This window comes from Cupressus sempervirens, chromosome 11 (genome assembly GCF_028749045.1).
Source record: "Cupressus sempervirens isolate cs-2001-9-10 chromosome 11, ASM2874904v1, whole genome shotgun sequence".
Taxonomy (NCBI): domain Eukaryota; kingdom Viridiplantae; phylum Streptophyta; class Pinopsida; order Cupressales; family Cupressaceae; genus Cupressus; species Cupressus sempervirens.
The window spans coordinates 812895669-813184026 of NC_143128.1; the positions used below are offsets into that span (position 1 = coordinate 812895669).

At 36.3% G+C, this 288358-nt stretch overlaps 1 protein-coding gene across 1 annotated transcript; it reads left to right on the plus strand.

Annotated features, from left to right (window-relative positions):
* The first annotated feature begins 5186 nt into the window (after window positions 1-5186).
* LOC149532045 (BTB/POZ domain-containing protein) lies at window positions 5187-156904 on the plus strand. Its single transcript, XM_089811644.1, has 12 exons — window positions 5187-5901; window positions 78902-79085; window positions 79298-79366; window positions 79472-79570; window positions 124918-124997; window positions 125112-126069; window positions 126194-126891; window positions 155241-155325; window positions 155716-155767; window positions 155877-155926; window positions 156199-156246; window positions 156365-156904. The coding sequence occupies exons 1-12, from the start codon at window positions 5702-5704 to the stop codon at window positions 156539-156541; spliced, it is 2700 nt and encodes an 899-aa protein (XP_089667770.1). The 5' UTR covers window positions 5187-5701; the 3' UTR covers window positions 156542-156904.
* The last annotated feature ends 131454 nt before the right edge of the window (window positions 156905-288358 follow it).

The following is a 288358-nucleotide window of genomic DNA, read 5'->3' on the forward strand; positions in this document are numbered from 1 at the left end:
GTCCTTTCTTTTGTTATTCCATGTGTAATTTCCATTATTGAGTGGGATATCGATCAAGTTATGCAAATCACACCATTTAAAAAAATCTTTAAACGCTTAAGAGATATATCGTATCCCCCCTACTTTTTCATTTAAGTTTAGAATAGTATTGAAATCTCCACCTAATAATATATTATTATTCATATGACCATTAATAAACAGAGTAATTTCATCCTAGATCAATTTTTTGTCAAGATTATTTGTTGGACCATAAATGTTTACTAAGATAAACTTGAGATTGGATTTTAGGATTTTGGTTGAGCAACTTATCCAGTTGTTATTTACATTTAGGGTGTCTAAGATTACTGTCCTGGGATTCCATATGAAGCCTAAACCCCCAGATGCACCTATGGATTCTTGCAAAGTGATATTCCAATTTCCTAACTTCTTACCTAGTTTAATACCTTCTGTCTTATTAAGTTTCGTTTCTTGTAATAGGATAACTTTTGATTCAAATAGTTTTAGGTTTTGTTTTAATAGTCTTTTTTTGCTAGGGGCATTTAAGCCCCTAGCATTCCACGTAGTAATCCTCATGTTTCTTTGCGAAGGAACTTCCCCTTCCCATTATTAAATAATCGATTAATCTTTTGTTGTTCTCTGTCCTGACCATCCACTTCTCTAAGTTCTTTAAGATATTTTCTCCCTCTTTTAGCTTTCACTTTTCCATGTACTTATGGGAGTTTAGACCTTCCTAATTCATCTAAATCCCTAGTTGCTCCATGCTCTTTTGCCCATTCAGAGAGACATCTGATTTACTTTCTACTTTCCCTTCCATATCTTCACTTTTCAATTCTTGCAGAATTTGTTTTATTATGCTTGACTGATTTTTTGAGATGTTATCCTCTAAACATGAGCATTCCTTGTTGTCCATCCCCGCATAAACCTCACTTTTCTCTATATGTGATATATTTTCAGTTATCTCTAGAACATTCTTGTTTTTATCATCATTTTCAATATTCATCAAATCTCTTTTCAAGTCTTCATGTGTGTAGTTGTCTCCTCCTAATTTAAGTACTCTCTAAATCAGGTTTTCTTTCTGAGCATCAATACTACTGTCTATGTTCTCAAAACTAAAAACTTGGATTAATTCCTTGGTTAATGAGTCTAGATTGTCTTCTTCTAGCTTAGTAAGGCTCATACTCTCCAATTCTTCTTCCCATGTTAGATTCCTATGTAAAAATTCATGAAACTCTTGTGTCAATGGTTTTTCTGCTTTGTTCAGTTCACTGCTTTTATCCTTTTGATTGCTAACCAATGGAAAGGGGGAACTGATTTTTGGTGATTGTGTCTGCCAAAATTTGGATAGCTTGATGGTCCTCCCTTTGTTGGGAGTACCAATTGTTTCCCCATTCTCTTTTGATTGATGTTGTGGTGATCTGACATCCTCTTCTGCATTATTGACCTCCCCTTCTCCTACTACTTCCCTTTCAAATAAAAGGAAAATTTCTATATCTTCTATATTGGTATCTCCACTACCTAATAGCTTCTCGGTATGCTACTTTTCTGTAATGTCTAGAGACTTAACATATGCAATTATGATGCTTGATTTTCTAAACTCAATGTTTTCACTGTTACTATTGGCTAAACCCTATAGCTATATATCAATAACGTTGGATTTATCCTTTTCCACATCTTTGGATTTTTGCTTTCCATTAGAGAGTTGAAGGTTTGAAATACACTGATTTCTATGCCATTACCTACCTCCAAAATCTCAATCTCTCCTTTACTACTATAAGGTGCTACCTGTTTCTCTTTTGCGGTCCTCTAATTATATGTTGACTTCTCTGCTTGTTTGGTTTCTGGGTTTTTCCTTTGATCCTTCTTTGCATCTAAAGTTGGAATATATCTATTTTCTAATGACAGATATGCCTTCCTGCTCTCATCTGCCCCCTCTACATGGATTAATTTTGGTTGGATCATAGTATCCTCATGAGAATGTATAGGAGACTCATTGGAAATGTTCATATGAAGTTTTTTGAGTTTTCTAATTCTCATAATAGGAAACGTATTACTAAGGTTCGAAGTAAGATGCAATGTTTTGAATATGATTTTCCTATTATCATCTAATCTTGTTATTTTTGAAATTTTGCCTTCCTAATTATGAAAGTTTAGACTATAGATAGTTCTATTAGTAATCACTTTCCTTTGCATAGAATCCAGATTGTTAATCTTACTTTTGATAATAATTTCACATTATTACATAAACAAAAGGAAGCATCCATACCTATTAGTTCGCCCATGGATGACCCTAATTTCCTAATTATCTCTATTTGTAATAGTTTCAGAGGAAGGGATTGTATGGTAAACCATGTTGGCATCATGATATCTAGCATCCCTTCCTTACAATCCGATATCCACTCTAAAAATTTAACAACATAAGCTTTGAAAAAGCAGTCATAAGCAAAAAGAAAGTCCTTTTTAACAAATTCATCATTGCAATGCAAATAAAGTAATTTATCTGAGTAATGGGAAATACTTACCTAATCCTTGCAAAATTCCTATAACCAGTTGGTGAGGTTGAGCAACTCACACTTGGGATCGTTCCAAAATGCAAAAATGCCAACCTTTTGGCATTCTTCCCATCTATCTTCACTTTCCTAATTGTTGATGATGATAGTTTTATCAGCAGGGATTGGAGGAATAGAGCTTGCGGAAGACCTAGAGGGCTAAGGTAGACCTTGAGAAATGACGCTCGAGGACCTCCAATGAGGGGGAACATATGACCTAGGAGAAGCACTTGGAGATGGGGGGTTGGAAAACCCTAAACTACTATGATGGGTTTGAGAATGACAGGGAAGCTCTAAAGACACATTTGTTAGAAACCCTATCTGTTGATAAAACAACTCATTATTATTAGATCAAGCATATTTAGTAAGATTAAACACCCTAATTTGGTTGTCTAGGCTTGATGTAGAAACAATAATGGGCTAAGATCTAGGAATTCCCGACGACACTAAGGACTGGAGTGAATACCCATATTTAGATTGGTTATACTGAGTCAATTTTTTTTCCTCCTAGTGGGAATAGCCTTGAGTGATCTTTATCTGGGTTCAACAGATGGACCTCAAATTGTCCTTGGCCTCCTACCTGTTTTGATTACTAATGTGCTTTAATGAAGTTAACCTTCCTCTTACCTTCTCTCTTTTCTCTTGCTGCGAGGCATTGGGTCCAAGATTAAGAGATTGCTGACATTGGTGTTCCCAATCTTTAATCCCTTCTAAAATGGAAAATTTATTCGCAGTGTTGACAACATAATTAAATCCAACAGAATCCTTTTGGAGAGGGAGACCCTGCACTTTATTCAAATATTCCAGTTTTTCTTTAGGAATACTATCTTTCTGTAGCTAAAGTCTAGAATCTTTCGTGGGAGGTTTGCTTCTGTGACCAATCGAATTGCTTGCCTTTTTCACATTTTTTGAGAAGTTTACCATTTTGCACGATATGTAATTAAGAAATATGACTAGTTATTTAGATATACATATGAGTTTTCCCTTAACTCTATATTTGAACTTGAAATTGGCAAGAAAAATAAATTTTGATAATTAATATTGATTAAACATTATTTTTGCATGGAAGATAAAAATATTACTTTTTTGAAAATACAATGAACATGTCACAAATGTGGAAAAGATAAAGTTCTAATTAATGCATGATAGAGTTAGAAAATATTTGTATTTTTGTTGGAGAAATTTGAATTTTCTCCCTACCAAACATAGAATGGTTCAATAGAGTGAATGAAAAATGTGATTTATAAAATAATAAAAAATTAGAGAAAAAAATAAACATTTGAAATTTCTTTTAATCTTTTAAATCCTGAGTTGATTGGTCAATTTGATTGAAAAATTGAATTGCATGAAAGCAATAGTATCCTGCCTTTGCAAAAACTAATAAATAAAAAACACACATATAATCTTTAAAAATAAATAACATAGATAGGTGAGGTACCTTAAACCCCATTAAAATTACACCCTAAAATTAATCCAGCAAAACTATGTGGAGAATATAAATAAAAAATAATATAAAATTTAGATTATACAATGATAATACTACAACTGGCTCCATTCATTAATATAAAACAAATTTTCTTTTTCTTTTGTAAAAAGTACCAAAAATAGATACTCTATCTGAAACGGTCAACTAATCCCAGTTTAATTAGATTTGTTTAACACTAAGTAAAAATCATTTACTTTATTGTACTTGCCGTAGGCTAGTACTATTGCATTCACTTTGCAAGATTACTAAATTAGTTTAATATCAATCCACCAATCACAAATAATGATTTTTTAATTATTAAAATATTTCTAAAGTTTTGCTATTAATTTATAAATTTTATATTTTATAAATTTTTTATGATTAGTTGAATAGATTTTGTGTTATAGGAGCCCCTTTTTCGGAGGTTCTCCATATTGCAATATTTTTGGCTAAAATTTATGGCAGAGAACATGGTTAATATAAATTGTGAAATTATTTTGCACAAAATCAAATAGTACATTGAATTAATATGATTATTAGTTTTCTCCACATTTAATCTCTATTCAATATTTTTTACTAAATACTAACACTACACTTTACTTTTTTTAACACACATTCTAAATTATGAAACACCTTTTACTCTAATTATATTGTATTGCCAATGGGCCTTTGGTCTACTGGTGAAGTTGAATGACTCACAAAGAGCCCACCAGGGATCGAGTCTTACTGAGTGCAAGACTTCGACATCATAAGGGATGAGGCTGGGATCGTGCCCTGGGTGATTTTGACAGCGTGGATTCCCCTTAGTCCTTGGCTCTAAGCCGAAGAGGTTTCAGGCACAAACAGGCTTCGTGCCTCGCTGGGCTGCCTCGTAGGTCTAAAACCTCCATAAAAAAAAATCAAAAAAATTATATTGTACTATTATAAATTCTAAATAGAAATCCTAATTATATTTAAAACAAAATAAAAAATTATATTGTACTATTATAAATTCTAAATAGAAACCTAATTATATTTAAAACAAAACCTCATTTTGTGTGTGACTCATTTATTTATATTATTATATTAATTAATGTAGTATTATAAAACAAAACCAAAATTATATTATAATTTATTTATTATAAATAATTTTTTTTACTATAATTATAAATAAGAGTGTGACACTTATTGTTATCGTTTCTCATAAATCCTTTCAACGACTATTTTCGTAGGCCCTAACCTTATTGGCGAAAACTTACACCAAAAGATTTCCATGGCATTATCAGAACTATTTTAACTTTTCACAGACACGAGGGGATTGCAATTTGATCCAGATTTGAAAGCATTTAAGATGCTCTTCAACGTAATCCCGAATTTCAACAAAAATCATTCATTTGAGTTCAGAATTTGAGGTCTGACAATACTTTATCTGCAAGTTTTAAAATTCAACCGTTTTCACTGGACTCTGCATATAATTGATGTCAAGTTTCGTTTAAATTTGCTACTTCTTTGTGATTTTTCCTGTAACCCAACCTTGCCGTCAACATTGCGAAAAGAAATTATATATTTTTAAATACAGTGGGAATTGGGCACTTGTTTTGATCTACTACCGAGTATGAAGGAGGAGGTACAAGACACGATGGATTTGCAGGGTCTTCAGTCGGGGTTATGTTGCTGTTGATCACTAGGGTTTTGCTTCTTTAAAGTAGGAATGACAGGCGGAATTATATATTCCCCGGAGAGTGGGAGTGTGGAAGAGTTGAGGGAAATTGATGGCAATCTTGGAAGTCTGTGTCAGCACATTCAAGTGGAAGGCTGGAATTTTGGGGCATTTTCTGATATAATTATCGAATGCATGGGGCAAACTCTTAATCTGCACAGACTTATTCTCTCCAGAAGTTCCTATTTCAGGTTGGCGCCTTCTAACTGTTATGCTGGTAAATCTTATTTGTTATGCGATATGTTTTGATTGTTCTGCATTTTACTATTATTGATTTGCTGTTTAGGATGCATATCAGTAACAAGTCATCTGATGTAAAACCCTTGGCACAGTATAAATACTGCACATGCTCTCTAACAGTCATCCGCCATCTTCTCTACAACGGGACTGTACAGTCAAGATTGGATTACCATTAGACCTAGACAATGGGAATACAAACAAGCTTGACAAACTATAAGACAATCGAGCCTGAATCACAACGAGGCTTAGATAATGTGGATATCCAGTCAGGCTTGCAAAAGATTAGGACGAGGAAGCTACTTCGCCTGCTGTGCCTTGGGACAACGTTTATGCTCTAATATTATTCTGTAGGAACCATTTAATTATCGAACTCAGGGCCTTACAATGACTCTGCGGTTATGCTTCTTCCCCAGGCATCATCATGCCTATTACTCTACCTTGCTGTAGAACATGGCCTACTGGGACATCATATAGTCTTTGTTTTGCGTGGGAAACCTTAGTCTAATATATAAGTCTCACTTTAACTGCAGCGTGCTGCTAGCTTTGATTACATTCTTAATATTGGTAAACATGGGTTTCACCCACGTATATCTCAATATTCCTACTCTGAAACCTCACAACATGTACACTACAGACATGGGCCGCCTTATTTCCAAAGGGAAGTATAAGACCTGGGTAATGGTTTTATGAGTGCCTCCACTACACCATGACGGTCATGACCTCTTGAATGTTTTTGGTGGGTGTTCAAAGAGTATGGTGATTTTCTCATTCTGGATAAAACTCTTGGTACTTTGCGGGCTCTCTATTTGTATTAAGCTCGTTCTTTCTCTTGTTAATGTTTTGCCCAGACAATATTAGATAAATAGCAATAAGAGAGAATAAAAAATACACGAAAGACACAAGAACTTATCCTGGAAAACCCTTCCACTGGAACAGAAAAATCTAGCCACATCACAAAAATATCACTTTTATTAATAATAAAATGTTCAAGTACAATGTTTTTCGCTTGATATGATATATATAAAGAATGAAGAGACTCTTCATTACACAACTGAAGGTCCCTTCAATTTCTAAATATTAAACTCTTCATATTTCCATATGCATGGCTCTTCACTTGGCACATGTTCTTACATATAATATTATCTTCAAATATTATCACAAATGCCTTCTTCAGCTGAAGATGACCATAACGGTCATATTTCTAATTCATTAAATTAGAGAAAAAGATCTCTCTCGCAGCTACAATCTTCAACACTCCTCCTTAGCGAGAGGGATATCTTTAGTATGGTAGACAGATATATCTGCAACCAAAGATGTCAACATCACTTAGATTATCATAAACACATGTTATCTCAACATAACATATTTCATCATAATTACTTCATAAACACTTAAGATTAAAGTCATGGAGTCACACATGACTTCCACCATGCCTACTGGTGATCCACCTTACATGCTCTCAGATAGTGGAAGGAGGGCTTTCACCTCAAACTTCTTTTCGAGAAGAATGCATTTCCACCATGCCTACTCGTAGAGGGTGGTCCTCCATACCTACTTGTAGAGGGTGGAACAAGGGATTTCACCTCGGACTTGTCCCAGAGAATAATGCATTATAGAAACATATAAAAGAATTGTTGAGATTCTCTTTTAACAAAGACTCCTTCTCAGCAAGGACAACTTTGACCACCACAATAAGATAGCTAATTTCCATTTAACCAAAAAGAGCAGTTACACTGCCATATGGGCTTTCGAAGACAACTCCCTTAGTCCTGTAGCCTCCCTTTGAAGTTGAAAAACCTCCCTTTGGATATCATTTCTTGTATATGATCTTCCTCTTTTAATAAAGATTCAGTCCCATGATCACAAGAATCTCTCATCAGCTCATTGCATCTTGATGCGCCCTGCAATCAAGAGAGATTAGAAATGACTCATAAAACTAATATATAATGAAGAGAAGTATAGCATATACTATTCTAAAATAAGATAAAAATTGACAATGCACTACAACTAATTTTGAGCCTGCTAGATGGTAAACCAAAAAAAATCTGTAGCAAGAGCTTACGATGCAAAGACAAAATACTGAAATTCTTGAATAACAATAAACCCTCGAACATAAATGATAAAAAATTAATCTGCAAAATATGATCAATACCCAAAAGAATTATTTCACTCCTTCATGGTAAATATGTCTAAAAAATACTAAAGATAACTGTTATAACTTATCAACACTTCTCTGCTTGACGTGAGATACACATACCTTGAATACTGCCCGACCGCAATAATGGAAAGCCAAGAAGGACTTACGGAGATCAAAGGAATTATATTGGTTACGGAAGAATGTGAACTGATGAGACATGACCATTTATATGAACAAATGATAATAATATAACAACGAATCTTGAAGCACAACACGTTTGAAAATATTCTTGAAGCACAATACACATTCGCATATATTCTTGAAGCACAACACGTAAGTGTCCAATCATCATAACGCAACACCAGTGGCAAGACTGGGTCAGCACGATGATGGAAAGATAACATGGCTCCAGAATGATAAAGCATATGACAAAAAACTAATAGATGCTAAGAGTAATAAAAACGCTGAATGAATTGAAAGAGATGACGGAGGATGTTCTGAATAGAGAACACAAGCAAAAAATATAGAGTAATGCCATTATGAACTGGAATGGAAGAACCCAGAGAGCTGAAGATGAACGAACAACACTTGACTAGAAATGAAATGAAAGAAGATCTCTAACGCTGTTACAAAATTCAACACTTTTATTGTCTTTATCTAGCTCTAATACCATGTTAATGTTTTTCCCAGAAAATATTAAATAAATAGCAATAAGAGAATAAAAAATACACAAAAGACACAAGAAGTTATCCTGGGAAAATCCTTCCACTTAAAGGGAAACCCCAGCTACACCACGAAAATATCACTTTTATTGATAATAAATTGTTTTAGTACAATGCTTTTTCGCTTAATATGATATAAATAAAGAATAGCGAGACTCTTCATGCCACAACTGAAGGTCTCTTCAATTTCCAAATGCTCAACTCATCATATTTGCATACGCATGCCTCTTCGCATAACACATATTTTTACATTTAATATTTTTATAAAATATTATCACAAGTGCCTTCTTCAGCTGAAGATGACCATAATGGTCATAACCATCATATTTCTAATTCATAAATGCCTTCTTCAGCTGAAGATGACCATAATGGTCATAACCATCATATTTCTAATTCATAAAAGTAGAGATAAAGATCTCTATCACAGTTACAATCTTCGACATCTTTTTCCTTCAAAATTTTCTTGTTGCCCACAACCTTTGGATATGGAGTCTACAATCAAGCTTAGATTAGCATCATTGTCGGAAAAGCTAGTTTGACGGCTGATGCTTGCATTAATGACATATAGAGTGTGCATAGTAATACTCAGGGCAATCTTTTTGCCTTGCCACTATACCATGGCCTGTGTTGGTGAATCTTGGTTTAGTTTATGGGTTTCTTATAATACGCATGTAATAATTCTGGATCATATTCATTCAGATTTGGAAACATGATTAACTTAAATATATCTCATAATCGTTACACCACAAATACACCATATGCTATTAGGGTTATGGGCCACCTTATGTTAGGAGAAGGATTTGAGTTAGGTCACAATCATGTTAGTGCCCATCATTGATTCATTTCCGCTACATCAAAACCCTTTAGATAGCTGTACATAGTCTATTAGAGTTAAATCTCTCTAATTTTTTTTATCTCTTTTCTGTAGATTTACTTCTATTTCTAGTGGTCACTTTTCTTCTATGTTTCCATATTCTCTCTCTGTTCAATATGGAAAATTTCCCTTTCTCTCTTCAGAATGTTTCTTTTTCTCTCTTTGATCTTTGTTTAATAACACATTCATTATTTTACCATAATGGTGTTAGAGTTATTATTTCGAAAAATAATAAAATCATTATTGAAATTTTTTGAAATAGGTTTTGAAAATCTTTAATTTCTTCATGAAATTTTAGACTTAAGATTTTCAACATTCTTTGTCTGGGTGTGTTCAAAAACTTGTTTGTAGGGATTTCTTTTCTAAAATCCGTCTAGGGTTTATATATATATTTTTTCTCTATGCAGCTTTTCTTCTACAGCTCATGCGCCATTTGCCTTTCCTCTGCCTGCGTGACGAGCTTCCTCTAGAAAACGATTGACTTCTTGGCATTTTTGACCTGCATTTGATGTTTTTTGTGAGCTAGTAAATATAGTGTCCTTTTTTTGGGGCATTTTTGACCTGTTTTTTCTACACATCTTTTGCAAAGGGCGACGTCTAGGGTTTTTACAACCCTCTGTCATTGATTCCCGGCTAGAACAGTTTCATTTTCCACCACTTTTTTACAGTCAAATCTGCCATTTTTTGGGGTTTTAAAAAATGACCAAGGTTTCTTGCGAAACTCATATTTTTTGTCATTTTGAAAAACGTATCTTAAATTCTTGATGGGTTTTTGCAAATCTCAACTGGGTCGGACTTCGTTTTTCTGGGTGCATCGTTTTTCGTGCCTCAATTTTCGAGCTAGTGGTTTTAGAATCTAATTTTAGATTTCTTTTGGGTTTTTTGATCTCTCTTCTAAGCTTCCTTTTCATTTTTTTGGGCCTTCTGTCAATCTGCCTCGAAGTTTGCGCCTTTTCAAATTTTTATTTTTTTTGCATTAAAAACGTGTCATGGCATCTCTCACCAATCTTCTCTTAGAAGGCAGTTAGTGATTCAACAAAAATAACTACTACACCTAGAAGTAGAGAATGATGACGATCTTCAAGTACCGTCGCCTTGAGGTGCTTGTTGTGGGTACGAACACTCGTCCTGCCATAGTCTATGCGACCACAAACCATTATTGCAGAACATACAGAGCGGATTCCCCTGCAAATTTTTGTTTTGAAGTTAGATTGACCATTGAGGGAGGATGGTAGAGTTAAATCTTTCTAATTTTTGCTTCTCTCTCTTCTATAGATTTACCATAACATGGTATCAGAGCAGGTTGATGAGATTTCATAAAATTAAGTGATTTTTTAAAGAACAATTCAAGCCTCTTTTGATTAGAAGTATTTTTCAGAAATTTGTTTTTTGATTTTTAGAAATAAAAATCGTTAAGAGGTATTCTATGAAACTTTTGTCATTCATCTTTGAGGATTTTTGCTAGAAATCACAAGCCTGGTTAAAGGTTTTGATTTTGCATTTCTTGGTTGTAGCAAAAATTTCTAATTTTTGAGGGTTGCATGTACTTGCATGTAATTATATGTGCTTGCTTGTGCTGGTTTACCATGCAAAGTCTCATGTTTTGCTGCCCTTAAAAGATTTCTAATGGGTTTTCATAATTTTTCTCCTTAAAAATTTTCTTATGGGTTTCTATAATTTTTCCCTTTAAAAATTTCTAATTTTGTAATTTATAAAGTTGTGTAGGAATTCTTTTGTAAGTTTATAATTTTTTCCTCAAAAACTATCTTGTGGGTTTTACCGTTTTTCCTAAAAAATCGAAAGCTTTGTATTGTTTGGTTTTGATTGATTTTTCATCTTAAAAATCATGTTGGGTACTGATCGATTTTTCACCTCGAAAACTGTGTTTGGTTTTTTTGATTTTTCTCCTAAAACAAATCGTGCCTTTTTGTAGTCTATTTGGGGCATCGTACTCATCTGCAAAGTTTGGAGGGTTTGGCTATTTTCTCACAAAATCGTTCTAACTGTTCTTAGTGTTTGTCTCTGCCTCCAAGGAAGAGTGGCTCCGTTACCCAACATTAGGTTGGATATTTTATGATTATTTATGATCAAATGTTTTGCTGATTCTGGGAGGGTTAGTGGTAGACATATCTCAATGGCAGAGTTAGTGGCAGGCTCTTGTCTCGTTTTGCAAAGTATTCAAGAAGGGGCATCCTTCTTGTATGGACGAGTTTTGGTTTCTTGGTCATTAACATTACAACAACAAAACGTTTTGTAAAATTTGTACCAAAAGACATCAGTTAGACAATGACCATTAATGGAGGGTATTAGAATATTGATGTTTCTTTAATGGTCATCTTAGTTAGTCTTTAGTTAATTTAGTAGTTTCTATTTCTATCTTTTGTTCACGATTGTTTCTTTTTTAAACATCGTCTTTGTAAATCTCTTGCGTTTAATACAACTACAACAACATTGATTTACCATAAGATGGTCTGTGCACTGTTTCTAAACTTTATTGTTTGATGTTGCTGGAGTTATTTCTACGATCTGTATATTGCCCCTTTTGTTTTCTAAACAGCCTAATTAGTATGTATATCTCATTTATTTTATCTTTTAATTTTTTGTTCTATTCTATTTATAAATTTCCATGTCCAGCAAATTCACTTACAACATTTATCAAAAATAGAGAAGTGAGCTTTTTGAAAGTCTTAGGTTATGTTTCTTAGCAAAACAACCCTTTTGCCAAGTTGTGGATTGGATATTTAGGCAAAATAATGTATTTACTACATTGAAATGCCTTGGATGATAAAATGACTAGTTGACTTGACCATTGTTGGACAAATGGATGCAAAAATATTGCTATTGCCGATAATCAAATGTCATTTGCTGTGCCTCAGGTTAGGCTTAATAAATAAAATATTGCAGTACTAATGATGAAACTCAAAAATAAGGAATGAAATAAATGTATGATAAAAAAAAATTGAAGGCCATTGTAGTCGGAATAAAGTAGCTATTATGTTTAGTACTTGTTAAAGCTAGTCGGGCTGGGTAGTTAGGAGGTGAGGAGATGTGTCGGTTGGTTTCCAACCAATTGACCCTTCTATAAATATCTAGAATATTGTCAATGTACTCATGTTGATTTTTGGTATTAATAAAGAAATCATTTCCTTGCCTACTGGTATTGTGGTATGAATGGTATGTTTTGTGCTTTAATTCATATGTATCTCAATTGGACTATCTTGTATGGTTAACATATTATACCTCTGTGAATTTGAGTGATATTTCCATTCTACATTTTTGGCATCATTGCCTAAGTCCAAACCTGGAGGTCAGCAGGATGGAGTAATGGGAAGGCCCTTTGTATTGCTTATTCAAGTAACAAATAGTGACAGGGAAGAGGAAATAAATAGGGAAGATCAGTTGACACGTGATTTGGTAATGGCTTGGGATGTTGCAGTTGATTAGTACGTACAAAGGGAAGCCCATGAGAGAACGGTCCCTGAAGGTATGGTAGATGACGAACTTTCGGTGCCACCAGCAGTGTGTGATCTCCTGGGAGAGATCTCTCGCCTGTTAGCACAAAATTTGTTACGAGTGGAAGAGGAAAGAGCTGAGACACAATGGGAACGAAGGAGACAACAAGTACTACAACAATTTGTGGAAAAGAGGATGAGGGAGCACGAAGAATGTGAAGATTCCAAAAAGGGAAACAAACAATAAGACGATTCATGCCCCTGATTCCAAACATATATCCCAGGCGGGTACAGGGAGAAGAAATTGAGGAAGAAGTCGCTTTGAGGTTACTACGTCTCCAACAACAGGAGGAGAGATGTTGTAACTGGAAAGGAGGACAAGGGGATTCCACAAGAATCCAAGAAGGATCGATTGAGCATACAATTGAAGGTATAGCAAATTTGGTCATCTCAGAGACACCAGCAAGGAAGTTGGGATTCAAAAATCTAGAGAAATCGATAGGGAGAGACTTCCGACAGGCGCAAAGTCAAGAAGAAGGGGATGCTTCTAGTAGTTCCTCCTCGAGAACGAACTTCCAGTCGGGAAGTATTCCATCGGGAGGTGTTCCATCAGGAGGTCTTCCATCGAGAGGTGTTCACATAATGGCAATAGACAAACAAAAATTACCAAGACTCATAGGGGATGGCTCAAAGGACCTCGCACGCCATTGTAAAACATGTATAACCATATTGCAAGCGAATGGACAAAATGACGCAACAAAATGGTTAAAAGCCTTTCTAGCCACATTAAGGGGTATTCCATTGATTGGTATACGAATTTGGAGGTAGCAAAGAAAAACACATGGAATAATATCCGCATAGCCTTCAAGGAAGAATTCAGATTCCTGAGAAATGACGATGAAATAGTAACGAAGATTTATAACACAAGACAAGAGAAGAGTGAATCTTTCAAAGCCTACAATAGAAGAATGAAAGAGTTGATAGGGAAACTAGATAACAAGCCAACAGATAGACTAAAGAAATGATGGTTCATCGAAGGATTAACACCGTCTCTCAGGAAAAAGATGAAGATAGTCCCACCATCGACCTTTGGAGATGCATGTACTCATGTTGTGGACATAGAAAGTGAGAGTAAAACATCCAAGGCAAGAAGGAATGGAAGCTCAAGTGAAAGCTTGGAGGAGAGCGAAGAAGAATCTAAAATCATTCAAGCCCTGAGAAAAGACCTGAGGTGTTGGATGAAGGAAGTGGCAGGGAGTAAAGAAGAAAAGAAAGAAGGGAGAGAACTTCGGTGTACAGAGTGTAAAAAAGAAGGCCATACTAAAGGATCATGCTTGAAGAAAGCATTTTGTGAGATTTGTTAGTTACTGGGGCATGTAAGTAAAGATTGCCCCTATAATTTGAAAACAAGGAGCGCTGAAGTATTCTTGACCCAAGGGGGGCAATCTACACCTCCCTCCACTCTGCTGAAGAATACAAATACAGAAGCCTCACCAAGAGGATACAAAAATAATAGGAGAGGAAGTAACAATAATAGCAACAACAATATAGCAATAACAACACACCACGAGGGCCACTCTAGTATGATTCCAAGGGGAGGTCGATGATTCAATGTAGGAGATGTAATGAATGGGGACATTTTGCACAAGATTGTCAAAGCGAAAGAGGACCAAATGGAGGGATGCTCTGCAAATGGTGTAGGCCAGGCAACCATGAGGATGCAAATTGCCTGAGACAAAAGGGGGTAAATATGCTAGACATTGAAGATCCAGAAGGAGAGATCCTTGCAGTCACCAAGATGCAAGCCAAAAAATTAACCTATTTGGATGCTACTACGGAGATCGAAAGATTTCAGGAAACAAAGAAACACATTCAAGATAGCATGAGACAGGAAGGAAGGACAAAGCCAAAAAAGCCTACTTCAAATAAGGGTGTAACGAATATTGTGCAACAAGTACTGGAAACTACTATCCCAGTGAAAATAGGTAGTTTATTAGAAACATTACCCCAACTGTAGTTTGCACTAACACAGGGGCAAACTCGAAAGGGATAATGTCAAAGAAAGAGAGGGAGGGAGAAATACGGACAAAAGACAATACCCTATTCACCATAGGGATGGAGAGAACACCGGCGGTAGTAGAGATGGAGATACTAGGATACAAACTCTCAAATACTATTATGGATGGAGGTTCCAGTGTAAATGTCTTATCAGAAGAAACATTGAAGGAAATAGGGAAATCTACACTCTGGCCACCGACATTTCAACTGGTGGGAGCGGTCCAACATGGAATCAAGAGTATAGGAACGCTCATGGGACAAAAAGTCATAGTTGGTATGCAACAATATTTTCTTGATTTTGTGGTTATCACCCTAGAGAAGAAAGGATACGATGCTCTGTTAGGAAGGGGATGGTTGGTTGCAGCAAAAGCTACCCATAACTGGAAGCGAAACACTCTATCTATTGAGTCAGAAGGAAGAAAGTACATCATAGACCTCAAGAACCAGTTAGTATGTTAGGACTTGGCGTCAGACTTAGAAGGAGAATACTATGGAGGGATGGAGCCAGATGAGGAAGGAGTACTTAGATTAGGGGAATGCTCAGAAGACGACACAAGTTCCCTTAATGGATTATTTCACTGGCGGATGGGAGATTGTGAAGTTTTCCATGTGGAATGTAATATGTTGGAATTGCGAGAATCTTAGTCAGAGGAACAATACCCGGAAGGTTACACAGAGTATAAGGAAGGGATGGCAACTCTCAACAGGACACCTGCACACATTTTTGAAAAAAGGATGGAATATGAAGAAGCCAAGCTCCAGGCGTTAAACCTCGGAGAAGGAGATCAACCTAAGGAAATATGGATAGGAGATGATTGGGACCCAGTGTTGAAAGCGGCAAACCTTAGAATCTTCTTGGAGTATAAGGACGTCTTTGCTTGGACATACAAAGACTTGAAGGGAGTACCCCCGGAACTGTGTCCATCGGTTTCCATTGGTACCCGGAGCAAGACCAGTGCGGAAAAGGCCTTATAGAATGAATAAAAACTATGCAGAAAGGGTCGAGGAAGAAATCACAAAAATGTTAGAAGTAGGGATTATATTCAAAGTACAAACAAGTGAATGATTATCTCCAATAGTCATATCACTAAAGAAGGATGGCGCTCAAATTCAGATATGTGTAGATTTCAGATGTTTGAATGCGGTGACAATAAAAGACCCATTTCCCATTTTGTTTACTGATAGCATTTTGGAAGTAGCTGGCCATGAGATGTATTACTTCATGGACGGATTTTCAGGATACAATCAGATTAGCATTTCGGAAGAAGATAAGCTAAAAACTACATTTGTGGTTGAACCTATAATAGGATGCCCTTCGGACTATGCAATGCACCAGCCACGTTCCAGAGGATCATACTACATATCTTCGATGGAATGTCTGTGGGGAATTTCAAAGCATTCTTAGATGACTGGTTGGTTTACAGTGGGCAGGAGCAACACCTCAAAATTCTTGGAGAATGCATGGAGAAATGTTGAAGAGCAAGATTAATCCTCAATCCAAAAAAATGCATGTTCATGATTTCACATGGGAGACTTCTTGGGCATATTGTGTGCAAAGAAGGATTGAAGACAGATCCCGATAAGATCAAGGTGATTTTGGAAATGGAAGCGCCGTCTAATGTAACAGGTATCAAGTCATTTCTGGGTCATGTAGGATACTATAGAAGATTTATAAAAGGATTCACCGAAGTATCAATGCCACTGGAGAGATTAACCAGGAAAGGTGAGCGGTTTGGGTGGAAGGAAGATCAGGAAGATGCCTTCCAAGAACTGAAGAAAAGATTAGTCGGGGCCCCTATCCTCATACATCCTGACTGGGATGAAGAATTCCGTGTCCATGTGGACGCCTCCAATTATGCAATAGGTGCCAGTTTGGCACAAATAGGAAAAGAAGGGCTGGATCATCTTGTATATTTTGCAAGCAGGCTTCTATCTAAAGCAGAGCGTAACTACAGTACCACAGAGCGGGAAGCATTAGGTATAGTATATACAGTACAAAAATTCATAAATTACTTACTAGCTACAGCCTTCACATTTTTTATTGACCACCAAGCACTAATGTACTTAGTAAACAAACCGGTGATTCAAGGGAGAGTAAGTAGATGGCTAATTCTACTACAAGAACTTACATTTAAAATTATAGTGAGGCTGGGAAAATCTCATGTGGTTGCTGATCAGTTGTCAAGGATCAAGTCAGGGGAAGCTTCGGGTAGTGGGGCGTGTGAGAATTTTCCAGATGCACACTTGTTTTGGATTGCAGTTATACCTCAATGGTACAAAAAAATTGGACACTACTTATCAACAACAACTTTTCCAAAGGAAATGCCTACAACGGAAAGGAGAAAAATTGCGTTAAAAAGTAGCACATTTCAGCTAATTGAAGGATTATTGTACAAAATGGGACTGAACGGAATACTAAGGATATGTGTAATGGAGGAAGAAATTCCAGGGGTTCTAAGTGAAGCCCATGAAGGACTGCTGGGAGGTCACATGGGACCAGATACTACGGTGAGGAAAGTACTTTTAGGAGGACTATGCTGGCCGACATTGTTCGTAGATGCGAGGGAATGGGTATTGAGTTGTGACACTTGTCAGAGAGTAGGAAGACCACTCAAAAGAGACTTCATGCCATTATTTCTGTCCAAACCACAAGAATTATTTGAGCGGTGGGGACTAGATTTTGTAGGACCTTAACGGTAAGCAAAAGTCATCGGTGTAAGTGTGGTGGCAACAGAGTACTTAATGAAATGGGCTGAAGTACGGACTCTTCCAGACAACACAGCTCTCAAAATGACCAGATTTTTGTATGAACAAATAGTCACGAGATTCAAGATTCTACTCCATCTAACAAGTGACCGAGGAGTACATTTCGTCAATCATACCATTAGGAGGATGACAAGTGAGTATACATTTTTTCATTCTTTCTCTAGTCCTTATTATCCAAGAGCAAATGGCCAAGTAGAGGCCGTGAACAAAGTAATAGTGGCAATCCTATATAAAATTTGTGGAGTAGAAGGGTAGGATTGGAAAGAATGAATCCGGTAGTGGTTTGGGCATACAGGACTACATATAAGACCATTGCTGGACATACTCCCTTTTCCCTTATGTACAGACAAGAGGCCGTGGTACCAATGGAACATGTAGTACCAAGCTTACGAGTGGCAGTCGAAAATAGATTGGGGGATGAGGAGAGCCTCAAGGAAAGATTATGTACTTTACTCAAACTGGATGAAAATAAGACATTTGCTCAATGGAGTATAGAGGTGGCCCAGCAAAGGCGAAAATTTTGGCATGACAAACATTTAAATAAAATGGATTTTAAACAAGGACAATTGGTACTAAGATATAATGGGAAAAATGAAATAAAGCCAGGAAAATTTAAAATCCGATGGCTAGGACTACTTAAAATATCAGAAGTAAAGGAGAATGGAGCCATAAAGTTATCTACACTGGATAACAAACCTATCAGAGACCTAGTAAATGGGTCTAAGTTAAAAGCGTATGAGAAAAAGAATAAATTGGCAAGTAGCTATTTTATAAATATAGAAGAGGAAAAAGAATGAAAAGCAAAAAGAGTAAGTGACCAAGGAGAAAAAACTAAACCAGGTCCTTATAAAGAGACGGAGTCACAAAACATTACCGAAATTGATAGAGAAGGAATTGACAGATAGGAAGATGCAAAGGTAGTTGTACAAATATCCGTACAACAAGTGTGGAAGGAGTAGTCGAGGAGATAGCCGTACGAGAGGGAAGGGTGGCTGTATAGGGGCACTTCCAGACCATTACCATACAAAAGAATGATGTATGACAGAACAGTGTACAACAGGACAACGTACGAACCACATTCGTACGGGAGCGAGGAATTACCTTCGTATGAGTATCCATACATGAAACTGTACGATAAGGGTGCATAGAAAGCAAGCTTGTATGGCAGAGGCACACATCCATATGGTAGTAGTCTTTAGGTGGGGATTTCGTATGGAAACACACATCCGTACGACAAGTCTTTAGGAGGTGACTTTGTACGGCAAAATCAACGAGTACTCATGAATGGTATGTTCTGTGTTTTAATTCATATGTATCTTAATTGGACTATCCTGTATGATTAGCATATTATATCTTTGTGAATTTGAGTGATATTTCCATTCTATAGCCACTTAAGGGTTAGGACAGACTCTAAATAGGCAAGAAATAAAAAAATTAAAAGTGGTGATCCTAAATGAGAAAGGTTTGACTGAGCTATAGAGTGCTCAGCTTTGGGCAAGGGGTTGGAGATAATAAAACTATGTATAATTAGACCTACTTAGCCCACCTCTTTTGGAGGGTTGCAACCTTCAGTGAAGTGGGGTTGTTCGAGACGTATAAAGAAGAGGGGTTTGTTAATCATTCAGGTATCCATTGATTGCATCATTCTGATTTGTAAGACCAGACATAAGCGAATAAAAGTGGAGACAAAGATAAAAGCAGTGACAACTAGGCAGCAGTAATATAGTAATGAGCAGAAATAAGGGCAGCGAACTAAGCAGTATTCATATGCACACCAGAACCAAAAACCAACCATCAGGAGCAGTAGTATGTAGAGCAGAACAAACAGCAATCAAGGGGGAAAAGGGAGTATATGCTCAGAAAGAACATCAAATAGGACAGCACATCCACATCAATAAACAGAAGAGGAAAACACATATACAATAGAGATAGTTAAACAAGCAGCACGAGAAATATAAAAACAGATATTCAGAAACTAGCAGTGAAACATACAGCAAGAATAAAAACGGTTATCAATGACCAAACCTCTCACCTCAGCTGTAGTATCTAATGTAGATTGTCTCCAATCTGCCCATGCAACACTAAGTACTGTTGAACACAAAGCTCCTTTGACTTGACAAACTTGGTCATGAAGATTAAAATAAGACGCAAACTGTGTATCAACAAGCTTGAAAAGTTCCACCTTGCCAATTTTTTAAGAAATTGCTTTTGTGTGGTGATGCTTACATACAAACATTTGAATTTTTTTGTTATTTACTATGAAGTTTGAAATCATTGGAAATATCTTTGAGTGCATTCTTCAATGAATGCACACAATATGGTATCCAAAAATAACAACTTGGACTTCACCTAGATCCAATGAGTGCTAAGTGTTCCATTTGTTCTCATGAGAGATGGATTCATGTTGAATCACTACTTATGAAACATGGGTCAATGAGTTTGACTCAAAATCACACAGTTAAATCCTGATAGCAACATCACAATTTGACTTGCTGTGGAAATTATGCCCTACTTATCAACTTGGACTTCATTTTTTTTCTTTCCTTAAACAGTTGATTGCCTTCAAAAAATAATGCCCTTGTTGCATGTCATCATGTTATTAACAAGTGCACTATTTCTAGCATCTATCAACCCAGCAATTGCATGACTGCATTCATTTAATACATTACACACTTTTCATGGGTGCGATTTGTTGCTTTAATCAAATTCTTTCTTTATTAATTAGAGTAGTGCCAAGCTTTTCAAATCCAGGTGGCTTATACCAGCTGGTCCATTATTGATTGCTTGGACCAAAGTTTTACAACTCAAACTTGTGTGGGCCTGACAGCCTAAACCAGGACTCGGACTCAACAAAAGAGTGAGGTGGGATTCAGCTAGGACTCCCAAAGAAGAAAATTGTAATTTTACAAAAAAAAGAAATTAATGCATTTAAATAACATAAGTCATAATGCAAACATTACATGTCACATGATCTTCAAACTCTTAATGTGTGAAATTTAATCATTCATAGTCATAGTTTCAGACTTTCAAATGTATAACAACACCATAAGTTTATAAATGTTTACAAAATTACATCTAGTGATTTGTCTAAACAGCTAACTAAAATGCACATCTTCCTCTTTCCTTTCTAATACAACTCAATTTTTGGGGCCTTCAACAAGTAGGCTCTGCGATATATAAGTGACAATGAGTTTTTTCTTCTTTAAAATCAAAACTCTCCTCATCCTCCATTTCATCCAATTCTGCTGCTTCTCTCCCCAATTTTGCAAGACCTTCAGCAAGGAGGACGTCATCATCATCATCATCATTTTGTTCATTGATAGTCCATTCATCATATGGATTGATATCATCCAAGATGATGGACTTGTGAAATGCCCTCCGCATTTTGTAGGTCAAAGGCAAAGGTTTAACTGGCCAAAGACGAGATCATTGAGGCACTGCTGTGTCAACCTATGTCTCTTCTTTGTGTGAATGTTCTGAAAAATCCGTGATCAAGTTCACACCTAGAAGCACTACATGGCTGGGACAAAACACAAATGGCTATCTCTTTTAGATTAGACATGCAGGCACCATAGTTCTTAGACCATAAATCTACAAAAAATCATTAAGGAATATAAGAATTGCATAATTTTGTTTGTTTGGTAAATTGTTTATTTTATTAATGTTATAATATGATTTTACGTAGTATCAACAGTCTATGAAATTAAGGCATCCCAGTCTGCCATAAAACCTGCAACAAAATCTTGCGAATTCTGAAAATTGCTGTATTCCCTGCTTCCTCATCCTAGCAAAATCTAATAGCAGATCCGGAACATGTAATATCCCTTGCTAATATGCCCTTAACTTGTTGGTTTACGGCTCAAGGAATATTGTCAAACACTTGTCATGAATCCTCTAATTTGCTGTCTTTTGTTTTAGATTGAATTTTTTTTCCTTGAAATGGTTTCAAATGATGCTCAAATGCTTGCAAATTAAGGGTACAATGTCTAAGAAAAGAACTAGATGAAAATGCAACTTCTTTTGGTTTTTTCAAATGCATATATAAGAAATTCTACATGTAAAATGTGCACCTACAGCCAATTGTTATTTTCACAAACACTTAGCATGCAAGCTAAATACTTATCATTATGAGCATTACAACAACATGAGGCATGCAACTTATAACTCCATCAAATGAATGCAATCCCAAGTACATGACAATGTAGATATGCCAAGACTCTTGGCTTACAAGGATGACTACAACAATACCAAACTAATTGTGATTTTTTTTCACTTACAACAGCAAATTATATGCCTAAGATGACAATGCTAATTACTAATAGTTGCAAGACGAACCTGAATAGTGATGCCCAATGATGGAGATGAAGAATTACGATTGAAACCAAGCAAAAATACTGTAGTACAAGCACTGTAGCGTGGGTACTGTAGCACGGTATTGTAGCGTGACACTATTCACGGCACTGTTTACAGCTCTGTTCATGTCATCAACAATTTCAAATCTGCCATCAGCAATTTCAAATCTGTTTAAGCACTAAATCCCTTCCAATTTGCAGCCCTTCGGAGGATATTTCACCACCTCAGTTATGCTGTCCAGTGGGAGTTTTCGTTCCCAAAGACCAAATAGACAATATGCAGAAACCCTTTGTCTCCACAAGAACTCATCAAATGCAATTGAGAATAATCAGATGCTGAGAATAGAACCCCTCATGTTCATTTATACTTTCCTTGTGCAAGCACCCTTACTTTTCCCCAATGTGGGATAAAAGAAATTCTTATATTTGCACCTTAATATTAAAGTGACTTTATTATTATAAGTTATTTTATAACTTTATAATAATATAAGAATATTTAAATAATAAATCAGACTTTAATATCCATGCCAAGGTGACCTTCTATCCAATCCTACTAGCCTACGAGGGTCTCTGATAGGCTAATCACGAGCTAGAGTGATGTCTCTAGCTAGAAGGGGACATCACAGAACAAATTTCAAATTTAAAAAATTTGGTGATACCCTCCATATCTAACTATTGCCTGATTCATTTACAAAATTCAAAGTTCAAACACTACAGAAAATAGGGCACTCATAAACAAAAATTACAGTTTTGAAACAAATTTTTATCATGACAGCAATATGGAGCAATTACTCCCGGAGAATGTTCATGTTCACATCAACATGGGCAACACTTTGTGATCCATCACGTTCTCACGTGCTTCTAGCATCGTTTCTTATTTGGCATCATACCCCATTTCCACCACTTCCTCTAGCATCCAATTGACTGTGCGTCACCTAGTTGTATTCCTGCCACCTTGTCCACCACCTGTTTTATGTTGCCATTCTCAGCCTCATCCTTGTCTTAAAGCACACTACTTCTTCAACAATCTTGATCAATATTCTAGCCTCCATTACCACCCCCTTGCTCGCCTTCATTTCTAGCGACCAACCCCCTCCAACAACTGAACAACTTGAATTTGACCACATTGTGTCAAATTCATTTTTGTTTTGCCCTAATTGAATGACTTTTTCCTAGTTAATTTTATAATCATGTATCACCATCCACATCTGCTGAGCATCAAACATCCTCATGTCTTTGCTCACACCAACCCATCAGAGATGAAAGGAATGTAAGTGTGGAGGGTACCCATGTACATGCAATGTCCCCACTTTAGCAATTGACCAAGTGTGTGTGCATTACCCTAGTTCTACATGGTCCGGAGGGCTAATGAAGGGTTTAAAGGGATCTTAGAGTGGTTTGGCCTAGTCATCTCCAGTTTGGGCCAAAATGGAGTTGATTTACTCAGTCTCAGACATACTTACTATTTTTAGTAAGTCAGCAGGACACAGGGGAGGCTAGTTTTGGTAATTGAATTTGATACTCCTTGGCGATAACTTTCCAATGAGCTATCACTCGTGCTATTCGGAGTCCGAAAGTTAATATATTTTTATACCTGAAGTATTATTAAAGTAACAATTAATTTAGTTGTAAAATACTAAAGTGTTACTTTAATATTAAATTTAATGAGAATGTGTGCAAATCAAAAGGGGCACCTAAGGAGGCATAAGTGATTAGTTTAATATGTTTTATATCGCACATTTTTTATCCCACATTGCTCATGTGAGTGGACTGGACCCTTGGAGAAAGAATAAAAGAGAGCGTTAGTGACTTCATTCGACAGGTTGAATATGAGAAGAAATCAATGCATGAGTTGCACATCCATTTTTGGCATTAGAGGATGTCTATCCTCTCTTGTGACATTTTAGACGTTATTCCCTTGAGGTTTGGCCTTTGGAATTCATTGTTTTCAGCTTTATATTAGACAGATTGGGTGCATTTCCAGCTATAGCTAAGTTACTGTAGCTGTCGAGTTACTGTAGCAGCCGGATACTATAGCAGCACGTCACTGTAGCAGCCGTGTCACTATAGCAGTTGCGTCACTATAGCAGCCAAATTACTGTAGTAGTTACGTATTGTTGCAGCAGGTCAATGCAAGATCCACGCCCTCAACTATTTGATGTAAACAATGTTTGTTCCAATTAATTGTTGGATTATTCAGTGAGTCAGCTTTGCACTTGTTTATTAATTTTGGAAATCAATATAAATATAGTGTGCTAGTTATTTCTACGATATATGTTATGCTTTTTCAATTTCTATATTTATGTTACATGCCAAACACTACACAATACATACAACCTTTTTAGAGTCATAAGGGTTGTAGCACATAACGGAAAATTAGAGACTGCAAGCTAAGTGTTTGATAGAATTACCATATAGCTGTGAATACTTGTAAGTAGATTTTGGGGGTATCCATTACATCGGTATCAAAGCTTTAAATCTTGCCATCCTGTGGAAGGCTTACAGGGAATTTGGAACAGCCGGATAAAGGGAAAAGTGTTTGATGAAATGTCAAAACACTAAAGTCAGAAATAAAAGAGGTTTAGAATGTATGTTTGAGCATGTGACAAAGGCCATTAACTTCTACCATACCAGAGCAAGACAAAAAAGGTTGAGACTCATAGAGCGAGCAGTCTAGTTCATCCGTGCAGGGGGACATAGAATCCAGTCATACAGACACAGAGGAGATATTCTTTGAACAAGACAGCAGTATTGGTGACCAAGATGGCATGAATACAGGACTAGGCGAAGGCAAGAATGTTGGTTCAGATCAGGAGGAGGTAAGGTTCAAATGGTTACTAGGTACGTTAGAGGAGGGGCAGCGTATGCAACAGGAGCAGAATAGGCGAATGGATACAATGTTGTAGCTTATTGCTATACAGATGGGCGTCAATATCAATCTAGGTGATGCAAACAATGGAAATGAGGGCAGTGATAATAATGGAGGCCAAGGCAACAACAATGGTCTTGAGAATAACATTATTGGTAATAATAATGGACATGGCAACAATGGGAATGAGGCCGATAACTTTAGACATGTTGCATGCTCAGCTTGGTAAGTGAGCTCGAGACCTCTTCTACCCACCTTCCCACCCAGAGATCCGGTTCAACTAGTAAACGAACCGCAGATTACTGAGTTACAAGATCAGTTCAGGAGGGATTGGGAGGCTAGTGGACCGAAGTTTCAGGCGAATATTTCCCTCAAAGATTATATGGACTCGAGGATGAGACACATGCCTAGAGTAGGAGGGAGAAATCAAAACTTTGAGCCGAGAAAGAAAGTTGGAAAACTTTTTTTACCTTATTACGATGTCTCAGGGAAGATGACTGCACGAGCTTGGGTGCAGAAGGTAGATACATAATTCCAGCTGAATCTAATGCCTGAGGAGAAGGTTATCAAGTATGCGACTATTCATTTGGATGACCTAGTGCATGAGTGGTGGCACCATGGCATGGTAACCTTGGGGCATAATTAGATCATATCTTACGAGGAGTTCACTGAGAGACTCATAGAGAGATTTGATACCAAAGATCCTGAGTTACAATTTAAAGAGTTGGCACAACTCAAGCAGTGGGGTTCAGTTGAGACATACATCAGTGAATTTCAGAGGTTAACTGTGTTGGTTATAGATATTTCAAAGAGGAGATTAATAGTGCTATTTATGGATGGACTCTTAGATCCCTTGAGGGGTTTGTTAAAGGGGCATGACTTGACTACATTACAGGTGGTCACTAAGAAGGCTTGTGACTAAGCACCTTTTTCTTTTAAGAGCAAATTTCAGCCTAGGGATTCACATACGAAGAAGGATAAGGATAAGGACAAAAAACCTTTTTACCAGGATGCACAACCAAAAGGGTATAGTAGGAAGTTGGATAGTGACACCTTGAATGAGTTGAGGAGGAAGAAGTTGTGTTTCATTGTAGAGAGCCTTGGGACTTATCTCATAAGTGCCCTCTCAAGGCTAAGGCAAATCCAATGGAGTATTTTTCAGCGAAGGAGTCATAGTCAGAGGGGGAAGATCAGCACTCTGATTTGGATGAAATTAGCACTCCAGAGGAGAACATCATTCCTAAATATGATAGATTGTTGGCACGATTGACAGGGGCTCAAAAGGCGATCAAATTTAGGGTCAGGGGTACCATCCAGGGTTAGAAAGTGATATCTCTCATTGACACTGGGGCTACAAATAACTTCATAGATGCATGGTTAGTAGCCACAAGAGGTTTATAAATTGAGGAGCATGCTGGGTTTAGAGTCATGGTAGCTAATGGTGACAAATTATTATGCACTCGGAAGATACCTAATCTTCACATGAGGTTTGGAGATGGCTATGAGTTGGAGGATGATTTCTATGTAGTAGACATGGGAGACTATGATGTCATCCTTAGCATGACATGGATGGCCTCGCTAGTTGAGTTCACACTCAACCTAGCAAAACTATAGATGAGATTCTAGCATGAGGGAAGAATTGTTGTACTTAGAGGACTTTCGGATGGGAGTTGCAGAGTATTCTCCCTAGGGAGAATGCAAAGATTTTTTCGGCATAATGACATAGAGTGGGCAGTACAGTGTTTCATTATGCCAACCCCACAGGAGCCATAGGTAAACAGTCATCCACTGGATACCTAGGAGATACTTGACAGGCATGCCAAAGTATTTGGCGATATTCCACATGGGGTTCATCTTGATAGGGGAACAGAGCATGTTATTGAGCTCGAGGAGGGAGCCAAACCGGTCATGATTACCCCCTATCGTCATTCTAAGAAACACGAGGATGAGATAAAGAAGGCAATTAAGGAGCTATTGGAGATGGGGCACATTAGGTCTAGCAAAAGCCCTTTTGCTTTAGCAATAGTTCTAGTGAAGAAGGAGGATGAGACCATGCGCATGTGCATCGATTACAGGGAACTAAATAAGAAAACAATTAAAAACAGTTATCCCATTCCTAGGATTGATGAGTTGATTGATGAGTTTCATGGTGCACGCTTCTTCACCAAAATTGATTTACGATTTGAATACCACCAGATCAGGATTTGAGCAGAGGACATTGAGAAGACAACATTCCGATGTCACTATGGCCACTTCAAGTTTATGGTTATGCCATTTGGGCTAACCAATGCACCTGTCACATTTCAAAGTTGTATGAACCAAGTGTTCAGGGGGCAATTGAGGAGATCTGTCTTGGTCTTCTTTGATGACATCTTGGTCTTCAGTAAGACCTAGGAGGAGCACTTGCAACATTTGGAGGTGTTATCTATTCTGGATAGAGTCATTGTATGCCAAGGAATCAAAATGCTAGTTTAGCATGATAGGGCTCCTTTACCTTGGGCATATCATTAGTGCGGATGGTGTTTGAGTTGATCTTGAAAAGATTAGAGCTATTATGGATTGGCCTACTCCCACAAACCTCACACAAATTAAAGGGTTCTTTGGTCTGTGGTTTTTATAGGAGGTTTGTTAGGGTTTTCTCACAGATTGCCGCACCTTTGACAAATCTTACCAAGAAAGGAGCCTTCACATGGACAGAAGCAACGCAAATATGTTTTGACCACTTCAAATAGGTGATGTCATCTTGTCCTGTTCTAGCTCTACCTGATTTCATGAAGCCATTTGAGCTTCAATATGATGCTTCAGGAGACGGGATAGGAGCAGTATTGATATAGGAGAGACACCCCATTGCATTTGAGAGTAGGAAGCTTGAAAGAGTTGAGAGGAGTTATTCTATCTACGACAGGGAAATGTTGGCCATAATACATGCATTGGCCAAATGCCGATCATATTTGGTAGCTGGGCATTTTGTGATTAAAACTAATCACAATAGTATTAAATAATTCATGAGCTAGCGTGATTTTAATGATCGACAATAGAAATGGGTTACTAAATTGCAGGCTTATGACTTCGATATAGAGTTTGTCAAAGGTAAGAAAAATGTGGTAGTTGATGCATTATCTTAGAGACCTCACTTATGTGCTTTGGCAGAGGTTTTAGGAGATTGGATAGATTGAATTGCAGTGGAGTATGCAGGAGATGATTGGGCTTTTGGGATAGTTACAAGCACCATTCAGGATGACAAGTATGGGGTGTTGGATGGGTTGATCAGATTTCAGGACAAGGTTTATTTGATCCCTACATCATAGTTTAGAGAGGAGATTCTAAGGGCATTTCATGATGCACTTACAACTGGGCATCTAGGGGTCTTCAAGACCTATAGGCAGATCCGCGAGTAGTTCTCATGGAGAGGGCTCAAGGATGATGTTCGGAAGTATGTTAGGGAGTGTGCAGTTTGTCAGCAAAATAACAAAGAGCACACATTTCTTGCAAGTTTACTACTGCCCTTGCCCATTCTGGAGAAGAAATGAGAAAGTATTTCTATGGACTTCATCATTGGTTTACCATGAGTGTAGGGAAGAGATTGTATTTATGTCGTGGCAGATAGATTAACAAAGCTCACTCACTTATTTGCTATTCCTTCTACTTATATAGCAGCATAGGTTGCAGATTTATTCTTCAGAGAGGTATTTAGGTTGCATGGGATACCAAGATTTATTGTTAGTGACAGGGATAATAAGTTCATGAGCACCTTTTGGCAGGAGTTGTTTAGGCTGTGTGGTATAGATCTTATACCTAGTACGATTACCACCCTTAGATAGATGGGTAGACAAAAATAGTAAATAAATGGGTGGAAGGCTATTTGCGGAACTATGTGACTGCGCAACAAAGAGTGTGGGTCAAGTGGTTATACATGGGGGAGTATTGTTACAATACCACATCACATGACCATCAGGATGACTCCATTTATGGCATTGTATGGGTATGAAGCACCCAGCTTCATGGATTTAGTTTTGGGGAACAACTGAGTGCCCAAAGCCAAAGACCTATTGCAGGATAGTTAGGATATCTTGAGAGCACTCAAGGAGAACATACAACAAGCTTAAAATCAGCAGAAGTTGTATGCTGATCAGCATAGGGTAGAGCGCAGTTTCGAGGTAGGGGATATGGTGTATTTGAGGCTACAACCATATGGGTAGTCATCATTCAAGAGGAGTGGAGTAGAGAAGGTAAAGCCTAGATTTTATGGTCCCTATAGGGTGATTCGCAGAGTGGGAGAAGTTGCCTATGAGCTTGAGCTTCCAGAGGTCAGTCAGATGCACAATGTATTTAATGTGTCGAGGCTTAAGAAAGCCATTGGTCAGAGTGTAGTTCCTTCTACAGATTTACCCCTTTGGATGAGGAGTGGAAGCTCGTGTTAGTACTTGAGGCTATTCTGGACACCCGAGAGAGGAAACTCAGAACCAGGATAGTGAGGGAGCATTTGGTCAGATGGAAAGACCTGCCGGAGGAGGATGCTACATGGGATGGACAAGCAAGTTCAAGGGGGCGAACTGTAACGTCCCCACTTTAGTAGTCGACCAAGTGTGTGCGCGTTAGCCTAGTTCTACATGGTCTTGAGAGCTAACGAAGGGTTTAAAGGGAGCTTAGAGTGTTTTGGCCTAGTCATCTCTAATTTGGGCCAAAACGAAGTTGATTTACTCAGTCTCAGGCATACTTACTGTTTTTAGTAAGTGAACAGGATATAGGGGAGGCTAGTTTTGTTGATTGAATTTGATACTTTGCGGCAAGAGCTTTCTGACGAGCTGTCACTCGTGCTATTCAAAGTGATAGCTAATATATTTTTATGCCTAAAGTATTATTAAAGTAATCAATAATTTAGTTGTGAAATATTAAAGTGTTAGTTTAATATTTTATGGGAATGTGTGCAAATCAAAAGGGGCGCCCAAGGGAGACATAAGTGGTGATTTTAATATGTTTTATATCGCACATCTGTTATCTCACATTGCTTATGTGAGTGGAATGAACCCTTGGAGAAAGAATAAAAGGGAACGTTAGTGGCTTCATTCGGCAAGTTAAATATGAGAAGAAATCAATGCATGAGTTGCAGATCTGTTTTTGGCATTAGAGGACATCTATCCTCTCTTGTGACATTCTAAACGTCATTCCCTTGGGGTTTGGCCTTTGGAATTCATTACTATCAGCTTTATATCAGATAGATTGGGTGCATTTTCAGCTACAATCGAGTTACTATAGTTGTTGAGTTACTATAGCAGCTGGATACTGTAGCAAGTTACTGTAGCAGTTACATATTGTTACAGCAGGTCAATGCAAGATCCACGCCCTCAACTATTTGATGTAAAAAATGTTTGTTCCAATTAATTGCTGGAGTATTCAGTGAGTCAGCTTTGCACTTGTTTATTAATTTTGGAAATAAATATAAATATAGTGTGCTGGTTATTTCTGCGATATATGTAATGCTTTTTCAATTCCTATAGTTATGTCACATGCCAAACACAACACAATACATACAACCTTTTTAGAGCTGTAAGAGTTGTAGCACATAACGGGAAATTAGAGACTGCAAGCTAAGTGTTTGATAAAATTACCATATAGCTGTGAATACTTGTAAGCAGATTTTGGGGGTAGCCATTACAATACATGTACACAATCTCCAGTATTGAAACCTCTTCTTGGTTCTACATATTGGAGGGCATCAAGACCTTGCCCCTACTCTTCTCTCAGACACTTGGTAACCACTGTTCTCACTTTGTCAATACCACCAAACTCTAACCCCCATGCACAGAACATGGACAATATTTTCATATTGGTCTGAAATTTGTAATTGGTGACCAAAAACTCAATTCCCAACAATCCCTACATCATGATGAGAAAGAAAGGATTATCTTGGTGAATACATTGTTCAATTGTTAGGTGGAAATTCTACCCCAAAAGATCATCTATTGTTTGGTTGTGTTGAGATTGAAATTTACTTTCATTTGTTGAGAGCACTTCCCAAACACTACCACAAACACAACTGAGAGAGCACTTTCCGAACACCTATACAAAATCAGCTAAGAAAATGACATTCCTTCCAACTTTTCTTTAAACAACTAGGGGCAGAGTGTACTCTGGCTCTTGTCAAAACCCCCATCTTTCCTTCATTAATTGCATGTCCTCTCATAGTGTTCGCCATTGTCCTTTAGTGGTATATACACCACCTCGACAACCACTAATCACATCATCTTCACATCACTCACCTCATCTCTTCTTTGTTGAGAAGGATAAACCCTTGAGAGCCCACCAATATGCTAGAATTAAGTAAAATATAATAACAATCAAGTTCTAATTTTATCTTATAGTATTGAATAAACATTTTACTTGGATGTTGTTTTCCTCTTTTATCAATTGCTTGAGATGAAAACAAGAGTTTCCCTTTGCACCCTTGTTGACCTTGAATATAAAATCAAATGATAAATCAATTTTAGAACTTAGTTAATAGATACATAAAATGGATGTTTCTAGATAACTAAACATTGCCAAATTCATAAATAAGATGCATCAAATCTCCCCTTCAACTCATCAAGAATCTTGTCTCTCAACTCATGATAAGGCAATGTCTTATCAATGCATGTGATTTGTCGTGTCCCATTTTGATTAAAATTGGATTTTGGCAAACATTAATCCATTTATTCTCTCATGTGTTTAATGGCCAAGTTTAAGGAAAATAATTAATTTAATATTTAGAATTGTTAATGTTAGTGTAGTTTCAATTTGATAAAACTCATTGAATATATATATATATATATATATATATATATATACATATATATTTATCATATGCTTAATCATGATAATAAGCAAATGTTAGTGATAACTAATAATAATTAAAGAGACATGTCTGTACGGAGACATGCCTCTTAATATAATATACATATGCATTGAGAAGGTAACTTGAAACACACAAAAAATACATAAGTGCTATTACAAGTTGCAACAAAGACAAAATGATCTTACTTTAACATGGTATCAGAGCAGTTCGATGTTGCATGGACCCTAAACTGAATGTTTCTCTTGAAGATTAATTATTTCCAAAGTATTTGGAGGCTATATTTTATTCAAGACAAGGTAGAAGTGTCGGTAGATATATCTTTTATATATTGGGGAGGAATGGAGATTGGACAAAAGGGGTCATCTGACTTGGCATAAATTTAATTTAGTAATTTCTAAGGAATTATGTAGAAGTCTATAGGTTCGAAAGGACTCACCAAGAACATAAGAATGGAGTACAGACGTATGAACAAGAATCACTAATATGAAGGCATAGGACAATTATATTACGATTCATCAACACGTTAGGTGAATGTTTCATCTGTAGACACGTCAAAGCAACCTTAATCAGATAGAAGGGAATATGGGAGCCATTGAACGAATATGGAAATATTGGAAGGAAATATTATGTGTCGCATCATGCAGAAACTAAAGGAATATAAAAATTACGATTTGATCATGTCTGAGTAGCATGTTTGCATTGCCATTTCATATATTTTTTATCGGCTTGGATAGATATATAATGGTAACCATCAAGAAAACAAATACGAGTATGTTGGACAAAATGTGATAGAACTAATATCATTAGCATATGATAGAAGCAGACAAACATAGCTAGGAAAAATAACAGAGGTGGTCAGTGCTTACAAAGGGAGCAGCGTGTATGATTAAACCAATAGTCCTGTTAGAGCATTCAAATTATACTGTTAGCAATTTTGATCAAGACAATCCAATCAAGTGATCATTCAATGAGTAAGGACATAGAAATCTACTACCGAGTCAAGTGGAGGATATAAATAGGTAGAAAAGATAGCCATCTTCCAACACTTATATTTATATACCGCACAGGATGTAATCAACAAGGAAGGAGCAGAGAAATGGGGTTTTTGATCAGGAGTTTACCAAAGTCTTACGAGCATTTTATCGAGACCATCAACATTACGTCTTCTAGTGTTGATCTGAAGTTCATAGATCTCTACACACTTTTGCTTCAACAAGATCGGTGGAAACAATAGTTCGGTAGCAGTTCCAACTTTACCTCCACAGAGCAAGCCTTTGCTGCTAAATCCTTTTAGAAGGATAAAGGCAAATCTCAACAATCTTCTGAGCAGAAGTTCTCTTCTCCAGCTTCAGAAGGCTCCCGAAAGAAGAATATTTAATGCAAGTACTACCACAAGTTTGGTCATATGAAGGTTGAATGTCGGAAATGCTTAGCTGCCCAATCCAAGCAATCAGGTTCAACCCAAAGTGAATAGTATAGAGCACATTGAGCAAACATAATCTTCCTTTTACGCCTTCATAGCTAAAAGAACTGCAGATCATGTGAAGTCGCCTGCCTGGTATATTGATTTAGGTGCCTCTTGTCATTTCACCTAGTGCAAAGACCGGTTCACTGACTACCAACCTTACTCAGGTTTTGTTATTTTTGGTTGTGGAGAAGAGTACACTGTCATAAGTAAAGGCAACATTCAGATTCAGTCTGTTGGGAGGAGTCTCATTTTCATTGATGTGTACTATGTTCTAGGGATTAAACTAAATCTACTCTCAGTCAGTTAGTTATTGCGACATTCTCCACACTTGGATGTTACCTCAGTTCACATTAGTGTACCATCATTGATAGGGTGACTTAGTCAATTGTTGTAGTGGGTCTTGAGGATCATGGTCTTTTTCAACTTACTAATTTTGGTGATTCTCGGGACTTAGCTATTGCTGCTCAGCGGTTTTCTATTAGCACATTTTGGCATCAGTGGTATGGGCACTTAAATGTGCATTATCTCTCTCAGCTTGCTCGGGAAGAGCTTGTCCTCGATTTGCCAGAGATTGGACTCAACAGCTTGGAGTTTGTGATGCGTGGCAGGCTAGGAAGCAACATCGCACACCTTTCCCCAGTGGCGATTCATGGCGGGCTTCTTAGGTACTTCAACTTGTTCATGTCGATATTTGCGGCCCTATGGCCACTCCTTTTGTTCTTGGGTCCACGTATTTTTTGTTGTTTGTTGATGATCTCAGTAGAAAAATGTGGGTGTATTTTCTTAAAAATAAATCAGATGCATTTCTTGTATTTCAGAAGTTCAAACCTTTAGTTGAGAAAGAGTATGGGAAATCTATTATTACTCTTAGGTCAAACAATGGGGGGGAATTTTGTTCTAATGAATTCTCTAGCTTCTTGGATGCATGGCATTAAACGACAGTTAACCACATCCCACACACCACAACAGAACAATGTAGTTGAACATTGGAACAGAACAATCACAGAGATGGGTCGATCTGTGCTCGAACACATACATGTTTCGAAGAAGTTCTGGGCAGAAGCAGTCATCACTGTAGTTTATCTTTTGAACCAGTCACCCACATTGGCAGTCAAAGGTAAGACTCTAGAAGAGGCCTAGTCAGGTCACAAGCCCAAAATGAGTCACTTGAAGTTTTCTGACTCCCTTGCTTTTGTTTGGATCCCTGATGCGTCACGCATCAAGTTGGATGCCAAGAGTTGGAAACTTATGCTTGCTGGATACATTAGGCTTCACAAAGCCTACCACTTGATTGACACTGAGACATCTCGTCTCCTGTACAGTCGTGATGTAGTCTTTGATGAGCAACGAGGACCATTCATGCCTATTTCTCCTGTTCCTGATCCAACAGACTAGCCTATGAAGGCTCATGATTTGGAAGTTAGGCTTCCATTAGGTCCACATGATGGGAGGGCTCCAGTAGGTCCTACAGCTCCAGCTATACTGTTGATCCCTATACAAACACCTCCAGCTTCCCCAACAGGATCACCTCGATTTGTAGATGCTTCACTTGAGTTTGATCCAAATTCTTATGATGAGGAACTTGATCACCAAGCATCTCCTGATACTAATGTTGGTCATTCTCCTCTTCAGCCTAAGTGGTGGGCTAAGACACTTGCTGATCTTCGTGATGATGAGTTCATTGATGGGAAAACTGCTTGGAAAAAGAGCAAACTTATAAAGTCCGTTAACTTTACTCTCATGGCCAACATTCACAGTGTGTTTGAACCTCAAAACATATTCCGAGGCTAAAGGAATTCCAGGGTGGGAACAAGCCATGACATCTGAACACCAGAGTTTGTTGAAGAATAATACCTGGTTTTTTTTGATCTTCCACCAGGGAAGGAACCCATTGGCTGCAAACGGGTTTGCAAAATCAAATACAAATCTGATGGTACTTTGGATAAGTACAAAGCTCTATTAGTTGCGAAGGGCTTTTCTTAGCGTCAGGGCATTGATGATGAGGAGACCTTTTCTTCTAACACAAAGATGAGCACAATCAAATTAGTACTACCCATGGCAGCACAGTTTTCCTGGAAGGTCCATCAGATGTATATCAAGAGTGCTTTCCTAAATGATGATCTCCACAAAGAGGTCTACATGACGCAGCCTCCTGGTTTCAAGGTTGTTGGTAAAGACCATCGTGTTCTCAGATCGGTGAAAGCTCTCTATGGCTTGAAGGAAGCCCCTAGGGTATGGTACATAAAAATTGATAAGTACCTCAGTGATCAAGGCCTCCAGAGTTCTTCAAACCCAAATTTTTACATCAAGACTATTGACAGTGATATCATCCTTCTGGTTATTTATGTGGATGATTTGATCATCATTGGCAGTTTGACATCTTTGATTTAGGGAATCGAACAAATTTTTTTCCAGTCTTTTGATATGACTAACCTTGGGCTCATGCATTATTGCCTAGGTGTTGAGGTTTGGCAACAGTCTTCTGGTATATTCATCTCTCAATCCAAATATGCCAGGGCTCTGTTAGACAAATTCCATATGTAGTATTGCAAGCCTGCATCTACGCCCATGGAGAACAGTCTCAAGTTATCAGCCAAGTCTGATTCTCTTCTTGTTGTAGATACTACATACAAGCAACTAGTAGGCAACCTCATCTACCTCTTTGTTACTAGGCTTGATATTAGCTTCGTAGTCAGCTACATCTCACGCTTTATGACAGCTCCCAAGGCTGATCATTGGATGGCAGCAAAGCGTGTCCTTTGTTATGTTAAGGGCACTTCAGATGTGGACTTCTTTACTCTCTAAGTTTTAATTCTACACTCAATGGGTTCACAAATTCAGATTGGGCACGCTATATTGACGATAAAAAGTCAACTTCTGGATATGTGTTCAATTTGGGATTAGGTGCCGTCACATGGACTAGTAAGAAGCAACATGCAATTTCTTTCTCCTCTTCAGAGGCCGAATACACAGGGACAATCAAGGCAGGTTGTGAAGATGTTTGGCTTCGTCAGATGCTTGGGGATATGCAAATGTCACCAGCATGACTGACCACTTTGTTTGTTGATAATGAAGGCCTTATCAAGTTAGCACGAAATCTAGTTTTCCATGAATGAATCAAGCATGTAGATGTTCACTGTCACTACATATGACAGCTGGTTGAAGACATGGCAATAGACTTGCAGTATGTTCCTACCACAAATCAGATTGCAAACATTCTTACCTAGCCTCTTGGTCCTAATAATTTTGTCAAATTCAGAGGACAACTTGGTGTTGTGGATAGATTAACCACTAAGGGAGGGTATTACGATAATAAATAAGCTTTTATTATTAGTTAATAGTTATCTGTTTACAATTTAGTATGTTTCTAATATTAGTTAGCGGTAGTTATCTGTTAGCTTTCTTTAGCTTTCTTTTAGCTAGAATAAAATATTTTTATTCTTTATGATCGTTTCCTAAGGAATCATTGTTTTATTCTTTTGTATATATAGACCTCCCAGCTTTTGGTAAGCCGAGAGGCTTTCTATAGTGGTAGCAATCTTCAATGTAAAAAATTTTCATTTAAAAAATAAATAAATAAAAAAAATTGACATTTATTTATTTGTCACAGAAATAAAATAGAATCTTAACAGTTAAAGAGACTAAATATAATTAAATGCTTGAAAGTTGCATGCAATGGATAGTTTAACTCAATTTGAAGTGGTGGTTTTTTTTTATTTACAATGAGTTCCCCCTCAATGTAGGGTGGATTTTTTCCACTTTCCAAAATCTGGTTTACAATCTTCTAATGATTATGCTACTTGTTAGAGCATAAAATAAAAATAAATTCAAAATATTTATTACCATTGCTATTTTATTGCTATAATTTTCCTTAATTTTTATATTTCATGTTTGGATGTGATGTAAGTAAATCATTCTCTAAATTTGATTTGTTGGGATTTTTCAATCAAAGAGTTCTAAATTTTTTTTTTGGATAGGTTTAAGATTTCTATGTATTAACGGATATTATATATATAAAAAATAAACTTATACTAGTTCTGTTGAAATTGGATACCTCTCAGCTTATTTTTCAAAAAAATTGAATTAAATTTTTAGGTATGGTAGTTAGTAACAAGCAAATATTTTACCAATTACATCTTAATAAACTCTACTAGGACCCTCAACACTTTGAAATTTTGAATGGACAAAGCACTAATAGTTGTTGCTTGATTATCTAATTGCTATATGATTGGTCAACATCTTCCCAATGAAGACATGTATTTGGTTGATATTTCATGTGCAAATGCATTCAATCATGGGTTTGATTCACAATGATAGTCAAATAGTTAGTTGTATAGAAGTAAAAATAGTCTGTCACTAAGCAAAGTCGATTATTATCAAACAAATTAGTTGTTGAGAATAAACCATTAGCAAGCTCAGACAGTTGGTATGATATTATTGCCACTCGTTAATGTTGTAGCTTAACAAATAACTACCTTAATGTTGGCTCTATCTTACAAAGCTTTATCTCATGGTATAATAATATTGCCTCTTGTGATAACTTATGCCAAAGGTGACACTGGTTTATTAATGATTATTATATCACTTAAGACTATATGTTGATGTGGAGGGATAATTCAAGTTCATTATAGAACCATGGGTCGTCACATACAACAAGGGATTCTTCTCATTTGTTGCATATAGAATAGATGCATATCTTTGCTGCTATTGGTAAGTTTATGGGTGTTTGGACTATCATTCAACGAAAGGACCAAACTGAAACTTGGAAGAAGACTAATAGTCAAAAAGAAGAAAGAAGTAGATTACATAAAGACAAATGTTAATGACTCTTTGCAAAGAAGAAAAGAAGAACATGAAGAAGTTTGCCATATATGATATGACGCAAGATTGTTAGATGATAAATAAATTTGATGAAGATGGACCTTTATTGGAGCAACTTGTATCAAGAATGTTGATGTGCAAATAAATATTTATCATCCTTGAGTATTGCATTTATATACTCATTGTAGTCTCTCTCTTATTTATATTTCTATACGTACTATAAAGAGCTATTTACCTTGATCTTTTCCTTTGTCTATGAGGATGTTCTTGCAGGAAAAGAAGAATGGTACATTAGGCATTCTATCAAAAACGAGTATCCTTCCATAACAAGAGGGAGTTTGACATAACCATCATAGGTAAACTTGGAAGTGAAGAGGTTGATGCATGAACTTGGAGCTTAAGAAGGAAGCCACATTAGCATGAATGTCTGATTTAATCAAACGTGGGGGTAAAATCACAATTTAGTACATTCGCTGATGTTACTATGAACAAGGTGTGCTTTCGTAATAGAGGGAGTAGATAAAGGATGTGCTTCTGTTGACCATGTTGAGATGGATTCTCCAGTGATCATGAAACTATAGCAGTTAGAGAACTATGATTCATGGGATGAAGTTCAATGTAAGGGCCTTATGTGAAGATCTAGACTATAACATTTCTAGATAGATGGATACTTGTTGAACCAAGGAATATGACACGCCTTGTTGCTAGGAAGTCAGAAGGATGATATTAGATTTAGAGGGAGTATGATACTTCATCAGAAATAACCTTGTATTGAGAGGTCATAAAAGTTGATATTAGATTCAGAGGGAGTTTGACTTCATGTGAACTTTTGATGTCATGTGTATATGGGCTTGCCCCCTGTATACATCATGAGGAAGTGACGACTTCGAAATGATTATCACTTGTATTTGTAGAAGTTATTGAAAGGCGACGATCTTACAATAACTTAAATCATGAGATACATTTTGTGCAAATGTTGAAATAGATCATGAAAGGCTTTATCTTGTAAATCAACAGCTAAGTGTTAGATGTCATTAAATTGACGGTCTATTAGTTGTTTGTATAGATATACAGTGTCACACAGGGACACAAGGGAAAAAAAAAAACTAGGCCTTCTCAGAGAAGGGGACGTCCCCGGGACGGGGGGACAGCGTCTTGGCATTTCGGGCGGTGCCACTTAGAGCGCCACCGCTGCCGGAGACGACAAGACGTCTCCGATTATGAGGGTGCGGGGGGGTGCCAAGGAGTCTCCTTCATTGCGGGGGGACGTCAGGACGTCTCCTGCGGCAAGCAAAAGAGGGACATTAAAACTTAAAAAGTATAAGGCATTTTTATAATATTTTAATGTTTCTATTTTTATGCTATTGGCTTGTGGGGCCCATTCCTTCCTCCTTTGTTGAAAAGCCTTCTATTATTCATTTTTATTCACATTTGCATTTCTCATTGTTTGCAACAATAAGAAGAAGAAGAGTGAAGAGCTGAGATAAGAGTTTGTGCAAGAGTGAAGAAAGTGTTTGCAAGTGAAAAAGGACAGCCTAGGAGCAAGAAGAAGAAGAGGGTTTATCATCTTGTTGAAGGAGTTTTTCCAAGGAAAAGGTATGGTTTTTAATTCGTTTTTCTGAATTTCAAATGCATGTTTATAAATTATTGCTCAATGTTTTTAGTTCTAAATGTGTGTTGTTTCATTTTGTTATAGTTATGATTATCACTCATTCATTGAATCATTTATAAATATTAAATAATAGATTAAGATTCTTGATGTTTCATTTTGCAAATTCTTGTTATTTGGTTTTAAATTTTATAAATTTAAAGAAGGGCATAGGTTGAAAGTTTGTAAATTCAAATTGTTAACTTTATTAATTTTTTTATTCATTTTGTGAAATGTAGTGTCAAAATGAGCTCCCACATTGATACTCATAGTGATGATGAGATGGAACTTCATTCAGATAGGGGCAGTGAATCAGAATATGAACCTGAGCTTGAGGTTGGGGCTGAGGATGATGATGACACCATTGAGAGGGATGAGCATGAGAGTGACATTGGGGCTGGGCCAAATCAGCAAGGGGCCCAAACTAGTTCCACTTCCATGGGTACTGATTTTGTACTATCTGGTACTCCATCTATTGATTGCCCCTCTCAATCTTTGGCGGAGTCAGCGAGGGGTAAGTTTGATCCAAAATCTCCTTTAAAACAATTTGCCACTAGAATAACAAGCAGATCAGGAATAGGTGGCACAAGAAAGTGGAGATGCAATATTTGTGGTGATGTATGGTATGGTAGTATCACTTGAGTGAATGCACACTTCCTCTTTTGGACAAGTAAAGGTGTCTTACCATGTAAGTTTTTGACTGAATCCAAAAACTTGAAGTTTAGAATTGAATTCAACAAGCTTTGGGGAGTTCCAGAGGACTTGGCCTTCCAGTGCCTATTACCTTGGCTGGTAGGCAACAGATTCAAACTATATAGGAGGTGCATGAGCAACAAATATAGGGGCAACAACACCTACACATGTCGTCTTCTAGATTGCAACATAGAGCTTCATCTACTGCATTGCTAGGGGCAGCCTCCGCACCTTCCTCTACTTATAGCTCGATAGGTGTAGCAGCAACCTAGAGGAGCAAGGGGAAACACAAGGCACAGTCTAATGACAACAACCCTATAGCAGAATTGTTTGCAGCCCAGACGAGAGAGAAGTTAGATGCATGCATTGGGAGAATGTTATTTGCCAATGGCGTTCCACTTCATATTGCTAGGTCTTCTTATTTTCAGAAGGCATTTCACAAAGTAGTGAAGGCAGGATTACCATCATATGTGCCACCAGGTGAGCACAACTTGAGGACTAAAATCTTGGATGATGAGTATGCCAAGATTAGTGAGTCCATGGAGACCTTAAGGGCTGTTTGGGAGGAATCGGGGTGCAACATTATCATGGATGGGTGGATGGACATTAGACACCGTCCACTCATCAATGTCATAGTCACATGTACAGAGGGCCCATTCTTTCTTAGGGCAGTTGGTTGTTCAGGGCATTGAAAAGATGCTGATTTTCAGTTTCATATTCTTCGGGAAGCCATTGAGGAGATTGGGCCACAAAATGTGGTCCAAGTAGTGATAGATGTAACTCATGTGCGCAGAGCTGCTGGGAGGCTTATTGAGGCCAAATATCGGCATATTTGGTGGACTCGTTGTTGTGTGCATGCTATGAATAATGCTCTAAAAGACATGGGGAAGATTAGTTGGATAAAGGTAGAGATGTGCAGATGTATATCTGCAACCACCACACCTCACATGCACTATTTAGGAGCTTCGCCAAGAAGGAGTTCCTGAAGCCAGTTGAGACACAATATGCATCCTATTTCATTCTCTTGGAGAGAATGCTTGAGTTGTAGGAGCCACTGCAACTAATGGTTATGACGAATGAATGGAATAGGTGGGATGGTTCCAGGTCAGAGTAGGGGATGAGGGTGAAGGATATAGTTAAGAGTGATGTATTTTGGAGCGATGCAAAATACATTCTCTATTATTAGGCCAGTCTTCTAGATGATCAGGTATGGAGATGGGGATGCGCCTACACTTGGAGAGGTGTATGAGTGCATTGATTCTATGTTTGGGTAGATGAGGGCAGTTGTGCTAGAGGACCCCACATTAGCCTTCTACAATGATCACATTCGGGCTATTATTTAGCATAGATGGGACAAACTTAACACACCCTTACACATGGCTGCATATGCATTGAATCTAAGGTGGTACATGACTAGGCTTGGTAGAGTTGCACCACTTCACGATGATGAGGTGATTTATATTATATAACACTTTAAGACTTTGTCTTAAGACTTAGATTCTTATCATTTTATAAATTAAAATCATTTACATTACTAGCATCTTGATTCTTCTATCTGCTAATAATTTGTACTTTTTAAATTTTTCAAGTGAAGGAAGGGTTCTTCGAGTGCATAGATAGGATGTATGACCTTGAGACAGCAACTAAGGTTCGCATTGAGTGGACCAAATTTTCTACTCTTAGGGGTTATAATCAAGCGACAAAGGCGGATATCAAGACTATGGCACAAGAGGATCCCATTTTGTGGTGGTAAGCTTATGGAGGAAAATCTACAACCACCACACTAGCTATTGGTTTTCTGTCCTAGGTACTTAGTTCCTCAACTTTTAACTTTTCATTGTTCATTATTCAACTTCTAATTCTCGAGTCTTACATTGGCCAATTATTTTTCATCTCAGGTTTCTAGTTCTTCAGCTTCTGAGAGGAATTGGTCTACATATAGCTTCATCCACTCTCTTAAGAGGAATAGACTTACTTCTCAGAGATTAGAGAAGCTAGTGGCTGTACATAGTGTGTTGTGTATCGATGACCGCAAGACAAGTGTGTACAAGGAAAGCCCAACATCACGATGGGATGTAAAGCCTGAGGAGCCATCGCAGATTGATGAGGAGGACGATGCTTTAGTTTTAGCCACAGGGCTAGTTGGTGTTCCCTTTTTGGCTCTTGATCTTGGACAGACTGATTGTTCCAGTGGCGATGAGTTTCAACTTCCAGCCTCCAGGGGATGATCATTGATCATTGATTTGGCATTTTGATTTGGACTCTTGGAGACTTATAATTTTTGTTTGCATTATATACTTATTTTGATATCATGATTCATGGAACATGATACTTATTGTAAGCATCTTTATGTCATGGCTCATATGATCATTGATTACTATTAGATAGTAGAATCTAGATACTCATACTATTGATCTGAAGATTGATATATAGACTAATATTTATTATTTGCTAATGTTCAATCTTCAATGTTCTTTGTTTGTTTGTCATTTGATCATAAATCATGATGTTCTAGTTGAAAACTTCAATGCAATGTTCAATGTTTAAGTTTTTTACATCTTTGTATCTTATATTGTATAATTGCAGTACATCTTTTCATAACTAGCATTTTAAGTACCATATGTATATATACACCCTTGCTCCCTTCGCCACCCCCCCATCCCCCGCCGCCGTCCCTCCACCATCCCCAAATCAAGGCCCCTCTGTCCCCCCTGTCTCGGAAACTTGTCCCCCCGTCCTGCTGTCCCCCCGTCTCCCAGGGTGGTGTAACTATGTAGATATATGATAGGTATTTCGTGAATATCTTGCCTTGATCTTTTGATAGGCCATTACTGTATTGAGTAGTTGGTGAATATCATTTAATTGATTTTTTGATAGGCCATTACTTAGAGTAATTGGTGGATATCATATGTTAATATTCTGATAGGCCATTACTCAGAGTAATTGGTGGATATCATATGTTAATATTCTGATGGCCAATACTCATGATATCACATAATGGAAGTCTTGATCAAAGATTTCCTTGACGTGTCATTCCTAATATTGCCAATGGTGTAATATTTAACCATGGGTTTATCCTTCTTCACTAAGAGGGAGTGTTAATGTTACTGTAGTTTCAGTCTGATAGAACTCACTGAAGATATATATAATTTATTATCATATGCTTAATCATGATAATAAGCAAATGTTAATGATAAATTATACGAATTAAAGAGACATGTCTCTACGGAGACATGTCTCTTAATATCATATACACATGCATTGAGAAAGTAACTTGAAACACACAAAAAATACATAAGTGCTATTACAAGTTACAACAAAGACAAAATAATCTTACTTTAACAAGAATGTCCAACTATATCATAGACTAAAAGGACATTCAAATATTAAATTAAATCAACCTATCATTAAGAGAAATATATGGAGATCAATGCAAAAAGCATACACAATTCCCAGTTATATAGAAGATTCATGATCTGTACTCAAGGTTGTAGAATACTTATCTCTTTGCAGTTTAAACTTCCTTCGAAAAAATCTTTAGGTTCAATCTAAATTTGAATTGAAAAGACACTCACAATAGTATCAAACTTGGCAGCACACAAACCATAAGCTGAATGTTACATTTTGATGCAGCAAATACAGATTATTACTGTAATATATAGACTTATATGATGATTTAATTGACTACAAAATGTTCAGTTTTTAACCATACTTTCCTATTGGTATTTCCCTTGCACCTCTTATACCTGGAAGTACTAGTATATACTATTTCAATATATAAGAATAAATAGTCATAAATAAATATGCTAGCAAGCCACTGATGATTCCCATACTCCTCAAATTCAATAAAAAAATATAATTATTTTATAGAAACAATTTCTTGCAGGAAAAAATGTCCAAATGAACGAATCATTATATCTTTCCAAGTTACACTAAATAAAATATTCTCCACATCTAATGGAGATAAAAAGTAAGGAGAAAAGAGAATAATGGCTATGAATTAATTCATACCTAAATTTAAACCTGTCTGCTCCATTAGCATAGCTTTTACAAACTATTTTTTTCACAAACTCTTGCCACTTCCGCCACAATTTCGTCGAGCCTGCTATGCCAAACACAATTTCCTTTACCAAAAGAGGCCACTCTTGTGAGATATTGCGCAAGGGCAATCTCTAGAGTGGAATTGTGATAATGAATAGATTGTCCATCTTGCCAGGGAGAGAGAGCATGCCAATATGAATTTTTAGAGGGGAAAAGGTGAGTGTGAGCCATGCGAGAGAGGTGACGCTACTCCTATCATGACCAAGGCCACTGTTTATCCCTGTATTCAATCAAAGCCTTCTCCAGGACTATACTTGTTACCTGGTTCCTTCTATGGCCAACTTTTAAATTTTGGTGTTAAATCTTCAATCAAATTGTATGGCTCATGTTCTAATAAATAATAAATGGTTAAAGTTATTTTTTGGAATAATTTTAATTATTCAATTGCTCTCCTCGTCTTCACTTTTGAAATGAGCCTATTTGCGCCCAAAACAGACTTAAATTGCCCATGTTGTACCTTGTTGGTCAAAATGTCAAATTTTCCTAACTCAATTTTTTTTAAATGCATAAAATGCTCGAAATATTAAGAGCTCTAACTTGAAAAGTTTGAAATGCTCAAAAACCGAGCATTCCCAGCCAAATGAAGTTCAAGATGCTCCAAAATTGAGCAATCAATGTTAGAGAATTCTAGCTTCGGTTGGGTTATTCTGACTGATGAAATCAAATGCATAACTGGCTGATCCTATTGGCCTTGAGCATTTGCTCTCTATCGTTTTCTGTATACTGAATGGATTATTTGCTGCAATTATGGTTATCATAATGCATGATTGATAATTAGTAAATCAATAATCGTTTGTGTGTGTATATCTATATATACATGATTGGGTTTAACATAATAATTATTAGTCATGCTATGTATCGATGTTAATATCACAACAAACATATCGTTTTATTAATGATTGTTGAAGAGTTGTTAACATGGACCAGTTTTTGTTATGATAACATGTCTCACATAGAGAAATGTCTCTAAGGGAGACCTGTCTCTTCATATTACTATATATGTTTGACCGAAACCGATATCTTGTAATGTACAGAAATTGATAAGTGTAGAGCAAGACAAGTATTCAGCCCTTCGATTATTCCTATCTCAGTGACATCAAGTCACAGAAGATCAATATTGTTTTATAGCAGATTGATATTAACAAACTTATTATTGTGAATTGAAAACAACAATCATTGAAGGCCGTCGAACTGTGTAAGATTCGATCATTGGTGAGATACATAAATCTGCAAAACAGCAAACGGAATTAAAATACTCTAAACATATAAATCTGATCAAAACTTTAGAATCAAAACCAAAAAGTTATTAAAGCTTGGAAATTAAGCATGCATAACTATTACGTTATTAATGCTCATCAATCAAGCACACAAAACTTTATGAGTTATTTGTGCTTAAAAATTGAGCACTCACAACTTGTAGTTGCAAAATGCTTGTGAAAGTCAAATTAAAAACTTTTATGCTGGAAAAAGTCAAATGCATAATCGATTCCAGTTGTTGGTGCCCAAAAATTGAGCAGGCATAACTGTCATGCCCCTATATTTATAAGATTTTATAATAAATAAATTAATAATAAGATATATAATAATAAAATATATTATAATTTATTATTATATACTTTAAACATAATAAGAAATTAATAACAGTGATATATATATATCACATGATTATAATGCAATTAATATAATTATAAAAATATACAGATCGTACATATTATAAATATAAATCAAACAATTATAATAAATATATTGTTTAAAGAATCAAAGGTTGCAATAGTCACAACCTCACATTAAGTGGAATATATAAGAAACATAGGAAAAGAAAAGGGATAGACAAGAAATAAAAAGAAAAAAAACAATTGAATGTTTGATGCATATATACGATCCCAATCAAACTATGAGAGAAATAAATATACAATTAGTGCAGAATCATATATCAATTCAGTGGTAGCAATACTTGTTAAAAACTCAACAACGATTGGGAGAAGGCAACACACAAGAATGCAGAATACACAGTCGACAATTTTTTAAATAAGGATTCCATTCATCAAGAATAGTCTATTATTAATACAGGCTTTCAAATGCTTCATTGTTAACTATACACGCTCAGCCAAATATACATTGCTGCTGCAGATCAATATTGGGGATAGAACATGCACTAAATTGATAAATGACCATGCATATCTACACAGTCAGTAGGGAAAAAGAAATAGAGAGGAAGGTCGATGAATTGGAGAATAGAGAGGGAGATAAAGAAGAACAATAGCAGATTTGTAGGTCCAATCAACAGAGGAGTCCACTTACATTCAGCAATCAAGGCTCACGTCAACACCCATCATTCAGTCATACACACCATTGAAGAGTCTCTCAATTGGACAGCTGGAGAAATCATCTTTGTGGGAAGACATAAGACACTAGAACTCAAAGAGACATTGAACAGCCAGGAGATGTGAGAACAAATCAGGATGATCAAGTATAACAGTACTAGCCTCACACCAGCAGGAGAAATAACAGAAACATACCACATCAGACATCTATGGCAATCAATATAAGGAAGGAAAACGGAAATCATTAGAGACTTATGGAAGACCAATCACACTACATTAGGGGAATATACACAATCAACAGGTTTCAGGAATACATAGCATAGAGGGGAGATTATCACGAAAAACATATGCAAACTCAAGTACGCAGAAGGCCAATCGCGTCAATAAGAATGGAGTAATACAAATTTCAGATATTATATTGGAAAATCAGATGAAGTCTATTCATCGATACTCAGCAGGCAGAAGTCAGAAAATGATAATAACCAGTAGACTATGTTACCAACAGACTTATATTATCCATCTGGCTATGGAGTAATAGTTCCAAAAATAAATTTATTGGAAGTAATATTTATTAGCAAAAATAAGATATTGGCTCAACCAAGCCATAAACACACCAGAAAAATAATTCTCCCAAGCATATAAATGCCTATACCCCAAACAGTACTATCAACAATCTATGAAAAGACATTGGGCACAATCATATTGTAATTGCAATAGGTATTAAGAAAAGACAAAGACAGAATCAAGGATTGAGGAATTTAGGAAGCGACATGCATACTCCCCAGTCCCTCATCATAGAATAGTAGTCAGAAGTAGTAGAAGCAATTCTTCACAAATGGGATTTGATTATCTTTGATAAACAATATATTGAAGTTGGTGAAGGGCAGCATCTGAGACATAACAATGACTTTATAGGAGTTATAACTACGTCAGAGAATAGTAAGACGATAGGGAGATTGTTGTACATGAGACTACTAAATAAGAGAGGACTAAAGAAATACCTATCATGTAGTTACAAGAGAAAGGACAACATCATTCAGCTAAAGTCTGAACAGTTTTAATTTGAGAAAAGAAGATGCATATTAGGATGACGATATATAAATACTTATTCAAGAGCAATATTAAAAGCATGCAAGTATAACGAACATGTTGACTTTAGTCAAGGAAGATATGTGATAAAATAAGTATGAGGTATATACTATATTATAAGGAGAGGGCATTCATGATGAATGTTGAGATTCCTAAAGGGAATCCAGAGACCTAAGAGATTTTGTAGAGGGCATCTTTGAATGTCGGTCATAGAGGGCATTCATAGTGAATGTTGACCATAGATAAGATAAGATAAGATAATGATATTAATGTCCAACAAAAGACCAATAGAGGGTCTATGAGACTGAATAATTACAACATTAAGGCTGACAGCAACATGAGCACATAGGTGTCCGAGAGAAAATACAACAACAAGATAAAGCAAACAAAGAACCAGAGGGGAGGCCAAGAAAGAGACTAGGAGTCCTTTCTAGGCGAAAAGAAATCAATCACTAAATGATATGTATGTCGGTCAGTAAAGGCCCTGCCCTGTATGTGGCCACTCGTAGAGAAGTGTCGCTGATGCAAATAGCTGGTTCGGGACTTGACGCATCTGGAGTGCCTAGTAGATCTAGTAGCTAGAAGGCCTTTTCACTCACGCAAAGGAGATAATGGTGTGAAAAAGGCAGTAATGAGCTGAGTAGACGAGTGCCGATGTAGAAGCAATGATTGGATTGTGCTATCACGGAGCATAGTGGTCTCTTGAAGATAAAGTGCGAGACAGTGCTGATCATAGTAGTTGGAAAAATCATAAAGAGAGAAGCAATCCCGAAACAAGCAGAAAAATCTCCCTCTAATCTCATAATAAACGAGGCAATGAAAAATGAAGTGTGTCTCAGTCTCCACCTCACCCAAAGTGCAAAGCCTGCAGATCCGTTCTCCACTGTCAATATGATGGTCAGTCTGGACCCAAAGACGGTGAGATCCAAATCTCAAAGATCCCAAAGAGATACACAGGGCATGAGACCATCTCAGGGAAAGGTAGCTAGGATGAACAATAATACCATCATACATCTCCAAAAAGTGCTTCGTGTAAAAGGACATCCGTGGGCGTAACCCATCAAGAGGGTTAACCCAATTGGTGGCAATGTACTGTCTGTAGATGTCAAGCCTGACATGCTCATTCAACTCTTGCCGAGATGGGAGGAGATGAATCAAGGCATCTAGTGAGAAGTGAAAGGGGGGGAGGTGGTCAATATCAATCCCAATCGAACTGAGCAGAGAAGGGGCCTGTGCATACCAACAATGTGCACAAGAACTAGACTCAGCGCTCGTAGTAGATACAAACGAACAAAAAGCTAAATAAGAGTACCGATCACTATCACTAGCATGATCTGCAAAGCCACGAAGGTGATGGAGGAAGCAAACCAAATAAAAAATGGCTGCAAGATAGAACGGATGAGTGCCGAACTTCGCAAGAATGAAACAATGAGGAATAAACCTCTGACATCTAATGATGTGCCTAAAAAATAAAGTCTGAACCCGCTCGATTGAGGCCTAATTAGAACCAAGGAGAGATGGGCCCCAAACCACAGACCCATAGAGAACAGTAGGCCTCACAAGAGAGTCTAAAAGAGATAACTTGGACAGGGTATCTTGGAAATGGTGCTTGAAACACTGTTTTTCAAGCAAAGCAAGAGAACCCATACCCTTATTAACTCTATGCTGGATAGCTGGCCTCATATTGAATCGTGGTCCTGAAAACTTAACCCCCAGATAAGTATAGGATTTAGTGATCTTGATCTCCTGAACTTGAAAGAAGTGGAGGTGTGAAGTCTTTAAACAATTGAAAATCATGACCCGAGTCTTACTCAAGTTAACCACAAGCTGTCATTGATCACAGGAGGAAGCCAAGCCATCAAGAAGCCTTTGTAAACTCTCTGGAGAGGAAGCAAGGAGAACCACATCATTGACAAAAAGAAGGATGGAGATCAGAACATGATGAAGAAAACAACCATCTCCAAGAAGTGAGGACCTCTGTAGAAAGTCCTCAAGCTCATCAATATATAATCCAAACAATGTAGGAGAGAGAGGACAACCCTGCTTAACCCCAATGGTGCTATGGATTGGATCCAAGAGACCCTTGAGAGTCCTAAATCTGGAAACTACAGTCTCATAATAGCGGTATGTAACATCATAGAAATGCCAATCTCCCTAAGCCTCTCAAACAAAGCCACCTTGGGAATAGAATCAAAAGCTTTGCGAAAATCGACAAAGCAACAATATACCTTCTCTAGTCTTGTCTAGCTCACCCGATAACATAGTATAAATCATGATAGCTTGTGCCCGATCATGATGGTTCTGTAGTTCTCCAGATTAGAGACTAGACCGGTCTTATGAATAGGATAAATCAGATGCCTGGACCAAGAAGTTGGAAAACAAGTGTGAATCACTCTATTAAAGAGAATAGAGAGATAGGGACCTAGAACTAAGGCATTGAACTTAAAAAGCTCAGCTTGAAAGCCTTCCTCATCAACAGCTCTACTACACTTCATAGATTTGATGGCCTCAAAAATGTGGGAAGGGGTGAAAAAGCGGTTGTAAAGAGGTGGAATGGGATGGATGGAAGGCTACCTTGGAATGTCATAAAGAGCCATGGTGTGTAAGGTAAGGGAGTGAAAGTTGAGGGTGGAGGGAGGAGGAGAATCGCGGGGGAAGAGAGTGCACCAGAAAAGCTGGGGATTACGTATCAGTGTGGAGCAAAGAGATTTGCACTTGAAAGTGACAAAGGAATGCTTCTTACCATGAAGAGAGCGAAGATAAGAAGAGCGAATGTGGGTAAAGTCGGTGGAGCGAGCTACAAAAGTAGAATGCATATAACGATGGAAAGATTTGTAGTTTGTATCGAACCATTGGTTCATAGGACAAGTATTATGGCGTTTGCTATTAAGGGTCAAAGGAGGGCGATGAGGAATGGAAAGAATGGTAGACCTTTGAATAGTCGTCGCAAGTAGGTTAAACATGGAAGTGGCCTTGCACGAGTTAGAGAAGCACGAAGGGTTGAGGAGACTCGAAAGGTGAGTGAAAAAGAGCTCACAATCACCTTCGATAAAATGAAAGCGAATGGGTGAGCAGGCAGTGACAGAGGAAAGATGAGAGGCCAAGAGAGTGGGCGAGAGACGAGGGGAGAGGCGAAGGTGAATACTGAGAGCATGGTCCGCATGAGGAAGGTGCAAAATGGTGACATTATGAATGTAAGAGATGAAAGAGGGACAGGCGAGGACATAATCAACAACACTAGCACCACCACCATGAGGCCAACAAGTGAAGAACTTTGAACTAGGGAAGCAAGAAAGGCCGTTCAAGATTACCAGACTAGAAGACTTGCAAAAACCGTAACAGATGTCTACCATACATAGATAACAGCCCAAGAGCATCCTCAGAGTGTCGTTGAAGTCCAAGGGAAGTCAGATCAATCTCAGTGGAGTAGATGGGGTCCGAGCTATGATTAAAAAGCAGAGTCTAGAGCTCCTTGGTTCTCACATTAAAATCCCCGAGAATGATAATGTCACCAAGAGCAGCAAACTGAGAAATAGTGTCTTGAAGATCGACATACGGGTCTTTGTCCTCGGTATCATGAATAGCCTAGTGGGAGGAAGCTGGCGGGAAATAGCAAGTAGCCAAAAAGAGATCTCTTTGACAGTGACACTTATGGTCAATGCAAACCACATAAATTTGGAAAACGTATCTGAGTGCACAATAGAAGTGCCACTGAAAATATCCTCCTTGATCGAACAAGCCATGCCACCCAAACCACGTACACCACCAAAAGCACGAACCTCCTCTCGACATATAGATAACCACTAATAGCCAATAACACCCAGAAGAGGATGTATAGGACTCACAAGTCTCTGTAATGACAAGAATATTTGCGGATTCCACAACATCACATAAGGGGCCAAGCAATGACCAAAGAGACCCATTGCCATTCTAGCAGTTAACAAGAAGGGAGCAAGTGGCGGTCTCCCTCTTGTCCGACTGCTAGTGGGACTGTCATTTGGCCTTGGGGGCCTACCTCTCTTCCCACCCATTGGGAGGGGAATCTCTAATAACTGCTTTCAGATTCCTGATAACTGCCCATTTACCGGCCTTCCTCGCATCTGCGACTATCCCATGAGCATGTTTCAGCTCTACAACCTGAGCCTTCATGAGATCTTCATCTAAGAAATTCTTGGAAGGTAGAGAAAAAGCTTCCTCTTAGCTCAGAGAGCTCAGAGCCTATCTACAAGTGAAAAAAATTTGATAAATAGGATGTCACTATGTCCAACCCAACATCTATCCAACTTGATATTAGTAAGACCAAGATGATCGCAGAGGAAAGTGCGTCCAGCTGCGAGAGGATCAAGAGTGGGAGGGAGTCCACGAACTCGCAGGTTGAGCTCATGAACCCGTCTCACCCTCTCATCTTCGATCTTACCTTGCATCATTTTATCAATACTAGCAAGAGGTGCAGTGTTCATGTTACTACAAAGGGAGGCTCATGAATTGACTTTCTGTTCTATTGCTGAGACAAGAGAAGAGTGCTTAGCTGCAATAATGGATTATTGTTCCTTGATGGCATCAAATTCCTCTAGTGGTGTGATAATGGAACAGATACTAGTTTGTAGGCTGCTTGTTTCAGTGGTGAAAGTATTTGATAAACTTTGTAACAACGTCGAATTGGAGGTTGTGGCACTCTTTAAGTTCAGAAATGGTGTCCGTTAAGGAAACAACCTGCTCCCTCAGTTGCATATTGTCCATTTCCAGTTTGGAGATTCTATCACACAACCTTTGATATGTGAGGAGTTGTTGGCCTTGAGTAGAGCAGGAATCGCCGTTGTCTGACATAGCCGGAAGAGCAGAAGACCAGTCAATCAAGAATGGAAGCCTTCAAAACCCTGCAAACCGTGCAGATCACAGTCCAGGAAAGAGAACACGACAGCAGATGTATTCACCACAACGAATGTGATAAAGACCTTAGCCGTCAAAAGCCACAAAAACCCACACACCAAACCACCCTGGATATAGATGTCAAAACCCCCAAATCTATCCCAGCAAGTAGACGTGGCAACACAAAACAAAGAAACCCACACAACAAGGGCACATAGCCGACAAAGAGGTGGAGGAAACAAAGAAACGAGCACCAACCAACAACAGAATAACAACATCCACCAACCAATAACAGTCACAAAATAAAATAACACCCACCAAACAAGACGAAGTCATGAAAAACCTTCCGCAACACACACCAGAAACCCGCGGAATCAACGTCCATGGTTGATCGCGGAGGTCGTGGTCGCGGATGTTGCAGCGGTCGCGGAGGTCATGATTGCAGAGGTCGTCATGGTTCCAATCATGGTTGTTAGCCACATAGGGCATTCTTAATGAATGTCGGCTACAAAGGGCATCCTTGAATGTCGGCCATAGAGGGCATTCTTAAATGTTGGCCAAAGAGGGTATTCTTGAATGTCGGCCATGGAGGGTGTTCTTAGTGAACACTGACATGCTTGGTAGAGGGCGTTTGTAGCGAATGTGGTCATTATTGGCAGAGGGTGTTCTTAGTGAGCACCATCATTGTGGGCAGAGGGCATTCTTAGTGAAGTGTCACCATGTTTGGCAGAGGGCGTTCTCAGTGAGCATCGCCACTCTTGGCAGAGGACGTTGTTAGTGAGCGGCACCATTTGTGGTAGAGGGTATTCTTATAGAATGCCGCCACTATTGGCAAAGAGCCTTTTTTTGATTTTTATAGTTGAGAGACATTCAAAAGTGACAAGAAACATTATGATGTTAGTTTTATACCACTACATAACATATAGCAATTGAATACTTGATATAGAATACCAAACACTCAACCCTCTCTTGAAAAGTAAATACTCATGAAGAACATGAGAAAACTCCAAGGTTCCTTACACCTGTGGATACTAACTCAGTTATATTATTGTGATTTGTTAGTTAATCATGTAGGCAGGCTTACATTGTTCTTTCAAGGATGTTGAACTTTTGCTGTGATGATGATGAAATCTAGCTTTACAATGTATATTAGCGCCAAATAATGTTGATGGCGATGGTGAAGGGTTTGCACGTCACCAATGCTGAAATTTTCTTTATTCTTGAATGAACTCCAACTACTAAACTGCTTGCTGCTTTACTTCTACTCTTATGAATGGAAAGATTAGTAGATAGACGGGGATCAAAATTGATGAAAGCTTTCCAGCGACGCTTTCGCCATAGATGCAATGATACAAGGGAAAAAGGACTAGATTACCAGGCAAGGCTTCCTAACAAGCTACTAGGATGCTAGTAGCCTAGTTTATGGATCCCTATCAAACCTCCACTAATATCACCATGCATGTATCCATCTATTCTTAATTTCTTACTCTTGCTTAACAACTTTCTTGAAATAAAATCTACTTTAACAACTTCAATGGAATTTAACTTTAACTATTGGAAGTAGAAGCTATGCAATAACACCAAATGTTCTTAATCACCATGCAAGACACAACAATGATAAGAGAAGCAATTTTGGTATTATCTAAGCAACAATTTTCTTCAACCCTTTGCAAATGAGAGCAAATGGCCTTATATAGGGGCCAAAAATACAACAAACAATAGAGATTAAGAGGCAAAATCAACGATCTAGATCAAATCTTAGAAACCCTAACTAGGGTTGCCACCCCATTGGCCAATGAGAAGATGCCACCTCATCAATGGACCAATGAAAAAAGAAAAGAAAAGCGACAACCAATGAGAAGGCACCTAAATGGTCGCCAAGGAGAATCAAACACCTATCCTACCTAAGAAGAAAAGATAATTTGCCACGTGGGCTTACATCAAATGATCCTCTAATATAATTCTACCCTTTTCTTTCATCTTCTTAGCCAAGACAATGAACTTGGCTAGCCTGTCGTTGACTTCCTTCATGGGAGGGCAAGGCATGTGCTTCATCTTGAGCTTAGCTGAATTCGTCATGTTGCTTGCTGCTTTCAATGTCTTCTCATATTCTTTCGCATATCCAAAAAAGGCACTGACGGAGGCAAGGGTGCCCAAATGCTTCCTCCTGATGGCATCCTTCCCCAACTCATCCAATCTTGATCCAAACTCTATCTCATTGACGTTCTCCTCTTTGATATCTTCAAAATCAAGTGCAACCTCAACATCACTCATCATGGTTGAAATGGAAGTGTCAACGCCTGGGCTGTGCTGTGCAATCTCATTCCGTATCTCTTCAAGTATCCTCAATCTGATGGTCAAGGCAACATACCAAAACTTCGTCATACTCATTTCTCCTTCATCCACCAACTTGGTTCTCCCCAAATATCTCTCCGGTAGCCCAATAACTGCCTGTAGCCTGGGAATGGCTAAGTCCTTGATTGGAAGGAAATCCTTCCACTCCCCTTCAAATGTTCTGAATTTGTCTCTAATAGCCACTAATGACCTGAATGTCGAGATAAAGGAAAGCAAGAAATTTTGCCCATCTTGAATTATATCACTGATCCAATTTTTGATTTCATGCAGCTGAGCTGATACCTCTTCTATGTTGCTTCTGCTATCTTGTGGAAGGGCCGCTTGATGCAACTGTTGGATAGGTTGGCAATCTCTTCAATACTTGTTTTCAGCCTCCAACTTTACAATCCTCTCGTTTTCCTTCAACTTTTCTCTAATTGAAACCATGCCTTTCTGGATCTCCTCACACTCCATGTCATCCGTGATTCTTCCCAAGTTATGCTCTACTCTCATACTCTTGGGCTACAATCTCGTCCACTGTCTTGCTAACATTTGGTATAGCAATCTGAACTTTTCGGTGACCCTCATCATCACTCCTGATTACCCTTGCCATCGTTTTTGCAATTTGTTTCTGTTTCTCACTATCTTCCTTTTCCACTAACCCTTGAATATCTTCAACTGTTTGGACAGTCACCACCTCGTCTCTTGGCAGAAGCATTTGGCTTAACCATAGTGGTGCAGTGCATCTCCCCAAATCTGGATTCGGTTCGACTAGCAAAGCATCACCGATAGCTTTAGGCGCCTGGCTTACTTCCTCAATATTAATTGGCCTATCCTCTTCTTCACTAGTGATTGTCATATCATCTCCATGTTGGTTCTCTGAGAGAGGTGAGTATTCAGTACTATTATTGTAACCACTTGATTCTGAATTAGAGCTCACCTCTACCGAGACCCTTTGTCCACTTGTATTAACCTTTTGGCTCCTAGCCTCAATTATGCTCTCCCTTGAGGGTGCTGCATTTTGTCTCTTTGCTGGAGGCTCCTGATGTTCTTTACTTTTCTCAACCTCCAAATGTTTCTTCTTGCTCTTAATTGCTCTTTGTTTTTGGCTACTGCCCCCACCTTTCTATCCAACTGACTCCGCTAGACCTACTTTCTCCGGCTTCATCTTCTCATAAGTAAGGCATACCTTCCGACTTTTAATTGCCTTAACTTCTCATTGTACCATGACTCAGTGTGTAGATCATCCGTCCTTGTAACTACCTCTAAGGAAGGATCCTGATGATCATCCCAATCCACTAGACCCAATTCTATTCCATCCACTGTACCATAATCTTCCCTTAGCACATTTTCATCATCTTTCAGTTGATCGGAAATAGCAAGGCCTCTCCATCTGATTGCCCTCGTCATGCTCACTGACAACCTTGAGAAAGCTAGCTTCCTCACATGAAAGTCATCCTGTGTATTGGCCCAAAAATCTTCTATAGTAGGAATATGTTTGAATGTGTTCTTGTGAGATGCCTTGATAAGACCATTAGGATTGAATCCCTGTCTTGCTCTATACCATCCTAGATGATACTGTTCTAACTCCTTTTCCGCAGCTGCAAAGGCGACAGGATTGGGGCAAGTATCATTGCCTATTCCAAATGAGAAGGTAATCCCCATCTCACCTTTAAGTTTCATCATCTTGTCATAATGCTCAAGTTGCCTGGCCAACTCCATCAAAACTATTCTGTCGGGTGGGTATCTTGGAAGTCTCTTGGGACAAATTGTACTTCTTGCTACTTTGATATATGTGAATTGTAGAAATTGGATGAACCAACTCCCCATACTTCTTAACTTTTGCTTTCGCTTCTAATGAGAGCCTCCTAATAGGTGTCCCTTGTAATATTCTTACCGTCTTCATGGCAAAGGCATCATAAAACATCTTATAGTCTTTGATGTTGTGCAAATGAAATTGTGGATAACACTCATGCACCAAACATTGCCCTGGCCCATTGTTAATCACTCCTAAGGCCTTAAGTCCAGGATTTTCATATAGTCTCGTAATTCGATAGAAAAGGTAGGACCCTGATGGAGACACAACCCAAGAATAGAATGGACACAACAGAAAAGGGAAATTATATTAATTGAGAAAATAAGCTAGTACAAATAGTAGAGAGAAAATAAACTTCAGAACATGCCCTAAGGGCTTACAATAGCATAAATCTGGAGAATATTTCTCCTTTTAGCACCTCCTCTCAAACTCCACTCCGAACTGCCTTTTACAATGCCAGAAATCTCCTTAAATAGACCCCGGAGGGTTAAGGACTAGGAGTACATTCTAGAAAGTGCTAGTAGGCATCCACCGACGAAATAGAAGGTTCCGGAAGCTGCGTTAGAAGTCGGTGCAAATCCAGAAGAATCCAGAAACGGTAACCGAACTTTCGGGAGGCATAACTTTTGAACCGTAGCTCCGATTGACGAACCGTTTACATTTTCGGAAAGCTCATGAAGCGCTCTATAGCCCTATGGACGAGCTTTGCTCGTGCCCCATTTTTCGACCCTTTTCGAGGTCATTTAATGCCCCAAACCTGACTTTGAAGCATTCTTAGGAGGTCTCCAAAACCCGAAAAACTGCAATAACTTTCAAACCGTGGGGCCTATTGACCTGATTCTTTTTCTGGAATGCTCTAAATCATGATTACATTCATCTGGCCAATTCACACCTTCTAGTTTACCGAAATGATGGCCCAAATACATGCTCCTATTTTTTCGGGATTTTCAAACGCATTGATAGTTGAACTATGAGAGTTGGAACCTTTATTTGAGCCAAATGGGTATCCAAAAATGTAAAAACATGAAATAGAAACTAAGTCTAAGTACATTTTTTTGGGTGACACAGGATTGCCCTTATACCTCTGGATGCTCCTGCATCAGACCCCATGTAGAATTGCTTTTGAATTTGTATCGTCCTTAGTTGCAACTCTAAATTTTCACTTATAATTCTAGCCCAATCAAATTTTCTCTTTCCATTTTCAATTTCATCAATAAAATAGTACATCTAGTTTTCGAATTGCATACCTTGAGCCATGCCCATGATTCGGCTGAGAAGCACAATAAGGTCGCCATACTTTGATTTGAAATCAGACCCGGTGAGCTTTGACGACTTGGTGACTCCTCGCTTGCCCTCGTGTAAACAATTTTGCTTTAGATGAATGAAGTAGGCATCCTAATAATCCTGAAAGAGCTTGGTTGTTTGATCCATCATTAGCACTGTCATGCCTTATGCTAGGGAATATTGAATACTTCTTTGACCACTTGTCCACTGATGTTAGCCAACACTCTTCCCTTCATCAAAAATGATGGACTTGGTCACAATATCAGTCCAGGATGCACACTCTATTACCAATTTCAGACAAGACAAGGTAGGAGGGAAAACCGCCGCGGGTATAATTCTGCTCTTGTAGATCTTATTCGCCATGGGGGATTGTCCATCCCTTAATCTATCCTTCAATTGTACCATGTTCACCGTGCCGACATTGGTGTCACTTATTCGTCTCACTTCCGAGAAGAAGGTGGTCTTAGGCATCATGTCTTCCTTGTCTTTTTTGGTATTCGTTCCATTTGGGTTCTTGCTTGTACTAACATCCACCATCCTAAACACTTATTTCTGCCTCTTCATTCTGAATGATATGGACCACTTATAAATCTACAAACTTTTTTTAATCGATGGAATCTAGCTTATTTCTGCCTCTCCAAATCCTATTACCTCCAAAATTGTCCAATCTTGCCTTAAATCAGATCTTCACCCAAAAATATGCCTTAGGGCAGAAATCACCCAGCCTCTAGGAAGAAATTTGCTGTCCAAAAATGGAAATCCTCAAGCCAAAATGTTGCCAAAGGAGAAATTTGCCCAGCTAGAAGAAATCACTCAACACCAAGCAAGAGGAGTGGAACTGGAATGAGGAAATAAGAGTGGGGAAGCCCCTTGTATCCTCTTGTTGACCTCTAGAGTGGGCCGACTTGCCTAGAGGGCAACAAAAACTTAAGTTAAACACCCCAAAATGGCCCAGTTTTGAATAAAACACGAAAATAACTAAAGCCCCAGAGCGAAATTGACCCTTTTAATTGCCAGTTTGACCTATAATTGCAAAATAGAAATAAAGTAAGCCTAGGAGATGTCAAAATTTTTATTTAACAACATTTTGGCAATTAAAATATCATTAAAATCAAATCTCGCAAGCCAAAAATCAATTTTCAATTCCAAATTACCAATTGCCTTTAATATTTCTAAAATCCTGTAGGCAAAATTGCAATCAAATTAATGAGATTTTGCAATATAATCCAATTTCAATTTTGCAATACAATTTTAATTTTTTAACAAAATAAATCCTTTTCTTGGCAATCAAAATTTAAACTCTAAATTCAATTTTACTATCAAAATCTCTTTTCACCAAAAAATATCAAGATTTTCCAAAACGACTAAATCTAAAATTCATTTTGAAAATGTTCAAGCTTGTTCAACTAAATCAAATTTTCAAAATCCATCCAAGTCCAAAATTTGCAATTTTATCCTGCCATATATTGTTTTAGCCATTGAAAAAAAATGTTGTTGTTGAAACCTGTTAGGCCTAAGGATGAAATTACATGTTTCGGAAAATCAAGTTTCGCACCAAGTGAAAACAAACCAAATCCCCCCTGGCCCAAAGGCGTCCGAGGTGTAAAATTGCCAATTTAAAAAAAACCCTGGACAATTCCAAATTTTGCCTAGGCAATCGAAAAACTCCCAACACTTGTGAAAATTGCCAAGGCTTGCTCAAAAAAGGGGGTCCCCAAAATTTTTGGGGCGATGGTGTGGAAACCTCACAACAAAACAATTGTCAAGAAGAAAGTGCTACAACAAATTGAGATAATATCACTCAATTGGATATTGATATTGAGTCACATATCAGTACATGCTTACACTGAAGATTTTGCATTGCTTGAGAACAAGCAATTTGGGGAAGGGTCGACTGTCATGTCCCTATATTTATAAGATCTTATAATAAATAAATTAATAATAAGATATATAATAATAAAAAATTATAATATATTATAAATATAATAAAAAATTAATAATAAATAAATAAATAAATATATATATATATATATATCACATGATTATAATACAATTAATATAATTATAAAAATATATAGATCATATATATTATAAATATAAACCAAACAATTATAATAAATATATTGTAAAAGAAGCAAAGGTTGCAACCTAATTTGAATAGGCTCAACCTCACATTAAGTGGAATATATAAGGAAGAAACATAGGAAAATAAAAGGGATAGATGAGACATAAAAAGAAAAAAAGCAGTTAAATGTTTGATGCATATAAACAATCCCTATCAAACTACGAAAGAAAGAAATATACGATTAGTGCAGAACCATATATCAATTCAATAGTAGCAATACTCATTAAAAACTCAACAACAATTGGGAGAAGGCAACACACATGAACGCAGAATACACAGTTGACAGTTTATTAATAAGGATTCAATTCATGAAGAATAGTCTATTATTAATACAGGCTTTCAAATGCTTCATTGTTTACCATACACACTTGCTCAGCAAAATATACATTGCTGCTGCAGACGAATATTGGGGATAGAACATGCAGTAAATCGTATATATGACCATGCATATCTACAGTCAGTAGGGAAAAAGAAATAGAGAGGAAGGTCGATGAATTGGAGAATAGAGAGGGAGGTAAAGAAGAACTCCAAGTATTCACATTGTTAAACAACAAACTTGTCTTCTTCTATGCAGTAATGTACAGGCTCAGGAGAAACATAACACAGTGATTGAACACTCAATAACTAAACTAAAGAATATCATCCAGGAAATAGAGAGGATATGAGACAATAGATTATAAGATACTGTAAGAAACAACATCATACTTGAGAAGTTTTCCAGTGACATGCATTTAATACATTACACCCATGTTCATCTTTGAAGATAAGATAAGATAATGATATTAATGTCCAACAAAAGACCAAAAGAGATCTATGGGACTGAAAAGATTACAACAGTGAAGCAAACCCCAGTAGGAGCATACAAAGATGTCCGAACAAAACAAAAACAGCTAAAGAAATAACAATAAAGAACAGAGACCAAGAAAGCGCTAGGAGTCTTTCTTGGGCGAAAAGAAATCTGTCACAGAATGAAACAAATGCTGATGTGAAGAGGCATTGCCCTATCTCTGTCCACTCCCAGACAAACGTCGCTGATGCAAGTAGTCGGAATGGGATTTGACACATCTGGAAGGCCCAATAGCCCGAAGAGAGCTAGAAGACCTTTTCACACCACGCAAAGGAGATAATGGTGTACAGTAATGAGCTGAGTAGATGAGTGCTTGTGGGGAAGCAGTGTCTAGATCGTGCTATCACGGAGCATGGCGTCCTCACGAATATAAAGAGCAAGACATCTCTGATCATAGTAGCTGAAAAAGTCATGGAGAGAAAAGCATTCCTTGAATAAACAAAAGAATCTCCCTCTAATCTCATAGTAGATGGGACAACGAAAAAGGAAGTGAGCTTCATTCTCCACCTCCCCTAAAGTACAGAGCATACAAATCCGCTCCCCACAATCATTATGATGATCTGTTTGAGCTCGAAGACGGTGGGAGCCAACTTTGAAAGAACCTATAGAGATTTGCAAAGCATGAGACCACCATCGTGAGAGATAGCTAGGACGGGCAATGATCCCATCAGAAATCACCAAAAAGTGCTCCGCATAAAAAGACATACGCGGACGTAGCCTACCAGGAGGGTTAACCCAGGTAGTAGTAATGTAAAGTCTATAGATATGAAGAGGGACATGTTCATTTAACTCCTGACGAGAAGGGAGAAGATGAGCAAGGGCATCCAAAGAGAACTGAAAAGGAGGGAGATGAGCCATGTCAATCCTGATCGAACTCAACAGAGAAGAAACTTGCGCATACCAACAACGCGCGCGAGAACCGGTCTCAGCTTCCGCAATGAAGACAAAAGAGCAGTAAGCTAAGTAGGAGTAACGGGAACCCAGTATGAATCACTCCATTAAAAAGAATAGAGAGATAGGGGCCCAGAACTGAGGCACCAAACTTGAAAAGCTCAGCCTGGAAACCCTCCTCATCAGCAGCACGACTACACTTCATGGATTTGATAGCCTCATAAATGTGGGAAGGGGTGAAAAGGCGGGTGAAAGGAGGTGAAGGGGGGTGAATGGAAGGTTGCCCAAAAATGTCGTAAAGAGCCATGGTGTGTGAGGTGAGGGCGGAGGGCGGAGGGGTATGGAGGAAAAGAGTGCGGCAAAAGAGTTGGGGATTGTGAATTAGCGTGGAGCAAAGAGATTTGCACTTAGAAGCAACAAAGTTATGCTTCTTATTTCGAAGCAAACGGAGATAAGATGAGCGGATACTAGCAAAGTCGATGGAGTGAACCTCAAAAGCAGATCTCAAAAGACGATGAAAAGATTTGCAATCCAAATCAAACCATTGGTTCATGGGGCAATTATTGCGCCACTTGCTACGAAGGAGCAAAGGGGGACGATGAGGAATGGAGAGGTTGGCAGACTTAAGGATAGAAGATGCGAGCAAGTCAAATATGGAGGCGGCCTTGCACGAGTCCGAAAAGCATGAAGGGCTGAGGAGTCTCGAGAGATGAGCGGAATAGAGCTCACAATCACCATCGAGAAAATGGAAGCGAATGGGTGAACGAGCAGTGATATAAGAAGAATGATGAGGCGACAAGAGAGGGGAGAGGCTAATATGAGTACAGAGGAGAGCATGATCAGCCCGAGGAAGGCGCAAAATGGTGAAATTGCGGATGCTCGGAATGAAGGAAGGACAGGTCAGAGCGTAATCAACGACACTAGCGCCACCACCATGAGGCCAACAAGCAAAAATCTCAGGATCCGAAAAGCAAGAGAGGCCGTTCAAGATCACCAAGCTAGAGGACTCACAAAGCCGCAACAAATGTCTGCCATACTCGGATAACAACCAATGCACATCCTCGGAACACCTCTGAAACCCTAAATAGGCAGGATCAATCTCAGTGGAACATATGGAGTCTCAACTGCGATCATAAGGAGTCTGGAGCATTTTGGTTCTCGCATTGAAGTCCTCAGGAATAATGTCCCCTAGAATAGCGAACTGAGAAATGGTCTCACATAGATCAATATAAGGGTCCTTGTCATCAGTAGCATGAATAACATAGTGAGAGGAGGCCGGCGGAAAGTAGCAAGCAGCCAAATAAGGATCTCTCTGGTGGTGACACTTACGGTCAATACGGACCCACATAAATCTGGCAAATGTGTCTGAGTGTACAATAGAAGTGTTACTGAAAATATTATCCTTAATCAAACAAGCAACACCGCCCGAGCCCCGTACACCACCAGAAATATGAACCTCATCACGACAAATGGATAACCACTGAAAATCGGTAACACCTAGAAGAGGACGTGCGAGACTCTTGTGAGTCTCAGTAATGACAAGAATATCAGCGGTACCGACATCACAAAGAAGACCAGGTAATGACCATAAAGAACCATTACCATTCTAGCAATTAACAAGAAGGGAGCAAGTGGGGGTCTCCCTCTTGTCCAACTGCTAGTGGGACCGTCATTTGGCCTTGGGGGCCTGTCTCTCTTCCCAACCACTGGGAGCAGAATCTCTAATAACTGCTTTTAGGTTTTTGATAACTGCCCACTTACCATCCCGCCTCGCATCAGCAACAACTTTGCGAGCTTGTTTGAGCTCTAAAACTTGAGCCTTCGTGAGATCTTCATCTAAGAAGATTTTAGAAGGAAGAGAGACTTTCTCTTAGCACGAAGAGCTCGGAGTCTATCAACAAGTGAAAGGAATCTAATAAAAAGAACATCACTATGACCAAACCAGCACCTATCCACCGTGATGTCATTAAGACCAAGTTGGTCACAAAGAAAAGAGTGTCCAACAGCAAGAGGATCATGAGAAGAGGGAAGTCCATGAACGTGTAGGTTAAGCTCACGAACCTGTCTCAACCTCTCATTCTCGAACTTGCCTTGTACCATTTTATTGATATTAGCCAAAGGTTGAGAGTCTGTATTACTACAAAGAGATGCCCATGACTTGACCTTAAATTCTGTTTCCGATACAAGAGAGGATTGTTTAGCTGCAATAATAGCTTGTTGTTCTTTGATGGAATCCAGTCCTTCCAGTTGTGAAATAATGGAGCTGATACTAGTTTGCAGACTAGCTGTTTCAGTAGTAAAGGTATCAGAAAAACATTGAAATCGAGTTGCATTGGAGGACGTGGCATTTTTCAGTTCAGAAATGTTATTGGAAAGAGAGGCAACCTGTTCCTTCAACTGCAGGTTATCTGATTCAAGTGTGGAGATCCTATCACATAGCCGCCTCTGATAGGTGTTGAGTTGCTGTCCATGGGTTTTTTTCTATATCACTACTGTCCTCCATAATGAAGCCACAAATCAAACACAGTCAAGAAAGACCTGCAGACCGATCAGAAAGAAGAGGTAATGCAGAAGAAAAACCCTGGCTTGCAGAACAGCAACGACTTGTTGAGACGCCCACGATTTGCAGAGAAAAACCCTAGCCCAATAGGAAGCAGAAGCACCCAACAAAAACCATGCCGACTGAGAGCAAAAACACCTGGCAAAACCCTATGACACGAAGACCATGAAACACAGATGGAAGGGTGTCAGCAAAAACCACGGTATCAGTGCGGAAATCGTAGCAAACGGGCCATCACGCGGCAGACGGGGAGGTCAAGCAGCTAACGGAGGTCACGGCAGGACAAATAGGCAGAGGTCACGCGGCAAACGGAGGTCGCAAATACAAACCCGCGACGGAGGAAGAGAACACAACACTGTTGAAAATGATGACGACGGAAACCCTTTCGACGCATAGCAATGGAGGTTGCGCAGGTAGGTCATGCAAGGAGCCATGGAGCCTCGTGAGAGCAAAAATGGTGGTCGTGAGAGGTCGCGCGGGAGAACATTGACATCAATACCAGAAATTATATAGTGCGTGGGGATTTATACTGATAGCATACATTAAAGAACGTTAATAGTAATAAATGCTGAAACATTAAGGTCCACAGATAAATACTTTAAAATAGAAGCACTTCCTTATATTATATTGTAAGCTCTATTCTACATCCCGTAAACATATTAGTCCCCAAACTAAGATGTATTTAAAGTCCAATAGACATTATTATCACTATAATTGCTCAATTAGAATAATCTCACATAATGTTAACAACAAAATTCACATCTTCAAGGATTTATTGGGAAGAATTGTCTTGTAAATAAAGTTTTTCAGAACAACATCATGATATTACAAGATAATCAAATAGGGGACATAACAATAACTTGCATATGGTTTTAAATGTTCCAAAACCAAGCTTTTTAAACCTTACTCAACTGCATTCAAGATGTGGTTACAAGAACTCATTGATTGGTATTAAATTACAGTTTTTCAGAATGATGGTTATGATGAAATATTGCATTCAAGAAGCGGTTACAAGAACTCATTGATTGGTATCAAATTACAGCTTTTCAGAATGATGGTTATGATGAAATATTTTAGAAAATGGAAAAGCTCATGTGGGAATGGATTATCAAAAAGACTAAAGAATAGCAATACTTTGTAAATGAATTACCAAACTTTTTGTCCCTTTCATAAATGTAAAAGAAAGCTCAAAATCACTACTGTTACTGTAGACTAACATTCCTATCGGTATGGAATATATGACACAAATTCGTAGAAGGGAAGCTCGAATTGGTTAATTAAATGCTTAGTGTGAGATGCAACTATGATGGGTCTAATCCATATTCCCTATCACAAGCAATGAAATGGTTATTACATTGTTGAGAGCAGCTCGCATGCAAATTGGAAATGCTATTCCTTTGAGTGAGAATTTTTGTTGACCATGCAGATGATTTCAGCTTAGCTGCTCATGATGCAAAGTGCATATGATTCAAAGAAGACGGTGATAGAGGATAGGTAAAGGCATGATTTATTCCAGCTGACGGGCTATAGGCACAAGACCAAGATGAGTTTTAAATTTGAATAGAGGTTGTTATTCCTCAGCACTTTTTGTGTACCCATGCAATTCTAATAGAGTTGAATGCGCTAGGATAAATACATTAATTGAGTTATATAGGAGGTGTTTAAAACAGTTCGAGGGAGCCTAGTAATTTGACAAAATGTATCATAGAAGGGAAATACCCCAAATTGAAGAAATAAGTGTGCAGGGTTAGCAGGGAAAGGCCATTTGCGTACGTCACAGTTTTTGAGGACAACATGGAATATAGGTAAAGACTTATGAGGAACTACACATACATTTGCTACTCACACCACATGAGTTTGTCATCATAATGAGCCATGCAACCTCTGCATAGGAAGTGTGCATGTTGTCAATGGCAAGTGCAGATTGTATAAGCAATCATTGAATGGTAACTAGGAAAAAGAATCAATAGCAGCTATAAGTATTGTATGCTCCCAATTGGTGAACTATGTGGTCTGGAAATTTGAATTCATCAAACCGAAATCCATTTGAGAAAGCTTGCCAACTATTTGACTAAATTCTCATGATAGAGTCCCACGGGGAACACGTCATGAAGACTTTCGAGGCTGCAGATTAACTTGGTGATACATTTCAAGTAGATGCAATGTGATTGCTCTGGCGAAAATCTGTAAAGGAGGAGCACACGAGTTGACCAGGCTAACAACCACGCCATTGTTTTAGAACTCAAATAGACGTGTGCAAAATGCTCGATGTTTGTGAACCATTTGACATAATGTTATCTCATAAAATGTTGTGGTGTGGTTAAAATTCATCATGGACAAAAATTCTCTGTTCACAATGAATTAGAATAAAACAAAAAGAGAGCCATGGGCGATTAGCTAATATAATAGTGCCCTCTATATGGTTGACAGAATTCCTTAGAATGACCGCAATTAAACAGTTCAAAGACGAGCTCCCTCTGATTATTTTAATACTTTCAGCTTGTAAAAGGGTCAATCAATTTGGCAAGGAAACTATCTGTCCTTTACTTGTTAATAAAGATGGCTATATTCGATGAAGAGCTATAAATGACTTGACTTCAAATTCTGTGAGCTTTGTTGTATCCTCCATTTTAAAGAAGAGTTGATGCATGAAAGCTGCCATTTCAACAATCAATTGGCAAATTGTAACTTTGTCATTTACAAATTGATTCCAGCGAAGTAACATGACAATGCACAACCAGTCTCAATCAGATAATAGTTGAAGAGAGAGCAATGGATCAATGTGTGGGTAGAAATTTCAAAAATCTTAAGGCCTGTGTATTGTTCCTGGATAGTGGATTGTTGCCTATCAGGGAACAATACGCCAGTATTAGTAGGGAATATGCAGAGGAGCATTTTAGTGATAATAAAGACGGATGTCTTAATAGCCTGGCTAAAAATTGGCTTTTAGTGCCCAAAAAGTGTAATGTCCCCTTTCTAGCATTCATACCATGATGTTGTCGTTAGCCTATTTCCCCACTGTCCCGTAGGCTAACCAGGACACTAAAGGGACTTAGAGGCCATTTGGCCTAGACAGTTTCAGTTGCAGGTCTCTCTGAGGGGTTTGGAGGCAACTTTGGGCATACTTACTATTTATAGTAAGTCATCTTGGATATGGTCGGACATCCAGTGGCAGCGGTATGTCGATGGTAATTGTTTAAAATCGACAAGAAGACTTGTTTATCATTGATAAGATTTGTTATGCATTGATAAAACTATTTTATAAAGTTAAGTTCAAATATTTAACTTTATTAATGCATAGACTATAGTTTGTGGGAAATATTTAAATTAAAAGAGTCCCCTTTATTTTATAACACATTGGAGACATAAGTTACATAAAGGGAGTTATGTTTTATCCCACATTGAGAAAACGAAGGATTGAGCTCTTGTGAGAACACTATAAAAGAAAGGGAAGAGCTTCTTTTTAGTATGCTTGGAAATATCAAAGAAATTGGGGAATTTTTTGGAAGTTATGTCTCAATAGTTTGAAGGACAAAATCCCTTCAAGCTGGAAATCTTGACAACATTGAAAGATATCGTCTTGAGATTCAACATTGTAGCAATTCGAAAAAGCAGATACGAAAAAGCAGTCCGAAAAAGCGGAACCGAAAAAGCAAACTGGAAAAGCGGGTACAAAAAAGCAGTCTGAAAAAGCAGAATCGAAAAAGCAGTTCGAAAAAGGCAAAGCAAAAAGGGGCAGCATTGAAGGAAATTATTACAGCCATCTACAACCAGGTTCCTTTGTTAATATTGCTTTTTAGGGTGTTATAAGTTGCAGCTGTAAGTGTGCATTATACCAGCATTATCATTTTGAAATCCATGTAAATGCCAAAAGTCTTGGCCATATTTCATGAGCATTGTATTAGAAATTTCATTGCAAATTAATAAGATAATAGTTGCTGGTGTCATTTAAGCAATACAATATCATTACTTATCAGCTAGTTAGTTTGCATACCAACTGTTTGTAAAAATGCCAGTTGGCTGTAGGTGTTCATTTCTTATGCTTAGATCATATATATGCACTGAATATTGTCAAAATTAGTAGCACACTCATGTTAGGCCATTGTGTAGTCCATTTGGAGTCTTCTAGCATAAGAATCTCATTGATGCAAATTGAAAAAAAAGTAATTTAAAGCCAGCTGAAATACTATATCAGTCATACGTCCCTTGCATGTGAATTGTTTGATGAAATTCCTTGAGCTTTCATCAGCATTTTTTGAGAGCAGATTTGAGAAGGGCCATTACAGTGGTATCAAAGCTTGCTTGCAAAGTGTTTGACGAAATGTCAAACAACTGAAGTATAAAGATTTTTGGTGTTTGAAGAAGTTATAACTTGTTGGGGTTATTACAAAAAGGGAAAATTACAGCAGCTGAAGGTGATTCATTGGTTCTTACTGAAAGAAAATGTCACAAATATGGTCATCTGTTGAAGTAGAATGATGGGGAATAAATACTTACATGAATCTGAAAACTGGATGTTCCTCTTCATCAATATCATCTACGAGGGTAAACAATTCATTGATTGGGTGGAGATCATAAGTGACTACTTGCACAACCAATTAATGGGGCTCTGTTGTTGATAAATTCTATATTGTAGCTGATGGGCAGATTGTATCTGAAAGGACATGTGACGGTTGAGTCAACCCTTCGGGAAAGTATATGTACATTGTCCGTAGGGACTATTAGGACATCATCATAATCATATTGTATACATTGGAGTGCATATTGCATATATGAATAAAGTATCTGTTCTGTGTTATATCTTACTGTACTACATGCGATAAGTATTGGTTTATAGGCTCTGGATGATAGGCTCAAAACGAATAATCATTTGTATACGACTATTGCAGGGATGAAAAGTTGGCCAGGATTGAATGAACATGGTGTATACAATGTTGCTGCATTGATCTATAATTGTCATCCTCAGTTATAGTTGCAAAACAGTTACTCCATTTTAACAAGGTAAATGATGCTTTAACCATGTTGATAGTTAGAGAGCTGCAAGGCAATATTGGGCTCAGGATTTCACCACAGGCAACAACAATAGTTCAGCAGTTTGGCAGCTACTTCACCCATTTCCCAAAATTCACTTATTTCAGATTAGCAGGTTATGATGGATGTCCATTCATGCTCCTGAGATTTGTGGATGATAAGTTGTCACTAATTGAAGTTTGTAGATAAATTAGAAAAATTAACAAGATTTTTCGGAACAAGAGGGTTGCTGGTATTCAATTTCCTGTCGGTATTGGTCAATACACTTTTGAATCTTATGTAGATGCAAAAGATGTTGAAAGATCTATAGTCAAAATCAACTTGTACACCTATGATACACGGTTTCCCTTTGACAGTAAAGGATATGTTGTGAAGGAGCTAAGACTCGTCCCTGGGTTTGACCACTATCCTACCACTGAGGACTTTTATTAAGACTAGAAGGATAATTTTGTAGTCAGAAGGAGAGATTGGATGAGGCTCACTGTTAGATAGGTAATTGATTTGAAGGTAGGATTGGACGTAACAGACATAGAGGAGGATGAATTGGATCCTATGGATCCTTTTTACTTTGACAAGATACAGTTACTACCACTGCTACCTGTGGACTGGAAATTTCCAGAATTGAGAAACTTATCGAAGAGTGGGTAAAGAAGATAATAAAAGTTACAACTACTCGGTCTTTTAGAAAATGAAGTGCTTCAAACAAAAACAATGAAATCCATGCTATTGCATTTTCTTCCACAATGCCAAATCCTCCCCCTAATACAAGTTTTCAACAGGTTATGTCAGGAAACAATGACGATGATGAATACCCAAGCAAAGTGCAAGACCTCACCAAAGCATGTGAAGGGGATTTTACAGTTAAGAAGAAGAGGTCTAAAGCTAAAGGCAAGGTGATAGATACAATTTTTGAAGCTCGAAAGAAGGAAACAGCAGCTTTACAGGAACCTACAATTGAAATATATTTCCTATTATCCCTTCACCAATAGTCATGGCAACTCCTTGTAATGCTCCTTCTCAGGATGCTTTTATGGTAGCAAAAATACCCATGATAGATGTAACTAATGATGAACCTATACCTCCGGTATCCAATGTGACCATGTCTTTAAATTCAGCATTCATCAACATATAAGATTCTTTGCAAAATCCATCATGGTTGTAAAATAGTTTGCAAAATAAGAGAATGAAAGAAGTGGTGGTTCCCAATCTTGACTCCGTTGCCAATATTCTTTAGAAATCCACAAAGGTCAAGAAGGAAAAGGTTATGTCAAGACTCACAGTTGATACTTCCTCAGGAAACCTTCCCATTGCAGACAAGAGTATGGATGAAGCTAACGAAAATGACTTCAAAGTTAGCAAGTTAGACCTAGGACCACCATCATCTGATTGGGATTTACAGAATTTCAAAATCTCTGCAGTCAACATTTACAACGAGCTAAAATGGAAAAGAGATCAAAGAACAACTGAAAGATCAAATGCAAATGTTGATAACATATATTAACTCTGTGTTAGATTCTTTAAACTGAGCTATAACAGTTGCTTCAACATCAACTTGTACAACTTCAGATGGAATTCTTGATAAAAGATTTGTTGAAATAATTCACGAGTATAAAACTCACAGTCAAATGATAGAAGCATGGATTGATTACATGAAGAAACAGGAATTAGATTTTGTAACTAGAGCAAAAGAGGTATATGAAAAGATCATGCTACATGAACAAGAAATGAAGAAAGAAATGGAAATGACCAAGTAACAAAAAATCAGCTTGGCATAGTTTGACTGATGAGATTCAAGAACTGTCAAAGATAAATGTGGAGATTTTAATTGTTGAAAGAATGTTCACTAACCCATAGGATAATTAATCAGACATGTGGTGCAAAAGCGTAAATTGGAAAATGATAAACATCAACCGAGGCAGTAAATTCAAGAAGTTAATATCATCTTGTGAGCAAATGAGAGTGAAAATCTTAGAAGAAGTTATTAGCATGATAACAGATTCAACCACAGAAAAGGATCTCTAGCATATTGATTCTCAAGCTCTTTCAGGCATGTTTACAGATAGAAAAAATTGAGTATTGTCTTTGACACCTTGGAAGGATGTGATGTGCTGACATATCAATAAGAATTGGCTGAAATAAAAGATAAGTATATTACTTCAAAGCTAAGGATTCACAATGTTTTTGTTCCAGGATACGAACTCATGAGTGGTTTCCTTGATGCATACAGAGCTTACGAAGCTAGATCTATGGGCTTGCCAACATAGATGGTGATTCATCAAAATCAACTAAAGTGCAACATGTTGCAAAATCTCAGTCATTATACACTTTCCTAGTTTTAACTTCAGCACTTGTCTTTCTGTTTTTGCTTTAGAATGTTTAATATTAGTCTTTTGGTCAATGTTAGGAAGTTGATCTTTTTCGTGCATAATTTATTAAGTTTTTAACCTTGTTCAAAATGCGTGAAAAGTGTTAGTTGCTAAGCCAATCCTAGGTAGTTACAAGCAGACATGTCTATATTGTTGAAAATGAACCAGAAATAAAACTATGAGCAAAGTTTTTACCCTGGGAAAAAACCTCTTAACAGAGGGAAACAACCCAGCCCACTAAAATCTGCAATATTTATTATCAAATAAATGTTATAGAGCTCCAGATATCAGATTTTTTCAAAGACCAGAAGTAAGAGACTGGGACTATTACAAAGATGCCAATCAAACATTGAAACAATCGATATGGACCAAGAGATCGATTGAATCATGAATGTATTTGATGTGAAGTCCTCAGGTAGGAACAAAACTAAACAACTATATTCAGAACCTCTAACATATAGAGGTTAAATAAAACATAATGAATAATTCGATCAATACTAAGATCGTCAACTGGAGCTGAGCCAAAATAATATATGAGAATGCTACAGGATTATTACACTTCTCAGAATATCAAATGAGTCTGAATGAGAGCAACTTCTAGCATTTCTTTTTCAAATGCGATACAGACACTGTCAGCTTAGACGTCAATGACCCTTTATTATCTTCATGTGTTGGGATACGAACGTCGCCTTATTTCTTTGAAAACCTGGTAATTGACAGGCTCCTACACAAAATGCCTTCTTATCTGGCAATGCATACCCAGTGGTGTCTTAAACCTGCCACACTAACATCCACATAACGAGACTCACGTTGAGGAATGTGAATTGCAGGACAATGCTGGAGATAAACATGCTTACACCTGTCTTCAAATAGTTGACTACAAACTGAATAAGTAACCAGAGTTCTCAATCAATAGGAGACATTAGATTTACATGTTCAACCATACAGAGTAATTGATTAATTCATAAGCTGAGATAGAAATAATCTCATTTAAAATCAAACCAGTAATACTTAGCTTTTCATATGAGCTATTAAATTTAACATATATAAATGACACCATGTTATTGTAAAGGAACTTTTTGACACTTAATGAATTGAAGGGCATCTATGACATAGCTTCACAAAATAATACAAAGCAATTTTGGAAGTATATATAATCTTGTTCTTGTATTTAACAAACCTTTACTGTATTCTTGGTATAAGGATACAATTATGAATACAAAATTTTGTACTCATTCATGAAAGCTGATTTGTCAAGACCTTGATTTGTGTTGTGCTGTATGTACTTTGTGGCTATGCATTGAATATAGAATCATGTTCATATTAATGGCTGCCTTCAAGTGTAGACTTTGAAGTTTCTGTTAATTATCTTTAAGCAAAATAAGCAAAAGCTCCTGGAAGTTGTTTATATGTTCACTATCAACAACTTTACATTGAATTGCTGTTAATTTGTATATCTTTACATGAAAAATCTAAAAATAATTCATACGAGGGAGCTGTCCGTCTACACATAGAGGAAGGTCATAACACAAGTGACCTATCCAACAATTGTAAATTGATTTGTCATAATCATTCCATTGTACCAAAATACATAAATTTACAAGTGACAAATCTGTTTACAGCAATAGTGCATTTGACTCAAATACTATACTTACTGTTGTTCAAGAAGACGTGTGAAGAAAGCTAAAATACAATCACAATAAATAAGCCACGACACATTAGATATATTAAGAAATTCCATGAAATCTTTTCCGATTTGACTACGACCAAGCATGAAGGATGATGAAAATAAGATTATCGAGACACATATCTTAGTGATAACTACATATGGAAGAAGAGTTCACGTATCTTTGTTGTTACAAGAGAATGAGAAGTTACCTTTACGAAAGTCTTCAAATTACCAACAATCATGTACGCATACGACTTGAAGATTACCATTGATATCCAAAAAATAAACCTACGAAGCATAGTAGATGAGTGCAGTCTTGCAACTGGCAAAAAAAAATGGAAAATTGATATTTGAATCAATAATTACTAGAGAACAAAGAGAATATGGCCCAACTGAATATAGCCTACGCTTCCGAGACTCTTAGGACTTTCCTGTCTTTGTAGACTTCAACCATTAGCCTTAGCGTAAATATGCTCTTGCTCAGAATGAAAATGTTGCTTTTCTTATTGAATATTCATCCTGTTTGCTTTGTTGTGCAACATCTAGGAAACCTCACTTAAAATAATCTGGAGTTCTAGTGCAAGTAGAATTGGTTTAGGCAAGATAAGATCACAAATAGTTAAGGTAAGCCAAAGAAAGACTAATGACCAAGTCCTCTAATGGGTTAGAGAGTCAAGTAGTAGGTAATGGTGCCCACAATCCCACCAAACACCTCAAACTCACCTACTCCTACATCCACACACAAAGATTTACCAAGCTCCAAGATGACTCTTCACCTTCCTACCAATCCACACTAGCACCCCCCTAGGATCTTTCAACTCCAACACCACCAAGACATTCCATGAGCATATCAAAAGCTTTAGATTCAACCAACTTGAAGGTTACAAGTCGCATTTGAAATGCCCACAAGGAGAAACTATTTGACATGCCTAAAACAAACCTAATTCAATTAGGCCTCCATATCAAGTATTTGGCAAATAACTGTAAATTTCTCCACATCACTCTAGGAAAGAAATAGATATCCTGATACCCTTTTGGAAGTTCTCCAAGATTCCAAAGTTTTAGGTCTCCAAGTTATTGTTAAGTCACTTAATCACAAAACCCTAGTAATAAGGGTTTAAGACCTAATAAATACGGGATATGGTGTTTCAAGCATCTAAGATGATTCCCTTTATCATATCTTCACTCCCTCATTTGGAACACTAAATACACACCCTAATGATCCTTTCACATTGAAATAACACCATACACACCTTCAAAATAGCTTATGGCTAACGTGGTCCTAGTTAGTCACATCAACATGCCTAACCTTAGCACATGGATTTTGGCAGGGATTTGGTGAGTGACACGACCAATAAATACAATACCCTATGGTACATTAGGCTACCTCCCTCTTTGCAAAAGATCTCCATTTTTCCACGGTTCAAATAGGAGAGATAGCCTTTTTATTCAATTATTGATACAGTGAGTGACGAATTTATGCTTAAGCCCTTAAAACTAACCTTTACTATCAACCAATGTGTTCAATCTGAATAAAATGCAATACCGATCATCCTGAATCCATTCATAGTGTTAAGTAGACAAGTATGAAGAAAAATGCAATAAACAATGAACTTACTATCATAGTACGAAAGTTGCACCAAATCACAGTGCACAAATCTTCATTAACTATCAAATGATTTTCCATCCTTCATTATTAAGCGTGGCAGATGATTTTCTAGCTTCCAAGATGGCATCTCCATGACCAAACTCAGTGTGATTGTTCACCTTCACCAAAAATGCAAAATGTTGCATTTTGCAATTGTTTTTTGCAAAATTGCAATATTTGAGCATTTTTGCATCCAAATCAGTTGTGACCTAAGAAAACATGACCAATGGATCACAAACCATAACAAGCCACTATTTTTCCATCACATGTCAAATTTCAACCTTTATGAACCCTTTGACTAGTGTTGACTTTTGTTGACTAGTTGGTTAACATAGTTTTATTATGTCAAAAACATGAACAATTGACTACACCTCATCCTTAAATGATTTCAGCACACCTCTAATGTGAAATAACATCTACCTATTGGCTCACACCAAAAATGAAGGGAAATAGGATCATCCATTTTGCCCCTGCACCAAGTTCTTGGCCATTCAATTCCATCAACTATGTCGTGCTGTTGTTCAAACCACAATCTGTTATCGTCGACAATTGTGGAACGAGTGTTGAGTTAAAGACCTGAGTTTTTTGAATGAATGTAAAGGTTAACCAGTTAGAGTGAAATTTCAAAAGCATTTACCCTTGTATAGGCATCCGCGTTGGTCAAGGTTTTCATTGTTACATTGTCAATAGATTCTTCTCTCCACAACAATTTCTTTCCCTCACACTTCTTCCCTCAAAATTGTCCAATTATAGAGGGATCAATACAATTGGTCACGTTACAAGTTGTAATCTACAAACTGAATGCCCTCAACAAAAAATATCACCACAAAAGAGAAAAAGAAATTTAATTTGTAATGCTTCCAAGGATACACCTAAGTTTTCCACCACATGTCACTTACCATCGTACCCGAGGGCAAAGTACTTGAGGGAAAACGGAAATCACCTGATGGAAGCATTTGGGGTATGTACCCAAGGGAAATCACTTGAGGGAACCCGAGGAAAGCACATGATAGATGTTGTATCATGATATGCTCTTGTAAGGCCGCATAGTGATGAGATTGAAGGGCCAAACGATGATGAACAAAGTATGGTCCATATAGTGTATGGACAACAAAGAGATTGTTTAACACACATGTATGTCTATTGATGTACGGTGGGGAGGTTGAGACAAGTTTCCGCCTTGAGATGATGTATAGTAATACGATGCACTATTGTATGAACACAACAAGCATGGAGTGTTGTACAAATAGAGGAGGATGGTGTAACAACATGTGGGTGCTTCCTTTCGTACAATGGTTTCTCAACGTTTGACTTTCAATGTTGCCAAATGACCCTCAAAAATATGGTGTTCGTCCCTAGTGCCTTTAATATGGGAATTGTGTTGCCGCATAGATCACAAGTACAAATAATAAATGGACTCAAAGATTTTGTATCAACAATGAGTGCAAGAATGGACTACAAATAGATGGCTGCCAAGAAACATAGATGCACAGAAGATGATATTAATACTTTAGATGAAAATTTGAAATATTGGTTGGTTGTCGCCAAAGCCAGCGACTCAAATATATTTATAGACAATGAATGTACTTCAAATTACAAAGGCATCAGACAAGGTCTGAGAAAATGTAAATCAGAGAAATACAATTCAATCTCCAAGTGTACTTCTAATTAGAATTTGATAGAATCCTCCACAAAGAAGCTAATATAATTCTCCAAGTGATTACCTACAATTCACATCACAAAAATTGAGTTAAGTCCAACATTAAAAGGAACCTTGGAGTCGCCTTTATGATCTTTATTACAATCTTTAGTGCACATAGTGTCTTTGTTCAAGAGATGATTCGATATTTGGTGTTTTCTTCTAGTATACTAAGTATTTCATCTTGCATGTTGGCATAGTCACAAAAATCATATTAATAAAATTGGTGCTAAGCGGACTTGAACCTCCATTAGGATTGCTTTTCCCAAATCAAGAATTGACCCTCCAAGTCTTGCACTTCACCAACCCTTGAGTGATTTCCACCCTAAACTTGTGCATTTGCCCATTGAGCATATGATTTATGACCTACACTTGTGGATTTGCCCAATGATTACTTGGTTTTTGCCCTCTGTCAATGGGAATCCAAAACTGATTACGGTGGCCTCTTCAAGTTGGCCATAAGGAGAAATTGAAGTATTAAATGCAAAGGTAAAAGTGAAGGGTTGACCAAGGTATGTGAGGTTTTTTATGACTATCCTTAGACAATTAAGGACTGCGAATGCATTTTGAATGAAGAGTTTGAATTTGAAGTTTGAATCATTTAAATCTAGAGTCTTCATTTTGTCTAGATTGTAATAAGGTCTTAGAAAATGTAATCGCATAAATTCACACCATGGGGTAAATTACCATTTAGCATTACCCTCACCTTAGTCTAAAGCTCATAAACTGGCATCATCCAACCGCACCCACTCACCATGCTTTCTCACCACCCACTCTAGAATTTTGGTCACATGACCTGTGAGGCATAGGACACATGCATGCTGCTAAGACTTCTGCGCTATCGTCTACAAATTTGTAGGCTGTAGGATGCCATTGAGGCATTACAAATTGCCATCCTATAGAATGTAATGCCTAAATTGACCGTTCATCAATGCAGGGGTTTGAATCGGACCATTATAAGCTCACATTCATTGTGTTCTTCTTGGACATTTTCAGGGGTTCTACAAGATTATGCAAATATTTTTCTTCCTTTCCAGCTATCCGTACATATTCTCATGCTTGGTGACTTTTATCTCACATTTTTGGCACTCATTTGTCAATCCTTTCCTTTTCAAGCTTTTCTTCATATCGACAAAGGGGAGCTTTCTACATTAGCCCTTTGACTAGCTATTCCTTATAGTCACTTGTAAACTGTATCATTTCTGTCTCTGGTCCAATGAAAACATTAAAATAGGATAATCTACTTTATAGGCAATTGCAGATTGCCACTAATTGTTCTTTTTATGATGTATTACTACTATAAATACTATTCCTCTAAGTTTAATCACCCCTTTGGCTAGATTCAAGTCTAACACTAGATTTGAAGTTAAACTATAACAAGCGACTTAATCTTGCCATTTAGTGATTTGGTTTTAAGATTTTACATCCGAAATATTTAAAACGGTACTAGCCAAACAAGTCTCTCTCTAATTTGACAATTGGTAGTAGGTTTCTACTTCATGCTGACATTACCTGATTAATAAAATGGAAATCTCTACTTTAAGGGACAGTTTGATATGTGAGAGATGTGAAATACCGGATTTTGATTTTGTTATTATGTTTTCAGGAACATGCTTCAAGGCCCATGGAAAGAAGCTGGTGCTCCAGTAGTTACATTGCAAATTGATGACGAAAATGTCAATAGAGAGGCAGTCACCATGGCACTCTCTTATTTGTATGGACATCATCCAAAACTCAATGACAGTAATGCTTTTCGGGTTCTTGCAGCTGCATCGTTTCTTGATCTTCAGGTGGGGAATAGATTTTACCAAGAAACTGAAAATAAATTTCTTGACAATTCAATACCTTCAGTTTTTATATGAAAGCGCACAAGACAATTAATTGATTCCACATTACCATATAGCAGAAAGAAACTGATTCTACTGGTTAAGAGCTTATTAATGAAATAGATGTGCATCATTGCATCATTAAAAGTATGGTGTTTGTCTCTTACCGAATGCAGGATCTTTGCACAATATGTACTGATTTTATAATATCAGATATATGGAGCTCAAACTTCTTAGTATATCAGGTTTGTAATTTTAATAAGGGAACTTATTCAGTTGAATATGATACCCAATGCATTGATTTATTGGTCCTGATGCCATCTCCTTTTGATCCTTTTTATTTTGAGCAGGCATTTGCTGAAAGGCAAGATTATGGTATACATGGTGATCGTGTCAGAAAGGCTTGTTGGGGCTACCTTTGTCGAGGGGGTGCCGTGGAATTAAGAGAGGTGTCTTAAAGTTCTCTCAGACTGAGTTTTTCTCCCTTTGAATTTGCCTTAACTATGGGAATAAATTTATGCTTGAAAAATAGGCCTTGAGCTTATTTGTGTATAACAAAATGCTAAAAATTGCTGCTTTCTTCTGAAATGAGAATGTTGTTTTGCTTGGTTTGCTGATACTGTTCAGGAAACTGAAAATGTAACTGAAATTATTATTTTTAACATGATTCCATCATAATTAATTTTTGGAAGATTTATTTTAGGCACATGAACAAAAATGAAACAGACCCAATTTGACCAAACAATAAATTGAGATGGATAATATGTACTGATTAGATCCTCATAGCTATCACCTTGTTGATAATAATATGCCATCCAACTTGCTTGCTGCTTCATGACTGAAAATGAAATCTTGATATTGCACACATGCGCTCGCGCACACCCATAGAGAGAGAGAGAGAGAGAGAGAGAGAGAGAGAGAGAGATTAATGTCAATGGAAGGGTAGTAGTAATTTGTTGACAGTTGAGATTTGGACTGTTGAAAGACATTCTATAGGAAAACCTGTCAAGTCCCCATTTCTAAGATTGAATTTCATAGATAATGTTAAAATAATATATAAATAAATATATAAAATTGATGAATAAATATTGTAACATAATTTATTATTAAATTTATTACTTATTGTGATAAATATATCAAATTGATATAATATTATATCAATTAATATAATAATACAATTGACACTTAATAATGCAACTAATAACTATATTAATAAATAAATTAAAGAAGATAATATTACTTATGAAGATCAGATAAAATAATATACTAATATAAATGTTGAATACTAGTCACAATATAAATAAATAACTAGTTTTTAAATAAATACATATTGATAATAATAATTAATTATCAAAAAGAAATAAACCAAATCAACATTAGCATTGTGAATGGTGGGATACTAGGATGCAGGAGTTGCCTCTGAATTCCACGCTAAACCATAATATGAATTTCACAAGATGCCACTCATTAAAAATTGATTATCGGAGTACGAGTAGGTATAGTGTTATGAAAAAGAGCAGCAATTCCTCATGAAGGAAATTTGATTAGAAATAAATCTAAGGGATGCAATTAATACATTGAACGGTCACTTCCCAATATGCCACAAGGTATATAATAACACTAATCTCATGTTAGAAAGATATCGAACATGGAGAATATAAGACTCATCTTGGATAAATGAATTGGAGAAAAATGGAGAACATAGCAATGAGTAAAGATAGGATATATATATATATATATATATATATATATGAGAGGGAGATATGCATGATCGTTGCTACATATTTTACGAAGGGCTGCTATACCCCCTTTACCACCTTCTCATCCTTGGAAGTATTTGGCTAGGTGTAGGTGCATACCACTTCTGATTAAGATCATATGGAAGCATATGAAGAGGGGTGTTCATTGTGTTCCTCCTCTTTGTGACAGTAGGCCTGAGATGCTCCTCATAAAATTGCAATTCAGGATTCTTTTGATCAATTGCTTGCTTCATTTGATCAAGGCATGTTATTAAAGTCTTAGAATTTGTATTTGCATACTGGATTACCCCATAACTGGTGATATGATAGAGCAAATATACTCGTAAGCAAAATTTAAAAATTTAAATTTAATAATACTAAGTAAAATAAACTTAATTTTTAATTTTTTTTCTTACTTGATATTGGACTACCAAGTGACGTTATGTACTCTCTCTCACAGCCATCCCTTCTTCTGTCTTTGATTGAGCCCACTTTTTCCAAACTCGACAAACAACAATCCATTGTAGAGCATCCTGCACCTCCAACATCCTCTCTGACAAATATAATAGCTAGTATATCTAGTCCCAATTGGTTTGAGTCTTATTTCTTTGAATAAGACTGGAATCATCTAAGTGAAGTCTGTGATGATTACATACAGACATTTGTACATCTCTAGCTTTCCCACTGCCACTCTCACCTGATCTATTTTTTCGATTTCTCTTGAAGGATTATTCAAAGCATGCACACAACATAGAGCCAAACAAATATAAATATTTGTTAAGTGCTCTTAATCATGAAACCAGCTAACTTACAAACAAGAGCTAAATTTGTCACACCTTGCATGACATTAGAAGGCCCAACCTCCTCTTTGCGCACCTTCAAAATGGAAAACTGGGAATCAGCACCTTTAAGTTTTCCAAATCAACAGTTTAAGAAAGTATGAACCAACATGGCATGTAACAATCACATTAATGAGTGGCCTATGTGGACTAGCAGTCCACTCATCCACGACTATGGAAAAACTAATTCTAATCTGTGTTTGGCTTATTAATATTGTTTGTCAAGGAGGGAGGTACAAAATTTATGTTCGCTAGGGGGTCATAAGAGGGCCTTATTGTCAATATATCTCTCAACATAGTTTTGAAATAAGATGACCTTGCCAAATGAAATGGAAGAGAATGTGTATAAAAAATTTTGGCCATTGAATCATTGGGTTGCTTATGTTTTTGCTAAGTTGCTGGTTTGGGTTTGGTTCCAAGTTTGAAGTTCAAGAACTGGTTTGCAAGTTCGTCAAAATTTTGGAAAAGGGTGTGGGTTGTTCGTTAGTACAAAAACATGGAAAAAATAAAATAAAAATGAAAAATACATACACACACATATTTATGAAGCATGAGTCAAAATTACAATGTAGCATAGTAGCATAAACACATTTAAACAACAAAAGCACCATGAACAGGTAAACTTGTAATCATAGTGATCAGACCATCATATCGTTCAATCGACTTCAACATCAAAGATTAAAAACATTTGACAAAATACCCTATTTGGAAACATAAAATGACAATGAGAAGCCACCAAAAGCAATTCATAACAACTTTTAGGGTTGTGGATGCCAAAAAAATTTAATTTTTGCCCTAAAAAGCACTTTCCAGCCGTCCATGGGGCCTAATTCGCTGCGGGTTCAAACTTTTTGGTGCTGGTTCGCCTGGGTTCGAACCTGCGGGGCGAAAACAGTACCTTGGTTGAACCAAGTCCGAACCGGACCAGAACAGCGAACTGGTGCAACTTAGTGTTTTTGCATAGTCATTAACCCCATCCTTGAATTTTTCTCACCTATTGTGGCCTTCCTGTTCCCTCTATCGCAACTTTTTAAAAATGATACATTAGAAGAGGCGTGTGAAACAGTGGATGGTCATTTCTTATTGTGAGTTATACCAATGATTTTGTCCTCATTCATGCCCCCAAACTTCACCATTTCAATCTGCTATTCCATATTATTTTCTCATAAACTCCAACACCTTTTCCACTCTCACCTAGTAATGGTCTATTACCCTAGTATATCTCCCATGGTAATGAGTTGCAAACACAACAAAGACACTATTTGCTGCTCCCTGTATTTTTACTTTTGATGATGGTCACATTCATGACAAATTGAAGGAATGGTTTCTTGGGGTTGAAAGGGCCTTTTGAAAATTTCTGGAGAGGGGGAAAGGTATGCATAAAAGTCTCACGGGATTGCAGCCGAGGCTAGAATTTTAGAAGTAGAAGGGTGTATTGATATTTTGTTCATTTCATTTCAACTTTCACTGCCTTTTATGACTCTCACTATTACTGCTGCTTATTTTGTGGGTTTTTATCTATGACTGAAAGTCTGAAATGAAATGCGGAGACTATTCTTCAATTTACAGACAAGCTAAAAACATAGAAAACTGAAAAAGTGACATGCCTCTCTAGGTTCAGACTTGCAGCAAAGAAGATGCTTCAATCTTGAAGTGAAACAAATATCAGTCTAGTCTCTCCTCTCAATCAGTTCAATATCTTTTCTAAGGACCAAAAACTCATAGCATGGATCAAAACTAAGCAAATGAGAGAGGAAATAACATTTTTGGGTTAATGTTTTGTTTTAGCTTTATCCCTTTAGGTTGTTGATGTAGGAGCATCCTTTGGATTCATGGCAATCTTGCATCAACCAAAAAAAATTTCTTTATAGTTTGTTCTTGCTTTGTCAGTTTGTGTATTTGCTGTGATGTTCCTTTGAGTTGGCTTAGTTGCTGTTGCAAATCTCATGGCATGTTTTGGTCATCATGTTTTACCATTGTTTGGGTTTGTATCTCCCTGTGATTCTTTGTAGTGGGGATCTCTTGGAATCTTGCTTGTACTTGTTTGTTCTTCAGGTTTAATGGCTAAGCTGGAGTTTCCTGATCTTGCAAAGCAATTTTGTGATTTGCGAAGTTTTGTGGCTCATTGTTTGATGTTCTGGAGCTCTAGGCCCTCCTACTTATGAATCCGTGCTTCATTTCATTCGTGTTGGTTAAGTTCTACGTGATTTAGGTCCTGACCTATATTTTTGGTATTATGTTTTCCACATACCTTGGAAAATCTGATCTTTCTTGGCTGGCATGTTTCTTGTAAATATTGAGGCATTTGACCTTTGTTAGGGAGTCAAAAGGATAATGGTAAGAAGGTTCGAACGACTAATAAGTCTAGATTTTTTAATCTGTAATCAGGCTTGTATGTCGGTAATGTAAGCATGCATGTTGCTGGACAATTTTATGTAATTTCATGAGTCTATTTTAATTCGAACATATAATATTGCATGCTCTTAGTTCCTTGTTCTTGTTGTTTCCGTTGTGTGACTCGTGCTGCAAAAATTGGACTGTCCTTAATGAGGATCTTCCTGGCATAACTGTACTAGATGCTACTAGAGTGAGTTTTTGTTCTTGTGATTGTAGACCTTCGTCCTGAGGTTGCGAATCCTTAAGAGTATTTGTTTTGGGGTGGTAGAGTGAGGATCTGACCTGAAATTGCATAGGACCTTCGCAAGATGGATCTGGGAGGAAATGCTGTTAGTTGCATCCTATGATCGAACAGTTCACTGACTTAAGGCAGGCTGTAGGTGTGTTCAGTAGATTGCCGAGTGAGAGGCAATTGAAACCTTGTAGCCAGATCACCAAACCAAGACAGTTGTACCAGAGTAAAGGAAGAGACACTGTCAAGAAGGGTAGAGCAAATGATGGAAGAATTCAGAAATGAGGTAAGGAATGAGATCTCTACCACATTAGTGGGTTTGCAGAGGAATCTAGAACTAGAGGATTAATATGAAGAAGTTGAAGAACAACTAGAGACTGAAAAGGCCGTAGGACTGAGATGAAGAGAGATTACTGAGAGTAGTGGTGCAATTAAGTAAAAGTCATAGAATGGAGATCTTTAACTGTTCTGTCTCATTGCATCTAGAAGAATTGGTAGGATTGATAGGTTAGTTGGACGTCTAATTTGAGCTTGAAGATGTGAGAGATCTGCAAAACATTAGGTTAGTACAAACTAAGTTGAAAGGACATGCTGCTATGGTTGAAAGAGTTGTTGAAAGAGAGAGGAAAATGGTGAAATGAAAAGCATGGTTGCAAGACTTTTAAAGGCTAAATTCATTCGAGAATACTATGAATTGGAGTTGTTCAAGAAGTTACAAATCTTGAAGCAGAAGGACATGATTGTGAAGGGATATGTTGATGATTTTATAAGATGACAATCAGATCTGGGGCTTCGATTTAACATTCAAGATGAGATGAGTATGCTGAAAATTTCTACAATAGAAGGTGCTTATCAATATGCTCATAGGTAGAAGATAAGGTAAGAAGAAGACAATGGAATAATCCTAGAGGAAAAGAGAAGTAGGCGAGTCAAGATCTAACTTGAGTAAAGATCGAAATCAAAAGGTACAAAGAGGAGGAAGTGGCACTAAGGAATTCTTGGGTAAATGTTTGAATGTGGAGAAACTCGACACAGATCTTTTAAATGTTTCAAGGAATCTAGTAAAGGTACTGGTAAAAACAATTATGTGGCACACCAGAAGCATGTAGCTGGAGTGCTAGATGAGAGTATGGTAGAACTATAGCCTGGAGAATTCCTTATGCTTAGGAGGCTTTTGATGGAGCAAAGTAGAGAGGAGACCAAAATCACACAAAGGACCAATCTTTTTAGAACTATATGCAAATCAGGGGGTTAAGTGTTGTAAGGTTATTGTACAAAGTGGAAGTATTGATAACTCGGTATCTGAAGAAATGGTAGAGAAATTTGGTTTGAAGAGGCTTTGACATCCTTGTGCATGTAATGTAAGCTGGTTGCAAGATGATCATTTAGTGGAGGTGAAAGAGCAGTGTTAGCTGAATTTTAATATTGGCACTTCCAGAGATGAAGTCTTCTGCAATGTCTTGTCTATGAATGCTTTTAAGTTTTATGTTCTATTAGGCAAACCTTGGCAGTTGGATAGAGTTATCTATGACTGTAGAAGGATCCTAGGTACAATAGAGGATGGGCAAAGTTTACTTTGGTTTCTTTGATGGAGAAAGAGAAGGGAGTGAGGAACTTGAGTCTTGTGAATAGTTGTTGTACTGAGAAGAAGAATGCAGAGATTATACTGGAGGATGGTGTGGATTTGAAGAAGGATCTTGAGTGTAGATCTGAAAAAAAGATGGCACTAGATGGAAAGAGAGGTAGAGTTATGGAGTAGAAGACTTTGGTTGCAGGTAAGATGGGGTCCTATGAAAGTGGTAACTCAGATAAGAAGAAGAAAGAAAGTGGTGGTAGATGTCTCTTACCATGCAAATATGAGGCAAGGAAAAGTAGGTGAAGAAAAGGTGAAATTGAAAGATTTGGCAAAAGAAAGAAAAGTGGCAAGAAGGAAGAAAGATATAGAGGAGGGCATTTGGATCAAGAATGAGCACAAGATTTACAACCAAGGTCCAGTCAGATGTTGATGAGTTTCTCTCATGGAACATCTTCTTGCCAAAGGTGTTTGGTGCAGGTGCATCCTTGGGTTCATGATAATCTTGCATTAACAAAAAAGTATTTTCTTTAATTTCTTTCCTGTTTTGTCAGTTTCTGTGTTTGTTGTGGCATTTCCTACAGTTGATTTAGTTGTTGTTGTGAACCTCATGGCATGTTTTGGACATTATGTTTTACTTTTGTCTTGGTTCACATCTCAATCTAATTCTTCACAGTGGAGATGTCTTTGACTCTTGCTCATAATTGTTTGGTCTTCAGGCTTAATGACTAAGTTGGAGTTTCTTGATCTTGTGAAGCAATTTCAAGATTTGCAAAGCTTTATGGATCATCATTCAATGTTGTCAAGCTCCAGACCGACCTACATAAGGATTCGTGCTTCATTTCGTTTGTGTTGGTTAATTTCTTTCTGATTTAGGTCCTGAACCATGTTTTTTTAATTACGTTTTCCTTCCCTTGGAAAATTTGATCTTTCTTGGCCGACATGTTTATTGCAAATGCTCTATATATTGAGGCATTTTGATCTTTGTCAGGGAGTCAGTCAGAAAGATAATGCTAAGGAGCCTCAAAGGACTAAGTAGTCTGAAATTTTTATTTGTAATTAGGTTTGTATGCCTCGAATGTTATCCTGGATGTTGCTGACCAATTGTATGTATTTCATGAATCTGTGTTAATGCAAACTTCTTATATTGTACGCTCTCAGTTCCTTCTTGTTGTTTCCGCCATATGGCTAATGCTGCATGGTTTTGATTGCCCTGAACGAGGATCCTCATGCTGTGACTGCATTGTCATTATAGGGTTTTAATGTGGCATGAGAGTGCTTGTGGCTCACCATGCTAGAGTAGAAGATGATGGAATGTTGTCATTGATGTCAAACACAGTCAGGAGATTGTTGAAATTTTCATTGATATCATTGCGTTATAGTTCACATCTATGGAGTTGAATATATATGCATGAAAGCAATATGTTAACCATGGTTATATAAAATATACTGAGAATGACATAAATATGAAGTAAAGTATTCACTTCATCTATGGTTATATTCAATAAAAAACATACACAGAGACTGAATTAATAATTTCAGTAAAGCATTACGTGTTGAAAAGCATACAATGAGTTATCATTAGTATGCATCAATGGAATAAAAAATGATCAAGAGATTTTATGTTGAAGTTTGAAAGCAATATAACAGTTTGGCAGCAGCTAAGACAAATAAGCATCATGTCGTCCATGGGATCAAGCGAGTTGGAAATTCGATAAATGTTCAACACATGAATATGGAGTCTTTGAATAAAGCCTTCATAAACAGAGGAAGTCATCATGAGTCTTCAACAACCAAGGATCGTGTGTAGCTGTTATAAGAATACTCAACCAGAAATATACAGTTGTCACGTCAATATTTGAAGGAACAAGACTTAGTTTGGAATCCACAATGATAATCAATTAAAGCAGTGAAAAATGTATGATAGAACAAACCTAAACAGAGACGTAGATAATAATATACAGAGCAGCAGCGATATAACTCAAGGCAAGAAACAAAGTCAAAGAAATAACAAGACACATGGATATTCCTTAAGAGGTTAAAACTAAGAACGAATAAATCTGTGATCAGTAATAAGCATTGATTCTATAGTGCGAAGTAATAGTGACTCTATAAGAAATGGTCAACTGTTATTTTTGGACTGTTCTTTATGCTGTTCGAATAAGGAAGAGTAAATTCATGTAAATTCATGAAATGCGTAGTTATATTTGGTGTGTCTAATTAAAGTCATCCCTCCTTACAAGTCCACAGATAATGTTGAAAGGCATTGGGAGTAGTCAAAGTGTGAATCGAATACACTCAAATATACATGTCAACAGATGACAGATATATCAACAAATACGATTATATGTAATCTATGAAAGTTAACACCATTTGCTAAGAAACGATGGATTCAAGTATTCCCAGTATGAAGAAAATTAAAACCGAGGATTGTTTTGAAAGACTACGGGTATGCAGCGATAATGAAGAGAGGCCACCTGCACTTCTCAAAAATAAATAGACTAACAAATAAACCATGTACATTCAAAATGATCTGTGATTACCTCTACGTGCAGATAATTTATGGCACATGAAAATTATAACAGCTGGGACTATATAATATTTGTGTTGAACAATTTTTTTTATTCAAAGATGGTAATGAGTTACGATTTATGCTTCGAATTAAAAATACTTATGGGATGCCATTTGAAGTTTACGGCATCATGTTAACACATCTGATGTACAATCATCAGTTGCAGCATTCTAAAGAAGTGACATTTTATACATTCGTCATTATACAGTTTGAAAAGATGCCACGATATCCTCACACCAAAATTCAGATTGGCAAGGAAATGAGACGTGATTGGAAATTAAGAATGAAGACTAATAAGGCAGTGATCTTGCTAACTCAGTGGTATTCGAGACTACAAAAATAGTTGAAGTAAAAATTAACTAAAACAAAGATATGTTATGTTTTTTAAAAAATTAAATCAAGAAGTTCAATTAGAAAGGGAGGAGATCTGACTCTTGACTTTGAAAAGTCATTCTCTTTTATGTTTTCAAATATAAATAAGGGTTGCTACTGATGAGAATAATTGCAAAAAGAAATGAACATGTGAGTATAAGTGATGAAAAGAAAAATCAGAAGTGTGAGAATGAATAGTGTGTGAGAAGTGTACTGTGGAGAAAAAGTAAGAGATGAGAATGAGATTAAGTAAGAAGAATATTTAAGATGTGTGAAATATAAAGATAAATAAAAAGGGGAAGTTAGTGGTGGAGAAAATGAAGAGAAGTGAAAATAATGAAAATATTTAATGTAATGCACACACACACACACACACACACACACACATATATATATATATATTTTATAGAAGTGAAGTAAGAGCAAAAGAAGTGGAATTGTAAATATATAATTATATTTTTAATCTAATTTATATATTATAGAAGAAATATGAATGTAAAAAGGAAGAATATGTGAGTCAGCAAAGTGGAGTGTGTAAAGCAAAGAAGTCAAATTAAGGATAGAAGGGTAGATGTATGATGAAGTTGAATTCATACAGAGATAAATACAGGATTGAAGAAGAGAAATTTGTGTAATTAAAATATCTATCATCAGTTGTCATAGCAACAAAAACAAGGTGGAAGATAAGTTTCATCAGTGTGGGAGTAGGAGCTTCTAGTAGGTCGGTGCCTATGAAGTGGGGGAGTTGGAGTGTCCAGTGAGTTGGTGCTCATAAACATATGGTCAAAACTTCTAGTAGGTTGGAGCCTACAAATCTTTGTAAAAGAACAAATTTATAGAAGCAATTATTTTGTCATGGTTTTCTCCCGCATTGGTTTTTCACGTAAAATCTTTGTGTCTTTGTGATCATGTGCATAATTGTTGATTTCAACATTTAAAGTTATTAAAGCAATTGTTTGATAAAAGTTTTAAATTGGCAAAGTTGTTATTATACTGATTCACCCTGCGCACCCCCCCCCCCTTTAGTATAATCGTGTGCTCTTCAATTGGCATCAGAGTCGGTTCCTTTTATAAAGCTTAACAGCTTGAAAGTAGATCTATTGAGAACACATGAGAAAAAGGATAGGTAATAAGGGAAAAGGAAATTTGAAGAAGAATTTAAATAACAATGCACCGACTACTAGAATTGAAGTAATTGATAATGAATTCTTTGAAAAAGGAGATGACTCTATATACAGTGATGATTGCATCAACATTATAGAATCAAATACATGTGATGATATGAAAGCAAACACATGTAATAATAAGGAGGTGAATACATGTGATAAGGTGGTACTTGGAAAACATATTGCTACAGAAAATAATGATGTGACAAATTAGGATGACCTTGGGAATGATGAAAAAGAGAGGTAAAAAGAAGATGATAAATTTGATACAAAAGAAATCATGGATAATGAAAATCTCAAAGAAGGATCCACTACATCTACCAAGGACGAAGAAGAGGCCCACAACGAAGAAGAGAATGTTGATATCATGGAATGTCATGTCCCCTTTTCAAATAATTAAAAATAATAATCTTTTCTAAGGCAGGCAGGCCCAAAAAGGTGAAGTTTCGGAAAAAGGGGATGATCTTTGAAAGCTAATGAACTAATAAATGAAAATTATTATTAAAATATGTTTTATTAACCCCTTTTGGACGTGAGTTAGGGTTATGCCCTCTTTTAAGGGGTTTGGAGGCATTTTGGGCTCATTCCAAAACTTGATTTTTGCGCATTGCTTTGTTGTTCTTTAGAGGCTGCCAAACCTATGAAGAAGGAGACCCAAGAACGGGAGTTTGCAGGTTTCCAAGAAGGCTAAGGACAGGAGTTTGAAGCCATTCCATGTGCATGCTCATGCAGAGTTTGCCTTTGTGCTGAACAGTGCAGATTTGTGGGTTTTCGGGTGTATTTTTTGTAAGAGTTTGTGTTTCCAGTTGAGTATTTCATATCAGTTTGGGTTGCTGCTGTATATCAGACTTTTAAATGTTAAAATAGACCTGAAAATATGTATTTGGATATGATTATACTTCTGTGATAGATTATTAAGTTTTTGTGGTGATTCCGGGCTATTTTGTGCTATTTCGGGAGCCCGATGAGCATTGTTTTTGTCCTCCATTTGGGAGCTATTGTGTGCATGTTATACAGATCTGGAAATGTCATTTTATAGGCTGTTATGTTGCTCAAATTTCTATAAAAATGTCCACTTTCAGATTTATTAATAATAGGTGAAGCTGTGAAGCTTTTGGCACTATTTCTGGCATATCCGATTTGGGGTTTATTGAGAAATTGGTGGATCTTTGAAATATTGGTTGTTTGATTTTAAAGATCTTATTTGAGGCTTGAAATATCATATAAAATCAGAGAAAGGGACATTTCATGGAAGAACTTCATTATGCTTACAATGAAAATGGAAAGCTTAAGAAGAAGAATGCAAAACTGAAAACACAGATTCAAGAATTATATGAACGTCAAAAAGAGCCAATCAAAGAAATTAAATATTTGAGAGAACAACTTGAAGCAACTGAATGAATTTAGGATGAGATGACGAGGAAGCTATATGCAAAAGAAGCAGACTATGCCAAATTAAAGGAAGAAGTCATCAGATTGAAAAGTGACTCAGAGAAAACCACTTTAAATTCAATACTACTTTAAATTTGAAAAGAGCTTTGAAATTCTGATAGATATTAATTTATAGTCACTGTAAGAGCACTGTTTTAATCTTGAAAATTGTTGATTGCTGGTACTGAAGCTGCAAGTTCAACGGTAGATTGGGGATGGCATAGTTCATTCACAATCTAGAGATTAAAGCATCTAAATCTAAATCATTCTCCTTTAAAATCTAAGCCCAAAATGAAAGCGGGATTAATGGTAAACAATGTTGACAGAAGAGTGCAAAGTCCAAACCTTGATAACTAAAGAGCAAAAGTCCGAACCAGTGAACACACAAATCTGTTGACAAAAGGAAAAAGTCTGAACCAGTGATGTAAAGACCCTTACTATAAAGGCCACTGAAACCCTCAAACTGGACTTAGGAATTTTGTCAAACAGTTGGCATGTAACCGAATAAGGCTGCAATATTACTAATTGTTGTACAATGAAACCTCAATATATGATGCCAATAATGTATGAACAACAATTTCCAAATTATAACACTACCAATCTAAGAGATAGATGACAATATGAAACTCAAATATGAAGTCCAATGCAATTCTGATTTTATGACAGCAAATAGAACTGATTACAATGAGAGACTGTCACAACTATGCACTTCTAATACATCAAGCTCTTGACAATGCAATGTTATGACATGAACAATAACCCAGTTCAGATTTGGAATGCAAATGACGAAACTTTTACAACAGTTATTAATGACTGGAAATAATTATTTATGCAATGACAGTGCTGACTGTTCTAATCCATAACATGCAATATTTTGGCAATCAAAACTTCAGTTTGTGCACCTGGAATAGCTCCAATTTTGCCGGATATAAATGCTGAATTGATGCCACACGAAGACCTCACAATCTGCCCCAAACCGACTCACAAAATTGCTGCTGCTGCCCAACTGACAGGGCCGTACAGGTACGGCCTGGTACGGCTGCTAGATAAAAATATTGTAGCGTTTTTTTTTGTCACTCCAAAAGCAATAAATTTGGGCGCCTAGGGTTGTTGAATAACCTCCTAAAAAATAAAATTCATCCGTCAAACCAATTAGGAGTTATGAGCAAAAACGTGGGTCCAAACCCTGGACTGGCAGTCTGAAAATAATGCACAACTGTGTCTTCAAACCCTGTTAATCAATCCACAAATGCTAGGGCACAACTGAAACCCTTATTCCAACCAAAGTAAACCCTTATAACTGAATCTCAATGAAGTCCAAATGAGATGGCTGAATTACCAACTCCTCAAATGCAACAATTCAGGTGATATTTCACACCCTCAAAGTCGCCAATTCAAGGGAGTGATTCGTTCCCAAAGATCAAATAATAATTTGCAGACCCAAGAGACTACAAATTTGCTCCACAATGGAAGAAGTAGAAGAAATCTCAAATCCAAGCATGTCCAAAATGAGAGGCCTAGCCCTCTATTTATTCACTTTTCTAAGAAGTTGCTAGAACTTCTAGAAACATCCTTTATAAAATCTCATTATAATGCACTTTTTCTAGAACTTCTAGAAACATCCTTTATAAAATCTCATTATAATGCACTTTTTATAATAAAGTAATTTTATAAAATAAAAAGTGCAACTCAACTTAAAATTATAACATGTAGGCCCCAATAACACATAATTATAAAATATAACCTTTTAACACTTCTTCAAGAGCAAGATATGACCATCTGATCCGCAGAATTGACTCTCTCTCCACACCATTTGCCTACGAGAGTCTGGAATAGGCAAAATCCATGATCAATGTCATGTCGAACTAAAGAGGGGACATTACAGTCCGCCCCTCCTGAAATTGCTTGGCCTCAAGCAATCTCAACGCCGGGTGCTGCAATATAGCTTCCCCCTCCCAAGTAGCATCCTCAACAGGTAGATCTTTCCACTTAACCAAGTATTCTCTGATCACTCTTCTACGAAGCTGCTTTTCTCTGCTCTCCAGGATGGATTCTGGCACTAAAATCAATTTTCCCTCATCGTCTAAAGGAGGTAATACTGCGGAAGGCACCACATTCTGACCCAACGCCTTCTTGAGGCGGGACACATGAAACACATTGTGCACCCTGCTGTCTGCTGGAAGCTCCAACTCATAAGCCACCTCACCAATTCGCCTGATAACCCTGAATGGTCCGTAATAGCGTGGCTTGAGTTTCTCTGCACCACTCTTCTTAAGAGTAGATTGCCTGTATGGCTGCAACATGAGGTAAACTATATCATCCACCTCAAAACTACGCTCAGTCCTCTTCTGGTCTGCATACTGCTTCTGCTGGTTCTGAGCTCTCGCAATATTATCTTTGAGAGTAGCAACTATATCCTTACTCTCCTGTAATAATTCTCCTGCACTGGGTACCCGGCTGTCGCCCAACAACAAATCCAAGAAACTAGGTGCTTCATAACCGTAAAGTGCCATGAAGGGTGTCATCTGTATAGTGATGTGATATGTAGTATTGTAACAATACTCGCAGAGATATATCCATTTGACCCAAGCTCGCTGCTGAGCTGCCACATAATTCCTTAAATACCCTTCCACCCATTTGTTCACAATCTCCGTCTGACCATCGGTTTGTGGGTGATAGCTAGTGCTGGGTGTAAGCTCCGTGCCACATAACCGGAATACCTCCTGCCAAAAATGACTCATGAAACGGCTATCCCTGTCACTCACAATGTTCCGAGGCAATCCGTGTAATCTGAAAACCTCCCGAAAGAAAACCTCGGCCACCTGAGCTGCTGAGTGGGTAGCTGCTGAAATGAGCATATTTTGTTAATCTATCTACCACCACATAAATACAATCCCGTCCTTGTACCTTGGGCAAACCTGTGATAAAGTCCATGGAGATGCACTCCCACTTCCTGTCAGGGATCGGAAGTGGCTGTAGGAACCCTGCCGGATAGGTGTGTTCTTGTTTGTTTTGCTGGCAAACAAGACACTCTCGAACGTACTGCAAAACATCAGCTTTCAGCCCTTTCCAAGTGAACCGCTCTCGAACTGACCTGTAAGTCTTGAAGTACCCGAGATGGCCTGCCGTCGGTGAGTCGTGAAATGCTCTCAAAATCAGTTGCTTAACCTTCGATCCCGGGACTAGGTAAATCCTGTTCTTGTAAATGATTAAATCATCTACAAGTGTGTATCTGGTATCAATCACTGTTCCCTCCACTATATCGGAGGCCCATGTATCCCTGGCATACTCTGCTATAATCAAGTGTCGCCAATCCTCTGATATCTGAACCATAAGAGTGAGGTGTGGCCTTCGAGAAAGAGCATCTGCAACAACATTCTGAGTTCCCTTGACATATGAGATGTCAAAATCATATGCCTGCAACTTACTTACCCACCTTTGCTGGCGATCATTCAGGTCCCGCTGTCCCAAGAAATGCCTCAAACTGTTATGATCAATTTTAATACAAAACTTGCTACCCACAAGATATTGTCTGAATTTGGCCAAAGCATGCATGTTGGCCAACATCTCCTTATCATATATACTGAATGAACTCTCAGGGCCTCTGAGCTTCCTGCTCTCATAAGCTATGGGGTGCTTATTCTGCATAAGTACAGCACCTACTCCCTCTCCAGATGCATCACATTGAAGCTCAAATGGCTTCGTGAAATCAGGTAATGCTAGAACTGGGCACGTAGTCATTATCTCCTTAAATCTCATAAAACAGTCCTGTGCCTTCTGAGTCCACCCAAATTCCCCTTTTTTCAGTAGATCTGTCATGGGAGCTGCATGTCGTGAGTAGCCACTAACAAACCTGTGATAGAAACCACATAAACCAAGGAACCCCCTCAACTGTGTAAGGTTCTCTGGTGGAGGCCAATCAACAATAGCGCGAATCTTTTCAGGATCCATCCACACTCCATCTGCACTAATAATGTGTCCCAAATACAACAACTCAGTCATCCCTAAGTCACATTTGGACTCTTTTGCATACAAGGACTCCTTCTGTAAAATGCTCAACACTGTCTCCAAATGCTCTAGATGCTCCTGCCATGATCGGCTATAGATCAAAATGTCATCAAAAAACACCAGCACGAATTTCCTCAACTGATGGTGGAAAACTCTGTTCATAGTGGACTGGAAAGTGGCAGGTGCATTGGTCAGACCGAAAGGCATGACTACAAACTCAAAGTGCCCACAATGACATCTGAAAGCAGTTTTCTCAATATCCCGTTCACGGACTCTGATCTGGTGATATCCTGTTCTCAAATCAATTTTCGTGAAATAACAAGCCCCATGCAATTCATCTATCAACTCATCAATGCGAGGAATGGGATACCTGTTCTTAATGGTTCTCTTATTTAATTCCTTGTAATCAACACACATCCGAAGAGTTCCATCCTTCTTTTTTACCAAAACAACAGAAGATGCAAAAGGTGACTTACTTGGTCGGATGTGCCCCATAGCTAGCAACTCCTCGATGGTCCTTTCGATCTCATCCTTGAGTCGCTTTGGGTGTCGATATGGTGTGATCATGATAGGCTTAGCACCTTCCTCCAGCTCAATAACATGCTCAATGCCTCTGTCCGGTGGCCTGCCTGGTGGAATCTCACTGAATACCTTTTCGTACTTAATCCTCGATTTCTGAATATCAGGATGATATTCCGTCTTATGTTGCTCCTCCTGTGTAGGTGTCAAAGTACAAACTGCTGCCCACTCTATATCATTATGCCTAGTTAATCTCTCCAGCCGCCTAAATGAGATAGTCCTGATGTCTCCATTACGGATAGCCTTAAGCACATGAGTCCTACCATTCACTTCGAATTGTATCTCCATATCCTCTAGTCTCAGGGTAACCACCTTCAATGAATGTAGCCACTGCATTCCAAGTACTATATCCATGTCACCCATGTTGACCACATGATAGTCCGCCTTAAACTCATAGTTGTTCAGGCGCAAAGGTAGGTCTCGTACCATCCTGTCACAACGAAGAGTGTATCCATCAGCTACCTTGACTCTTAGTCCCACGAACTCCTCAGCAATGAGTCCACGCTTCTCCACGAATCGTGCATCAATGAAATTATGTGTGGCACCTGTGTCCAATAATGTAATAACCTTCTGCCCAGCCAAAACTCCCAGAAGTCTGAAAGATCCCTCTCTCTGGATACTAGACAGTCGTGCTTCCTGTAAATGTAGCTCTGTTCCCTGCTGTTGCCCTGCACTGTCTATCTCCTGCTCTCCCTCTGCTTCATCAGGATCCTCATCATGATGTTCTGAACTATCTGAATCTGAGCCTTCGTAATAAGCCCACATTGCTCGGTTGGCCTTCCCTTTTGGCCTCATAGGACAGTCATGGCCATACTCATACGGGCCTTTGCAATAGAAGCATAGCTTCTTCCTACGCAAGTCATTAAGTGTCTCCTTGTCCAACCTCTTACTTTCCTCCTTAGGTAGCTGTGCCTCTCTATGAAAGGGTTTCCTGTCCCTATCTTTTCCTGAAGGGAAACTCTTTGCCTGGAATTTATTTTTAGAAGAAGAAGAGGAATCCATGTCACGAGCTTTCTTAATGGCTTCCTGCAAAGTGGGAGGGTTGAGAGCTTTAATCCACCCTCTCAACGGATCAACTAGCCCATCCATAAATAAAACCAATAGCCTCCGTTCAGATACATCTGTCACTAACACTGCAAGTTTCTGAAATTCTGAAATGTATGTTTCCAATGATCCCCATTGTTTAAGCTGAGCTAACTCCTTGAAATGGAGTTCTGGATCCTTCTTATCAAAACGTTCAATCAGTCTCTCCGTAAACTCCACATATGAGGTAATGTGTGCATGACCCATAGTGATCATACCATGATGCCACCACTCGTGTGCTAACCCATCCAGGTGAATTGCTGCATACTTAATCGCTTCTTCCTCAGACATAGGGTTCAATTAAAAGTATGTGTCAAGTTTTTGAACCCAAGCTCTTGCTGTAGACTTCCCCGAGCCATCATAATATGGTAACTGAAGTTTCCCTACTTTCTTTCGTAGCTCATAGCTCTGAGTCCTGTCATGTCCACGGGGCATATGCTTCATCCGCACATCCATATACTCTCTAAAGGTGATTGCAGCTGTAAAATCTGGACCTCTTGCTTCCCAATCTCTCCTCAGCTGATCCTATATGTCAGTGATCTGGGGTTCTGGTACTGGCTGCTCTGGAGCTCTAGGAAGGAACGTGGGAATCATAGGTCTCGAACTCACTGTCCTAGCTTGCTGGGGTGCATGATCGAAATTGTTCCCAATTTGTTCGCCTCCATTATGTATCCCATCCTGATTATTCCCATTCTGATTGTTACCATTCTGATTATTTCCTCCACCTATGTTAGCGTTCAACCCCATTTGACGAGCCATCATCTGCATCATAAGCTCCATTCTCTGATTCTGTTCCTGTGCTCTTTGTTCGGCTAATCGCTGTCCCTGTGCCAAGGTGTCTAATAATTGTAAAAATCTTTCCTCTCGCTGATCTGGACCGGCATTCCCGCCTCTATCCATATTGTAGTCGTAGTCTTGATCAAAGAATACCTCCCCTGTGTCTGTATGACTGGATTCTATGTCCACCTGTACAGATGAGCTAGACTGTTCGCTCTGCAGGTTTGAAATCCTATCTTGTCTTGCTTTGGTATTGCGGAAATTATAAAGCCTCTGTCGCATGCTCAAACATAAATGTTCTGATTTTAGTGTTTTGACATTTCGTCAAACACTTTCCCTTCTATCCAGCTGTTCCAAATTCCCTATAAGACCTCCACAGGATGGCAGGACTTATAGCTCTGATACCACTATAAAGACCCTTACTATAAAGGCCACTGAAACCCTCAAACTGGACTTAGGAATTTTGTCAAACAGTTGGCATGTAACCGAATAAGGATGCAATATTACTAATTGTTGTACAATGAAACTTCAATATATGATGCCAATAATGTATGAACAACAATTTCCAGATTATAACACTACCAATCTAAGAGATAGATGACAATATGAAACTCAAATATGAAGTCCAATGCAATTCTGATTTTATGACAGCAAATAGAACTGATTACAATGAGAGACTGTCACAACTATGCACTTCTAATACATCAAGCTCTTGACAATGCAATGTTATGACATGAACAATAACCCAATTCAGATTTGGAATGCAAATGACGAAACTTTTACAACAGTTATTAATGACTGGAAATAACTATTTATGCAATGACAGTGCTGACTGTTCTAATCCATAACATGCAATATTTTGGCAATCAAAACTTCAGTTTGTGCACCTGGAATAACTCCAATTTTGCCGGATATAAATGCTGAATTGATGCCACACGAAGACCTCACAATCTGCCCCAAACCGACTCACAAAATTGCCGCTGCTGCCCAACTGACAGGGCCGTACAGGTACGGCCTGGTACGGCTGCTAGATAAAAATATTGCAGCGTTTTTTTTTTTGTCACTCCAAAAGCAATAAATCTGGGCGCCTAGGGTTGCTGAATAACCCCCTAAAAAATAAAATTCATCCGTCAAACCAATTAGGAGTTATGAGCAAAAACGTGAGTCTAAACCCTGGACTGGCAGTCTGAAAATAATGCACAACTGTGTCTTCAAACCCTGTTAATCAATCTACAAATGCTAGGGCACAACTGAAACCCTTATTCCAACCAAAGTAAACCCTTATAACTGAATCTCAATGAAGTCCAAATGAGAATGCTGAATCACCAACTCCTCAAATGCAACAATTCAGGTGATATTTCACACCCTCAAAGTCGCCAATCCAAGGGAGTGATTCGTTCCCAAAAATCAAATAATAATTTGCAGACCCAAGAGACTACAAATTTGCTCCACAATGGAAGAAGTAGAAGAAATCTCAAATCCAAGCATGTCCAAAATGAGAGGCCCAGCCCTCTATTTATTCACTTTTCTAAGAAGTTGCTAGAACTTCTAGAAACATCCTTTATAAAATCTCATTATAATGCACTTTTTCTAGAACTTCTAGAAACATCCTTTATAAAATCTCATTATAATGCACTTTTTATAATAAAGTAATTTTATAAAATAAAAAGTGCAACTCAACTTAAAATTATAACATGTAGGCCCCAATAACACATAATAATAAAATATAACCTCTTAACACTTCTTCAAGAGCAAGATATGACCATCTGATCCGCAGAATTGACTCTCTCTCCACACCATTTGCCTACGAGAGTCTGGAATAGGCAAAATCCATGATCAATGTCATGTCGAACTAAAGAGGGGACATTACAAGTGAGCATGCAGAGCTATGAAGTCCGAACACTAAAAACTAAAACATAATTTTTTTTTTAGGTAAACAATGTTTTGTACTTACGGGCAAACTCCAAAAAATGTTCAATGTTATTTTGAGCAATTCCACAAAAAGTAACCAGGTTTTAATTTTCAATTCCTAGTTCGGAGAGGGAAGATTGGAAATTTGATTTTGAGGTAAAATTAGAAGTTTGGAATTCTAAATCAATTTTGCCTTTTTTTTGAATCAAACGTGAAAAATTTCATATCCGGATTTTGCAAATGTCGATTCCACTCATCTTCGACCAACCTAAAATGTTTTGCAAACTTGGAAGTTGTCCATGGGAAGTATGGATTCTATAGTTGGCTCAAACAGGGCTGTCTAAGGGATGGATGGAATCCACACTTCCCTTGGACTCTTATGTCCGTGCACCCCTACTTTCCCTCACTCAAAAGAAGCCCTCCACTTTGATTTCAAGGTGATTTCAAACAGAAGGGGATTCATTTTCAAGCATGTAAGTCTAATTTAGGTTTTTAAAGAAGATATTTTTCAACAAAATCAGATTTTCAAGATGAGAGACTCATGGCCTAATTCAATCAAAATCATCATACTTTGATCCAAAGATGAAATTTTAAGTATAAAATGCAAGGGAAGCAATGCAAAATGAAAGGAAGTTAGAATGTTTTTGAATGTAAGGAGGTTGGAGACAAACGTATGGACAAACAAGGCTATCCAATGAAAGTGTGGATTCTGCACTTGCCTTGGACAAGGCTTTCCAAAGGAAGTGTGCAATCCACACTTCCCTACAGTTCCCTTGGATACTTGTGTCGAAGCCCCCCAAATATTCTGCCTACTCCCACATTGGCATTTCAACCCTAAAATTAAATCTTCCTCCCCAACATTCGATTGTTTTCAAACAGTTATATTGGAGTTGCATAAATTCAGGTTTAAAGGAGAAAATTGTCATGTTAATTTTAGTCTATTTGATCTTAAGATTTTGTGGTGCAATTTAGTTGATGATTAGAGATCATTTGAACTGGAAAATGCAAAGATTATAAGGAATTTCATAGACTTAATGCAGTTATCTCTTTTGTTTTGTAAGGCAACTGTAACCAATTTTTCACCTAGAGGCTCAAATCAGGTATAGCCATGCTTGCTACAGGGTAATCATTTAAAAATCTGATTGAGTACCTTATGCTACAATATGAAAAATATTTTCTTTGATCACAGTTATTGTATAGATTCTTTATTTTATAAAGAAAAGAGAAACTACATGACATCAATTGATATATTGTCAAAGATCTTTTCTGATAAATCTTATTCATCAAAGTATTCAAATGCTTCACACAAGCCATGAAACTAGCCGAGGAAAATAATTAAATGTTTGAATTAACAATATGAATGCATGTGCGAACATATAAAGAAATAAAATGAGGCATAAGAATCACGGGGCCAGTCATTGCCTGAATGACTGGCAAATTTGTAGATACTTTGACTTTGTGCACTCCAACTTTTCCTGCTTCCCACTTTCCAAGTGCAATACCCTGCACTCACAGAAAAAAAATATGGTTAGATCCAGGGGATCTAACTAATGGCCAGCTTGTCATCAATTACACCCCATTCAAGCATCCATACTATCCGAATTCAAACATTGCTCTCTTTTTTCTAAATGGTTTGCATCATGTGCAACAAAAGATGGTCTGTGACATATGGATGTAAATGCGGCTCCCACAAGGGTTGGAGCCCAACATGTCACTGATAGACCAAAAGGTATGTGTATGTCAAAACAGAGTATTGAAAATCAGATTTGAGCATATTATCGGATCAAAGAATGCACATTGCGGCTTCATCTATGAAAATTTTAGTTTCAGTATTCAACAACCAATCAACAAAAGCAATGAGCATAGCAAAGACTTTATCATTCTTCTAAAAGGCAGAGAGATCAAGAATATCTAAGCAATATTATCAAGACATGAATGTACTTACAGCAACAATATTTAAAGAAAAAGGAAGTTCAAGCACCGAAGTGGTAGAGTAACATATACTTTTAAGAGATTCGGATAAGCTGTTACAGGAAGTAAATAGAAGCTATTGACATCAGTTGCATTCTAAAGATGAATGTTGCAGTTCTATTCTTAGCACTGTATTAGTAGCATTTCAGCATTCAAAAACTAATGAGTAGGGTAGCATACACATCAACATTCAAGGAATAGAGAGAGATGGAGAGATAGCTGCAAGAAGTGAAATTTCTACAAAGACCTCTTTGTGCAAAATCCAGTTCAAATGAAAGGAAAAGCAAAGCTAGTTTTGAAGACAATATCACTAGTGCTGAATTAAATGCAAAAAATTTACAGACGTATCACTCATTCTTTTGTGACACAAGTTTTGTTGCAAGTGACAAGTGAACAGCTGCAATCCAATGGACTTAGCATAATAGAAATGGAAAATATGAAAGAAGTCACAATGCAATAAAACTATTCAAATAAAGCCCTCTTTCATTCATGGAAACACTCAGTCAAAACCCTTATTTTGTACGAGCCCAATAGTTGCAAGGTTTAAATGATTCAATATAGGTACCCAAATGGCAGAGTTCAAACTCCAACAGTCACTGTATGATATGGTCAACATGGCTACGACAAAGAGGCACTTTAATTCATTGAATGAATGCAACAAATGGGAATTAATCCAAACCATATCACTCTAATTGCTGTCTTGTCGGCATGCACCATTCAGGCCTAGTGAACAAGGCTGGCAGGTGGAATGGTACAACAAATTTGAGTGTAGTGATGAAACAACAAGGGTTAAAGAAGGAACCAGAAAGCAGCTGGATTGAGATCGAGAACAAGATACATGCATTTGTTGTAGACAAGTCTCATCCAGAAACTGAAAAGATCTATGTAGCGCTTGAGAGATTAGTTGAGCAGTTAGAGGAAGCAGACTATGTGCCCTTGAAAAACTTTGTTTCAATGATGGGGATTAGTAGAAAAACGAACACATTTCTTGTCATAGGAGTCAACAATTGTGGTAGGACATGTTTAACATCTCTCTTAGAGGTTTTGGGTTTGTTTCATGGCTGGTCCTTTGCTTTTCATAATGTTAATCGAAGCTAAGATTGGATCGAGGAATATGTTTTGCAACCGGTGGCTGAGTATAGAGAAAGGGCATAAGCAAGTTCCATAAACCACTTGGAAGCTAGAGCTTCAGTGAGAGAAGAAATCAAACAAGCACAACATAACTGTTATTTAATGGATCAAGATTTAAATGTAATGTGTCGCACTTAGGAAAAGTTTCAACCCCAGACAATAAAAACTGAACAATCATGTGAACCATGCTATGGTTTTCTTTTAAAAATCCACATAAGCTATTGACAGAGTTCAAAAAATAACTATTTTTGCATGCGGCTGGCAAGAGATTAATTAGAGGCAGCGCCCAAAACAGTTGAACATCAAATGCAGTAAAATAACATACAGATTTAACATAAAAAATTGATTCAATGTCTAACCCTTGTCAATAGCAGCCAGCATGAGAGGAAGGCATCAAATAAGAAGGAAAGAGTAGAGACTGTCGCTGCTTGAGCTAGGAGAAATGCCCAAAAAAGCCATCAAAGCTCTCAAAAATGGCATCAAGTAATATCAGAGGAAAATTCCAGACAAAATCATTGTGGAAAGGATCAAATTTTCTCCAAATCCTTGGCAGTGGCAGTGCTCCTTGCAATAGTTCTTCCAGAAAAGCAAGCGCAAATGATAAAGTGTCGGAGTTAGGGTTCAAATCCCTAATGGTTGATTAATTCAAAGGCATTTTGCCTTAATACTCAAATTGCAAGTGTCGTGAGTTTTGACAGTTAGGCTTTCTTCTTGTTTTAAATTAATGTTAATATTTGTAATGTTTTATAGCTAAAAATGTTAATATTTATATAAATTAAGAATTAAGTCATTCTTTTATATGTTTTCTGTTTTGCATATATTCAAAAAAATTGTAATTAGTATTTGTTATATAGGAAGTTATAAACTATATAATAAATATTAAAATTGGATGCAAAATATAAGCATTAGTCAACATAGAAGCTAAGAGTCAATTTAGGAAAAGGATTTTGGTAGTGGTTTTGACTCAGTTGGAGGGCTTTTAATCTGATTTTGATGACTTTCCATGATGGAGTATAATGTGGCTTGACTTTGTCATTAAGTACATGTCTTTTGGAGGAGTTTTAGGTGCTATTTTTGGTTTCTATTTTCTGAATTCGACCTAGTTGAATTGAGTTTGTACTTAATGATTTCTTGCAACTAATTTTAGAAGTTCTCACTAAGCAAATTTTGCTCTTAGTGACTTCTCTGTCCTTTGGGCAATTTTCTGCATTTCTTTTGTAATTCACTCATTATGATATACAAAGGTTGCCTTGGAGACCATTTTTGGACAGTGTTCATCACCTTATTATTATTTGCACAGTTGCGTATTAGTGTGATTGTCGTCGGTAGAAATTGTGTATCGGCCGACGAGTCCCTTCGGGAAGGAAATTGTGTATCAGCCGACGGGTCCCTTCAGGAAGGAAATTGTGTTTCAGCCGACGGGTCCCTTCGGGAAGGAAATTGTGTATCAGCCAACGGGTCCCTTCGGGAAGGAAATTGTGTATCAGCCGACGAGTTCCTTCGGAAAGGAAATTGTGTATCAGCCGACGGATCCCTTCGGAAAGGTTTTTATGTAACGACATGTATGTGGCCGACAGACTCCTTCGGGAAAGTTCTTGTTATGTAGCCGACGGTAAATAGTTTGTAGCAGACATGATGTATCTGGCCGACGGATACCTTCGGGAAGGTTCGTCGGAAAGTATTTATCACCCCTTCAGGAAGCATTGTAATCATCATATGATATCTTATCAGAAAAGTACAATGTACTGTTGGTATATGCGAATAATAATAAGAGTTCTGCTGTTTGCTGTTCGGTGTTCGTGTCTATTTCCTGTGTGCGTTGCTTAATTAATCCATATGGTAAACAATGATTTAATCAAACTGTTTGTGATAGTCTCATTTTTCCTTCAGTTTTGTCTCACTGTTTTATGCCTTCTATGTGATAAGTGTAATGAACAGGGTGCAGATTGTGTTAAGTAGATGTAATATGTTTCTTTATTGTGAAATCTCATTTTCCTTTACTGAGCAAATAGGCATTTAGACCTTTCTGCAAAATATTGATTTGCATGCATGGTAAAGGCAAGTTGTGTGAGTTTAAGCACTATTTTTGTGGCTTTCAAGTGTTATAGTTTTTCTGAATATCATAAGTTTTTGAACATTTAGGTGCATTATCATAGGTTTAGACTTCTTTTTTGTCATCTTTCTATCCCTTTCCTTCAGAAGTATTTGTTAGTTTTAGTGAAGCATCTTATAGGAGCTAGCCTAGAAACTGGAGGTCTCACTTCAATTTCATGTTCCACGTCGAAGTGATTCCCATGTTATGCCAAAATTGTTGAATACTTTTAGTTTAGTATCTGGTGGTAGTTAACAGTAACTATGGAGGAAGGAGATGATTAGAGAATGAAGGACTATGATAGGATCAAGTTCAAGACTTCAAGCAAGAAAATAGTTATAAGGTCATTGTAAGGATGTAATCCCAAGAACAAGATCAAGGTGAAATTTAAAAACAAGTTTTGCAAGAAAACAATCAAGGCTACAAGCAGGTGGAGAAGACTGTCAAAACTTAAATTTCCTTCAGAAATCCCAATTTAATTTGAAGGATTCAACAACAAGAAGCACATATATCACTTCTACTAGAGCAAGATCAAGGTAGCACTTCAATACAAGCAAGTTCAAAAGTTATGTCAATGAGAAGACTTCCATAAATAGAGAGAATGCTTGAAGATGAAGCTACATGGGAATATATGACACAATAATCTATTGAATGCTTGATAATAATAAGTATCAAGAGATATTAATGAAGTTTACAAGATAAGCATGTTGAGGTGGCACCCATTCATCTTCAACCATTTAGAAGATTCTGATTGTACATGTACAAGAGCATGCAATCAAATCATGCCAATTGTACTTGTGGGATTTACTTAACCTTTTCTCTCATTGGTCCATAAAAGCAATGCAATTTTCTTATTGGCCCACAAGGTGATGCCTCATTGTAATTGATCAAACATTTAATGCTTATAGCTGGTATTAGTATTAGAGTTGTGTTGGCTTAATCTTAGCCATTGATTCTAAATCAACTTGAACTCTTCATTGTACTTGAACTACTATAAAAGGTAATGCCTCTTCATTTGTAAAGAGAGACTTGTTGAAATTGTTGCTATAATGCTACCAAAGTAATTACAAATTCATTGTTGGTCTTCATGGTGGATTACTTGTACTTTTTTGGAGTATTGCATCTTTTCTACATTTCCTTACTTAGATTGGTGTTCTATTGATGTTGAGTAGATGAATAGTAGTAACTGTGAATCTACTTTTCTGAAAGTCGTCGAATACATAGCATTAGCCATTTGCTGATTGTAAGTTTTCCTTGTGTGGTCAATTGGAAGTTTAATAAGCTTTACTTCAATTATTGCTTGCTCATTGATATTCATTTATTGATGGTATTGATGGAATGTTAATATTTTGAACCATAGATGGAAGAATTGCCGATTTTTATTGGCTGATAAGTAAAACCGAGAAAAAATTTGTAGTAAAAACTTACCAACTTTTTCATAAAAATTTGTTTGCATCTTTGTTGTCCATTAAAAAATAGAAAAGCAACATTTTTCCTCATCATTTTTTGGTTGCAGCAATGTGTGTTAGAGATCTTGGTATATGTATAATTCATGCTGTAACTTTTTGTTAAGTAATAAGGATTGCTTCTTCAAATGTAATAACATTGCTATCGTATTGATGATTTCCAAATGCAGATTTGAAGATTTGTAAATATGAGAGGAGGAGACATGTCTCTCTGGTTAATCATTATTAGATAATAATAATATATTAACATTGATATAAATATCCATATAATATATATATATTGTATATGTATATATATATATATATATATATATATATATATATATATATATATATATATATATATATATATATATCTAAGAATATTTGGCTAAATGATGATTTAGCATCAACAATGTATCTCATGATCGAATCAATCTGACTGAAGCTACAAACTTAACAATTTGGCTTGTGAGTAGAGGAGGAAAGTCAACTTACATGGCTTCCAAGCCCTTGCTAGCTGATTGCAATCAATTACAAGCAGAATATTGACATGATGAGTGCATAAAGAAAAAACAATGACACAACCAAGTTCATTTTTATGCTTAGAGGGGGAAAAACAACTCTCGAGATCTTTGTACAACTATAAAAGTCGTTTTTGGCTTCACCTCCAAACCCTTGTTTAAGAAATCTTGAGAGAAATTGCATTGATAGAAGTGCAGAAAAATTAACCTCCAAGTTTGATTAGGCTCCATACAACAACATAGTCACTCCTAGTGTAGGCTTCTAGGACGAGACCCTCTAGTTGTACCTCTCCCTTAGTTTGTACTAGAGCTTGGAAGAGGAAGATGTAATTGTAAACTTGTAATGATGTATTTACTTTTACATAAACTATTTACTATTTTACCTTAGGCCATCAACATTCCTCATGAGAATGCAATTTTCACTTACTTTGGATTTAAGTATATCTAGACTCAATTTGATTCTTTTGAGTTCTCATTACTTGATTATTGGATGCATCTTCTCATCGAATTTTGCAAAAAAATACTTTTCTAATTAAATTTGAGCCTTTTTTTAGTTTGTGAGTTTTCTAAAATTCGGCTGACTTTTTCCCAAAAAAATTTCAGGCCTTGGTGAGTTTTGTAGAGTTTGATTTTTCCAACTATGGTTTGAATGTATTACATTTACCTTCGAAGATTGCACTAGCTTGGTGGAGTTGATGACAAGACAATCTAGTAGAGTTGCACAAACATTCACTATCCTTTGCATTCTATGATTAAATTAGATTCCTTAATCCTCATTCCCATTTGCATTTCATTTCATAATTGGTTAGAAGTAGTCAACGCACGTAGATTAGCAAGTCATTTGCAATTCAAGTTGATCTTTCCAAGTGAACTAGCATAGGTCCATTTGCGATACTAGCATATCACATCATTACCACTGAGTGAAAGTCCACAATTAAAAGGAACCTTGGAGCTGTCTCATATGATCACAAAATTTGTATACATTATTTAGCATATGAGCTTCCTTGTCCAGATTTGGTGTTTCATTTGGAATGCTAAGTGTTTGATTATGCACATTGAAGTCATCATAAAAACTGCATGAACATAAATTGGCACTTGGAGGGTTTGGATAGATTTCTTTTGTGGAACTATGGATGAGTATCAGTTCAATGATAATAGATTTCCACAATCCATAATCTTATATTTATGCTTCTATATGAGCTTGTGTGTGTTTTTATCCATCAACGTTTCAGATCATACTTGATGATCCATGATTAGGATCATTGAGTATGATTTGAAGCATTGATGGTTAAAAACACACACGCAATCACGATCATTGAATATGATCCGAAACGTTGGTGGTTAAAAAACACAATCTCATCTAGAAGCATAAACATAAGATTATCAACTTTCAAAATTACATTTGAGATATGGTAGATCTCTTTAAAGTTGGAAAAAAAAAGTGATGGTCAACAAGTCAATATTCTTTCAATTTGGTTTGATTTGAACAAGCAGTTACATCCACAAAGATTTTTCCAACTTGCATGTCCACAAGCATGAGGAGATGCGTTGTTTACTATTTCTTTTGAGGGTGGAACCAACATGAAACCGAAAAATTTCTTTTTCAAATGTGCATAAATCAGTGTTTCTTGTGAGATCATAGTCATACTTTCATGCACACAAGGAAAGGATCAATAAGGCACCAAGTTTAGAAAGAGATAAATATGAAAGAAATATTTAGCACCATTATTGGTGTAGCGCACACAACTCCTCACATTCAGAATCTACTTGTTCGTTGTGTCAAGATATCATTGATTAGTTTAGGTTTTAACTAGAATGGTTTTGAAGAACTATGCATTCAAGTGGAAGATGAACTTTCTTGCATTACATCACAAGAGGAATGCGTTGAGAAGAAAATCAAAGAATCAGTAGAATACATGCAAGGAAGAGAAATGACAACGAGGATAAACATTGGGAAACTCTTGAGGGTGAAGAATTACGGGTCGTCATTCTTAAAGATCATCACAAGTTTGAAGAAAAGGAAATCCTTGGTAAATTGATCCTCAAAAATGAATTACAAGCATACCTAGAAGGAAAACAACTGAGTGGACAAGTTGAATGAATAATTATAAGATATCCTAGATGAATCTAGGTACAAGGAGCAACTCAAGAGGGTGTTGGAGAGCATCATCTCAACTTTATTTTTTTTTGCAGGGGGGTGGGGGGTGGTGGGGTGTATTAAAAGAGCTCTGGAAGAAATACAGAAGGATTCATTGCTAAAGACATCTCAAGATAAACAAGTTGTTACAAGAGGCACAATTCATCATCAACTTTAACCCCCTCCTACCACTTGAAATGCCATTTGATGTACAACTCCTAAAAATACTTAAAGGCCCACCTATCAAAGAATCCTTTGGTTTAGATGACACCATGCTTGATCAATATACGAATTGCAAGATGTTCCTAAAGTAAAATTGATTGGCAATCCCATTTCATGTGAGTAAGTTCCTCTTGTGGAAAAGGAGGACATAGAACAATTCAGGGGGGATGCTACAATTTGATTATGCATTTGAAGAAAAACTTGAAGATCAGCTTAACAACGAATCCTTGATTTTTGGAGCTGATAGAGATACACAAGGATCCATGTTTTGTATCATACAAATGAACATGAACCATTGGAGGAAATGTTCCATGGACCCAAGTTCACAATTGATCCGACATTCTTAATTTACGAGTACAATGCTGATGCCAGTGGGGAAAATACAACATCAACTTCGATGTCTTGAAGTTGTGGATGACCACCAAGGGTTTGAACAAGAATTTCCCCTCAAAGCACACCAAGTCATCTCTTTCCATTCTCTTAATTGGAAAAGTTATCATTTTGATTATGGTGATTTAGTAAAGGCAACTTGCATTTGGATTGACCATGACCCCAATGAATTGCCTCAATTGTTAATTTTGAATGACAAATTTCCTAAATTCGAATTTGAGCTAGCAAAATTTTCCTCAAAATACAACGATGAGTTTCAACACTTAGAACTATCACAACTGCCTTGTTATTATTGAACATTTTGAGAAACCATGCAAGATCTTGTACATATTTAGGTCTCTTGAGTGTGTTCTTTTAATTGTTTTGTACATAGTTAGATTAGGTCTATCTTGAGCCTTTTGGTTCAAGTAGTAGGATATGTTTCCTTCCAAGGGATTAATTTGAGTTAAAGATTCTTGGGCGGGGGGTTTAGTTGTTTGAGTCGGACAGTTCTCTTGAGTCATTTGACTCAGGCAGTTTAGTTTGATTTATTTCGGTCATTCCTACTTTGGTTACTTTAGTTTTGAAGGATCTCATTTGTGAGAGAGGTTATGGTTTACAAAACACATTTTGGTGTTATTCCAATAGATTTGTTTGGTTTATTTCCTAGATGTCACTCTAGGAGATTTTCATGAATTGGAGATCATTCCCATTAACCTTATCATTCGAGTAAGATTTGTCCTTAATTTAGATGGGGTTAGCCTATGTGCTCTGAGTAACTTAGTCTCTTGAATATATTAGACTTTTTAAAGTATTGTGGTTCTTGCTATATTTCCTAGATATCACTCTAGGAAATTTTCATGAATTGGAAATCATTCCCATTAGCCTTATCATTTGAGTAAGATTTGTCCTTAATTTAGATGGGGTTAGCCATTGTGCTCTGAGTAACTTAGTCTCTTGAATATATTAGACTTTTTAAAGTATTGTGGTTCTTGCTATATATAGCTTGTTATTCTTGAACTTTAGTTAATGCTCATTTAGGCTCTATTATTAGTTTCTTAATCTATTCTTTAGATGTTTTTTTTTCTTTTGACAACTTTGCATTTTAGTTAACACTTTTATAGCATTTGTAAACTCTAATTTTTCGTGTGATTTGTTAATACAATGATTTTCATTTGTAAAGTTTCAGATTACCATATCTTACGCATGAGTAATTGCTCTGAGTCATCCGAGTCTTCTAGGATTAATTGGAGTTAGTGAAAAACCTTGATGCTTGCTTTACCACCACTGCAATTCTCAAACCCAAGTGAGGTTCATTGCTTGCACACCAATTGGAATTGACAAAATATTTAAAAAGTTAGAAAAGAGAAATGTGAGAAGAAAAGTAGTATCAAAAGAAAAGTGAAAAAATAAAAAATTGAAGCAAAAATAAATATCATAAAAATTACTTGGCTATGGGAGTTCACGAATATTTCACAACTTTCCATCTGTAGTTTTCTTTTTCTATCCATTCTCTTGTGCCACCTACCATTTCCATTCCTTATCTTGTTAGAAGCCCTATAGTAGTCAAGTAGGACAAGCTCCTAAATGGGTGAGAATCAAGCTTACCAAGAAGATGAAGCTTGTGCAAGCTATTTTTCAACTCTTTTTGCTTCTTGTTGAGTTGGCTCTAAAAAGCCAAAGAGGCAATCACTAGTGAAGAAGAATACAAAGGGCAAATTGGATTGGAAATTGCAAGACAACAATTCCTCTCGAGGGAAGAATAATTCACAAGGTTGGGATTTTCAATTTGTTGAGACTATTTTGGGCTCAAAATCATGATTGAGAGACTTCCCAAGTTCTATTAGATAACCTCAAGGAAAAGTTCCCTGAGGACAGTTAAGACAAGATTGAACTCAAAGTTGAAATTGAAGAAATTTGAGAGTTCTCATCTATTCCAACACACTACTAGTTCTTTGTTGTATGTGCCACATATATTGTCTTTTGATGAGCAAAAGAAGCAAATAGATTAGATAAAGGTATGTCGAAGGAACACAATAGTGGATCAACAAAATATGCATCAATTTGTGTAGGCTATTGATATGCTACATGATTTTTCGCATGTAGTGCACAAGTGAAACTTGATATTTCAAAGATCGACCATGCCTTGTTGGATAGTATCTCCATGCATGAGCATTAGATGTAAATGCTTAGTTGGATTGACACCATTGGCTTATGTAAATTGGTAGAGATGAGCATGCAAGTAAGTAGTACAAATCATTATTTTGGACGAGATAAGATAAAATTATTAATGTCCAATAAGAGACCACAAATAGGTCTAAGGGATTGAAATGCGTACAAGGTCGCAACCAACAACAAGAGCACCAAACGGTGTGCGCAAAAAGAACAATACAGGAAAGCCAAAGGATAGAACAAGAGACACCTAAGTATTCATCATAGACGACAAAGTAGTCCATAATCGACGGATACGGTTTTAGGGCAGATGCGTGTGCGGGTCTCGGGTTGTACAAGGAGCCTCTTGGAGATAAAGGACAAGAATCGTCGATTAGTGTATTTGAAGAAAGAAGATAGGCTCCCACACCCTTTGAACAAACTATAGAACCTCCCCTTGATCTCATAGTAGATGAGGATACAAAAAACAAAGTGGGTCTCTGACTCTGCCTCCACAAGGGTGCAAAGGTGATGGATCCTATGTACTCTGTCAATGTGATGGTGTGTTTGTATACGTAGTCAATGGGAGTCCACTCGAAAGGATCCCAAGGAGATACAAAGGGCATGAGTTCAATGACAGGTGAGGTAGCAAGGGCAAGCAATGATCCCGTCCTATTATCTAAGTAGTAGTGCTTAGCATAGAAAGTCGTCCTCGGACAGAGCCCTTCAGGGGGTTACTCCACGTCATGATGATGTATTGCCTCTATTCAACTCTTGCTAAGAGGGAAGGAGGTAAGAAGAGGTATCTAGGGAGATAGAAGGTGAGGGGATCCATCGTGATCCAAATGAAACTGAGAAGAGTAGAGCCTTGCTAGTCGATATGAACCCTGCAACTGCCTTCAAAGAGTAATAGGACAAGTAAGAGTATCTGTGATGACCCTCAAAGGAATCTACAAAGCCTCGAAGACGAGGAATAAAGCAAACTAAATCAAAGGTAGTCCCAAGCTTGAAAGGATGAGCTTCGAAGTTGGCCAAGATGATACTATGGGGGTTGGATTGATGACATTAGATAATGTGCTAAAGGAGGGTTTGGAGTCTGGACTCTCAATCGAAGCTGAGTTAGACTCAAGCAAAGAGAGTCCCCAAATGATAGAGCCATAGAGGACAATCGGCTTGAGGAGTCTAAGAGGGACATCTTGGCTGTGGTATCTTGAAAGTGATGTCTGAAGTATTGTCTCTCGAGCATAGCCAGAGAACCAAGCTCCTTATTAACCCGGGGTTGCATAAAAAGTCTCAAGCTGAAATAGGGTCCGGAAAACATAACCCCCAAGTAGGTATAGGAGGAGGTGATCCCGATCTCAATGCCTTGAAAGTGGAAATGAAGATGTGAGGTTTCCAAGGGGTTGAAGTCCATCACCTAGGTCTTGTTGAGGTTCACAATTAACAATTGCAAAGCACAAAAGGAGGCCAAACCATCAAGAAGTTCTTGAAGCCCCTGAAGGGAAGAAGCTAAAAGAACCATGTTGTTGGCAAAGAGAAAAATGGATATCAAAACTTGGTGTAAGTAGCAGCCATCCCTATGAAGCGAGAAGTCCTAGAAGAAAGTCTCGAGCTCGTCAATGTAGATACTAAAGAGAGTAGGGAAGGGAGGGCATCCCTACTTCACTTCAATGGTGCTTTGAATGGGATTTTGAGAAATCGTGTGGAGTCTTGAACTTGCCAATCACACTTCCATATAACCTTGTGATAGTTGGCTGGAAGAGTCTTTGAAATCCCTGTGTCTCAAAGTATTTGAAAGAGAGCTATCCGAGGAACATAATCAAAAACTTTGCAAAAGTCAACAAAGCAACAATAGACTTTTGTCGAGTGGTGGAACCTCCTCAATGACAATTTGTAGAGTTAGAATATTGTCCATGGTTTGAAAATTAGTACGAAGGTTGACCTGTCCACTAGCATGACAATGTTGTCGATCAAGCTCCTTAGATAAGATAGTATTCAACACGATGGCATAGAGTTTGATGAACATAGGCCCAAACATAATGCTCTTGTAGTTGTCGAGGTCTAAGACCGACCAGGCCTTATAGATCGGGTAGATAATGTGTTGCGACCAAGATTCATGAAAGCCAATACAAACCATTTTGTTAAAGAGCACAATGAGAAGGGAGCCCAAAACAATAATCCCAAGCTTGAAAAGCTCTGCTTGGAACCCTTCCTCATCCGTTGTTTTGCTACTATTCATGTATCTAGCTATCTCATTGATATTGGAGAAGGTGAAGAGGTGGCAATGTGACTTGGGGGTTGGTTGGGGATCTCGTAGAGAGTGGAGGTCTGGAAGACCAAGAAGCTGTGATCTAGCTTAGAGGGGGATGGAGGAGGGGTGTGAGGGAACATGGTATGCTAGAAGAGCTTCAGAGACTGTAGAAGGGAGGCATAGAGGGATCTACACTACATTGCAAAGAACATTTGCTTTGTAATGTTCTGCACAGTTTCGGTAATGTTCCCAAAAGTTTTGGAGATGCTCTAAACGGTTTAGGTAATGTTCTTGAAAGTTTCTGAGATGCTCTCGAAAGGTTTTTGCTCTGATACCACTGTAATGTTCCGTACGGTTTCGGTAGTGTTCCCAAAAGTTTCGGAGATTTTCCAAATGGTTTCGGTACTGTTCCCAAAAGTTTTGGAGATGCTCCCAAAAGGTTTTTGCTTTGATACCACTGTAATGTTCCGTTCTAGAGCTTCCTTATGAAGTCCCGTAGTATACTTTAGGTATTCTTGTCATGTGCTTCAAGTAGTCTGGTTGTGTGCTTCAAGTAGCATCCCTCAGTGCTTCGGGTGGCCAATGCTTCAAGTGGTTCTCCCTTAGTACTTCGGGTGGCCAGTGCTTTAGGTTAGTGCTTCAAGTTAGTGCTTCGGGTGGCTAGTGCTTCAGGTAGTACAGTATTATCTTGATGGTTGTACAATATAGTGTAATGATCTGTTCGCCCTGAGTGTCTGATAGCGAGTTCCAGAATGCTAAATGTCTATACAGACGGAGTTGCAGGAAGGCCGTATGGTAGGAAGTACAGTCGTACGATGTTTGGGTGAGGTGTACAGTAGGAAATTGTTGAAGCAAATGGTGTATGGATCTTCTATTGTTTACCTTGGTGACCGTACGGGAAGTCTGTACGGTGAAGCTAAGGGACCGTACAATATGTGAGGGAGTAGATAGGTACGGGAAGCAATAGTGGATGAAGCCGTACGGTAGAGATGGAAGCTGTACGGTATGCCTAAAGGCTGTACTACTGCACTTGGAGGCTATACAGTAGGCTTGTGGGGTTGTATGATTGAACTTGAGGCCTTCCAAAATGTGGAGATCGAACTGTATTTGATATCAAGACAACACACTCACCAAATATATTATAAAATGATAGAATAAACGATTTAATACAATTCCAGATTTATATGTATCAGCTACAAAGATTGTGCTTCGATGTGCTAGAACTGAGCGAAGTGTTACAAGCGACGGAATAGGGTGAGGGTTGAATCCCACCGAAATCGAACAAACCAAATAGGAAGGTCTTTCACTTCCGAAATGGTGAACAACAAAGAATTTCAACGGGAATTCGTAGTACAAAATAAATAATTAGAAAGCATATCTATGACTACCAACAAGCCGTGCTTAAATACCCATCGGGGAAATCCTTTCCGAGGGTGTACAAAGATAGCCAACGGCAACACTTACCAACCGAAACTAAAATAAAAATAGGTCTGAGATATATTAAATCAATTGAAACCACAAATACAAATATTAACTTGGGCTATATTAATTAATTAAAGTAACTAATTAAAGGTCCTTATATTATTTAAATTCTAGGACCAGTTAATTGATTAATTTAATTAAAAAAATTACATTAAAATTTTGGGACATTACAAATTCTCGCTACCCAAAGATTGCTTGCCCTCAAGTAATCCGTTATGTGATGAAACACCAACAGCTCCAGGGTCCCAAATCAAACGCGCAGGCAAGACAAGTGAAATGACAACAATCCTCCACAGCACCACATTGCTATCAAACTTTTGCTGCGCTACTCTGATATAAATATTATCGTATCTCGAGTCACCAAGATCCCAAAACAAACACGTAGGCGAAATGATTGAATTGTCATCAAACCTCCCTTGCACCCTAATGTCATTAAGCATTTGTTGTGCCACTCTGATAAACATTGTCGTAGCCTACACGAGGATCCAATGACACAAATTGATGAAATCTTTTATGTCATTATGTTCAAAAATCTCTTTGGGTATGGTCATGCACACAAACGTTGATGCTGGCACAAACTTACCCATTGACACAACCACGATGATCACTATTATGTTCTTGATGGATGAAACCTTGATGAAGAGAGCTTGAGTAGTGAGAATGTTGATGAAGGGGGGTTCGATTGTGAGAACCTTGGCGACATGAGCTTCGGTAATGGGGGCTGCGATGATGGGAGCCTCAACAAAGAGTGGCTCAGTAAAGGGAACCTTGGCAGAAAAAACCTCAATGGAGAGTACCTTGGCGGCAAACAAAATTTTAGCTGCAGATAAAACCTCAATGGCACGCAAAACCTCAGTTGAAGTCTCGATGATGGATAGAGCCTCGACAGCGAGCAATGTCTCAATGACGACAAACATAGCTATTGCGACCGATGCAACGATAATGACGAACGCACAATGATGACAGAGACAGCCATGACGTCGTCGATGGATACAACTACAACGACGGATACAACCTTGACGACGGATACAAACTTGACGTTGATGACAGACATGACGTTGATAGACGCAACGATGGTGACAAAGATGATGGACTTGGCAATAGATACGGTTGCAGTGATGACAATGGACACAATGAAGATGACATACATGACGATGACGGTGTTGGACATGGCAATGGACAAGGCGCCGGTGATGACAATAGACACAATGACGATGACGGATATGGTGATAGTGACAACAATGGACACAATGATGGTGATGGACATGAACTTGATGACAGACACAGAATCGGTGTCGGTGATGAACACGACGGTGACGGATACAAACTTGATGAGGTATACAAACTTGATGTCGGTGATGGACATGACGGTAACGAACACGAAGTCGACGTCGGTGATAGACACAATGGTCAACGTTGTTGAGGAACACAACGGTGACAGACACGACAATGGTGACTGACACGAACTCGACGATGGACTTGGCGTCGATGACGGACACAAACTCGTTGACGGACATGAACTTGATGTTGGTAACGAACATGACGGTGATGGACACGATGGTGACATACACAATGACGATGATGGACACGAACTTGACAACAGACACAGACTTGGTGTTGGTGATGGACACGATAGTGAGGGACACGAACTCAACGACGAACACAAACTCGACGTCGGTGATGGACATGGCGGTGACAGATACGACAATGGTGACGGACACGAACTTGATGATGGACATGTACTCGGCGTTGGTGACGGACATGACAGTGATGGATACAATGGTGATAGACATGACAACAATGGACACAAGCTCGACGACGAACACAGACTCAACGTCAGTGATAGATACGGCGATGGTGACAGACATGGACTCGACGACGGACACAGACTCGACATCAGTGACGAACATGACGATGATGGACACGACGGTGACAAACACAATGACGGTGACAGACATACAACCTTAGCGACGAACAAGACCACAATGATTGACATAGCTTTGGTGACAACCACAGAGCCTCGGCAATGCATAGCTTCTATGATGGACACAACTTCGACAACTGATGGAACTTCCTCAACGGATAGTGCCTTGGTGATAGACACAACTTTGGGCACAACTTGATCCATCCATGTCTTCACAAGATTTGTGCAAGCAACCTCTTCATTTTTTTGGTGTTCTCCCCATGTTGGTGTAGTAGAAAGATTTAGCAAATCCTCCTAGAGCGGCCCTGTAATCATGCCTTCATTCTCCTCACGTAAAGCATCACCCTTATCGTTGTTAGTCATTTTCTCCCACTTGTGCAAATGAGATATTAGTTTTTCTTCACAATGCTTGAAAACATTACTAACCAATCTATATGTTGCTATAGAGGGAATACATTCTAGATTATGAACAACCCATAACATAGATGTGATGGGTTGGGATATTTCATCCATCTCTTCAATGCACGAAATCATAAGACTCTCCATAGCAACTGAAATCTTAGTATCATGATCTTTCTTGATGGTGACTAAAAAGTGATGAAACATATCATGGACCAAATTTTGCAATTCGAGATCTAAGAGAAGGTTACTTTGGCATTTGCACAATTCTCCAATATTGTAAATCTCCTACCAAAAGGGTCACTACTGAAATCATTAAGACTTTGAAAGCTGTCAACTATTAATTGCAATATCTCTATCATGGTGTTATCATCATTCAGTGCTTTAGGAGCCAAAATTCTCAAGACCTCACTGAGACATGCTACAACTGCCAATCTTTTATCCTTGTCATGATGTCTCAAAAGCCTGGGTTGACTTAAGGCCTCCTTAATTGGTGAGAGGATTCTCTGTATAAATCTTGAAGGTAATTGGTTCACCTGACAAAAATAAACTTCCAATATATCTAATGGAAGATCAACACCCTCACTAAGCTCTTTGCCAATCCTTTGTAGTGCCATCAACCACCATTCTCCATTGCTATTTAGGGCCATAGTGTGATCCAAGTACCCAAAATCTTTAATCATCCCAGTAGGCTGGCAAGATCACTAGCTCTGATACCACTATAATGTTCTGCACGGTTTCGGTAATGTTCTCGAAAGTTTTGGAGACGTTTCCGAAAGGATTCTGCTCCGATACTACTGTAATGTTTTGTACGGTTTCAGTAGTGCTCCTGAAAGTTTTGGAGATTTCCCGAACAGTTTCGGTAATGTTCCCGAAAGGTTTTTTCTCTGATACCACTGTAATATTTCGTTCTAGAGTTTCCTTATGAAGTCTCGTAGTATACTTTAGGTATTCTTGTCGTGTGCTTCAGGTAGTCTGGTTGTGTGCTTCAAGTAGTATCCCTCAGTGCTTCAGGTGGCTAGTGCTTCAGGTAGTTCTCCCTTAGTGCTTCGGGTGGCCAGTTCTTTAGGTCAGCGCTTCAGGTTAGTGATTCGAGTGGCTAGTGCTTTAGGTAGTACGGTATTATCTTGATGGTTGTACAGTACAGTGTAATGATCTGTTTGTCCTGAGTGCTTGATAGCGAGTTCCAGAATGCTAAATGTCCATATGGATGGGGTTGCAGTATGGCCGTACGGTGTCTGGGGAAGGTGTACAGTAGGCAATTGCTGAAGCAAATGGTGTATGGATCTTCTGTTGTTTACCTTGGTGACCGTACAAGAAGGAAGTTTGTACGGTGAAGCTAGGGGACCGTATGGTATGTGAGGCAACAGATAGGTACGGGAAGCAACAGTGGATGAAGCCGTACGGTATGCCTGAAGGTCGTACGGGTGCACTTGGAGGCCATACGGTAGGCTTGTGAGGTTGTATGATTGAACTTGAGGCCTTCCAAAATGTGGAGATCGAATTGTATTTGATATCAAGACAACACACTCACCAAATATTCTATAAAATGATAGAATAAATGATCCAATACAATTCCATATATATATATATATATATATGCATCAGCTACGGAGATTGTGCTCTGATGTGCCAGATCTAAGCAAAGTGTTACAGGCGACGGAATAGGGTGAGGGTTGAATCCCACCAAAATTGGACAAACCAAATAGGGAAGGTCTTTCACTTCCGAAATGGCGAACAACAGAGAATCCCAACGGGAATTCGCAATACAAAATAAAAAATCAGAATGCATATCTACGACTACCTACAAGCCATGCTTAAATACCCATTAGGGGAAACCTTTCCGAGGGTGTACAAAGATAGTTGACAACAACACTTACCAACCGAAACTAAAATAAAAATAGGTCTGAGATATATTAAATCAATCGGAACCACATATACAAATATTAACTTGGGCCACATATTAATTGATTAAAGTAACTAATTAAAGGTCCTTATATTATTTAAATTCTAGAACGAGTTAATTTATTTTAATTTCGAGACATGAGATGCTTCTTATGGTAAAAAAGGCAGTGGTAGTCAAGCCTCAACTAGACAAATGAGGGGCAATGGGTGGAGAAATCCGAACGAATCGAAAAGTGACAAGACTTGTAGTCCTCATCGAATGATTGATTCATGGGGCAAGAACCCTTGCACTTGGGGTTGCAACAAAGGAACGAGGCATGATGGGGAATGGAGAGAAGGGCAAACTCCCATAATGTGATAGCAAGCAAAGCTTATATGGAGGGAACATTTTCCAGAGTTAGTGAGGGAAAACTGGGGGAGGAGCTGTCTAGGGTGGTGGGCAAAGAGGTCATGTTTGCTCTCAACAAAGCAAAAGAAGGTGCAAGTAGAGGGGACCATGTCAAGAGGGGGGTAAGGGGGGTGGAGGGGTTGGGCAAAGGAGGGGAGATCCTGAAGGTGAGGCTAAGGAGGGTGTGATCGGCCATGGGAAGGTGAGAGATGGTGAAGCGATAGATAGAGAAGATGAAAGAAGTATAGGAAAGGGCTTAGTCAACAACACTAGTGTTGTCGCAGTGAGGCTAGCACGTGAAATGACAAGAAGTAAGTAAATAGGAAAGCCCATTCAAGATCACCAAATCCAAAGACTTGCATAAATGCAATAGATGGTGACCATATCTAGTGGGGGGACCTTGATTGTCCTTGCGAAAATCGTTGTAAGCGTAGTGTGTTTGGATTTGACTTCATCGTACAAATCAAACCGACCCACAATCATGGAGGGGAGTCTTATGGTCTCTAGTTCGTGCATTAAAGTCCCCCAGAACGATGATGTCACCCAAGCCAGAAAATACGGTGATGTGCTCATGTAGTTCCTCAAATGGGTTGCCACTCTCCGTGCTATGAATGGTATAGTTTGAGGAAGACGGTGGAAAATAACACACTGCGATGAAAGCATCTCTACAATGCGATGCCATTAGGCCAAAGCAGATCCACATGAACTTGGAAGAATTGTTGAAGTGAGCCACAAAAGTTGAGCAGAAAAGGCCGTCTCTCACCAAACAAGCAACTCCACACAATCCCCTAACCCCATTAGAGCATCTGACATTATATATGAATGCAAACAACCACTAATCAACAATATAAGTTTGCGAGAAGAACAATATAAGTTTGTGATTCAGCTTCTTGAGAATGAAACAAAAGCATTGAGTGAGCAGAAGAGTAATTTGGGTGAGATTGAAGAAAATTGGCTCTTTGATTTGCTGATTTGTTATACATCTTATAATGAGAATGATTAGGTAACTGAGCATGTGGTGTTTGATTTTAGAGGTCAATGGAAGAGAAAGTTGTAGATAAAGATAAAGATAGATTTTTTATTAATGTCCAACTCGTGACCGCAAATGGGTCAAAGGGACTAAAGAGAGAAACTAGAGAGAACAACAACATGAACACCAAACATTATCTAGAGAAAGAAACAAAGAACAACAAAGAGAAGGAAAGAGAAACCAAGGTCCCAAGGAGAATGGGGAGGGAGGAAGAGGGCAACCCCAAACCACCAGCCAAAACTAAGGAGCTAGTGAGACAATGGAATACCCCAAAACCGAAGGATAATTGGTAGAAGTGACAGAGGGGCAATACTGATAAATCTATCTTTAGGGGTGACCCACTTGACAAGGAGTAGATCGTTGTGAATAGGATCTATGGGGCCTCACAGGTCTAGTATGGGAAGGTGCGGTAAACTGCCTTTTGGTACCCAGGACCATCCTTGGTTGGTCAGCCAAAGGCCGCTAAGGTCATTTGAAGAATGCATTGAATAGAATGATCTTGTAGACAAGCAACCTCTTGCAGATAAAGAGAATCACATCTCTGATCCGTGTACCTCATGGAGGAGAGAGATTGGACCTCTTTGAAGAGAATAAAAATTGACTCTAATCTCATAGTAGATAGGACAACGAAAATTAAAGTGCTCCTCCGACTCTCGAGAGAAAAAAGCTGGTAAATCTTTTCACACCTGTCAAACTCCTAGTTGGTCTCAATACAAAGATGTTGTGAACCAACTTTGAAAGACCTCAAGGGAATCCTGAGGGAATGTTGCCAATGATGAGTAGTATAAGGACGAACAATGATATCGTCCTGCATCTCAAGAAAGTGCTCAAGTGTTGTGAATGTACTGCTTGTAGATATCCTCCATGATATGCTTGTTCATCTCCTATCTTGGAGGGAGGAAGTGGGAAGGGGAATCCAAATAGTACTGGAATGGGGGAAGATAGTTAATCTCAACCTTGATAGAACCTAGAGCTCCATAGTTTGAACAAATGAACTGCGAGACCGACCAAAGGGAGCAACTGGGGGAGCAAAGAACTTAGAGGAGCAGTAGGAAAGGTAGGGATACCTTTGACAACCCAAGGAGTCAAAAAAACCATGGAGACGATGCAAGAACCAAATTCTGTCAAAAATAGCCTCAAGCTTGAAAGGACAAGCCCTAAACTCTACAAGAACAATATTGTGAGGTCTAGATTGTTTGCATCTGATACATCGTCAAAGGATGAGAATTTGAACTCGCTTAATGAAAGCCCAATTAGACTCCAAAAGGGAAGGACCCCAAACCACAAAGCCATAAAGAACAATGGAGAAAACAATAGTATCAAGGAGTGTCATGTTGGATGAGATGACCTTGAAGTGATATTCAAAAAATGATATGTTGGTTCTCACTCAAAAGGTAGAAAAATGGAGAACTCAAAGTTGATAAATTGTTGACCGTAAGTGAAAACATCCTTGAGGTTGAAGTCATCCACATGGGCTCTTACAGTTGGTTTGGGAATAATCACAAGTTCAAAGGTTCATTGACATGTTCCAAAGGGTGTAGGCTACTCAAGATGCTGCTGCTACTCCAGAGTTGCTGATCCTAGCTATTTTTAAATAAACTTTCAAAAGGTATAACTGTTACAGATCCTGGCTATTTTTAAATGAACTTTTAAAAGGTATATTTGGAATTATTGATATTTGAGTTATCCTTTGTGTATAAGAAACTATTTTTTTATTTTACCATAGAGAGTTAAGTATCATATTTTTTAATTCGTCTTGAATAAAGTACAAATCTTGAGCATACAAATCATTATAAAACTTTGATTATAAGTACTTTAGGTACATCGATTTTTAACCAATATCATTTTATGCCTACTTGCTGTTCAACTCTAAAACCACTTATTTATGTGATCTTGTGATTTTGAGTTGAACACTATTTGATAATTGTAATGTCCCCACTTTAGCAGTTGACCAAGTGTGTGTGTGTTAGCTTAGTTCTACATGGTCCTGAGGGCTAATGAAGGTTTTAAAGGGATCCTAGAGTGTTTTGGCCTAGTCATCTCCAATTTGGGCCAAAACGGAGTTGATTTAGTTAGTCTTAGACATATGTGAATATTTTAATATGTTTTATATTGTGCATCTTTTATCCCACATTGCTCATGAGAGTTGAATCGACCCTTGGAGAAAGAATAAAAGAGAGCATTAGTAGTTTCATTCAGCAGGTTGAATATGAGAAGAAAATTAATGTGTGAGTTGCAGATTTGTTCTTGGCATTAGAAGATATCTATCCTCTCTTGTGACATTCTAGACTTCATTCCCTTGGGGTTTGGCCTTTGGAATTCATGGCTATTAGCTTCATTAACAAGCAGATTGGGCGCATTTCCAGCTACAGGTAGATTGGGTGTTTGCTCATATCATTCCTGCTTCTTGTCCGATGCTTATGCCATTCTGAAGGGATGATTTTATAAGGATCTTGGACTGATTGAAGACATATTATACTGTAGCAGCACTATAGCGTGACACTATTCACGTTATTGTAGCGCAACACTATTCTCGTTACTGTAGCGCAACACTATTCTCGTTATTGTAGCCTGACACTATTCATGTCATTGTAGCATGGCACTATTCATGTTACTGTAGCAGGAAGATGGGAAGTCATTACTGGAACATTATGTTATAATTCTGGAGTAATTAGTGAGTTGAAAAGTCTGCTATGTATTTGATTTCATTAGTTTGAAAAATAATATTATTTCAGCAGTAGTTCAATCTTCAGTTTGCATATTATTATAAATTTCTTCTTATTCATGTTATGTGATTTCAAATATATGCGAAGACATAAAAACAAACAAACATTTTACTTCCGGAGCCATAAATGGGTCTAAACATTTAATGGAGAAATAAAGGGTTTGATGCAAATTATTTGACTAAATTCCTATCAGCAGTTGGTTTAGTTTTTGGGCATTTCTAGGGTGCCCTTTACAATAATTATTGCAACCTGTCTATTGCAGCTTTGATTGATTTGGGTTTTTCAGTTTTGTATGCAAATCCCCAGTTGATTCATAACATCTTGTGTGTTTATCCAATTCAATCTTTGTGTTGTACTCGTGCTTTTTTGACCCTGCTTTTAGCTAGAAAGAGTGAGCCTTTTGTTAGTTGCCATAGGTGTTTTTTCTTCGAGTCAAATAGATTACCAAAAGAACTCTCCTCTTCCACAGAAGCATTGATTAGGCTTGTGCTCATATCCCAACATGATTAACCAGGTATCTTTTTAAAATTTTATGTTATTTGTATACTGGAAACTAAAGATACTTCCCAAAGTTTTTTGGTTCTTTTTTCATTTCAAGGCAGCTTCCCTTCTAGTTTGAAGAAAAGGTTTATCCTTATACACTGTTACCTTTTGTGCTGTCCTGAAAGGGATAAATCAAAATGTTAATACATGTTTATTGTAACTTGCTACTTCTGTCCTGGTTGGCTTTATAATGGAGATTTATATGGCATAATCACATACAGAAAGCTTTCATTAAGAATGTTTTGGATGTGGCAATTAACTGGAATTGATTCATTTTATACTGCATGGTTTCATTTATGTCCTTTGAAAACATCGTTTTAAGCTGCTTGTGTTTCTTATAGGGATGAAGATTGTTTTTCCAAATTGGTCTTCGTCACAGAATTTGTTTACAGCAAAATTATTAAACATATGACCCTTTGCCATGCAGACTCTTCCTAAACTGTCCGCTCAGACACTCTGCACACTTTTGACATCTGATCAACTGTGGGTGCCAAATGAGGAGAAGAGGTAATGTCAAATTTCTTCTGTATTTACTAGCTACTATTTTGGGAAAGCAGTTGCTGCTTAAAATGTCCTTCTGGATTAATGTGTTTAGCTTTTAATTTTTAAACCACCATTCAGGTTTGAGCTTGCATTAAGCATACTTCTTGCGAAGGGTGGTTTACTCGATGTTCATCATTCCCCTTTGTCAAATACAGTAGAGGCAAGTAATTTGCCTACAGATTTTACAGCCACGAGAGAGGTGGTCAGCCAAAGAGAACAAGTAAATGATAAATTAGAACACAAATCACAATTTCAATCAGATCCAGAACAGATTTGTACATACAAAAACTTCGAAAATCATCAAATTGCACTTGAAATACTTGTTGAGCTGGCTGATTCTGTGGTAGATTTGCAGTTCACAGAGGGATGTGAAGAAAAACATGTATTCATAAACCAAGGGGACCATTCTTCCCTGAATACTGGAATAGTATGTGGTCTCAGAAACGGAAAGAATGGTTCTGCTAATAAAGCAAAGATAGAGTCTGGCATATTGAAACCTCATAGTAGAATGTGGAAGGTTGTTGAATCAAGCAGAGCTAGTGATTATAGTGCAAGCATTGAGGAATCTGCATGTATAGAATTTCATAAAATATCACTTTCTAAGGATCAACCTCAGCAGTGTTCATCATCAAAGAAGGCCATAGACCCAACCAGAGCTAGAGATTATAGGTCAAATACAGAGGATTCTGCATGTAAAGAAGCTCATAAGACGCCATTTTCAAAGGATCATTTACAGCAGTGCTCATCATCAAAGTTCAGTTCATTCAACAGAGCATTTCCCAATGAGTGGGGAAGATATGGTTCATGCCTTGCACCATCATGGGGTGGAAGAGTCGTAGAAACAAAACAGTTAAAAGCATGTCCTAAGGAAAGTGATTTCAGTGACACTGAAAAACTAGATTCACTTTTTAGTATTTTTGAAGGTGGTCGTATCTTGTACTGCCACATGACCTTCGAAGGAATGCTTGATGTGCGGAAGCAGCTGGAAGAACTAGGTTTCTTATGCAAATCAGTGTATGATGGGATGTGGTTACAGGTGAGAATTCTGTCTTCAGCTTCTATCATGATAAGCAATTTAAACATGAGAAAAGTACTTATTCAATTATGTTGCCCATGCATATGGAAAGTACTAAAAAGGCTTCTAATGTTTCTTCGTGCAGATGCTTCTCAGACAGAGAGTCCTAGCAATAGCTGCTGACACATGCAAGACTTGCTGCCTCACAAGTCAGCTTTGCACATGCAGGCAAACTTTTTTGTTTTCACAGGGTCGAACTAATGAAAGCTTTTACAGGGACGATCAACAAAGAAATAGTGGATCTGGAGTGGTAGGAAATATATATGCAGGAGATGCAACAGGAGCAACAAGTGGGTCCCCTGTACCAGTACGAGTACGTGTCAGAGGAGCTGTAGATGGTCTTGCAGGAATTGGTAGAGGGTCCTCCTTTGGTCCTCCAGAGGCAACTTGGCCTCCAACACGAGTAGTATTTTCCCGTGTTCCCTATGGATTGGGGGGTAGGAATAATCAGCTCAACTTGGCAAATGAGCAATCAGAAGGTAGGGTTGACTTTGGAGAAATAGATTTACCCAGAGATGGCTTGACAGCAGCTGTGGGACTAGGGCAGGGAACTGGCAATAGCATTCCAATTCATTCAGATCAAACATTAAGAATTGAAGAGCAGAATTTACATTGCAGAATAGGTAGAGATACTGCAATGGCCACTAGCTGCAGCAAAGTTGTCATGGATAGAGTTGATCAACAAGAGCATCCCCTTGGACGGGAGTGGGAGACATCTGAGGACTCTCCTATTGCTTTGGACATGCGAACTCCATTGCGTGATTTCCCACCTTTTCGGTTTGGGTTAGTAGCTGTTAGCCTATTACAATTTCTCACCCTAATTGAATAAAAGAAAGTGATATAGAAAGGTTTGGTAGAAAGTAGTTTTGCACAATTGCCTACTTTCTAATGTATATGCATATATAATACTAGATAAATATAATATATTACAGCTTAAATAATATCCACCTGCCTCTTCTACATCTCACTCTCTTACACTTGGTGTTTCTCAGTAATTTTCTTATTATTCCTATTATTGTGCTATGTTCTCTATGAAACTACATAGAAACTTAACAACTATTGAAATTATTTTTATCATTGAGATTTACACACCTCAATGAATTTTAGCGTAGGTTGTCCCAACTTCTTCCATGTTTCTTCCGGTAGTACATTTACTCCCGACCCTCCATCTACGATGGTTTCTATGAAGATAGTTCCGAAAATACCCATCTCCACTACTGCAGGGTGTCTTCCTATGTTGAGCGCAAGTAGCATTGGGTCCACTGTGGTCGTTCCATTTTCACCTTGTGTATCTTTTCCTAGCTCTTCCATTGCCTTCGGGGATGGTGTCATATTCAGGATTGCAGTCCGTAACTGAGGCATTGCAAGAAGGAGCTCATTTAGCTCCATGGGAACCTCAGCTTGCATTACCTGGCGTATGATACTTTGATCTGCCTATTTCCTCCTTGAGGTGCCAACAGTGTCCCTCATTTGTGATTTTTCAGCTTCCATCTCTTTTTCTATTTTTGCTCGTGCTTGCTGCAACCTTTCCTTTTCCTCTTCCAGATTTGGATACGTTGTCTTTTTCGCTTTCGTGTGAGTGATTGCTAAGGTTTCCTCATCACATGTTTCTATTGTTAACAGGTTCACCCTCATTTTAGGGCATTTTGAATCCTCATGATCTCTAGGACCACACCAACTGCACAATAGCTATGGTGTTCCCTTCATAGTACAGTCTGGCAAAGTGGCCCCAGAGGTTGCACGCATAATATTGTATCATTGGCCGTCCACTCGGATTGTATTGTATCTAGCTACAACCCTCGTCATTGTTGTTGTCACCTCGTCCGCGTCAGTTGTTATTGTTTACCGTACAGGGTAAAAGGATACTTATCGCATGGAGTACAATAAGATATCACATGGAACAAATACTTTATTCATATACACAATATGCACTCCAAGTACAGTGCTTACAATAATGATTACGATGATGTTCAATAGTCCCTTCAGAACAATGTACATATACTTTCACGAAGGAGTGACTCAACCGTCATGCGCCCTTTCGGATACAATTCTACCTGTCAACTACAATATAGAATTTACTAACAACATCATCCCCCCAAAAAATAAAGTCATCTCTAAACGACAAAATAAAGACAACCCTTACAACAAAACTCAAATTACAACCAAAACAAATAATTACATCAATATTTAGACAGTACGAAGAGGGATGCGTACCTGATGTAGTAGTCGTCCGTGCTCTAGGCTCGTTCAGCCCTATTCATAGCTTATACACTTGCTCCTTTCATACTTTCAATTCTACTTCAGCCTTCATTTGAAGCTTCAAAGCTGATTGCATCATTTCAGCAATCTCTCCAAGCTCCCTCTCTTTCTCCTCTGCCACCCGCTCTGCTGCTAACTGTTCCTTCTTTGCTGCCACCTTTTGTCGTTGACTCTGTCGGGCTAACAATGGTGCCCTCTCGGATTCCCAGGCTGCCCTCTCTGTGGCTAGTTGACTCCTCTTGAGCCCTCTCTGCTACTACCTGGTCTGCCTGGCTCCTCCGAAGGGTATAATACGCATCCGTGTGTATCTCGACTATCTCCTGAGTCAGAGCCTCTACTCGACTCTCCATACCTGAATCTCTGAGTAGTGGCCCAATCCTGTCACATCTTTGCAGTCTCCACACTCGGCCATCCTTGCTCCTCAAAACTAACTATAAAGGCCGCTGGACATCCTAATCTCATGAAGGATATCACACTCTCCAGCTCCTTTACTATTGAATCCAAGGCCTGTATCTCTGCAGAGGCCACTACTTGGCGAGCCCGAGTTGCTAGAGTTGCTATATCAGCGAAGAATGCCTCTCTCGTCACTGTTTCTGGTGCTACTGCTGAGCACCCATAGCCCTCTCTATTGCGTTTGCCATCTGCTTAATAGTGCTATGTGGTAGTCCACCAATTTGTGTCGGGTGACGACTCCACCTGTGTCTGTAGAGGATCTTCCTCCGGAGCTACTTCTCGCGTAGGTGTGTGAAGGTATGTCGCTCGAGGCGCTAGTGTACGGTGAAACCTTGTACTTAGGTATGTGCTTAACCTTTGAGTTTTGCTTTCTCTGTCTAGCTCCTCAGGCAATGCTAACAATGCTGTATGCGTTGTAACCACTACATCTGAACCCACTATGTCCAAATGAACACCTGGCGTCCTCAAACCCTCGCTTGTCGGTATCTCCATCACTCCTTGAGTGCCTATCTCCTCATCAGGTACAAGTACCTCAGCTCTAGCCTTTGGTATAGCTGGCAAAACCTCTCAAGCAGGCTCCATCATTACCTCCGAAACAACTGTCTTCATCGGTGACTGATGTGCCTCTGCTAATGCCTTTGGAATGGATAGTGTCTTTGCAGTAGGCTGAATCACAACTATAGCCATGGTCATCACCACTGGTTGTCTGAACTGGCCAAACGTTGGAATGCCGTGTATACTTTTTGGAACCAAGTGTACCATCACTGAGAGTGCAAGCCATGCAAATCTCAATAGTGTAGCTGTAATTACTTTTACCTCCTTGTCCTCTTCGTCCTCCTCGTCAATCTCACTCTCCTCAGAAGAAGTCTCCTTGCGACCACTATCAGTATATCTTCCATCCGATCTCGGTCGTTTCTATCTGACCGTGGTCTTGCTGTCAAGTTTATCGAGATGCCTCCACTGTATGATCGGGGGTTCGCCTGGCGCGAGTGGTCCCGGTTTGGCCTCCAGTGCATCGATGGGGATCATCCGCATCGTTGCCTCCAAGAATAGCCCAATGGCATAGTGTGGCATGTAGAACGTTTTGTGTTGCAGTGTCATAAATTAATACATCCGTTTTACCAACAATGTAGCCTAGTCGTACACTCGTTCATCATGGCAACATGTGGGAATGAAATGTCTCAAGCGCGGCTAGATCCGGTGAGGCAACTTTTTACTACATCCATAAGACAACGCTAGTGCCCTTCCTGCATGTTGGACTTTTTCAATCCTCTACCCTTTGACGTGTTTGTGAGAGCTTCTTGCTTCGTCTGTGTTAAATCCCCACATACTAGCTGTATCAATTGTGTCTTTACCTCCCAACTCAACTTTTTCGATTTGTTGTCTATTTTCCTTCTCCCTTGTGCATGACCAGGTATCCTGAATACCTGTGTGAAGTCTACCGATCTGAATGATATTACCAAGTTGCATCCAAGATAGGCAAACGTACTAGTTCAAGAGAACCTATCGTACGTTTCTATCATTGTCCGCAAAAACTCTTCATAATCTTGAATACAGAATACAGGCATGTATTACCCATTCAACCTGTGCCTTTCGAATGTTGGCCTTCACTGGATGGTTATCAAGTGTCTCTTGGCACCACTTCCTGCATTCTGCTCCATTCAACCCTTCAAATGAAACATTTTGTGTTGTGGGATTATCCGTCACAGCCGACTGTGCTGGTTGCTTCCCTTTCTTTTCGCTTGGTTCTGTACTTGTGCCTCCTGCTATACGTACTCTGGATGGCAAAGTCTTTACATTCCTATTCATGGCTGTAGTTGTTGCTGTATCTTCTTCTAATTTCTTTTTCCAAGCCCTCTTCTCGGTTGATTGCGTAACTGTCACCTCTTTTGTCGTTTGTGTAAAGAAGAAAAAAAATAGTTAGATCAATTGCCTCCATACAACTTATTCTAAAGTTTTCTTTTACTTTGGTGACATCTGTACAAATTCATACAACTCCTACTTCCCTAAAAAGTATGGCTCCTACTTCCTCAAATGCTCTACCATACCAAGTTATACCTCCAATCCGTCTGATATACTCCACCCAGCTTCGCTTTAGTGCATCCGTACAGTGAACTATGAAATGGTGGCATACCTTTCTTCTCTGTTGTCTTTTGTCTATACGGTGATGCACTGCTTTAATGCATGTTGATCTGGACCTTGATTTGTATGGTTTCTATCTTTTCCTGTGAGGTGTGATACAACGGTGTATGACCTTTCTTGTTTATGTGGTATGGTGGTCTCTCTCTGTTATGTTCTTTGCTTGTGATGATGATGGCCTTTCTCTATTATGTTGTTATAGCCTCTCTATCAATATCGTATGGTGTACGACTATCCACACAATGCAATGTCTATACAATATATTGATCGTACGGTTGCCTAAATAGCCGTATGTACACCATTTACTTTTGTCTAGCCGTATAGCGGCTTCTAACCATACAACTTGTTGCCTTACCAACTACTCCCGTTTCTAACTTCATGCTTCTAGCATGGTCGTACGGTGTCTCTGCAAAGCATTTTGTCCTTCTTGTGCCTTCCGTACGGATCATATGGTATACTCGTTTTCTTATTTCACCATTTGCTATCTATGTATCAGCATCTCCTAGATCGGTACAGTATACGTGTGTTGGCCGTACGGTGCCCACGTCTTGACCGTACGATGCTTCAAGTGTCTTGTTCCTACCTTCTATCATCGCCGTACGGTGTATTCTCAGGCCGTGCAATGCGCTCCTAATGCCGTATGGTGCTAGTCTTGAGTTTCTCCTCTATGTGGTATGCTAATATAAGGTTGCCAAAGACCATACGATACTTTTTATTGTTTTAGTTTAATATTATATTGTCATTGCTCATGTACTTTTTTTTTTATATTTATTAATTCTGGGTCTGTACTAAGAAAATATGCTTAACTTTATTCATTATTTACATTTACTTATCTTACATATATACATTCTTTATTATTATTTTTATCCTTCTCTCTTTGACAGCCGCTAAGGTACGTTATTTCTTTCATGGTAGATTTTCAACTTCGACCCATTCACTGCATCAGGCACTTCCTTCCCGTCCAACATCCATAATTTTATTGCTCCATTATCGTCCACTTCATGAATCTTATATGGCTCGACCCATTTCACTTTAAATTTGCCTGCTCTAATCTCATTGAACCCATTAAACTCTAACACTATTTGTCTCGGTTGGAATCTATTTAACTTCAAGTGCTTGTTGTGCCATGCCTTACGCCTGTTCTATGTAACCTCCGTGGCCCACTGTGCCTTCAGTCGTTGCTCATCAAGTTTATTTAAGTTATACAGTCATTGCCTCGTGCTTTCTATATCTCCAAACTTGTTTTAGATCGTGATCTTTAAACTTGGTACCATGAATTCTGTCGGCACCACGGCTTCTTGTCCATACATCAACTAAAACGAAGTGTGTCCAGTGGTTACCTTGTATGAAATATGGTACTCCCATAATGCTGATGGTAGTTTTTCTTCCCATTCTTCTCCTTCTACCGTGCAAGATTTATAAATCACTTCGACCACAATCTTATTCGTAGCTTTTGCTTGTCCGTTGGCTCTCAGGTAGTATGGGCTCGACAGGGAATGGTATATTTTGAACTCTGTTATTAGCAGTTAGATGACGTGATTCACGAAGTCCCCCATGGTCGCTTGTCAACTGCAGTAGAATCCCGTACCTTGTGATTATTTGCTCATAGATAAATTTCCCTGTGCTTACCGCAAAGTTGTCAAGCAAGGCCCGTGCCTCTACCCACTTGGTAAGGTACTTCGTCGCTACCACAATGTACATGCATCTTCTAGTTTTACTTACCTTGAGGGGTCTGACAAAGTCCAACCCCCATCTTTCAAATAACTCCTGTGTGTGAAGGATTCAAAGGCATGAAGTCTCTCTTCAGTGGTTCTCCAGCTTTCTGACATGTATCATAGGCAACAACCCACTCCCTAGTGTTGTTGTGCACAGTTGGCCACCATAACTCTGCTAGAAGTATCTTCCGCGCAGTTGTATCCGATCCCATTTGTCCCCCTGCTGGTCATTATGCGCTTCCTTCAACACCTTTCGTATTTCCTCCAGAACGCACTGCCTTAAAATCTGGTTGGGTCCCATTTTGTATAGTAACCTGTTGATCAACTGAAACGTCTGATTCCTTAGCACCATTTTCCTCCTCTCGTTTGGCGGCATCTCCCTAGGAAATTGGCCCGTCGAAAGATATTCTTCGATACACGTACTAGGATGGTAGTACGACAATCTGGAACAACTATGCATTCGGAAAATCGTCATTAACTCCTTCCGTTGGTTCTGATTTAATCCTTGATAAATGGTCCACACTCACATGACTTTTTCCAGGCCGTACCACAATTTTGAATGTGAATTCTTGCAATAGTAACAACCATTTGCTTATCCTTCCTTGGATTATTGGCTTGTTCACAAGGTATAACCACACTTGATGATCCACATAAAATTTGAACGGTGTCGCTAGTAACTAATGCCTAAATTTCTGTATTGCATACACCATTCCGAGTGCTTCTCGTTCTATCATACTATAATTTTTCTCTGCTTTAGATAATAGTCTACTCGCAAAGTATACTGGATGATCTAGTCCATGGTCACCTGTCTGTGCTAGTATTGCTCCAATGGCATAGTTCAATGCATCAACATGAACACGAAACCCCTTATCCCAGTTCCGATAAGCCAGGATCGGTGCTGTGGCCAACCTCGTTTTCAGTCCATCGAAAGCTTCATTTTGCTTTGCTTCCCATTTATAAGGTTCGCCCTTGTAGGTTAGTTTGTCCACTAGGTAGGATATTTTCGCAAAGTTCTAGATGAACCTTCGGTAGTATCCAATATGTCCGAGGAATGATTTTACCTCTGATACATCCGTTGACGGTGGCATATCCAAAATTACACAGATTTTGTCAGGATCTGTCTTTAATCCTGCTTTGTAGACTATGTGTCCTAATAGCTTCACTTATGACACCATTAACCTGCACTCTTCGGATTCAGTGCCAGTCTCAACAGTTTGCATTTTTCCATGCATTCTCCGAGTGCTGTTATGTGCTTATCCTCTGCGCTAAAAATTGACTAATCATACAGGAATGCTTTAAAGTTCCCGGTAGACATTTTATCAAATATGTGTACTATAATTGTTTGAAATGTTGATCCATCTTTAATCCTGCTTTGCAGACTGTGTCCTAATAGCTTCCCTTATGACACCATGAACTTGCACTCTTTGGATTCAGTGCCAGTCTCGCCAGTTTGCATCTTTCCATGCATTCTTCAAGTGCTGTTATATGCTTATCCTCTGCGCTAAAAATTGACCAATCATCCAGAATGCCTTAAAGTTCTCGATAGACATTTTATCAAATATGTATGCTATAATTGTCTGAAATGTTGCCAGAACATTACACAGTTCGAATGACATCCTGTTATAGGCATATACTCCATCTTCCACTATGAATGTTGTTTTTAGCCTATCTTTTTCGACAATGGATATCTGATTGTATCCAGAGAACCCATCCATGAATGAATAAATTTCATGCCTTGCAACTTCTTCCAGAATGCTATCGGTGAATGGTATCGGGAATGGATCTTTAATTATTACTGCATTTAGGCATCAAAAGTCTATGCTTATTCTTATCTGAGTGGTGTCCTTCAGAGATATCACAATCGGTGATACCCACTCACTCGTTTGCACCCTAAAAATAATTCCTACTTCCAGCATTCGGTCAATTTCATCAATGACCTGTGCGGTATAGTTTTTGTTCATCCTGTACGACCTCTTCCGTATGGTACTGCACCTCCTATCAGAGGTATCCGGTGGACACATAACTTTGGTGGTACTTCTTTTAAATCCTTATATGTCCATGCGAACATGTCCTTATATTCCATAAATATTTTGAATGCCGTGGCTTTTAGGACTGGGTTCTAGTGATCTCCTACAAAGATATTTTTTGGATTGGCTTCATCTCCTAAGTTCATTGTCTTTGCCATAGGCTCTTCATACTTTATGGGTTTGTCTTCACTAAATGCATGTACAAGTGTCTCATCTATTTGTGCTTCTCCCTCCTTTATTTTGCTATACTCCTTTATTTCAGGAACTTATTTCCTTCTTTTCCCTCTTCGATTCCTAACATGTTGCAGCTCGTAGTCCTCCATCTACCAATGGTGTAAGCCGTTCATCGAGTCCAGGTCGTCATGATTTGACCATCCTAATCTCAATACTCCTTCATCAGGTTCCATTCTTTTCTTCCTCTTGTTGTCACCTTCGCCTTCACATTCGGAATCCGATGACGCTGCCTCCTCACCTACCATTTGTATGTGCAGGTCGATTGTAAATCTCCAGCCTCCGCCTTCCATGGACAAAGTATTTCATTTCCAATAATGTTTCACCTTCGCCTACACCAGCTAGCCTTGTCCAAGGATGGCGTTGTACCCTTTTCCTTTTAATGGTATGACCACAAAATCCAACAGGAATGGTTGTGTCAATAGTTATAGGCTATGCCATCAAGGTCCCTAAGGGCTTAATCTTGTGCTAATTGATAGTGAGTAATTGAATATGGGTGGCCACAACGTAGGTTGTCCCAACTTTTTCCATATATCCTTCGGTAGTACGTTTACTCTTGACCCTCCGTTGACAATTGTGTCTGTGAGTACAGTTCCCAAGATACCCATCTCTACTACTGCCGGATGTCTTCCTGTAGTGAGTTCTAGTAGGATTGAGTCTATTGCAGTCGTTGTGCTGCCATCCTTTCTTGTTTCTTCTATTGCTTCCAAGAGTGGTGTCATGTTCAGTATCACCGTTTGCAACTGAGGCATTGTAAGAAGGTCATTTAATTTCATAGGAACTTCCATTTGCATGACTTGCTTTATAATATTTTGTTCTGCTAGGTTCCTCTTCGAGGTGCCGATAGTGCTTTTTGCTTGTAATTTTTCCAACTCCGTTTGTGCTTGTTGCAACCTCTTCTTTTCTTCCTCTCCATTTGGGTACATTGCCTTCTTTGCTTGTTCGCGAGTGATGACTAGTATCTCCTCATCACATGTTTTGATGCTTAACAAATTCACCCCCTACTTAGGGCATTTCAAATCCTCATGGTCTCCCAGATCGCACCATCTGCACAACAGCTGTGGCATTTCCTTCATGGTATAGTCTTTGGTGAAGTGCCCCTAGAGGTTGCATGCACGACATTGTATCATCAGCTGCCCACTTGAGTATACTGTATCTGACTTCGCACCCCATTGTTATTTTTATTACCACCTCGTCTGCGCTGGTTATTTTTACGGTATCCTTCTGAGGTTGTGTCATTGTTCGTGATAGTTCTTGCACCTGCGGTGGACACTTATGTCAGTAACACTTGTTGATGTCCCTTTGTCTTCATATTGAATGGGCATTGCTTGGTGGAATATCCCACAATTTGGGAGATATCGCAAAATTGTTTTTTCGGGTAGAAGCCCTTTGTGTGGCCCTACTCCTTACAGTCCGTACACCACAATTCCCCTTTCACGAAGTCAGGATTCTTTTTTAGATTTTTGAACTGCTTTATTATCCGTAACATATCCTTCTGCAATGCTCAAACCTTCTTACTGGATTCTTCATGGCTGCTACTACTTTCGGAAGATGAATCGTTTGAGTCTGACGATTTGTGTTTTTTCTTCTTGCTCGTTTTTTGCTCACTCTCTAGATCCATCGCCCGATTATACACATCTATGTATGATGCTTGGAGTACAATTTTCATCTTCTTCTTTAGTGCCGGCCATAGCCCTTCAACAAACCATCTTTTCTTTAATCCGTCCGCTGGTTGGCTCTCCATTTTCCCCACCAACTCCTTCAGTCTTTTTGCATATACTTGGATTGTTTCGTTCTTCCCTTGTTTCGTACTGTATATTTTTGCTACTATTTCATTATCATCCCTCAGTAGTCGAAATTCTGCTATGAATTCTTTCTTAATGTTCGACCATGTATTTAATTTCTGAGGATCGACATTTGCAAACCAATCATTGCTACACCTTGTAGGGTTGCCAAAAATTGTCGGATCCAATCATCTTGGTCCGTTACACCGTTCGCCATCTAGATTGTTTCACATGTTTTACAATGTCTGATTGGATCGGCCGTCCCATCACCATTTAACTTCGACAATTTTTCCTTTGGTCCTGTCATTGTTACTTTCTTCTGATTCTGTGGTACTTTCTGTGTACCTGCGCTATTTTGAGCACCCACGTTGTTCTACACAACCATGCTGCTTCAGACAACTGCCCTACTTTGGACAACTGTGTTACCTGGTGAGAAAAGATCTTCCTGAAGCGAATTTGTTCGATTCTCTACCTGTATCCATTTATCAAGTGTATCAGGAACGAAGAGTTCACTCCACGCCTGTGCTCCTTTGGCACTTAAATCTATGCGAGTTACTTCCCTTCTGTTTGGATTCTCTACCGTTGGCATATACAAGTTAAGGAACTCTTCCCATGTCTCTTCCACCAAATTCAATCTCTGTCAAGTTTCTTCTAGCAATTTCTCGGCTCTCCTTTGTCTGCTAGGTGAATGCACTCCTTTTGTCTATGCTCCTTCACCCCCTCGATGTCCGTCGGTAAGCTGCTGAAGCTTTTGTTTGCGCTTCGCCTGTTGTGCTAAAATTAATATGAACCACCTTTTCTTCAACCCGTCTGTTTGTTGGCTTTCCATTTTCCCTACCAGCTCCTTCAACCTCCTCACGTATACGCGGACTGTTTCATTCTTTCATTGTTTGTACTGTAGATTTCCACTACTATCTCATTATCATCCCGAAGTAGTCAGAACTCTACCATAAATTCTTTCTTGACGTCCGACCATGTAGTTAACTTCTTCAGATTAGTTTGTGAAAATCAATCGATCGCAACACCCCACAGGGTTGCTGGAAACTATCGGACCCAGTCATCTTGGTTCGTTATGCCATTCGCAGCCCAAATTGCTTCACATGTTTTACAAAAATTTAGGTAGTTTTTACTTTGGTCCTAACATTGTTAATTTCTTTTGTATTTGTGGTACTTGTTGCGCACCCACGCTGTTCTGCTGCACACTCGCGCTGTTCTGTTCACCTGCGCTGTTCTGAGCACCCGTGCTGTTCTGCGCAACCATGCTACTTCAAACAACCGCGTTACTTTGTGGTGTGAAGAGGTCTTCTACAAGCGAAGTTTTTTGATTCTCAACTTGTATCCATTCGTTAGGCGTATCAGGAACAAAGAGTTCACCCCACGCTCGTGCTCCTTCGGCACCTTGAGCTGTGCAGGTTCCTTCCCTTCCGTTTGGATTCTCTACCCTTGGCATATACAAGTTTAGGAATTCATCCCTTGTCTCTTCTACCAAATTCAATCTCTGTCATGTTTCCTCAAGCAAGTCCTCGGCATTCCTCGGTCTACTAGGTGAATGCATTCCCTCGGTCCGTGCTCCTTCACCACTTCGGTGCTCGTTGGCAAGCTGTTGAAACTTTTGCTTTCGCTCCGCTTGTTGTGTGAGGATTAATGCTTCCCGTGTTGTGCATATCTCATCCTTGTCTTTTATTTTATTACTATCCCTATCGAGACAATTCGGCATTAATCTTCATAACACCTCTTTTGTACCAGGTTCGACTGGGAATGGCGCTAAATGTTTACTGTACAGGGTAAACGAATGCTTATCGCATTAAGAGACTAGAATGTAACACAAAACAAGATACTTTATTCATATAAGCATATATGCAATTCCCATTACAATGATGATTCATAAATCCACTTGGACTATGTACATGTACTTATTGAAGGGGTGACTCAACCGTCACGCAACCTTTCGAATACTAAATCATTCTGTCGGCTATAATATAGTTTTTACCGACAACAATAGTCTCATCAACGACTGAAGAGAATCTTGGTGACAAAGAGTGTAATGTAGTGGGGAGAATGGAGCAACAATTTGTAATAACTAAATAGTCTTTGATAAGGGTCAATGATGAAGTATACTTCAGTCATAGAAGGAATAATGTTGAGTGTGAAGATTAAAATATATAACAAATATGCACCAGCAGTTTAATGTAAAGAAACAAACATAAAGAATATGAATACAGATATATAATAAAGACATATACAAAGATAAAGAAGATATATATATATATATATATATATATATATATATATATATAGGAACAAGTGCAAGACTCTATGTATGCTGATTTGGGGGCAAGAATATTATAAGACAGAGCAGAAAAATAACTAAATGAAACTAGTGTTGCAGCAGATCAAGAGAAGAGTATTGTGGGTAGTAAATCATATTACAACTTAGTTCTAATTTAACATATTTGGATCTGCTCGGTCGAGCAGTTGCCTTCTTGGCATACAGATGGTTGTCAGCAATTGCACATCAATCTGAAATGACACATATACAGTTAGCCTAAAACAACACATATAGGAGATATTCAATAGACATCTTATTACATACATTACTTGGAAAGGGTATAACGCAAATAAGAACAATTATGCAATCTATGTCTGATACAATCAGACATAGATTACACCACGAGCACAGAAGGAAATATTCTGTTAAGACATGCATCTTTGAGGTAAGTATGTTATTTATCAATTCATTTAAATAAATATTCATGCTCAATCCCATTATAAAATCTAGGCTAGAAGGGATAGATAGGGATATAATATGGGAAAAGCTTATATAAATCCAGCCAACAAGACGAGGTCAAGTTGCCTTGAGGTCATTCCAAGATGGGATCATGGGCTTGGATCCATAGAAACCTTGAGGAAGATCGTTGAGTTTGGTGTCAAAGTGACCTTTGGCATCTTAGCATTCCTTCTAGACCAAAGTCACAATCAGAATAATATGACCTTTTTTACTTCCCTATAAAGGTAGCCTCAGGAGAGAGATAGAGGTGTATACAGGCTAGTCCAACCAGTTAGTTATTTCGAGATGGGTAGGATCAGCATCCCTATAGTTGCCTTGAGGTTTGACCAAGATGAGATCAACTTGCCTTGAGGTCATTCCAAGATGGGATCGTGGGCTTGGATCCATAGAAACCTTTGAGGAAGATTGTTAAGTTTGGTGCCTAAATATTTGTTTACATCCTAAGTGGTTTTTTCAACTAAAGAATGATAATAAGTGCAAAACAAAACAAGCATCCCCCTAAGTAATCCACCTCATGTGGAAGTATGAGTTTGGCTTGGAATAAATTATCTTGACTCATGTTTTTTTTGAAACTTATATATATACACACACGTGTACTAATGATTGCTTGTGGTTGCAAGATTCTATTTAAGAATTGAATTTTGCAATCATCTTGTTGATTTTAGTGAACTGTAAGCCATTGATCAGGAATGCATGTATTATGTGTCAACATTGTGTTTGCTGAGTGTTTTCATGCATCCATGTGTCTGCTTCGTGTTTTCATGCACTCATATGTCAAACTCATGTATACTTCACGTTTTCAAACATTAAGAGGTGTACTTCTTAAATCTCTTATGTCTTCTTGCATCCATGGTTATGCATAAATAAATATAATTAAAATATAGAGAAATAATAAATCAATAAAATGATAATATAAATAATGATATAGTCATGATTTATTATAATCATACTATAATATTATATTGCTATTTAAATATGAGAATTAAATTTAGATTAATAATATATAAAGTAAATATATTAGGCAATAATATTATTTAATATTGCTTATAAGAAATATATATTTAATCTATATTATTAATATAATATATGTTATTAATATAATATAATTATTATTTAATCAGGTACGCTCAGGCCACCTCTTTGTTGGGTTGATTAGGATTGACATTGATCGTCTTCCTCCTTATCAGTTTTCGCTGGATGCTCCTGCTCGTCTTCTCCCCTCACGTCAGGAGTTCAATGAGCATGTCAAATAGGATATTTATAGACAGTACATTACCACTACTTGGAGTAATCCCCCGGGGGGTTTGCGACCTAGGATGGTTTTCTATGCTGAGCATTTTCTTGAGATTTAGGATGGTATTGTTGTTCGTCCTGCTTATCTCTATCGTTGCTGGAATCATGCCTTATGGTTTTCTCTAGGTTCATTTAGAGTTGGTTCTCATCGCCTTAGGGTTTGAACTGACCACCATTTGGATCGGGCTAATAGGTTATGTAAGTTATGTACTTTGGTGGGGGTTGAGACTGAGACCCACTTCATATTTCGTTGTCCTCTTTACTATGAGATCAGAGGGAGATTTTATTGCCTTTTCAGAGATTGTTCTTCTCTTTCGATGTTCTTCAGTTATATTGATCAACGATGTCTTGCACTTTTTCTTCAGGAGGCCACCCATCTTCGAGAGATTACCTTGCAGTCTTTTATTCCTCAGCAACATACTTCAGATCAGCTCATTACTACCTTTTTATCTCCCTTGTCTCCTCCACGAGGTTTGAAAAGGCCTTTCGCTACTTCTCATTTCAAATTAATCGGACATTGTACTAGTCTCTCCAGGCAACGACAATCCTATAGCGGTTCTTCATGGCATTCTAAGGCTATGGATCGTTCATGGGTGTACCTTTCTATTACTAATTTCTTTTTGGCAAGGAAGGATCCTTAGTCCTTACCTTCTCTTCTTTCTTGTTTGTCTCTTGCTTTTGTTTCTTCTCAGTCACCGTTTGGTGCTTCTGCTTTGGCCGGCTCTTCTGTTTGTATGCTTAGTCCCATAAACCGTTTTGGTTTTTTGTGGACATTAATATTATTATCTTATCTTATGAAAAGACATGATTCTAGATATGAGAAACTATAGATATAGAATATTATCATTGAGAAATCACCATTCAGGAAATGGAGAAATGCAGAGAATTTTTATGAAATAAGTTTGCAATCAGCTTAATAGAGAAACATATGAGAAAAGTCCCAATAGTGGACATTACAATCTTGTTACAATGACTTAAAATCATATTTAACTACTTAGGAATGATTTTCTATTCATCTAGATGCAATAAAAAATAAATTAAATATTTTTAAAAAAATGGAATAAAATCAGAGAACCTACCTGGTAATCTGATTTTTCTTCAAAAAGCAACCCAATGCACTTCAAATCTGCTTCAAATTGATGGAAATCAGTTTGCTAATGTTTGGAAGAGTACTTTCTTTCCCTCTCTCAACAAAATTCGAGTGAAGAAATGATCAAATAAAACTCATTTGTGCCATTAAACGCTTTCATGCATAGGCGTTTGAGTTTTTAATGTGAACTAGTTGAGTTTTTGGCTAAAATTGGTGAGTATTCAGCAAGTTTTTCTTGTGAGTAGAAGTCGTAACTACTTGTTAGGGGAAAACAACCTCTCGAGTTTTAAGAACTTGCTGAGTAGTCCATCTATGGGCACAAGTATTGGGTCCACATGACCAAGCTCGCATTATCAAAAGATTTTAATCATTAGTTTGTAGTTTAGAGATAGGACCATCGATTGTCGATTCATAATCAGGGTATTACCATAAAAAATTTAAAATAATCTAAATAAACTCATTTCATGTAGGTCATGTTTGCCCATTCAAATTAGATATATAGAAGTTATTGGAGCTGTTCAAATTTGCAGTTTGGAAAGCAAATTGGGATTTGTTGTCCATTTTGTTTGAATCAATACCTATTTCAGTATGTCTGTAGGAATTACCTTTTGAGTCTAACTCGAATTGTAGCTGAGTAAATTCATTCTCATAGATTTGACCTTCAACCCTCCACTATCTGTGGATGATCAGATTTCAGTTTCATGACCATCCTGGCCTTGAGATTGAGATTTTAATCTAGGAAGTGGAGATTGAGATTTTAATATAGGAAGTGGAGTTGTGGTTTTAGCACCTAAGAGGGCCTATGTGCACTGTACTCATGCCTGCAAAAAAAATTGTAACACACTCACAATGGTCTTTGTGTTGCCTTTCATCTCACAATATTTTGGGCATTCTTACTGCTCTAAAGTTTATGAACGCACTGTGTTGTCCTTCATTTTGTGATAACACTACAAAACTTTTTCAATTAAATTTCATGTTTCTCTAAAATAACTCGCTATTTGATTGGCAAAACTTGATCAATTGATCTTTCCCAATTCATATAGTGAGTCCTTTTACTGAAGGCTTTCATCAAGTCTTTTCCATTTTTCCAGTTTGTTAGCCTATACTTGATTTTTGAGGCCTTCAAAGTCCTTTTATGTGTTTAAAGTGTTTGTTTGGATTGATTTACCTTTTTGTTTCCTTCAATCTCTTGCTTTCAGTCATACCTTCGATTCAAGATATCTTCGAGCTTAATCGGAGTTGTTAGTCAAAAGATATTGAGGATTAAGTGCTTAAACAGTGGGGTTTGCAACTTCAATTGCATATTTAAAATACCGGCCTTATATTTTAATGTTGAGTTGCATTTTTTGAAAAATATAACTTAAAATCACTTTATGTAATGTTTTAAGTTACTTTATGACTTTTAATTTATCACTTAATTGATTTAAGTTATTTGATGTTGAGATTTACTTTAATATTTTAACTTAAAACATTTATGTGAAATCTTACTTTTTGAACATATTTACACGTGTAAAATATGTTAGTGTAAATATGTAATGGACCCTTCAAAGTGAGATTCACTTAAGTGAATCAATTAGACATGTGCTAAATATAAAACTTTATGTGATGCAAGTCCATTACATGTTATTTTTGAATGAAATACATGTAATTGCTTTCCCAAACCATGATTTTGGTTTGCAAACCACTAGTTTCTCAACAAAACAAGTACTTGGGTGATTTCACTTGCAATTTCAAACACGTAGTGCATCTTGTAAACCCTGATTTTGGTCTTTGCACACATTTGCACTACATGTAATGGCACTTCTAAACCACGATTTGACAAAGTATTCCATTTGCATGTAAATGCGAGTCATTAAAACATGCAATGACTCCAAAGGAGCCCGATTTTGGTCTAGGTGCCCAAATGAATGCATACGCACTACATGCAAAAGGTTTCTAAACCACATTTTGCCATTCTAAGGCAAAACGTGACATGCAATGCACTCCAAGAAACCCGATTTTGCCTTAAAACATGTGTTTCATGCATTAATGTTGCATATTTTAACTATGCATTTGACTTCTCAAACCCTGATTTTCGTCCAAAAAGTGGAAAATACATATTGCTTCTCTCTCCAACACATGTTATGGTTTTCCCAATCCATGTTTTGGAGATTTAAAGGCAAAAATATTACATGCAATGGACTCCAAGAAACCTGATTTCGGTTTCCAAGTGAGTTTCATGCATTTGCATGCATGTTTTAAATATGCGTTTTGAGTTTTCAAAACCCAATTCTGGTTTCTCAATAAAAAAAAAGGTTACATGTAGTGCACATTGTGAAAACCTGATTTGGGCATTCAAAGGCAAAAATGTCCATATAGAAGGCATTTCAAGCCATGTTTTAAGGAAAAGGTCTCTAGGCGTTTAAATGCATACATTTTCTTTACATGCAATGCCCTCCTCAAAACCTGATTTTGGCTCGTGAAGAAAAATACACATGCATGTGGCTCTCCAAAACATGATTTTGGTTGCCATTGCATATTTTTAAAACATGCAAAACATCTTGCAAAACACAAAAATTGCTTGGAGAAATACAAGCTGCATTTTGAAGGGCATTTGCAACATTATTTGCATTGTTTTGCACATGCATTTGCATCTCCAAACCACAATTTGAAGCCAAGGGTTGAATATTTCAAAGGCATTTGATTCTTACATGCAAGCACACTTGCGGAACCCGATTTTGGAGAGAACAAGTTCATTCCAATTCTTCTCCCAAATTTTGCTCTTTGCTCTCCAAGTGTAAAAATCCGGTTTTGCTTTCATTTATTGATCATTTGCTAATTTGTTTTATTCTTTGATTCATTATCATCTATTTGTTTGAATGCAGCCCTAGTCTTTTGCTTCAAGTTATTTAATAACTGTGAAACTCTCATTCTTTGCAAATGCAAAAGGTTTCTTATCTCAAAAACAAAATTGCATGCAAAGTGAAGTTTTGAAACTTATCAATTTGAGTCAAAGCAAGAGGTATGTTCTTTTTGTTTTCCATTTTTTTATATACTTTGTTGCTTGTCTTTGTTTGTTTTATCATTATGAAGAAAAGTTGGAGATCTTCCCTTAAAGAATGCAAGTAACTTTCCATGCTTTCATCTTCCATTTTCCATCCATCTCCAACTTCACCCAAAATCCACATTCCCAAAAATGTAATGGGATTTCCAAAACCTGATTACATATTTACACTAAGTAAAAATGATGAGTTTTTTACCACATGTAAATGCATCTCCAAGACCCGATTTTGGTAAAACTCACTTTTTTAAACATAAAAACTCTCATCCTACATAAATCCATGTGCTTCAAACTTGTGTTCTTAGCCATTTAAAACAAAAGCCCTATCTTGCCTACATCCAATCCACCTCCCAAACTCCGATTTTGGCCATTATTGCCCAAAATGCAAGCTGCTCCAACCATTTCCATCCTTCCAAAGTGTTCAAAAGGCATCTAAATCATACCTAGAACACTTATCCTCCATGCGTCTTTCACTATTGTCCAAATCTTGAAAGCCCAATGGACTCAATCCCATTGAAAGATGTTTTCACTATTTGGAAATTTCATGTTGCAGCGAACTCTTCAAGTCAAGATATGTCAGAATTTCTTTAGAGAATAGAGAGTCAGAGACATCCTTTCAAGAAGGTATGCTTTGAATCAAAAGAAACAATAGTTCATTTGGTCTCCACTTTCCCAATGACTGCCCTAGAACTTGGGTTCATGTGGAAATGTGCCAAGCATTTTGATCCACAAAAAAATTAAAAATAAAAATCAATTAAAGATGCAAATGGGAAGGTAGTTTTCAAGCTTGCATTGGGATGCGATTGAAAAGATCTTCAAGGTTCTTGAAACTCTGGAGTGTGTGGATTTGATAAAGGAAAATTCACAACTATGGAATGAGAAAAGCTTGACTACGTCAAGTTTTCAAATAATTGACAATTCATCAGAGATAATTAGGAGACTATCAAAGATACAACAATTATCAAAGTGAATGCCGTGTCTAAAAATACATGAACTCTCGACAATTTCAACTTTTTCTTCAAGTGTATTTTTAGCTTTGTAGATTGAGAAGATAGGTTGTGTATAATTCATTTTCATGTAACTCAATTACACGTACTTTCAGTCTTGTAATCCAATAAATTTTCTTTTTTGTTCTACTTAGTCAAGGTAGTTGAGTTTCTCCCACCTTTTTCTCCTCTTTTCTCTATTGTTTGTTTCTATTGTAAAGATCATCTTTTATATATGCAAGAGAGCTTTGCCAAACTTGTGCAAGCATAACTTTGATTGTGTAGTGCAAATTTGAAAGAAAAGTGAATAAAAAGAAGCAGTAGGATTTGAAGCTTTGACTGGAAACAATTGTGATCGAACAAATTGGAAGTTGTGACTATGATTTATTTCTATTATCTTTAATTCATGTTATTATTGCATGTTTACTAGAGCATAGTGAGTACAAGATGTTAGAGTAATTAGATATTTCCTAATTAACTCTAATTTGCTTAAGCTAAACTTTAAGTATATAATAATTAATTTTTTTATTAATTATTATTATGCAACCTAGGTTAGACCCTTTTAGGGTTTCAATCTCCTTTATAAGGACAAATCTCTCTTTGTAATTATTGATAATAATAATTAATAAAAGAATTAATTATAATTAATTTGAAAACCTCCATTTCCATATAAAATGTCCAGTTTGGATGCTGTTGAAATATGAGGCAAAAAATTTTTGTACCTAGGTTGTATTGACCTGGGCACAAAAAATGAGAAGATGATTTTCTGTATAAATATTTTTTAAATCACCAAAATTTTATTGCATTTTTTTGTGGGCCCCAATGGTACCCCTATTGTGTAGGGATAACAAAGTCCTGTTGTCAATCTTATTGACCCCATTCTACTTCGGGCTTTGTGTTGCCTCAGGCCCTTGGGCGCTGCACTCATCATCTTGTGTGTACTTGTGTTTAGATCACCTCAAGAGGCGTGGAAAACTCCAATAATTTTTTCTTATGCAGGCTTTGTTTGTCGTGCATGGGCCTCATCTGACGAGTCCCCCCTCTGCATTGCTTTGTTGTCCCATTGGCACATTTTATTTGAGTCGCAGGCCTCTGTGTCCTTTTCGGCGTTAACTGTGCATTGAGACAAGCACAGTCCGAGGCAATGATTGCGGTCACTTCAATGGGGATGGGTTTTGTACTGCACATTCTTATTGGATGTAGCACTCTTTGGTGCAGATTTTTTGATTGGGAGTCGTCTTTGTCCACATTGACGCTCCAAGGCTCAAATCATTGCAGATTTCTTGCTTAGGACCGCACGCAATCTCCAACTCATGTAGTCCTTGTCCACACTCTCTTCCCAAATGACAATTTCAAATGTTAATGGCATGGTGGCCCGCAAAGTGTTCTCGACTCATGCAACACTTTTCTCCGGTAGGTCCGAGGCTAAAAGGCCGCGTCAACATCTTCATTTGACTTGGCGGTAATTGCGCTTGGAGGGATTTGGAGGGTCAACCTGCGAAATGGAGACTCCTACTTGCACTTTCTCTGGTTTCTGTGGACACAACCTTTGGTGCTATGTGCATGACATTTCTTTTTTGGAAAATATTGTTTTTTGGGTAAATTTGGAGGCTTTATTGGCACATAATTTGGAGCAGATTTGGACAGGGTGTTGTGTGGAACATTTTCAGCGGCTCTGCCAATTTTGAAGATACACGGATTCCAGTGGTTTCAACGGATCCCAGTGTCCCTTTTACTGGTGCAATGTTTTTGGAAGATGGGCCCCCATCTCCTCCACACGGGTTGATGCTTGTCCTTGGCACTGGGCTCATCACCACGTCAGCTCCTTTTGGGTTCACACTGCAAGCAATGCCTAGTGCCCATATTTGGTCTGCGGAATTTGTATTTGGGATGCTCCCCATGCGGCATTTTTCTAATTTGGCCTAGCATTTTCTGCAATGTGTCTCTGATGTGGGACATTTTGTCCATCGATGTATGTGGTTTCAATATTTTTTTTGCATATGCCATTGTTTTGCCTTTTTTGGCAATTATTCTAAAACACATGCATTATTTGTTTTTGGCCATTGGATTTTTTTCCAGCACTGGCCCTTTGCCCAACACATGTTTCCAACAGCTGGATTTTTTTTTGGCAAGTCATTTTCAGGCTTTTTTTTTGCCTCGACGGTTGTTTGATTGTCAAATTTGGGCTCATCACTCGCTAATGTCAGCGCCATGTCAACACTACATCATCAGTGTGTTTTCCCTTCAGGCTCTATTTTGATCTATCTTCAGTTTTTTGCTCATATCTCAGGCATATGGACTGGATTTTTCGTAAACAAGATATCACCGAAAAGTTGGTTTTGAGCCCGTCACAAAAGTACAGTTAGTTTTCAATTTTGATGCTTTTTTATGGCTTCTTCTATTGTCAAAGTTAGGGGTATAGTTTTGCATTCCGGGAGACATCTTGAGCATCTGATCTTCGATTTGGGAATTCTTTATATCGTTGGAAAGGTCTTTCCGAGCTCTTTCCATTGATGCTGGTTGTTTTTCCAGATTTTGCTCTAGGCAGATTCTATTCAATCTTTTGCATTTTTGCATTTTGGTGAATATCTTGCTGAAGATTGATTTCGTTGCTTCAGATGATTTATCATAACTTGTACTATCTATTGTATTAGTCTTATGTCTCTTCTGGTCTAATTAAACATCATTTGTATGCATTCTTGCAAGCGCACTAAGATAAAGTGCCATACTCCCTCTGTATTTTCATTTCAGTAGTTTTGTCTTGTGTTGCCTTTTGATTCGAGCAGTGTCATCTGAGGACACCCTTGTAGATTATTGTATTCTTGGAATTCATTATATCTTGTGCCTTATTGTACATGTAGTACTCATAATTAAAGTGCCACAGGGGGTTGATGTTTTGCCTTTGTTTGCCATCTTCCCTTGTCCAGTGAGCTTCCCTTATGTAACATTAGCCTCATGAAGTGTTTGAGATTGATCACCTTAGTACACACATATGTATTCTTTTGTGCATCTTGATTGTGGTTCCTTGACATGCAGTTCTTCTGGCCCACTTTTCCAGTTGCCCGTCACCTCACCCTTGTTTGCATTAGGGGGGTTCTTCTGTTGTTTCTCATGCTTCCTTGGTTCAATGGAGTGAGCTATGTATTTAGTATTTGTTCCTATGTACTAAGTGGATGCAGTGGCTGGGTACCTTTGCATTTCAGTGAGATGGATCATTTACCATATAGACACTCTTCTTTTCGTTCCTATTTTGGTTGTAGCTTTCCACGTTCGATTGATCAACTCTTTAGGGTTTGACATTTCATGCGATCTATATTTTCGAGTTTAGTTGTTTGCCTTTGTGTGCCTCCTGATTCGATGCAGATTATAGTCTTCTCTACCTAGTCAGGTTCTATTTCAGTGGAGGTTCTTTAGATCAACAACTACTTTTGACAGAGCTTTGTAGCTTCTACATGCTTCAGTAATGTTCTTCATGATTATCTTTTGTTCCTTTCTTCTGAGACATTCCCTAGTTTGGAGGCTTCTTTAGTCCACTAGTTTCTTTTAGCATGTTTTCCATTTCTTTTTGGAGTAAGGTTTTTCCCATGTGGTTTTGTCTATTTCTCCTCTTTTTAGAGATTTGTCTGTGCTTGGGTACCTCATTAGACATTGTTGTTGGGACCCAAATCTACTTTTTGTAGTAGTTTCTAGGTTTTTAGCTACTCCCTAAGTTTATCCTAAGGGGGGTGTTAAAGTAATTAGATATTTCCTAATTAACTCTAGTTTTCTTAAGCCAAACTTTAGGCATATAATAATTAATTCTTTTATTAATTATTATTATGCAACCTAGGTTAGACCTTTTTAGGGTTTCAATCTCTTTTATAAGGACGATCTCTCTTTGTAATTATTGATTGATTCACTTTTGATATAGCAATTTCTCTTTTTTCTCATCAAGAATGTCTCCTCTATGGATCTGGCAATTTTAGCCTCCATAGCCTTTTGTTTCTCTCTTCTGTGACAGGTGTTTGCATGTAGGTGATTCTTGGGAGTTGTGGGGTTGATCTTTCATCAACTTTAACACAAGAAACAATTGGAGCCAAAGCTTTGTCTGGGAGCAATTGTGACAACATAGACTAGAAGCTTTGACTGTAGTTTATGTTATCATCTCATATTCATGCAAATTGTTAGAATTAAGTTATAGTGTAGAATTCATGTACTTTTGGAAGTCTGTGCGCCCTAATGGTAGATATTTATTCTTGTTTCATAGCAATTCTTATAGATTAGGAAAACTAGACATAGATCTAAGCCAGTATGCTCTCAATCAACCTTGAGTTGGTGTTTGGTATTGGTATCATTGTTTCCAACTGTTAGAAGTGTAGTTATAGAGATTAAACCTTGCCCATTACTTGCTCCACACGTAAGTGGATTCTTTCTTGAACAAGAAGAAAGAATATCGGTAACACCCCTTTTACAATATCTCTTAATTTCTTACTTCGAGTTGATGCAAGGAATAGTGAGAAGGGGGAGCCTTCCCTTTAAAGTAGGAGAGACTCCATCTCACACATTGTGGCTGGTCAACCTATTTTGTGATTAAATTTGCATAAACTATTAGTTTCAAAATATCCAACCAATACATTGGTGCTGAGGTGTTATATCATTATTTGGAAAAAATGCTAATGAGATAGAAATAAATGGTGAGACCCTAGAGTTTTGAGATGTTGACATGGATGCTGCCCCTATTTCATCTGTGAGCATGTTTGTTGGGTCATACCAAATTGTGCATCTAGGACTCAAGGATTAGCTTGCAATTGAACATTGGCCACAGTTTCATTCTCAGAGACTAGAACTCAAAATTGTATGGGGCACACTCAAGCTCTGATTTATAGATGAAAGTAAAAGTGCACTACAGTCCCTCTTCTCATTCAATGTTTTGAATGATTTTTCTGAATATATTGCCATGTGTTACTATTAGTCAATAAAGAGTTGCATAGCTTTCTATTCTAAAAATGAAGTTCAGTTTGTTTGAGCAGTGAACATGTTTCACTAATGTATAGATATCGATAGGGTAAGAGAGAAAAGAGTATGGATCAGAGCACTGGAAGTGAGGTAGTATGCACTAGGAAATATAAGCACTGAAAGATGTATGGGATATTCAAGCTGTGATATGCATTGAGTTGGCTTCTGAATTAACAACGTTTGAATAACTCAATGATAGGCAAAAATACATTTAGGGGCAGCTAATTCCCATCTTCAACATACCTATTCAAACATCGAGGCCAACGAATAAGGCTATACTCCTAAATGCTTTGCAAGACCTAGGCGGGTGAACTTCAGATTCGTTCATATGGTACCAATTTCAAAGCATACAACTAAATCTAGATAAAGGAGATTGAAACCCCAATTCTTCTAGTGCTTATGCAAACACTATGGACATGAAATAGATAATAACATGACTCATGAACTTGATAAACCAAGTGAGGGTAAATCCTTTCAGCTCTTCAACATAAAAGGGAAAAGACTTTGATTAATGTGTTGATTATCAACATAACCCACATATGCAACAACAATAAATATGCAATTTCTAAGCTGATCAGTCCCTTATCCATTGGGCATTAAATAAGTCAGAACATACACAAGGATATCCAGGATATATACCCAGATATCAGATCTATCCATTCACCTTGCAAACAAACATCTATCTTCAAAATAAAACTCATACTTATCAAATCCTCCCATGCTCCTTGCAATTCTGTCAATGTATATCAAGCAATTTACTCAAGTCCTTGACTCAACAGCAAAATACACAATGACATACAACTTTAAAGCCAAGCTGCAACTGGACAATATGCACCTTGTACATATATCACAGAAAATTACAAACCATAAAGAGGAGACAAGGTTTAGATTGAAACTTTCAACAAAGCTTTGTATTCATTTCCTTGAAACCAATACATCAAATGTATGCAAAAACTCAGAAAATACACAACAAATGACTACATTATCTCAATGCTCAAAAGAAATTACAATGTTGTTCATAACAGAGAAAAACGTTGAAAAAGGTGGTATCATAGTTCTTAAAACTGGAACCAACCTTGTGGTATCACAGTAATAAAAAATGGAACCAACCTTGTGGTATCACAGTAGTAAAACCAGAACCCTTACAAAATGAGAGAAAAAGAGAATAAATAATTCCCAGATCAGATTTCTTGCTGCCATGTGTCCACTTGAAACTCTCCCACCTGCTATTGTAGAACTTATCTCTTTTCTCCTCAACCGAAAATCAAATCTCATCATTATGGCACAACAAACTTGCAAAATATCTCATCAGAATGATGGAAAACCTTCTTAGAAAGAAAATCAGATTTGTTGCACGCAAATCCACCCTAGAAGTGATAGAAGGAAACAGATATGAATGCTCTAAAGAGTAGATGGATAACCATGGTCCCAGAAAGACTTATTTTGCATTTATTAGGCATGTGAAACACCAAGAAGTAGTTGCAAATGATCAAAAATCATTCACCATCAATGAAACACAAAGTTGCGAAACTCTGCCTTACTCTACCTGAAAATCGGATAACCATCATTGTTGTATAGATTAAGCATCAATGTTCATCACTAGTGCTTTGTCTTGCTCTTGCTCTAGCTCTACAGTCTGAGTAAATAAAACTAGTGTTTTCTACCACCTCAGTCAAATCTCCAACTGACAGCCCAATGAGAGCCACATGTCACTATTTGATAGGTTGGACTCGTCACCTTCTTGCAAACGTGATCTTGAAACCAAACTGTGATAATATGCCTACGATGCTGCAATTTTTTTTATTCGCCACCTCGCAATTGTATTTCCTTGTTGACCATGTTGATCTGCAATATTGCAAACACCTTCAATCTAACATTTATCACTGCTTCGCAGCTGGTCACAATTTCAATTTATTAATCCATGCGATCTTGCGATGACCTCTTTATTGCTGCTTCGCAACGGTTGTCCTTTCTATGAACATGTGAAATGGGTTACCTTAAGTTGTTTTGCAACTTCGCTACCACTTTTCTTCATTGACTGCATGGGCTTGCGAAACTGCGATCTCTTGATTTAAGCCTTTATTGCAACCTCGCAACTGTCTATCACTTTGATTTACTAACTGTTGTGACCGAGCAATTACTATCAGTTTTACTGCTTCGCATCTTTGCGGCGGTTTAGAACTTAAGACTTCTTATACTTGTGAAGCAGTGATAGCTCGAACAATTACCTTGTCGCTTCTTCACGATAGCTAGACATAAGGTTTGCATTAATTGTGCGATGTTGCGATTACTATTCTAACTAACCGACACCTCTCTTTGTAGCTTCTCAACCAAAGACCTTAACTGTAGATGAAACCCTGCGATGTTGCGCTAGCCGCTTTAGCCTTACATTTTCTTTGTTCACAGTGTCGCAACTTCATATCTTAACCACAACTTTAACCCCACGAAGATGCAATCAAAGCATTTCGCCACTTCGCAGCTCTAATCTCAGGTTAGGCTTAACTCTTTGTGACTGCTTAGACCTTAATTGTCTTGGTTAATTTTTGCACATTCGCAACTTAACTTTTTCTTCAGTTCAAACCCTTGCGACGGTGCGAAGACCATTTCCTTTTGATTGTCAGACACTTCTTGTAGTTTCACAACTTGAAATCGTTGCTCCTAGCTTAACCCTGGGACTTTGTGCAACTTGAATTTCTAACTCAACACTTAACCCCGCTAAAATGTGATCAGGGCATTTCGCTGCTTTGCAACCATAACCTTGGGTTACTCCTAAGTCCTAACCATTTGCGATGATGCGATATCCTTAAAACTTAACTTTTGCTGCCTCCTTTACTTTGGGTCCACTGATACATGTGTCGAGCGCTCGTATTTTCGCTTTGACTATCCTTTGTGCAACTTTATAAAGCGAGAATACGACGATCATTGAGCTTTCAAAATCTAACGGTTCGGAAAATGCATTGTATTAAATTGCTTGGAAACCAAAAGGGGACCCACAGGGACAAGTGTCATCATTCCGGAGACTTTCTCCAAAACTCTTTTGTCCCTTTACACTTAGGCCTGAAACACGATTATGGCCATTTGATCCTTGTCAGCAGGGCCTCGCCATGTGTCACACTTTCGTGCCTTCGGAACCTTGACCCTATAGTTATCATTAACACTTGCGAGGGTGTGATGACCATTTGACTGACCACTTCACATCTTCGCAGCTGCTAAAACAGTTAGAAATCAAAATGGGGCGACGTTGCAACCAAAGCAGCTTCACAACATCGTAACATTGCAACTTAAAACATTATAGAGGTGCGACCATTTTAATATGAAAAATAATAGCCAAGGAACCTAGGTATATGAAAAATTAAACGAATAACCATGGTTTAGATGTATCCCTATTTTGCACTTGCATGTCATTTCATGGATAATTTTATCAGAATATATGACATGACTATTTTTTAGGGTTTTTATGAGGAAAGACACATTTTCAGAAATCCTAAGCAGCAAAAACATACTCTCTTCCTGATTTTCACAAGATATTTCAAATTTTTTTTTGGTTGGGTGAAAAATCAGGCCAACACATTGGAGGCAACATTGCACTTTATTCTTTTCATTTCAATTCTTAAATGATTTTTTAAAAGATATTCCTTTTGTGTCTAACTATTGCTCAGTAAACAGTTGCACCATCAAATAGCTTGCTATTCTAAAAATGATGCCCAAATTTTGTTTGATCAGTAGGCATTTTCCTTTAGTGTATGAATATCAGTAGAGTAAGAGAGAAGTGTACGGATAAGAGCAATGGAGGTGGGGGAGTATGCATGTAAAAACGGATATGTACCTTTACCTAACCTGAATATGTACATGATTGAGGCTGAATTAGCTGTGGATACCAACCTAGTGATGTCCTCTCCCTTTGGAAAGCATCATGTACCCAAACCAAATGATTGGTACTGTTTGTGAAGTCACATACATTCATAACATTTGTACTGCTCTCTCAGTTTCCAAAGAAACCCCATTTCTGCACACAGCCAGAAACATTAAATAATCTCCTCCTTTCTTTCGGTTCTCAAAGAAGGTTCAAAAGTTGTGTCTTTTGGATTCAGACCAAACATATAATAAGGTTACTTGTGTAATCCTTTGTATCAGTGCATTGCCCAAATTTAAGAATCACAATTTCACAGTTTTTAAAAAGCAATTTCTTTGCTGTGGGATTTCAGTAGTGACTCACGTATGCATTATCTTTATAGCCACTTGATGGTCTGCTTGATGAAGTACTAAAAAATTTAGGATTTCATTTTCCAAATTTCAATATTTACGTGCTTTTGATGATCTTACCATTTGTAGGGTGGAATTTGAAGATGTTCATATGCTAGGTGATAGTTCAGCAAAGCATTCACCTGAAGTTTTCTATGCAGGATCTCTATGGAAGGTACAAAATGTTTTTATGTTTCTTCTCAATCAGGGAATTCCCAAAATTATCCATCTTATATTTAAGGGAAATCATAAACATCAATTAAATCCTTTTATTTTGGAGAGGCAAAATAGTGAGTTCGTTTCAGGTACAATAAACCTGAGGAAAATGCCATTAAAGACTTATGGCCGTACATTCTTCATACTTGATTTTTCACTTTGTTGAACCATATCATTCCAGAAATGGATTGGAGAAGCCCAAACTCAGAATAGTTTTTAAACAGTTAGGAAAGCAGGCCTATAATGCAAGAAATGTTTCCACCAATCAATTAGCGGCATGCATAGTGTTTTTTCATTTCTGGTGCTAGTGTTCACTTCAATTCTGTTCCTCTTTTTGGGATGTTGACAGGTTAGTGTACAGGCTTTTAAGGATGAAGATCCTCAAGGCCGTCGCACACTTGGTAATTATATTTTGTTTTCTTTTGATTCCGATAAGTTATTTTTTGGAGTACACAATCCTTATATTCCACTTAGGAGTCTGATGATAATCATGGAACTTTGATTTGTCAGGATTATTTCTGCACCGTCGCAAAGCAGAGATCATGGATCTGCAACAGAAGGCAAGTTGTCATTCAAGATACGTTATTTACAGCCTCTATAGGATCTAGTATCTACTTTCCTATATATTTTCTACAAAAGATTCCAAACAGTGAATGTCAAATTTTGATTTTGTTATTTTCCTACCATCAGCCCAGTTTGTTTCTTGCGCAGTGTCTATTAGAATACTTTATTTATAGGTCCAAATGGTAGAAAATACTTCCATTGCAGAGGAAAGCTGAGCCAGGGCTGTTATTTTACATTAAATATTTTATAATTAAGTTTACTGGTACAGGTGCATTTATACACAGACACTAGAGAAAAACTAACTGTCCGATATCAGGTAAGATCTACAAAATCATTATGTTTCAGGTTGAAGTCCATTTTATCAGAAGCATGCAAGTTATCTTAAATACTGGTGATGAATGCTGATGAATGGTTATTGGTGGTATTGTGAGCAGTTGATTTGTCCTTCAAAGCGACAAGTGATGACTTTTGGCAGTCTTACACAAGCAGGAACCTTGCTACCTAAAGCACCTAAAGGGTGGGGCTGGAGGACAGCTTTTCTATTTGATGATCTTCCTGACCTTCTACAAGGTGGATCTTTGCGTGTGGCCGCTGTTATACAAATTGTATAGCTACATACATACAGTTTTAATTGTATCAAAGGAAGTCTTTTTCCTATTCATCTATTCATGTATAATTTCTGCATAAAACCGTGCATAGAGGTTTAAATATAAAGAAGTCTGCATCCCTGTTCCCTTGGGAGCTAGGTAATCTAGATGTTACTGAAAGAAACCTTCTGTGAACTACTGACATTACTCTGATAATAAGATTTCAGTCATGGCAAATATTTATCCTTTAATCAGAGGGTTTCAATGTTAAAAATGAGAATTGACTGTCAAGGGAATATTGTGATGTACCATAATAGGGTATTAGCAGTATGCTACAAAGTGTTATTACTTTAGTGATATAATAAAAATAAAATTAAATATACGAAACCCTCTATGTTTTTCTGTTATGATACCATGGACAGTTATTCTTGACTATTTCATTCAGAATTGTTGCGAACTTTATTTTCATCTATGAGTTTTATGGTTAATATTGTGTGGTCAAGCCTAGTGATTAGAAAGAATATTACTTGAAGTTGTACATGCCAATCTTTGATTGACTACACAATGATTATATAGTTTGTTAAAAGGAAAATAATGTGGTTACATGATATGCACTGCCTAAAATAATATTTTAATTAATCTTGTAGTTAATCATCCAATTGTTTGTCATACCAAGTTGAAACATGCTGTCATACCTTGAAGTTTGCATTAAAAATACCTATGCCCATGGTTTGACATAGACTACCATCCAAAAGTTCATGACCGAACATCCAAAATGTCAAAAAATGTTGCACTCGGTCAATCTCATGAACCATTTAAAAGCTCCAAAATGCATTCATGTGAAATGGAAAAGTGTTATTAGCTAAAGAATATCATTGGTTGGCCGAGAGTGGTTGTCACAACCATTTAAAATCCCAAATTTTGAAAGGTTTTAATAATTTACATTTATGGTGATAGTTTCCTTTTAGATGCCAAAATATCTTTTGTAAATGAATTACAAAGTTTGCCAAACTCAAGAAAACTCAAATTTCATTTTTTGGTGGGTTAGTTAAAAAGTTTGCCCAAATTGTTCAAAGTGTGATACATATTTCTAGGAATTGGAAAGCTTTGGTAATTCCCAAAAGCACAACATTGACAAGTTAGAAAGTTCTTAAAAGAGCAAAATTGTGAAATGTTCTCTCCATTGGCATTTTAGGGTTTGTTGAACTTCTAAAAGCATGAAAATAATATTTTGGCATAGTTTTTGCATTTTGACCAACATCTAAAAGTATAAAAATATATTTTATTGGAGATTTTAGGTTTTTCAAACCTTTCTTTCCACTAATAAGTGAAAATTTGCATCTTCTTATCTATGTTTGTTGGAATTTGGACATTTATTGAAGTGCAACAGATGGATTTGCATGAGACATTATTATCTCAAGGGTCTTGGTCAATACGTAGGGAAAATGTGGAAAAATAAACCAGGTGTGTGAACTGCTTCAAGAAAGTTTCATGGAATGTTATGATTGCAGGATCTCTACAAATGGATTTGTTGAAAATGCTTTAGAAACTTTCAAGAAAATGCAGTTGGCAGGTGTGAGGTTGAATATCGCAACCTTTGGCCACATCCTTTTCGCCCAGAGCTTGGCATAGGGTTACATCCATCAAAGGATAATGGAATGTGGATTTTTGTTAGATAATGTAGTTGGAAATGCTCTGGTTTACATGTATGCAAAAGGTGGAAGCATAGATGAGGCACATGAGTTATTTGCTAGGTTATCTCAAAGAGATGTAGTTCCAAGCTTTGGAATAACTTATAGTTATCCTTTTCATAGAGTAGGTGTTTGAAGGAGGTGCCAAAATGCTCAACGCTAGGCTCAATTATTTGAAGAAGGTTTCCTTTGAAGCATATTATGATAGAACTGTAAAACATAAAGTTTAGTAAGAGCAAGAGCTTGCTCAAAAGGACTTGCATGAATTATCTTAGAAAGCATTGCAAGGGAAAAATAGTTAGATTTTCATTTTAAGGTTGAAATCGACAATTCCACTTGAATTCAAGAACCATTTTATGAAGCTAGATTTTGTTTTCGAAGCTATTGTGGATGCTATCGGTGATTTTTTATATGTGGATTCAGACACTTCGGATGTTCTCCATTTGACGCGTGCACGGATTCTTGTAGAGATGGATATTTCAAAGGGCCTTCTATAGAAGATTTGTTTGGAATCCTTGAGGGGTTCTTGGACCCAAATGTTGGATTACGAAGGTATCCTTTTTCGTTGTAGAAAATGTCATATGACAGGTCACATTGTTGCTCGTTGTGTTGCTATGAAGACCAAATCAAGGCGACCACCTTCCTGGTGGTCAGGGGCCTCTTCTGAGCACTATATGGTGGTTAAGTCCATGGATGCGCCCCTGGAACTTGTGGATGACTCTCCCCCTGCAGATGATCCCCTTATTGACGATCATTTAGTGCCAGTGGTAGCGGAGGAAGTCTGGACTTCTGGTCAGGACTCTGTTCTCTCTCCTGGCCTTGCCCCTGTATCGGATTCTCTTCCTGGTCCTATTGGGGGCGAGCCGTCTATTGGCTCTCCTAGGGAGAATGTTGTTGCTTCTGATTCCCTTGGGTTCCACTGTTTAGTTTTTTCTGGGGATTGGATTGCTAAGGCAACAAAGGTGGAGGATGGTTGGACTACAGTAACAAGAAAGAAAGCTAAGCCCTCTGCTCCTCCTTTAGAAATGAACCTTCGGTCATGCAAAGGAGGCTCTAAATCAAAGGGCAAATCGTGAGCTCTCTTGTAGTGACTGGTTTTTTGGAGGCTGATCTCTCAGTTCGATTTTTAGCCTTCAAGCTGGGTGTTTGGTTTTGGCTAGTGATAGGCTTTTCTATCACCATGGTTACCCTTTGTTTGGGGGGTGACCGGTTCCTCTTTTGTTTGTTGTACTTTTGCATCTATGCTTATTGAAAGTCTTTAGACTTGTACAGGGTTTCAGGCACGCTTCAAAACCTGCTTTTCTTAATAAAAAACAACCATTTTATGAAAATTTAAATGGTCTGCAAACTTTTGAATAAAGTGGCATCTATGGTGAAAAGCTCACTAGACAATCTCATGACAATGCCACATAGTTTCAGGCTTCTAAACAATTAATTGAGTAGGTTCCCTTTGCTTGTTTCATTGATTTTGATGATTGGACCATAGTTTATAATCATGAAGATGCAACTAAATGACATACTCCTAAAAAAGAAGTTGTTGACAACTTTGTAGATTATATGTACACACACACACACACACACACGTACATACATATATATAGATGTACATCTATATGTAGATACACACACACACGTACATACATATATATAGATGTACATCTATATGTAGATACACACACACACACACACACACACACACACACACACACACATACGTGTGTGTGTGTGTGTGTGTATTATGTATACATACATACATACATACATACATACATAAAACACACACACACACACACACACACACATGTTTTATATTGTTAAACTTTGTAGATGTGTATTTTGTAGCATGATTGCAACACATATGACAACACGATTGCTAATGAAGAAATTTTAGTAGCAAACTAGTGTGTTCATTCATTAGCAGACAACTTCTAACATGAATAATTGTTTGGAGAGAATTTAAATTATCTTTGAAGAATGAGACAAGTATGAGAAGGCCCAGATATAGTCATTCAAAAGCCAAATTTATGCTCCTTTAATTATAAAAACATTGATAATCTAAAGCCGAATAATATAATATCCTAAAAAGTGATGCAGTGCAAGGTAGGAGAATCCCTAAAGGAGATGTCCTAACCCTTAGCAAATAACCACACAACAACAACACAATAGCAAGAAGCAATAATGGAAGATCTGATACCAAATCACAACTCTTTATTCATAGATATAACTGATTACATGCAATATGCTCGGTTGTATGGCCTTCTGGGTTAGGGCCAAATACATACAACAATTACAAAGTTAGTTTTGCAAGTTCCAACTTACAAACCCAATCCCAAGTAGTCCAGATACACAACTGGATAAAAACACCAAGAAGAATCCACTCTTGTACCCTTAGGTCCACCAAGCAATCCTCTAGTTTCTAAGTCGCAACCCTAGCTCATCAAAATTCGCATCTATACTTCCTTCCAAACTTGAATGACTAAAAGACTCCACAAGACCCCTATTTATACTTGCCAAAACAACTTACTGAACATTCTAGAACATTACAAAATAGGAAGGCCAACTCAACAACAGTCTGGACACATCCCAAGGCAAGATCTTATCATAAACATCATGATCAAAATAAATCCCACAAGTCGACTTGCACCAAAAACGTAGAAATCACGTCCAAAATGTTGACACTCAGCATAAACAGGAAAACTTGGCACATGAAGAGTCACTCCACACACACTATGGAACTTGACATACATTGCAAAGTGAGATGGGATAACACACTAACCCGAGTGTTAACACGATGTGGGATTACCTCAACTCGGCTTAAACTACAAAATTACTAACACTTGGCAATTACAACAACTCAACAATGATTGAAAGTCAACAACAACTGCTAGAATGAACACAAATGAGCAAGATAACACGTTAACCCAAGATGCTACTACATCAAACACCCCAGGTTCGAAAAGATTTTCTAGAAGTTGGAAGAACATCTTCTGAGATTCAACACATAAATCCCAAACTGGTTCTTCACATACATGTCCTTCAAGTCTTCAACTTGCACACTCTTTCCCTTGTTTTTCTTCTTCTTCACATCCATCTTAGGTGTTCCATAGGTCTACTTTCCATGTTGATCTCCAACCTTAGAATCTACCAACTCAACTTAGCTGTTAATACTCAGGTTCCTCCTAGTGAGCTCTTCATTCTACAAATGACTAAAGGAAAAATTCCTGCCACCTTTCTCAACAGTAAACACATTCTTGACACAATCATGTGCAACCCTACAATCATACTGCCAAGGTCTACTAAGTAACACATGACAACTATTCATATCCACAATATCACACAACACTTGATCCTTATACTGCCCAATCTGGAAATCAACAAGGCATTGCTCCCTCACTTCCAAAGCATGCTCACCTTGCAACCAACCAATCCTACAAGGATAAGGATGTCTCACTCTTTTCAAACCAAGCTTCTAAACCATCTCCTTAACAACAAGGTTATCAGTACTACCACCATCCACAATCACCTTACAGATTTTTCCACTAGACTTACAACAAGTCTTGAACAAACTAGTCATTTGACAAGAATCCAATGTAATCTAACCCACCAGTACTCACCGAGCTAGCGAATTCTCTCCTTGCTTAGGATGACTATCCTAGACTTCAACCTCATTCACAACAACAGTTCTCCTACCAATTGGACATTCAAAAGATCTATGCCCTTCTTTGCCACATTTGAAACAATTACCTCTAAACACACCTCCACCTGTCCTCCTTTTCTGATCAACAGGTTCTGTCTTGCCCTTTATACTTGGCTTAGCTTGTGCTGAGCTATCTTGCTTCTCCTTTCCTTAAGGATTTTCTTGATGTTTCCTCTTCAGCTTCTTTTCTACTCTCAAAACATACTGATAAGCATCCTTAACCAAAGGAATATTCAGCATACCAATCTCATCCTAAATATTGAATCTCAAACCATTAATGTATTGAGCTACCTTTTCTTTTGACAATTCTCTATGCCCAGACCAAATAGTCAACTTGTAGAACTCCTCCGTATAATCTTTCACAGACATATCTTTCTGTTTCAGATTCTGTAACCTCTTAAACAACTCAAGTTCATAATCAACAGGAATGAACTTAGCCTTCAATTTAGTCACCATCAATCTCCATCTAAAGATCTTCATTTCACCTTCCTCTTCTCTATCTCTTTGCAGTTCCTTCCACCAACGAGAAGCATGTCCCTTCAACTTAATTTGTACCAATCTCACTTTGAGTGGATCCTCAATATCCTCAAGCTCAAAGTAGTCTTGCAATTCACCAATCCAATCAATCAAGTCTTCAGGATTCAAAATAACTGAAAAATTAGAAACCTCCATCTTATGCTTCAACTTCAACTGAGATTCATGTCAAGCAAACTAACTAGCCCTAATTCTAATAGGTCTCTCCACACGATCAATTCTGTCCTCACCACTTGATCTAGCCACTTCAAAGTCTTCAACAACTTCCTCATAGCTACCTTCAGTACCCACATGCCTAGGTACACCACCTAAAACACTCATGATTTCAACAATCATGTCACTCTTCATCAACACAATATCATATTTGAAGCTGGCTTTAACCTCCTCCATCTTAGATTTGAAATCTACTTTAACCTTCTCTAAGATCTGTTCTTTGACAGCATCACTAAGATCATCAATCACCCTAGGGTCCAATCTTCTTGGAGGCATCTTCCAAGGTTTTCAAAAACCCTAAGAAATAGATCCACACATCCAAAAGATCAATTGGCTCCACCAAATCAACCTTTTCCAACCCACAACCCTGGTGCAAACTGCCTCAGCTTCAGCGATTTGTCTACACGCTCAGGAACAACCTTCACTCTAATACCACCTAACGTAGTGCAAAGCAGGAGAATCCCCAAAAGGGACGTCCTTGTAAGAATTTTCCTAAGGGAAAAATTCACCCAAGAACTAAGAACTCAAACACAAGCACACAGTATATCAAAGAGAGAGAGAGTATGATCAAAATAACAATGTATTTAATAACTAGTTCATTAGAGTACACTAGGAGTGCCTGAATATAAAGGCCTCTGAGATACATCTAGAATGCCTTGTAATCAGCACCATGATGTGTCATACAACCAAGCACATGTCCACCAGATATGGGTTATCCTCCATTAAGCACATAAGTAAGTGCAATGATGAAAGGATAAGCATACAAGGGTGTGACATGCAAAATAGTGTTGTAGACACCATGTGCTTAAATAGAGTTGCATACTCCTATGTTGTCTACATGACAACTGAAAAGGTGTGCAAACTCTTAAGTGTCTCACAAATAAAAATAATTAAATAATGCAAAATAATTAAATAATGTATTAACCTAAGTAAACTTAAGTAAGTGTAATAAGTAAATAATTATTTACACCAACACCCCCCCTTAAGTGCAACTTAGGGGAATGCCCTTAAGCTTACGATCTAGGATGTAGATGCATAATGGGTCTCGGCTACTAGGCCATATTAGGTACCCATGTACATAATGAAGATGCAATCTCCCATAAAGCGGGGAAAGAGGGAAAACCTCATGGGAAAAACCCTCCCCCAAAAAGCGAGATAAATAAGGATGCATTGATGGATGGAGTAATCAAGACCCCCCCATTACGACATACATCCAGTATATACATAAGAGAATGAGAGAAGGAAGAGAGACAGAATAGGCTTCCCCCCCAAAAGAAAAATGCCAGCAAGTGAAAACTGCTCCAATGAAGAAGCTGGTCCAAGAATGCATAAAGGTGTTCCTCCCCTTAGGAAGAAACAATGACAAAGGTACACCCCTGAAGATGTATGGTGGCCCTGAAACCTGCTCAAGTATCCCTGTACTGATGCTGAAGTTCACCCCTTCCAACTGTGCTGAAAAGAATGAATGCAGATATGTCAAAGATGTTTGTTGAACCTATTCCACTGAACCATTTGTCTCCTCTACTACAAAGAGACCTCCACTAATTGCTATTCATAAAGATCCACAATCATGCCAACCTATGAAGATTGATCTTGTAGAGAATGGACATGAGGGTCAGAGTGAGCCCTCGCAACAACTGTAGAAGAATCATCATCAATGAGAAGATGTAAGTTCTCAAGTTTGTCTCCCAAGTCAACTGGAGCTGGAGTTGGAAGATGAGATGTACCATGTTGTGATGGACCTTTCACTATGGCAATATAAGCATGTGGACTGGACTGATGTGACCTCTCACTGCAACTGTCGATAGAACTCCACATGTCTAAACCTGTTGAAGCACTATCGCTGGTGTCACTATCAGTTTCCACTATGTATGATGTGCGGAGAGGAGTAGAGGATAAGTTGGGAGAACTTTCCTCAAAGTGAACATCCTTCTCCACAAAAATCTCATGAGTCTCTGGATCCATAAGTCTGTAAGCCTTCACATTGTCTTCATAATCGATAAAAGTACAAAGCCTAGGGGTCGGTGCCTTGCAACTCCTGGAAGAAAGGTTTGCCCATGCTGGACAACCGAAGACTCTAAGGTGACTCACAACCGATTTTTTGCCGCGCCATGCCTCAAAAGGAGTCTTTCCATCTAAGGTTGGATGAGGAGACCTATTAAGTATGTGAGTAGCACTGCTAATGGCTTCAACTTCAAGTGTAGGATCAAGAGACTTGGCCTTAATCATGCAACTTGCCATGGTCTTGAGAGTCCTAATCCTCATAGCTGCAACATCTGTCTTGTGCGGACTGAATTCTGGTGAGTTCTGAAGATCAATCCCCTCAATTCTGCAAATTTTTTTAAGTCTTCTATCAACATATTTGTTCTCATTGTCCACTCTAAGTACTTTGATGGATTTCCTTGACTTATGTCCAATGTGAGCCTTGAAGTGTTGAAGCTTATAAACCAATTCATTCTTATGATGAAGGAAGAAGACCCAAGTGAATCTCGAAAAGTCATCAACAAATGTGAGTATGTAGCGGCCTTGGCTGACTTAAGTCACTGCAAAGGGTCCTACTAATACCATGTAAACTAGCTGAAGAACAACTAGAGCTCAAGAAGTCTTCACTTTATCATACTTCTCTTTGAGATTCATATCCACTGAACAAGATGAACACTCTCCCTTAGAAAAGCCGATATTAGGTAGACCTTTGACCATGTGTTTTTGAGAAAAGTTGATGAAGTGAGCAGAAGTCAAGGTGACCAAACCGCTCATGCCATAAGTTGATGTTTGAAGTAGAGTGAGTGAACAAGGCTTGGGAAGGACTCTTAGGCATAAAGTGGGAGAAGGAATAAAGACTCTTTTCATCATTGACTTTCCCCACTGCTACCAATGAATCATCTTTTAGACTTCACACCATCACTAAATCGGGAAGGAACTCAACCTTATGACCATCTCCAAGGTGAGTGATTTGGTAAACTGATAGGAGATTGGAGCTTAGATTTGGAACATAGAGAACATCTTTGAATTCCCCATCTTCCATTTCTACATGTCCTTTCCCTTCAACTTCCATCTTAGTATCATCTCCCACGAAGATGTGTGGCACCTTTGACTGCTTCAATGAAGAAAAATATTTCTTTGAAGAACCCATGTGGTAAGAGGCACCTGAGTCAAGTATCCATTTCGAAGAGCTTGTGTTTGCCATAAGTGCTTGAACTTTACCTTTTGAAGAGGTAGGAGTAGAATCCTTGGAAGTACCTGGCACTTGAATCTTTTTCTTCTTGAGTAGGTTTTCTAACTCATCGATTCTTTTTGTCTTGCAATGATGCTCGTCATGATTTGGCTTTTTGCAATATGCACAAAAAAGTTTGTCCTTCTTTTCATTACTTCCCTTCTTGTTTGAAAAAGAACCGCCTTGTTGAGAGGAGTCATGTTGTGTCTCAGATTGTGTTTTCTGCTTCCACTGCTTCTTCTTGTTGTTGCTTTTTCCCCCTTGACTAGATTTGGGATCATCACTAGCCACCAAGGCTTTGGTCTTAGATGACTTGAGAAGTCCAAAATCCACCAAGTGAGATTGTTCAACAATCAACATGTTTGCAAATCCATCAAAGGGAGGCTTCTGGTAAGCAGATCCCATGGTCAACCTATGAATATTAAAACTTGAAACAAAGTTGGCGTACTCAGAAGGTAGCTTCTTTAGGATGTGATGAATTAACCTGTCATCCTTAATGGGATTTCCACAATCTTTTAGAAGTGCCCTATACTCATTGACTTTGATGATTTAATCCTGAATTGTGTCATAATTCTTAGGATCCAAGAGAAGTAGATCATCCTCAATCTGAAATCTCTTTTCTTCATCCACTTTATCATACAACTATTCAAGTTTATCCCAAGCTTCCTTAGATTTCGAACAATTTTAAATGTGAAAGAGAAGATCCCCTTGTACACAACTCTTGATAACACCTAAAGCTTGTCGGTCTTGTCTTTGCCAATCAATGAGTTCTTTAGCATTAATAGGTTTGGTAATTGTACTATCAACATATAGACTATATCCCTTTTCCATTAATCTACTCTATGCAATATCTTTCCATGTAGAATAGTTGCGTGAAGTTAGAGGAGTATATTTAAAACCCATGATGCAAAAATGAAAAGAGCACAAAATAAAGACACAAAAAACACAGTACACACCCCCCCTTTCACTCAATCAAAAGACCCCCCCAAAAAGATGCTGTTGGCACTTTATAAGTAGTGCGTTTACAATGGGCCACTTGTCAAAATGAACAAAGTGGACTTTCTGATTTTGCTTTTACAACTGCCTTGTGAGGCTTAAATCTGTCACTTAAGCACTGTAGCTTAGTTTTACAACAATTCTATAAAAGAATCAAAGCTTTACAATGCCAAAAAAGGCCTAATTTTGAAAGTGAGAAATTGGTCCACACAACCCTAGAATCTGTTTTCAGATCTGGAAAGTAGAGAAAAAAATACACACTTTCAAAAAAAATGGAACCTGAAAAAGTGACTAGATGTACCTGTATGGAGCTTCTGAAGTTGCAAAACGTAGGATTATGTAGGTACAGTCACCAAAAAATGAAAATTCTGCAAAATCTGTGCACCAAAACTAGAAAACAACACCACCACTAAAAAATTCAAGAAATTCTACCTCATTTCAAAAAAAAAATTGCCCCTAAATCAGAGTCTGGATGTCTAAGTTAGGAGCTCACAAACTTAGGTTGCCAAATTGAAATGCAATCTGGAGAGGGGTTTGGAGGAGAAACTGCAAGTCTAAATTTGACTGTCAAATGACCGTCAACGCAGTTGTAAAATGCCTAGGAATGATGGTCAAATGACCATTAAATTTAACCTAGCGTCCTACTGATGTCAGCAAAAAATCAACGCTCTGGCTGATGTGGCAAGCTGACTTGGCTTTCCGTACTATCCACATGGCAAAAAAGGCCCGGATGTCCACGTGGAGGCATGCTGTGTCAATGTGGTCCTGCTATCCGAGTGGGAAAAATAGTAGATGTTGTGTGGCGGCTATGATGCAGGGGTCTGCGGGTGAGAACCGTGAGCTGCTGGGTTCGTGAATATGTCGGAATCGAAGATTTTAAAATCTCTGTTTGCCGAAAACTATGCAGAACACGCCGCGTGGCACGTAATGTGTGGGCAGGGAGTAAGACAGGGACATCGAAATATGCTACATAGCGGGAGGTGCAGCTTCGCTGGTGCTAGCAATTCTGTTAATGGTGCCAGAGTGTTAAATCTATGGTGGTCAGAATGAGATCGTATATGCCGGAGCTGGGCAATTAGTTCTACATGGATTGTGGGTGTGCACAGTGCGCTCTTTAAAAGCAAAATGCCGCAAAAGGCAATTCAAAGAGCTTGCCACCGATGATGGAGGTTTGGCCGGATTGTGAGGGTTCTACCATATCTGTAAGCGAATAAGGAATATACTCTGAAATATTCCATTGCAATGAATCCACGAATTATCCCATATGGCTATTGTAAAATATACTCGTAGATCGAATGAAAACCCTGCGATAAAGATAATATACCTCCACAAATGGCAGATCCGAGTTGTCATTGCCCGGGTCTGCTAAAAATTTTCTCTGTCGAAAATTAAATCCGAAAAATTTGTAGAAAACTATGATGGAAATACAACAGAGAAAATGCACAGATCCGAAAAATTAAATTACAGATCTGAAAATAAGATCATACCCATACTGCAAATCGGGCCTCCGGGTTTCGATTTGCAAATTTTTTTTGCCTCACACTCGACTTTGGGCCAAGGTAGCCGAGTTTATAGTTTATTTTCACCGGTTTAGCATTTCGGACGCAATGGCGAGGTCTGATCTGATGCTAGACACTTCCAATTTTTGCAGCACTCCAAATTTGGGCTGAGGTGATAAAGTAAGCGAGGTTTCAAATGGCTATGTGATGAAAAAATCTCCAAGTTGCTCTAATACCATGTAAGAATTTTCCTAAGGGAAAAATTCACCTAGGAACTAAGAACTCAAACACAAGCACATAGTAGACCAAAGAGATAGAGTATGATCAAAATAACAATGTATTCAATAACTTGTTCACTAGAGTACACTAGGAGTGCCTGAATATAAAGGCCTCTGAGATACATCTAGAATGCCTCGTAATCAGCACTATGATGTGTCATACAACCAAGCACATGTCCACCAGATATGGGTTATCCTCCATTAAGCACAGATGTAAGTGCGGTGATGAGAGGATAAGCCTACAAGGGTGTGACACGCAAAATAGTGTTGTAGACACCATGTGCTTAAATAGAGTTGCATACTCCTATATTGTCTACATGACAACTGAAAAGGTGTGCAAACGCCTAAGTGTCTCACAAATAAAAATAATAAAATAATCAAAATAATTAAATAATGCATTAACCTAAGTAAACTTAAGTAAGTGTAATAAGTAAATACTTATTTACACCAATAGTCCTAATCCTCAACAAATAACCACATAGCGGAAACACAATAGCAAGAAGCAATAATGGAAGATTTGATATCGAATCACAACTCTTTATTCATAGATATAACTAATTACATGCAATATGCCCGACTGTAAGACCTTCCAAGTTAAAGCCAAATACATACAGCAATAACAAAATCAGTTCTACAAGATCCAACTTACAAACCCAATCCCAGCTAGTCTAGATACACAACTGGATAAGAACATCAAGAAGAATCCACACTTGTACCCTCAGGTCCACCAAGCAATTGTCTAGTTTCTAAGCTACAGCCCTAGCTCTTCAAAATTCCCATCTATACTTCCAAAATTGAATAACTAAAAGACTCCATAGGACCCCTATTTATACTTGCCAAAATGACTTATAGAACATTCTAGAACATTACAAATCAGGAAGGTCAACCCAACAATGGTCTGGACACATCCCAAGGCAAGACCTTATCATAAACATTACGATCAAAATAAATCTCGCAAGTTGGCTCGCACTAAAAATGTAAAAATCACATCCAAAATGCTGACACTTGGCATAAACAGGAAAACTCGGCACATGAAGAGTCACTCGACACACACTATGGAACTTGACACACATTGTAGAGCGAGGTGGGATAACATGCTAACCCGAGTGTTAACATGATGTGGGATAACGTTAACTCGGCCTAAACTACAAAATATATTACTGACACTCGACAATTATAGCAACTCAAGACTGACTAAAACTCAACAACAATTGCTAGAATGAACACAAATGAGTAGGATAACATGTCAACCCAAGATGCTCTTGCATCAGAAAGAGAAAGAAGATGCGAGGTTAAGTTGTAGCTAAGTTTGCATGGACCACTTTGGACTATAGAAAGAATTGGTTTCATTATCTATCTCAAGGGCATACCATCATTCCCTGAAGCAGACTGAAATTTTTGAATTAATCTTTGCATTTGGATAGTTAGTGAGTAATTTATTGGCAATGTGTGTGAATTGCAACCCCTTCTTGATAAGGTAGATTTTAGAAGGGTACATTGTAAGAGAAGAATGAGTTTATAGAATAGTATTCATGATAAAAAATATCCTCATAGCAAGTGCTTTCTAACCTTACAACAATTGTGATGGAGCTACATTATGTTTAGATGAAAATTGTCTTCTCAATTGAAGGAGAACCCTCACCGTAGCAAATATTCATTCCATTTTTTGGGATGTACATCAGAAATAGATTGAATTTGGAAAGTGTGATCTTTGTATAGGGATGAGGGATTGATGATGTTGGCTCTTAAATATTTATATAGATTTACAAACTGTGGCCAACTTGTCTTTATTGCTAGGGAAGACAGTATAACCAAAGAACTTTTAATTGGCTTAGAGCATGCATTGAGCTAAGAACAATAGGTGGAAGGAGAACAAACTTATTATGGTCATAACTTAGAAATGGAGAAATCATTAGCAAAGCAATAAATCATCACCCAAGGTCAAGGACTTAAAAGAGAAGACTATGAATGAACAATATTGGAGCTTTCTCTAATTTCTTTGCTACTTCATAGTTATGAATTAAGTAACAACTTAAATAAGCAATGTTCTTTTTATAAGAAAACATGTGCATAAATTATAGAAGCTTAATAGAAATTTTTTCTCTCATTTAATACTATGCTTCTATTCTCTCATTTTTTATTTAATAATACAAATTTTGTAGATGTGCACACACAAATGAAAAGGACTATAACTCTTATAACTACTTCAAGCTTTTAACACTGAATCTAGGTGGGTTGTTCAGTGACCAACCACATTAATTCTCTCCTAGCTAATTTTTCTCTGAAATCTTAATGAGTTGTGTTGATCACTCACATTATCATGCTCAGCTTCTTTAATATAATATGAATTTATTCTAAATGCAAACTCAACCAGTTCTTCACAATTAGAACAGTCATGCAAGTTGTTATTAACTTTTATTTAATATAACACAAATTATTACTATGACCATATGAACACTATCATAATTTCTTAACACCCACCTTTAGTACATACATGTAGAAAAAACATATTGAGCATGAATTGAAAATAGAATATGTTGTTTGGATCTCTCTACACATGATCACGCACATATAAGTATTTTTATTTTCTTTTTGGTTAACTTATCAACAACCAACCATACTTCCAAGGAGTTAAGTAGTCAAAGGATATTTGTAGCCTATTGCTCTTTCATACCATTGTTTACAATATCAAAGAAGGGGAGTGTTTACAATGTTTTATCTTGCATACACCAATGAAATGAAATGCAACTAATGCAAAATGTGACCACATCATTAGCCTACTTCCTCCAATATCCCAACCCTTTTTTTAATGAATAAACCCTTTCCATTATATATTAAATAAAAAAATATACCATTCACAAAAATAGTTAAGGGACACAAATCACCCCACAAGGAAAATAAGCAATGCTCAGAAAGTTAACAACTCAAAAACATGGGCCTATTTGAGAAACAACTTCAAATCACATTGAGCAACTAAGGCAACCTATGCGGATCTTGATTAATTGATATATAGTCTTCATCACTAGTAATAATATTGATGCACCAAGTTTGATTTTGTGTTAACTAATATATAATTTTCATCACTAAAGACAGATCTCCATCTTTTGTGTACTTTTTTTCTCAATTTGTTTCTTCAACCAAACAAAATTTCTGGTCTACTTTATCACATACTAGATTGTGTGCCATTTTTCAACAAATCCAAATTACATGTCCTATTCTTTACTATTGTATCATTTGATTTTCCCTTTTAGAGAAACATGATTTGATTTGTATATTCCTTTTTTGGTATATTTACTACTTTCTTGTTTTTCTACCTTGTTTAATATAAACACTATGCTAACCAAACAATAGAACTTGAACTTTAACCTTAATTAGAACACCTAGTCCAAGCTCTAATTAGAACCCTAATCCTACCCTAATGAAAAACCTTGCTTAGTGACTTCTAAGTCTTTTTTGTTGATCTTGTTGATCTTGTGAAATCAATATATTGTAGGTATGCTTTTGACAAATTGAAGCCAAACATCCCCAATGCCTTTTAATTTATTGATATTAGTCTTCGCATTTTTTTGGACCATTTAGTATGACCAGTTTGGGTTGAAAACGTCTCTATTAGATAAAATTACATTTAAAGATCACAATAGTCCTTAAAGATTTAGCAATTGAAAGGTGCCTCCATAGAACCATTTGGATCATTTATCTCTAATTCTCACACACGATGGGGCAATCTAAATATTTCTATTGAGTTGCTTGCTAAAGGACCCATAAAAAAACATGGAAAGTGGGGAATAAAACAAAGATGATGTTTTTGAGAAATATGCCATAAAACCCTTTTGATCATACACAAAATTGTGCAAGAACTGTGACTAAATCAACACTCAAAATAATATCCAATGAATTTCTAGGGACATATCACTTGTTGCAAAGGCTTCCCATGGTCTTTAGTATTTATTTACTATACCAAAATTTGTTTGATTCACCTCATTTGATGCCAAGGCCATATCTTTCACCATTTCAAGAACATCAAGGAAAATTGAAGATAATACAAATGGGGGTAGATTTATACAACCTTCTCAAGAAAATTATAGTCCAAATATTTGAAGGAACCAACCAACTTTTCTAGTCAGTTTATATGTAGTAGGCACAACCCTCATTTACATAACATGTTACACACAATCTTCCAAAAGAATATTGTCCTTCAGAAAGGATGCAACATGCTCCAACAATGCATTTCAGTGCTGCTGCGCCAAATGGAAAAAAATGGAAGCCAAAGAGTAATCATGACATTTAAGTTTTAAAATCATCTAGAACCATTTGTTTGCTGGAATTGAACCAAAATTGGTAGGAACAATTTAAAAAATAAAATTAATCTTTAGTTTGGATGCGTCAAATTGGAATTGGAATATGACTTTGAATTTCCATTTTGGTTTGAAATTAGGATTTGTTAATTCCACCTCAAGAGGTTGAATTGGAATTGCCAAATAGAATTAAAATTAAATTTTTATTTTCAATTTTCTCACTCAATAAAACCAAATTCCAAATTAACAAATCCAACATTTGACAAATTTTGGATATAAAAAATGCATCATTTGCTAATGGTAGTAGCTAAAAAATTCTTCAAATTAAATGTGCATTTTCATACAAGACTATGTAGTTGCAACCTAAATAGTCTACAAGACTATGTACAACTACCCCCTTAATTAAAGAAAATTGAAGGTGTCAAACTCCACTCATAATGTACATTTAAATGATTGAATTTTCAATAAATAAAAATATTAACTTTCCACTTTTCAATAAATATTTCAATTATATGTATGTATGTATGTATATGATTCAACATCTACATAGAAATCCAATTCTACACACACACACACACACACACACACACACACACACACACACACACACACACACACACACACACACACACACACACACACACACACACATTGTTGGCAATATGGGTAAGTAGGTTGGACAAAGGCTTGTCAGTTATGGCAACATGTATCTCTGAAGAGAAGATTGTACAACTGAAGATTTTGTGTTTAGAGACAAAAAATTATATAAGTGTTAGACTATTTTAATATCAGTACAAGGTAATTTTGATATTGCGAAGTCTGTAGTGACAATTGGCATGTGTGCACTTAAGGACATGTAGAACAGATAGTCTTATGATGTGTCTAAGTGTGTAGATCAATACGAGTAGTATGGATCAAGTTATAGGTCAAACACCAGTAAGGACAGTGAACAAAACAGAACATAGTATAATAGGAAAGAGTTAACTGCGGGTTGAGGAGGAAAGAGTTAATTGTGGGTTGAGGAATTATTTTGGTCACAAAATAATTACTTAACTAATAAGGGATGACATCCTAGATTGTTGATCTCATATTGATTTTGACAAGTGAGTGTCTATACACTTATGTCATTTACTTAGTTCATGTTGAACATGTAGTACATGTCGAGCACAACATGTATATAATAGAGCATGCCAAGTCTACAGTGAGTGCTGAGCCACTCATGTGTCGAGTCACTGAAGTGCCGAGTAGACAGTGTATGCCTAGTGATTCAGAAGCCGAGAAAGTAGTGCATGCAGAGTGATACAAATGTTGAGTCACAATATATAATTTCGTATATGCCAAGCTTTAGAGACTTCAGATGTTGAGTAAGACAATTTTGTTATAGTTGTTTGTAATGGCACAAACAACTATGTAAACCATTTTTGGCCTGATTAAAGATTGAATTATGATATTTTGGAGATAAGGACGAATCTTATGTGGGATTCCCAATGCAATTACATGCAGCCAATCAGGTAATGGGAAGGTTTAAGTGGAAAAATGGATGAATCATAGCCGTTTATTCATACCTAACCCTAAGTCACCTAAGTCTTCTTAAGGAGAACAAACCCTAACTCTCTAAAAGTGAAAAAAGGAGTCTGAAGGAGTGAAGAGAATAGTTTGCATGTACAAACAGAGCATTCATGGTGGCTAAGGAGTTATGATCTGAGATTACATTTCAGAATTAGTTAAAGGAGAATAGAGGAAGAGAAGAGAATACAACAAAGAGATATCTGATCAAGAAGGATCAAGAATACATCATTTAGAGGTGATCTGTCATCAAGCAATCAAGTTCTAACCACAAGATCATTGCTGAATCATTCTAGTAGGTGAATCAATTAAATTTCTTAAGAGAGTAGTCCTAATAGGCTATATTGAAATCTTCTAACAAGGTGCTTACTTAATTGTGAGTTAAAGTCCTTTAGCAAGGCATACTTCTAACAGGGTGAGGCCTAACAGTCTTTGTAAGCCTTTAACAGGGATGACCTTTCATAGGGTAGATAATGTCTCATGATCAAAACATTGTAACCTTCAATAGATACACTTTATTACTATAGTAGTGAAGATTTGTGGGTGTCATCCCCACCCTAGTTTTACCTTCTCATTGGAGGGTTTCTGGGTAATCATATCTGGTTTCATACATATGTGAATGTTTACTTGCTTACATGATTTAGATATAAATTTTTTACATGGTATTTTAGTTTAATTAGTGAATGTGTGGGATGGATGTGTGGTGAATGTTTTTATAGGTCAAAGTATAAATTGTTGATTCACCACCCCCTCTTAAAAGTTTACCTTTCTTATTATAATTCAAACAATTGGCATCAGAGCCTTGTTCATGGAAAGAGAAGCTTTGCAACTTTGAGGAAAGATCTGGAAATGGAAGTCTATAAGTTGGGAAAGATTATTGAGAATCAAGAGATTGAAATACATCTCATTCTACATCAATTGAATGAAGTAAGAGAAGAACTAAAGAAATCCTTGAAAAGAAGGAAGGAAATTGATATTAAGGAGAATGAAACACAAAATGGAGAGATAGACACTAATAAGCTATTTGCTAATGGAGATTCCAATGAATTTGATGTAGTAGATGCAGATCTAATGGAAAAGAATAGAGCCCAAGCTGAGAAAATTAGAAATCTCAAGTTAGAGAAAGAATCACAAGCCATACTACTATGTGAAGTGACTGAATAAAAGAAGAAAGCTATGGAAGATAAAGCCATGATTTAAGAAGACAAAAGAGTCCTAGCCAACAGACTGGAAGAGTCCTAGCCATGATGAATACCAACTATGAATTGAATATCAAGGACATTGAGATAACAAAATGGAAGTTGCAAAATGAGCAATTGCAAAGTGACCTAAAAAGGGAAAATGAATTTGTTGAAAGTTTTAATAAGCCTATTGAAGCCATCAAATATTTTGAGCAATTATTGAGATCTCCTAGATCCAATAATGACACATTTGGACTGGGATACACAAGCACTAAAGAAGGAGAGTCATCCAAAAGTGTTGAAGAAAGGAGCAACAAAGGTAAGAATTCCAAATCTACTTGTCATAATTGTGGTAAGAAAGGACATTCTGCTAATGTGTGCAGGAGAAAAATTACAAATCAGAATGTCAAGCACAAAGGCAATGGTTCACTGTCACAAGTGCAACAAACAAGGTCATCATGCATATGAATGTAGAATCAAGACCATGCACACACAAATATTTGAAGGATATTGTTATAACTATCAGAAATATGGACATAGAGCTTTTGAGTGCAGATTCAAACCCACGTGCTCATCAAACAAGAAAACAAAGGTAAGGAACAATAACAACTCTTATAACTAGGATTATAATACAAGATATAGCTGTCATTATTGTCAAGAATATGGACATATTCCTGGGAATTGTATTAGGAAACACTTTAGAAGTGACTACAAAAGGTGGTTGAGTCAAATCACATGTTTTAGTTGTTTGAAGATTGGTCACATCAGTAGATATTGCCCAATGAGGTCAAAGGCACCAAGTTGTGAGTTTGATAAAGGAAAAGGCAAGGAAGATGTTGAAAATGTCACAAATAAAATGAACAAGACATGGAAGAAGAAAGATGATTGTAGCACATCAAATGAAGAAAGGATCACTTCACCCAATGGGTCAGGTGATCACACCTCATCAAACTAAGCAATCAAGAGGTATGCGGGATTGATATTCATAATGTTATATCATACATCAATTCCAAAAGGATTTAGTATTGAAATGTTTACATAAGAATGAAGAAAGATGCAAGATGTTTTTAGGAATCCAAGAAAAATCTTTAAGTTCTTCATGTTGTTACCGAGCATGAAAAGTTTCCTATAAGTGCCAAGTGAAATACTAAAGGATGCTAAGCTAACAAATTGGCTAGTTGATGCTGAGCTCATAATGGTTACCAAATGAATGAAATGCTAATGGATGTCGAGTGACTCTGAAATTGGTTGATGCTGAGCTTAGAGCTGTGTAAGAACTCAACATTGATTGTAGGGTTTCAAAAGGGTTTTTGATCAATTTCAACTCATTTTGAAATTGAGAAAGAGCAAGGAGAGCAAGAGGTGATCAAAAAATTTATCCAAAGCGATTACAGAAGGTTTGAGCAGCAATTCAACATCATTTTGTTAGATCTTGCAAGGTATTTACCAAGTACTGAGTTACACTGTTTATATTTTTGTAAACCCTAGTTTTGCATAACGGCATCTAGTTCAAAGAACGTAGAGGGTAAGGAGGTTTTGAATATTCAACTGGTTAGTAATGAAGTTAAGAAACCAATATTCAAGGCCATACCTTATATTTCTTACAAACAAGACCCCTCCGATGTGTTATCCATGATACCACCAAATGTTTTAATGGTTCAAGATGTTAGGAAATGTTATGACTATAGAATTGGAAGTATTGGTGATATGGAGATTAGGAAAGCATAGATAGACTCTATGAGAATGGTGTGTTGAAGGAAGAATACAAAATTGTAGAGAAGAAAGGGTTAACACGAGCCCTAGATTTCTCGAATGTGTTCAAAATAGAAAAGATTAGAAATTTGTTGAGCATAATTCATGATAGTTCACTTTGGTTAGACAATGGACCTATCAAAATAACCAAAAGGATGATCCATAGAGTAACAAGGTATCCAACCTTAGATTGGCCTAATACTCTAAGGAGCGAGTCAAAAGAGGTCATTGAGAAGAATATAGGAGCCGTGTGGAACAAGAGAGGAATGAAAATTGCCACTATTATAGATCCATTGATAGACTTTGCAGTAAGGGTTATTTCACACAAGTTTTACCAATCCAAAATATTGAATAGTGTGCCCTATATTGTAGTAGATGTTGGTTATAAAATTGTTAAGAAAGATCACACATGATCTTGCAAAGCTACGATTATAGCAACTGGTTGAGAACCTAGGAGCTATAAGAAAGACAAAGAGTTCTCAATGTAAATTTGGTTCTATCGTGATATGAATTTTCTTTTATGTTCAAAACACATTCCTTACATTTGGCACTATGGGATGGAAAACAAACAGGTTAGTGGCAATACAAATTGGTGAGTTCATTGAACAATTAGGTGAGAATTTTGAGTATGTGATGACAAGTTATTTTGAAGACTTTAAGCAATCAATGAAGAAAGGATTGAGAATTCTAGTATCACTAGTGGAAAAGAATTATGATGACATTTATTTCCTAGTGGATGCTGATTACAAATTTGTTCAAGCTGCTACTCCAAGGGTAAGATGGCTGAGACCCTTGGGATATGAGATAAATGTAGATGAAGTCTTTGCAACTATTACTGTAGGAATAATTTAGAATAGTTGAGATGGGTAGGGGGGGTGAATCTATTATCTAAGGTCTAGATGTATAAAAAAAACTTTTCACTACTTAGTGAACCCATAAAAAATTCATACCCATGCATGCATCCATAAGATTATGCAAAAACTAAAACTTGTATGTTACTGTCAAATCAACTTGTAGAAATGTAAATCATGAAACATAATAGATTCATCAACACACTTGACACAATGATTTACATGGAAACCCAATTTGGGAAAAACCACTAGTAACATGCTACTCCTTTTCACTCCTTTGAAGTGATGCCCTATGAAAGGCCAACCCTATTAAAGGTTACAATACACACTGTTAAAGGAAAATTAAGGGATTTCAATCACCCTGTTAGAAGTGCGCCTTGTTAGAGGACTTTAGGCTATTCACTTGGAATGCCACCTAGTTAAAGGATTTACAAATGATTGTTAGGTCAACTTTAATCCAAAGATTTTACCCTAGACTGATATAATTATTGGAGAGTAACAATAGAGCTTTGATCTGATACAACTTACAACTTCTCTTGTAGATTACAAATCTCTATTCAGTCCTCAATTCTGCTTGGCCTTCATACTTTGCAGCTCTAACATCTTGTTCATCCTTCAAGCATTTATCTCCTTAAGCCTTCTTTCTTAACATGCCATTGCAGATTCTTCTCTTAGGTCACTTGATGAAGCAAAACCCTTAACTCCTTCTCCTCTTTAGGTTCTTGCACATGACAACTTTTGCTTCATGACCAAACATTCCTATAAATAGGAAATTAGGATATTTTTCCACTCATTTTCCATCATTAAAATTAGGGTTCAGATGGATTAGGTAGGATACAATGTACCTACCCCATATCTTGTATCTCTTCTAGAAATTTCTTGTAGAATCTATTTGAATTTTCCTAAAAATGGTTTGCATCAAATTTTGTGCCACCAACTCATCATCCTTATCCTCCTCTTGGTTCACAAGTTTCAAGAAAATAAACTTGTCAACTTAGATTTGGCAAATCTCCGATCTTTAACATATTGTAGTAGCTCAGTATTATCAACCTTATGATGCTCAACACATGCTACATTGCTCGACATCAACTATAAAATCACTCAGCATCAACTAAAGTTTACTGATGCTCGACATCAAATAAACTTTACTCAACATCAACTATCTTGCTCGACATCCACTAAAAATTTTTTTTACTCGGCTCCAACTAATTTTTTGCTTAGCTTGCACTAACTTTTCTTGGCACATAATATCAACTTGGTCAAGCTTGGCAGACAAACTTTGTGTAACTTGTTCTTCTAAACTTTCTTAGTGTAGCCAAAATCTGTAACCGTAATCATATTATCAATACATCATGTCATCACTGTCTTAATTGATCCTTGTACTTTATTACATAATCATAACTCAACCTTTCCTCTACATGCTTTTGTTACATCTTATTGACCAATTCCTCTTAATCAATCAACTAAGTAATAGTACTTGAATCTTATGAGCAGTTGTCTTACCAACAAATAGTAGGTTTGACATTGGTGACAAAACAATGATTGAAATGCATAGTCTTCTTCAAAAATCTTCCTCTTTGATTAATTTCTCTTCAATAATGATCTTTTCAATTAGATTTCAAGAATCTCCCTCTTTGGCATTGATGGAAAACCTAAACTGATCAACCAAGCGAATCAAATCATGAACATCTTGCTCAACCAAATTGACTAGATCAAAACAGTAAGTCAATACCAAAAAGAAAAAATTGTATCAAAATTTCTCCCTCTATCAGCAACTTCCATCTTCTGATTAGGTTACAAACTCTTTCTTATAACTCCCTCTGAGTTCCTTCTTGTATCTCCCTCTATGATTATACATTCTAGCTCTCTGATCAATATCTCCTTTCTTTGTTCTAACTCAACTCTTGATACTTTCTCCCTCTTATGATGATCAGTGTAATGTACTTTCTCCCTTTTTGATTAGCGAATATTTCTTTTTGATGATGATCAGTTTAATGTACTTTCTCCCTCTTTGAGAACAATGCCAAAGATATATACCAAAAAATTGTCATCTTAAAATATGTAGATATAAGCTTTTGTAGTTTTTTTTTCTCTCCCTTTGTCACCTTGTTTGTGACTGATTTGAAGTTTTGGCTCTATGATTACTTTAGGTAGCTCATAAAGTAAGATCCTTTGCATCAATGTGTAACATATGAATATCAACTTGTTTGATTCAGGGCACTCCTTTTGTTACTTAGATAATGTTTGATAGGGGTATCACCTCTAATTTACCTCTTAGATACTCGTGAGCATCCTTAGGTGATGGTTTTGTGAAGATATCAACAATTTGTTCCTTTGAGTTAACATATTCCATCTTCACCTCTTTATCTTGAACTAACTCTCTCAAGTAATGATACTTGATTGCAATATGCTTAGTCTTTGTGTGCATCACTAGATTCTTTGATATTATAACAATAAAGTATCATTGGTTCTGTGATCTCTTCCTTCATTCCGTTGAGCAACTATTTGATTCATACAATGTTTGTGCAATTTATAGTAGTAGCAACATATTCAAATTTAGTAGTAGATTGTGAAGTACAATTTTTTTTCTTGCTAGTCCATGTAACTAGTCTCTTGCCTAAGAAAAATGCTCCTCCACTGGTGCTCTTTTTGTTATCAATGTTTCTAGCCCAATCAACATTAGTGTAGGCTCTCAATTCAAACTTTTCATTCTTCTTTTAGTATAGACAAAACTCTTATGTTCCTTTTAGATATCTCCTTATTCTCTTTACATCCATTAAATGATTCTCCCTAGGAATATTAGCAGAGAATCTTGCAACTATCCCTACAGATAATGCAATAGCAGGTCTACTATGTACTACATATTGCAATTTTTCAATCATAGACCTATATAATGTTTGATTCACCTCTATCATCATTCTTTGACAACTTGTGTCCTATCACCATAGGTGTGCTTACTGGTTTGGAATCATCTAATCCAAAAATTTTCAATATTTATTTGACATACTTTGATTGAGTGATGAGTATACCATATTTCATCTGATATACTTGCAATCCCACAAATTTTTTTATCTCTCCAAACATAGAAATTTCAAACTCTTTCTTCATTTGATTTGCAAAATCCTTACATAAAGCATCTTGTCTTGCAAATATGATATCATCAACAAATATTTTAGATAACAAAATACCTTTTCCTTTCTTTATCTTTATGTACAGACTTTTGTTATCATCAATCCTTTCAAATTCAATCTCCACAAGATAATTATGAAGTCTCTCATACCATGCTCTAGGTGCTTTTTTCAAACCATATAGAGCTTTGTGTAGTCTACATACCATGTTCTTATTGTTATCATCAACCAAACCTTCTCATTGTTCTACGTAAACTTCTTTCTCTAGTATGCCATTTAGAAATAAAGATTTAAAATTCATCTAATAAACTTTGAAATCTTTGTATACAGCATAAGCAAGTAGGGTTCTTACTCCTTCCATTCTAGTAGAAGGGAAAAATGTATCCCCATAGTCAATTCCTTCTTCTTGTGCATATCCCTTGCAAACTAGTTTTGCTTTGTTTCTTGTGACTTCTCCATTTTCATCTAGCTTGTTTCTAAATACCCACTTGGTGCCAATCACATTTTTGTCTTCTAGTCTAGGAACTAGACTCCATGTTTTATATTTCTCTATTTGTTCAATCTCTTCTTCCATGGCTTTGTACCAGTCCACATCTTCTAGTGCATCTTTCACTATTTTTGGTTCCTTCATGCTTAGTAAACATGATTCACTTCTCAATCTATTTCTTGTCATTGTCTTAGCATCTTTATCTCCAATGATTTGATTAGTAGGGTGATATATTTTGACATATTTTGACACTCTTGGCTTATCTCTTGTTTGTTCATTTTTTCTTTTAGCTTCATAATTATTGTGTACATCTCTGTCAGGTATCTTACCATCTCTTTCATGTGTACTAATTTTAGAATCAGAATGTACACCCACTTCATTCTATAACTTGACATTTGAATGCAACTCAGTTCTTGAATGCAACTCGTCATTCACAGGATGTGACTCAACAGTCATTGAAACTTGATGTTGATTTGCAACTTGATTTACACCATCTTCTTCAAAAAGCATACCTTCATAAAAGTATACAAATGATTTCTATTCCTATGGATTTTTCATCAGTTTAGCCTTATGTACTTCTGTATATTCATCAAAATTCCCATTTGTACTTTTCACAATTTTGTTAGTGTTAGTATTCAAACACTTATAAGCTTTACTTCTTGTGGAGTAGCCAAGGAATAAACCTTCTTCACTTTTTGTATAGCTTTCCATTCCTAACATCTTAAAGAATGTAACACTTACTTCCAAATACCTTAAACTATTTTACATTGGGTGATATCCATACCATAGTTCAAAAGGTGTTGAATGAGTACCTTTCTTAATTTGCACACGGTTCATGGTATATACAATAGTACTTACAACTTCTCTCCAGTATTTTAGAGCAACATTCTTCTCCATCATGAATGTTCTAGCACACTCCATTATAGATATGTTTCTCCTTTCAAAATCTATCTTTTGTCTATCTTTGGCTTCCTCTGTCATTAAAAAACATCTCAAACTCATTTGATGTGAATTCTCCTCCTCTACAGATCTCAAACATTTCATAATTTTACCTATTTCTTTCTCAACTCTTGCCAAGTACCACTTAAACATTTGAAAGGCATCAGATTTCTATTTAAAAGCATAACTGTCATCATCCTAGAATAATCATCAACACATAACATTATGTACTTATCTCCCCTATAGCTTTGCACCTCAATCGGTCCACACAAGTTAGTATGAAAAATCTATAGTATTTCTTTAGAGGTATAAGCTTTACTCTTAAAGCTTGACTTTGTCATTTTTCCTAGTTGACATTGTTTGCACGCTACATTATCAGGCTTCTTCAACTTAGGAAAACCTCTAAATTTCTTCATGTTATTGATACTAACCAAGTTATCAAAATTAACATGACATAATCTTTTGTGCCAAAGCCATACATCATCAAATTTTATAACAAGACATGTAGCATCCTGTATATCAAGATAGAATAGATTACTTCTAGTTTGATCACCTTTTCCAATCAATTTCCCATTTGTGTCATATATCTTAGTAGTCTTGTTTCCAAATTCAATCTTGCATCCCAAATTGTTCAGTTGTGATACACTCAACAAGTTATAGTTTAGTCCTTCAACATAGTAAGTATTGTCACTTGAAATCTTATTTGTGAGTTTGATAGAACCTTTTCCTTTTATCAAACATGGTGCATCATTACCAAATCTTACACTATCTCCATTATAACAATTTAAGGTAATGAACTTACTTTTATCTCCAATTGTGTGATGTGACCATCCACTATTAATGATCTATCTATAATTTTTGTTCACACAAGTCACAAGTGCAATTGCCTCATCTTCATCAAATTTGTCCTTCATTGCAACATACACCACTTCATCATCATGTTCATCAAAATCATCCCAAGTTTCCTCTTTAGCAATGTAGCATGACTTTTTGCCTTTGGCTTTGTATTATTTTCTATCATCTTCTCTTCTGATCTTGTATTTGTCACGTCCTCTGTAGCTCTTCTTCTATGTACATCTTGTAGCAATATGACCAACCTCATTGTACTTGCAAAAAATGATGGGTAACTTACCTTTGAACATGCCTTTACCTCTGTAAAATCTTTTTTCTAGTAGTGCTTCCAATTGTTCAACATCATCTTCATCTGTATCACTGTCACTAGACACATATTTTATCTTTCTCTTCTTCTTCTTCTGCTTCACCTCATCAGAGTCCTTCAATAACAACTTATCTTTGAAAGCAATTTTCAAGACTCTTAGGTTTATAATTATCAAAGTTAAATAACTCAAAAGTAGTGAGTCTACCTACTAGACCTTCAAGGGTTAGATCATTTCCTTGAATACATCTCAGTTCTTGAATTATAGAAACTCTAATAGCATAAATAGGTAGTAGTGTTCTCAATACTTTACTTAACATAATATCATCATCTATATGACCAGTAGCTCCTTTTATTGCACTAACAAATTCTTTTATTCTAACAACATATTGAACAATATTCTCACCTTCTTCCATTCTCATATCATCAAAATTACCTCTAAGGATCTCAGATTTGGCTCTTTGAACATTTTTGTCTCCTCCATAGATCGTGGCTAGGGCATCCCACATTTTCTTTTCACTATCAAGACCTTTCATATCATCAAATCCAACATAGCTTAAGCCAAAGGCAATCTCCAACATCGCTTGATTGTGTTCTTTCTTCTTCTTCATACCTTCAGTAGTTAGAAATCCAACTAGATCAACATGTTCCACTGAAATGGTAGATTGTGCATGATCTCTAAGTCCTCCAAGATGTAGCTTCATCAAAATTTTCCATGCAGGAAAGTTATCTCTATTGAGCTTGGGTAATTTTCTTTTAGACATCTCAATCTTTGTCCTTCTAGTACCTTGAAACTAATCCTCTTAAGCAGATGGCTCTGATACCAATTGTAGGAATACTTTAGAATAACTAGCAGGGGGGCGGGGGGGGGGGGGGGGGGGGGGTGGGGGGGTGAATCAGTTATCCAAGGTTCAGATGTATAAATAAAAATTTTCACTACTTAGTGAACCCATAAAATATTCATACCCATGCATGCATCCATAAGATTATGCAAACACTAAAACTTGTATGTTACTATCAAATCAACTTGCAGAAATGTAAATCATGAAATAAAACAATTTCATCAACACACTTGACACAATGATTTATGTGGAAATCCAATTTAGGAAAAACCACCAGTAGCATGCTACTCCTTTTCACTCTTTTGAAGTGATGCCTTGTGAAAGGCCAACCTTGTTAAAGGTTACAATACACACTATTAAATGTGACCTAATTAAGGGATTTCAATCACCCTGTTAGAAGTGAGCCTTGTTAGAGGACTTTAGGCCATTCACTTGGAATACCACTCAGTTAAAGGATTTAAAAATGATTGTTAGGTCAACCTTAATCCAAAGGATTTACCTTAGATTGATACAATTATTAGAGAGTAACAGTAGAGCTTTGATCTGATACAACTTACAACTTCTCTTGTAGATTATAGATCTTTGTTCAATCCTCAATTTTGCCTGGCCTTCATACTTTGTAGCTCTGAAAGCTTGTTCACCCTTCAAGCATTCATCTCCTTAAGCCTTCTTACTTAACATGTTGTTGGTGCTCAAAATTGCATTCTCATTTTGAGCGTCTATTTGAAATTTTGAATCAAATCAAGCCCTTTTAAATGCTTTTAAATGCCTATGTACTCGGCTGTACCTTTTGACTCCATGAGGTGTTTAATGTTTCTAACACCTTTCATTCAGTATGCCTATTTGTTTCATGAAGTTAAACTAACATTTCAAGCCATTCCGTGAAGTCCCGTTTTGAGAAATTGTCAAATTTGCATTTTACCCTAAGTGTCAAATAGTGATAGAAAGCCATGTTTGCATCTAAATATCTTGCACCCAAAAATTTTTTGTGACTTTTTTCTTTGGGAGTGTCTAATGTCCATACTCGAGAACCTATGTTTCAGATTTTGAGTCATTTTGAATCCGTTTGACTATGTTTTGAACCCCTCAAAGTTGGTAGTTTACTGTTTTCACACATTTGCTAATTGCACACATTTCTGGGAAGCCCTGTTTGACTTGTAATAAATTTTGACCAGTTGATTAAAATTCTGAAATCTCTTTTGCGTTGTATTGAAGTTTTCAGAGACTTGTTATGTTTCAAGTTTCAGCTTATGACGAATCCGTTTTATCAGTTTTCAAATGCGATTCCAAACACAATTCCTATCTTTCTACTAGTGTCAGAAGGAGCAGATTGTTTGGTACCCCTGTTTGTGACATTATATCTTGAGATTTGTGATTGGTTAAATTGAATGGATTGTACCACTATGTAGTACTCTAAAAATACTTTAAGTGTTCCAATTTTTAGGTCTTGACGAATCCATTTGCACACTTTTCTAGGTCAATTCCATTTGCAAAAAATAATTTCTGTCAGTGTTTCTAGTTTGCAATTTCTGAGTAGTCCTCTTTGACTGATCACCATTTGTGCCTTGTGATTTTTCATGAGCCCAAATTGCAGATTCATAATTTTCTCATGACAGAGATTCAACATCCTAGTTTTCATCTCCCCATGTGCTCATTTGCCCAGTTTTTGTAGCTGATTCTGAACCTAATTTAGTGTTTTCTAACATGTTTTCATGCAGGTAGTTCTGAAAGGTCAACTTTGATGGTTAATATCTTTTGACCCTGAATTCTTCATGAGACGAGATTCGATAGGGTGCAAGTATGAAGTATAGAGATTCAGTGGGTCAGTTTCTAGAGCTCGATCAAGTGTTTGGAGCAATTTTTAAGGTCAATCAAATGACCTCCTGATGCAAAATTGATAGTTTGCAAAAGAGAGTTAAAATATTTTTTAAATTTGATTATTCAGTGGTCAATTTTGTTTCAAATTAGTGCTGGATGGTGAATGGGTCAGTTTTGCAGTTTAGTCACTTACAAATGAATTTTTTTTTAGCCGAACCCACTTTGGGGTCTGACTAATTGCTTTAGAACAATGGACTGATTTGAAATCATGAGAGTGTTCCTATCATACAAAAGAGCACGATTCACAATGCTGATATATCTCTTCACTATGATGCCACTACAGATGATCTTATAGATGTGATTGAAGATAGTCATATATATATGCTCTGCATTTATGTGATTAACAAGGTTGCCCAAATTACTCTCGAGGAATTGGAGATCTTGGAAAAGCTTCTACACTACTATCCAGTTAGATGGCAAGAACACAAAATATAAAAAATAAAGTCACAACCCATTATTTGGGATTGCTAAAGGCCAAAGTTGCCAAGTTACGAAGAGTTAATCACCAGCCACCGAAATCTCAAACAGAGGAGATTGCACAAAAGGTCAAAGGAAGCTTCTTCCATAGTCAAAGCATATCATGCTAAAGAAAAGCTGCTGGGAAAGGACATTAAGCCCATGCCAGACTGAAAGACCCTGTAGGAGATAAGAAAAGGGGAACATAAGCAAGCCGCAGGGGAGCTGGAAAGCAAGGGCCGTACATAAAAATAAAGCTACAACATCAAATTAAAAGAGGAGTCCATGGTTACAAAAGAAGAAGCTAGCATTAATGATAAGGAACGCCCAAGCAGGGGAGCTAAAAAATAGACCTACATGTTATTGCAACAGTCAGCAGTCACAAAGCAAACAGACTAGCAATCATAGCATAGATTCATGCTAACTTAAGAAGCAAGCAACCAGCTATGATCAAGATGAAGTTCCCATGCTGCCAGAGGAGATACAATTATCATATAAAAAGGAAGATGCCTTGTTTTGAAGGCATTCTATGACAGCTAAAAGGAGACCCATTGCAATCATAGCAGATGCTCACGCATGCCAAAAGAAAGAGGTGAGTCGTGAGTACTAAGAAAATCCATGGCAATATACAAAAATAGAGCACAAAAGAAGTTCACGCCATGTCTAAAGGAACTCACGCCCAAGCAACCTGTTCCACACATGGCATAAAACTCGTAGATCACAAGCCTCATGTCTATCAAACAGTCAACATTATTGAAAGAAGTGGTGCCAAATATGAATAATCCCCACATTTTTAAAGAGGAACCTAGCACTAAAGAAAATGGAGATCATGCTGAAGGAGAGCAAGGCGATTTCACAGGAAACGATTTGAAAGAGAAGGCACCCTGTAGAGAAGAAAGTGTCATCAAATGGAAGGTAGAACAAGATAGCAAAGTAAGAATCGATGCTAAAGACTCAAAACCTCTATGCTAAAAAATGAAGTAATCCACGTGCCTGGAAAGGGGGATGATGCATCCATGAATCAAAGCTGCAAATCAAAGACTCAGAGACACATGCATTAGAAGGGGGCAGAAGTTGTATTGAGCAGAGAAAGAGTTAAAAAACATAATCCCACATTCAGACTGTGGTGCCATTCTTAATGTTTAAATTTGATTCCATACTAAATGCAATGTGAATTAAGAGATGGGCCTTTGAAAGGCAAGACTATGGCCATGCGTGGTGGGTCCGACTCGAGTGCTAAGCTGTGAAGGCGATAGGTCATAAATTTTGAACAAAGTGGCAGTTAAAGGGTCGATGATGTCAGTAGAATGAAGGCGATTGGAAAATTCAATAATTTGATGCCTTGCTACTTTGCTAGCTGGGAAATCTCAAAAAGTCCAGCTAGCGACATAGCAAGGTCATCGAAAAACTCCAAAATTTGTCAAGATTCAAAATGTTATGTGGGTCCCACTTGCAGTACAAGCAACGAATTAGATCACGCCAAGTGGCAGCGAACAGGAAGTGGTGTGACAAGATTCAAATAGTTGAATGGGATCATGCCATGTGGTACATCTAGCAATCCTCGCTATCTCGCCAAGGAGAAGTTGCTCATGCGATAACATAGCGACATAGCGAGGGTCAATGAGGTGATGACACGTGGTAGTGGGTCCTGTGTTTGATGACATGGTAGATGCAACAAGTGAGAAAACCAGGAGATGACATGTGGCATTCATATCAGGCATCCAATCAGGAAGCACCACGTGGCATTGGTCAAACCCAGTTTGACCTCAAATTCAGAGAGGTGAAGAGAAAATTGGTAAATAATAAAAAATATTATTTTTATTATTTCTTTCCAAACTGTAGCGTGCACAAATTTTTAATAAAAAGGGGCTTTAATATGAAGTTTGAACCTTATAGCATTTTAAAATTTTTTGAAATTTAAAATTGAAGAAGTTGCAGAGCTAAGTGTTCTACCAAGGGAGCTTTTTTCAAATTGAGATTTTGGGTGTTTTCGAAAGGCAAAATATGCGATATTATATATCACCAAAATCGTGAGAATCTAAATTTTTTGATTCTGCAGTTAGTTTTTGCACAAGTAGCAGTATGTTTGAGCTATGCAAGGTTTTCTCTTAGGTTTCCTTTTTGTAACTGCATTCAGGTATCAAAGTTTAGAACTAATTTCTAATGAGTTGATGACCTAAGTATGGTTAAAGAGTAGTAAAGACTCAGTTTGGGTCAATTTTTGATCACATTCACTCGGTAAAACTCAAATTTTACCAAGCATTTCAGTGAAGTTTTCAGATATTTTGAATGACTCAACAATTTTTCATCATTGAACAAGGATATTTTCAAATTAGTAACAAGTAATGATGAAAAAAAATCAGATCAATGTGTGGAAAGAGGAGAGAGGTTTTTCAGTTGCAAGAGATTGAATTTCAAGTGGACAGGTGGCAGTTGCATAACAAATCTAGGAATTCTTTCTTGTCTATATCTTTCTATCTTTCATTCATTGTAAGGGTTCTAGTTTTGTCACTGAGAAACCAGTTGGTTCTAGTTCTAGGGAGAAAATTTGCACATTACTGTGAGATCATATTCTGGTTCCAGTTTTGATGTGTTTCCTTGACTGTGATACCATTCTTCAGCATAATTCTTTCATGTGAACAACAGTAGTGCAGATAATACAGGAAGTTTTGATATGTTAGGTATTTTTCATGTTTTAATTTTATGCATCTGAATGTATAGTTTCAAGGAAATAAATACATATGAGCAATAATTTCACTAGTTTCATTCTAGTTCTTGTCTCCTGTCTCAGCAATCTGTAAGTCTTATGTGGTTTTGGAACAAAGATCTAAGACCCATTTGCATCCCTTTCAGGTTGTATGTTTGATGTATTTTTCTGTTGGACCAAAGGGACAAGTAAATGCTTGATATGTTTAACAAGGTTACTAGTTACTTGGGAAGGATATTTTGTGAGAATGAGATATGAATGAACACTGATGTCTGAATCACAAGGTGATTAGATAGATTTGATGTCTGGGTATACAGAATATGTCCTGATGTCACAGATGTATGTTTTGAATTCATGGAATTGCCCAATGGATTAAGCACTGATCAGTTATAAGATCACTTGTTATACTTCTGCATATTTGAGGATTTGTTGAAAATCAACATCAATAATCAAATGCTTTTACCCTTTCATGTTGAAGAGCTATAATAGAGTGCCCTCACTCAGCTTATGTGAATATCATAGAGTTGCAATTAGCTACTATAGATTTTTGTTATTACATGAGTTAATAGGAGAAATAAGGGTTTTATCTACTTCATATTAAATTTAGTGTATGCTTTGATAACTGGTACCATATAAAGAACTATAGGTCTACCCACCTAGGTTTTACAGAGCATGAAGAAGAAGAAGGGTCTAGCCTTATAGTTGGCTTGGTGTCTGAATGGGCATGTTGAAAATGGGAGTTAGCTACCCCTAGATGTGTTTTGTTCTCATCAGGGTAATTAGAAACTAGTAACATTTTCAAACACCAACACATGTCATTGAAAATTCTTCTCTTAAGTCATTTGATGAAGCAAAACCCTTAACTCCTTCTCTTCCTTAGGTTCTCACACATGAATGTTTTTGCTTCATGACCAAACATTTCTATAAATAGGGATATTTTTCCGCTCATTTTCCATCATCAAAATTAGTGTTTGGATAGATTAGGTAGGATACAATGTATCTACCTCATATCTTGTATCTCTTCTAGAAATTTCTCCTAGAATCCATTTGAATTCACCTAAAAATGGTTTACATCAAATTTTGTGCCACCAGCTCATCATCCTTATCCTCCTCTTGGTTCACAAATTTCAAGAAAATAAACTTGACTTAGATTCAACGAATCTTTGATCTTTAACATAATGCAACATCTCGACATTATAAACCTTCTAATGTTTGACACATACTATGGTACTTGACATCAACTGTAAAATCACTTAGCATCAACTAAAGTTTACTCAGCATCAACTATCTTGCTCAACATCCACTAGAATTTTCTTTTGCTCAGCTCCAACTGACTTTCTACTTGGCTTGCACTAACTTTTCTTAGCACTTACTGTCCACTTGGTGAAGCTTGGTGGACAAACTTTGTGTAACTTGTTCTTCTAAACTTTCTTAGTGTAGCCAACATTTGCAACCTTAAGTAGATTATAAATACATTATGTCATCACTGTCTCAACTAATTCTTATACTTCATTAAATAATCATAACTCAACCTTTCCTCTACATGATTTTGTTACATCTTATTGATCAAATCCTCTTCATCAATCAACTAAGTGATAGTACTTGTATCTTATAAGTAGTTGTCTTACCAGCAAATAGTAGGTTTGACATCAGTGACAAAACAATGATTGAAACACATAGTCTTCTTCAACAATCTTCCTCTTTGACTAATTTCTCTTCAACAATGATCTTTCCAATTAGATTTCAACAATTACTACATTACTTATAGAAGATATAGATAAAGATGCTACTATTTTTTGAAATTATGAGATGGAAAAATCCAAGATCATTGTGGAATTAAAGACTGCCTCTATTATAAAGAAGAAGGAAAGTTGCTGAAGAAGTTGAAAGAAAAAATTGCTGACGGTGCCAAGTAGGAAGAGGAAGAGGAAGAAGAGGATGAAGATGAAGAAGACATCTAGACACAAGCACCACTCACACTTACACAAGGTCAAGGTAAAGATCAGGAAGAGGAGGAGATAGAAGTTGTTGAAGGTGTCAAGGGAGAAGAAGCCAAGGAAGCATCTACACCTACTAATCAAAAGAAGAGGAAGGCTAAAGCACAACTAGTGACAAGGACTAAGAAGACTACAAAACCAAGCTAGCCCAACCCTTCAACACCTACTACAAGGGCTAGTGCATGTGTGACTACTCAAAAGGCCAAGGAGAAAGCCAAACTAGCAGAGAAGGAAGGAGGAGTTAAGAAAAATCCAAGGAGAAAATACATTGCACAACCCAAATCTGATGAGGAGAAAAAAAATAAGATGAAAATACCCAATTCAAAATGGTAAGTCACAATCTTTTGTTAGATCTAGAGAATCTATGTGAAAATGTTAAGAATAATGCAGACTTGTTAAGATTCTCTCATGTTGATTTTGATAACCTTAGTAAAGTAGAAAAGAATCAAGTGGAGGATTTTATATATGCTATGATGGAAAACTTTAAGAAAGCCCCACTAGAAATTGCTAACTCTATGGCCAAAAGATTATATGAGAGAGTTGAAAAGAAATGGCATTATTGTTTGAACTTGGAAAGAAAAATAAGGGAGAATCTACTTGCACAAGTGATGCTTGAACTCAGTAAAGCACAAATTGCTAAGGCTATGAAGAAATATGCAGTTAGGTTTGTACCTAAATATAAAGCCTTTAACATTTTGGAAAATTGTATTGAAGATGTTGTTGAGAAGTCCACACAGATGTGGAAAATCACATATGGACTAGCAACAGTAAAAGCAAGTGAAAAAGAGCCCATAGAGGTCAAGAATGATGAAGAAGATCATAACAATGAAGATACTATTGAGGGAGGGAAAAAAATGAAAGTAGATGATCGGGCAATAGTTGAGGCCAAGCAACAAGAAGAATTGATTGTACAAGATACACAAGTGCCTAATGCTAGCCCTCAACATATAACAAATATAAATACTGAAACAATCACAATAAAGGATATTTATGATCTAACTACTTAGAACATCAATCCCCTTACAGAGGAAGATCTCAAGAAGATACTAGATTAGTCTACACTACAAGAAAAATTAGGTGATAATCTTGTATTGGTGAGTGTAGATGAAATCCAAAAATTAGTGACTAAAACAACAACAAGGGAAGAAATGAATACACAAGAACCACCTAGTATCATCCCTCAAGTCAGTAATGTACAACTTTTGGAAAAATTACCTAAAGCTACAATTGAAAAGGTTGATACAGTTGAGAAGAATATAGTGGAAACCCAAAACACTATAGGAACACAAAGTGAAATAGGTTAGATGATCTTATATACACCTACAACATGAGTACAATGTGCATCACAAGGCATTTTGGTAGAACAGGACAATCCTAAAGAGACTGAGCTAGCACCAAAGGTGAAGGAGCAAGTTACAATTCAAGCCCTAGTAACTTTACTAGAATCTAGCACACCTTCAAGTCATACTCTTCAAAAGCTGAGCACAGATGCAACACCATTGTAGATTTGAGTGCTGAGTCCTAGTACATCAAAGACTGAAGATGTAATACAATATGGAGATGTAAATCTTGATAAAGAGATTGTGTTACCAAAGTATGATTATGACACAGTGATAATTGAGTAAATGGGCATACTCCAAAAAGCCTTAGCAAGAAAGAAGCATCAGGAACTGCTCATAAGGGAGCACAGGTAGAAGCAAGCATTGTTGGATATCAAAGACATATTTTTAGATGCATTTAGTCTACCTACTCTAGATGAGACCAAGCCACTCATTGAACAACTGAAAAACATAGTGGAAATGGCTAGTAATGTAGACCTTGACACAAATGATAAATTGTTAGAATGGTTAGAAAAAAAATTTCAAAATAAACTAAATGGGAAAATTTCAGGTGATATAGCACTTGCACAAGTTGCATTGGCAACTAAAGTAGAAAGTGTAAAGAAGGTACTTGAGAATATTTTCTCATTGTACACTAAACTATGCAATCCAACACTCTTCACACAAGAGACAAGAAGTCACATTTTGAGCTTGGAAATTTAGATTAATGCATCAAGTGCAAAATTTCCTATGACACTAGCTCAAAGTGAGAAGCACTTCAAAACTTTGCTACAAACCTAGAGTTAGTTAGCTACATTAGCAATAGATGAAGCCAATATAAGGGAAAAACTGATTAGCATCCAAATACCATTGACCCCACACATGGAAATTTTGCACAAGAAATTAGGCCATGCTGAAACACTTATGAAGAAAGACCCCAATATTTCAACATTAGATGGCCTAGTCTACCTTGTTGCTGACCTGACCATCCAAATCAAATCTTTGGATGTAGCATGTGAAAATTGGGATGCAACTCTCAAGATAATACTAGAGGTCCATAAATCTTTTTTGGAAAAATACACTATTAGTGTATAGCCCATGGACATAAATGTCAAAAAGGGGGAGAGTAAAGTAAGAAAAGGGGAGATATAGAATTTTGGGGAGACAAAGAGTAGAATGGGGGAGAGTAAGAAAAGGGATAGAGAAAAATAAGAAAAGGGGAGATATAGAATTTTGGGGAGATAGAGAGAAGAATGGGGGAGAGTAAGAAAAGGGATAGAGAAAAAGACAAACTAAGCTAAGGGGGAGCAAGCAAAGAACAACATGAAGTCAAAGAGTATCAGTTAAGACACATTTACTCAATAGGAGTACAACATTTTGAATATAGAATAGACCTATCAACTCAGGGGGAGGTATTTAATTTTGAGGTATATAAGTTGTTACAAAATTTTGAAAATTTTAAAGTTTTGTACATAAGCTGAATAAGAGATATGTTATACTCGTAAGGATAAGGATATCAATGCATGACCAAGTGTTTTTGACACTCATGTCAAAGGGGGACTTTGTTGATCTCAGATTGGTTTTGACAAGTGAGTGTCTATACACTTATGTCATCTACTTAGTTCATGTCAAACAAGTAGTACATGTTGAGCACAACATGTATATAATAAAGCATGCTAAGTCCATAGTGAGTGTTGAGCCACTCATGTGCTGAGTCACTCAAGTGTCGAGTAGATAGTGTATGTTGAGTGATTCAAGAGTTGAGCAAGCAATACATGTCAAGTGATACATATACCAAGTCATAATATAGAATTCAATATATGCCAAGCATCAGAGACTTCAGATATCAAGTAAGATAGTTTTGTTAAAGTTGTTTGTAGTGGCACAAACAACTATGTAAACCATTTTTGAGCTAACTAAAGATTGAATTATGATATTTTGGAGATAAGGACAAATATTATGTTGGATTCCCAATAAAATTACATGTAGCCAATCAGGTAAAGGGAAGGTTTAAGAAAAAAAATTGATGAATCATAGCTATTGATTCATACCTAACCCCAAGTCACCTAAGTCTTCTTAAGGAGGACAAACCCTGCAATCTCTAACAGTGCGAAAAGGAGTATGAAGGAGTGAAGAGAATAGTTTACATGCACAAACAAAGCATTCATGGTGGCTAAGGAGTTATGATTTGAGATTGCATTGAAAAATTACTTAAAGGAGAACAAAGGAAGAGAAGATCATACAACAAAGAGACAACTAATCAAGAAGGATCAAGAATACATTAGTTTAGAGGTGATTTGTCATCAAGTAATCAAGCACTAACCGTAGGATCATTATTGATCATTCTAGTAGGTGAATCAATTAAATCTCTTAAAAGAGTAGTTCTAATAGGTTGTATTGAAATCCTCTAACAAGTTTCTTACTTAATTATGAGTTAAAGTCCCTTAGCAAGGCACACTTCTAACAGGGTGTTGAAATCCTTTAATAGGGTGAGACCTAATAGTATTTGTAAGCCTTTAATGGGGCAGACCTTTCACATGGTAGATCATGTCTCATGATCAAAATATTGTAACCTTCATTGGATACACTTTATTACTATAGTAGTGAAGATTTGTGAATGTCATCCCCACCCTATTTTTACCTTCTCATTGGAGGGTTTTTGGGTAATCATATTTGGTGTCATGAATGTGTGAATGTTTACTTGCTTAGATGATTTAGATGTCCATGCTTTACATGGTATTTTAGTTTAATTAGTGAATGTATGAGATGGATGTGTGGTGAATGTTTTACAGGCCAAAGTTTAAAGTGTTGATTCCCCCCCCCCCCCTCTAAAGTTTACCTTTCCTATTGTAATTCCAACATAGATGTCAACCGTAAGAGGGCAAGCATTAATGTTTTCTTAAGCCAAACGTGTGGAAGCATCAAACTAAATAGACAAAGGTTTGTAAAAGAGAAAGGTATAGCTATGAAATCATTACTTGTGAACTAATGTGGTGTGAATATGAAGTATATGGTGTATATGAAAACTATTTATGTGAGATGCGAACATATGTGAAAACTCTATGATGCAAAGTCTAATGTAAGATTAGAGATATGTGAAGTAAAATAGTTAAAAATAAAGAGGTTATTGTATCTATCTCATTTTGTTTAAGGAATTAAATTATATAATTGAATGTTAGGACAGTGGGCTCTTCTTGCATACAGATGTAATTGTATTATGAACTTGTAATAGGGTTGACGCTTTTAATAGGGCCTAGTCCTCTAACAAGGACCAATACACTATATGTAATTCATACACTCCTAATAGGTTCCATATCCTTAACATGATTCTTTTTTTTAGTGGATAATTTTGTGGGCACCATCCTTAGCTAGGTTTTCCCTTGGCTAAGGTTTCCCTAGTTAACAAAATATGGTGCTATAAGTTCTTTTTGTGTATGGATTTATTTACTACTCAACATTATTGGTTTACTTTCATATACATGTTATAAATTAATTAATAATATTGTGTTGTGGGAAAAAGTTTTTAGAATATTGCTTCACACCCCTCTCAGTATTATCTATTTCTAACAATTGGTATCAGAGCATTATTACTAAGAAGAGGCCTAACAACTTGAGTAAGATCCTATGGATATGGAATAGTTAAAGAGGAATCTTGAAGAATCCCTTGAGCAAATTGATCTTCTTATAGAAGAAAGATACAACCTGAAAGAAAGGTACAAAGATGCTAGATATTACATCAAGAATTTGAAAGATAAGACTGATCATCTCAAATATAGAAAAGACTTCAAAGAGTAGACTAGTGAAAGTGATGAGGTAGAAACCATTAAGAAAGAAAATGATATTTTGAAACATGAGTTAAAGATGTTGAGCTAAAGTTAAGTCTAAGAAAAGATGACATCAAGATTGAAGCATATCTGAAGTCTAAAAATGCAGATTTAAGATCTCATCTAACAAAAGTGACTTCTAAACTAGATTCTATCAAGATAGAGCATGCAAAATTAGAAAAGCACAATACCATTGTGAAAAGAGAGTTAACCTAGGAAAAGAAACAGTTAGGCAAGCTTTATTCTAGTAGTGAGAAAATGGATGAACAACTATTCTATCAGAGATCTTCTTATGATAAGACAAGTCTTGGATACCTTATTGGAGAAACATCAACAAATAAAACTGAAGTTGGAAAAGAACTAGATCTAGTTGTTAAAACCCTTGAACCTAAAGAAAATGATTAGAATAAGATTGAACCAAGAAAGTCTGTAGAAGTACCTAAAGAAGTTAAGTAAGTAAATCAACCTAAGAAATGTGTTGAACCCAAACAAATAGAGCAAGTTGAACCACCTAAAGAAGTTAGACATGAATTCAAAGGTAAATTTTTTATATGCAATGAAGTTAGTCATATGAAGAGAGATTACATAGGTAAGTATTTCAAACTTATAACTAATTTCTATTGTTATAATTGTCATGGTTTTCAACATAAAGTAGTATATTGTAGAAAACCTAAGTTTGATAGTAATAATGGAGATAATAGAATGTTTAGGGATACTAACCCTACAGGTAATGAAAGAAGGAAATCCCTAAGAAGATCCAATAATGAAGGAGCAAATGGAACAACAAGAAACATTGTGTGCTATAAGTGTAATAACTCTGGACACATTGTGGGGAATTACATAGCACTAGTAAATTAGAATGAAACTAATTAGAGAAAGAGTACACTAGTATGTCAGTTATGTAATAACTTTGGACACATAGAAAGATTTTGTAGAATGTATAGAAGGAATTTCAATAAGAATCTAAACTACAAAAGGAACAATAACAAAATAAATGATAATGATAGAAATAATAGTCAGAAGGAGCCACTTAAAGAGTATGTTGAAGAATTTAAGGAAGTGTTTGTGAAGGAAACCGGTCCAAAAAGTTCACATATAGTTGTAGAAGAATAATATTTTGATGCACCTTAAGAGAGATTGAAATTAGTCATAGTGTGTGATTCATCTTACTTCAATTAAACACTTTTCTATTGAAGATAAAGGATCACAAAGATGGAACATAAGAGGTTGAGTTAGATGTTGCAAAGTTAATAGAAGGTTAAGAAGATTTCAAGGAAGCTTTGGCTATTTGGAGATCATACAAAGCTGAACGAATGAAAATAAGTTTATTGATTAATAAAGAACAACTTTTTTATGGACTGAGTAGTTATGAAATTAATGGGAAGATCATTACAGAAAGATATAAGTCATGTGAGAATTATTGTGGGTATCATAAAACTATGTGAAGAGTTAAGGAGACTTCAAGAGCAATTTAACAATGAATTGAAGGATATTTGAAGTGTTTGCAAGGGTGAATTTTAGAAAACCCTAGTTACACATTTTAACAAGGTATTTCATTTCTAAACTTCATATTTGTGAAAATAATTTAATTAAAAGCATGGATGATCATTGATTCATAATGTGGAAGATGTTGCAAGACCTAAAAATAAGGTTAATATAGTTAGAGATACAAGTGATAACCCTAGTTACACATTGTCAAGAACACCTACAGACATTCTTCATTTGGAAGATGTTAGTAGTTACCTAAGGAGTAAGTTTGAGAATGTTGGAGAAGAGCATATATCCAAGGAATTTGACAACATTTATAACTAATCCATGAGCTATAAAAAAGAGTTTGAATATTTAAGAGAAAATAATCTAATCAAGTTTTTGTTTTACCATGTATTTGATAATGAGGAATCTACAAGGATAATCCTAAGAAGAATTCATGATGGAAAATTATGGCTAGGTGATAATGTAGTAGAAGTTTTTGCAAATTTGATTCATGAAGTTACAATAATATGTAATAAAGGAAGCATACTAATCAATGAGAAAAATGTCAAAAAGTTAGTGATTAACAACTCCAGGTTAGTCTAAAATAAAAGGGGAATTAGCATTAGTAAGATCAAACAACATGATGTAAGATTATTAAGCAAAATCATATCTACAAGAATGTGTTATGGTTCCAAAGAAGATGACATGGAAGCTGACTTCATACAATAAGCTTACAAAATTTTTGTTGACAAGGAGAAGGTCAAGTTGTGTGAAATTATGAGAACAAAATTGACAAAGAACCTAGAGAGGAGTATGAAAGTGAAAAATAGTCAGTTCAGATTCTAATCCTTGATCACACACATGTTTTTCTATATAATCAAGAGATTTCCATTTATGAAGACATCCTCTATAGTGATTAGTGACACATGTACCATGTAAGAGATTTTAGGAATATATAACAGACATCTTGTTGAGAAGGTGGATGACATTGCAAATCTATTAGTGATAACTTATCAAATTGAGATGAAGGAAATATTGAAAGTGTCATCCTCTATGGAAGATAAGTATGGGGAAATTTTTTTCTTCATGGTAGACATTGACTTCACTTACATTAAAGTAGTTGAACCTAGAACATTGTATGTTGAACCCCTAGGCTATGAGTTGACAGAAGAGGATATAGAAGGATATGCAAAAGTTATCCTCAAGGTAGATAGAGATGAAGAGTTTGATAGGTTTGGAACCTATGAGGAGATGATGCAATCAAAAAGTCAAACCCAACTAGAGAAATCTGCAAAGAAGAAGGTAGAGGCAGTGATAAAGAAGACACTTGAACAAGTTGGGATGATAGTTGAGGAGACAAGTATAGTGAGAAAAGTCTCACTAGTATGTAGAAGACACATTAGCAAGGGATGATTTATGTTCCACCATTGGCATTAGCTGGACCAATTCACATTCTGAAAGAGGCCACACCTCCTACCACAACCCCTATTGCCCCCTACACATTAGTTTCATTAAAATAGGTACCTATCACTCTTGCTATGCCACTCTGTAAGGAATCTGAAGAGGTAGAAATTGTTGAGGTTAAGAGGAAGTTAGTAAGAATTGTATAGGTGAAATAAAAATCACTTGACTCTCCTAGGAAGAAGAGAATGAAGGCTATGGCCTTAGGTACAGGAAAGAGAAAGAAATGAATCACTCCAACAATATTAAGAAAGAATATGTGAGGTTAGATAGAACATCAAGAAACTACAGAAAAGGAACCTAAAAGTGCATTGTTAGGAAGGAAGGCTTAGAAGCCTAAAATTGACAAGGTAAACAACATAATAATAAAAGATGGAAGTTTTTTCTAGTTAAACAAGTATTATCATTAATACACTGGTATAGATAGAATGCAATTAGAAAATATTGTGATTAGACATATTATTTTGTCTAATAAGATGTTTTAAGTTGTAATGGATGGTATACCTAAGGATCCCTATGAGAGATTGATAAACAAAAGAAAGAGAGTTGTTGAAGAAGACAAAAATATTAGACAAAATCTTCTCAACAAATCATGTCAAATTAACAATGATGAACACATGCCCAATCTATTGAAAGGTTTAGAACCTTATCTTAGGAATAAGAAGAGAGCCATACTAATTATGGGAGGAAACTATCAAGAAGTGAATGAAAAAACATAAAAAGAAATTGTGCACATGATGAAGGATTTGAACTCAACAACAATAGTAGCATCACAGATCATAATTAGAGTTGACACCATGCAAGTTGGTGCCTTATAGTTGAAAATAAACACTGCAGAAGATCCTTGTAAGGATCTCAGGCCAAACATTGTTGGCAATATCACTGGTTACTATAGCTCAGATGAGGAAGAGGATAAAAGAAAGAATGAGGAAGAAGAGAAGAAGATAAATGAAGATGAGTAGAAAGTGTTAGAATATATAGTTCATTGAGGGGGGGGGGGGGGGGGGTGTGAATCAATTATACAACTATTAACTTTAAACAATCTTAACCAAATGAGTAATGTTAATTGAAACCACAAAAAGATACTCGTATACAATTAACACTAGATATGTTAACTAGGGAAACCCTTGATTAGAGGGAAAACCATGGTGGGGATGGTACCCACAAGATGATGTACTAATATAAATATCTCCTATTAGAGGATAGACCCTGTTAGTATTCTATTACAACATTTAGTATATATGAGTCCCTATTAGGAGACTTTGAATCCCTATTAGGAGATTCCAACTCTATTAGGAGTTGTGTTGACCCTGTTAGGAGTTGTGGAAGATAGTTGGACCCACTGCCCAAATAACTTCAAGGTTAAAACCAAAGAACCCACTATCCAAATGATCTCTATATTATTCCTTGTAGAATAATAGAACTAAAATTGATGAAGGGTGCTCCCCATAATACCATAAACCATAACAAAAAACAAAAAATGCAAGAAAAAAATATGGACTTCTTATTTGCACCACAAATGTGGAGTTGTAGAATTCACAAGTACAATATGCTAACCCACATGGGTGCCTTCATTATAGTAATTTGCAAGACAAGCTGTGAACTACAACCTAGAGTTGTCCTAGACAATGTTTGGGCCTTTCTTAAATAGACAATTTTATGCTACCCAAGAAGGTTTTAGATGTTCAAACTTAATACTTAGGGCCGACAGACCCTTATAATACATATAGAGTCAGCCAAATATATCTTTGACAATTATTTTAGATATTTCAGGTAACCCAACTTTGGAAGGCCACAACTCTCTAACTATTTCTCTAATTGGCTATTATAACCACTTTTTAGAAATGCCAACTCCTGATCTACAAGCTTAAAACAATGCAAGAGCCCTTCCGTTGAGTTTTCAGACCTCATATGGGCACTCTAAGGCCTCCAACGGTGACCTTGAAGATTTTTTCTACAAATTTTTCCACCAAAAATTTGCAATAATTGCTCTGATACTTAAGCTGGAGCAATGAGATTTTTATGGTAGGGTTATAACTCTAAAATGAAGCTTCCTATAGAAAATGAGAACATTTTGAGCTCATATGTAAAACTTACTAAAAATAGCAAGTTTCCATAAATGGTAACCACCCTGTCTACTAGTCCTTATTAAAATAGAAAAGACTGAAAATAAAATATTTTTTTTGGGTGATGCAAGATTGCTCTTACACCCAAGATTGTAATGCCCTACCTAGAGATCCTTGGAAATAAGGATGAAATACAAGCAAGATAATTTTTTTTTTAAACAAGTGTAAGTGCACAAGGCAACAACATACATGGATCACAAAGATTGCAACAGAAGACTGACAATCATCCACACACCAACGAATCTCCAAATGCCACTATTAACCAAAACATAAATAAGAAAACATAAGAGATCAACCAAGCTGAAAGATAAATGCTGGCTCTTGAAAATTGGCTAAGCCTGAATTCTTGAAGCCTTGAAATTTGGCTAAGTCTGAATTTTTGAAGTCCTGAAATTTCCTAGAATCTTTATCTTAGCTCATAGAGGTCTAGAACCTATCTCAAAAGATTCATCACATATATTAAAATATATCTTAAGTATTCAACTTATACTTAAATGATATATTTAAAACCCCTTAGGAAATCTCTTTTGAACTAGGAAGGTGTAAAACCTAAAAGGCTGTCCAAAACCAATTTCTCAACTTTTCTTTGACAAGCCTAGATAGCCCCTATTTTTTGCATGAGAACATTCTCTACCAGAATTTTGCCTAAAGAAGTGCATCATGTCATGCGAACAAGTGCATTTTTACATGAAGAAATGTGTTTTTGTACAAGGAAGTGCTTGGCCATACCACCAAGACACCCCAAGACTAGTGTAGGGTTTCTGTTGACATTTAGTCAAGTTTGTTATTAGTGACAGCACTTATTTAGATTCTGTATGGCTACCAAGCTCATTGAACATCCTACAATGTTTTCCATGTAATTTAGTAGCCATTGAGCTTTATAGTTCCTATTGAGCATTTTAGTGGTTACCAAGTGAATTTAGTTAGTGTGAAGTGCAACAACTCAAATCGAGCAAAATCAGTTAGTGTGAAGTCCAGTAGTTCAAATCGAGCATTTTCTAGTTACCAAGCTTTGTAATTTCTACCAAGCTAGCAGTTCATGTGAAGTGTGGTTAGTGTTAACCAAGATATGTGATGATTAGTGTTTACCAAGTGCAGTCATGGTAAATGAGTAATTTAGTTTCTACAGAGTTACAGAGTATTTACCAAGTCACCAGTGTAGACTGAGTTTGAGACTACTCTGAGATGATTAATATGGACCAAGCTTCTACTTCTACTGAATGCATGATGATGTCAAGTACTGAAAATGGACATTGAGTATTATAACTTCACCAAGTCAGTCTTTAGAACTGTTAGAAATTGAGTAAAATAATAACTAATAAAAAAATCAAAGAGAGCTTAATGTGAAGAATATTACCATAAGATAGGAGAGAGAAAGCTTCAAGATCCAACACCATGAGACAAGATATTTGAAAATGGGAAAGCAAAGAAAACCCCTTGTGACATTGTGAATATAACTCCCATGTCTATGAATGCCACCATTCATAAGTGTGTGAGGCCAAGTGTGAGATTCCTCTTATGGAGGAATAATATAAATTACAAATTACAATAAATATTTGTCCTCACATATTCCACTAGAGGACAAAATATGATGCAGTGGAAAAAGGACAAAAAAGAAATATATTAGGATACCTTGGCTTATATCCTAATATATTATAACAATAAATAAAGGAGGTCTAACCTTGGTTTATAAACACACCAAGGAAATATTACAACTTCTAACACCCCCCTTTAATCTTTACTTGGGGTAATTATATCAAGGGGTATCAAACCCATAATTTACAACAATCTGCAACTTAATCTTCAATATGAAGTAATTTGATTATCTTCAAGCCATATGGTACATTTGTAGATCCAAGAGAAGTACATGAGTCGTATGAATGTGATAAAGTGGAAGCATAGACACATCTTCATATGTGAAAAATTGAGAAGGTTCCTTGATGGATAACCTAAAAAAAAGGTAGAGAACAAAAACAAGACAACTATCCACAAGTAGAATTACATTGAATGGTCAAGTTAGTGAAAAAATGAAGTTATAATAATTTAATCAAGGAGAAACTAAGAGATATGAGGATAAATGAACGTGTTTACCAACATGCAGTGGAGTTAACATGATATCTAAAATAAGTCATAAGCTCAAAATGATCATAATAGATGTAATAAATCTCTCATGAAAGGAGCATACTAATGCACAAATGACCATAGACAAGGCCAACTAATGAAACTTGCATCAACATTGCATTAATCACATGGATATAGACAGTCTACTAATGAGTCATTCCACTACAGGTGAATGGGTTGCAACTCCATCACCTACATTACCCATGATCTAGGAAATAAAGTATGCATAACATTATCACATTGTATATTTATCAAAGAAATATAAGAGAGACAATAATAAATAAGTAGAACATGTGCCTTAAGCACCAAATAATTCAAGTTACAGTTTTCCAAGAATGATTGCCGATGTGGACCAAAGGAAGGGTTTATGAGGAGTAATAACATATTGCCTTCAAATAAGAAATCCATCATGGACAAGCAACATCATTGCCATGAGAAAATAGATCAACATGGGTCAAAAAAACTTTCTCAAATAGAGTCTCCAATATTGGAGTGCTCCAAGATATGGTAGCCTCATCACCTATACACTACAAAATTAGCAAGGTGTAGGAAGTCATACCATGAATAAATCAAAACTAGGAGCATACACCAAGGAGACAAAGAGATTGGAATGGGAAATCCCCATAAAAATATCATCCTTGCATTGAGGAACAAAGTAGGATGAATGGAGGGAAACTCCATTGAAGTAAGGGCACACCAATTATAGGTTGGAGGGATACTCCACGGGCCAGATAAGGCAACTATGAGTCAGTTTAAAACTGTCGGGTCCACCATAGTTAACCTTGATAAATTGGCTCCTGATGCAACATACAAAAATATATAATAAAATAATGGTATTAAACCATGACATGCTACTATGAGCATAAAGAGATGCTATAAAAGCATAAAACTATAACCATGTGCAGATAGATCAATAGAATATAGAGAAATCAAATCATTAAATAATGAAGGCAATAGTGTAAGATAACTCATAAACCTAAATAATTTGAGATAAATAAGAACTATTTGGAAGAGCAATAAGCATAAATTATCAGTTAAAATCTCCATGCAAGGTGAACACAAGTGAGAAAAAAATAGAAAGGATGGGCCCACCAACAAAGACAAGAATCATAAGATAGGTGTTTTAAAATTTTTTTTTTTAATGGAAATTAAGATATATAAAATAAACCAAAAAGTATGATTACTTGGTAACATTAATACAAATAATAATAAAGGATCAGAACAATAATGAGATAATGACACAAAGAGAAGAATGAATATGATTAATATAAAATTTGTTACAACTAACCCTGCAAAAAAGGTTAGTAAAAAATGATAGGGTTTAGATCAGGCTGATAAGAATATACTAAAAAAAATGTTAAGAAACTTTCCAGAAAAGAGATTGCAGAAATTGATTTGAAATGATTTGGTTTTTGAAAAAAGTGATAGAGAATGCAGAGAACGAATAAAAAAAATGGAACAAACTCATAATAGAGTATGAGCTGGAGTAAAACAACAAATAGATCAGAGACGTAATATAAATCATTCAATCCTGCATAACAAGTGTTAACAACTAAAAATAGAAAGAATATAATGAGAAAATTAGAGAAAAGGAAGAATAATAATTATGCATGTAAATAATCCAATGCATGTCCAGATAATTTAATGCAATGAAATAAGAAACAAAATAAATAACTCGGATGAAGAGTGGGTGGGGAGAGCATGACACCTATCAAATGGAAGCTACAAATTTTACACAGAGACACTCTCATGGTGGGAAACGAGACCTACGAGCAGAGGCTAAAGAGGGAATCCATGCGGGTGAAGGCTCTCAACAAACGGGTATGCCAAAAATTGAACAAGGGCAAAGAAACAATGGAGGGTAGAAAATACAAGACTAAGGGTTATAGCGGTGAGGTGAAATCAGCCATGGCGGAGGGCAGCAGTGAGAAATTCACCCAAATAGGAGTGGGAATGCTAGTGACAGAACAATACTTCGTGTTGGACACGAGCAATGACATGTTGTGGGTGTAGTGCCATCCCTGCAACGATTGCTACGTAATATAGATGTGGGCATCAATGAAAAGAGGATTTGTTTGAGTTTTCTTATGAGGTTTCATTCTGGTGAACATCACCATGCTCCTCCTCCACCAAAGATTTGTTCCCCATTCATTACAACCAGAAGAAGAAGAAGAGACATCTCTTAACGCATACGATAGGGGCCTAGAGAGTCAAACTAGGGACTTGGAAGAGCTCACCTTGCTAACCACTGCAGTAGCCATCTATCCAGAAACCTAAAATGTGTGACTTAGACAAGAATTGAACCCCAGACGATACACAAATAAAACACTATGCATCAAAGTAATAGCTTAGAAGTTCCACAGCTCCAAAAAACCCTTGCATTTGCATTCATTCAAGAAAATGACATTGAAATTATAGATTAAAAATGAGCTTGTATTAAGAAAAAATGAATAGCAGATAGAGGAATGAAAGAATAGAGGAGGACTAGAGGCATAAAACCCTGGTAGTGAATACAGTACAAAACTGCAAGGGTTTTAGCGTAGGGTTTTAGATTGGCGCTTCATTCTCCCCTCCTTGGCCAGCTTAAGATTCAAGATAAACAACTTATTGTTCTCAGACAGTGTTGCTTTGATAGCTACTGTCTATGATGTTAAATTTTCTTGGATTGGCTAGAAATTGAACATAGAATCACTAACACAAAAAAATAGAAGAATAACAAACACAAAAAACATATAGATATATGGTGCAAATAACAAGATGAAAAACTATATAAAGAAAAAATATTCTATTTAATGAAAAAAAATCGATATTTGAAATGAAATGAATTTGTTTCACATATATGAAAAATTAGTATTCTTTAATGATATTGTGAAATAATTTTGTTAATGAAACTTTGATGAACTAAAATAAACACTAAAAACAATAATGTTAGAGCAATGAAAAGTAGAGAAATTTTTCTCTTTGTTTTGGTGGCAAGCCTTCCAAAACAAGAGAAAAAATATGGATCGATGATAAACAAAGTTACCCTTTGGTAGCAAGCCTTCCAAAGAGGGTTAGAAAAAATTTAAAAAAACAAAAAAAAAAAAAAAAAAAATATAACACAGAAAAATAGGAATGAAGCTTTGCTTCTCTTCTCCTTTAAAAAAATCATGTCCAAAAAAAATTATAACCTTCACATAAACTCAAAACAAGGATTAGTACCTTAGCTCTGATACCATGTTAGAAATTGAGTAAAATAATAACTAATAAAATAATCCAAGAGAGCTTAATGTGAAGAATATTACCATAAGATAGGAGAGAGAAAGCTTCAAGATCCAACACCATGAGATAAGATATTTGAAAAGGGGAAAGCAAAGAAAACCCCTTGTGACATTATGAATGAGGCATGAAGAGCCTAAGGAAGAGAGAGAGAGAGAGAGAGAGAGAGAGAGAGAGAGAGAGAGAGAGAGAGAGAGCAATCACTCATACAATAATTGAGAAGAGGAAGAAACCTCATTAGAAATGAGAGAGGAGGGTCATCTCTTAAATAGAGATGAGATAGAGGAGTTAGAATGTAACTCCCATGTCTATGAATGCCACCATTCATAAGTGTGTGAGGCCAAGTGTGAGATTCCTCTTAAGGACGAATAATCTAAATTACAATTTACAATAAATATTTGTCCTCACATATTCCACTAGAGGACAAAATATGATGCAGTGGAAAAAGGACAAAAAAGAAATATATTAGGATACCTTGGCTTATATCCTAATATATTATAACAATAAAGAAAGGAGGTCCAACCTTGGTTTATAAACACACCAAGGAAAGATTACAACTTCTAATGAGAACCTGAGTGTCTTCATTTGGGATAACTTTGTAATATTGGTGTTAACTTGTATATTGTTTCAATTTGTAATTATTTAAATTGGATTGATATATGTAATGTGTTGTATCATATCCAAGGTAGGATGAAAAAGTATGAAAGTATGTATGTGTGAAGATGAGATGAAATAGAAGCATGCAAATGAGAATCAACAACAAAAAATGTGTATTGTAATGCCATATCAGCAAAGGAGTAGCAACATCATATCTATCATAGAAAGGTGATAAGTACTTCAAAGAATCTCTATAAGAAATCTAGTTGTAAGTCAGAGATCTACTGTTTCATCCTAAGAGGTGAACCAGTCCAAATCCTCTAACAAGGTAGACATAACAGTCTTTTGTCAAATCTCTTTATTGAGTGCATATTTAATTGTGTGTTTGTAAATCCTCTAACAAGGTGGACCTAGTAGTCCTAATTACTTCTAATAGGGCAGATCATCAGAAGTGATCATTGTAAGCCTTAACATGCCAACTTTATACTGTAGTATTGAAGTTTTGTGGGTATCATCCTCACCCCAATTTTACTTTCTATTTGGAAGGTTTCTACATCACCAAATTATTGTGTTCAAGTGTTATGAATGTCTTATGCTTTCAGTTTCTCATGCATGCAGTTAGATTTGATTTAATAAATCAAATGGTAATTGGATTATTACAATTAAGATCTAAATTTGGTAAAGTTTTTAAGGTTACTAATTCACCCCTCCCCTCTCAGTAACCTAGCATAGTCTTGAATATTTCCAATAGTTTCATGTGAGAAAGTCCCAAGCCACATGAAGAAACCCAACACACCACATGAAGACTTGCATCCTTGCATGAGAAAGTGCATTCTCATGCGAGATCCCAAATCAACATGCAAGAACCAAAAGTAGTAAAAAAATAAGAAATCTAAGAATAAAGTTCCTCCACACTAGGGAGTACCAAATCCACATTTCAAGGCAAGAACACTCAAACCATAACTAAAAGACAAAAAGCTAGAAATAACATCTAACCATCTAATCATACATTGAAGTAAAGGAACAGAAGGGAAACATCACAGTGTACTGAATGCAACATTGCATTTAATCTTTAATAACATCACAATGAGAAAAACAAACAAATAAAGTACAAGGTTCCTCCCAACCATCAATGACATCATAAGACCATCATGGGCCCTAGCCATCCCCCACATGTAACATCACTAGCCACCGATTAGATCATCAATACTATCATAATATAGACATCACTACTAAAACATGCTACAACATAGAAAAAAGGAAATCTAACATGCTAGAATCAAGGCATAAGATAATCCTACAAAGTAGATAACATTGCCTATCATATGCTAATCATCATAATAAGGAAATGTGATAGTAACTAACATCATCTAAACATGATATACAAGCATCCCAATGAAAGCATAAATCATAAGAAAGCATACTCTGAAACTTGAAGTACCAAGTGAAAACATCTAGCAATGGTCGCACTAGGACAAGAACCATATCTGTACATTGATCCCTAGTAGTGGTGAAGGTAGCTACACCTCCCAACCATGTGGTACCCATAGGTCCACACACACCATGCTGATGGAGATAATGTTCCAACCACAAATGCATGCAAAGAAAACATCCATGGCTAACACAAACTCTAGGCAGTATGATGACTAAAGCCAAGAGAAAGACAATGCATAAACTATAGATCATAGCACCAAGACTAGATGAGAAAACAATACAAAAAGTCACTTGACCAAAAAAAATATTGGGAGGACGGATGTAAGACGCATCCCAATGCAACATAAAAATGCAATAGTGGTTTGATCAATATCCAAATGGATCATCTAGGTCGATGAACCACATTGTGCTGAGAAAACTCGAGAAAATAGGGTAGCACACAAAACAAGGCAAAAACCCCAAAATTTGGAAAAATTTCAAAATTAAAACCCATTTGGCCTTTGGGTGCAAAAACTCAAAAATCCAAAAATAAATGAATTTGAACATCGTATGCAAAAATGACTAGTATAACGGCTCAAAATCCCAAACCCCCATCCCAAAAATAGGGAAAACGTTCATAACCAACCAACCATGCAGAACAACCAAATAGAAAAAGAGGGGAACACTAGTTCTCAGTCTCCTAACATACTACTATAAGAAATGAAAGTTGAAATGGAGAAAAATCAATAAAATGAGAAAGCCCTACGTGACAACAAAAGGGAAAAAACTAAAACTCAAACAATAAAATAAAACGCCTACTAAATTAGCCAAAAATCATGGCAAAGCAAAGTCTACATGAGCCAAATCCAATGAGACCAATCTCACGAAGATCCCGTGCTCATGGCTCCTAGAATGAACAAAAGATTGAATCCTTCAGAAGATGATTCTCAAAAGAGCTCTCTAAATTCTAAAATCCAAATTAGAAAAGTGAGGAATTAATTTCCTTTTTCAACGTACATTCATTTTTTTGAGTGAATAGTTGATTAGGGAAAATAGCCAACTATAGTAGTTAGATTCTGAATCGACCCAAATGAAAAAAAAAAATCTTTGTAATGGAAATTCACCTAAGGAATAGCTACCAAAAATTAAATCTGAAAAGATTCAAAGCTCAAAAACCCAACAACATAGAAAAACACTTAACACTTTCACGACAGAGCGAACCTCTAAATGCACAAATGTATTCACTGGTCTAATCATATAATGCAGATGAGTTTGGATTTAATAATCACCAAAAGGTTTAATTTAAAAAAATTAAATAAGGATATGTTGACCATACAGGGAAAACATTGGTAAAATATGAATAGCTAAATCACTAACTCCATGTGCCATTGCTAGGGATGTTGGGTAAAACTGAGGTTCACTGGGATAGCATTTTATGGATATAATTGAATCAAAATTACCCTTACAAATGTCAATCCAGGATTCGTAAACTCATGAGAGATATAACGGCTGTTTGCTCAAGGGGTGAAAGTAATAAATCAAGGGTTTTATGAATACAAATTACTGCTTACTAATAAATTAAACTACCACACATTCACTGCAAATGAACACAAAGCAATTAAGAATCAAATTACTACAAATGAACTTTAAACACAAAGCAATTAAAAGTCAAACACACCACACATCTGCTACAAAATGAGTTTTAAGATCCAAACAATACTTTTTATAAATAGATTAAATTTATCTAAAGTTCACACCTTTTAACAATTAAACAATGTATTTATCAACACACCTCTAAGTAATTAATTACACCCCTTTTAGATAATTAATCTCAATGAATGCTTATTGCAAAATTTGTTGTCTGATTAGAGGTTGGTTTCATTAAGGATTATAATCTGCTTAATTGCAACAAGAAGTATGGTAGCGGCAGGAGGTTTTTAACTGACTGGTTTTAATACAGTGCAACAAAGAGTGTGATGAGTGAGGTAGGAAGTATGACAGAGAAGGCAGAGAATACTATGGATGGCAACAGGAAGTTATGAATATTGGGAGTATTTTAGCTCAATGACTGAAGGGATATGGTAAGGGGAATACAACAAATGATATTGTGAGTATTAAGGACGAATGCAGGCGGTAGGAGGAATGTGGCAAACGATAATATGTATCAAACAATTTCTTTATAACTTATAACAACCAATTACTTCTTTAGACAACTGAATCAATAATCAATCGACAAGCTCTGTATAGATTCAATCAAATATATAGCAGACTTCTTGAAAATGCATACAATTAAAACTTGAAAGGAAAATATGAAATCAAACAATGAAAATACTTAAAAAATAAACTGCACTAATCTCACCAAGTTTCCCAAGAGGGGGCCCTCCTTAGGTACGTAGGGTGAGAACTAATTTAAAGCTGACTGCTACAGGAGTTTTGTGTTCTCAATTCAGTATTTCAGAGATGATGCAAAAATAGGGAATTTCATATATTATCGCTCATGAGTCTTTTGATTCACATTTTCTTATATAATCTAAAGTGTTTAACCATATTGACAACTAACTTGAATGGCCGCTGGCCTATTTCCCAAACATAGACAATAGTTTGTTTTGGCCGCAGGCCATATATAACAATGCATACAATAGTCTAATTATAATAACATATGGCCAAAGGTGAGCCATTCAAAACTAATTTCTTAGTGTAACAAAACAACAATCTTCAAAATGGATCTTCCAGCTGAATGGCCGATTACGCATCCTTAGCTTTCTCGAATCCTGTAGCAGCATCAGTCACAATATGTTATTTTCAAAAAATAAATAACTTTTAGGAACTATTCTTCCCTCTTTAGAGAAGTACTTAAATATTCTAATTTCCTATCAATAGTTTAGCAAAAAGGGAATTTTATGCCATAGAAGTGGGGAATGTATGAGGCAAAAGATTAACAAAAATAGGGCACTATTAGGACTCATCATCTCCCCCCAACTGAAGGATTTGCATGTCCTAATGCAAAAAAAAGGATACAAACTAGGTGGGATATTGCTGTCAGGGTGCTCCATGGACTCTTTTGAAACTATAGCTAGACTGTTAATGTTATCTTGTTCTGTGACCCTGGATCTAAGTTGTTAAAGCTTCTGCTGAAGTTGCATAAAAGTATGTAGAAATTCATTTACAGGAACCATAGGAATGTTTTGTATTGTTGTTGTCAATGGAATAGGATCAAGAAGAGGACTAAAGGAACCTGATAGACCCTTTGGAGTCCTCTCAGGAACAATCAAAGACTGTGATGTCACCAGGTGACAAGAACTCTCTTTATTTCCTATAGCACTTCCTGGAAGGGGTTCTTTTTGAGGTGTTTCAGAGTTGTCTTGCACATTTTCCTTTAAATGATCCTCACCCTATTCATAAGCCCTCTGGATGGTATTTTGCACTATATCATCTTTCCATACAACACCTGGTTCAGATTCACCTCCTGCATCAAGTATCTATTGATTTATGTCTTGATCAGGATAGTTCTTTGGAGATTCTGTGGCTTTATCAGAGCTCATTTGTTCTATGGGTTCACATTTAGGTTCCTTATTGGCTTGACTTTCAAGGATTTCTCCTTCCTTGTTTGTGTCGAGATTTTCCAATTCATCTTGAGGGTCACACTGGTCTGCAGTAGTATCACCTTTGTGAGAATTATCTTCTTCATTAGCAGAGTTTAACAAACTTTCTATGAATGGTGAATTCCTTTGTTTCTTTGTATGTCTAATTTGACGGTAGTGTTCCCTACCCATTTTTTCTTTTCGTTTCTTATTAGAGCTACTGGTCAAAACCTCAACTTTTGCATCTATAGCAGCTTGAGCAACATTGGCTAGGTTTTCTAAGTGGCTAGCAGAGCGTGGCAGATTACGGTGGATTGGAGAGGGGCTAGGTGTTTTTGTACTAGAGGAAATGGGTAAGTCCTTTTTGGGTGTTTGCAAAGATTCAGCAACATGATTTTTTTCTAGGTCATGTTCTAGAGAGGGCTGTTCCACAATCATAGTTTCAGTTTCTTTTTGCTGGGTTTGAGGGGCATTATATGTAGGGTCAATAAATGCATCCCATGCTATGGGGGTTTCCTGGAGATGAAGACCATGTATGACCAGTAGCTTGATTAAACCATGATGTGCTAGGGAATTTTCATGACCTTCTCTAAACTAAGTGCAAGCTCTCTTCAAGGAGTAATACAGATAATATGGAAGATTAACCAGTTGCCCTATCCTCAAATGAAGCATGAGTCATAAATGATGTGCATGAATAAAATTAAAGCAGCCTTCACAGGTAATGTACTAACCTATAAATTGGGTTACTGAATCCCATGGTGAAGGAAGGGTTTTGCGTCTGGCTCCTTGTCCCTTAACAACCTCCACAGACTCATTGCGTTGTAGGAAATTGGTTATGTCAGTCTTTAATTTTGTAACCCATGTACTGGTAGTGGGAAAATATAATTCACCAATTTGGCGAAGATCTGTTATAGCGGCCACTATCTGCATCGTCACGGGAAAGGTAATGCCCTGTATTGTCACAGAGTCTTGATCAAAGGCATGGGAAAATTTGTCAGCAATGGTAAGGTCATAACCCTGCAGCCGACAAAAAAATTGATGCCATCCTACATGGTGAAAAATATTGTAGGCCTCATTTTCTGCCAGTAGCTTATCCATGGAGTCTGGTTCAAACCGCTTACATTTTCCACCCTTGACAGCAGAAAAGTTTGAATTCAAAAAGGCAAACAGAGAGGAATGGAGGGCTAATTAGAATTTGTCATTTCAATGGCAAATGTAGAAGTAAAATAACGGTAATAGGGCTTCAACCTATGTGAACAAATTATGAGGAGAAAGTGGCAGGAACGACAATAATTAATGGGAAAGCGGAGGTACGACACCCCCCCAACTTTGGCAAGAAAATGTCTTGTTTGCGCTAAAACTAGAAATAGAAAAATAGAAAATGAAGTACAACTAAAAAGGAGGGTAAGAAAACTCCTTGAAAAGTAGTGAAATGATGGATTGGTGATGTCGAAACAATGATGGAGCAATATCCATGCTGCATGAGCCAAATAGGGAGTAATTATGTCAGAAAAATGAAGGAGCAGCGTGGAAAATGAAGGAAGCACATGAGACCTGCAATGAAAAGATTTGAAAAAAATGATCATTAAGAGAGAAGATCACAAACAAAGACACGTGCAAGGAGAGTGTTGGCGGGTATTTGAAAAGGGCCAGAGCAACTGGATCGAAGAAACCTCCTACCGCATCCAACCAAGAAGGATGGGCGTGAAAAGAAAAAGGGCGACAGGAGCAAGGAAACTTCCTGTCGCAACAAGCAAGGTTGGCTCTTTTTGTTTTTCTTTTTTTTTTTCTTTTTTTTTTTTAATTTTAAATTTTTTAAATTTATTACGGCACAAGACCGTTGAAAAATTGGTTTTCAACCCAGTGTCGCTTGGAAGCACTGGCGAACCAGTTTTCACGTCTAGGAAGTCTAACAACTACAAGTCGCTGGATTACCTAGTTTTCAACAAGTAGTTGGCCAACAATGCCAGAGATCTGGTTTTCATTGTTGGATTTTCTCTTCTTGTTATTGTTGTTTTTTTTTTAAAATCTAGAAATATATATATATTATATGATATATATTATTAATATTGAAGGAGATCAAAGGGAACCATGATGAGTTCCTTGGCAATCTCCAAAAAGAAAGTGTCCTTTGAGAGAGGCCTCTTATATAACTTTAGGCAATGACCATTAACAAGAAGCTCGCGACATTCAGAATCCACAGTACAGAGTTGAATTGCACCATTGTCATGCACATGTTCAATTTCATAAGGTCCAAGCCACCTTGTATGGAATTTACCTTTGAAATCTTAGAATCGAGAGTCATATAAAAGTGCCCAATCGCCAGGCTAAAAAGAATGCTAATGAATGTGTTTGTCATGCCACAATGTTCATTAATTTTGAACAAGTTTGGTATGAAGAAGTGCTTCTTGACGTAACTCATCAAGGGAGTGGAGTTGGGTTAGTCATTCCTTTTGAGCATCAGAGAGACTCAATCCGAGTTCAAGTGCAATTTGAAGAGTCTTAATCTCAAACTCAATAGGAAGTACAAACTTCTTACCATAAACCAATTCATAAGGGGTCAAACTAGTGGTGGTCTTCCACATAGTATGATAGGCCCACATAGCTTTAGGAAGTCGTGTGGCCTAATCATTTTTATGAAGCACAATAGTTTTGGTATGGATGTTCTCTAGTTCTCGATTGGTCACCTCAACTTGTCCATTCACTTGAGGATGATAAGGTGATGATTTTCTATGGCAGATCTCATATTCCTTGATTAATGCAGAAATGAGGTCTGAAGTGAACTGAGGTCCTTGATTAGTAGTGATTTCACGTGGAACACCAAAGCGAGTGAAGATTTTAGAATATAAGAATTCAACAACTTTGGTATCACTGGCATGTTTTAGTGCAACTACTTCAACCCACTTTGTCACATAATTTGTGAAAACAAGAGTATATTCCTTGTTTCTAGATGGTGGGTTAATAGGTCCAACAAAATCAAGGCCCCATTTTTCAAAAGCTTCAATAGAAAGCTGAGGGTGAAGTGGCATCTCATCTGATCATGTAGGATGACCCATGCATTGGCACTGGTCACAATGTTGAACATAGCATCTGCAATCCTTATGAAGTGTAGGCCAATAATAACCTACAGTTAGAATTTTGTGAGCAGTCCGTTGAGTAGCAAAGTGTCCTCTGCAAGGTTCAGTATGACAAGCATGGAGAATGTCAAAAACATCTTCCTCAGGAATGTAGTGACACATGATATTGTCAATGCCAGTTCAGAATAGAAGACCATTAATCCAAGTATATTGTCCACTGAGGCCCACCAACTTACGACACTCATGAGGGGAGAAGTGTGGTGGAAATTTGCATGTAACCAAATACTTGGCAATGAAAGCATACCACAAACTTTTGGTAGAGATTGCAAAGAGATGTTCATTAGGCAATGAGTCATCAATAGGAACAACTTCTTTATCTGACTGAGGTATCCGGGACAAGAAATATGCAACCACATTTTCTCGACCAGGCTTATCAAGTATAGTGACATCAAATTCTTGTAATAAAAGCAACCATCGAATAACCCTACCGGTTACCATAGGTTTATTCATCAAAATTGAATTGCTGAATGATCAATATGAACAAACACTTTATAACTAGTAATGTAATGTCAAAATTTATTAATAGCATAAACAACTGCTAAAAATTCTTTTTCAGTTACCATATAGTTTACCTCAGCACTAGTGAAATTATTACTAATGTAGTAGATTGAATAGAAGAGATTGTCCTCCTTTTGTCCAAGTACTGCTCCCATTGAGAAATCAGAAGCATCTATGTGGATATGGAATGGTAATCCCCAGTTAGGACTTCTAAGAACAAGAGTAGTTACTAACTTGTTCTTAATGGTTTCAAAGGCCTCTTGACATTCGGGGGTCCAAGTGAAAACAACATCTTTAGCTAACAAGGCAAACAAAGGAGAAGCAATTTTACTAAAGTTCTAAATGAATCTCCGATAGTATTCGGCATGACCAAGGAAACTTCGAACATCTTTTTGTGTGGAAGGTGTGGGGAGATCTTGAATTATTTGGATCTTTTTGGGATCAACCTCTATACCTTTTAATGAAATTAAATGACCTAAGACAATTCCTTTTGTCATCAACATATGAAATTTCTCATGGCTTAAAGACAAATTAGTATCAATACATCGCTTAAGCACTTTATCTAAGTTATCTTTGGCTTCTTTAAAGGTATTCCCATGAACAATAAAGTCATCCATATAGACTTCTACACAATCATTAACTAGATCAGCAAAGATACTTAATATTGCACGTTGAAATGTCGTAGGAGCATTACATAACCCAAAAGGAAGAACATTGTATGCAAAGGTTCCCCATGGACAAGTAAAAGTAGTTTTGTCCTGATCTTTTGGGGCAATGCGGATCTGATTGTAACCACTAAATCCATCCAAAAAGGAAAAGAATCACTTCCCTGCAAGAGTATCCAAGACTTGATCAAAAAAAGGTAATGGAAAATGATCTTTCTTAGTAGCCTTATTTAAAGCTCGATAATCAACACAAATACACCACTTACCATTTTCCTTTGGAAAAAAAACCAAGGGAGATAACCACCTGCTATCCAAAATTGGATAAATAAATCCAACATTCAAAAGTTTTTGGAGTTCCTCTTTGACAATATCACGCAAGGCAGGATTGAGTCGGCGCTATGGTTGTCGAACTGGGCAGCTCCCCTCTTCTATATAAATGTGATGTGTACAAGTGTCAGGATGAATACCGCACATGTCTTGATATTCCCATGCAAAAGAATATTTATGCTCTTTAAGCATACTTATGAGATCCTTAACCTGAGCTGGTGTTAATTGTGGATTAACATTAAGGGTACGCCTAGGTAGGATTTCCATAGGTTCGGATGAGGTAGGTTTTGATGATGTTTCTGGTGTTTCTAAAGATAATAATGGACTATATAAACATGAATGTGGTAGAAGCTGATGTAACGTGAGAAAGTGTTGAATGGATCTAGGATTTCCAACTAAAGGAAAATTCCCAAAAGGACAGTCAACAGTCGCATGAGAAGGAAAAACCATAGTTTCCAAGATATAATTAGACTCATACCTATTCTAAAGAAAATTTATTAAAATGGCCTCATCAGTTGGGTCTTCAAAATACTATACTTTCCCAATGGTAAGGACTGGATCATAGTCATCTGAATCACTATCGACCCAGGTTGGATCCTCGGTATCATATAATGGTTGAGTAGGAGGATATAAGGTTAATTCTTTTATTTTCTCACCATTAGAAATAACCATGTTACCTGATCGACAATTAATGTGGGCATTGGCTACTGCTAACCAGGGTCTTAAAGAATGAGAGGATATCCCCCAAGCTTAGCTTTGGGCTTTAGGATCATGAAGTCGGTTGGATAATCCCAACTATCAATGGAAAGAATGACATCTTCTATAACCCCTTCTGGTCTGACTAAGGAATGATCAGCCATTCGTAGCACTGTAGGGGTAGCTCTAAGTCCCTCTAAGGATAATTTTATTTTTGTTTCATTTGTCATTAAATTTATAGTAGCACTTAAATCCACAAGTGTATTAGGAATAACAATTGTACCAATACTTACCTGGATGACAGGACTGCCAAGATCTGCATATTTTGGAATACTGATATTCCCCAACATTAATTCTGCAAGTTGTCCAATAACTTGAATAGTCTTTGGATCCTTCTTTTTCTAACGTTGGGTACATAATTCTCGTATTTTTTTGTTGTATACTGGTACATCCTTAAGAGCCTACAAAAGAGGAATTTTGATGTTAACACTATGTAATTCATTTAAAATATCAAACTCATGATGTATTGGCTCTTCAGGCTCTGACTTATTTATGAATCGATCAGGAAAGGGTGGTTCTTTTTCTAGTTCCTCTTCAGGTTCATCTAGGATCTCTGTGATAGTAGGTCCTTTAAGAGCTTTCCCAGATCTAAGGTGTACATCATCCAACTCAACCGAGTTAACATGATAGGTGGGAAAATTAGTCACTTCAGTGTGATAGATTGGTTGAGGAGGTTTATTAATGGGATTTGGATTTGGTTGAGTTGGCATGGATGTGGGTTTAGGAGGTTGTGGTGATTTGAAGGTGGGTTTGAAGAAGATGAAGGTATGGGAGGAAGGAATTGTTGAGGTTTTTGGTAGGGGCTTATTAATGGTGGTGGAGGAAAGGACTGTTGTGGAAGATAAGGTTGCATATACGATTGTGAAGGTTGATATGATAATGGAGGAGTTGGATGTAAAGGTTGCAGCCTCCATGTTTGATGCCATGGTTGTGTACTAGGCTGAAAGCTTTGGGGCCATTTCTGATAAGGTTGGGGTTGTTGATAACCTCCATACCATGGGCCTTGGTTAGAGAATTGTTGAGGTGGTCCGAAAAAATATTCATTGGAGAATCCTCAAGGTAGAAACTGGCATCATGGAGCCATATAATAAATTGGTTCTTTAGTATATTCCATAGGAATCATCCCTTCAGGAAGAGGTCGTAGTGTTGAAGTCTTACTAGCTTCCTCAAGTGATGCTACATGAGTTCGATTATAAGGGAAATCCTCCAGTCCATGCTTCTTACGACAAGTTGGACAATATACAGCTAAGGCCTTTTCAGCTTCCTCATGTTTCCTGCGAGAATACAACATGTCAATTTGTTTTCCCATATGATTTAATAAGTCAATTTTAAGATCTTCAAGTAAATTACCAATTTCACGCTTGGAAATACCTGATGCAGTACCCATAGTGGAAAACTTACTTGAATTCCTGTGAATAGATCGATGAGACCGTGAATAATTCTTGCATATATCACAAATATCTTCAAAGGACATTTTAGAAATATCACCTTTTCCAATCAAATTTAAGGCATCCATGGTTTCATCGCAAATTACTCTTAGGAAAAGCATCTTGATGGTTTCTGAATTTAAATTAGGACGTCGTGAGTGTTGTAAGCTAAAGGAAAAACATTCCAAGAAATCTTCAACTGACTCTTCTTCCCATTGAGTCATGCAAACGATTTCATCCCATACTTCCTTGGTCTTACAGTACTCTTGATACTTTGATAGAAAAGCATCTTTTATTTGGTTCCATGTCCCAATGTCCCTAAGACTCATAAACCATCGTAATGCAAAATCTTTCAAAGTAGCTAGAAAGAGTTTTAATTTTTGTGCATCACTTTGATAATCATAGCTATTACAAAGGACATCAAATTCAAATAGGAACATATCAAGATCCTTGGAGGTTGACCCTCGAAATATGGGGAGTGCTAAGTGAGGGATATTTTTCATAGGGGCATCATCAATGGGAGGCTAAATAGGAAATTCAAAGGTTGTGTTATGTTGAACAATTTCATTCCTATTGTTTTCATCATTATTTCCCCCTAGATTGTTGTTTTCGACATTGTCAACCATGACTTCTTCTAGAACTTTGGTTTCCCAAGGTGTAAAATATGTTTTAAAAGGTTGTTCCTAGGGTTCTGGAGGTTTACTACACCTAAGTTCATATGATTTTGCAAACTGTTCAGCAGGTTCAGAGCGTGTAGTAGGAGAAGTGAATTGAGAGAATGACTGGATTGTAACTTCATTGCTTGGTTTGGTTTCAATGTTTGATGGATTTTTCTCTTTTTATGATTTTTGATTATTTGAGCTACCTACAGATTCCTTCTTAACAAATCTACCTTGACTATCTCTAGGCCTATTCATGCACCTAAATGATTTACTGTAGTGGAAACCAAAGGTACTATCCTAAGCAAGGTCAAAAATTGCTCAAGATTTCTCAAGGGCTCACTGTTCCTATCTTGACTTATTATAATTTCATGCCTTTAATATCTCTCCCCAGCAACGGTGCCAAAAATGTTGGGTAAAACTGAGGTTCACTGGGATAGCCTTTTATGGATATAATTGAATCAAAATTACCCTTACAAATGTCAATCTGAGATTCATAAACTTGTGAGAGATATAATGGTTGTTTGCTCAAGGGGTGAAAGTAATAAATCAAGGGTTTTATGAATGCAAATTACTGCTTACTAATAAATTAAACTACCACACATTCACTACAAATGAACACAAAGAAATTAAGAATCAAATTACTACAAATGAACTTTAAACAGAAAGAAATTAAAAGTCAAACACACCACACATCTGCTAAAAAATGAGTTTTAAGATCCAAATAATACTTTTTATAAATAGATTAAATTTATCTAAAGTTTACACCTTTTAACAATTAATAAATGTATTTATTAACACACCTCTAAGCAATTAATTACACCTCTTTTAGATAATTAATCTCAATGAATGCTTATTGTAAAAGTTGTTGTCTGATTGGAGGTTGGTTTCATTAAGGATTATAATCTGCTCAACTACAACAGGAAGTATGGTAGCGGTAGGAGGTTTTTAACTGACTGGTTTTAATACAGTGCAACAAAGAGTGTGATGAGTGCGGTAGGAAGTATGACAGAGAAGGCAGAGAATACTATGGATGGTGACAAGAAGTTATGAATATTGGGAGTATTTTAGCTCAATGACTGAAGGGATATGGTAAGGGGAATACAACAAATGATATTGTGAGTATTAAGGATGAATGCAGGCAGTAGGAGGAATGTGGAAAATAGTAATATGTATCAAACAATTTCTTTATAACTTATAACAACCAATTACTTCTTTAGACAACTGAATCGATAATCAATCGACAAGCTCTGTATAGATTCAATCAAATATATAGCAAACTTCTTGAAAATGCATACAATTAAAACTTGAAAGGAATATACGAAATCAAACAATGAAAATACTTTAAAAATAAACTACACTAATCTCACCAAGTTTCCCAAGAGGGGGCCCTCCTTCGGTACGCAGGGTGAGAACTAATTTAAAGTTGACTGCTACAGGAGTTCTGCATTCTCAATTCAGTATTTCAGAGATGATGCAAAAATAGGGAATTTCATATATTATCACTCATGAGTCTTTTGATTCACATTTTCTTATATAATCTAAAGTGTTTAACCATATTGACAACTAACTTGAATGGCCGCTGGCCTATTTCCCAAACATAGACAATAGTTTGTTTTGGCCGTAGGCCATATATAACAATGTATACATTAATCTAATTATAATAACATATGCCCAAAGGTGAGCCATTCGAAACTAATTTCTTAGGGTAACAAAACAATAATCTTCAAAATGGATCTTCCAAGTAAATGGCCGATTACGCATCCTTAGCTTTCTCAGCTCCTGTAGTAGCATCAGTCACAATATGTTATTTTCAGAAAATAAATAACTTTTAGGAACTATTTTTCCCTCTTTAGAGAAGTACTTAAATATTCTAATTTTCTATCAATAGTTTAGCAAAAAGGGAATTTTATGCCATAGAAGTGGGGAATGTATGAGGCAAAAGATTAATAAAAATAGGGCACTATTAGGACTCATCAAGGGATATAAATCTTGCACACTAAAATACATGATCAAGTACAATTGCATATAATATCATAGCTGAAGCAACATGTATTAAATACCTAATTAATCCATTTACATCACTCACATTCACAGAAAGCATAAAAATAAAAGACTGAAGTAAATAACCATAGCATAGAAATCCATCTCATAACATAATCAACAATATGTCCAATGAACCATTTAACTAGATATAATCATAGATCTACTGTCATCTCAAAATAGCATCAACATGCAAATATGATAAATTGAATAACATAGTAGTATAACATCTATGGTACTAAATCAAAGTATAACATCTAACCCTTAGGTTGTCTCAAAGTACATAAAAAGGAGTATCAATTATCTCTCGAATAAAAAATAGACAAGGTACAGATTGCAACCATGAGAGGCACTACAAAGATGCTCTTGCATCAGACACCTAGGGTAATTTGAGAAGTGACTCCATCACGTCTCAAGTGTTTAGAGGAAAACCAAGATGGTTAACCCCCTCCTTTGTTAGCCATGATGAATCCTCCACTGGCCTCCCTTTCCATTTGATGAGATATTCCTCATAAGTTCTATTCCTAGTACTTTTTCCAACACGACTGTCCAGTATATCCTCAATCCCCTTTGTAGCTAAACTAGCTGCTAGAATACTCCATTGTGCTTCCATAACTTCATCTTCATCCCCTCCATCATAATACTTTGTCAAGTTTGAAATGTTAAATACTAATGAAATATTCAATTTAGTAGGCAACTCCACTTCATACACATTTCTAGAATCATTCCTTTTCACTATCTTGCACAGTCCAAACTTCTTCATGTTCAACTTATTATATGTACCCACTAGAAAAAACTCATTTCTCAAATGAACCATGACTGCATCTCCAATTTCAAATTCCTTATACCTCCTTTTCACATCTACCTTAGTCTTATACTATGTATTCATCTTTATGATGTGTTTCCTCACCTCCTCATGGATGTCCTTAAAATGTTTAGAAAAATCTTCTGTTTTATCACTACTTATCTCTCCTTTATCCAATTGCCTCAATTTAGAAGCATTTCTGGGACTACTCTCATATACAATCTAGAATGGTTATTTACCAGTACTTCTATTAATAGAATTATTATATGAAAATTCTACCTATGGTAAAATAATATCTCATCCTTTTGGTTTATCTCCAACCAAACATCTTAGCAAGTTTCCCAAACTACAATTCACAACTTCTGTTTGTCCATCAGTGTGTGGATGATGTGATGAACTGAACTTCAACTATTTCTTTAATTTCTTCAATAATGTATGCCAAAAATACCCAAAAAAATTGGTATCTCTATCTAAAACTATACTCTTTGGTAGACCATGTAGTCTCACCACTTCTCTAAAAACCAACTTTTCCACATGAACAACATCACTAGTCTTCTTGAAAGGAGTAAAATGTGCCATCTTTGAAAACCTATCAACCACCACAAAAATAAAATCATGCCCTCGCTATGTCCTCGGTAATCCAAAAAAAAAATCCATGCTAACATCCTCCCATAACTTCTTAGGTACAGGTAATGGTTGATACAACCTTGTATTTTGCTTCACTCCTTTCGCCATCAGACGTACTTTGCAACTTTGTACAAACTTCTTCATATCTTTCTGCAATTATGGCTAGTAATAATTCTCAGCAACCATAACTATGGTTTTATCTCTGGTAAAATGTCTAACCAATCCTCCACTATGCATCTCCTTAATGAGATTCTCTCTCATTGAACTTCTTGGAATACACAATCAACTTCCTTTGAACAACATACTATCCTGGATCATGAAATCCAATGAATTTGTCCTGTCAAGTGTAATAGGTTCTATACAAGCCTTCCATGCTTTATCAAAATTAGGATCATCTAGATATAAAGTATTGAGTTCCTTGAACCTAACCACCTCCATTTTCATTTTTGTCAGCAAAATTTATCTTCTACTAAGAGCATCTGCAACTTTGTTAGACTTCCCACTCCTGTGTTTCAAAACAAATGTATAACTCTACAAAAACTCAACCCACTTCAAGTGCCTTTGGTTTAATTTTCCATGACTATTCAAATATTGCAAATCTTGATGATCAGTATACAAAAGAAACTCCTTAGGAAGAAGATAGTATCTCCACTTCTTCAATGCTTGAACTATGGCATAATATTCTTGATCATAAACAAAATAATTTTTTTTTTGCATCATTCAATTTCTCACTAAAATAAGCAATAGGTATTCCTTCTTGGCTCATAATTGCTCCCATTATGATACCACTAACATCATAGTTTACTTGAAAAACCTTGTTAAAATTAGGAAGTGCTAAAATAGGCTACTTAGTAACTTCTATTTTAATAGATTAAAAATCTTATCTTCTCCTATAGTCCACTTAAATTCTTTCCTATCCCCTCTCATTGTTTTAGTCAAGGGTCCACAAATACTGCTAAAACCTCTTATGAAATTTTTGTAAAACTAGCCAGTCCATGAAAAGATCTTACCTCTATCACACTCCTTGGAGTAGGCCATTCAAGGATAGCCTTCACTTTCTCTGGGTCCATTTTTAGACCTTCTGCTGACATTAAAAATTGAAGGTACACCAACTCCTTTACAAAACTACACTTCTTCATGTTTATCAACAAATTTTCTTCCCTAAACTTATCAAACACCTTGTGAATATGGATTGAATTCTCCTCCAATGTCTTACTAAAGATCAATATATCATCTGGGTAAATAATGACAAACTTACCTAGAAACTCCTTCAGTGCCTCATTCATGAGCCTCATGAAAGTTCTTAGTGCATTAGGTAGCCAAAAAGGCATGACTAACCACTCGTACAATCCTTCTTTTTTCTTGAAAGTAGTCTTCTGCTCATCACCTTCTCTAATAGAAATCTAATGATACCCACTCTTTAGATCTATCTTTGCAAAATACTTAGCTCCACTCAAATAGTCCATAATATCATCCATCCTTGGTAATGGAAATCTATACTTGATTGTGACTTGTTGATAGCATGAGAATCTATGCACATCCCCCATTCTCCATTCTTCTTTGGTGCTAATACTGCCAGTTGAACACATTGACTCAAACTCTCTCAAATCAACCCCTTTTGTAAAAACTCATGAACTTGTCTGTTCAACTCTTTACTTTTTGCTAGTGTCAATTTGCGCACTACCTTGTTTGGCAAATTGGCTCCTATAATCAAACCCATTTGGTGACTAATCTTCCTCATTGGAGGCAATCCATTAGGTACATTATCTGATACAATATCAAAAAACTCTCCCAACATAGCTACGACTTTTTTAGGTACCTCCTCTACTTCTTCTTTACCATCCTTTGGAATTATAGAAAAATACATATGCTCACATTTCATACCTTTGAGAAACTCTTTTAAATCAACAAAACATATTGTGGCATCACTACATACCTTTTCTTCTTTCTTCTTCAAAGGCTTCAACTTATGCTTTACTCCATCCTTGGTTAGAGTGTAGGTATTTACTTGCCCATCATGTATAACATGCCTGCCAAACTACTACGACCTACCTAGCAACATATGACATATGTCCATAGGTATATTGCTCATTGACCATGACCTTGTGGTCATCTTGTATTGAAGCAATATGGTATGAACGTAGGTGTTTTTATCTCTTCAGCTTCAATTTGGTGACCATCATTTTCAACACCAGATTGTTAGTACTTCCACCATGAATGATCACATCACAAAAATTATCTTCACATCTACACCTTGTGAAAAATAATCTCCTTCTTTGATCAGGTTCATTCTCACCACTGAGCATGACTCTTCTATTAACTAGGACTTCTCCTCTTTCAACATCTTTAGAATGTGATGATCTAGCATCTTCATCAACATGTGCAACTCTAGCCTAGCCTTTTGTTCTTTGATCTGTCCTTCCTTGGCACTGGGTACATTGAAATGCTTTATGCCCTTCTTCTCTGCAGTGAAAACATTTCCCATGGAAGCCTCCTCTTTTAGATCCTTGTCCTCTACCTCTTCCTCTCTAATGTCTATTGTTTCCCCTCTAGTTATGACTACTACTTCCAGCCTCATCCTTGTTCTCTTGATCATCATTATGACCACCATAAGATCATCTTCCAGATCTTCCACTATGACCTCTTCTACTATTCTTGTTATCAAACTTCTTGGTTAGTTTTTCATCAACCCTTAGGGAAAATTGGTATGCCTCCTTAATACTGGTCACTTGAACAAGATTCATCTCTTATTGGATTCTTGGTTGTAACCTATTAAGATAACAAGAAACTTTCTTCTTATCAAATTCTACATGGTTGATTCTAATGAGAACTCGATAGAACTCTTTGGTATACTCTTGACTAGATTTTCCTACTTGGTTCAACCCTTACAGTTGCATTTTCTTCAATAGATCAAGCTCACAATCCACGAGAATAAATTGTCACTTTAGTTTAGCTGTCATGTGTTCCCATCTAGTGATTTTTTCCTTTCCCTTTCTACACTCAAACTGAAGCTCCTACCCCCATATCTTTGCATGTCCCTTTAGTTTTTCCTTCGCAAACCTAACCCTATTAGGATCATCAATATGTTCATACTCAATGTACTCCTCCAGTTCATTGATCTAATCAATCAGCTCCTCTAGGTTGAGATTTCCCAAAAATATGGGAACTTCAAACTTAGGTCATTTTCCAATCTTGGAGATGGCCTTCTCCCTTTGGGTTTAGAACTTCCTCTACTTTGGAATTTTATTCTACTTTGTCCTCATCCTCATTTTCATCTCTTACAAGAAGATTTATTCCTCTACACATTTATTTTTCCAATTCTTGCATTGGTCTTTGGAGGGCTCTAAAACCCTCAAGTGTAACACCTATGGCTCTTCTACCATGTTCTCTTTGTGGATGCATCTTCGTGCTTCCACTGAAACCCTAGTGAAAACTACTTCACAATCGGTAGTTTGTCTACATGCTTAGCCAAAACCATAGTCCTAGTGCAAACTACCTCATAGTTGTCAATTTGTCCACACACTCAAGAACTTAAGCTCTAATACCACTTGATAAAGGGTGCTCCCCTTAATACCATAAACCATAATAGAAAACAAAGAAACAATAGCAAATGCAAGAACAAAATATGGGCTTCTTATTTTGTGCTATAGATGTAGAATTATAGAATTCACAAGTACAATATGCTAATCCATATGGGCACCTTCATTAGAGGAACTTGCAAGACAAGCTACGAACTAGAACCTAGAGTTGTTTTAAACAATGTTTGAGCCTTTCTTAAATAGGAAATTTTATGCCCTCAAGAAGGTTCTAGTTGCTCAAACTTAATACCTAGGGTTGACAGAACCTAACAATACATATAGAGTTGGCCAAATACATCTTTGATAATTATTTTAGATATTTTAGGTAGCCCAAATTCGGAAGGCCATAACTCCTAAACCATTGCTTTGATTGGCTATTATAACCACTTTTTAGAAATGTCAACTATTGATCTACATGATTGGAACAATGCAAGTTCCCTTTTGTTGAGTTTTTAACCTCATCCAGGCACTCCAAGGCCTCTAACAGTGACCCTAAAGATTTTTCTGCAATTTTTTCCACCTAAAATCTATAATAACTTCTCCACTACTTAAGCTGAAGCAATGAGATTTTTGTGGTAGGCTTATAACTCTAAAATAATTTTTTTTTATAGAAAATGAGAACATTTCGAGCTCATATGAAAAACTTATTGAAACTAGCAAGTTCCCATAAATAGTAACCACCCTGTCTACTAGTCCTTGTTAAAATAGAAAAGACTGAAAATAAATTTTTTTTTTTGGGTGATGCAAGATTGCTCTTACACCTAGGATGCTCCAACATTAGAAATGCACTTCCTTCTCTATCTTTGTCCTGTAAACTAGACTTATGCTTCTTTAGATATTCTAACTAGATCTCATACTACACACCTAATGATCTCTTGGAACGCTTATATGCATTTAGTAAGTATTCTTCTCCTTCTCACACTGTGCACTAATAATTCACATTCCACTTGATCCTCTTCATAAAGACTCATTATAAATAAAGAAAAAACTTTCCTTTATACCATATCTTTATAATAATTCCTTGAGTTGGCTTTGAGGCTTTCCCAATTAATTAAAATAAGATAATTAATTAATGTACAATTACAACAACATTGTTAACTCACATTCTATACAGAACTTCACACATGTGAAATGATGTCTTGTGCACACATTGACATCACCACATGACTATCCTCTATCATTGTGCATCTCTTCATTACATCTCAGATGAAAGATAGCAATAGATCATCAAAACTCTATTTTTGAATGCTCTATTTCTGCACTGCTTCTAGTAAATCAACTGTAACTTCCATACTCTATTGAATCAGACTTAATCATTTAAACTATATCATCAAGACAACCTTAGAAATATGTCCTCCACTATACATCTTCTAAAATTTCCTCAGCTTCTACGCATCTTAAGATTACTGACTATTATTCTTATAGTCTTAACGAAATCACTACTACGTTGACATCAATGACCAATACAGTTATGAATGCAACATATCAATACACTTCAATACTTAGGATACTCCCCCAATGTAATTCATGCTAACAATCTCCCCCTTTGGCATTGATGGAAAAATAGATGAAAAACATCTAAGTTCCAAGAATACCAAATAGTACTCTGCTATTGTCATCTTCTCAAATGCTCTTCATTAATTGAATCTCAAATCCTTTAGAACACTACTTTTTTCATCTACTTCTTTTAGAATCAGCAAAAATTGTTCACAATAAAAAACTTCCAATACTTTCTGGTTGCATCTACACAATTACCCTTTCTTCTATGCACTTACATTAATCTTTCCTGCATTTGTACACTTACATTTCCTTCTGTGCACTTACATATTCTTCTGTGCACTTATATGAATCTTTCTAAATCTCCCTAAAGAGATGACTCTCCCCCATTGCCATCTCAACAGGTGATTCTCTCCCCATTTCTTATGTACATTCTTTCAATATTTTTTTCATGTACATTATCTCCCCTATTGACATCAATGTCAAAGGTGTCAATCACAATACCAATTGTTACATACCAATTGCTAATCAGTTTCTCAAATCATCAACTAGCTTGAGTGCCCAAAGGCACTATTTAATACAAGGTACCAAAATACCAAAAGTCCTTAATGACTTAGTACATACCAAATAATCCCCCATACAGGAAGCATCAACATTCAATCCAGTCTAACCATAGTGCTCTATACCACTGGACTGATGCACTTCTTACATCATCTACTTTGAAGTAGGTAGGGGCTTAACCCCTAGCATACCTCTTAGGCACTCAAAAGTATCTTTAGGTAAAGGCTTCATAAAGATATCTACAATCTGATCTTTAGTACTTACATACTCCAACCTTATTTCCTTTTTAGCTACCTTTTCTCTCAAACATGATACTTAATGGATATGTGCTTCATCTTAGAATACAATACTAGATTCTTAGACACACTTATTATACTTGTGTTATCATAGTAAATGATAACAATTTTTGTAAATTCAATCCCAATGTCCTTCAACATTTATTTCATCCACATAACTTGATTATACTTATTTGATACTGTAACATACTCTACCTTAGCTATACTCTAATATATACAGCTCTATTTCTTGCTCAATCCAGAAACCAATCTTCCTCCAAGAAAGAATGCTCCACTACTAGTCCTCTTTCTATCATCTATACTGCTTGCCCAATCCACATCAGTATATGCACAAGATATAGAATCACTTGATCTATCATAAAAAAATCCATAATCAAATGTCCCCTTCACATATCTGAATATCCTTTTTACTACTGCATAATGATACTCTTTTAGATCAGCTTGGAATCTTACCACAATCCCAACTGCATTTGCTATATCTATTCTAGTGTGAGTCATATCATCCAATCATAGATCTATACTTCTTCTACTCAACTGTAGGTGTTTCATCTTTACTAGATAACTTTTGATTAGTTATCATGGGTGTACCAACAAGTTTACAACTTTCCAAACCAAATCTTTTCAATAAATCTTTCAAATACTTAGTTTGTGAAATAAATATCCCATCATTGTTCTGCACAATCTGCAATCCTAGGAAAAACTTCATTTATCCTATCATGCTCACTTCAAATTCATTTTTCATCTCTTTAGTAAAATTATCAATTTCTTCCAAATATTATGTCATACACAAATATTACAATGATAAAAAAACCATCAGCATTTTTTCTTAAATACAAATTTCTATCTATTGTACCTTTGATACATCCAAGCTTAGACAAATACCTGTCCAACCTTGCATACTGTATACATGAAAATGAGGCCTCAGATCTTTCACTTACACTTCAACATGGTCATTTTTTGTAGATTCATTCTAGAATGAACATGAGATAGTTCATCCAAGAGGTCTAACAATGCAACTTGTTGCCTTCTAACTAGAAGGCTTTTGACTATTTTCCCTCAGATTGAGATGTAGGCAACCAATCCTTTCTAGAATTAAGGATTTATGCAAACTATGATTATGCAAGTAATCTATATGATGTGAAATTTATTTTGTTAAACAATAAAAGAAACTAAGCTAGATGTATGCATTATTAAGCTAGATGACATTAAAATACTAAGGAAAAGCACATGTGAGAGCTATGAAAGTGAGTATTCAGTTTGACAATAATTCAATATCATCAAAATCCAACCTTTGTAATGAAAGATTGATAGTCCCTTAAATATAATCCAGGAATTGATCAACAGTCAGGATCAATTTAGATGAATGGTTAAGATTAGATTGAAGATTCAGTTAAGATGGAAACTTCCTTGTGCAAGTGAAGTTGACTATTTCAGATCTGGGTGTGATGAGTAGTTAATTGAACTTTTTATGAGTATGAGAACAAGTTAACTAGATTGCTTCCAATTCAAGAGGTAGTTCACTCAGAGTTTCCATTTTAGAATTGAAGAGAAGATTTTGAAAATATTATTAAATTTAATAAAGTGAGATATCACCTCATAAATGCCTTCTTTATTTAATTGAATAATCACATTCAATTAATTAAAGTGAGTATAATTATTAAATTAAACATTTTTAATTCCTTAGTACATTAGCCTTAGGATATAATTTAATTTAATTAAAGTAAAAACATTAGAATTAAATTAAATCTTAATTAATAGGTTTAATATGACTAATTCAAGTCAATACTTAGGAAATTAAATAGATAGCCTAATTAATGTAGATTTAGGGTTTTCTGCATTTGACACTTAGGTCAAGTAGCAAAAATCAGAATAAGAATTGCCTATTAGAAGAAGACTTTAGAATTGATCAGCATAGACAAGAATTGATGATCATGGAAATGAGCCAATTTTGGGTTATTACATTTTTCCCCTCTTTGAATGGATGTGTGAGAAACACGTTCAATTCAAAGAAAATCAAAAAGTATGATGCACAGATCAAGAAGTAAGATTGGTTCCGAAATTGATGACATATAGACCAATTGATAAGCTTTTAAAGATTATCTTCAAAATAGAGATTAATCTTAAGGAATCTAAGTAGAACACCCAAATACTTGAATTGATAAGCATTTTAAAGGTTTTCTTTAGAATGAGGCTTAACCTTTAAGGATCTAGATAGAACACCTAGATACTTAAGATTGATAAGCTTTCAAGGATTATCTCTAGAATAGAGTTTAATCCTAAGGGATCCAGATAGAACACCTAGATACCTAGAGTTGACAAGCTTTTAAATATTATCTCCAAAATGGAGCTTAATCATAAGGCATCTAGATAGAACACCTAGATACCTACAGTTGATAAGCTTTTAAAGATTATCTCTAGAAAAAAGCTTAATCTTAAGGGATCCAGATAGAACACCTAGATACCTAGGGTTGATAGATAACACAATCCAATCATGCATCATAGAATCATCCTTAGAACAAGGCTTGATCCTCAGGAATCAAGGTTTAGACTATCTTGATACCTGTCCATTGAACTGTGATAAAGAATGTCATTTTTATTAGCTGATGAAAAGATGAGATAGATGAAAAAGATGCCAAATAGAGGGAAAGAAGATGCCCCTATTGATGTGATTCCCCAAGTGATAAGGTCATAAGATGGGAACAAGATGCCCCAAGCAATGAAGATTCATATTGAGTCAAAATTTAGATTTAATGATGTAATCATTCTGCCCCCTCAGGAGCAAAATCAAAAGATGACACACAAGAAATATGATATAAAATAGTATAGAGAGAGATACAAAAGAATGTGAAGAGTTAGTAGAATATAGAAGAGATTAGAATGATTAGAAGAAAATTCAGAGTCGATTCAACATGATTTTGATGTCTAGAAGACCAAGTTTGACCAAAAGTTGACCAGATTTGACCCAAATTAACTTGAGTTGACCTTTTTTAGAATAAATTTTGAAATTTTGAATAAATTTGAGCTAAAAAGATTCAAAGATTCACAAAGTATCAACAAAATTTGGACTGCACAAGCATTCGATCATCTCGGTCCCAAAATTTTAAAATAAATTTTTGAGCTACTTAGGTGTGTCAGATTTTGAATTCGATCCTAAAACTAGATTCAAAACAGTCAAATTAGCCAAGGGGTGATTTTTGTGCAAATTGGAGCACTTTGAAAAATTAGGTCAAAACCTATATAAGGGCCCAAAAAGTCATTTTCAAATCATTTGTACATTTTTCTTTAGTGGAGAAGAGAGCTCTGAGAGAGAGATGGCAGTTGCAGTGCACACACACTATTTCAAGCACTCTCAATGACATAGCTAACCAACAAACTATGGACCTTTGGTGAGTAATTGACAAGCTTTCTTCGCATTTAATGTTGCACATATTTTGAGGTGTTTTAAGGATTTTTTTGCATGTTTTTCAGAGTAGGTCAATCAGTTCTTGCGCGGGGGTTTTGGTCCTCGCATGAAACCAATCTATCTTTGTGCAAAGATCTAGCACCCCAGTGTTTCTTCACACGTTCCAGTGGGGAATCTCGTGCGGGAGACACCAACCGTTTGCATGAGATGTGCAAGATTGTTGGGTGCATGTTTCTTTCAATTTCATCTCTCATATGAGGAACTATTTTCTCATGCGAAGAAGAAAGATCGCGCGTGAGAACATGAATTTTTGTGAAAATTTTTGGCGTGGGAAATGAATTAAAAAAATTTAAATTTTAGTGTGTTGTCTAAATTTTTCTTTCATTTTGTTATCATTTTGACTTGTCGAGTGAGTATTGACTATTTGCATGTTGTTGTTGCTCATGTGTTCAAGTTGTCTTCGATGACATCATGTTCAGGTCCCACTATTTGAATTACAGAGCTTTGTTGTAGAGTCTTGATGATGTAGATATGGCCCATATTGATAGATTGGGTTTAACATATTTATGTTGGATCCCAACAGTGTTGGTGAATCATGACCTTTTGACAACATTGGTGGAGTGTTTCCATTTGAAGATGAACACCTTCCACCTATCATAGGGAGAGATGACTATCACCCCTGAGGACATTTATAGGATACTATGGATACCCTTCCATGGATCTTGAGTGGTTTATGGCATAGTGCCTTGAGTGGGCATAGAGGCACTAAGGGCCATATTCTAGTGGGAGTTAGCAATAAGGTGAGCCATTACATGGGATGAGCTCATCCATACATATGGGACCACTCTCAAGTTGGCATCAATGTTTGGTACCAGACAGAGGGCTGCATGGAATAGAGTGCAGTTGGGGTATTATGCTGCAGAGGATGCTCGACTCTCTTGAGCAATTTGGGTGGGGCCAGTGCATGCTCACCCATATATTTTATGAGATGCACAAGATAGTGTACCACAAGTGGAAGAGTATGGCCACTGGGGTATATGTACTATAGATCTAGACATTGGAGCACCTACCAGTGACATGATTGATTTTTGAGGATGCATCGGAGCTAATGGAACCCTACATATGTAGGTACAAAGGGCAGCTTACCTAGGTAGGCCTAGGTAAGATGGAGCATTGGAGGACACATCTCGAAGACCTAGTTTCCATCATATGGCAGCTCTAGAAAGAGACATAGGATTAGGATGATGCTCCTAGAGAGCTTGGTTGGATGTTCTCCTTGTAGCCACTATTAGGCCGAGCCACACATATTATAAAGAGGTTTCCCATCAAGTAGGTGTGGCAATAGTATGGGCAGCCCCAAGACATCTCATAGGAGTACCTCATATGCCCAAGTGGTGAGAGATCTAGATTAGGGGTGGTTTGCAAGATTAGATCTTGGGAGGTCGATGGTAGATGTGCACAACCTAGTTGCATCACAATGGGATTACCTCCCAAAGATAGAAAATTTTGGGATGATGCCTACATACCAGGCATATTTTATCAGTTACCCCTTTCCATGATTTATAGATCCAGTGGGGATGGTAGTACAGGGACCACAGTAGGCACCCATATAGGGTCCAATCCAGTAGCTAGCATAGTAGCAACCACCATAGGGTCCACCATAGAAGGTGTGACATAGAGTATGGTAGGTGTAGATTCCCCCATGCTAGATGGGGTTAGATCTAGGTGCTAGTGGCAATAGGGTGGAGCAGGGTTGATGACAGAGACTGTGCATAGAGGAGCAAGCACTTGTTGAGCAACAAGAAAAGATGCTCAATAAGGAGATGCAGGATTAACCTACTACTAGACCTAAGGATTCTCTAAGGAGGGCAAGAGAGTGGATACAACAAGCCTCTTTATGACTTGGAGAGCTATAGATATAGGTGGCCATGAGGGACACATGGATTACTGAGTGAGATCATGAGATTCAAAGGCTACGATCAGAGCAAGTGTAGGCAGCTGAGTAGAGGGCAGAGATGTTGTAGGATGAGGTTCGACTTTAGGCGGCCCAAGTGGCCTACTATTTTGTAGCATACTCCATAGTGGTGCCAAACAAGGCTCAACAAGTGCTGCATTTTTCCCAGTATGCTCAAGAGTCTAGAGGTGCATGACCACCAGCTAGACTAGATATGCCACCACCTCCTCCTCCTCCTCTAGGAGGTGAGGGTGCTAGACACAGTTAGATCTAATACCTTGCCTCCAAGTTTTTGATTTTGGCTATCTATTGATTGATATACCAGCACCATTTTGTATAATTTTTTATTTATAGCACTCAAGTAGTGCTCATTTTTTTATAGAGACATTCTTTTGACACTGATATATATATATGAGATTTTGAGCCGAGTATCATTGTGTTCATGTCATTGTCAGTGTCTATCTTTTAATTTGATTTACATGAGATGTTTTATGCTATGATTATGAGATGAAAAACATGATGTGATGTATGGATGCATGTTTTATTTGAGTAGTTCATGTAGATGAAATGACTTTATGGATTTAGGAAATGAAATGCATGGATAATGGACTAACATCTCATGTAGTGTCCCATGTTTTTGCTTGATAGAGATAGGTATTTCATTGAGGAGCATGAGAGGAAGAACCAAAGAATCAAATGCTTGTGTAGTTGTGAAGAATCATGATACATTGAGGAGACTAAGAATCCTTCATCACAGAAGATAAGAGTAGATATGCAATTGAATCATATGCTAAACCAAGTGATGTAACCTTATGCTATATGCAACCTTAAACTAGATGCAGCCCTAGGTCTAGTTACCAAGATAGGTATTTCATTGAGGAGCATGAGAGGAAGAACCAAAGAATCAAATGCTTGTGCAACTGTGAAGAATCATGATACATTGAGAAGACTAAGAATCCTTCATCACATAAGATGAGAGTAGATATGCAATTGAATCATATGCTGAACCAAGTAATGTAATCTTATGCTATATGCAACCTTAAACTAGATGCAACCCTAGGTCTAGTTACCAAGCTTCGACAATTATCATCACTAAGCATATAACAAGAATCCTAGATGTCATACAACTCTCACTGAAATTACAATCATGAGAATATGAATAACGCATCTATTCTAGTTTTGTCAGGATGGAATGTAAGCATTTGAGGCACAAGAAGCCAGAATGACCATAACATTTGTCCCTTTTAATATCGCAAGTTAACATAAGCATCATAGCATAAATGCTAGGATGACCAAAATGTTGCTTGCATGGCAGACACACCAAACACATGGGAGATCCCTCTTATGCTAAGTAATTAGTGAGTATTCTATCTGTAATGACCCTTGCATTCGTAACTTGAGATAGAAGTGTGCTAGATATACTCATAGTGACCCATATGTTCACTTAGTAGGACAAGTATTAGTATTTACTATAGCATGAAGAGTTCACTCCAACAAGTAAGGAGAAGAACCAATGTTATTGATGTATCCATATAAAAGGAGTTGAGGTACACCCAACCATCCAATACGAGATGGAGGCTCTTATAGTGGACACCCCTTTTATATGAAAATTTCAAATTATTGGAACTAAACTGCAAACAAAAAGCAAAGAAAAGATCATGCCCCTAGTCATGACTCCTCTAGTCAGAGTGACATCATTGAGTTGCTCAAGGAGACATGATGAAGCGAAAACAAACCAAACAAAGAAAAATGCTTAGCATATCCAAATAGGCATATCATTTTGAGTTCAATTTTTTTGGGATTGATGTCAAGTGTCAATGTCTAGAACATAGATGAAAGAAATCTCTTTAGTAGGGAAATAATAGTAGACAAATGCAGCCAGAACGACTGGTGATTGAGGTCAAAGAGGAATCTTCAAGGTGAAGAGCTTAAAGAGGATAGAGTGATAGTAGAAAAACACTTCCATAATGGTTGGTGACTGATGTAGGAGAGATCTTCCATTAAGGAATCTCAAAAAGTGATACGAGCAACAGTAGGCAGACACAGTTAGAATGACTAGTGAGTATTGCGAAAGAGATTCTATGAGGAGAATCTTGAAGAGAGTGACACTAGTGATAGTAGGTAGACACAACCAAAATGACAGGTGACCATCTCAAAAGAGATTCTATGAGGAGAATCTTGAAGAGAGTGACACTAGTGGCAGTAGGCAGACACAACTAGAATGACTAGTGACCGTTGCAAAAGAGATTCTATGAGAAGAATCTCAAAGAGAGTGAAACTAGGGACAATGAGTAGACATAGCTAGAATGATTGCTGACTGTCACAGAAGATATTCTACAAGGAGAATCTCGAAGAGAGTGATACTAGTGCCAATAGGAAGACATAGCTAGAATGATTGGTGACCATCACAAAAGAGATTCTATGATATTGAAGGGAAGTTCCCTTGAGTTATGACAACCCCAATCCATGGATACATGAAAAAAAGTAGGAAAAAGAAGGAAAACAACTATACAGGGAGCCAGAAGATGCACTGCAAGATGGAGCATTGGGAACAAAAGGCACCTATTTGCCAAGTTTTCACCTTCTTGGTAGGGATTTCATTTTTTTGCTACCATGATGCCTATTTCTAGGTTTTCATCAATGGTACTTTTCTTGTTTTTCAATTTATTTGTATTTCTCTCTCTTTTTTTTTGTATTTTTGTATTTTTTGGAATTTTTCAATTTTTTTGGTATGACCAAGTTTCCTATTGCTAGGTTTTCACCAGGATAATAGTTTTTTTTAGGACTTTTAGATATGTATAGAGAGCTTCTGAGATCAGATCAGCTATAAAATCGCTTCAAGTGGAGAGTGTTGATAGGTTCCTTGAGCACATCTCCCCTAGTTGTAGAAAGTTGGTAAACACTAGATCCATACACTACAATAATTATGTAAGGACCAAGCCAGTTCAATTCAAACTCCCTTTTTTGGACTCGTTATTGTTGATTCTTAAGATTCTCTCTCATGAAGAGATCACCTAGTTGGAAGTCACGAGGCTTAACTTTCCTATTGTAGCTTCTAGACATTCATTGCCAATAAGTTCATAGATGATCACACGCCACTTGTCAACATTCATCTAGTAGTACTAGCTCTTGAAGCTGAGCTATTATGTAATCTTCATTCATATAAAGTCTTTCATAGATATTATTAGAGTAGGAATCTCAACCTCTATTGGAAGCACAACATCAGCTCCATAAACCAAAGTAAAGGGCATTGTACCCATTGGAATCTTGATGCTTTTCCTATATGCCCACAAAGCTAGATTAATTTGGAGGTGCCAATCCCTCCTAGATTTACTAACTGTGCAATGGAGAATCTTGAGGATCACCTTATTGGATGCCTCTGCCTGGCCATTACCCTAGAGGTAATAGATAAAATACCAATGTTGTGTGATTTTGAATCTTTTGAATAGTTCTTTAAGGTCTTTGTTTTTGAACAATTCTCCATTGTTAGTAATGATGGAGTATGGTAAACCATACCTATAGATGATGTAGTTTGTGATAAAAAGAGCTATAGTTTTTCCATTTTCTATTGTAAGAGGTACTACCTCTACCCACTTTGTGAAGTAGTCTATAGCTATAATGATGAACTTATGTCCATTAGAAGAAGTTGGGTGAATCTAATCCACCAAGTCGAAGGCCCATTGTTGAAATGGCCACATTGTGGTAGATGGAATTAGCTCCTTGGCTAGAGCGTGAATCAGATTCCCATGGAGCTGGCACTACTTGTAGGACTTGGCATACTTAGTTGTCTCTTGCTCCATTTTAGGCCAATAGTAACCAACTCTAATGAGTCTGTGAGTTAGTGTCAAGACATTTGAGTGGGATCTACAAATTCCCTTATGAATGTCAATCAATGCACCTTTGGACTCTTTGGGTTCTAAACAACTAAGGAATGTTCCACCGAGACCTCTCATAAACAAGTCACTAGCAATAATGACATACTATGAAGCATTACGGATAAGGTAACATTTTTCATTTTGGGTTAGAGCATCTATAATGGTTTGGTTATGAAGATAGGAGTGGATGTGATGGTAGTGAGATGAATCTTGTCTTATGATAGAATAGATCATCCTAGAATTAGGGATATCATAGACTGGGTAACGCTTCCACTAGGAACTCATGTCAGAGATCATTTTTGGGTGTCTATAGCAAGAAGGCCAAAGTAGCCATTAAATCAATCACTTTGTTATCTTCTTGAGGAATTTGTTGGAAGGTGATGTGTGCAAAATACTTCTTTAGGTCATAAACCATGTGTTTGTAAGGGATCAATTTCTCATCCTTTGTTTGATACACATCATTAACTTGGTTGATTACAAGCTGAGAGTCCCCAAATATGTCTAACTAATCCACTCTCCATTTAGCTACAATCTTCATGCCATTAATCAAAGCCTCGTATTCAACAATGTTGTTTGTGCAAGGAAATAGAATCTTGTATGCTTTGGATAATGAGTAGCTCTATGGTGTTATGAAGAGTAATCTAGCACTAGATCCCTATTGTGTGAAGGACTTGTCAAAGAACATCACCCATTTTTGGTGTGTGAGTGTCAAAATTGACTCATTAGGGAAATCAATGTTCATTGGGAGAAGAATTTGCATAGGTGCATCTGCTAGCTAATCCACAATATCATGTCACTTGATAGCTTTTCATTCAACATATTGAATGTCAAACTCATTGAGTATCATGACCCACTTAGCTAATTGTCTTGTGAGAGCCACCTTACTGAGCAAGTACTTTAGTGGATCTATTTTAGCCACTAGCCATGTAGTGTGGGCAAGCATGTAGTGTCTCAACTTTTGGCCAGAAGAAAAGACAACTGCCAAGCAAGCTTTCTCAATGATGTTGTAATTCCTCTCGTAAGAGATTAGCATGAAACTCAAATAATAGATAGCTACTGTTATTGTTTTCCTCTTGAGCTAATAAGATTCCCAGAGATGTTTGAGTTGCTGAAATGTACAAAATCAAGGGCTTCCCATAGATAGGAGGCATCAAGATTGATGGATTAGAAAGATATTGTTTTATCTATGTTAAGCTTTGCTCACAATTCTGACTCTAGTTGAATTTCACACCCTTATGTAAAGTCTTTGTAAAAGGTTGTGATCTATTTGTCAACTATGAGATGAACCTATGAATAGATTGGAATCTCCCTTTTTGACCTCTCATCTGGTTGATGTTACGGGGTGGAGGCATATCCATAATTGCTTGAAATTTTTCTAGATCCACCTTGATTCCTTTTTTCGACACAATGTATCCCAGTAACTTCCCTAATGTGATGCCAAATGTGCATTTCTTAGGATTGAGCCTGAGATTGGACTTTTCCATGTGATCTAGGATAGGTCCCAAAACTTGTAGTTGAGTATTGCATTTTGCACTTTTGACCAAGGTATGATCCATGTAGTCCTCCATGGTCTTATGCATCATTTCATAAAAAATTGTAGTTGTTGCCCTCTAATAGGTCGCACCAGCATTTTTCAAGCCAAACGACATTATGTTTCAGAAGAAGGTTCCCCATGCACATGTAAAAGTAGTCTTTTCTTGATCTTCTAGTGTAATTTTTATCTAATTATAACTAGAAAACCCATCCATGAGTGAGTATATCTCATATCGTACTGTCATATCCACTATCATATCAATGTTGGAAAGTGGAAAATCATCCTTAGGACATGCTAAGTTGAGATCAAAAAAGTCAATACAAACTCTGATAGATTTATCATGCTTGGAGACTGGAACAATGTTGGATATCCATTTAGCACAATTAATTGCACGAATGAATCCAGCTTTCAAAAGTTTATCCAATTCAGCTTTGATGAGAAATGGAACATGAGGATGCATTTTTCAAAGCTTTTGTTTAATTGGTTTAATGCCTGGTGTGATAGACAAATGATGCATAATGAGATCAGGATCTAGTCTTGGCATGTCAAAATATGTCCAAGAAAAATTTATCTTCTTCTCTTAGAAAAAGGCAATGAATTCTTCCTTTTCTTTAGGAGACAGTGATTGTGCTAGATGTATCATATGAGGATGTTCTTCTATGTCCAGGTTGATCGACTATGTCAACTCTATCAACAAAGATGATCTCTCTTGAAAGTGACTTGGAAGTGCATCAAATATCTCATCCACAGGTGCCTGAGAGAGGTTTTCACCCTTGAATATATATTTTGTTTTTAATTTTTTGGGTTTTGATACTACCACAATGTGGTTTTCACCATTGAACCTTTTGTATTTTTTCTTTTTAATTATATGAATAAGATATTTGATGTCAGCTTTAGTCATTTTAATACTCTATTCACTAGTGGAAGACATTATAGGTTTGACAACATTTAGGTAGCAGGCAAGAGCATAGTCATTTTGGAACATGGGAACTTCACTAGATGCATTAGGATTCTAGTCTATAAGCTCAGGATATGTGAGTGAAAGAGTAGTGGTGGGTTCAATTGTGTTCATGGTATAGTCATTAAATGCTTGGACCAAAAATTTGAGACCTATAGTGGCTTCATCCACAAGTGTGTTCGAATGCCTTTGAGTACTAACGTCAACAACTGACGACTCAAGGACACTAGTTGGATTAGACCCATCCAATCTAACCCTAGATGTTTCACCCACTTTGATTTGGTTTTCATAGACATGAACTTGGTCAATGTGTTTATTTGTAGTCACTTCTAAAAGGGAGTCAAACTCATATTCCTTAGAATTAGTGCTGCATAGCGAGAGGCTATAGAATTCCTTGACAGTGATGGGGACATACTCACCTTCATAATTTGGATTTTTACACAAGTATTCAATGCATAATGCTTGACTAGACTCTCCATTTTCTGAATGAGCACTGGGTGGATCAATATTATCCTCAGAAGAATCACTATTATCATCTGTAGTGCTAACTTGTGGCACTAAGTCATCAAGATCAACGAAGAATTTAACAAGATCATGAGGAATAGAATAAGGATAAGGATCATCATCATCTAAATTATCATCTTGAGTATCTAACTCAGCTTGTGACTCATTTCCAGATGAACCCTCAGGCTTTGGTATGAATTTGTTAGCCCCCAAATGGAAGAGAACCTTTTTAAATCCTAGACTAGATGTATCTCTATTTCTTTGAGCTATTGCTTTGATAGGATCAACTAGATCATTATTATTGCACCCAATAGGACCAGTTCCCTTGTAGCCAAAACACTTCTTGAGTCTAAGACCAAGCCCATATTTCTTAGGAGTGATCTCTCAAGCTTGCTTTATTAGGTCTACTGGAGTCTCTTCTTTGTAAAGCCACACAAAAATGGCTCTATTTTCACTTTCATCCTCTAAGGGAACTATAGCCTTGACAAAAGTGCTATTATAATTGGTTTGAGGTGTCAGCACAAATGGCCTCTTTTCCTCAAATGGTCTCCCATAATGACGAGGAGACTTAGGAAGAGATGTTAATGAAAATACTAGTTCAATATGGTACTCACCCATGCTAGTTTCTTTTAGCTTGAATGACTACTCAATTTGTTTCAACTTGTTGTCATGATGATCAATAGATTCCCTATTGGCAGGATTAATTTCTCAAAAACTTTGAGCATATTGTAGGTATAGCTAGTAGTGGTAGGAATTGTGACTTCGAAGCCATGAAATGGGAATTTGATGCATTGATGGTATGTGGAGGGTACAATGTGCATCTCGTGTATCCATGGCCATCCTAGTAGAATGTTAAGCCAAGGGAATGTCAAGGACCTGACAAGTGACATCCCTTTCTATAGGACTGACGTGAAGGGGTAAGACCACAAGACCTAAAGATTTTCGTTTGACTTCTTCATATGCTTTGATAGTGATCTTGAAAGAAGGATCAATAGAGTCCTCAGAATAATTCAATTGTCTAAGCAAAGAGGCAAAGACAATGTTCAACCCAACACCATTATTGATGAGTACTTGACCAACACATGTCTTATGTATCATGACCTCAATGTGTAGGGGTTGATTGTGTGGGTGACTCAATGAGCTATCAGAGAAGGACATAAAGTAAGGCAAGGTTAGGTGACCTACCATAGATTGAAATTGCTCGAGATCAAGATCTTGAGGAACAATTTTCTTAGTGAGGGATTTGTCCAGAATATTCCTATGAGCAGGCAAGCTTTTAAGCAGCTCAAAGATTGTGATTTGAGCATTAGTTTATTTTAATTGATCAAGAACACTGTAGCTAGTTGCTACTAATTTTGTTGTGAGTTTTGCACCTTTTTCAGATGGACTAGTAGGGGTTTTATCTTTATGTTATTCAAGATTAGGAGTAGAAGGCACATGGCCTTTGAGCACCAACTTGGTGCAAGAATGCATAATAGTGTTGGCACAGTATTGAAAAGATGTGTTGTCTATTGCATAGGAAGTAGGGCCTCTCAAGACAAATGGTGTCTTGGGTTTGTTGTTATCTTGCTTCCCCTTAATGGTAATGATGTCGTAGTATTCAAAATCCACAAGTTCAACCATGTTGATCATGTTGTTGTCATTAGAGTATGCATAGGTGACCTTGTTGTTAGGTTTTGGTTTTGAGCTCTCTCCTTTTTCATAAGCTAGAAAGGGCTCTTTGAAAGCCTTGTGATTTGAGTTCTTGTTATGTCCATCTACCACAATGTCACCATCATTGATCATGTCCTAGACTTTGTGATGCAAGTTTATGCAATTTCTAGTTTTGTGCCCCTTATTTTGGTGGTACTCATAGAACATGGTTATGTTCCACCATGGTGGGCATGGTTATGAATCATAAGGGTGAGAGTTGTCTAATGGTGAAATGAGCTTGTTTTGTAACAAGGTTTTCTAAACCACATCCAAAGGTTCACCCATAGGTGTATACTCTCATTTAGGGCATGTGGCCCATGAGTTTCTTGGTTTGTTCCCAGATGTCTTGTTGTTAGGAGGAGGTTTCTCAACATTATTGGCTGCATTATGACCATCTATGAGATTAAAGGCTACCTTAGTAGGTTTAGGAGTGACATTGTCAATGACCCCATCATGTACAACTTCTCAGTTCTTGTTGATGTACTTGGGTTTGTCCTTGTTAGAGGTGAATCCTTGTTTTGTGTCCTTCTGAAGGGTAAGTTCACCCTTCTTGACCATGAATTCCTCTATGTAGGTAGCTTGTGTGACCATGTCTTCGAAGGTACGTGGACCTTGAAGTTGGACTCTATCCCCAAAATCAGGTAGGAGGTTATCAGTGAAGATGTCAAGCTTTTCCACTTCAGGAATCTTGCATGAGTATTTAGTGTAAAGTTGTCTCCACCTCTGGAGGAATGTGAGGAAGGGTTCCCCAACCTTCTACTTAAGGTTACATAAATCTCAAATATTGACAGGGTGTTGAATGTTATGAGAATACTGCTGGACAAACAAGTTGGCAGTTTCATCAAATGTCTTGATACTAGGAGGCAAGTGTGAAAACCACTCCATAGCCTAACTACCTAGACTTCTAGGGAATAAATGCATGAGATATGTCTAATTATGTATAAATTCCATAGACAAGGCACCAAATTCCTGCAAGTGATCTTGGGGATCAGTGTTTCCAAAGTATTTATCGTACTTAGGTAGCTCTACTCCTCTTGGGAAAGGAGGCATGTCTATGCTCTTGTCAAATGGAAATGGACAAAGATCATCTAAGGTGTATGTTTTTACAGGTTTTTCTTTCTCACACATCATCTAAGCCAGTTGGTCATGCATGATTTTTAGTTGTTTTTGGAGTTTGGAAGTCTTAGTTTCTTCTTCAGGTGTGATGATGGTTTCCACATTGAAGTGATGAGGTAGCTTAGCTCCCTCTTGGGAAAGTTTGAGAAAGTACTTTTCTTTCTCTTCGTTGAGTAGGATTTTTGTGACCTTTTGAATTTTTAAAATCTTTTTGACACTTTTCTATATGTTTGGGAAGTATTTGTAGCTCTTCCTATTCCTCATTTGTGTCATGGTCTTTCTCTTTGTCATTCCTAGGTTGATCTTGGTGTTTGCTGTGACTACCATGTTCAGGTTCATAATTAGCCATTGTAGGAATGTGTTCAGTTTTAGTATGTTGTGATTGGAAGGGACCTTTGCTAGTCTCAAGATCCTCTTGATACAAGGGGTTCCTAGTTTATTGTAAGTTTATGGAGAACATTCACTGGACTTGAGGTGATCTGATAGGTGAGGGAGATTGTGAAGATGCCTCACTGGACAAACTAGATACAAACTGTGTATAGAATGAAAGACAAACTCCACCATGATTATGACCCCTAGCACAACCTTTCCTAAGTCTAAGAGGATAAAAAATATTTTTGCTTCTTGTTGCAACAATCATAGACAAGGACAAAAATTAAAAACCAAGACAAGGATCACACTAAAATGTAGTCTCAAAAAGAAAAAGGAAGAGTGATATATACTAAGGTACAAGTAGTCTAAGTGAAGGCTAGAACAACCAAGGATTATGACTATCATGACACAGAGTATAACAAACACTAGAGGACAAGAACAAGAAATTGAGAGATGAGACTAGTTAAAGTATAGACTATAAGTCATCAGCTGAGTGAAATGTTGTTGTTTGGGACTATTTATAGACAAAGAAGAGGTAACTTGATGCAGGAAATAGACTAGAAATAGAGTGTAGATTGTTTGAACAAGGTGATTTGGCAGTTTTGACTCAAGGTCTCATGCAAAGATCCTCTGGGAGGGGTGCGAGGGGGGTGCAAAAACTTAGAACAATAATTTAAACTCATGTGAGGATGTGCTCTAGGCCTCGTGAAGAAGTGACAAGTTTTGGAAAACAAATAGAAGACTGTCAGCAAGATCTTGCATGGAGATATGCAAGTTCTCACATGATGATTTTTACAGACCTGCACAAAGAAGTGATAGGAAAAATGGGGCTCATGCAAAATATTGCAAAACTATGTGCACAATTTAAGACCAAACAGACAACAGGATTGGACTTCAAAGATATTTTGAAAATTTTAGACTATTCTGGATAGATTGTTGGTTCATTTGACAGATAACAGATAGATTATAGGGTTAATTTTCAGATTTTGAAATAGCATTGGCTTTCAAGTAAGAAAAAGTGTTTTCAACAAGACATGGGAAGCAAGTAGTAGTTGAACACAATCCAACTAAGGGCAAATCAACTTAGAGGGACAGGGGAGTGTTGAACTTTAGTTTGTTTATATAGGTTTGGACATGTTTAAGACTTGATAACAAACACACTTTATCCCTAGAAATAGAAAATGATAGAGAAGGAAAAACCTTTGTCCCACAACTTATGCACATACGTGCACCTCACATAGCCATGTCACCCTCTAGAGGGTTCCCATGTTTTTGGTGTATTCAAAGGGCTCAATAACATATACACTAAATGAACACCCTTGTGACAGGGGTTAACCATGTATACCACCTTCTAATTCCCAATAGCATGCCTATGGTGAGTTCTACAGGAGAGATTCTCCCCCCTCCTTGTACAAAGATTATACCTCCTTTCGAAGGTGAACCAGGTAGCCTCTAACTAAAGGTTTTTACTTGGCTTCCATTCGTATTAATCCCCGGTGGCTCTACCAATTGATTTGAGACCAAAAACCCACACTAGCATCTAAGAGTGCACACACTTGCTTAGCAAGATTGGGCCAACGTCGGCTAGTGCAATAGACATAGCCTCATCTTGATATGTGATATCAAGAATCAAGAGGAAGAAATTAATATGTCTTTGGAGTCTTTCACTCTACAAAGCTTCTTTATTATACTGCGTTAGACTCTTTGGTAAAAGGAGCGTGCTGACTTGGGTCATTCCCAGAGGTTGGATCACTCTAGTAGGTCCTCTAACGGATTGATTTAGACTGGTGGTTTGAACATAAGGGTCAAAGTTTTTGATTTCCCTCAAGGGAAAGAGCATACTCCTCTACCTTAGTTTCTCACCCAAAAATGTAGAACACGTTAATCATTGACTTAGCTTAATCAATCTAGACCCATCCTTTCTAAAGATTTTGACCCCCTAAAAGGAAACCATCATCTCATCATAGAAGAGGATTAGCACCAGAGAACCACTAAGATTCTTGTCTCCCTCAGATGCCATCTTTCAGAAGCTTCTAGGTTTCTAATTCACCCTTGGTCATGACCTCCAAGTGGTGAAGAGCATAGTCCCCTATTCTTTTATCTTTCACCCTACAAAGTTCACAAGACCTAATTAGACTATGCTTAGAAAGCAAGAAAAAGTCACATTATTTTAGTGGGTTTTAAGATTGGTCTTTGACAATTGTATCTTTGATAGCATCCTACAAACACATAGTCAATTCATGTTTAGGAAAGTTTCTATAAAGGAGTCTTCATCAAATGTCCTACAGATAGCTATTAGGCTACAAAAAAATAGAAAACCTGAAATAATGATGCTTCAGAGAAAACACATCAATAAAAAATGATAAACAACATTTTGAAAAATTGTATTGTAACTGTGTTGTTTCAAGATTTTGCATGAAATCTTACGCTGGCCTGCACGAAGTCTTCCACTATCACGTGTGAGAAAATGATGTGTCGCACGAGAATCTACACAGTAGGGCACTTTTTTATGCAAGAAAGTGTACAACAACATGCAAAACCCTCAAATCCTCATGCAAAAATGAAATATTTTGCACAAAAATCTAGAAGATTGTATGGACAAGTACGACAAAGTAATGAAAATGATAGAAAATGAGATAGATGAGGCTAGAAATTTTTTTTTTCTCTACCCCATGATGGGCACTAGAAATGTATACATGAAAATGAGGCCTTGGATCTTTCACCTACACTTCAACATGGTCATTGTCTATGGATTCATCCTAGAATGAACATGCGATAGTTCATCTAAGAGGTTTGACAATGTGACCTGCCGCCTTCTAACTAGAAGGATTTTTCCTATTTTCTCTTAGATCAAGATGTAGGCAACCAAACCTTTCTAGAATGAATGATTTATGCAAACTATGATTATGCAAGTAATCTATATGATGCACAATTTATTCTATTAAACATTAAAAGAAACTAAGCTAGATGTATGCATTATTAAAGATGTATGCATTATTAAGCTAGATGACATTAAAATACTAAGAAAAAGCACATGTGAGAGCAATGAAAGTGAGTATTTAGTTCAACATAAATTCAATATCATCAAAATCCAACCTCTGTAATGAAGGATCTATAGTTCCTTAAATAGAATACAGGAATTGATCAACAGTCAGGATCAATTTGGATGAATGGTTAAGATTAGATTGAAGATTTAGTTAAGATGGAAACTTCCTTGTGCAAGTGAAGTTGACTATTTCAAATCTGAGTGTAATGTGTAGTTAACTAAACTTTTAATGAGTATGAGAACAAGTTAACTAGATTTCTTCCAATTCAAGAAGTAGTTCACTCAAAGTTTCCATTTTAGAACTGAAGAGAAGATTTTGAAGATATTATTAAATTTAATAAAGTGAGATATGACCTCATAAATGCCTTTTTTTATTTAATTGAATAATCACATTCAATTAATTAAATTGAGCATGATTATTATATTAAATATTTTTAATTCCTTAGTATTAGCCTTAGGATATAATTTAATTTAATTAAAGTACAAACACTTTGAATTAAATTAAATCTTAATTAATAGGTTTAATATGACTAATTCAAGTCAATAGTTAGGAATTAAATAGATAGCCTGATTAATGCAGATTTAGGGTTTTCTACATTTTACACTTAGGTCAAGTAGTGAAAATCAAAATAAGAATTGCCTATTAGAATAGTACTTTAGAATTGATCAAAATAGACCAAAATTTGTGATCATGGCAATGAGCCAATTTTGGGGTATCAGGTGCTTAGTTCAGACCATAGAATTTTTTCTTTAGTTTACATAAAAAATATTTATCTTTTGTTAGAGGGAATCCATTAGGTTTCTCAATGTAGACTTCTTCTTCAAGTTCTCCATTTAGAAAAGCTAACTTGACATCCATCTGATAAACCTTGAAATTCTTGCTTGCTACATGAGCCAAGAACATCCTTACTGCTTCCATTTTTTCCATAGGTGCATATATCTCTTCATAATCTATGCCTTCTTGCTATGAGTAACCTTTTAAACAAGTTTTTCCTTGTTTCTCACAACCTCTCCTTGCTCATTCATCTTATTTATAAATACCCACTTGGTTCCTATAAAATTCTTGTCTTTAAGTATAGGAACTAATTCCCATGTCTCATTCATCACAATTTGATCTAGTTCTTCTTTCATTGCTTACATCCAGTGATCATCCTAACATGCATCATCTATGCTCTTAGGTTCCACTCGAGAAATCAATCATAATTCCTCATTCACTTTGTTCCTTGTCATCACACCTTTATCCTTGCTCCCAATTATCTTCTCTAGAGGGTGATTCTTTGTCATGTTTCTGCTAGAAGTAGGATTTGATATCTCTACTCTTATCTCTTCTCTAGGTTCAAATTTTTGTTCTTCTCTATGCTTAACAAATACACCATTCTGCAAGTTACTGTTAGTCTCAAAAAGAACTTCAACATTCTATCTAACAATTTTAGAATTATACTCTTCTTCATCTACCATATTCTCTTTAGTACCAAAATTTTCATCAATCTTTAAATTTGAGGACTCAACTATTGTCTTAGTTCTATAGTTGAAACATCTATATGTTTTACTTTTCATTGAGTAACCAAGAAACATAGCTTCATTGCTTCTATAATCAAACTCACCAATATCATCATCTCTCTTTATGTAAAACTTACTTCCAAAAATTCTAAAATATTTGATTGATGGTGAGTGACCAAACCATAACTCATAGGGTTCCTTGCTCATACCTTTTTTGGCTTGTACTTTGTTTAGAGTATATACTACACTATTAATTGCTTTTGTTTAAAATTTCTTTGAGACATCATTCTCAAATAACATCACTCTTGCTACTTCTACTACTAACTTGTTCCTTCTTGCAACAATCCCATTCTATTTAGGTGTTCTAGGTGAAGATAATTGTCTTTTGATTCCTCTTCATAGAACATATTAAACTCTCTAGAAGTGAACTCTCATCCTCTATCTGATCTTAAACATTTAATCTTGACAATAGATTCATTTTCAAATCTATTCTTAAATATCTTAAATTTCTCAATAGCTTTAAACTTCTCTTTAAGAAATTCTACCCACATCATCCTAGTGAAATCATCAACAAAACTCATAAAGTATCTTTCACCATAAAATCCTCTAGTGCTTGTAGGACCACTTAGATCTATCTGAACAATCTCCAATTTCTCTGTAGTAGAGAAATTCTTGCTAGGAAAAGACACTTTCCTCTACTTAGCCAAAATAATTCCTTGTAGATAACATTAGTAGGCTTAATAATCTTATGCATTTTCACAATATTATCAAAGTTTATATGACAAAACCTTCTATTCCATAACCAACTGTTATCAACCTTTGCAACCAAACATGTTCTTTTAGTAGGATTAAACTAAACTACATTACCTTTGGATTTGGTTCTAGTACCAATCAGCTTACCATATTTTTCTTTCATAAATCAAGTCTTCTCTGTGAATTGCAACACATATCCCTTATCTACCAATTGCAACACTTAAAAAATTATGTTTCAAACCATCAACAACATAAACATCATCAATGTTAGTTTTACCAACAATAGTAATAGATCAAATCCTTGTAATATGATAGGCTTCATTGTTGCCAACTCTAACAATACCTCCACCATGATTTCTAAACTTGAAATTTTTTTTCATATCACTAGTCATGTAATGTAAACATCCACTATCCATTATCCAATCTAATTTCTTCTCAACTTGGGTAACTAGAGCTTTCTCTTCTCTAATTTCTCTATCAAGATTATCTTCCTTAATAGACAAAAATCCTAATTCATCATCACTCTCACTCTGATCTTTTTCATTAGATTCTTCATCCCCATTAGCATATAAGAAATTTCTATCCTTATCTCTTCTAGGCTTAAATGTTTTTTAAACTTTTTCTATCTTTTAGGACATTTAGATGCATAATGACCATATTCATCACAAGTCCAACACTTAAAGATTTTCTTATCATCTTTCTCTATTCTTACAAAAAGGGCTATTCCTTCTTCAATCTTTTTATCTTCTTCACATCTGCTACTACTGGAAAAGTCTCCTCTTGCACTAGCACTTCTTAATAGATCAGGTTGAATGTTTAGAGCATTGAAAGTTTCCTCAACTCTGGCTAATTCTCTAGACTATCTCATTTTTGGTTTTACAAATCGTAATCTTCATAGCAATGTTTCCTTTGTGAAATCTTTGGTCCAGAGCATAACTAGTTGAATCATCTGAGTTTTTTTCTTGAATTTTGGTGATAAACTTTTCAAGATCTTCCATATAACCTCATTATCTTCTTTAGTTCCACCAAGAGACTAGATTCCTACAACAAATTTTAATATTCTTCCTACATAACTTCTCATAGATTCATCTTCGATCATCTTAGTATCTTGAAATGTACAAATGAAATTTTGAAATCTCATTCTTTTTGCATGAGCATCAACTTCAAAAGTAACTTCTAATGCTTTCCAAATTTCATGAGAAGTTTGAAATGTCTTTACCTAATTGTATTCATTCTCTCGAAGAGTTGACAATAGGGCTTTTTTGGCTCTCATGTTACACATGAATATATCTCTTTCTCCCTCACTTCATTCCTCTAACTTTGATTCTTCAACAATTGCCTTCTTAGCTTTTATCAAAAGACAATATCCTGGACCCATGCATAGTAGATGAGTCTTCATCTTTTCCTTCCAACTATCATAGTTGGCCCCATCAAATCTTGGACTATATTTCTTGAACATATTTTCCATCGATCTCCCAAAACTATTAAGCCTTATCTTCAAGGACCTAATTCTCTAATAATAATTGTTAGACTATATAGTCCACTGCTATAACTAAGAGAGGGGAGGGTGAATTAATTATACAACTAAAATCATAATTATTAACTTTAAAAAATCTTAGCCAAATGAGTAATGTTAACTAAAACCACAACAAGATACTCATACACAATTAAAACCAGATATGTTAACTAGGGAAACCCTTGATTAGAAGGAAAACCCTAGTGGGGATGCTACCCACAAGATGACCTACTAATATAAATATTCCTTGTTAGAGGATAAACCCTGTTAGGAGTCTATTACAACATTCAATACATATGAGTCCTTTTTAAAAGACTTGGAATCCCTATTAGGAGTTGTGGAAGACAACTGGACCCACTGCCTAAATAATTTCAAGGTTAAGATCAAAGAACCCACTATCCAAATGATCTCTATATTATTCCTTGCAAAATAATAGAATTGAAACATACTTCCTTCTCTATCTCTATCTTGTCAACCTAACTTTTTCTCCTTTAGATCTTGTAACTAGATCTCATACTATGCATCCAATGATCCCTTGGATTGCTTACATACATTTAGCAAGAATTCTTCTCCTTTTGCACTACGCACTAATACTTTTCATTCCACTTGATCCTCTTCATTAAGAATCATAAAAAATAAGAAAATAAATTTCCTTTATACTGTATCTTCATAATAATTCCTTAATTTTCCCTTGTGGCCTTCGTAATTAATTAAAATAAGACAATTAATTAATTTACAATTACAAAAACATTGTTAGCTCACAGTCCATACAAAAATTCACACGTGTGAAACCATGTCTTGTACAAATGGTAGCGTCACCATATGGCTATCCTCTATCACTATGTTACCATGCATCTTTTCATTACAACTCAGATGAAAATAGTGATAGATCATCAGAACTCTATTTTATAATACTCTATTTCTATCCTACTTCTAGTATTTCAAGTATAACTTATGTACTCTATCAAAGTAGACTTAGTAATTTAAACCACATCATCAAGACAGCCTTAGGAACATGTCCTCCACTGCACATCATCTAAAACTTCCTCAACTTCTACACATCTTAAAATTACTAACTGCTATTCTTCCAATCTTAATGTAATTACTACTACATTGACATCAATGACAAATAAACTCATGAATGCAATATAACAATACACTTCAATGCTTAAGATACTCCCCCAATGTAGTATCATCAATATTCATGCTAATACAAAGAGGAAAGGAAGAAAAGGGAAAGTGCAGATAAAGAAAAGAAGCAAAAAGAAGAAGAAAAAAATCATAAAGAAGAGGAAGAGAGGAAGAAGAGAGAAAATGAAGAGTATAAGAGGAAAGAAGATGAAGAGAAGAAAAAGGAAGAAGAGGAGAAAAAGAGAAAAGAGGAAGAAGAGATCAAGAGGAAAGAGGAAGAAAAGAAGAAAGAGGATGAGAAAAGAGAAGAAGAACAAAGGAAGAAGAAGGAAGAAGAATATAATGCACCAAGAACTACTCTAACCCTTTCAGAAATCATAGCCTTAGATGATGATGATGATGATTAATCAGAATTGATATCATCCCTTAGAAAGATCATCATCAAGAACATGAATGTTAAGAGTTTGCAGAGGACTCTGATGGATGTAACTGAAAAGTTACAAGGTACATTCATAATAAAATCACTTGATCCTAATCTTGAAGATAGGGCCAAAGATGTGATTCAAGCATTTGATGCTGAATTCAAAAGTTTATCAGAAGTTGTAGTGCTACAAGCTCAAGCCAAGCATGATGCATAGATGTTTGATGTTGTTTGTCAAAACATCAAGAATGATTTGATGACTCTAGATGCTTGCATTAAGGCATTGAGAAAGTGTGAAATTGAAGGTAAAACCTTATATGAAAATGTGCGATGTCTTTCATTTTTATAAAAGACATTTATGAGGAGCTTAAGAAGAAGTGAAAAGAAGTTGAGGCACTAATAAATCATATAAGTCAACCTGGTGTAAAGATTGAAGGAATTGAAGCACATGTTAGTAAGACTTATGATAAGATAAGTCTATTAGAAGATAGAAAGACAATGATCACAAAGAGGTTCTCACTTTGGAGAGAACACATATCTATGAATTTGAGCACCATTGAGCGTTAGTTGGAAGAATGTCTATCAACCAAGACATTTTAGACAACTTTATATCCTCTAATTTGAATGTAGTGGAGATTGCATCTTATGAATTATGCACTCTCCTCAACATCTCAGAAGGAATAAAACATTCATGGATAAACAATATGAAGATTTTGATAGTTAGTTTTAGAGATTGTATTTCTCATTTATTAGCCTAGCAAGGAGGTAAAGAGTTCAATTTTGACATCTAAATAAGTTTTGACACCTTTTTCATTGATGTCAAAGGGGGAGAAGTATACAAGAAAATTGTATAGAATAAATGTACAAGAAAGTAATAGTTATATACTAAGGGAGAGTAGTATTATTATTAGGAGGTATAAGGAAATGATGGTTAAATGTGTAATGATCTACAAATTTTGTAATTTTGTAGCTTTTTAAAGGCCAAATTTTGAGATTTTTTTGTGTAATATTTTGGGACTTAGCTAATTTTACTATATGTTTCCATTAATGTAAAAGGGGGAGATTATTGGAAATATGGCTAATTAGGTTGGACAATGGGTTGTCCTTTATGGTAACATGTATATCTAAATAGATGATAGATTGTACAGTTGAAGATTCTATGTTTAGAGACAAAAAAATTATATAAGTGTTACATAGTTTTAATATTAGTACAAAGGTATTTTTGATATTACAAAGTCTATGGTGAAAATTGGCACATGCACAGTTAAGGATAGGGAGAATAGATAGTCTTGATGATGTGTCTAAGTGTGTAGATCAGTATGTGCAATATAGATCAAGTTATAGGTCACACATCAACAAGGAGAGTGAACAGAACAGAACAAAGTATAACAAGAAAGAGTTAATTATGGGTTGATAAATTATTTTGTTCACAAAATAATTAATTAACTAATTGGGGATGACATCCTAGATTTCAACCCTAAGAGGGAAAGTGTTAATTTTGTATTTAGCCAAATGTGTGGAAGTGTCAAGCTGACTAGACAAAGTTTTGTAAAAGAGAAAAGTATAAATAAGAAATCATTACGTACAAAGTAATGTGGTGTGAATGTGAAGTATACTGTGTATATGTGAAATATGTATGTGACATATAAAATTATGTGAAAACTCTATGATGCAAATTTTGATGTAAGATCAGAGATATGCGAAGTAAAACAATCAACAATAAAGAGGTTATTGTATCTATCTCATTTTGTATAAGGCGTTGAATTGTATAATTGCATGGTAGGGAAATGGGCTTTTCTTGCATACATATGTAATTGAACTAGCAACTCCTAACAATGTTAAAGAAACTCCTAATAGGGTTGAGGCTTTCAATAGGGCCTAGCCCCCTAACAAGGATTGAGACACTATATGTAATTCATAGACTCCTTAGAGGGTCAATATCCTTAACAAGATTCTTTTATTTAGTGGATCATTTAGTGGGTACCATTCCTAGTGGGGTTTTCCCTTGGCCAAGGCTTCCTTAGTTTAAAAAAATGGTTTTATGAGTTCTCTTTGTGTATGGATTTATTTATTGTTTAACATTATTGGTTTACTTTCATATGCATGTTATAAAGTAATTAATAATATCCAATTATGGGAAACGGCTTGTAGAACACCGATTCACACCCCTCTTAGTATTATCTATTTGAAACACATACACACACATGATTCAAAATCTACATGGAAATTCAATTCCACCTCTTGCTCCTAAAGTTTTCCCCTCACACCTTGGGGACCTTTCTTTGACTATAGGCCTCCTTTACGTACTCTAGCCTTTTTTTGTTGAGTTACATCAGTGTGAGCACTATGATCCTCATGTTAATTATCTTCGAAAGAGGGTTCCCCTTTTGTAGGGACCCTATTGAAATTATTTCTTAGATGGTTGAATTTAAATGAAGAAAACATACTTTACAATCTCTCATTCTCCTCCATAGGATGTGTGTGAGTTAGCTACCCACTCTTGATGTGGGTTACTAGTTATGTTGCTAGTTTCCTATTAATTATTTTTTCTTGACCTTGTTGTAAATAGTTTATTTTGTATACTATCCCTTAATTTTCTTATTCTTTATTGAAAAATATTTCTATGAAAAAAAATTTATTTCTATTAATACAATTTTTTCGATAAGTTTTAAGGATAATAAAACATGATCACCTAACTAAGAGTTAGAGGTTAATTAGCATTAAGTTAGGTTTGTATAAGTGTTATCATTGCAGGATACTATTTGGTGTCAGTATTAGTGATGGGGTTAGTATTTGGTTTAATAAGGGTTTGAGTTAGGGTGTAGGATAAATCATGTGGTTGGAGATCAATTATTATTAAGATTAAGGTCAATTATGGTTAAGATTAAGGCAAGAGTTAGGTTAATGTTAGAGTTTTATTAGTCTTATTATTCAATTGAGGTTAGGCTACATGTGCTTTTAAAAAAAAAAACTTACTAAGAAGACTATGATCTATTACAACAGAGAATGAGCCACATAGGAGGGAATGTTTGATTATCTTGAAAATAAAAACCTTATCAAAGTGTTGAAGCATAGTAAACTTGGTTTTAATTTTTGTGAGTATTTCATTTTTGAAAAGTAAATTGCATTATGTTTTATTCAATTTCTCATAAATCATGTTGTATGTTGGATCTTATTTATTCTTATTCGTTTGATCATAGAGACATTCCTTTCATTGGCCAATTCAAATATTATGTTTCATGATGATTATAATGGAAGGAAATGATATATTTTTTGAAGAGAAAATCTAAAGTTTTTAGTTGACTTAAAGATTTTAAAGCAATGATTAAGTTATAGACTAGAAATAAAATAAAATATTTGTGTGCTCATAATAAAATTGAATTATTTACCCTACTTATTTTGATAGATTATGTAAAGATCATGGTATTAATAAATAAAAGACAAAACTATATCCCCCACACTAGAATGAAGTTGCATAGAAAAAAAGAATACGCTATTGATGGAGAAGAATATGGGTATATTGAGTGGTGTTGGCCTAGAAGATGTGGTTTCTTGCTACTTTATGAATACATTTCCTACATTATCTCTTGTTAATAAAATGTCTGTGGTGACATGGTCAAATTATTATCCTTGATTGAGACGTCTTAAGAGTTTTTTGTTACAATACATACACACATGTTCCAAAGAAGTAAAGAAAGTTGAAGAACAAGGTAGTGAAATGCATCTTCATTAGATTCAATTATGGTTTGAAAGGATACAAGATTTGGGACCTTAATACACAAAAGGTAATATATAGTAGAAGAGAAAGCTTCCATTTGTTATATTGCAGCTAGAGTAAAATTTAAAAAGAAGACATGATTAATTTTTCTTCTCCTCCTAGACAATTTGAATTAAGAGCTCTAGATAGACAAGAATTTTAGGAGAGCTCATCTAGCTTTAAATATTGAGAAGGGGATACAAAATATCTAACTCAACTTCTTTAAAGATCTACAAGATATAGACAACCACTTAAAATGTATTCATGTGATGATTTATGATATATTTTTTGTGAATACTAATATAGGAAAAATAGATTTGTATAATAGGCATTAGGTATGAATGATGCATAACATTGGAAAATTAGTATGGATGAATAAATGGTAGGTTTGAAAAAGAGAGATACACAGGATCACTCTTGAAAGGACTCAAACATGCAAGTTGTAGGTAAATTTTTAAGAAAAAGATTGGTTTAGGTGGAGGTATTGGGATGTATAAAACACAGTTAGTTGTGAAAGGATATTCTCGGGTTGAGGGTGTTGATTATGGTGAGATATTTTCTTCATATGCAAAGATGACATCCATTAGATTTTTTCTTTCTATTTCTTTTGCTTATGATTTAGAGGTTGAGAAAATAGATGTAAATCCTTCATGGTGATTTAAAGGATATTTGTATGACACAACTTGAACTGTGTCTAGTAAAAGGTAAAAGTAATTTGGTTTGTAAATTAAACAATTTTTTATTACATCAAATGTAATACTAGAAATTTGATACATATATTTTGAGTTGGTATATGAACATTATAAATTAGATGATGATTATGTTTATTATAATGTGGGGGTGAGCATTTCATATATAAGTTTAGACACTTCAAAATGGACAACACCTATGGCTCCCCATTTTAATATGCCTGCTATATTGTTCTTTCGATCTTTATCATCATCCATATTGTGTCATTTATTCAATAATTAAATAATAATAATTATTTAACTAATTAATAATTTTTTTCCTCTACTACTTTGGCCACTTGTCCAATCACATAACTTAATCTCTGTCTTAGGGGAAAATGCACATTAATTTCTCCCTTTTTTCTAATATACATTCCCTTTTGTAAATAAATATATTATAATATTTTTTAACCCTATTTCCCCTTTTTCTCACTATAAATAAATTATTTATTTAATTCTATAATTTTTCAATTATGAGATAATTGATAATTTTTAATTACTAAATACCACTTCAACTTCTAAATCAACTTTTCTCCTTTCATGTTAATTTGTCTCCAATTCTAACTCCACCTTCCACTTTTAAATCCCCTTACTGATTTCCTTTTTCCACTTAACTCTTTCCTCTTGCTATTTGTTATCCTGAATTGATTTAATGTTGTTAATGTATATGAAAGATTCATATCAATTATTATATTGTCATTGATGTCAAGTCTTAATTGGTTAGTCATTATGCTAATTTAGTATAGTGCCATATCATTTGATTGATGAAGAGGATTTGAAGAAAGAATGATGATAATGTAAGTGTTGATAAATGTATGGTATTTAATGGGAACTTGAATAAGTTAGAATCTAATACTATAATATTGGTTTGATTGTTTTACATGATTTGATTAAGTATTGAGATCATGTATAAGCAAGATAGTTTGCTTGGTGAATGGAGAAGCATAATATTAACTAAGCTACTACAAATTCATTGAGCACCTAATGAAGAAGTGAAGAATGTTTAGTGTTAATTGAGTGATTACAATGTTAACCGAGTCTAGCATTGAATGAGAAAAATGTAATGTTAATTGAGCATGAATAGGAAGAACAAGTTTTAAAAAGATTTAATTTGAGGCCAACATTTGATGAAAATTAGATTGTTTAAGAATTTTCAAGGATAGGGATGGAGTTAGTTATGAGATTAATGACTGGATAAATTCAAAGAAGATTTGATGAAGGAGATTTAAAAATTTGAATTCGAGCACAAAGTTCAAGGGGGAAGTATAGTTTTTGAGCATTTAGACTCAATGAATTTGAACTTGATGAAGATCAAACAATTGTGATTAAGAGGAAAAACCTAGAAGATTCTAGAAGAACTAAAAAATGTTCTATTTAATAGATTAACAATATGTTCATTTTTTCTAATTGAGTTGCTGAAGAAAGTGGTAGTCAGAAGGAGAACCGAGTGGAACAAAATTGTGAAGATCAAGAAAAGAAAGTGCTAAGTTAATGTGTGAAGTGTGTGAATCAACTAGTAAGGGATCAAAAGTTGAAAAAGAAATTATTTGAATAAGCAAGGTAGTGCTAAAACATAATATATCATTTCATTGTTACATTCTAATCATTGTAGCAGAAAATCTCTCAATTGAGTGGGCCTAATAGTCTTTTGAAATCCTATATGATGACATTCTTTTGAATGTGTTGTAAGTCCTTTAGAGAAGGATACTCTTTATAAATTTTCAAGGAGTGAAAAAGCTCTAGATGATCTTGGTAAAAATCCTCTAACAAGGTCATGTTAATGATATTTATATAATATTTTAACAAGGTTGGCTCCTAGCATAGCTCACTTTAGAAGAAGATTTTTTTTGGGTTGTTGGTTCCCACATGGTTTTTCCCTTTAGAAGGTTTCCATATTAAATACTTGTGTCAAAATTGTGTGGATGCTTATTGTTTTGCATGTATATCTAATGTTTATAGTTTATTGTTGCAACTTGGTATAAGCTAGAAGATAACTCTGATACTCAGTATATTAAGCTAAAAAATTATTGTAAAGCTTATATCGGATTAAGTTATGATGTTTGATCTAGTTACTAAAATATTAATTTGAAATTTCTCAGTGTAAAATTGGTTAAAAGTGTTTTAAGGTCTATAGGATAACTAGTTATAATAGATTCACCCCCACAACCCTTTATTATCTAACAATTGGTACTAGAGCTAATTGCTTGAAGGAAGACTTTGAAGGGACTTAAGTTGAAGATTCAAAAATGTTATAAGAGAGAGGTACTGAATTTGAACAAGGATAATTTCTATTTATAGAAGAGTATGATGAGGTTTCATCTATCTAGGATGGGAGATAATGAATTATATTATTTGGACAACCAGTACACCCTCTAAACTCTCCTATGATAGCAGAGGAGATGAACCATAAGAAAGAGCACAATAATCCAATGATTAAGATTGCTTCTGGATTGAATGATGTTAAGTTTGATGATGTCAATAACTATGCTAATGCTAAAGAGACATGGGACAACATGATACTTGTGCATGGTGGAGATCATAATGTATTGAGAGCCAAAGTATAAATTCTAAGAAGAAAATATGATGATGTGAGGATGAAAGATAGAGAAAACATTGTTCAATATGTGAACCTTATGAGTACCATCAAAGTTGGTGAAGGATTCATTAGTAATGAAGAAGTTGTAAGTAAATTTCTCAAGCATAGTATTGTCTATTTGTGTTATAAGTGTATCTTCCATTCAAGAATTTAGAGCTATAGATGTCAATGATCTCACTCTTGATGGTTTAGTCAATGGATTGATTACATTTAAGTAACTTTGATAATAGAGTGCCTAAAATTGAGAATGCTTTTAAGACATCACTAACCATTGTAAGTTCAAAGAAAAAAATATTAGTAAAGATGAGAGCGATTCAAATTCATATGATGAATAGATGGATGATATTGAAGAACTACTTGCACAGAGAATACCAAGAGGTAAAGTGTCTTTGATATGTTTTAAATGAAATGAACTCAGTCATATTGTTCTTCAACACCCTAACAAGAATAGGAATGAAAATAATGACAAGAAGAAGCATAAATATAGAAAGAACAAGGAATGCAATGAAAAGAAGAAGAAATCATGTTATATTTCTAAGGAGAATCACACCAAGTTAGATACTAATGATGAGAATGGAGGAGTAGTAGTGGTATAGGTTGTTGTTAAAGACCTTGATGAGGAAAGGTGTGAGGAAGAAAAAAACCCTTATTTCTCATGTTAGTAAGACCGGTACATGGATTATTGATAGTGGATGTTCACTTAGATGATTAGTGATATTAGTAATTTTGATAAGCTAAAAGAATATGATGGAGGAAATTTTAAAATTAGAAATGATGTTTCATGTGCCATGAATGGTAGAGGTTCATTGATTCTAAATGATAAAATCAAATGTGATGATGCATATTGGGTTCAAGGAATAAAGTATAATCTGTTGAGTGTTTCTTAGTTGAATAATGTAGGTCACAAATTGGAATTTCATAATGGGAAGGTAAATATCTATGATGATGATGGAAACTTGATTAATAGCAGAGAGAAAAATAGAGGTAATTTTTTTTTACCTACATCCTATAATTATTACATGCATATTTTCTAGAATTAAAGATGTAAGCTTGTAGAATAAAGGATAGTGTCATGTAAGCTTTGGAATATGGTCATTAACAATATAACAATTGATATGCCCCTTTTACATACATTCATAACACCATCACCTAACAATCTCCCTTTGTCAATTACAATATCAATTGTGTCTAACATTCTCCCCCTTTGGCATTGATAGAAACACATTACATAATATTCTACATTACAAAATATTACATAAGATAATCAAATGTATGCATTGTCAATAAGACAACTTTGTGATTCTAGTTGTTCAAACTGATACATAATCTATATCTTCAACAACAACAAAACTTAAGCATTATTCAACATTATTTCCCCTTTGATTAAGATCTCTTATTTAGGTTCAACATATTCTCTCCTTTAGTTACACTTCTCCCCCTTTTTGGTATATTCTCCCTCTTGGGTATATTCTCCCTCTTTGATAGCAATGCCAAAGTTAATTATAAATTTCAATATGAAACTTACAAAACTTTGTAATTACCTTTGTACCTTTCATGTACAAATTAAATCATATTTATCAAAGTTAACTTCACAACTTCAGAAAATAGTCCTAAAGTGTGAACACTTCTGTATCAAGTCCAAAAGATATTTCAATTCATCCAAGAATTGATGTAGCATGCAACTTCACCTAGTGAATTTTGGATATGGGTAGGACCCCCAATTTAACTCTTAGATACTCAAAAGAATACTTAAGCAATGGCTTGGTAAATCTATCAACAATTTGTTCCTTAGACTTTACATATTGAAGCCTCATTTTTTGTTCTTGAGCTTACTCCCTTAAGTAATGATACTTGATTTGTATGTGCTTTGTCTTTTCATGCATCACTAGATTTTTTGATATATTTATAACACTTGTGTTATCATAATAAATAGTGATAGGATCATTTATTTCTACTTGTATCCCTTCCAACAATTGTTTGATCCATATAATATTTGAACAAATGATTGCAAAAACAACATATTCAACTTTCTCCTAAAAAGAATGCTCCTCCACTCGTGCTTTTTGTATCATCAAAATTTCTTTCCCAATCACCATCTATGTAGAATTTAAGATTAAAGTCATCTCCTTGTTTATACCATAAGGCATAATCTTGAATTCATTTTAGGTATCTAAATATCCTTTTCATAATAGTCAAATGTGTTTCCCCTAGATTAGATGAGAACCTTGTAACTATTCTAATAGCTAGGAAAATATTTGGTCTACTATGCACAACATATTGTAGCTTTCTAATCATAGATTTGTATTGTGTTTGATCATCCTCACTAGTAGTGTCTTCCTTAGATAATTTCACTCCAATCACCATAGGTGTACAATCTAGTTTATGTTTATGCATCCCAAAAGTTTTCAATATTTCCTTTGTATACTTGGATTGAGTAACAAAAATCCCTTTTAGTGTTTGGAAGACTTTAAACCAATGATAGAATTAAACACTCCAAACCTTGACATTTCAAATTTAGTACTCATTTGATTAGAAAATAATATACTCAAAATAGTGTTTCCTTCAAATATTATGTCATCAACAAATATTTCAGCAAATAACACCATATCTTGTGCTTCATTCTTCAAATATCAATTATTGTTTTTACTTGTTCTAGAAAATTGTATCTTAATTAGATAAGAGTATAACCTTTCATACCATGCTCTTGAGGCTTGTTTTAGTATATATATAGTGCTATGTTCAACTTGAAGACCATGCACTTCATTCTAGGTTCAACAAATATTTTAGTTTGTTCAATGTAGACGTCCTCTTCAAGTATTCCATTTAAAAAAATATATTTAACATCCATTTCTTATTCCTTGAATTTCTTGTATATAGCATAAGCCAATAGTGTTCTTACTCCTTCCAATATCACAACGAGTGGAAAAGTCTTACCATAGTCAATTCCTTCTTCTTGGGCATAACCTTTGTAGACCAATCTAGCCTTGTTTCTTACCACTTCTCTATTCTCATTCAATTTGTTTCTAAAAATCCACTTTGCTCCAATCAAATTCTTATAATGGGGTCTCGGTAAAAGTGTTCATGTATTTTTCTTCTCTGTTTGATCAATCTCCTTATTTAGAGCATTAATCTAACATTCATCATTCTATGCAAATTTAAGTGATCGAGGCTCAAAATCATCTATTAGACATGTATCTTCTCTTATTTTTCTTATCATTTATACTCTTGCACTTCTATCCCCAATTATTTGTTCAGGTGAATGTTTCTTTCTCACATATTTGCCTAATATAGGTTAAGTTCTCTAATTATCATTATTTTCTTTTCTTGGTAGGATTTCAATTTCCTACTCAAGTTATATTGTTTGGTGCTTGGTATAACTTTTTGATATTTGGTAACCATTGTCTAATACTCGTGTGCAGTTGGTTGTTGCTCAAGCACACTTGTGTGTGACTCGGGTGCTACTATCTAATGCTTGGTAGGCCTATGTTGTAACTCAAGTAGAGTATTTGGTGCATCATCATATACGTAAATAAATTTTTTGTAATCTATAGGATCCTTCTTTCCTCTATATCATTCTTCTCTGTAAACTCATCAAATCTTACATTTTCACTTTCAATCATATTGTTAATAGCATTGTTCAAATATTTGTAAGATTTTCTCTTAGATGAATCTCCTAGGAATATATATCCATCTCCTTTAAGGTCAAGTTTACCATTCCTAGAATCCTTGTGAATATAACATCTACTTAAAAATATCTTGAAATAACTCATATTCAGTGTATGATCATATCATAGTTGATAAGGTGTCTTATTTGTTCCTTACTTTAATTAAACTCAGTTGAGTGTGTAAACAACAATAATTATTTCTTCTCTGTAGAATATCTGAGAGACCTTCTTTTTAATCATTATTATTTTGGCACAATCCATGATAGATCTATTTCTTCTTTCAACAATAACATTCTTTTGTAGAGTCCTTGATGCAAAAAATTATCTTTTGATACCATTATCAACAAAAAGTGAATTTAGAAAAAATAAATTTACCACCTCTATCAAATCTTAAACATTTAAAATATTTTCTAGTTTCCTTTTCAACTCTTTCTTTGTACCATTTAAACATGTCAAAAGTATGCAATTTCACTTTCATGAACATTATAGTCACCATCCTTGAATAATCATCCACAAACAATATAAAGTATCTATCTCCATATTAATTATCAATTCCAATTGGACCACATAAATAGATATGTACTAATTCTAAAATACCATTAGAAGTGTTTGTCTTGCTATAAAAACTAGACCTTTTCATCTTACTAAGTTGATATTCTTTCCACATAGCATTATCAGGTTTTTGTAGATTTGGTAAGTCTCTTACTCTTTTCTTTCTACCGATTTTCACCATATTTGAAAAGTTTACATGAAATAACCTTTTATGCCATAACCACACATCCTAAATTTTAGCAAATAAATATGTATCAATAGTAGAATCAAGGTAGAATAAATTATTTCTAGTTTTTATTCCTATTCTAATTCAATTACCTTCATCATCAAAGATTTTCACCTTCCTTTTCTCATACTCCATCTTGTACATGAGTTACTCAACTACGCAAAAATCAAAAGATTATATTTAAGTCCTTAAACCCAATATGCATCATCACATCTAATCTTATCATTCAACATTAATGATCCTTTACCTTTCACTGAGTATGGAATATCACTACCAAACTTAACAATTTCACCATCATAAATTTCTTCAAATATTTCAAACTTACTTAGATCACCAATGATATGATGTGAATAACCACTATCAATAATCTAAGATTCATTCTTTGTAACATGTGAAATAAGAGAACTTTCATTCTCATCCCTTTTACCATCTAGCTCTTCCTTGATTGCAACATAGACCATTTAAACTATTTCCTTTTTTTTATCAGAACCTGTCTCAATATGCTCTTCTTTGTCAATATAGCATGATTTGTTTCCTTTGTCTTTGTAATCCCCTATCTTCCTCTAGTTGTAATATTTCTTATCATTTCTATAAGATTTTCCTTGGTTGGTACATTTAGCAGCAAAGTGACCAACCTCATTGCATCTGAAACATATCAAGGGCAATTCGATAACCTTCTTGCAAGAAATGCATCAATCTCGTAAAGTTCTTCTTCAGTTTCAAATTCACTTTCTTCTTTCATTTTCTTTTCTTTCTTTGAATTGCTAATGCTTAGTAAATAATTAAAATCATTTCCAATCATAACCATATTATTATCATAACTTCTCAACTCAAAGGTAGTTAACTGACCAACTAGACCATCAAGTGTCAGATCATTACTAAGCATAGCTCTTACTTCAATAGAAGAAATTTTAATTGCATAAATAGGTAAAAGAGTTTTCACTAATTTACTTACAACTTCAGAATCCAAGATTTTTTCTCCACCATCTCTTATTAAACTCACAACACCTTTGATTCGGTTCACATATTGTGCAACATTTTCACCTTCTTTCATTATCATGTGATCATACTTACATCTTAAGCTTTCAACTTTAGCTCTTCTTACATTATCATCTCCTCCATTAAAAAAACTTTAGTTTATCCCACATTTCCTTTGTAGTGGTATAATTCTTACAACATCAAATTCAACATCAGTGAGAGTAGATGCAATATCAATCATCATACTATTATGATTCCTCTTCTCATTTATTTGATCTATAGTCAAGGGACAAATAGTTGTGATATATTCATTATAGAACTAATGTATGAAATCTTCTCTAATACCTAAAATATGTAGCTTCATTTGGTCTTTCCATGAGGAAATTTTCTCCTTGTCCATCTTTGGTAGCTCTCTTTTATGCATCTTGATCATTTTCTTAAGCTCCTTTAAACTTATTCCTTAAATCACTCTAAGCTTTGATACCAAATTTGTTAGAAAACTAAGAGGGGGGCGGGTAGGGTGGGGGGGTCGAATTAGTTATGTCTAGTTATTTGCTAGTCCCTTTGAACATTTGATCACCATCTAAGTAGCATAAACATAAAAAAAAAAAAACTTCAATACATCCAATCACTTGGTAGACTTATCCAAAATAAAACCTAAGTCATTCAAACACTTTTTATCAAACTATTGCTTCCATTATTGACTATCAATAAAATTTCTAGTAATTACCTAGAAATAACTTTGTTATTACCAAGTTATAGTAAACTATAAAAAATGTAAATTAACTTGTAACATAAATAACATCCACACAATATTGACACCAATATTTGATGTGGAAACCCTATTAATGGAAAATCCATCCGGGACTGAAAATCCCAAAATTTCACTCTTTTGAAATGATCTCTATTAGGATACTACCTTGTTAAAGTTTACATACACTTTGTTAAAGGAACCTTATTAAAGGATTTCACCAAATATCATCTAGACTTTATCACTATTTGCCTAGGAATAAAAATAGTGGTATGATTTAAAGGACTTCCAAACACCACTAATTGATTTTACCATAAAGGATTTAATAGACTTGTTAGGTCCACTTGGTGTTCTCAAGATTTTATGCTACAATGTTTAAATAATAATAGTATAAAGTGACCTATTAAGAATAAAAACTACCTTTTCTTGTTCATATCTCTATTCTTTTTCTTTCTCTACCTTTTAGTGACTCAACTTATTCTATCTTCCATAAACTCTTCTTCTATTTCTCTTTTCTTTGCTTGATTTACTTGGATTAACTTTTTCTCCTCCTTCAAAAAGTTTTCTCTTCCCATCAACTATCAACACTTTAGCATAATCACCTTCTGGCTAGCAACACGAGATCAGCGCCACATCCTTTTGAAATCATCTTAGTAGATCAACAACCTAAACTATAATTTTCTCCTCCTTAAATAGATTTCTCAATGTCTACATATCCTTCCATCTTTTGTCACTTAATCAGAACCTTCAATCTTAGGTTTACAATATAATTCTTTCATACAATAAATTTAGACACATAGAAAATATAACTCTACATAGAATTTTGTTTTCATCCTTATCCTTCTTCATTTTCCTTCATTAGATCCTTCTTGATTTTTATCCATAGTTGATCTTGCAAAAAACTTTAACTGCCACTTTATACCTTCATGAAATTTCCAAATTTCCATCAAAAGTTGGCCTCAAATTCAAATTTCTCAATCTTATTCATCTAGTTGTCACTCGGTAAATATTACATTTACTTGGAAATATATAAATAAATTAATGCTGACTCACTCGATCAACACTACGTTCTTCATTCTTCTTTGCAATCGCTTAGGCAATACTATAGTTACTTAGTGAATACAATCTCCCTTCATTAACCTTGTGACTCAGTTAAGCTTGTGATCTTCAACATATTACAATATTACATAATTGTAAAATAATTGAACTAATATTACATAATCATTGTACAACTCATTTAAGTAGCCATTTAATACCTAACTTCATTATATTTTCTTCAAATAATCTTCATCAATAAAATGATATGGTACCTTCCTAAGATAGCATAATGTTTATCCAATTAAGACTTTTACATCAATGATAATATAACAACTGTTATGACTCTTTTACATATATTCATAACATCATCACCTAAAAATCCCCCTTTATCAATTATAATATTGTTTGGGGCTAATAATCTTCCCATTTGGCATTGATGGTATCAACATGAATACCGATGGTATTCCTTTGGGGGAGTATCCTAAGAATTTGAGAGCATGTAGTAGTATTGACATGTTGCATTTACGTCTATTTTTTTGATTGATGTCAATATAGCAATAATTTTATGAAGATTAGCAAAGTAGAAGATAGAGATCATGATCATACAAATAGTGTCTTGATTATTAAGTGACATCTGGTTAAGGACATGATCCACACTATATCCTAATAGCAAGGTTAAGTGCATGTAACTTAAGTCAAAGACATGTGGAAGTTGTAAGTGATTTATAAAGAGCAATGCAAAAATAAAGTACCTAAGAAATAGTTTTTGATGATCCTATTATATTGTTTGACAAGGATGTAAACTGAAGATGCACAATAAGAAAGTGATAGAGGATAGTTTGATGATGATTTTAGGGAGTGTGCAAGTCTTGAAGTCACATGTGTGGAGAAGTTGTTTAGACTGTGAGCCAAAAGTGCTACATGATTGAAAAATAATTAAATTGAAAATGCCTCAAGGCTGACTCAAGGAATTATTTTGAAGATACAGTATAAAGGAAAACATTTTCCATGTTTGTAAGAGGTATGGAGCATTCAAACTGATCAAGGAAGTGTGAATAAGAGTAGAGTATTTTGGTGATGTGAGCAAGAAATATAAGGTTGATGTAGGAGCATCTTGGGTTTCCTTGCAATCCTACACTTTTTCTCTTTCTACTAGTGTCTATCAGGTTCTTAGTTGCTGTGGAGTTCCTTTGATTGCCAAGTGAACTCTTTGGATGCTGAGTCTTTCTTAGTTGTTGTCGAGTTCCTTTGGTTGCCAAATGGATTCTTTGGATGTCGAGTGAATCCTTTGGCTGTCAAGTGATTTCCTTTGGTTTCTTAGCATTGGAGAATGCCAAGATCATAGTTTCTTCTAAGTTATTCCTTTGGATGCTAAGCTCATGTGCATGCTGAGTGCCAATTTTCATTTGCCGAGTCATTTGTGTCTAGTTCCAATTTGGGCCGACTCTACTCATATTTAATTTATGTTAGGAAGCTAATATTTGTAAAGAGCTAACTTGTGGCCTTCCTTTGTTCTAAAATCTTCTGTAAGCCATTTTGGCAAGTATATATAGAGTTTTTAGGCTTAGAGTTAGGCAAGTTTTGGGAGGAGGAAGTTTTTAGAAGAGGTCTTTTGGAGAGCAAAACTGAAAGTGAAAATTTGTTGTTGGATCTTTGCATGTGAATATATTTGTAACTAGTGATGAGACCAAATATTACCTTTATTTTATGATAGTTTTAAGATACTTTGTTGATACTCTATTTTATTTCTGTCAAAACATTTGTGGACCTATTTTTACTAAACCTATGATAAACCTATGTGTGGAAACTATGCCATCTTTTGCTAGTATTATATATATTATGCAGTATTTCATATAGTTATCAAAATGTGTGTTCTTATATTTGAATTTAATTTAATAAATATTTATTTTCAAACATGTTTTTGTATTGTAACTAACCTATTAATGAAGACTGAAACATGATTGGAGGAATTCAAAAGTTGAGTGCCAACAACATTCAAGGAGAAGAGAATGTTGAGTAGCCATGGTGGAGGAAAGTAGTAACAGTTTCAGAAGATATAGCAATGAGTAAGGAGGAGCTATGAAGACTTATTTCCTTCTCTGTATTTACTCCTATGGTGAGTGGATGTTCTTTAGAGCAGAGTTCTTTCTTGTGAATTGGATCGTGGAGAACCTTATTGGATTAGTTGTAGGGTGGAAGATTTGAAATATTACCTATAACATGCAGAAGGTTATGATCTTGTAGGAACTATTGTCAAGATGGTTTGTGGGAGAGGAAATGATGATAATGCTATAATGGATATGTTGAGACAAATTGTAACTAGACTTGAATCTGCAGAGACATCGCAAAGAAGATGTGTACATCTTGAAGATGTTAGTGATGAAGAAGAGGTAGCACCTAATCTTAAACCTATACTTGAAGCTAAACAAGATGAGGAAATACTTTTGAGAGTTTTTTCTAAAGCTAATTTAAAACTTGCTATTGAAGTTGCTCACTATGATGGAAGACTTGAGATCGATGCATTACTAGATTAGATCTCTAAGAAGGAAAATATTTTGAGTATGAAGGTAATCCTAATAATAAGAAGGTTAAGCTTGCAGTCATGAAGTTGAAAGGTCATGCATATCTTTGGTGGGATCATTTGCAAATAGATAGACAAAAGAGAGGAAAGGAAAAGATCAAAACATGGATGAAGATGCTTGGAAAGATGAAGATGAAGTTTCTCCTAATAGACTACCAGGTTATTTTGTTGAGGAAATTGAAAAATTTGAGACAACAAGACATGAGTGTGAAGGAATATACTGAAGAATTCTACAAGCTAGATATCAGATTTGGACATGTTGATGATGAAGTTGAGAAAGTGGCTAGATACCTAAATGGCCTAAGAGTATCAATTCAAGATGAGATCAGCTATGTTACTATGGATAGCATGGAAGAGGCATATCAATTTTCTTTGAAAGTTGAAGAAAGGTTGTCAAAGAGACATGATCAAAGGCAAAGAGGAAGAGGTGGCAGATTTGAAAGATGTAGAGGTAGAACTTATGGAGAAAAGTAGATATGATGGCACAATGCAAGATAAAGGATGGAAAGATGAACCTACTAAAATATGTAATTACTCTAGAGGTATCTATTCTAGTTACTCCAAGACTAATAATAGTGGAAAAATAGAAGAGAGATCTTGGTTTGAAGGTAATGTGGTGAAAAAGGACATAGGGCCTTTGAATGTACTAACTCTAGAAAGAAGATTGGAGGTAACAACATAAATACTTTAGCTTGTGAATAAGTTGTTGAAATATCTAATGAAACTAAAAATGGTGAGAACCTAATATTAAGAAGGATTTTTTGGAATGAAGAAACTGATGAGGAACATATTTTGAGAAGAAGTTTGTTCAAAACCAAATGTAAGATTTCTAGAAAATGTTGCAAAGTAATCATTGATAGTAGAAGTTCAGATAATTTGACATCTAAAGAGCTGGTTAATAATTTACCATTTTTCTTGGATCCAAAAGGAGCATAACTTACTTGTAAGTGAAAATGCCTTGTGAAATTTAAAATTGGGAATTATCATGATGAAGTCTTGTGTGATATTATGCCTATGGATTGTTGTCATATTCTTTTAGGTAGACCTTTGCAGTATGATAGAAAAGCTTTGCATGATGGTAGATTAAATAAATATACTATTTGGGTGGAAGGAAAGAATTGCATATTGTTGCCTTTGGTGGAAAAGTTTCATGAAAGTCATTGTAGTACAATCAGACAATGTTCGGTAGAGGGTAAAAATTTTGCAAAGGAAATGATAGAAAAAAATGTTTTCTATGCTTTGATTCCTAGGAAGATTGAGAAACAAGATTAATTGGAACATGTAGTTGAGATTGAACCTTTGTTGACTAAATTTCATGACATCGCTTATGTTGGCTTCTGATTTAACAGTTTTGAAAATGACCAAGAAACCAGATGAATGCATCTAAGCCTAGCAAATTCCTATGACAGATACACCTGACTACAGTCTTGGACCAACTATAAGGCATAACTCCTTCTTCACTTTAGGCTCTACAAAACCTAGGCAAGTGAACCTCAGATCCAATTAATATGGTACCAGTGCAAAACATATTCCTGAATCTATTCAAAGTAGATAAAAGCCCTTATTTCTCCTAATAACCTATGCAATAACAAAGAAGTGCAGTAGCAAATTACAACTCTACGAAATGGACAAGCTGAGTGAGGGCATCACATTTAGGTTCTTCAACATAAAATATAAAGATGCTTTAAATTTGGTTTTGATTTTATGTGGGTGGGGAAAGCAGATGAAATCCAAGTATAGACAACAAACTAATGATCCTATAGCTAATCAGTGCGTGATCCATTGGGAAATTCACAAATCTCCCTCATGCATTTTGGATATTTGATACTTATTCACCTTGTAAATAGACATCAATGTTCAAGTTAAATCTCATTCTTACATGATATCCTCCTCAATAAACCTGCAACCCTGTTGAATCTTTGAAGCATTTACGTAATTCCTTGAATTACAAACAACAATGAAGCAACATACAACCTTAAGGGACTACACTTATGATCTAGGCTCTTTGTTCAAAGACCATAAAACATCACAACTCAACTGAGAAAGGGGACAAGATTTAAACTAAAACTAAACACTTGATGTTCCTTGTATTGATTTCCTTGAAATAATAAATAAAAATGCATGAAATTAACTCACAAAGAACCTAATAAACTAGACTATACAATGAGAAAATGTTGTCATACAAGAGAGAAAATGGTGGGAATGAGAAGCTGATGGGATGGGAAGGGGGTATCATAACCAAAGCAAAAGCTTTATTGTCTGGAACCAACACATCCTAGATCTTCCATTCAGAGTTCATCAATTCCAGGGATAGTTCTACTAAATGCCTTCATTCTAGAGAAACTTTCCAATATTTTCCAACCCTTAAAAAGAGAAGAAGAAAGTATAAATATCAAGAGGGAAATTCCCAGATTCAATTTGTAATCAACATGTGTCCCCTCTAAATTCCTTCCTAAGAAGCTGAAAAAGCCTATCTCTACCTTCTCTATGTAACTAAATATCAAAATCTCATCATTTGGCCTCTACAAGGTAGAAATATCTAAGATATTTTATTCATCATCATAACTGATTTTGGTGCTAAAGTGAATTCACGATAAAAAGTGAAAATCAGTTGAAAAGTGACTTCAAGAATGCAAGAAAACTGCTTAAGGATATTTTCTCAACATTTAGATCCTAGCAAGCCTTTAAAACTGCCCTCTAACCGATTTTGATTATCAATGATGAGTTTTGCCTATTCGACTGAGAATGCCTCAGATTTTACAAACTGGTTTATAGACTGAACTGATGAGCACCTATGCAAAAACTGACTTTAGATTCAAAAAGTTCATCTTGTTCCAATTTTGATGATATATAACATTTCTATATTCACTTCTCAGAAACCTCCTGATTATCATTTTTAAAATCATACTCCCCTATTGGATACAATTGTTCAATTGTGTGTTATCTTTGATATCACACAAATGTCATAGCAGTCATTAGATATAGTCTACTAAGCTTAGAAGGTTAGCAAGGCAAAGGATAGTGTCTATCGATCTCAGAAGGTCTACAAGGAAAAAGGACAAAATCTACCAAGCCCAGGAGGTTAGTGAAGAAAACTTGTAGTATCTACCGAGTAAACAATTCTTACTGAGCTAACTTGGTCATCAAAGGATATGTGATAGAAACAGTTCTTACCGAGCTCACTTGGTCATCAAAGGAAATGTGGCAAAAGAAGTTATTATTGAGCTCTCATGAAGGAATTTAGTTCTCACCAAGTAAACTCGGTAGCCAAAGGATTTTATAGATATTCCAATATTAATCAAGTCAAGAAGGTTAACTCAGGAAATTTTTGGAAGCAGTATTTACCAAGCAAGGTTGGCCAGTAAAGGATCTCATTATTTTATGAAATAATGTTTATTTTTTTAGAATAATATCTATAGCCGACTGATGTATGGTTTATTGGTAAATGTAACATGTAAATGGGCCAAGTTGACAATCTAAATGGTATAAGTAAAAGGTCAAGTTGCAAATTCTAAGTGTTTGGAAGAGTGTAGAATTAATGTGATAGGAAGAATGATTATTGTGGAAGTGAATTTGAAGGATGATCAAAGATCATTGAGGAGTAGTAGAGCCATATTTGATCAAGGAAGATCTAATGATGCTAAATAGAGATCTGTAGCCAACAAATTCACTTGCATCTTATTCAGGTCAATTCATTGTTGCTTTCTAACCATTGTAGCAGTGATTTCAAATCTCTTAACAGAGTTGGTTTAACAACCATTTTGTAAATACTCTAACAAGGTGAAAACTTAGTTGAATTTTTCTAAAGACCTCTAGCAAGGCCACTCCTAATAGGGTGATTAAATCCTCTAACAGGGTCACACCTAACAATGTGTATTGTAACCTTTAACAAGGTTGGCTCCTAATAGGGCTCACTTCAGAAGAGTGTAAAATTGGTGACTAGTTACTTGGTGGTTTTTCCCATATTGGGTTTCCACATTAAATCTAGTGTCTCTTGTGTTCATTTTGTTTTCAGTTACTTTCATGAATGCTTGAAGATATGTAATAGTTTAATTTATCGAGTTACAACATTTGTTTACCGAGTATCAGCAGTAACTAGATCTTTAAGACATCTAAGGGATCTGTGGACTAATTTTTGAGTAACTAATTCACCACCCCCCCCTCTTAGTTACTCTACCTTTAATTCCAACATCCCCTTGCATGGCTCTGGCTTGTAGATCTTTTCAAAAAAATTAAATATTCTAAAGTAAAGACTTTAGAATAAAAACTTCTCAAATTTAAAAATTTGAATGTGTAAACCTTTTGAGCAAATATTTTAAAAGTCACTTTAAAATAATTTTACTTTTTCCCCCTATGCCTCCATTTGGGTCAAACCTTTGTTGACCAAGAGCCACATGTCACTTGTTGGTTGGTCAACCTTTGTACATGTTGCCACCTCATTGCCATGTGGCACTCTCTCACTTACTCGCATTGTTTAATGACCTTGCAACTTTGAAATGCAGAATTGCACCATTCGTTGGATCTGCCACATGGAAGCATCCTGTGCTCCTATGTTGATCTGCTCATTTGGCACCACCTCATCGCATGCAGGACCTGCTTCCACATGGTAGCATCCCACATTCCTACTTTGTTTAACCTCCAGGAACTTTCTTTTTGTGGGCATGCACCCACCGTTAGATGTAGATACGTGTTGAACTCTCATGTGATCTCTTAACCTACCATGTCATCACACTATGTCCTCCTTCAAAATTATGCTGACATCATCATCCAACTTGGCCAATCAGTGGGGGCCTTTGCTCAAGTCATGCTTCTCAAAAAGTGTTGTCTTATTACACACTATGTGTTGGCAGATTTGTATTTAAAGACTTAAAGAGTCTTGCCCATGATGGATGTGGGACATTTGGTTGCAACCTTTCTCTGCCCGATGTCTTTATTTTCAAAATGCCAGCTTCCTCTAGTTTAACATTCGCTCATTTTCTTTTTTGTAGCTTTCTTCCTTGATCCTCTGTCGTGGGGCTCTCTTTTATATGCTAGTGGCTGCTTGGCCTTGAATGTCATGTTTTTCTTATTTGCATGTGTGTGAGCCTCAGTCTAAACTTGAAAATAGAGACTCCTCTTGAAACATAAAAACAAGACATGAGGAAGAAATCCTTCCAGTATTGTCGCTCTCTATTACTAAACATTATTGTCGTGCATGGGGACTACTTAATTAGGCATGGAGATTGTTCATCGTGCCATGGCTTGCTCAAAATTAGTGGCATGTTCCATTTGAATGTGAGGCTCATTATTAATACCTTCACATGAGATGCCTGCTCATATAATTCTGCTGCTTCTTTTAATTCTCCAGCTCCAATACTTGTGTGAACATCTGCTCTTTTTTCTTTGACTAGTGACTGCTTCTGAGTCAGTTCTTCTTATCAATTTGCATAGGGTCTATTGCTAATTGAATGTGGATTCAACTCTAACTATGGCTCAGACTTTCAATGTGTTTCTTTTTTTTATTGGCATCTTCTTCTCCTATCTACAAAGGAGACTCTTCTTCCTTTTGACTGCCCTTTTCCTGGGCGTGGGCTGTGAGCTTCTTAGTTTAGCCATGGGCATACTCCACCTTTATCTATGTGTGGAGGCTCTTTTCTTCACATGGACTACCCTATGGAGAAATTGTGGTCATTAAAAGACATGGGTTGCCTTTCCTCTAAACCAGCTTGCTTGCCTATTTCTTAAAAATGGCCTATTCATTCTATGGTTTAGCTTTGCCTCTTGAAATGGCGACTTTCTTTTTTTAAAATATGGGCGCTGACCTCTATTTTTAGTATGGTCTTCTTCCTTCAAAATATGGAAAAACAACCTCATCACCTCTGTGAAAGACAGCTCACCAATGCCATTCCAATGGTTGTCATAATTTTGATGAGTTTAGTCAGGCCCCAAAGTGGGTTCGGCTAAAAAAGATTTCGTGCCTAGCAGCTGAATCCTCAAATTGGCCCATCAACCTTTTAATATCCACTAGAATCCAATTCGATTGCTGAATCATCATTTAAAACTCATTTTATCATTGTTCTACAAACTATAAATTTGATGTCATGAGGTCTTTTGACTGACCTTAAAAACTGACCAAATCACCTAACCAGGCTCTGAAAATTGGCACACTGAATCTTTGTTCAACATACTTTCATCTTGCCAAATCTCATCTCATGAAAAATTTGGGGTCAAAATATATTGACCTTCAAAGTTTCCTCCTCAGAATTACCTGCAAGTAAACAAGTCAGAAAACAACAAACTGGTTTCAGATTTGGCTTTGAAAACTAGGCAAATGAGGACATGGGGAGATGAAAACTAGGGCACTCATTCTCTTTCATGAGGAAATTATGGATCTATTATTTGGGCTCATGATGAATAACTGGGTGCAAATGGCAATTGGTCAAAGTGGGCTACTTGGATTTTGCAGATTGAAACAATGGCAGAAAAGCAATTTTTGCAAATGGAATTGACCTGGAAAAGTATGCAAATGGATTTGTCAAGGCTTAAAAACTAACACACTTGGAGTATTTTCAAAGGATAGAATAAGGGTACAATCCATTTGATCTTACCAATCACATATCTTAAGTTATGATGTCCTGAACAGGGGTGCCAAACAATCTGCATCTGCTAACATTAGTAAAAAGAAAGAAATTCCATTTGGAATCATGTTTGAAAGCTAATCAAACGGATTCGTCATGACTTGAAACTTGAAACATAACAAGCATCTGATGTCTACAATGCAATGCAATAGGAATTTCAACATTTTGGTCAACTGGATAAGAGTTATAGCACGTCAAACGGGGCTTCCCAGAATTATGTGCAATGTGTATCAGCATGAAAATAGTAAACGACCAACTTTGAGGGATTCAAAACCTAGTCAAACGGATTCAAAATGACTCAAAATCTGAAACATAGGCTCTCAATTATGGACACTAGATACTCCCAAAGTGGCGGGTCATGATACATTTTTGGGTGCAAGATATTCACTTGCAAACAAGGCCTCCTGTCGTTGTTCAACACTTAGTAAAATGCAGATTTGACAATTTCTCAAAACAAGACTTCACCAAATGACTCAGAATCTCAATTTAACTTCATGGAATGCTTAGATAGGCTGAATGGAAGGTGTTAGAAGCATTGAATGCCTAAAGGGCTCAAAGGTACAACCAGGTACAAATGCATTTATGGGGCTTGATTTGACTCAAAATTGAAATAGATGCTCAAAATGAGAACGCAATTTTGAGCACCAACAACTTCTAATAATGTACTAATGGTTTGCCTCCTATGAGAAGTATAAGTCATTGTATGGATTTGATACCTAGAGCTAGTTTTCCTAATAAAACACCACATAGGTTGACACCTGATGAAATAATTGAGTTAAATAGACAAATACAAGAATTGCTAGAGAGAGGTCTAGTTAGAGAAATTTTGAGTCCTTGTGCAGTACCTATTGTGTTAGCACCTAAAAAGAATGGAGAATGGAGAGTGTGCATTGATTTCAAAGCTCTAAAAAATAATAGTGAAGTGTGAATTTCCATTGCCTAAGATGGATGACATAATGGATAGTTTAAGTGGAGTAGAGTATTTTACAAAGATTGATTTGAAAAGTGGTTATCATTGAATCAGAAATAGAGAAGGAGATTAATGGAAAACTAATTTTAAAACACATGGAGCACAAATAAATTTTGAAACATTAAAATGGAAAGATTGCAAAATTGCCTATACTTGCTTTGTCTAACTTTAGTAAAAAATTTCAAGTTGCATGTGATGCTAGTGGAAGTGCAATTGGAACTATTTTGAGTCAAGAAGGAAGACATGCAGATTTCTTAAGTGAGAAGTTGAATGATGCTAACAGAAAATATTTAGTTTATGATCAAGAATTCTATGTTATTATTCAAGCTTTGAAGAAATGGAGACATTATTTGATGCCTAAATATTTTGTGTTTTGTACTGACCATAAAGCTTTGCAATATTTGGGAAGTAAGCATAAATTGAATTAGAGACATATGAAGTGGGTTGAGTTTTTGCAAAGTTTTTCCTTTTCATTAAAGCATAAAAGTGGATAGCTGAATAAAGTTGTTGATGCCTTGAGCCAAAGAAGAAATTTGTTGATTGAGATGAGAGTTATGGTACTTGGTTTTGATGATTTGAAGAATTTATATGAGATTGATCTTGATTTTGTAGAACCTTGGAAAGCTTGTAAATAAACAATAAACAATAAGTGATAAGTGGGCTGATTATTTCATTCAAGAAGACAAGTTGTTTAAAGGAATTAACTTATGTATACCTAGAGGGTCTATGAGAGAAAACATAATGAAAGAGAAACATAGTGGTGGACTTGCTAGACATTTTGGAATTGATAAGATAGTGAAATTGATTTTAGAGAGATATTTTTGGCCACAGATTTATAAGGATGTATAGAGAATGGTTGTTGATCTCAAAATGGTTTTGACTAGTGAGTGTCTATACACTTAAGTCATTTACTTAGTTCATGCCAAACAAGTAACATATGTTGAACACAACATATAAGTTAAAGCATGCCGAGTATATAATGAGTTTCAAGTCATTCATGTGCCAAGTCACTCAAGTGCTGAGCAGACAGTATGTGCTAAGTGATTCAAGAGCCGAGAAAGTAGTGCATGCTGAGTCATTGAGATGTTGAGTGACAATATTGAAGTCAGTATATGCCAAGCACCAAGGACATTAGTTGTTGAGTAACAAAAATTTGTCATAGTTTTTTGTATTGGCACAAACTACTATGTAAACCATTTTTTAGCTAACTTAAATATTGAATTACAATATTTTGGTGATAAGGATGAATCTTAAGTTGTAATTTCTATGCATTACATGCATCAAATTAAGTAAAATAAAGGTTTAAGCAGCAATATGGGTGAATCACAATTGTTGATTTGTACCTAACCCTAAGTCACCTAGGTCCTTGCAAGGAAGACAAATCTTAAACTTTCTAAGAGTGTAAAAGGGAATGAATGAATGATTAAGGAGAGCTTTGCATATGAAAACTAGGACATTCATGGTGACAAGGAATTATGATTTGAATTGTATTGCAGAATCAATTAAAGAAGAATAGAAGAAGGAAATAGTAAATAGAAGAAAGACATATGATCAAGAAGGATCAAGCATACATCAATTTAGAGGCGATCTGACCTCAAGCAACAAAGTGCTAATTATAGGATCAATGTTGAAACAGTCTAATAGGTGAATCAATTAAATCTCTTAATAGAGTAGTCCAAACACACTATATTGAAATCCTCTAACAAGGTGCTTACTTAATTATGAGTTGAAGTCCTTTAACAAGGCACACTTCTAATAGGGTGTTGAAATCCTTTAATAGGGTAAGACCTAATAGTCTTTGTAAGCCTTTAACAGGGCAAACCTTTCACAAGGTAGATCATGTTTCATGGTCAAACATTGTGACCTTCATTAGATACACTTTATTACTATAGTAGTGAAGATTTATGAGTGTCATCCCCACCTAGTTATACCTTCTCATTGGAGGGTTTTTGGGTAATCATATCCTATGTCATATATGTGTGAATACTAACTTACTTACATGCTTTAGATGTATATGCTTTACATGGCATTTCAGTTTATTTATTGAATGTATGAGATGGATGTGTGATGAATATTTTATGGGTCAAAGTTTAAAGTACTGATTCACCCCCCACCCCTCTTAGAACTTTTCCTTTTGTATTGTAATTCCAACAATGGCAAAAATTTGCAAAATTTGCCAAACAACAAAAGGAACTAGTCAAAATTTGGGATTGTATTCACTTTTGCCTATACCTAATAAGCCTTGGGAAGATATTAGTATGGACTTTGTTCTTGGTTTACCTAGAATTTGGAGGGGTAATGATTCTATATTTTTGTGGTTGATAGATTTTCAAAGATGGCTCATTTTATACCTTGTAAGAAAACATCTAATGCATTACTAGTTAGAATTTGAGATTGTATTCACCTTTTCTTGTACCTGATAAACCTTGGGAAGATATTAGTATGGATTTTGTTCTTGGTTTACCTAGAACTCAGAGGGGTAATGATTATATATTTGGTGTGGTCGATATATTTTCAAAGATGACTCATTTCATAACTTGTAAGAAAACATCTAATGAATTATTCTTCAAGGAAGTGGTAAGATTGTATGGTTTGCATAAGTTTATTATTTGAAATAGAGATACTAAGATTACTAGTTATTTTTGGAAGACATTTTGGAAGAAGCTAAATATAGAGTTGAAGTTTAGTTCTAAATTTCACCCTCAGATAGATGGAAAAACTAAAGTTGTCAACAAAAGTTTGGGTAACTTGTTCAGATGTTTGGTTGGGGATCAACCTTCTAATTGGGATTTGGTTTTGGCATAAGTAGAGTTTGCATATAATAATTTTGTGAATAGAAGTACTAAGGAAACACCATTTGAGATTGTTACTAGATTCCATCCTAAGGGAACTATAGAATTGAGAGACTTGAGCATGGAAACAAATAGGAGTGTTGAGGCTGAAGAATTTATGGATTTCATGAAGAAACTACATCAAGAAGTCAAAGATAACTTGAATAACAATAATCTGGTGTATAAGGAAAGAATGGATCAGAAAAGAAGACATAGATCTTTTGGAGTTGGTGATGAAGTAGTGGTTTACTTGAAGAATAATAGATTTCCATTTGGAACCTACAACAAGCTGAAAATGAAGAAGTTTGGGCCTTGTAAAATTATGATTTTTTTTGAAAGTGATAATGCTTTTGAGATTGAATTGCTAGAGGATATAGATATTTCACCTATATTCAACATTGCAAACATATATGATTACCATGAATTAGATCATGAAGTAGTTGATAAACTAGATTATCCTAAGAAGAAAGTTGATGGCATTGAAAGAGTTTTGGATACCAAGATAAGAAAAAGCACTAGAGGAAATGATTATTTGGAATACCTAGTTTAGTGGAAAGACAAGCCAATTGAAGATAGTTCTTGGATTACACAAGATGCATTGGATTTTTATGATTTAGGTCAGAATATGAGTAGTGCCTGATGTGGAAATTAGTTCTTTATTAACCCTATGTGTCTAATGTAGGATCATCTTGGGCCTTGGAGCAGTCTTGAATCAACCAAAAATTTTCTCTGTTTGTAAAGTAGCATTGCTATTGGAACTGTATTTTTATGTATTCTACATGCCTGTTGTGGGAATTGTAACTAATTTTTTGAAATTATTTAGAGCTTTTAAATTTAATGGATTGAAGAGAGCCTAGATTAATATCTATGTTTAAAGTCACATGTTCTAATTCACCATGGTTTGGGATATATGTCCATCTTTCTATCACATCGATTTTATGCTAGTTTTGTGAAGGGTTTCTGTGGATGAATTTTAAGATGGATGCACAAATATCCTTGATGAATCAGACTTTTTTCACCTAAGAGGTTGTAAAGGACCTAAATTACTACCTTTAGTTAAAAGTAAAAGTTCTAATTCAATCAGAGCTAGGAGATATCACCATTTTCTTCGGACATTGACTTTCAGACAATTTTCACATAAACATGTGGATTTTTTAAATCTTGCGTAGCTTTGTATTAGGAAATGGGATATTTTAAAGATAGTTCCATGTTATTGGATAATTTTGGACCCAAATATGGTTTGGTATTAAGTTTCATTCATATCTTCTATAGTTTTGGTTTACTCTTCCAAGGAGGAACTATAATGTAATAAAATGCTTGACTAGCCAACTTGTGGCTTAACTGGCTCTACAAAGAGCTTGGATTGATGTAGGAAATAATTATTATTCATGTAGATCATGAGAATATCCTAGATAAGAAGGCTCAATTAAATTTTTGATTTTATTTCATAACTCTTTATATATGGCCATAACCCGGAAGGCCTCACAATTGAGCATGTTGGGATTTATTTTCTAATTATATCATATGGTTGTGTAGAATTTGGTCTCTTGTTCTCTATTATTTCTTTAATTTTTATTTTTCTTCCATGTCTAACTTTGAGTAGGGGATATTTTCTAGTTTGAGTTGGATCAATTTCTCTTGAATTTGCACATCCTTGTGTCACAATTTATGCATTTTTGCATTGCAACTTTTGCAAGTTTAACTTCAAAATTGAAAAATATTTGCATGGAAAATTTAATCACCCTAAAATGGACTTAAATATACATTTTACATAAATTTTAGCCTTTATAAGGTATTCTTTCATATTCTTACCTTTTTTTTACCACTTTAAGACCTCCTTGCTCAATTTTAACTACTTGTTACAAATAAACTTTTCTAGCCTTTACATCTTGACCAAATTGGACTCAAATGATTCAAATGAATTTAAATATCTCATATACAATATCTTATCCTCCTTGTGTTATTTTTATTAAGGTTTCATTGCACCAACCTTGAACAGTGTCTTTAGACACTTGAGATGGTTGAAGACTTGGAGTAGAGAATTGACATAATGATGCCTTTGTCATTGATACCAATGGGGGAGATATGTACATGAAAAAATTCTCTAGATTAATGGGGAGAAATAGTTGAACATATTTGTATTAGGGAGATTTAGAGATATTCATGAAAGGAGAATCTATATATCTATGGGGGAGATATAAAGCATGAAGAACTATGATGTATGAGGAAGAAGTTGAGAGTTGTTTAAGTGTGTGAAAAATTGATGCTAATCCTAGAAGATGTAGAAAAAATCCATGTTCTAGAGTATTTTAGGTTTGATTGATGAAGAGGATTTGAAAAGATGAGAACAAAAGTAGCTCAGCAACAAAGTATTATTTGGTATTCTTTGAACCTACATGTTTTTCATCTATGTTGGCATCAATGCCAAAGGGGGAAATTATTAGCATGAATGTTGATGGTATTCCTTTAGGGAGTATCCTAAGCATTGGAGAACATGTAGTAGTATTGACATGTTGCATTCATAAATATGTTTGTCATTGATGTTAACATAGTAGTAATTTTGTGAAGATTGACAAAGTAGAAGATAGAGATCATTATCATACAGACAAAGTCTTGATTTTTAGGTGATATGTGGTTAAGGACATAATCCAAAATGTGTCTTGATAATGAGGTTAAGTGTGCATAACTTAAATTTAAGACATGTAGAAATTGTAAGTGATTTACAAAGAGTGGTGCAAAAGTGAAGTACTTGAGAAGTAGTTTCTCATGATCCTATTATATCATTTGACAAAGATATAATATAAAGATGTGCAATAAGAAAGTAATAGAGGATAGTTTAATGATGATGTTATCAAGTGCACAAGTACTAAAGTTTCACATGTGGAGAAGTTGTATAGACTATGAGTTGACAGTGCTATATGGTTGTGGAATAATTAGTTATCTTATTATGGTCCTATTATAATTAATTAAGAAAGCCTCAAGGGCAACTCAAGGAATTGTTTTGAAGATATGGTATAAAAGAAATTACTTTTCTTGTTTGTAAGAGGTATGAATCATTTAAAGTGATCAAGGAAGTGTGAATAATAGAAAAGTATTTGGGTAATTCAAGTAAGTGATCCTAGGGATTATTGGATGTGAAGTTCATGATATGTTATCAAGATAACAAGGAGTAGAAGTTCAGTTGATAGGACAAAGAAAGAGGAAGGTGTAGTAAAATTCAATTTTATTTATTTTCAAGGAATAATACAAAGATAATTTGGAGATTGAGTTCATTGGTCTTGCCCTTGAAGCCATTTGGATAATGGGTCCATTTGCCTTCCACAACTCCTAACAAGGTTGGAATCTCCTAATAGGGATGCAAAGTCTCCTAATAGGGAATAATATGTACTAAATGTATTTCATAGACTCCTAATAGGTTCCATCCTCTAAAAAGGAATATTTATATTAGTAGCTCATCTTGTGGGTATCATCCCCATTGGGGTTTTTCCTCTGATCAATGGTTTCCCCAGTTAAAATATCTGGTGTTATTGTACATGAGTATCTTTTCATGATTTCTAATTATATTTCTCATATGGTTAAGATTTAATAAGGTTGATAATTGTGATAATAGTTGGATAAATGATTCACCCTCCCCCCCTTCTTAGATATATTGGGTGGACTATATATTCTATCGAGTTGTACATGATGGTAGATTGAATCATTATACTCTTCAGGTGAATGAAAAAAAAATACTTTGTTTCCTTTTATTGAATTCAAGAAGAGGCAAAGTGTACTACTATTAGAATTTGTATGGTTAATGGGAATTTTTTTGAAAAAGACATGAAGAAAAACAAAGTCAACTATATTGTGATTCTTAGATGACTGAGTTGTGGTAATAATGATAGAGTGAAAGAAGATGGTATTAGTTGAGCACTAGAAGAAAGTATTGATTGAGTGATAGAAAATGATGATAGTGTAAGTTGAGTGCCAGTATAAATTGATAAATTGCTTAATGAGTACAAGGAGATTATTGAAAAAGTTATATATGAGGATTTACCACTAGTAATAAGTAAATGTCATTGTATGGATCTTATTCCTCGAGCAAGTTTTCCTAATAAAGCACCATATAGATTGACACCTACTAGTAATGAATAAATTAGTAGGAAAGTACATTAATTATTGAAAAAAGGTTTGATTAGAGAAATTGTGAGACCATGTGTTTTTCTTTTAGTATTGGAACCTAAGAAGAATGGAGTATGTGTACTAGTTCCAAATCTTTTAAAAAGATAATAGTGAAACATAGGTCCCCTATGTCGAGGACAGATGACATAATGGATTGTTTGAGTGGATAAATATAATTTACCAAGATTTATTTAAAGAGTGGCTATCATCATATCAAAATTAGAGAGGGTGATCAATGGAAGAATTATTTTAAAGAAAAAGATGGTTTGTGTGAATGGTTGATTATGCAATTTGGTTTGACTAATGCACCAAGTACTTTCATGAGGTTGATAAATGAGGTTCTAAAAATATTCTTGGGTAAATTTGTGATTGTTTATTTTGATGATATTTTGATACTTATTAAGACAAAGGAAGAACATATTGAGCATATTAGACAAGTGCTAAGGACATTGAAGTAGGAGAAATTATTAATCAATTTGAAGAAGTGTTCATTCATGCAAGAGGAGACTATACATTTGGGATTTTTGATTTCATCCAATGGTTTAAATATGGATCCTAAGAAGGTAAAGGTAATTCTTGAATGGCCTACACTTCAGAATGTGGTAAAGGTAAGATCAATTCATGGTTTGGATAGTTTCTTCAGAAAGTTAATAACAAATTTCAGTTCTATTTGTAATGCTATGACTTAGACAATGAGTGGAGATAAAAATGATTTCAAGTGGACACATGGATCTGATAAGAGTTTTTAGACTTTGAAACAAAATATTGTTGAGTTAGTTGTATTGGCTTTACCTAATTTTAATAAGGTATTTCAAGTTGAGTTTGATGCAAGTAGTAGTGCAATAAGAGTTGTGTTGAGTCAAGAAGAAAAACCTGTTTCTTTCTTGAGTGAGAAGTTGAATGATGCTAAGAAGAAATATTTTTTGTATGATCAAGAGTTCTATGCTATAGTTCAAGCTTTGAAGAAGTAGATACATTATTTTCTTCCTAAATAATTTTTTTTGTATACTAATCATAAGGTTTTACAATACTTTGAAAGTAAACATAAGTTGAATTAGAGATATATTAAGTGGGTTGAGTACTTGCAGAGTTTAAAATTTGTGACAAAGAATTAAAGTGGAGTCAGTAATCAAGTTGTAGATGCATTGAGCCAAAGACATTCCTTGTTGACAAAAATGAAGGTGGAAGTTCTTTCCTTTGATGTGATGAGGCATGGAAAGAGTGCAGAGCACCAAATCTATCAAGTCAACTAGGTAATTATGATGGGTATTTTATTGAAGAAGGTATATTGGTCAAAGGAATTCTGTTGTGCATATTGTTGACCAAACCTTTTGCATGATGCTTAATGACAAAAATCCTTTCAAATCTCTATTGAAATTTTGATCAAGACCAAATCCAAGGTTATGGATGGCTATTTTTGAACCCATTGGGTAATTCAATTGAAGATAAATATGAATTTTCATAATGAGGCCTTTGTTGGTACCCACCAATCTACACAACTTCTCTGAAATGTAACCACAAAAGAGATATATTTTTATATTTTCTATTTTATGATAAATGCACTTTCTAATTAATGTAACTATATGAATTCCTATTTTAACCAAGTGTTTGAAAAGAAAATAAAGAAGATAGAGTAAAAAGATATTTGAAGAAAATTACTGAAAGGGAAATTCCTAATGGACATAAGCCAAAGTAATAACACGTCTCCAAATTAAATTATCAAAATGATTTGGTAGGAAACCAATGATATTAGGAGCACTACTTCCCTAACTCCACTAATGCAATCAATGATGGGAACATCAATAGAAACCAAAATATGTTTCATGTTTCATCAAATTGTGAGGCCACATAAAGTATACTTACATGAGGCAAATGTTATGCAAGAACAATAGTGATCCTTTCTCCAATTTGTTACAACAATAGAATTCATTAACATTAGGAAAAAAATAGTTAAAATATCATATAATTATAAAAACTCAATAAAATTGTTAGGTCCATTAGTATTCATGAACATGATTTCACAAAGAAAAAACACTCTGGCAAGATTTACTACACTCAAAATGAGAGTACCAATAGCATATATTGTTGTATCAAAATAATAGCCATAAGTACATATTACATCCATATATTTAAATGAAATCATCTCTTCCCTTTGTGTTGCGAGTGAGAGATCTTCTAATGCAACTCATGCTAAAACCCTAATAAAATAAAGTTATTTACATACAATTTGACTCTCTAAATGGTGCTAAGTAGGTCTTTGCCCTTGTTTACATCAATTAATGGGTGCATGACCCTTTGCATGACTTAAAATATTAAAATAAGAAGAACATAAGAAGATGGAAGCCATTAGATGATCTGGGAGTCACTGAGAGCTCTAAAAATAGAATCTCAACCTTCTCTTGGTATCTCTGGGAGTTGAACTATCATCAAAATGTGTTTCCAATGCATGGAATGCTCTAAAATAGCAACTGGAAGTTAACTATTGGTGCATTACTTGTTCTTCAAAATTATCAGTGTACCTTGCAAAAAGTGCACCTTCAAAAAGAGAACCCTCAAAAAGTGCATCTTGGTGATAGGACCCAAAATTCCAAAAATTCTTATAAGTGTCAAAACTTGATTTCTAGCAACTAGGTTTTCTTCCCCTTTATACCAAAATGATGTCTAGATATTTTCTTTTGAATTTATCTATGATCTTTGTTACTTCCTTAGCCTCCATTAAATCTAATGACTCATATTTATTTATAAATACTTGTCATTAGTTACTTATTTCTATCCTCATGTCAACAAAATCCTTAAGCTTAGAATCTAGTTCTAATAATGCTTCTTTTGTTTTGAATTCTTGTCTAATGTCACCTTTAGATGAAGAATTTTCAAATGAATCATTGAATTGTTGAACAACTATTTTCACTAAGGAAAATTTATTCCTTGGTTCATCTTCAAAAATCTCAAGGCTAGTGGCATTGTAGTATTTATCCACATCTAAAAAAATTTCTTGAGCCTTATTCTTTATCCATTGAATATCTTTGTATAGTCCTTCCATGTCTTAATTTCCCAAAGATATATTATCTTTCCAATCATCTAACTTATCTAACTCCTATGCTAAGTATATCTCCATTAGCATCTGGTACCTTTTCCCTTTTATACATTTGAGTGCTTGCAAATCATTAGCCAAGGTATGCACTTCACTCATCAGCCCAAAATATTAGTCT

Excerpts from the sequence above, each read along its gene's own strand:
- LOC149532045 (XM_089811644.1), top strand. The coding sequence starts at position 5,702 with ATGACAGGCGGAATTATATATTCCCCGGAGAGTGGGAGTGTGGAAGAG. Across the intron at positions 126,070-126,193 it reads ATGATGGGATGTGGTTACAG|ATGCTTCTCAGACAGAGAGT; the intron begins GTGAGAATTCTG and ends TTCTTCGTGCAG. Across the intron at positions 155,326-155,715 it reads ATGCAGGATCTCTATGGAAG|GTTAGTGTACAGGCTTTTAA; the intron begins GTACAAAATGTT and ends GGATGTTGACAG.